The sequence below is a fragment of the Lepus europaeus genome, chromosome 19 (genome assembly GCF_033115175.1).
Source record: "Lepus europaeus isolate LE1 chromosome 19, mLepTim1.pri, whole genome shotgun sequence".
NCBI classification, from domain to species: Eukaryota; Metazoa; Chordata; class Mammalia; order Lagomorpha; family Leporidae; genus Lepus; species Lepus europaeus.
The window spans coordinates 8,333,309-8,577,320 of NC_084845.1; the positions used below are offsets into that span (position 1 = coordinate 8,333,309).

The 244,012-nt window shown below is 55.7% G+C and overlaps 5 protein-coding genes across 5 annotated transcripts; 3 read left to right on the forward strand and 2 right to left on the reverse strand.

Moving 5' to 3' along the window:
- Positions 1-6,238: 6,238 nt before the first annotated feature.
- ZC3H4 (zinc finger CCCH-type containing 4) lies at positions 6,239-43,833 on the forward strand. Its single transcript, XM_062177931.1, has 14 exons — positions 6,239-6,399; positions 20,453-20,672; positions 20,965-21,075; positions 23,733-23,955; positions 26,486-26,637; positions 27,122-27,218; positions 27,323-27,462; positions 27,891-28,001; positions 29,984-30,095; positions 30,519-30,628; positions 34,663-35,027; positions 35,205-35,536; positions 39,203-39,454; positions 40,404-43,833. Exons 1-14 carry the CDS (start codon positions 6,239-6,241, stop codon positions 41,927-41,929), a joined length of 3,912 nt encoding a protein of 1,303 aa, XP_062033915.1. The 3' UTR covers positions 41,930-43,833.
- Positions 43,834-57,132: 13,299 nt separating this feature from the next.
- TMEM160 (transmembrane protein 160) lies at positions 57,133-58,992 on the forward strand. The gene is made up of 3 exons (XM_062176976.1): positions 57,133-57,362; positions 58,344-58,436; positions 58,674-58,992. Exons 1-3 carry the CDS (start codon positions 57,155-57,157, stop codon positions 58,937-58,939), a joined length of 567 nt encoding a protein of 188 aa, XP_062032960.1. The 5' UTR covers positions 57,133-57,154; the 3' UTR covers positions 58,940-58,992.
- A 202-nt stretch (positions 58,993-59,194) lies between these two features.
- Positions 59,195-69,670, reverse strand: NPAS1 (neuronal PAS domain protein 1). The gene is made up of 11 exons (XM_062176269.1): positions 69,549-69,670; positions 69,026-69,261; positions 64,394-64,467; positions 64,056-64,145; positions 63,268-63,445; positions 62,180-62,295; positions 61,882-62,039; positions 61,376-61,482; positions 60,863-61,010; positions 60,124-60,212; positions 59,195-59,661 (listed from the first exon to the last, which is right to left on the reverse strand). Exons 1-11 carry the CDS (start codon positions 69,668-69,670, stop codon positions 59,195-59,197), a joined length of 1,785 nt encoding a protein of 594 aa, XP_062032253.1.
- A 10,778-nt stretch (positions 69,671-80,448) lies between these two features.
- ARHGAP35 (Rho GTPase activating protein 35) lies at positions 80,449-196,402 on the reverse strand. Its single transcript, XM_062175818.1, has 7 exons — positions 196,302-196,402; positions 142,056-145,925; positions 128,998-129,142; positions 89,954-90,031; positions 88,930-89,061; positions 81,062-81,167; positions 80,449-80,907 (listed from the first exon to the last, which is right to left on the reverse strand). Exons 2-7 carry the CDS (start codon positions 145,737-145,739, stop codon positions 80,550-80,552), a joined length of 4,503 nt encoding a protein of 1,500 aa, XP_062031802.1. The 5' UTR covers positions 145,740-145,925; positions 196,302-196,402; the 3' UTR covers positions 80,449-80,549.
- A 5,735-nt stretch (positions 196,403-202,137) lies between these two features.
- Positions 202,138-209,632, forward strand: AP2S1 (adaptor related protein complex 2 subunit sigma 1). Its single transcript, XM_062176356.1, has 5 exons — positions 202,138-202,247; positions 206,657-206,806; positions 208,853-208,966; positions 209,201-209,260; positions 209,351-209,632. The coding sequence occupies exons 1-5, from the start codon at positions 202,245-202,247 to the stop codon at positions 209,450-209,452; spliced, it is 429 nt and encodes a 142-aa protein (XP_062032340.1). The 5' UTR covers positions 202,138-202,244; the 3' UTR covers positions 209,453-209,632.
- Positions 209,633-244,012: the final 34,380 nt, after the last annotated feature.

The window sequence follows — 244,012 nt, forward strand, 5'->3', positions numbered from 1 at the left end:
TGCCTCTCATATAACTAACATAAAATAAATGAATAAATAAACAAAGCTAAAATATGTGCTTGGCTTTCAGCTATGAGATTAAAAAACAGTAGAGGCCAGCATTGTGGCACAGTGGAGTAAGCTGCCACCTGCAGTGCTGGCATCCCATGTGAGCTCCAGTTGGAATCCTGGCTGTTCCACCTCTGATCCAGCTTCCTGCTAATGTGCCTGGGAGAGCAGTGGAAGATGCTCTTGGGCTTATCCATCTCAGAGACTTGAATGGGTTCTTGGAGCTCCTGGGTTTGGGTCCCGGCTGCTCCTCTTCTGACCCAGCTTTCTGCTATGGATGGCCTGGGAAAGCAGTAGAAGGTGGCCCAAGTCCTTGGGCCCCTGCACCCACGTGGGAGACCTGGGGGAAGCTCCTGGCTTCTGGCTTCAGATCAGCTCAGCTCCTGCCATTGCAGCCATTCAGCACGTAAACCAGCGGATGGAGCACTTCTCTCTCTGTGTCTCTACCTCTCTCTGTAACTCAAATAAATGAAAATAAAATTTTTTTTTAAAGAAAGCGGGTTCTCCCACGTAGGTTCTGGATGTCCTAGGCCAAATGTTTACACCAATGCATATTTTAAAATACAAAACAGTTGTAGAAGTGTGGGTGTATATGTGTAGAGAGACATAACTACACTGCAGGCATCTGGGGAGTGAACTAGTGAGTGGAAGCTCGCTCGCTCTCTCTCTCCCTCTGTCTCTCCCCCTCTGTCTCTCTTCCTCTCTATAACTCTTTCAAATAAATTTAAAAATAAATCTTAAAATAAAAGATCACTTTGTGAGAAAGAGCCCTGAAGACAAAGCTAATAGCTGTGAAATTTATTTTTCCTATACTTCTTGGCTCCTAAAAGCCTAAAGTCCCCCCCCCCCCACCCCAGCCCAGTTTCCTTTCCTCCCTTATCCTTCTCTCTGGCTTATGGGGAAATGAAATGTAGTGGTATATTCTCAGATTTCGAGGTATACCTCTCTTCTAAAGCTTTTTAAAATCAAAGTGAAACCCAAATGACCTAAAATTAGTTATTCTTTCATACAGATTAATTTATTTGAGGGGCTGGTGTTGAGGCACAGAGGGTCAACTTCTAACTATGATGCTGGCATCCCCCGTGAGTGCCATTGTAGACATTTGGGGAGTGAACCAGTGGATGGAGGATCTCTCTCTCTTTATGTAACTCTGCCTTTCAAATAAATCTTTAAAAAAAAAAAAAAAAAACCACAAAAAAAGAACACAACCGCTAAGACTGGGCTGGGCCAAAGCCAGGGGCTGGAAACGCAATCTGGGTCTCACACGTGGTGGCAGGAGCCCAATCACGTGACCATCCCTGCCGCCTCCCAGGGTCCGCATTAGCAGGAAGCTGGAGTCAGGGTCCTGGTATAGAGCCAGACACCGGCCGGCGCCGCGGCTCAACAGGCTGATCCTCCGCCTGCGGCGCCAGCACCCCAGGTTCTAGTCCCGGTCGGGGCGCCGGATTCTGTCCCGGTTGCCCCTCTTCCAGGCCAGCTCTCTGCTGTGGCCCGGGAGTGCAGTGGAGGATGGCCCAGGTTCTTGGGCCCTGCACCCCATGGGAGACCAGGAGAAGCACCTGGCTCCTGTCTGGATCAGCGCAGCGGCCATTGGAGGGTGAACCAACGGCAAAAAGGAAGACCTTACTCTCTGTCTCTCTCTCTCATTGTCCACTCTGCCTGTCTAAAAATAAAATAATAAAAAAATTACTAGACACTCTGACCTGGGATGTGGGGGGCATCCTAACAGCCAGGCCAGGTGATGGCCCCTAAACTTAGCCATTTTATGTATTTTTTCAAAGTGTATGGAGGTCGAGGGGAGAGAGAGAGAAGGAGAAAGATCTTTGTTTGTTTACTCCTCCCCAAATACCCTCAGTAGCTAGGTCTGGGCCAGGCCAAAGCCCACAGCTGGGAGCTTGATCCAGATCTCCCAAGTGGGTGACAGGAGTGCAAATCCTTGGGCCATCATCTGCTGCCTTCCAGGTACAGTAGCAAGAAGCTTTTTTGATTGGGATGGAGCAGCCAAGACTTGAACCAGAGCTCCAGTATGGGATGCTGGTGTTGCCAGTGGCAGCTTAACCTGCTGTGCCACAGTGCTGGCTCCAGTCTTGTCTTAAGGAGTTCATGATGTGAGCCTTCATTATTAGTGTTACATATATTTTAAAATTGATTTTTAAGTGTTAATTTAATTTATTTGAAAGGCAGAGTTACTGAGAGAGGTAGAGACAGGGAGAGAGCTCTTCCACCCACTAGTTCACTCCCCAAATCGCCACAATAACCGGGCCTGGGCCAGGCCAAAGCCAGGAGCCAGGAGCTTCATCCGGATCTCCAGCCTGGGTGCAGGGGCCCAACCACTTGGGCCATCCTCTGCTGCTTTCCCAGGTGCATTAGCAGGAAACTGGATCAGAAGTGGAGCAGCCGGGACTCAAACCGGCACCCGTATGTGATGCTGGTGCTGCAGGCCAGGGCTTTAACCCGCTGCACCACAGCAGCAGCCCTAATTATTAATCTTCTATTTCAGGGCCTCCTTAGCGTTCCCTGCTCCCTGTCTCCTAGTTCGACAGACAAATCCCCACCATTGTGACGACCGAAAAAGCATTAACATCCTCTGGAGAGAGTCAATTGACTTCTCTCATTAACGTCTGTCAATAATTCCCAAAATGTCCTCTAGGGGGCGACATCATTCTCTTGAGAACCCGGGAGTGGACTAATTCCATCTCCCAGCAGGGACAGGATTACCTCTCAGCTCCTGGGTAAATCCAGGCTCGGATTAGCAAGGAAAAAAGGGAAATAGCAACTAGGTTAGGCAGTCAGCAGGGTCCAACACAAAGAAATGCTTCTCTTTGGTCCGTGGTCTCCTGCATTTCTTCCCTGAGCGACTGCAGAGGTTGTGGCTGGCTTATCTACAGTGCAGTTTGTTTGTTTTACAGATTGCTGTGGGGCAGGGGGTTAACGCCCTGGCCTGGAGCGCCAGCATCCCATATGGGCGCCGGTTTTCGTCCCAGCTGCTCCACTTCCGATCCAGCTATCTGCTGTGGCCTGGGAAAGCAGTAGAAGATGGCCCAAGTCCTTGGGCCCCTGTACCCACGTGGGAGAACCGGAAGAAGCTCATGGCTCCTGGCTTCCACTCGGCGCAGCTCTGGCCGTTGCAGCCATCTTGGGAGTGAACCAGCAGGTGGAAGATCTCTGTCTGTGTCGACCTCTCACTGTCTGCAACTCTCTCAAATAAATAAATAAATCCTCGAGAAAAAAAATGACATAAGAGTCCCTTGCACACAGGGATACCATGTTGCATACAGCAGCTTAACCCCTTTCACTTGTTTTTTCCTTTTTTAGGATATATTTTTTATTTATTTGAAAGGCAAAATTAGAGAGGAGGAGAGAGAGGTCTTCCATCTGCTAGCTCACTCCCTAAAGGTCCATAATGGCTGGAGCTGGGTCAGGTTGAAGCCAGGAGTCCAGAGCTTCTTCTGGATCTCCCATGTGGGTGCAGGGGGCCAAGCACTTGGGCCATCTTCTGCTGCTTTCCCAGGTGCATTAGCAGGGAGCTGGATTGGAAGTGGGACTCGAACCAGCACCCAGATAGGATGCTGGCACTGCAGGCGGTGGCTTTACCTGGTATGCCACAGTGCTGGCCTCAAATAAACCTTAAAAATTGGGGTGGGGCCAAGAGAGGTGTGTGTGCTTATTTTGTTGCCAAAAAAAAAACAATGCAATCCATTCAGTTTTTCTATAACATGCATTTTCCAATAAAAGATCCCTGTTATATAAGTTCTGAAAATCAAGGGAAGTAGGGAAGAAAGGCAGCTTTGCCATTTTTAAAATGGTGATTGCTGGGCCGGTGCAGTGGCTCACTTGGTTAATCCTCTGCCTGCAGCGCCAGCATCCCATATGGGAGCTGAGTTCTAGTCCCAGTTGCTGCTCTTCCAGTCCAGCTCTCTGCTGTGGCCCGGGAAGGCAGTGGAGGATGGCCCAAGTGCTTGGGCCCCTGCACCCACATGGGAGACCAAGAAGAAGCACCTGGCTCCTGGCTTCGGATTGGCACAGCGCTGGCTATAGCGGCCATTTGGGAGTGAACCACTGGAGAGAAGACCTTTCTGTCTGTCTATAATACTACCTGTCAAATAAAAACAAATAAATAAAATGGTGATTGCTGTAGTATACTTTTCTGGTCCCACAACCAAGCACTACTAGTTCTTAATGTGTTAAACTTCTTAGGGTAACTTAATTGTATGTGAAAACACTTATTACAATCTTGCCTTCAAGGAAGTAGGCCCATTAGAAGAGAATCATTAGTAAGTGTCACTGGGTTAGACTGGATCCAGAAAGAATGGAAAGTCAGGGGTTTCTGCCCCCCAATGTAAGCATTTTATTTGAAAAAAAATTTTTTTTATCAAGAATGCTCTTTTTTTCCCCGAAGAAACTTGTAAATTACAGGCCTAACCAGCTGCGTTCTAGGTAAAGTCTGGAACTTTGATAGGACCAAGATGCAAGGTCGTTCCGGCTTGTCTGCAGGCTTAGCTTTCTTGCCTCATGGGTTTTCTTTCTGTTCCTGGGATCCGACTGGCCTTTCCCTTCTCAGGGTCGGAAATAAGTTGTTCCCTCTGCCTGGAGCCCTCCCTTCCTGAGTCTTCTCTCTGCCCCCTCCCCACTTGTACTCCTTAGCCCCCGGTTTCTGTGCCCGGGGAGACAAGTCCCCATCACCGGGGCCAGCGCCGCACGGACACCCCTGGATGCACGCGCACCGGGCAGTTCTCCAGCCAGCAAGGGCGTCCCGGCGGGGACTCGACTTCCAGCCGCTTCCACACCCAGCTTCCGTCTGCATGCGGAACACGAGAACAGCAGCTTCCCCCAGTGCACGATCGGCCGCGGGTCAGGCCGCCACGCCTCGCATTCTTCAACTCCCCAGAAGGCGCCGCCAGGCCCCGCCCGGCCACCGATGACGTCATCAGCCGAGGTAGCTAGTGACGTCATCTCCGGGACGGCTCTGCGCTGCTCCAGCCCCTGTTCTTCGGAAACCTCCGACTCCCGGACGCGGGCTCCAGCTTTCGGTTGTTTTTTTTCCTCCCTCCCATTCCCCCCCCCCGCCCCACTTTTTCTTTGGGTTCTTCCTGCCTTTCGTCAAGCTGGCGATTGTCAGTTTTCCCGCTTGCTCTCGGGCCAATTCCTCGTGGTCGTCTACTGTCCTAATTAATCGCCGCTTCTCCAGCCACGCCGGTTGAGCTCATTTTCTTCATTCCCATCACCCAGCTCGGCCTCTTTCGGCTGTTTCCGGCTCCCGGCACTCACCCCCACCGACGCCGCCTTCGGCTCTTTCCGGAACACCTCAGCTCCTCTTCGGCTGTTTCCGATCCCCCACCCCCACCCCGGGCTCCCCTGCCTTGCGCTTCACCCCCGTCGTCCCCTTCGGCTCTCTCCAGCGCCCCTCGGCTTCGCGTTCCTCCGCAGCCCAGACCGCCTTCGGCTAGTCCCGGCTCGCCCCACCGCCTCCCGTCGCCCGCTCAGCGCTCTTCGGCTTTTTCCGCCTCCCCTCGGCCTCGCCCTCGCCCTTCGGTTCTTTCCGCGGGCCTTCGGGCGGTCTCTGCCCCTCTCCTCCACGTGACACCGCCTCCGCCTCCCGGTTCCCCCACCCACCTCGCCCTTCCTCAGCCTCCGTGCGGGTCCGGGCCGAGCCGCCATTTTGTGTGAATTCTTGACTGCGGCGGGGGCCGGGCAGCCGGGGCACCTGGGGTGGGCAGACAGTCGGCCCGTCTCCACGGCCCGTCCCCTCTCTCCCTAAAATCCCCCACCCTTTTTTTTTTTTTTTAAAAAAACGCTCTCGCTCTCGCTCTCCTCCCCTTCCCCCTCGCTTGCTCCATTGCGCGCGGCCCGGGCTAATCACACCCAACCACCCACCAGTGTCCGTGTCCCCCGGGTTTCCCGCCCGCGGGCGAGTGTGTGTGTGCGTGTGGGGGGCTCTCGCCCCGATGAGGGCCCCGCGCCCGTGAGCGAGTGACCGCAGGGGCACGGCTGTGGAGAAAGCAGGCGGCGAGCGGCCCGCCGAGGCCTAGGCCGCGCGGCCTACGCGGAGCTCGGCGCAGAGGTGAATCCGAAACCGAAAAAAATATATATCCAACTCCCATTAGAGCCCTCAGAGCTGAAGTGTGTCCCTCCCGCCACGCCCAAGCAGTCCTTTTTCGTGCATTAACGTCCCCTCCCCCCCAAAGGAACTATGGAGGCCGCGCCCGGGACCCCCCCGCCGCCGCCATCAGAGTCGCCGCCGCCGCCATCGCCGCCGCCGCCATCAGCCTCTTCGCCTCCTCCGTGTTCCCCCGACGCCCGCCCGGCCACCCCGCACCTCCTCCACCACCGCCTCCCGCTCCCTGACGACAGGTCAGGCCCCCGGCCGAGCCGGGGCAGCGTCCCCGGGGGGAGGAAGAGGAGGAGGAGGAGGAAGGGGGGCGGCCGCCATGTTGGGTCGGGCCACGGAGGAGGAGGAGGAGGAGGAGGAGGAAGGGCGGGGTCGGTGGGTGTCTCTCGCTCGCTCGCTCTTTCTCGCTTGCTTTCTCTCCCGGCCTCATGCGTTTCCCCCCCCTCGCGGCGCTCGCCCGCTCTCCCTCGCTCTCGCTCTGTCTTTTTTGGGCGCCATGCTGAGGGGAAGGTGAGGAGGCGCCCCCGGACCCCCCGCGCCCGCCCGCCCGCCCTGGGGAGGGGGCGCCGGGGGAGGGGGCTGCGGAGGCCCACGGGGGTCCCGGCTGCTCCTGCGCCCGGAGCTGGCAGCCGCGGGCCCGCCTGACCGTCGCCTGGCTGTGGGGATGGGGGAGGGGCTCCGGGCCCTTTTTGGGGGGCTCTAGAGCCACAGCCTCGCTCTGAGGGGCTTGGAGCTGGGGGGCCTCCCAGTCCCCGGCAGTATCCTTTCTCCTGGGGGAGGTTCGCCCTGCACTGCCAGCCTAGGTGCCCAGCCCTGTAGGAGGCACACTGTTGGGGGGGGGGGCTCGTTCCCTCCTCTCCATCCTCCTACTGAGGGGGGTCCGTGGGGTGGGGGCTCTTGACTTTTTTTTTTGGGCGGGGGTGCTTTCTGCTCCCCAGAGGGCAGGCCTGGGGGGTACATTTTTGGTGGAGAGCCACTGCCTCCTGGGACAAGACCCCCCCCCCAGTGTTTTTCCTTTCGAGGGACGGGCTCCTCTGGGTCCCTGTGAGTAGGTACAGCGGGGGAGGGTCCTCAGCCCTTTTTGGGGGTGAGCTTTGCTTTCCGAGTCTCGGCCCCCCCTCTCGGAGTGAAGTAGGGCGCCGTCCCTGCTGGGGAGGCCCAGGAGCGCCCCCCTCGCCCTTCAGTAAGTGCGAAATGGGCTCCGCCGGCGCCCTGCTCTAGCGGGCGATAATGGAGCCCGCCCCGCGCGGCTCGGGGCGAGGCTGGGGCCCCGGGCCCCTGGCTGGAGCAGGCGGAGTTGGGGTGCGGGCTTCGCCCACGTTTTCCTGGCGGGAGAGTGGGTTTGAGAAGGGAAGGTGGGTTCCAGTCGGCAGGAAAGCGAGTCTTGGAGGCGCGGGGGTGGCGAGGGGAGAGAAGGCGCCGGACAGATGGCTGCCGGGTCGCAGCCCGGGCCCGGGAGCCGCGCAGGACCCTCCTCCCCTGGACCGGGGTCTCCGCCAGGGCTGCCCCGTCTCCCCTCCCCCTCCCCTCCTCTCCCACCTCCCCTTTTCCCTTTCTCCTTCACAGACCATACTTTGCCTTTTAAAAGAAATGCCACCCACATTCAGAGACACAAGTGCAGCAGTTTGGTGAGCTTTTAAAAAATGTATTTTTTTTTTTCTGTTTTGTTCTAATTAAATGTATCGTCCTGGGAATCGCAGCCCATCGCAGCCCGACTCCAGTTCAAGGAAATAAACAGATTAGCAAAGGTCTGTTCGCTAAGCCCTCGCTGGGCTGCTGTGCCCCCTCTCCGGGGGCAGGTGCGTTACTCAAAGGTGCTTACACGCTTTATTCGACCTCTAAGGAGTTCTCTTATGTCAGAAGTGTATGTCTTACAATGGGTTGGGATGGTAAGTAGCCTCTTTTATTGAGTAATTCAATTATCTCCCTCTTATTGTCCCTTTCCTGCCTGCCTTCCTCCTCGCCTTTAGACCAAAGTGATGCTTGAGAGTGAATTTATATGTTCGAATCAGGATTCTAACCCGTTGAACCCTTTTAGACTTGCACATCCTTTCAATGTTTAATTTTTAAAATTTAATGTACACAGTTTTCTCAAAAAAAAAAAAAAAGTGTGATACTGTAACATGACAAAAACAGTGTAAAAGGCCCGTAGTGTTTCCTCTCCCTGGCAGCCCTCGTTCCACTTCAGTCCATTGCCTGTCTCCAGCCTTGATGTTTGAAGAAAGTGGATGCTTCAAGTCCATGCGTAGGAGACAGGCTTCCTGAATGTGGTTTATGGTAGTTGCATTCAAGTTAATGCCTCCACTCCCCCCTTGACACTCCCCCCCCCCAAAAAAAAAAATTGGTTCAAGTAGATCCAGTTTCCTCATTTTACTCCAGTGTCTTATGGTGATGGACGTTTAAATTGAGCAGGTCATTTGTAAACTACTGTTTAAGCACCAAGTCTAAACTGTGTCAAGCCCCATCAGCCTGCCTCCACCGCTCCTTTGTCGGAAAGCACATGCCTGATGTGAAAAGTTGACGCAAACGTGTTACACTCCCGGTCATGGAGAGAACACCTCCCGTGCCCCCAGCCCACATGTACAAGGAAAAAGCAGCACCAGAAATGACTTGCAGAACCAAACACCGTACTTCTGATGTGTTTTACAAGCATAAGTTTCTCCGTTAAAAGACAAAACACGTTGAAGTTCCTCCTTCCCTCTTGCCCCCTTTGGCCCCTGACACATTTCTAACACACGGCCCTCCAGCCTTCCAAAAGACCCCGGGAGCTCTCAGTTCACGTTCAGATGAGGAAACACGGCAGACCAGGCCACTTGTTTTCTGTTCTTCCTTTTACTGTGTTCACAACTTGACTGCCCTGAAATGGTGATCTTAGGTGTGTAACATCAGTTTGGGAAGGAAGAAGCCTGCAAACTACAATATCCTGCCAAAAAAATGTTTGAAGCACGAACCGAACACACTTTCCAGTGCGCTGTGTCAGCCGGAAACGTTTGAAGTCCCCCAGGCTTTGTAAGCTGCCTTCCCCAGGAGCTAAGAGCAGAAATTGGAGGTTAGCTGGTGGCCCGAGTTTTAACAGCTCCGGAGTTGTAGTAAGATGCTTATTTGAAAATGTACTTTAAAAATGAAGTGGTAAGGAAGTGGGATATCTTTTGTAAGTGAAAAATTTTAGCAGTCATTCACTGAATTTGAAAATGTTTGCCTGAACATTTAAAAAAAAAAAGAAAAGAAAAAAGCTCTCAGATGTGTCCACACAAAGGTTTATTGTTTTTTTTTTTCTCAAAGGAATCTCATCCATCAAGTCCAAGAAGCCCAAGTAATTAAGTCAACTGCATTTTGGTAGTCTTTGTTTTTGGAATGTCACAGTACTGCTTTTTTTTTCCCCTCCAAACTGATGTACTGGTAATAAAACCAAATTAATGGATGTTGCAAAAAAAAAAAAAACAAGAAAAGGGTGCCATCAGAATGCCTGATTTAACAGCAGATCTTATACACTTGTAACTTTTTCAAATTTTTGTTTTCTCTGAGAGGTTTGATTTGAAAGCAAATCAAAGTCTCCCAATAGAAACATCAGTGTGACCGTGAAAATCTGGGTATTCTAGTCCTAACATCCCTTTCTCTCCTGCCCTCCTCACATGTGCTCTTCATCAGGAAAGAGTGCCTCCCCGAAGGGGCTTGTGAGTCCTCAGCCTGTCCTGTCGCCCTGTAGCGTTTCTGTCTGCTCTGAGGGTGTTCCGTTTTTGCTTCTCAACAGGCCGGAATTTTGTTTAGGTAGAGCTGGTTGTCTTGGGTAACCACTACTGTGGTTTTTCCTCGGTCAGGAAGGCGGATTCCCCGGGGAAAAGGGTTTGCACCTGTGGAAGCAGACCCTTTGGTGGCTGCTTGCTGTCTGGCAAGCTGGAGATGAATGTGTAAGAAGTGGAGGTGGACGAGGGGTTCGCGTCTGGTTAGTGACGGATCATTCGGCAATGCCTCTGCCTGTTTCCTGCTCTCAGATCTCTTCCCTGATGGGGGGAAGTGGCTACCTCAGGGTTACTTCAGTTGTTAGGTTTCTGGGGCTGTTGAGTCCCTGGAAACATCTCATGAAGGCCAGATCCGGTTACAGTAAATACCTCTGTGGCCATAATCACTAATGAAACTATTTTCCAGTCTCTGTGGGTAGCTTTAAGTCAAACCATATTCCCAAGAACCTAATTTTGGTCCCTGCGGATGGTGTCTTCTGCGAGAGCAAGTGGTTCTGACCCGCGCTGGGAGGTTGAGTGACAGCGCAAGAGAGCTCAGCAGATGGTGAAGACAATAGGAGAAAAAGGGAGGATTCCAGAGACTTCTGCCAGTCGATATTTACTTGCTGTTAAACATTTTTATTCGAGGGACATGGAACAGACCTTGCTTTGAGCCAGCCAAGGCCGGGAGCTGGGAACTCAATCTGGGTCTCCCACATGGGTGGCAGGGACCCAAGTGCTCGAGGCATCACCTTGAGCCTCCGTTAGCAGGGAGTACTCAGAAGTGGCTGTGGATGCTCCTTGTAGCATCTTTACTGCTGTGCCAAATGCCTGCCCCCAGTTGGTATTAAGCACACGGATGTAGAAGCAGGTTGCCCATAGGTAGATGGAATGCTGTCTGAATAAATGATTTGAGGCAAGTTTTGTAATTTAAAACCTAAGAGAAGGGATGGAAAAGCTGCCGTTTTGTCCGGGTGGCTGGTAGTATTTGTTTGGATGCGCCAAGGTGAAAGGAGATAGTACGATAGGTTGGAGGGGCCTCGCTTTGTGGATTGACTCTCCGTGTCTCCCGGCCCAGTCTTCGCGCCGTGCTCTCTTGCTCTTGGTAGTTAATGTAGATGCAGTCGAAAGATACTCTGCAAGGCATTTCCGCGCTGATTCTGTAAAGTGCAGAGGTGAGGTGGGCAGTTTCCTGGCAAAACACCCACTGGGGTGGCTCTTGACCTGTTGGTGGCAGGAATGAAGACATGGCCACGTCCTGTTATTGGAATTTATTTTGTTAGCAGTACACAGGGTATCTGCTCAGAGCCTAAGTTTGCTTCTGGACAAATTGTTCCGGAGAGAGGATCTTGTTTTTTTTGCCATTCTGCATCTGTGTGAGTTGGTGACTCAGCACCCTGTTTGTCAGGCAGGCTGTAACATCTTTGTGAACCGTGGAGGTGGCAACAGGATGTGAAGGGAGAGAGTGGGCTTTGGAGCCAGATAAGCGCGGCCCCTCCCCGGCAGTGCAGTGGGCACTGGAGATAATGCCCGTTCCTCAGGGTCATTGTCACATGGGTGCACTCGGGACACCCACACAATGCCTGGCATTCACTGAGTCTTCCTGCTTCCCCTGCTAGGGAAAAATTCTAAATAGAACTTCTGCAGTGTGGCATGTCAACAGAATAAGAACGGTGCCTGTGTGAAAGCAGTTGGTTCGTCTTTCACCGCCTGGGGTTCTGGTCAGTGTGCTGAATGGCAAGGAGCCGAGGGGGTTGACGCTAAGTGGAAGCCATCTGAAGGCACTGCTTGCCTGCTCCACGTCCTTATTATGGATGCTGAAACAGTCCTCCCATCTTGAGTGGTGCTGACTGTAGCTTCCTGTGCGCATGTTTTGCAATTAGAATCTGAGTCATTGCCACAGCCTTGCTAGGCCTCCTGAGAACTGCTAACTAGTCACATCACCTGAGGCCAGTCCTTGACCCTCCCAGCGTCTGGGAGAGCTAGGTCTCCTGAGCAACGTCTGCCCCAGCCTGGGATTGATCGCAGCCTTGTGATCTGGCAGGGCAGGTGAGGTTTTGCTCACTCAGCAAGCAGGCTTGTCCCGTGCTTAGCCTGAGCAGAATGTCTCGGTGTGTGCAGAGCACCTTCTCTCCTGAGAATTAAATGGTGGGCCTGTGTTGGACTTGCCTTCTGCAGTTTCTGGCCTGGATGAAGGGTTGCTGCTGCTTCCAGCTCATTAATCCCCACCTGCAAAGTTGACACCTTAAAGCTGAATGGTGAGGTTCCAGTCTGGCCAGACCACAGGCAGGCCTGTCAGGAGACCCCGACGTAGCAGCTGGCCAAGCACCTGGTTCTCTTGTCCCAGAGCCATAGCGTGCAGTAACCTGGGATGCTGCTGTGGCCCTCCGCTCCGGGGTGGCCCTCTGCTGGTAGAGAGCGATGGGCAGAGTGGATGAGCCTCCTGAGTTCCCCAGCTTCTAGGTCAGCCTCCTTTGTCGTTGGGAATGGTGGCAGTGCTGCTTGTATGCTGTCAGTGATGGTCAGAGATGACATGGCTGGGTTTTCGGAGCACTACTCACATGTTAGCTTACCTGACCTCCACCTTACTAGGCTGGGTTCAGTTGTCCTGGGTCCCAGAGCTGGTATGTGCTGGAGGCGGTGGTGGAAGCCAGCAGCCTGTTCCAGGCCTCATCTCTGTCTGTGTTGTGCTATCCTCAGTCTGGTGCAGTGTTTTCCAAACTGCTGGCTGCAGCCGTTGAGATATGAAGTCCATTTACTGATCTGTCCCCCACATTTGGAAAACAAAGCAATGGAATTGGGTAGAAATAGCAGTTACTGTTAAACGTAGCTCTGAGAAACTTGCATCTGGGAGAACTGTGGAAGAGATGGGGTGGAGGTCAGAAAGTTTGAAAGCCGCTGTGGGTAGGATAGGAGTTGGCAGACTGGCCGTGGGGATGCAGCAGCCCCCCAGGCTTGTTTTTGTAGGTAGGTTGTTGGCACACAGCCAACCCACTGCTTTATATCAGGGGCTGCTTTTGTGCTGTGACAGCCGAGTTGAGACAGACAATGAGGGCCGGTGAGGCTTGGTTTACTCTTTGGCCCTGAACAGAAAGCCTGCTGGCCCCGGCACCAGTGCTTACGCTGGCTGCAGCCTTGCGGTGACTCCTCGTGCAGTGGCAAGGAATGGATGCGCTGGAGAGGATGGGCGTGTGTGTGCCCCGGCCTGCACGGCCCCCTCGCCCCGCATTCCCTTCTTCCCAGTGGATGCAGAGGATTGGACTTCTGAACCATTACATGGAAGGGATTTTCATTCATTGGAAGCTGCTGGAGACTCCTTGAACCCAGTGCAGGAGTGGGTCACAGCTCACACGATCTTGCTGTGGCCCAGCCCCGGGGAGCTGGACCGAGACGCTGGGGTCCTTGGCATAGAGTCCATTGCAGGTGGCTTGGATTCCTGGCCTCTTCATTTTCCTGACAGACACCAGGGCTTGGGTTTCCTCAGGGTTCCAGGTTGGCTCTGCCACTGTCGAGGTCATGAGAGCAGTGACAGTGACTGAAGTGACTTAGGCAGCTGCTTCTCTGGGAGGGTCACGCCCCTCCCTGGCCAACCAGGAAGTCCTGGGTAAACAGAATGAGTTTGTGATGGAGAGACCCCCTTACTACCCAAGTTGCCTGGGTGTTATTGAAATTGACCCAGAGAGTGGCTGGCTGAAACTGAGGCCCCTGCATTCCCGAGCTGGGCCCTTGGCACCTTAGGGGGAGTTGTGAGCCACCTCCCATCTGCCTGTAAGGACCTCACCCTCCTATACCTCCACCCCCACCCTTACCCCTCCCCCTTGGGGGTGATTGGGGAGTTAACAGTTACATGTGAATACTTGTGGTTCTGCCCAGGAAATTCATTAGTGGTGGATGAAAAAGAAATCTCGAGTGCTAGGCCCAGGGTCTCCTTTTAGAGGAAAATATTAATACTTCCATTCAGTTCATGTTGAATGGAGCCAGATTGGTTCCTTTAACCATGAAAAATAAGGTGAAGTCTACAAGGTAAGTTAGTAGAAATCTGGCCTCCTGGTGTGAGAGCTGGCGGGAGAAGGTGGCTGAAGTGCCCTCCGCGCTGAGAAGCAGGTCCCAGAGCTTCCTCTGCCAGGGGAAGACTTGGATCTGAGAAATCCCTTTGCTCCACCTCAGTTTTCAGAGCTCGTGGGAGTGAATGCAGAGGGTCTGTTTGTCTCACTGGGGTTCCTCCAGCAGCAGGCTTTGCTTTGGGCTGGCTTCACCTGTTGGGAGCTCTGCAGAAATGTGTGCCTGAGGCCGGCGCGCCGCAGCTCACTAGGCTAATCCTTCGCCTGCAGCGCCGGCACCCCGGGTTCTAGTCCCGGTTGGGGCGCCAGATTCTGTCCCGGTTGCTCCTCTTCCAGTCCAGCTCTCTGCTATGGCCCGGGAGTCCAGTGGAGGATGGCCCAAGTGCTTGGGCCCTGCACCCCATGGGAGACCAGGAGAAGCATCTGGCTCCTGGCTTTGGATCAGCGCGGTGCGCCGGCCGCAGTGGCCATTAGAGGATGAACCAACGGAAAAGGAAGACGTTTCTGTCTCACTCTCTCACTGTCCACTCTGTCAAAAAAAAAAGAAAAAAAAAAAAAAAGAAATGTGTGCTTGACAGTTGTAGGAGGTGGTGGCCTTTTCCTGTGAGCACACTTGAGAATTTCTCTCCTTTGGATTTGTATATAATGATGAATCCTATTTGAATTTTTGCTAGGATACCCCAGGTCTTTCTGTGCACCTCGTATTCCCTAAACTCTCTAGATGTCCTTGGTCAGGTTTTTTTGTTTTTCAAGATTTATTTATTTATTTATTTTGGAAAGTCAGAGTTAGAGACAGATCTTTCATCTGCTGGTTCACTCCCCAGATGGCTGCGATGGCCAGTGCTGGACCACTTCAAAGCCAGGAGCTTCATCCAGGTCTCCCATGTGGGTGGCAGTGGCCCAAGTACTTGGGCCACCCTCCACTGTGTTCCCAGGACATTAGCAGGGAGCTGGATCAGAAGTGGACCAGCTGGGACACAGACTGGTGCCCATCTGGGATGCTGCTGTTGCAGGCTGTGGCTTTACCCTCTACGACACAATGCTGGCCCCACAGGTGCAGATTTTAGTACCTCACTCTGACCTTTAATCTGTTCTCCATGCATTCAGCCTGTTTTTCCTATTTGATTAGAAATTTCAGTGTGGGAGTTGTTTTGTTGGTTATTGGTTCAGTAATTCTTTTCCAGGTAATTTCTAATTGTCTTTAGGCTAGAGGCTAAGGGCCGGGCCTTTGGTTCCAGTTGTGCCTCTTCTGTTGAGATCCTCTGGGCACACTTCTGAGCCTCCCTTTGCTTGTCTGTAAGAGGCTCGCTGCCCATTATAAGGAGAGGACACGAGGGAAGCCCAGAGCGGCCTTGCTGCTGCACAGCGTCAGTGATGGCACTCCTCGGGGCTCCGAGGCCCGTGTGCAGTTGAGGAAAAGCTGGCAGAGAGGTGAGGCTGGAGGGGGCTGTGGAGGCGCAGGTCCTGGCTCTCACTTTCACGCCGTGAGGGCCTTGCCCTGTGCCATATCTTCTCACTGCGCAGAGGCTGGCCCACCCGGAGCTGCTTGTGCTCCAGAAGTTTTATGACGTAGGAGAGAAAACAGTGCAGTAAGCTGCCGCGTACCCATCACCTAGTTCCAGGAGTTACCTACCTTTCGGGGCTTTCTGTTCACATCACCTTGTCTCCAACTTGTCTGGAAGCAAACTCCAGATCTCTGACCAAGAGGTTGTGCGTTGTGTATCTGTAACTTGGGAAGGATTTAGATGCTATGTGTGTATGTACAGACCACAGAGCTGTCACACCCCTAGCAGAACTAACGGTTCTAACTGTTCTAACTAACTAACTAACTAACTGCACCAGTGTCGGAATACCCAGTCCAGTGTAGGCTGCTGTACTTCCCCTCAGGGATGCCTGCGCTTCCACGCGTTTGCACCTGGAAAGCTGCGTTGGGTAGGCCATCTCGCTGAAGTGAGGGGTACGGGTGCTGGTGGGTGGGCTGGTTGCTTTGTGCCTGCATGCTTGGGCAGTGGCCGTGATGCAAGCATGTTGCCATGGAGACAGTGTGACGTCACAGTTGGCTGTGACACACGTGAGAATGCTGAGAACAGCTGTTTGCTCTTGACTTCTGGTTGATGAACCTAGGTAGTAAGGACACTGAAAAACACGTGCAGGACCCAGAGGTTTATTTCAAGGATTTCCTGGCTCTGAAAATCTTTCCATGGGGTTCCCCCCACAGCTGCTTCACTACATCCTGAATGGGGGGATGGTCGTGGGGCGGGGCCTCTCTCAGGCGAGGGTCCTGAGCTGGTTTCTAGGGGAAAGGCTCTAGGCCTTTACTCCAGTAAGTGGCTGTCCCGCAGGGTCCAGTTTGAGGATCCTGGGCTTCTGCACTTAGGCCAGCCGTTACACATTTGAAGAGGCGGGGCCTCCTTTGTAATGTTTGTCATTTTGTCCCTAGTTAATGGGTCATTCAAGAGCCTACCCAGGCAATTTGTTGAGAGCCTGGGCAGTTAATGGTTGTAGTCCCGACCTTCACATTAACCTAGCCGCCTCATGGCCTTCAGGTAACAACCGCCGTTCCCACCAGTTTCCATCTTTCCTCATGGCTCCCGCCGCTTTCCCCCCACACCTCCTTTGTAAACTAGAGGGAGCACTAACCCGGGGCCCTCTGAGCTCCAGCGCAGCCCTGCTGCCCAGAGTTGCCAGGTTGTCAGGCGTCGCTGTTGCAGGGGGACCTTGGTCCCAGGCCCTGGCTGTTCTCGCGCCTTTCTTCTTGGTCGGCCACCTGCTTTCTGTCAGAGCTGAGGAGGGGAGAGGTCGGTTGCGTCAGTTTTGTCAGCAGAATTGGACAAGAGGATGGTGACGGTCAGGCCAAGTGACAGGGGGCGTGTTGGTCAGCAGTGTCCCCGAGGTAGAAGTCGGCTGTCGGTCCCCTCAGTTGAGGGCTGTCCTGTGGAGGTGGGCTCCTGCTGGCTGGGTCCTAAAACCAACACCCACTGCTTATCTGCTGCTTACTGTGGGCCTCCCCCACCCCACCCCTGTAGTAGCTCAGCTGGCCCTCATGTTCCCCAAACTGGTACTGCTGTTGTCCCATTCCACAGATGAGGAGACCAAGGCTTAGGGTAGTGCACACTGTAGGGGGAAGGCAGAGCTGGTTAAGCTGCTTGGTTTGCGAAAGAAGCGTGGTGCCCCAGACATGCTCTAGGCTCTGTGAGGTCGCCCCAGCAGGCACTTCCAGGAATGGGCGTCGAGATGTAGTGTTGACTGAGAGAGGAGCAGCCTGCGCTGACCGTGGACGCTTCAGCGCCTGCAGCTGTGTCCTTCAGGAGGAACGAGCCTGGGCTGACACTAGGCCAGGCCTCTGCCCGTGTTCTGGGGCCAGTTCCACGTGCATCTCCCTGTGCGGCTGGTTCCTGTCCCCTGGCTCTGGGGACGAAGCCACCCTGCGCAGGCCAGAGCCGCGGGCTTTTCTTGTGAATGCACTGGCAGGTCCAGTGAAAGGCGCAGCGTGGTGGGGCTTCCTGCTCTTCTCGGGGGATTATGTCACGGTCTGCTAGGCGCGCTCCCTGGGTATTTGCTCCCACTCTCACGTGGACTTTGCTGGCTGCTGTCCTCTGGAGGCTGCTGCGTGGCCCTCGTGGTTTCCACTGGCTCTCCTAGTTGGCTTTTCTGTCTACCTTCTGTGGAAGTCTGAGAAGGTAGTTACATTCAGTGGTGCATTCATGCAGGCCATTTAGGGGTGTGTGTGGATGCCTGTGTCATGTCATGAGGGGCACTGCCCCCAGGTGACCTGCAGAGAGGTCTGAGGACATGGCGCACAGTCCCAGGGTCCCTTCGTGAATCACCTCTCCCAGTGCAGGGAGACAAAGTTGCAAGTGTCCACTGCCCTGTTGTCACTGTGGGCTGGTGCTTCCCAGTCCAGATGTGAATGTGGAGCCGCCCACGGTGGCTGCTGTCTATGGGTGGATCCCAATGCCAACCTGCCCTGCCTTCCTTGTCCTTTGGAGTGAAAGTGCTTTGTTTAGTGGCCTGGGGAAGCTTTTCTCTGCCAAGGGCCATGTGGATATTTATAGTATCATCACAGGCCACACAAAATTATCAAGTCCTGCTTGTGGTTCCCTTGGCAGGGCAAGACCAAACCGTTTCTGTCTGTTCCCCACCCTTGTCCTAGAGCCATTCCAGATGCTGCTTAAGGCTCACAGAATTTCTTGGAAGGTCTTTTGTCCCCCATCCCCAGGTGTTAGATGGAGAGCAACTCCAGCCCACACTCTGGTCTGGGCCAGCTGGGCCCTGGGCGAGAGCTTTGCTTGCGGTGCTGTGTGTTGGGGTTAGGTGTGGGGCCCTGAAGGCCTCCATCCAGCTCTGGCTGAGCCGATGTGCCCCTGTTGAACAGGGAGGCTGCTGTGTCTTTCGCATTCAAGGAGGGGTGCAAGAAAAGAGGCAGTCAGATCCCTGGCACAGGGTAGATGCACACACAGATTGTGTCCTGAATGGTGATCAGCCCCTGTCTGCTGGTCGCTCTCCAGACTGAAGGATGGGCAGTGACAGTCTTTTTAGCTTTTCTTCCTGAAGGCCAGCCTGGGTGCTCCCCAGCTCCTGCCCCACATCTGTCTTAGGCAGCCCTGGCCTGCCACAGTATTCCCATCAGGGACTCCCAGTCACTACCTCCCAGTGTCTGCACAGCAGGAAGTTTGCCATGGTGCCGACTAACAGCCTCTCCCTCTGTAAGAAACCAGTTTTCCCAGTCAGGTGACCCTTTACTGTGGGTGAGGCCATCCTGCTGGAGTGGCCGCGCCCTGGCTGGGCGGTTAGGTCCTCACTGGGCAGGAATGCTGCGTCTGTCCTAATCCCGGGTTTGCTGTGTCTTGCTGGGGCTCCTGGGACACCTCAGTGCGCAGGTGGAGACAGCGTCAGGTGTGCATCATCATGAGCTCTCTGATCCCTTTGAAATGGCAGGAAGTGCTTTTTTGTCCGGCTTTCTTTGGTTCCTTCGTGCGTTCGTCCTTTTTTTTTTTTTTTAATATTTATTTATTTATTTATTTGAAAGGGAGAGTTAGAGGCAGAGAGAGAGAGAGAGAAAGAGTGGTCTCCTATCTGCTGGTTCACTCCCCAAATGGCCACAACAGCTGCAGCTGGGCCAGTCAAAGCCAGGAGCCAGGAGTTCCTTCTGGGTCTCCCACCTGGGTGCAGGAGCCCAAGCACTTGGGCCATCTTCTACTGCTTTCCCAGGCCATAGCAGAGAGCTGGATCGGAAGAGGAGCAGCTGGGACTCAAATTGGTGCTCATATGGGATTCTGGTGCTGCAGGCAGTGGCTTTACCTGCTATGCCACAGCATTGTCCCCTTGTCCTGCTTTCTGTATTCGGGAAGTTGCCTTTGACCTCTGCCCATGGACATCCATGGGCCAGATCCCATTCCCTTTGACTTGGGAGGGAGAGTCAATGGGAAATCTCCTTAGGGGCTCCCCGATGTTTGGGGAGTTGCTCTGAGAACAACAAAGGGGCAGGGGTCCCTGGAGGTCTCTATTGGCTGTTTCCCACAAAGCCTGTGAAAACCTTGGGCGCATGCCCTCTGCTCAGCCAGGGCCTCCCGTGGCCATTGGCTCCCTTTGCGGCTGCCTTGGGCCCGGGTCCATCACCTTCCTCTTCATGTTGCTTTTGGTCTCTTTGTGCCCAGGTTAATGGAGATGGACTTGATACACTCCCACACTAAACTTTCTGTGGTCATTCGTGAGGAACTTGGATGATTTTTTAAAATGAGAAGAAAGATTTTTTTCCCCCTTACCAACTCCTGTACTTGTGAGAACTGTGTCTGTGGGTTTGGCTCAAACACTGGATTCTTTTCCAGCTGCTCCGTCCTTAACCCGCTCCCTGCTCCCCCAGCCCTACCCCGCAGATATTTGGGTCTGAGGAGGGCCCTGGTGGCAACATCTGGTGTGTTTGGAGAGCACTTTCAGTTTGGAAAGCTCCCATGATAGGGGCAGGGACTGGCACGGGTGTCTGGTGGGAGAGAAGGCAGGCTCAGCGCGGGGCCTGGGCGCCAGTGGCTTCTCTGGGGCTTTTGTCAGTACGGATGGCCAGAGCCCAGGCTTGCCTGTGCGGAGGCCCAGGAAGCAGAGGAGCACCCTTGACTCAGAAGCTTGGCCCCCTGTCCGCTGTTCACAGCAGGGCACCTCTGGGGGGTGTCTCTGGGAAAAGGAGCTTCCGTGGAGCAGAGCTGCGTGGCCCTGGGCTGCCCGGCATCCTGGAGGCTCTGACAGCCCGGGCACTGTGCTCCCCTGCCGGGGCGTTCCACGCTCAGCACCACGGGGGACACTGGGAAGTGCTGGCCTGGATTTTTCCCCTCCTCAGTGGTAGTGCCTTTCAGTGCTGACTTTACCACCCACCCCATCTCAGCCAGGTGGGCCAGGAGGCAGGGCCTCGGGGCCTCTCGGGGCCTCTCCCAGGGGTCACAGCTCTCGCCTGCTAGTCCGGCCTTCTGTTCCTCCGGGGGTCTCCTCTCAGACCCGTGTTCACACTGCTCTGGGGTTTGTAGGGAAGATGGTGAGTTGGAAGAAGGTGAACTGGAAGATGATGGGGCTGAGGAGGCGCAGGACACCTCTGGAGGACCGGAGAGAAGCCGCAAGGACAAGGGGGAGAAGCACCATAGCGATTCTGACGAGGAGAAGTCGCACAGGAGGCTGAAGCGGAAACGCAAGAAGGAGCGGGAGAAGGAGAAGAGGCGGTCGAAGAAGAGGAGGAAATCCAAGCACAAAGTAGGTCGGGGAAGGTCGGATGGGGCTGCCGCTGCCTGGCTGCCGGCCTGGCCCGGGGCTGAGCCTGTGCTGGCGGCCAGAGGGCACTCTGCGTGGAGTTTCCTCCCGCCCTGAGTCAGATAAAGAGCTTTCTTTAAAAAGTCAGAGCTTATGCTCCATTGCCACGGAGTGCCCCTAGGGAAGGTGTTTCAGGGCGAGCGAGCACACAGCCCTTCCGGCGCCTCTCAGCGCTGTTTGTCTCGGGGCTGGCGGCCGGAGCCGAGTCGCTGACTCCGTTTCCCTGTCATTGCAGCGCCATGCTTCTTCCAGTGATGACTTCTCTGACTTCTCAGATGACTCGGATTTCAGCCCCAGCGAGAAGGGGCACCGCAAGTACCGGGAGTACAGCCCCCCGTATGCACCGGTGAGTGACGTGGGCTAGAGCTGGGGCCAGGACAGCCGCCCTGCTGTGTGCTGGACCTGTGGGTTTGAATCCTGCACATAGGCAAAGAATTGAAGTGGAGGAGCTGGCATCTGAGCTCAGGCAGTGAGCTGTTCTGCCGAGGAGCTCAGTGTGCCTCAGGGAGAGGCCGGCGGGCTCCCGTGAGCGCTCCCTGTTCCCCGTGTGCAGACGTGACCTTTCGTGGGACACTGGCAAGAGAAGAAGATTGGGCAGTGGGAGGAAATTTTCTCAAGTGTTGCAGTCAGAAGTTAAATACTTACCCCTTGCGTCTCTCAGTGTCAAGTTTAAATTATTTGTGCAGTTTCTATACCATCTTTTTTCTCCCAGAAAATCCCACAAGGAAAAAAGTCAACTTGGCTTCTTAGGTTCTGATAAGAAATGTCAAATGTCATGTGGTTAGTAGCTCTTTTTAAGATAAATTTATTTATTTATTTGAGAGGTAGAGTTACACATGGTGAGAAAGAGAGACAGAGAGGAAGGCCTTCCAGCCGGCGCTGTGGCTCACTTGGCTCACCCTCAGCCTGCAGCGCCGACACCCCAGGTTCTAGTCCTGGTTGGTGCGCTGGGTACTAGTCCCGGTTTCTCCTCTTCCAGTCCAGCTCTCTGCTGTGGCCTGGGAGGTCAGCAGAGGATGGCCCAAGTGCTTGGGCCCTGCACCCGCATGGGAGACCGGGAGGAAGTACTCAGCTCCTGGCTTCAGATCGGCGCAGTGGCGGCCATTAGGGGAGTGAACCAACAGAAGAAACACCTTTCTCTGTGTGTCTCTCTCTCACTGTCTATAACTCTCTCTCTCTGTCTCTCTCTAACTCTGCCTGGCAAAAAAAAAAAAAGGAAGGTCTTCCATCTACTGATTCACTCCCCAAATGGCCGCAACAGCCAGAGCTGGGCTGATCAGGAGCCAGGAGCTTCATCCGGATCTCCCACATGGGTGCAGGGGCCCAAGCACTTGGACCAACTTCTGCTTTCCCAGGCCAAAGCAGAGAGCTGGATCAGAAGAAAAGCAGCCAGGGCTAGAACCTGTGCCCATAGGGATGCCGGTGCCGCAGCAGAGGATTAACCTACTGAGCCACAGCGCTGGCCGCCGTTCGTGGCTCTCGAGGCTGCTAGCCCCTGTCCTGTGACTGAGCACTGCCCTCGTCAGCAGTAGTTGTCATGGTCAGTCACCACAGCTGAGGCTGAGCACCTGTGGAGACTCAGACCCTAAGCCTGAGGAAGCAGGGAAAGCAGGGAACGTAGTGTGCTCTGCTGGGAACTAGAGCTTGAGGCATTTTGGGATCTGCTGAAGTACACATGTGTCTCTGTCTACGTTTTGTTTTGTCCTGTTCTATAATGAAGATGGGTGTGAAAAATTAACAGTCTTCATTTGTCAGAGTGGCTTTAGAGCAGGCATTCCCAAGTGTGTTTGGTAGCCTGCACCCTCAGGGCTGTGGTTGGAGTTGCAGGGTGTTATTTGTTGGGGCTCCGTCACGTGACTTGCATCAGGCTTCTGCAGTTGTTTGTGTTCAGTGGAATGGCTGGCGTAGGGATACACAGTGCAGGCTGCCGCCGGAGCCTTCCCTGCCCTGGGGATCTGCTGGGCGGTGTCATCCCTCCTCCCCAGCAGCCAGCCATCTTTCTACTGTCTCCAGTTTGCCTGCTCCAAAATTGCATAGCTGGAGTCTTCCCATCCATAGCTTCTTCACACTGGCTTCTTTCTCTTAGCCTTCAGCATGTTTGGCTCCTATCTTTGTGGCGTCATAGCTCATCTCTTTTCTTTGCTAACAGTCCTCTGTTTGCTGCATGTGCCACAGTGTTTTTATCCATTTATTTGCTGCTTGCTTCCATTTTTTTTTAACTTTTATTTAATGAATATAAATTTCCAAAGTACAGCTTATGGATTACAGGTCCCCCCCCCCCCCCCATGCTTGCTTCCATTTTTATATGTGTCACGCATCCAGCAGCTCTTGGCTCCAGCACACTTTGGGAAGCATCATGTGAGACTGTGTAGTTGAGTATGGCCCCAAGCAGGCCATTGATTGAATTCTAAGACCCTAGGGAAAAATTTGTAAATAAAGATTTTATTTATTTACTTGAGAGGCATAGTTACAGACAGAGAGAGGGAGAGACAGAGAGAGAAATCTTCCATCCATTGGTTCACTCCCCCGATGGCTGCAACAGCTGGAGTTGGGCTGATCCAAAACCAGGAGCTTCTTCTGGGTCTCCCATGTGGGTGCAGGGGCCCAAGCACTTGGGCCATCTTCTGCTTAACCTACTACACCACAGCGCTGGACCCCCAGGGAAAATTTTGACCAAGGAGCACGCCTCCTGCCTACCAGGCCCGCTCCCTAAATGTATTTGCTCTTCATCCCTGGAAAATGCTCCCTTCTCTTACCCTTGGTTCATCAAGGATTGTGGGGTGTGTCGTTCTTAGTTTTCTTTCCAGCTCTGGTCCTTTCTGAAGAGGAGAAACACTCCAGTCCTTGGGGGAGAAGCTCCCTAAAGTGGCTGGAGGCCAGGGATAGTAGAGAGCCAGACAGATGCTTCCATTCAGGGAGTGATGTTGGGGAGTATCTTGGTGGTCCCGAGCCAAGTCTATGGGGCTGGCTCACCCTCCTCTCCTGGATCCCTTTGGGCCCCAGTCTCACCAGCAGTACCCTCCCTCGCACACCACCCCTCTGCCGAAGAAGTCCTACTCCAAGATGGACAGCAAGGGCTACGGCATGTACGAGGACTACGAGAACGAGCAGTATGGGGAGTACGAGGGGGACGAGGAGGAGGACATGGGCAAGGAGGACTACGACGACTTCACCAAAGAGCTCAACCAGTACCGGCGTGCCAAGGAGGGCAGCAGCCGGGGCCGAGGTGAGCCTCCTTCCCACAGCAGCTTATTCCTTCTCCTGCCCCCGGGGCATCAGAGTGGCCACTGCTTGGCACAGAGTGGCACAGACCACAGCATCGGCTTCCCAGAGCCTCCTGTTCAGGAGGAAGGACAGGCAGTCATTGAAGGTCGCAAGAGCATACAGAGAGGGGCTGGGAGCAACACACGGTGATGCAGGGCCTGGGGTTAGGCATGTGAGAGACATCGGGAGGAGGGTCCTAGGCTAGGCTGCACAGGGCAGGGAGGAGGCCAGCATGGCCAAGGGCTGACTTTTTAAAATTCATTTCCTGGTTAGCTGTGGGGGAAGAGATGGGACAGCCGCTCTCTTATCTGGAGTAGAGTAACACCCACTGTTGGCTCAGCTCCCATCACCTGACAAGGTGTGTGACTTTAGCCCCTGGAACTGCCACGCCTCTGAACCTTGGACCTGCGGCTTGTGAAACTTGGTGGTGCTGGTGGTGGTGGGGTGTGCGGTGAGCCCAGCATCCCAGCGGGAGGGACTTCCAGAACCCTCCAGCCCAGAGGTGTTTAGTCTGCAGCAGTCCTTGGACAGCCCCCAGGGGCAGGCCCTCTGCTTTGGGGAGAGCCCAGACCAGTGCTGTCCAGTGAAAATAATGCAGGATACACTGCTGGTTTACATTTTCAAGTTCCCACATAAAGAAATGACAAGAGGGTTGAGTGTTTGGTGCAGTAGTCAAGACCCTGCCTCGGATGCCAGTAATCCATAGTGGAGTGCATGGGTTCTAGTCCTGACTCTGCTGCTGCTGCTTTTTTTTTTTTAAGATTTATGTATTTGAAAGGCAGAAATAAGGAGGAGGGAGGGAGGGAAAGTGGGTGGAGAGGGAAGGGGAGGGAGGGAGGGAGGGAGGGAGGGGAGAGAGATCTTCCATCTGCTGGTTCACTCCCCAAATGGCTGCAATGATCAAGGCTGGGACAGGCCAAAGCCAGAAGCCTGGAGCTTTTTCTGGGTCTCCCACATGGGTGCAGGGGCCCAAGGACTTAGACCATCTACTGCTGCTTTCCCAGGTGCATTAGCAGAGAGCTGGATCAGAAGTGGAGCAGCCGGGACTTGAACCAGTGCCCATAGGGGATGCCGACACTGCAGGCAGAAGCTTAACCTTCTGTGCCACAGCACCGGCCCCTGACTGCTTCTGATTTCAGCTTTCTACTAAAGTGCACCCTGGGAGGCAGAAGCGCGATGGCTCAAGTATTTGGATCCTGCCACCCACTTGGGACACCTAGATTGGGTTCTGGGCTCCTGGCTTTAGCTTGACCCAACCCCGGCTATTGTTGGAATTTGGAAAGTGAACTAGCAGATGGAAAATTTCTCTCTCTGCTTTTCAAGTTTAAAAAAAGTGAAAAGAAACATTAATTTTTAACAAGTTATTTTATTAACCCACCCCAGAATTTTATTTCAACATAATCAAGGCAAATGAGGTATTTCCTGTGTTCTGTCTCCCCCGGTCTTTTTTTTTTTTTTTTGACAAGCAGAGTTAGACAGTGAGAGAGAGAGAGACAGAGAGACAGAGTGAAAGGTCTTCCTGGCTGGCGCCGCGGCTCACTAGGCTAATCCTCCACCTTGCGGCACCGGCACACCGGGTTCTAGTCCCGGTCGGGGCACCGATCCTGTCCCGGTTGCCCCTCTTCCAGGCCAGCTCTCTGCTGTGGCCAGGGAGTGCAGTGGAGGATGGCCCAAGTGCTTGGGCCCTGCACCCCATGGGAGACCAGGAGAAGCACCTGGCTCCTGCCATCGGATCAGCGCGGTGCGCCGGCCTCAGCGCGCTACCGCAGCGGCCATTGGAGGGTGAACCAACGGCAAAAAGGAAGACCTTTCTCTCTGTCTCTCTCTCACTGTCCACTCTGCCTGTCAAAAAAAAAAAAGAAAGAAAGGTCTTCCTTCCATTGGTTTACCCCTCAAATGGTTACTACGGCCGGCGCGCTGCGCTGATCCGGAGCCAGGAGCCAGGTGCCTCCTCCTGGTCTCCCATGCGGGTGCGGGGCCTAGCACTTGGGCCATCCTCCACTGCCTTCCTGGGCCACAGCAGAGAGCTGGACTAGAAGAGGAGCAACTGGGACAGAGTCCAGCACCCCAACCGGGACTAGAACCCAGGGTGCCGGCGCTGCAGGAGGAGGATTAGCCTAGTGAGCCGTGGCACTGGCCTCCCCTGGTCTTTGAAGTCCACCGTCTGCTCTGCACTCGCAGCAGCTCTTGGTTTGGCCCAGCCACGTCTCAGGTGCGCGTCGGCCGCCTGTGTCTGGTGGCTGCTGTGGTGGACAGTGTGGCCCTAAGTGAGCGAGTTCCCGTGAGGCAGGGTGGTGAGTGCTGTAGCCACTGTGCGCCCAGAACACAGGATGAGAACCGCTTGGAGGGGACTGGTCTGCCGGGGGCAGTTGGAAAGGCTTCGTGGAGGAGGAGGAGGAAGAGGAAGTGATCGACTTCAGGGTGAAAGTGGGCTGCCCCTTCCCTTGTTGCTGGGATCTGATCCTCGAGGCTCACCGTGAGTTATTGTGCAGGCAGCCGAGGCCGTGGCAGGGGCTACAGGGGCCGAGGAAGCCGTGGAGGATCACGAGGCCGAGGCATGTGCAGGGGCAGCCGAGGCCGGGGCAGGGGCTCTGTGGGAGACCATCCAGAGGATGAAGAGGACTTCTACGATGACGAGATGGAAGTAAGGTTTCTGCCATCCTGCTGGGGGGAGGGGTGGCCGGTGGCTCTGCTGCGCGTGCTGTTGAAGGGGCCTCTGAGCCTAAGTGGGAACCCAGGTGGCCATTGTGATGGGAAGGAAGCCCTGGCTGGGAGGTTCCGTGTTTGAGAGGGCAGGCTGTGAAAAATGGCCCCGTCCCTAGAGGCAGGGTTCAGGACTTTTCGGGGGAAAGACTTCCTGCCTTGACAGGCACCTAGCTCGACACCGCCCCACGCAAGCGCACAAGATGCCCGTTTGCTTTGTGGCCACACTGTTGTCAGTGTGTGCAGACACTGTGCATGCACACTGTCCAAGATTTGCCCCGTGGAGTGGACTTGAGCCACCCCCTGTTGAGGTGGTCCCAAGTCTTTGCTGGTCATCTGGCCTGTAGAGGGGCAGAATGTGTAGGTAGGGACGGTGTGTGTTCCCTCTGTGACACTTCTTGCCCTCTCTCCTGTGGATGTTCTAGTATGGAGAGAGCGAAGAGCCTCTGGGAGACGACGATTATGATGAGTACTCCAAGGAGCTGAACCAGTACCGCAGATCCAAGGACAGCCGAGGCCGAGGTGGGCAGGGCTCTGGGGGTGAGGTGCTCATGGGGGCTTCAGTAGCTGTTGGGTTGTGGTCTGGGGAAAGGGCAGCAGGCTAACACCCATCTGTCTCCCCGCAGGGTTAAGTCGAGGCCGTGGACGGGGTTCCCGCGGTCGAGGGAAGGGGATGGGCCGGGGACGTGGACGAGGTGGCAGCCGAGGAGGGATGAACAAGGGCGGAATGAATGACGAGGACGACTTCTACGACGAGGACATGGGCGTGAGTCCACGCTTCCCTCTGAGCCCGCAGCTCTGCCCCTGCTCCCATCAGTCTCCCTCCAGGGACTGCTCAGTCATCATCTCTCCTGGGGGTGTCCTGCTAGCGAGACCCTCTGTGTTTGAAACCACAGTGTTAGCAGCACCTCCTGATGAGTCCCGGAGGCTCCAGGGGTTCTAGGTGACCTGTCTGGTTAACCCTGCCTCTTCCTCAGGGGAGGATTGCTCCTGCACACCTGTGCGGGACTCAGAGCCTCAGCTGCCAGCATTGCACAGCCCAGGGCCTGCACCCTGCATGCAGCCTCCGGGTTGCCTGGGGCCTGCCCAGCACCCCTGTGAATGCTACTCCCCTTCTCCTGCTGGCATTCACTCAGAGCCCGTCTCCACCTCCCTCCTCATGCCCCTCCCCTTTACCCGCTGTGTTCCTAACAGGATGGTGGCGGCGGAAGTTACCGGAGGAGTGACCATGACAAGCCCCACCAGCAGTCCGATAAGAAAGGCAAAGTCATCTGCAAGTACTTCGTGGAAGGGCGGTGCACATGGGTGAGGAGCCACTTAACATAGCTGGGTGCTGGGGACATGTGGCCTCCCGGGCTGTTGGGGGGGAGGTCCTCATTGTTGGGGGAACTCATGGGTGCTGAGTTTGTTGGGTTCCTGTGTGGGGTTGCCTCAAAGTCTACTTCCCTTCTCAGTGGGGAGGACTTAGAGCAAGATAGCAAGGTGATGGGTGTGCATGTTTTTGGTTTTAGCAGGATCATTTTTGTCCAAAATTTTCAACCAAAATATATGGCCTCAAATGTGTTGATGGGGGTTGATGGAGAAGGACATAGTAAAGCCTCCAGATAGAAAAGGGACAGTACTAGCCAGGGGTTTCAGAGCAGTCGGAGCCGATGGATGGACCAGTAATGACTGACATGCTGAGTGTTTTTGTTTGTTTCTTTTTGAGATTTATTTATTTGAAAGGCAGAGAGGGAGTTAGAGATGGAGAGAAAGATCTTCTGTCTTCTGGTTCACTCTTCAAAAGCCTGCAACAGCCAGGGCTGGGCCAGCTGAAGCCAGTAGCCAGGAACTGTCCAGGTCTCCCACATGAATTGCTGAGGTCCCAAGCATTCGAACCATCACTACTGCCTTCCTAGGTGCATTAGTGGGAAGCTGGATTAGAGGTCGTGTAGCCAGTACTTCAACTAACATTGTGGCCGGCGCCGTGGCTCACTAGGCTAATCCTCCGCCTTGCGGCGCCAGCACACCAGGTTCTAGTCCCGGTCGGGGCGCCGGATTCTGTCCCAGTTGCCCCTCTTCCAGGCCAGCTCTCTGCTGTGGCCTGGGAGTGCAGTGGAGGATGGCTCAAGTGCTTGGGCCCTGCACCCCACGGGAGACCAGGATAGGCACCTGGCTCCTGCCATTGGATCAGTGCAGTGCGCCGGCCGCAGCACGCCAGCCGCAGCACGCCAGCCGCGACGGCCATAGGAGGGTGAACCAACGGCAAAGGAAGACCTTTCTCTCTGTCTCTCTCACTGTCTACTCTGCCTGTCAAAAAAACAAACAAACAAACAACAACAAAAAAACCCTGACATTGTAATATGGGATGCAGGCATTGCAAGCAGCAGCCTAACTCACTGTGCCACAACACTGGCCCCAAGCCCAGAGTTCTGAAGGAAACATAGAATTCAGTGTAAGTTCACTGTTAAATGTAAAAGCAACAGGCAAGTATCAGTTATAACTCACTTTGTAGAAAGTTGAAGGAGAACAGTGGACAGCGGCTGAATGGGCCCTGTGAGGGCCGAGAAGGCGGTGGCCAGGGATTCCTCCCAACGCTGCTGTTTGCCTTGTTCGCAAACAAGGAAAATTGAACATCATCAGCTTCAACACACATGTGCTTATGTTCAGACAAGAGTCTAGGGGTGATGGCAGAAGAGGGTTGGTGCCAGGCTTGCTGGTCCCTGGAGCACCCTCATCCCGTAGCCTGTCCTCGTCCTGCTCCCTGTCATAGGTTGATTAGGAATTCTGGCTTCTGTCCTTCTCGATGCACAGGGGCCCCACCCAGGGACCAGGGGCAGAAAACGAGTGAGAGGATTTTTTAATTCAGGGAGTGTGCTCTCTGGAGTCTGGACCACGTCCGATTGGCTGGATTGGCAGTGGCAGCTGGGAGATGGAGAGTTTTTAGCTAAACACATTATTCCCAAACAAAACAGGGCTATGTTAGCAAGAAATGAGGAGAGACTGGATTACCAGCAGGTGAGCAGTAAAAACAAGCAAGCCAACAGTAGCTAAGAGAGGGGAGGAAGAGAAGAAAAGCGGAAGCATGGTGGAGGGAGGGAGGGCACGTGTGGTGTCCGGGAGCTGGCACCTGCTCTGTGGTGGTGTCTGGGCCTGCCCTTCCTGGGCTCGGCGAGCTTTCCCCAGGGGCAGTCGCTTCTGCCATGGGCCCCTGTGCCGGCAGTGACCGAGGCTGCTGCCCTTTGCACGCAGCAGTAAGCAAGGGTGCGCTGCACCACCGCCTTACCTTTCGAGGGCTTCTCTTCCAGGGCGACCACTGTAATTTTAGCCATGACATCGAACTACCAAAGAAGCGAGAGCTCTGCAAGTTCTACATCACGGGATTTTGCGCCAGAGCCGAGAACTGCCCCTATATGCACGATATCCTTTGGCAACCGTGGCTCAGCTCCGAGAGGCGGCAGCGCTTGGTTCATCAACAGTAGGAACACTGAGCTGCCTCGGGCCTGTTCTCTATGTGCGTCAGTCCCCATGAGCCCTCACTCTTGCCCTGTCATGACTAAACTGAGGCATGCGCCCTGCGTTCCTGCTTGCATGTGCACACAGAGCTGGCCTATAGCATTGCCTGTCTCAGATTTCTGTAGTTGGTTTCGTAAGCTTGGCTTTTGACTTCCTCATTCCCCGTCCCCAAGGCTCGTGGGCAGGAGTCTCTGCACCTGGGCTCTTGACTTGCCTCCTGCCCAACCGCCGGACACCCCTTCCCTTGTCTCCAAGAACCAGGGTGGTTGGACTTTTCCCGCGGGTGGGTTCTGTGACATGCAACATTTGCCTTAATTTGCCGTGAACGGGACTTCCCGTGCAAGCTGTACCACACAACCGGGAACTGCATCAACGGCGACGACTGCATGTTCTCCCACGACCCTCTGACTGAGGAGACTCGAGAGCTGCTCGACAAGGTACTGCCGGGGGCACGGCCTTGGCATTCGGGCTGCCCGCCTGGCCTCTGAGGACCAGGCCTCCCGGCTGGCTTGATCCGGAGCTGAGCCATTCTCAGGAGGAAGCAGGACTGCGGTCTTCTCTGCAGAGAGTTGGGCTGGTCACATGGGTGTCTGACAGCCGGCCAGAGCAGCTGTTGCCGTTTTTGGTGTGTGTGTGGTGGGAAACAGCTGCCTACCAGGAAGGCCTGTCTCCATCACATACGGACGGCCAGCATGTCCATGGGAGAGGGGAGGGCTCTGTGTGGGGGTGGGAAATGTTTCTTTGCAGCCCTTCAGGACCCTTCCTTAGGGAGGAGGTCTCAGGAGGGGCGACTCCCTGGGAGGTGTCACTGGAAGCTCACCCTGTGTGTGGTTCTTGCTGAGGAGTCTGGCGCCCTAGTGCTTGTCCTGTCTCTGACCCCTCTGGGCAGTGGGTCCTTTCCAGGGAAGCCTTCCTGCCGTCTGCTTGGCGATTGTTTAAGAATGAAGTGACATATCAGAATATCCCAGCTTCAGGAGTCCATCCTGCGAAATGGTGGCTGAGGCTCCTCACGAAGGTTTAGGGGTCCGGGGAGCCCTGTGTAGACATCTGTGGAAAAAGTACTCAATTTGGCCAGTCCCTTGAGGGGTTGACTACCCTGGAGTTATGTAGTCAATTGATAGCCAGAGTCTGAGTGACTTCCCGGTGGAAATAGGTATAGTGGCAAAACCAGCAGCAGCCCTTTTCACAGTTGAAGGATCAGATGAGGGACTGGTGCTGTGGTGTGGAAAGTTAGGCCTCTGCCTGCAGTGCTGGCAGCCCATATGAGCACCAGTTTGAGTCCCAGCTGCTCTGCTGCTGATGCAGCTCACTGCTAATGCGCCCGGGGAAGCAGCAGAGGATGACCCAAGTGCTTGGCCCCTGCACCCACGTGGGAGACCCAGAAGCACTCTTGGCTCTTGGCTTCAGCCCGGCCCTGCATGGCCATTTGGAGAGTGAACCAGTGGATGGAAAATCTCTCTCCTTCCTATTTCTGCCTTTCAAATAAATAAGGGGCTGTCTGAGGTGCTGACATCCTATATGGGTGCTCATTCAAGTCCCAGCTGTTCCACCTCCAGTCCAGCTCCCTGTTAATGGCCTGGGAAAGCAGAAAATGGCCCAAGTGCTAGGGCCCTTGCACCCACATGCGGGACCTGGAAGAATCTCCTGGCTCCTGGCTTTGAATCCGCCCGGCTCCAGCCATTACAGCCATTTGAAGAGTCAACAAGTGGATGGAAGATTTCTCTTTCTCTCTCTCTGTAACTCTGCCTTTCACATAAATACCCGCCCCCGCACCCCAAAAAAACCCACAAACCTGGCTAAGCGTGCCCCCTGCTGGAGGCTCAGAGTTTGTGCTCTTCATTAGTGCTGTCCACAGGCTCACACCAAGCCCCACATAGTTCCTTGTTTCCTGATGGCCACGTTTTTAAAAATGTAAAAAAGGAACATAAGGTTGATTCACAAACACACCTTTTTACTTGAAAGGCAATGCGACTGTCTGGTGGTTTACTCCCCAGATGCCCCCAACAGCTGGGACTGGACCAAGCTGAAGCCAGGGGCCAGAAACCTCATCTGGGTCTCCCATGTGGGTGGCAGGAACTCAAATACTTGAGTCACCACCCGCTGCCTTCCATGGTGTGTGGTAGCAGAGAGAGGTCTTCCATCCACTGGTTCACTCCCCAAATGGCTGCAACTGCTTCAGCTGTGCCAATCTAAAGCCAGGAGCCAGGAGCTAAGAGCCTCTTCTGGGTCTCCCACGTGGGTGCAGGGGCCCAAGCACTTGGGCCATCTTCTACTGCTTTCCCAGGCCACAGCAGAGAGCTGTATCGGAAGTGGAGCAGCCAGGACTCGTACTGGCACCCATATGGGATGCCAGCACTGCAGGCAGCAGCTTTACCTGTTATGCCACAGCGCCAGTCCCCGTTACAGTTTTTTGTTTTTTGGTTTTTTAATTTATTAGAGACACAGCATGTACCTCCCATCTTTTGGTTCACACTCCAAATGGCAGGAGCCAAGTATGCCATCCAGGTGTCCCACGTGGGCAGCAGGGACCCCATTACTTGAGCCATCACTGCTTCATCAGTGGGAAGCTGGAGTCGGGAGCAGAGCCAGGTGTTGAATCCAGTTACTGTGTTAGGGATGTGGATGTCTTAACCACCCTGATAACAGCTGGTAGGCCGAACGCCTGCTCCTCCAGAAACACGGGAAAGGCATCAGCGCCATCCCCTGTGGAAAGTCAGATCTCAGTGTGCATGTCACCCAGGAAAACCATACCAGAATCATTGTCCAGACACTGCAGCTTGGCCAGCCAAGCTGGGGCCTGCAGCTCCTGTCAGCCCTCGCGTCCCCGCGTCGGCCGCTGAGGCCTGGGCCCCAGCTGAAGAGCCTGCTTTTTCTTTCCCCAGCCTCTCGCTTTGGTTTTATTTTCCTACTTCTTGGTGACATTTCCGTCTGTCTAAAATGGCAGCTTCCAGCTGTACTCTAGGTGTGGGAGCTCACCTGGGGTGAGGTTGGTGAGGATGTGGACACGCGAGTAGGTGGCAGGCACACCAAGAAGCCCATCTGCCTCATCTGTGAGTGGCCGTCCCCTCTGTCTGGGGTGTGCCTGCGAGCATGCCTGTTTACTCTCCCTGATGCACACAGCTCCTGTGGCCTTCACCAGCAGCCCTTCAGTCCCACGTCTTTTCCTACAGCCAGGCTGACGGAGGCACAGCTGGGTTCTGGGACAACTCTCCCTGCTCTGTGCTTAGTTCTGTGAGGTTGAGCCCCAGTCCTGGTCAGGAAACTCACTCCCTCCCCTGCAGATCTTGGAGTGCCCCCTTACGTAAGTGCCCCCAGCAGCCCCACAACCACCGATCTGTTTTCTCTCCCTGTGGTGTTGCCTTTTCAGGAATGTTGTGTAGATGGAGCTGTACAGCGAACAGCGTGTGTGTGTGTAGGAAGAGTTTCACCTCTTCTACTATTTGCTGCTGAGTAGACTGCTCTATGTGGATGATCTGAATTGGTTTATTCAGTTACCAGTTGAAGGCCATTGGTTTGTTTCCAGTTTGAGGCAAAAACTTAGGATTTCTGACCAGCTGCCTTGACATTCTACGCTTGGCGTGGTAAACTTTGCCCACTGCCTCTGCACCTCTGCCCATGGCCATGGTGCTGGATGGTGCTGGGCATTGGTCCTGGGGAGGGAGGTATAGGACCAGCAGAGCAGCAGGGGAGCATAGGGGGAGGGTGGGGACTTTTCTCCCTTGAGTTTTCTGTGTCTGCGTATTGTGGGCTCAACGGCAGCTCGGGATCAGAGGAACTGGGTAGGTCCTGATGCAGGTCCTCTGCAGGATTGGTGGCATCTGCCATGGCCTTGTATGGTGGCCAAGTCCTGAGGCTTGAAACTAGGGAGGTGTGTGAGCCTGTGTGTGCTGGGCGGCAGCCCGAGGTGGGGCACTGCGGTGGGGCTTAGTGCAGGTGCACACAGGCTTCGTGGAGGGCAGGAAGGATGCTGTGAGCAGGAGCCCGGGTTCACTCAGTTGATCACAGTTCACTGGGCTCAGCCCGTCTGGACTCACACTGGCTTCCTGCTGTGTCAGAGCTGACAGTCTGAGGGGTGGGGCTGATGTTGCACTAAGGCCTTGAAGCAAGAGCAGGGTGGGGAGGGAACCAGGCGTTGTGGTTGAGAGTGGGGGCTGCGGGATGGGGGAACACACCCACATGGAGGCCGGAGGTGGAGCTGCTTGGTGCTGGCGCCCCCCGCGGAGGTGAGAGCCAGGCACCTGGGTCAGCGTGTTTCCTGGCTGGGCCTGCAGAGGCCGTCCAGCTGTGGCTCGTGAAGGTTTTTGTTGCAAAGAGGAGTCTCGGTTGTTGGCCGAATGCTATGAAGGCCTCGGGACCCTCATGCGTGCAGCGTTTTCCTCTGGAAATCGAGCTGTCAACGCCGGAGACGTCTGCTCCCACCTGCTGCTGTCTGCCCTCACGGGGAGGTTACCTGTCATTCTCTGTCCTGCAGATGTTGGCTGACGACGCCGAGGCAGGCGCTGAGGACGAGAAGGAAGTTGAGGAGCTGAAGAAGCAGGGCATCAACCCCCTGCCCAAGCCACCGCCTGGCGTGGGACTCCTGCCCACTCCCCCTCGGCCCCCTGGGCCCCCAGCCCCCACCTCTCCCAACGGCAGACCCATGCAGGGGGGCCCCCCACCGCCACCGCCACCCCCGCCCCCACCCCCTGGGCCCCCTCCGATGCCCATGCCGGTGCACGAGCCGCTGTCCCCGCAGCAGCTGCAGCAGCAGCAGGACATGTACAACAAGAAGATCCCCTCCTTGTTTGAGATCGTGGTGCGGCCCACGGGACAGCTGGCCGAGAAGCTGGGTGTGAGGTGAGTGCTGGGGCCGCAGGGAGCCTGGCTGGGCAGGTCCGGCCTGCCTCTGCAGCTGTTGGAGGCCTGGTGCAGGCCTGTGACTTTGGGTCCGGACACCATGCCCTCTCCTTGGAGGATGTGGCCCCGCCCTTCCTGTGCAGCTGCTCTCACAGGCACCGTTTCCTCCTCCTCTAGGTTCCCTGGACCTGGTGGACCCCCAGGGCCGATGGGCCCAGGGCCCAACATGGGACCTCCAGGGCCGATGGGGGGCCCCATGCACCCTGACATGCATCCGGATATGCACCCCGACATGCACCCTGACATGCACCCTGACATGCCGATGGGCCCTGGCATGAACCCTGGCCCACCCATGGGCCCCGGCGGCCCCCCGATGATGCCCTATGGTCCTGGAGACTCCCCGCATTCTGGAATGATGCCCCCCATTCCACCAGCCCAGAACTTCTATGAGAACTTCTACCAGCAGCAAGAGGGCATGGAGATGGAGCCAGGACTCATTGGGGACACAGGTATGCAGGGCTCCGGGTTGGCTTTGCCTGGTGGACTAGTCAGGAAGGTGGGGTTTTTTGTCTGTGGTGCAGTTGTCTGCAAGTAGGCACTTGGTTCCCGTCGTGTGCCCTCGGGTGGCTGAGTGTTTCCAGTTATGCGGGAGGGCGTTCTGTTGGTCAGCAGTATGAGTTAGGGATTTTTCACGCATTTTGCTCAGTATGCCTGTTGGGAACAAGTCGGGTGCCCTGGCTGAAGCCACCTCCTTACAGACAGTTCTTGGCTGGTGCCAGTGTCCACCCTGTGACCCGTGTTCTGTCCCATGACTGGCCATTCTCCTTCCTTTTGTATTGTTGACGACTTGAATGTCGGATGCAGCACTGGAAAAAGCGTGTGCGTTCTGGGGAGAGGGGATTTGAGCCTGGCCAGCGGTCAAAGCAAGCAAGGAGCCGCAGCCTCCACGGCAGCTGCCTCTCAGTGCGAGGGCAGCAGACAGTAAATTTGGAAGTAAATGAATCAGCTCATTTCAGCAGTGGCTGTTGTTAGAAGATGGGGTGAGGGGTGCCTTGGCAGGGGTGGTGAGCAAAGGCCTCTGGGAAGCAGGTGTGACTGAGCGGGAGGAAATAGGCAGCGCAGGGCTCAGGGTTCGTGTTGAGCACAGCCAGCTTGTCTGGGAGAAGCAGAGGTAGCTGTGTGGCCTGGACAGGGGGCACGAAGGAGAGAAGTCCAGCGTGCATCAGACTGCTGGGCAGCCGTGCAGGGTGGCCACACTGCTGTGAGGAATTGGGACTATCCTGGGGAGCCGATTTTGGGGCCAGAGTGGAATGAGGGGGTTTCTGGAAAGCTGGGCTGCTCTGCAGTTGTCTTGGGCAGAAGTGTGCAGGCGACGGCCATGAGGCGGCCTTGAGTGGCCTGGGCAGGCTTGCAGGGAGGCAGGAGTGGCTCAAGGGTGCTGATGGGGGCAGAGCTCCCTGATGCAGCCACACCTGCGGGGGTGCCCGGGGGGGCAGCACTTCCTCCCTGGCCACTTGGAGCGTGGGTTCCTCAAAGCCCTTCCAGAGGGATGCAAAGCGGTGACCGACACTGCGCCACAGTGCTGCCCCTCCCCACCACACAGAAGTTTTGAGAGGGTGCTTGAGGGCATCAGGGAGACCCCGGCAGAAGATGCAGATGCGAAGCGTTGGCATCCAGAAGGGTTTGGAGCCGTGGCGCAGGTGTTGGAGGAAGGAGCAAGGGCTTCAGAGGGAAGGGAAGGCAGACCACAGGGAGTAAGGTGCTGGGGTTCCCCGGGGCCCTCCCCTTAATAAACGTACCTCAGACGCATGTGACAGAGTGCTGTGGGGGACAGAAGCCAGAGCTGGTCAAGCTGTTAGCAGCAAGTGTCTCTAACTTCCTTTTTTAAAAGAAATCAGAAATGACTCCCACACCATAAAAAGTGCCACTCTGAAGTTTGCAGATGGTGGATTTTACTAGATTTCATGCTTGTGCAGCTGTAGGCTCGGCTCTGTGACTGTTGCATGAGGGGTTCTTGACTGGTTTGTTAAGAGTGTCCTCAGCTCCCATCAGGTTCCTGTAGCCAAGTTCAGGCGCTAGCAGAGACGAACTTTGACTTGGTTGCTTCATATACTTTCCTTCCTTCCTTCCTTCCTTCCTTCCTTCCTTCCTTCCTTCCTTCCTTCCTTCCTCTCTTTCGCTCTCTCTCTTTCTCTCTCTGTCTTTCTCTTTCTTTCTGTCTTTCTTTTTTTCTTATTTGACAAATACAGTTAGACAGTGAGAGACAGAGACAGAGAGAAAGGTTTTCCTTCTGTTGGTTCACCCCCCAAATGGCTGCCACGGCACCGGCCCTCATATACTTTTCTAAGTGCAACACAGATCTGATGGTTTCTCAGCCCCCTGATCTAACGTAACAGACAGGGTAGTTTGAGGAGCTCGGCAGCCTGTGCTGCATGCTGCAGGCGTCCCTGCCAGTGCAGAGGGCTCCCCGAGGCAGCCCTGACGCCAGACTCACCGTCTTAGAGCTCCTTGGTTTTTGTTTTTTGGTTTGTTTGTTTGTTTTTGTTTTTCTTTTTAAGATTTATTTTACTTATTGGAAAGGCAGAGTTACAGAGAGAGGGAGGGAGAAATAGATCTCCCATCCACTGGTTCACTCTCCAAATGGCCACAACAGCTGGGGTTGGGCCAGGTCAGAGCCAGGAGCTTCATACAGGTCTCTGATGTGGCTGCGGAGACCCGAGAAGTTGGGCCATCTTCTCCTGGCTTCTCAGGCACATTAGCAGGGAGCAGGATCAGAAGTGGAGCAGCTGGGACTTGGGCTGGTACCCATATGGGATGGCAGTGTTACAGGCAGTGGCTTAGCCTGTTATGCCACAGTGCCTTTGCTCCCCCTTTTTATTTTATGTATGTATGTATTTAAGATTTATTTATTTACTTGAAAGTCAGAGTTACACAGAGAGAAGGAGAGGCAGAGAGATCTTCCATCTGCTGGTTCACTCCCCAGATGGCCACAATGGCCGGAGCTGTGCCGATCCAAAGCTAGGAGCCAGGAGCTTTTTCCAGGTCTCCCACATGGATGCAGGGGCCCAAGCACTTGGGCCATCTTCTGCTGCTTTCCCAGGCCACAGCAGAGAGCTGGATCAGAAGTGGAGCAGCTGGGACTTGAACTGGCACCCATATGGATGTAGGCACTGCAAGTGGCGGCTTTACCTGCTACGCCACCTTGCTGGCCCCAACTCCTCCCCTTTTTTAAAGATTTATTTATTTACTTTGAAAGAGAGAGAGAAAATCTTCTTTCTACTGGTTTACCCCCAGATGACCACAGTGGTCAGCACTGTGCCAGCCCAGAGCCAGGAGCTTCATCCGGGTCTCCCACGTGGGTGGCAGGGGCCAAACACCTGGGCCTTCTTCAGCTGCTTTTCCCAGGAAGGGCGGTGAAGGGGTGCGGACTTCCCAGGCAGCAGCTTTACCCGCTACGCCACAGCGCTGGCCCCTAGTGGCTCCTTTAAGGAGTGCAGGCAGCCCCTTCAGCCTTCAGCTAGCTCCCTTAGCTGCTGCCGGGAGAGCCCCGCCCAGTGCCACAGCCACCAACAGGAGTTACTGAGTTCAGAGACTGAGGGAGGGGAGGAAGAATCGGGCAGGAGCCCCCGGGTGAGGTCAGGCCACAGTGACAAGAGGTTCTTTCAGTCTCTTTTTCTCCTGGTTCTGGTTTACCGTGATGGAGCTCTTAGCACAGGCTCACTGTGAGATGCGTGTGTTTCCTTATTGATTATTACAAAGAAACCGTGACGCTACGGCAGGCAGTGAAGCAGATGAGCAGCGTGTGATGGGAAGTGAAAGCTCTGTCTCCTGAGTCTCCTTCCCAGAGGAGCCGCCTCTGTCTGTCTGCCCAAAGCCTCTCCTGGCATCTGGCACACGCGCACAGCGCCCTGTCTGTCTGCGCCTCGTGCGCACTTGTGCCTGTCACATGCCACCTCCTTGGGGACCTACCTCATGCTCCATGCTCCCAGGGTTGGCCTCTTCCCAGGCACCGTACCCGGGGTGGGGGTGGGGGTGGGGGGCAGGGCAGGACTGGCTGCATGTTCTCAGCTGGCATCTGCAGGGGTTGTCTTTTCCGGCTAGGGGCAGGGGGGTGGAGGTGGAGCTGGCGCCTCTTGGCCTCCCCGACGTGAACCCTCGGTTCTTCCCTGCCGCAGAGGACTACGGGCACTACGAAGAGCTGCCGGGGGAGCCTGGGGAGCATCTCTTCCCCGAGCACCCTGTGGAGCCCGACAGCTTCTCTGAGGGAGGGCCCCCAGGCCGGCCGAAGCCGGGCGCCGGTGTCCCCGACTTCCTGCCCTCGGCCCAGAGGGCCCTGTACCTGAGGATCCAGCAGAAGCAGCAGGAGGAGGAGGAGAGAGCGAGGAGGCTGGCTGAGAGCAGCAAGCAGGACCGGGAGAATGAGGAAGGCAGGTGTCCTCCCAGGGGCAGGCGAGGGGGGACTCCGTCCAGGGCCAGGAAGCCAGGCTGGGCTGCTGCATGTCCCTGAGGATCCTGGAAGTCAGGGCTGCCCTGGGTCCGGGTTCTGGGGAGACCCTGATCCCATGGAGGAGGGTGGTGGGCTAGTCCCTGGAGCAGACAGGAGCCAGCACCTTCCCGGGGGCCTTTAGGGGACCCCCTCACGGCCCCTTTCCCTAAGACCAGGCTCTCAGGAGCCAAGAGATAAAACACAGTTGCTGAAGGCAGCCTGTGAGGACCAGGAGTTGGCACACAGCGCACTGGAGGCTCCCGCACTGGGTGAGTGGAGGCCGCAGCCCAGGAGCCACTGGGCACAGCAGAAGAGGGACACAGCAGGCGGCCCCTCCCCTGGTGCCGGGAAGGTTCTCCCTGGGCCAGTTTCTGACCTGCCACGTGGCCCCACCTCTTCACAGCTGGTGACTTCTGTTGCACAGTGCCTGGTCTTCCCTAGGCACAGTAACCTTTTGAGGGGCCCGAGGGAAGCATCTGTGAGCCCCTTGCCCAGGGAGAGCTGTCAGTGGTGGCTGCTGCTGAGACCTGGAGAGGGGCTTGGAGCCCAGCGGGCCACAGGGGCCCTGACAGTGTGGAAGAGGAGGGGCAGGGGCAGAGCTCTGGGTGGGAGTCCCCGCTCAGCCCTGCCCCTGCCTCCTGGGCCTGTGATGGAGGAAAGCTCCCCTGTGTGCCAGCCGTGACCCTGCCTGGCCCTGTGCCCACTCGTCCCAGCGCCCTGGGTCTCCTTGGTGCCCACTGGGGGCGGGGGAGTCTTAGGAGGGGCGAGGCCTAAGTTCTGAGGAGCGAGAGCAGAGGAGCCCCCTGCCCAGTGGGCTGCCGTGCGGCCTGTGTGGGCGGGTGTGGACGTGGTGGCCACTCAACCCCTCTCGCGCCTCTGCTCTTCCTCAGGTGACACCGGAAACTGGTACTCGAGTGACGAGGACGAGGGGGGAAGCAGCATGACCTCCATCCTCAAGACCCTCAGGCAGCAGACGTCCAGCCGCCCTCAGCCTGCAGTCGGGGAGCCGAGCGGCAGCGGGCTGGGGGACCCACGCCTCCAGAAGGGACACCCCACAGGGGGCCGGCTGGCTGACCCCCGCCTCAGCCGGGACCCCAGGCTCAGCCGTCACGCCGAGGCTGCTGCAGGGTCAGGCCCAGGGGACACGGGGCCCTGCGACCCTCGACTTGCTCGCGCTCTGCCGGCCTCCAAGCCTGAGGGCAGCCTTCATTCCAGCCCCGCAGGCCCAAGCAGTTCCAAGGGGTCTGGGCCACCCCCCACAGAGGAAGAGGAAGGGGAGCGTGCACTGCGGGAAAAGGCTGTGACCATTCCCCTGGACCCCCTGCCGGGACACCCGCTGCGGGACCCTCGGTCGCAGCTGCAGCAGTTCAGCCACATCAAGAAAGACGTGACCCTGAGCCGGCCCGGCTTCGCCCGCACTGTGCTCTGGAATCCCGAGGACCTGATCCCTCTGCCTATCCCCAAGCAGGATGCGGCGCCCCCTGTGCCCGCTGCCCTGCAGTCCATGCCTGCCCTGGACCCCAGGCTGCACCGGTCCACCCCCACGGGCCCCCCCAGTGCTCGGCAGCGCCCGGGTACCTCCACGGACCCCAGCACACCTGGCTCCAGCCTGCCCGACTTTGAGCTCCTCTCTCGAATCCTCAAGACTGTCAACGCCACCGGCCCCTCGGCAGCCCCTGGCCCGAGCGACAAACCCAGTGACCCCCGGGTGCGGAAGGCCCCCACTGACCCTCGGCTGCAGAAACCAACAGACTCTGTGGCCTCTTCCCGGGCAGCCAAGCCTGGCCCCACCGACGCATCCTCTCCAGCCGCCAGCCCCAGCGGGGAGTCCTCTCCACCAGCCACAGCTCCCTATGACCCCCGTGTACTGGCGGCTGGCGGCCTGGGTCAGGGCAGCAGCAGTGGGCAGAGCAGCGTGCTGAGTGGCATCAGCCTCTATGACCCGAGGACTCCCAACTCCGGTGGCAAAGCTGCGGAGCCAGCTGCCGACGCAGGCACCCAGTCCAAGGGCCCTGAGGGCAACGGCAAAAGTTCAGCCTCCAAGGCCAAGGAGCCTCCGTTCGTCCGCAAATCTGCCCTGGAGCAGCCAGAGACAGGGAAGGCTGGCGCCGACGGGGGCGCAGCCACAGCCACAGCCACAGACAGATACAACAGTTACAACCGGCCCCGGCCCAAGGCGGCCGTGGCCCCCACAGCCACCACGGTCACCCCACCACCTGAGGGCGCCGCGCCGCAGCCTGGGGTGCACAACCTGCCCGTGCCCACCCTCTTTGGGACCGTGAAGCCAGCGGCCAAGACAGGCTCAGGAAGCCCGTTTGCAGGCAACAGCCCAGCCCGCGAGGGAGAGCAGGACGCAGGGTCCCTGAAAGACGTGTTCAAAGGCTTTGATCCCACTGCCTCCCCCTTTTGCCAGTAGTGTTGAGCCGGAGCCAGCATTCTCTCCACTCCACCCAATCCCAGAGTGATGGTCAAGGGCAGACCCTGCAGTTGGGAACCTGGGGGTGGAGGGTGGGTCTGGGTGACTTTTTTTTTTTGGCTTTTCTTTTCCTCCCTTCCTTTTATTTTTTTTTTTTTTAAGTAGTACTTCCTTTGAGACTTATAAATTGTATATAACCATCCTCCGTTCTGGTCAGTGCTGCAGGGTTCCTAGCCTCCCACCAAGAAAACCCACTTGTGTACACAAACCATCATGGGTCCCCAGGCCTGAGCCACCATCAGTGCTGTGCCAGGCCAGGCCTCCCTGGAGGTGGGGGCCTCGTCTGGTGGGTTTTCTGGGCAAAGCTGAGACCCCCGCCACCCACCAAAGGGGACAGTGGCGTCTGAGAAGGCACTGAGGTCACGCACCACTCCGTGCTGTGGAGCAATAGGAGCTGGAAACGAGACAGGCAGGACTGCGAGGAAGCAGGGTCAGTGAGCCCTCAGCACCGTGGACGCTGTGCTCCCCGGCCTGTGCCTGGGGCCCTCTGTACCCTGTCCAGGCCCACACTCGAGCCTGCAGCAGGAGAACGCACGTGAGGGGCCCTCAGAGCGCATGCTTTCTGTCAGTATTACCCGTCCTGACCTGTCCCATCCGTCTACTACCTGCAGCGAGGGGTCTGCGCTGGGCCTTGGCGGCCACAGCACCTTATGTGCCTCCTGGGACAACTCAAGGATCCGTTGTGTGGCCACTTGGGCAGGGTCCTGAGGGTGGAACCCAGGGTGGCTCTTGGGCAAACTGTTCCTGGCTCTGCTTCCTGGGCACCTTGGGAGGGCACAAGGTGTCGGTGTGCACAGGCTCAGGAGTGTGCTATGACGTTTCTGTGTGTGCACTCTTCCCAAAAAGGGGTCTGAGGAAAGGGCCGGAAGCTGCAGCCAGTGGGGGGAATGGGTGTACACTGGGCCCTCCCTTTCCAGGAGAGGGACCAGAACCCCCCTCAGGACTCAGGAACCCAAGGCATCAGTCTGTGGTGGGCTGTTCTCCCCTCGTCCTGCCACCCTGGCCAACTGAGGTCCGTCCACGTAACCGCAGAGGAAGCCATCCCTGTGGACGAGGCCTGGGAAGGGAGCTGGCGAGGCCCGTGAGTCCTTCGTAAGTGCGAGGCGTCTCCTGACCCACTGGCTCTTCCCTGCTAGTGATGAGGAGATGTGGGCACCTCCCTAGGGAGGGGTGGGTGAGCAAGGCTCCTGCACTGTGCCCACCACCCCGCAGAGAGCAGAACCTGCGTAGTTCTGGAGCCAGAAGCTGGGGCGGGAAAGCCAGTGGGCTGTGATCGGGGCGGCTTGATCTTTTTGTTTTATTTTATTTACAATCATCAGTGAGATTGGTCTTCAGCCACCGGTGCCGGCCGAGGCTGGGGCTGGGCTGTAGCTGTGGGTTTATGAGATAAGTGAGGATACACAGTGTGGCAGTGTTGGGTTTTTCCCCCTTCCTTTGAGATTTTTTTTTTTTTTTTTTTTTTTTTTGTAAAAGAAAAATACTTTTTTAAAACCAAAATCTTTGGATGAAATAAGTAGAAGCTGGAACCCTCCTCTTGGAACGTTCAGCCTAACAACCTCACGGGACATGAATTACCCCCAAATTCTCCTTTGCCATCAGGCCGAGCTTTTAAAGAAAAATTGTTCTCTAACCAGGATTGTAACAAAAGTGTAAATAGTATTTCAGAGTTGAAGTCGCTGGTGCAAATATGTATATAACGTACTGTATTTTTACAATGGTCGTCGCATGACTGTCCCCCCTTTTTGTACTCCGTCTGTCTTCCATGTCACCTGCCTTTTCTCCTGTGGTCTCCTAATCCGATAATTGTATTACTGCCATTAAAGGATGCAGTCATTTTAAAAAGCCGTGGGTCTCATCTCCCTGTGCCGTCCCCACCATCACTGTCATTGGGATGGGTGGGAGGAGTGGAACTCACCCCGGGTCCCTGAGAGCACGAGCAGGACGGGGGCCCACTCGCCAGGCGGTGAGGGACCTGCTCTGCATCCACAGGGTGGCCATGTCTCTCGGGCCAGTCTTGGCCTCTGTTACAGCAGCCTGTGTGGTTTTCCATGGCTGCGGTACGCGTTCCCATGGAGGCGACACGGATTTGTTGTCCTGTGGGTCTGGAAGTCAGAACTGGGTCAGTCTTGGAGAAAGTCCAGCTGTTGCCAGGCATGTGGTTCCTTCTGGAGCAGCCTGGCCGCCTGCCCCTGGTGCAGTCAGAGACTCCGGCACACTGCTTCGCCCTGGCTGCCTTGGTGCTTGGCTTTGAATTCTCACGGTCACTTCTGAGGCTGATGGATGATGGGCCTAGAGCAAGTTTGCAGAGAGAACCACCGAACCCACGGGGCCTTGGCCAGGGGGAAGCCGGTGGAGTTGGTTATGGTGGCATCACCGTCATCTCATTGGAGCACTTGGTGTGGGCACTGAGGAGGCACCGGCTGGGCTGGGGTCACGAGGGCAGGGCAGATGGGGCCTGGGAGTTGAGGCAGATGTGCCCACGAGAGCCTTGAAGGCCTCGTTTGAGGTCTGAGCAGAGCTTGTGTTAACAGTAGGGTAGTAGACCCAGAGAATAGAAGACAGGCCAGGGCGCCTGGTGGGACAGCCAGGGGGTGCAGGGGTGCTGTGGGCAGATGGATTTGATGTCCAGCATGCAGAGGGCAGGGCTGAGTGGGGCAGAGGGCTGTTCCCTTGCTGAGATGGGCATAGCGAGGACAGGGGCGTGGTCTGGGGAGGGCTGGGCCCCGGGCTGGGAGGTCTTTTTGTAGAGTTCATCGATCAAGCCACAGGAGCAGAAGATGGCTCTCAGGATGTGCCCGGAACCCTGAGAAAGATCAGAACCTGAGGGAGGACTGGCACTGGGCATCGACTGCTGAGTGAGGCCAAGGAGGACGGGCACAGGTGCTCCCGGGTGGTGCCTGATGCTCCACCGCCAGATAACTCCCGTGTGGCCTTCATCGTGCATCCGTCCAGCTGTCCGTCTGCCCGCCCATCCCTCACAGTCACCGATGCAGTTCCAAGTAAGTTTTGGGCAGAAGGCCCCCTCCTCGGCCCGTGTATCATTTAACTGGAGGTCAGTATTTGCTCCTAGTTCCTTTCTTTGGCAGCGAGACTTCCGTACTGTGAAACATACAGGTCTTGCATGTTCTGAGAGACCCAAACCCCTGTCAAGAGAAACAGAACGTCTGCAGGCCCCTTCCTGGTCAAGACAGCCCCACCCCTCCAGGGGCAAGCACGTCAGATTTTTCCCTCTTGTGTCGCTTTTGCACGGGGATCGGGACGGGGATCGGCAGTTGCATGCTCCTGTTGCCGGGCCAGCGGATCGACCCTGGCTGTGTGCCCGCCCTGCCACTGATGTTTGGGGCGATTATGAATGAAACCGCTAGAAAGACCTGCAGCTGGGTCTCTGTGTGGCCATAGATTTTTCCTCTAGGTTAGTACCTGGGTGAGGTTGTTTGGTCAGGGGCAGGTGGATGTTTAGTTCTGTAAACTGCCTTCCAGATCGGTCAGACCATCTTACCTTCCCTCCAGCAGCGTGTTGGGTTCTCCTCCTTGTCAACACTTGATGGGAGTTTGCGTGTGTGTTTTAAGATTTATTGATTTCAAAAGCAAAGTGACAGAGATCTTTCATCTGCTGGTTCAGTTCCCAGATAACCACAACAGCCAAGTCTAGTCCAGCCTGAAGCCAGGAGCCAGGAACTCCATCCGGTTCTCCCACACCGGTGGCAGGGGCCCAACCACTTGGGCCGTCCTCCACTGCTTTCCCGGTGCGTCAGCAGGGAGCTGGACCAGAGTGGGGCAGCCGGGACTTGAACTGGTGCTCCCCTGTGGGACTCCAGCCCTGCAGGTGGCGGCTCATCCTTCAGCCACGACACCAGCCCCTTTGGTTTTCAAACCGGCTGCTGGCTATGCAGAGGTGTCTCGTGGTTTTCACGTGCATCTCCCTAATGCTGAATGAGACGAATGACCTTAACTGTCCTTTCACAGCCTTATGGCCATTTATCTCTATGTGTTTTTTTTTTTTTAATAAAATAAATTTCTTTTTTTAAAGATGTGTTTATTTGAAAGACAGAGTTACAGAGAGGCAGAGAGAGGTCTTCCATCCACTGGTTCACTCCCCAAATGGCTGCAACGGTCAGAGATGCGCTGATCCTAAGCCAGGAGCCAGGAGCTTTTTCCGGGTCTCCCGTGTGGGTGCAGGGGCCCAAGCACCTGGGCCATCTTCCACTACTTTCCCAGGCCACAGCAGAGAGTTGGATTGGAAGTGGAGCAGCCGGGACTTGAACCGCCACCCATATGGGATGCCAGCGCTTCAGGCCAGGGTGTTAACCCACCGCACCACAGCGCCAGCCCCTACTATACATTTTTAAGCTGTATTTTACTGCCACTGTGGTGGTGCTTTTAAACGCTGTTGTAATCCAGAGAGCCTTGAGCCAAGTCTGCCCTGGTGGTCCCACGTGGGTCCTGTCCCGGGTGGGCCAGGGAGCCCCTCGGCGCTCTCGTCACGCTCACAGCCCCCTGTGCTGCCTGCTGTGCGGCTCACCTTACCCTGCAGAGCCGCCCCTGCCCGGATCCTAGAGAACGGATTGTGTCTCTGAGCTGCATGTTAGCAGCTTCTAGAGCGGCTGTTAGAAGGCACCGGAACCGAGGTGGCTGTCGGCCGGGCTCAGGGGAGGCTCCAGCTGGCTCTGACTTCCGGTCACTCCCATCTCTGCCCCTTCACCTGGCCTCCTCCTCTGGTCTCCTGTGACGTCTGTCACTGGGCTTAGAGCCCGCCTGGGTAATTGCGGGCATCTCAGGATGTGCACAGTGCCTCTTCCCAGAGACCGCCATTCCGGTTCCTGGGGTAGGGCGTGGACATGGGTTTTTGGGGACCGCCATTCAGCCCACTCCCCTACCCTTGCAGGCCGTGGCGTGTAGCATTGGAACAATTCCCAGATGGTAGCTGATTGGGCCGTCGCTCACCAAGCAATGCAGCCTTTTCCCGACAGGGGTGGGTGGGTGCTTAGCGCTTCCCGCACTGCGGCGCAGGCCCTGGAACCCCTGGACAAGGACAAGGGGGACAACGAAGACCCCGAGTTCTTCTCGAGCGCTGGCGGCCCTTCTGCTGTTTCATTGGCTAACGCGGGTCACGTGGCCAGCCTAACTTCTGAGGGTCAGGGACTGCACTTCTAAGTGTGGCCAGCAGGTGGCGCACTGGAGTTCTTCAGAGACCGCAGCACCAAGGTCCGCCCCAGTGGGTCCCCCAGTTGTCCCAGGCGTGCCCGACTGTGCGCAGGCAGGTGCCATAGGGCGCCATCGACAATGAGAGGACGCGGTGGCCTGGAGAGGCCGCCTCTCAGGTCTAAGACTTCCCCTCCCAGGCTACCTTCCTTGCTCCCTCCCCTCTTCCCCCTCACTGCCCTTGCTCGCCCATCAAGTCCCTGGAAAGGCTGCTTCCCTGGGACACCTGCTGGCTTCTCAGAGGACCTGGGCCACCGGGGAGTGGGGCACGGCTGTGGTTACCCGGCGGCCCTCTGGATGTGGGGTGAAGGCTGTCCCCAAATGGTTTGGCTGCACAGTGCAAAGGCAGGCTGGGCTCAAGAACTGGCCGCAGCATGTCGGCAGTGCCTGGAGGGGCCTGCTTAGACAGCAAGGGGATCAGAGTTCCCCAGGGAGCCAGGTCCAGCAGGATAGACCCAGGCAGAGAGAGCGAGCTAAGCCTTTGTCTCTGCACACACATGGCCCTGTCTGTTGTCTGTCTATACGTGTGGGGGACATAAGAATACATGCTGGTGTGATTTTTTTTTTTTTTTGGTCAAAGCAATACTTTCACATCACTTAAAAATGAAATGGTTCTGAAGCTCTTAAGATAGGTGCAAACCCGCATGGGAGACCAGGAGAAGCACCTGGCTCCTGGCTTCAGATCAGCGAGATGCGCCGGCCGCAGCGGCCATTGGAGGGTGAGCCAACGGCAAAGGAAGACCTTTCTCTCTGTCTCCCTCTACTGTCCACTCTGCCTGTCAAAAAAAAATATATATATATAATAAATAATAAAATAAAATAAAATAAAAAAAGATAGGTGCAAAGATCCACACACCCCCCTCCACCCCCAGGGTGGCTAAGGCCACAGTGACCGGGGTAAGGGCTAAACAAGGCATGGGTGCTTCCTCACGGTTCTGGGCCTCTAAAGCTCTGGTCAGGGCCTAGGGCTCAGGGACAGGTTTCCTGGGCTCAGAGCAGAGAGGCCACCCTCGGTCCCCATGCCCAGTTTCACTCCCAATCAAAGGTGGCATTGAGTGAGGGCTCCCACTCCCCTGGGGAGCCATTCCTGGGCCTGCTGTGCCTTGTCGAGCAGAGCTGAACCTCACCACAGAGGCTCCCGGGCGTCACCTCCAAGTCCATGGAGCACTCCGCCTGATAAGGCCTAGGAGTCTCTGCGGGCCTCGGGCAGCTGGAGTCAGCGCCTTGGGCCACAGCATCAGCTGACCTCCGCAGAGGCGGGAGCCAGGTCACCCATGTGGACCACAGCCAGGCGTACATGTGCGAGGCAAAGTGACCACTCTGGACACAAGGCTCAGGGGGGCTCTGCTGGTTGGCACGCCCCTCGCACGTCATTGCTGAAGTGGGCAGTGCTCTCACCCCCCCACCAGAGCTGGCTGGATCACACCCCCATCCCTTTCACTGGGGCACACTCTCCCCGCGGGCAAGCAATCGGCTTGGGTGGGCTCCACCTCTGCGGATCCAACCAATCGTGCATCAAAAATGGTGGTTTTTTTTTTTTTAATTTATTTATTTTAAAGGCAGAGTTACAGATAGGTAGACACAGAAAGAGAGAGAGAGACAGAGACAGAGACAGAGAGGTCTTCCATCCTCTGGTTCACTCCCCAGATGGCCAAAACAGCCGGAGCTGTGCCGATCTGAAGCCAGGAGCCAGGAGCTTCTTCCGGGTCTCCCATGCAGGTGCAGGGGCCTGAGGATTTGGGCCATCTTCCACTGCTTTCCCAGGCCACAGCAGAGCTGAGCCGGAAGTGGAGCAGCCAGGACTTGAACCAGCACTGCAGGTGGCGGCTTTTTACCTGCTACGCCACAGCGCCGGCCCCAAAATAGTTTTTAAAAAATTGGGTGTGAGTGTTGTGGCACAGCGGTTGGGACAGCTGCATCTAGGAGTGTCTGGGTTCCAGTTCTGGCTACGCATTCCGACTCCAGAATTCCTGCTGGTGCACGTGGGAGGCAGCAGAAGATGGCCCAACTGCTCGACCCATGTGGGAGACCCGGATGGAGCTCCCGGCTCCTGGCTCTGGCCTGGTCCATGCTTGGCTCTTGAGGACATTCTGAGAGTGAACCAGCAGATGGAAGATCTCCGTCTCCCTCTCTCCACCGCTCTGCAGGCAGAGTTACAGACAGAGAGAGCAACAGAGAGAAAGGTCTTCCATCCACCGGTTCTCCCTAAATGGCCACGACGGCCGGAGCTGGCTGATCGGAAGCCAGGAGCTTCTTCCGGGTCTCCCACGTAGCTACAGGGGCCCAAGCACTTGGGCCATCATCCTCTGCCTCCCAGGCTCACTAGTAGGAAACTGGATCAGAAGTGGAGCAGCTGGGATTTGAACTGGCGCTCATAGGTGTGCTGGTGTCATGGGCGGTGGCTTAACCTGCCGCACTGGGACCACAGCCCGGACTCCCTTTTTTGGGTGGCGATTGTGTGTTAACCACAGCCTTCCCCAAGGGTTTTGTTTTCTTCTGACCATTCTGTGTTGCCCGATGCTGTGATATGCAGGCCCTCCCCTGTGCACAGGGCTGGAGTCGGAGCCGGGAGCCCTGGGACCCACAGCCAGAGGATAACCGGGGTCACTGGCCACGCCCACACCACTGCCTTCAGGTTCCGGAATGTGCTGTGGCAGAGTGAGTCCTGAGACCCTCACCCCGGAAGGGAAGAAGGGAGGTGGCCGGGGAGGAGGAGGGGCGGGGCACCGGGCAGGTTCCAGGGGCTTCCACTGGACGCCGACTTCTCTCCTGTTCTAGCTTCCAGTCTAGGAACGGGGAGGCCCTGCTGGAGCCCTGCGGTGCCCCTCTCGCGGCTGCCGCCCACATCCACGTGCTGCCGACACCCACGCGGAGTCCTCGAGCGGCAGAAAGCTGTGTGTCTTCGAATTTGTCCTGCCGTTCCGTGCCCAATCCAGACTCAGCGGGGGCCAGACAGGGAGAGACTTCTCTGGGGGCCCCCGGGGAAGCCGGCAGCCAGAGCCTCGGCAGATTTCCCATTATGTGGTGAGGGTCGCGGTCACGGCTGCTGCACACAGCACGTGGGGTGGTGCTGGCTCTGCGCTGGGTACTTGCTCCATGGGGTAGGGGCCACTGTGCTCCCACGGCACAGTTAAGGAAGCTGAGGCACAGAGACTGCACAGCCACTGGGTGGCGCAGTGGGGCTCTAGGCTGATCTCACCGGGGTAGAGAGCAGTTGAGGGAGGGGCGCCTCCTCCCAGGGCTCCGGTCCTGTCCCCCTGGGCGTAATCGGCGTCTACTGAGCACAGAAACCACCCCAGGTATTTCACCCCAGGGAGGGCACTCCACCACGGCCAGCGAGTGTGGAAAGCCTGTTGCTTCTTACTGCCTTGGGATTGCCAGGAAGAACCAGGAGCCGGGTGTCGGAGAAAAGTAGCTGGTGGGCTTCTAGCCCGAGCACCTGGACGAAAGCACAGGAGGCCAGTGGGTGCGGGCCCAGGGAACAGAAACTGCCTTTTTTCATTAATTAATTTGAAAGGCAGAGTTAGAGCGAGGAGAGACTCGATCTTCATCCGCCTTTGTACTCTCCAGATGGCTGCCAACAGCCAGGTTTGGGCCAGCCTGAAGCCAGGAACCTGGAACTCTCTCCCAGGGCTCCCATGTGGCTGGCAGGGGCCCAAGCACTTGGGCCATCATCCCCTGCTTCCCCAGGCGCGTTAGCAGGCAGCTGGGATCCGGAGCGAGCTGGGGCCGGAACCCAGGCACGCGGGTGTGGGCTGCAGGCGTGCTAAGCTGCAAGAAGAGGCTGTCTTAGCTGCTGTGCCCAACACCCGTCCCTCCGGAATAGATCTCTGATCCGTGGCTGACACTAGGGGGCAGTGTGGTTCCCCTCTGCCCTCTGGAAGGCCAGGCCCAAAGCGATGTTAGAAACAGGCATCCCGGCCGGCGCCGCGGCTCACTAGGCTAATCCTCCGCCTTGCGGCGCCAGCACACCGAGTTCTAGTCCCGGTCGGGGCACCAATCCTGTCCCGGTTGCCCCTCTTCCAGGCCAGCTCTCTGCTGGGAGTGCAGTGGAGGATGGCCCAAGTGCTTGGGCCCTGCACCCCATGGGAGACCAGGAGAGGGACCTGGCTCCTGCCATCGGATCAGCGCGGTGCCCCAACGGCAAAGGAAGACCTTTCTATCTCTCTCTCTCACTGTCCACTCTGCCTGTCAAAAAAAAAAATAATAATAATCTTTTTAAGTGTGCATGTTGTCAGCACAACCTGGCACCCTCCGCCCTTCCGCCAGCGGGCGGATGGCGCTGGGTGGTGTCCGTTCTTAAAAAGCTCCGTGGATCTCTGATCTAGCCACCAGCGTGGACGCCAAAGCCAGCAGGGCTAGGACCCGTGCCTTTAAGCAGAATCTGCTGTCCCAGACTTGACCTTTTTCAGCTCCTAGCTTATTTTTCCTCTCTCTCCAGCCAAGAATGTGAAACATGCGTCCCCAGTGTGTTCGGTTCCCACAGAATCCCCTCGCCTGGCCGGCTCCGCAGGCCGCAGCCTCACGACCTCCCTGGCCCCGGGCTGTGTCGCCCACCCCAGCGGCCTGCACCATCGCCCCAGGCTGGGTCCCCCCCGCGCTGGCCGCCAGGTCAGCACCTCCCACTGGCTCCCACCACAGCGAGCATAAAACACAGGGCCCCCCAGCGTCTTGGAGACCCCCCAAGCCTAAGTCCCCTCGCCGGCGCGCAGCCAGCCCGTCCCTAAGGCCTAGGAGGTGGAAGAGGGCAGAGCGAGGGCATGGAGGCAGCCACGGCAGCCTGGCCAGCCTCCGCGAGGGGTTCTGGGTAAACACTACGACGGACGACGGACGGAAGTTGGGGTTGAGAGGGGCGTGTTCAGCTCACGTGCAGGTCCCTGGTTGGTCCACGGTGCCCCTGGCCCTCCTGTGATTGGTCGGCGTCAACGCTGGCCTACCGGGTGGTGGCTCTTTGCTCAGGGCCACACCCCTCAAGGCCTGACCGGCCAGGTGACCGCGAAGGTCTGCGGTCAGGGTCCTCGTGGGTCCGGCCGCACCCCGTCTCGTTCAGCGAGTGAACTTTAGTGCAGGCGGGGCGTCTGCGGGAGCCCGGGCACAATGGCGTCTCACCCCGAGGTTTCTTCTGCAAGATCCAACAGGTGGCCGCCCGCACCCCCAAACTGGCCCCCAACACTCAGCTCCAGCCGCGCCGGCCTCGGGCCTTGGCGTCTCCCCCCTTCTCTGCCTGTCGCCGTCCTCCGCACCTCCCGCTGACTCCTTGTCACTCAGGATGGTGCCTGCCCGCCGCGTGCTCACAGCGCAGCTAGGAAGCGAATTCCAAATGCTCACGGAAAAATGGTCCAAGAGGCGCCTACTTTGGCGCAAAAAATGTTGCCATCCACGCCCACGACAGTTCAGGAAAATGTGCATTATGGGTTGCAGATTATTGGCACCAAAACAAGCTTTATTTTCTAAAAACGATTTTTTTTTAAATTTATTTGAAAAGCAGAGCTGTAGAGAGAAGGAAGACAGACATTTTCCATCAGCTGGTGTGCTTCCCAAATGGCCACAACAGCCAGGGCTGGGACAGTCTGAAGCCAGGAGCCAGAAGCTTCTTCCGGGTCTCCCACACTGGTGCAGGGGCCCAAGCACTTGGGCCATCTTCTGCTGCTTTCCCAGGCACATTAGCAGGGAGCTGGATCAGAAGTGGAGCAGCCCAGACACGAACCAGCGCTCATATGGGATGCCAATGCTGCAGGCAAAGGCTTAGCCTACTAAGCCACAGTGCCACGCCTCTTCGCAGGGTTTAACATGGCCTGCAGTTACACCAAGGGTTCCTCTGTCCCCACCCCCTACTAGGAGCGTTATCACATAGAGGCAGGGATATTTATCTTGTCACTGTTTTGTTCACAGCTTTGTCCCCGGTGCGGCAAACAAAACCTGGCCCCTAGAAGACACCCAGTAAAAGTGCTCTGCGTCCAGAAATGCTGACTCTGCTTTCACAAGTCCGGAGACACAGGTGCAGGTGAGTTTCCACCGTCCAGGAGAAAGATGGTAAGGGTTGGGTTGAGGAAGCGACGGAGGGAAGTGGGTGGCTGTTGGCAGGGCTGCCTGGCCTCCTGTGTCTTTCTGATGTCCCCTTGTTGTGGCCTTTCCTCTACAGGGAAGCAGAGGGGTCATCTTAGCACCTGAACATTGCCTGCCTCCTTCCTACCATCCCCCATGGCTCCCTAGTGCGCAGGGTCAGGAGTTTAGAAGTGGCCCAGGAACCAGAATGACCTTGGATAGTGAAGATTTGCCCATACCTTGCTTGGGGTGGGGTTAGGTTGGACAGAATCTGGCAGCTGCCACACGAAGTTCAAAAAACCCCCACACACTCTCTCAGCCATCTCAAGAAAATATTATTGTCATAGCTGCTCATAAGTCAGCCAAAACATCATCTTGTGATGGTAAATACTTGGAGTTTATTTTATTGTTTCTGTTCTGACTCCTACACTCAATATCCTCTCTCTCCAGCCAGAGATTCCTTCTACGTGGCTTTGATCACTCTTGCTCTGGGCTGTGCCCACTTGTACCTCAGGGACGTACATAACCCAGCACCCCTTGCTGCTCCCACACCCGGGCTTGCTCAGTGCCCTCTTGGGGCTCCCCCTGTCCTCTGGGTTTCCCCTGAAACTCAGTGCTCATTTTCTGCCTGTCTCTCTAGAGTGTATGCTTCATTAGGACTAGGATCTTTTTCTGATCCATGAATATGGTATACCTCTCCATTTGTTTAGCCCTTCATTAATGTGTATCAAGATTTTGTAGCTGTGTAAAAGCATTGCACATCTTTTGGTTTTTCAGGGAATCATTTAAAATCATAATTGTTTAGTGCCTGCATATAAGCATAATATTTATTTTTGTATGTTGGTCATTTTTTAAAATTGATTAATTAATTTATTTGAAAGTCAGAGTTACAGAGAGGCAGAGGCGCACACACACACAGAGAGAGAGAGAGAGAGAGAGAGAGAGAGAGAGTAATGTCTTCCACCTGCTGGTTCACTTCCCAGATGCCACAATGGCTGGAGCTGTGGTAATCTGAAGCCAGGACCCAGGAGCTGCCTCTGGGTCTCTCACATGGGTGCAGGGGCCCAAGCACTTGGGCCATCTTCCACTGCTATCCTGGGCTATAGCAGAGAGCTGGATCAGAAGTGTAGCAGCCAGATCTCAAACCAGCACCCAGGTCATGATTCTTGAAACCTTGCTAAGTCCACCTATGACTTTTTATTAATTTTTTGTTAATTTTCCACATAAACAATTACATTATGACAAAGAGAAACAGTCCTACTCCTTTATGTTCTTTATGCCTTTATTTCTTTTCCTTTTAAGATGTATTTATTTGGCTGGCGCCGCAGCTTAATGGGCTAATCCTCCACCTGTGGTGCCCGCACACTGGGTTCTAGTCCCATTCGGGGCGCCGGATTCTGTCCCGGTTGCTCCTCTTCCAGTCCAGCTCTCTGCTGTGGCCCGGGAGTGCAGTGGAGGATGGCCCAAGTGCTTTGCCCCTGCACCCGCATGGGAGACCAGGAGAAGCACCTGGCTCCTGGCTTCGGATCGGCGCAATGCGCTGGCTGCAGCGGCCATTGGGGGGTGAACCAACGGCAAAAAGGAAGACCTTTCTCTCTGTCTCTCTCTCTCACTGTCCACTCTGCCTGTCAAAAATAAATAAATAAAAAATCTTTTTTTAAAAAAAAGATGTATTTATTTATTCAAAAGGCAGGGTTACAGAGAGACAGGCAGACACAAGGAGAGAGAGAGAGAGAGAGAGAGAGAGAGAGAGAGAGAAAGAGATCGATCTTCCATCCTTTGGTTTACTTCCCAAGTGGCCGCAATGACCAAGGCTGGCCAGGCTGATGCCAGGAGCCAGGAGCCCAAACCCCCAGCCAAGTCTCCCATGTGGGTGCAGGAACCTAAGTCTTTGGGCCACCTCCCATTGCTTTCCCAGGTGCATTAGCAGGAGGCTGGGTCAGAAGTGGAGCATCTGGGACTCAAACTGGCACTCGTATGGGACGCCGGCACTGCAGGCAGCAGCCTAACCTGCTGTGCCTCCGTGCTGGTCTCTTCATTTCTTCCTCTTGACTTATTGCATTAGCTAGAACCTCTAATACATTATCGATAAGAAGCGGTAATGGTGGAATTCCTTGTTTTAGTCCCAATTTTGGGGCAAAACAGTCAATATTCCACCATTAAGAAGAATACCAATGTGTGGGCATTGTGGTGCAGTGGGTTAAACTGCTGCTTGGGACACCCACATCCCATTTCAAAGTGCCTGGTTCAAGTCCCAGTTACTCTGCTTCTAATCCAGCTTCCTGCTGATGTACCTGGGGAGACAGTGGATGCTGCCTCAGGTATTTGGGCTTCCCCCACCCCCACCCCATGGGAGACCCAGATGGTGTTCCTGGCTCCTTCAGCCTGGCCCTGCTCTGGCTGTTGTAGACATCTGAGAAGTGAACCAGTAGATGGAAGATCTCTCTCTCTCTCTCTCTCTCTCTCTCTCTCTCTCTCTCTCTCTTGTTCTCTGTCAATCTGGCTTTTAAATAAATACATCATCTTTTTTTTTTTTTTTAAAGAATGATTCTTGTAGTTTTTTTGTAGTTTTCAGATTGAGGAAAGCAGGTTCAAATAGAGAATTTTGCTGGTGTTTCTTCCTTTTGATTTGTACCAAATATGTAGTGCCACGCTGGCCGAGAAGAGTGTTCAGGATCACGTACTGACTTTGTTAATGGAGGGATAAGTATGAGCCATGTGGCACCGTGACTGGTAACGTTTTTGAAGATGTCTATTGGCTGTGTGACCTAGGGCAAGTGAGTGAGCGTCTCTGCCCCCTGTAACACGGGTAAGAATGGTGCCCACACGCAGGGCTGTTTGGTGGGCTTAATGAGATTATCCAAGAAGACAGTGGCACAAGTCCGGCTTGTGGTTAGCACTGAACCAACACTAGCTATCATCATCTCACTTCTCCGAGCCTCACTTGTTCTCTCTGCAAAACAGAGACGATCCGGATCCCTAACTCCCAGGTTACAATGAGGATTAGATGACATTAACGTGACAGTGTGCCTGGCTCAATATCACAATATCTGCCAACAGGGAAAGCCAACAGGAAGTGTTCGTTATTGCTACTGCTCTTGTTATTGAGCGCCTCCCATCTGTGTGGGGCAGTCAGTTCAGGACCCGTCCTGAGCAGCTCACCAGCCGGTAGCAGCGACAGGCAGGCGTGGTGATCACGAGGGCACGGTATAGTAAGGAGGGCGTAGAAAGCCATAGGAGGGTGAGAGGCAGAATCAGGGCATGGAGGGTGCCCCTGGATTGGGCTCCGCCTAAGACCAGAGGCTTGGACCTTGAAGAAAACGGGGACTTGGACATAATCTAGGTGTCCAACAACAGCAGTGCGGGTCAGTCACTGTGGTATGCCCTTGTGATGCACCCTTGTGATGAACCATCAAACGGGACGAGGTGGCATGGGGCACAGGAACTGGCTAGGAGACAGAGGGGGCTTTTCATTAGATCCTACCTTTTGTTCCACATTAAAAATTAGTGATTTTACAACTGCATAGAAAAACTTGACATGAATACAGCAAAATCCGTGATTTTGCAAATGTTTGCTTTAAGCACCCGGAGTTCTTGGTTTTCTGGCTATTGGAGTCGATTGTTTTAAAACTACAAGTCCCAGAAGACGCCGCGCTGCTGGTTTATCGAGACCAGGCTGCCTCTGGCGCTATGGACTCTGGGATTCGTAGTCCAGCGGCAATAGCAAGGTGGGACGCCCACTACCGGCATAAATGACAGGGGAGGGAATCGCTGCCGTTCTGACCAATGGCCAGTGCAGGCCTGGCCTGAATGGCGGGCGTAAAGCCAATGGGCAAATAGCTCAGTCTGAGTGACGAGGGTTGCAGCCTACAGGCGGTTTGTGGGGCGGAGCGGCGCGCAGCGGCCGTAGTGCGAACCATGGGAGGCGGCTGGTGGTGGGCTCGGGCCGCCCGCCTGGCCCGACTCCGCTTCCGGGGGTCGCTGTTGCCGCCTCAGCGGCCCCGGAGCGGGGGCGCCCGGGGGTCCTTAGCCCCTGGCCACGGCCCCCGCGCCGGGGCTTCGCCGCCCCCGGTGTCCGAGCTGGACCGCGCGGACGCCTGGCTCCTCCGAAAGGCGCATGAGACAGGTCTGTGGCAGGGGCTGGGGTCGGCCCGGTGCGAGTGGGGGGTTCCTGCGCGGCGCGTTCGTGGGCGACGGGGTGGACTGCTGCTGGACGCGGGGCCCGGGCTGGGCAGGGCGCAGGGCTTCCGTACCAGCGCAGGGCAGCGCCGGCACGCGCGCAGGCTGCCAGCCCCGGAGAGCTGGCGGGCAGGACGGGCGCCGGGCGAGCGGGCTGCGGCGGCCTGGCCAGGCGAGGCGGCCTCTGGCGTCGCCCGGCCCGCAGCGCGGCTCCCGGGGAGGACTCGGGCGGCGGGGGGCCTGCCCGCGAGAGGGGTCAGCTCGGCTTGCAGAGGCGACCACTCTGCAGAAGCGGGAGTGTGGTCCCCTCGGAAGAGGGGAGGCCCCGGATTGGAAGAGGCCACGGCCAATGGAGGGAAAGCTCCTCGCTGATTGGAGGGAGAGGCGATCTAGGCTGCAGGGGCGGGGCCTCGAGCGCCCAGGTTGGAGCGGACGGGCCCTAGGACGGTGGGGTTGGGACTGAACCGAGCGGCGCCCCTTGGGCCACCCGCCGGGGGCTTGAGTGGGGCAGGACGCGGGTGGCGTCGGAGACGGTGGAGAAAAGTGGACGAGGAGGCTGGAGCGAGGCCTGGGTGGGAAACAGCGTCCCGGAGGTCTCAGGGAGAGGGAGGGCGGCAGTGGGGGTCCACGTGGGGGGGTGGTGGCCAGGGTGCCCCTTGGAGTCTTGCTGTCCCCAGACTGGCACTGTGTGCTTTGGGTCCTATGTTCTGCAGAGATCATGATGAGCCTGGGACAAAAGGTCTCAGATGTGGAGGCGAGAGGATTTGGCGGGTTGGGGTTAGGGGTGGGGGAGGGTGGGGGTGTCCTGGAAGAGTCGAGGATTTAGGACAGGTTTGCCTTGTGGCTGGGAGGGGTGGAGGCGGGCTAAGAGGAAGCCCATCCCCCCAGTGGGTCTGACCCTGGGCTGATTCTGACCCCATCTCCCCAGCCTTCCTCTCCTGGTTCCGCAATGGCCTCCTGGCATCGGGCATCGGGGTCATCTCCTTCATGCAGAGCGACATGGGCCGGGAAGCCGCATACGGTGAGTGCAGGGGACGTGGGCTTCCCCACCCCCCCAATGCAGAGCCTCCCCCTCCCCCGCGTCACCCCCGTGGGCACCAGGCTATGGCTCCCAGCCGCCCCTCCGTGCTGACTTCTCACCTGAGGAGGGGCCCAGTCCCGCCCTCACCCCCCTCCCCTTCCAGACCAGCTCCCCGCTGCTCCCCGCTGCTCCCCTCCGCCACCTGGGCCCTGACCCCAGCGCCTGCCTCTCCCCCAGGCTTCTTCCTACTGGGCGGCCTGTGCGTGGTGTGGGGTGGCGCCTCCTACGCCGTGGGCCTGGCCGCGCTGCGAGGCCCCATGCAGCTGTCGCTGGGCGGCGCGGCTGCGGGCATGGGCGCCGTGCTGGCCGCCAGCCTGCTGTGGGCCTGCGCCGTCGGCCTCTACATGGGCCAGCTCGAGCTGGACGTGGAACTGGTGCCGGAGGACGACGGGACGGCCGCCGCGGAGGGCCCGGACGAGGCAGGACGGCCGCCGCCAGAGTAGCTCCCGGGCCGGGCTCCGAGGACTGGGACATTAAAACCTGACCCTTCCTGCGCGCCAGGCTCCCGGTGGTGGTTCGTGTTACTCGGGGAAGGCCGGGGCCGCGGGGCCGCAGCGGCGGAGACACCGGGGCGAGCGCCGTGCAGAGAGAGAGGAGGCCGCCGTGGAGACGAGCCGCGCTGGCGGCCTTTAATTCCCAAGGAGGCCCCGCCCGTGCCAGGGGCCCAGGGCCGGCTCTGCGCGCTGCTCTCCCAGTCCTCAGTCCCCCTTCCGCTGCGCCCTGGTGCCGGCAGGCCCGGGGTAGGGCAGGCCCAGGGTGGGGTAGAAGGCCTCGGGGAGGGGGGCGCCGGGGCCCAGCCTCTGCAGGTGCGGGTACACCAGGCCCAGCTCCGCGGGGCCGTAGCGGATGGCGCCGGGCGCGCACAGGCCCCGCATCACCGGCGGCGGCAGGAAGCTGGCGTGCAGGAGCGAAGGTGGGGGGTCCTCCGGGGGCGCCAGGCCCCAGGGCCGCACAGGCACCTGCCTCAGAGCCCCCGCGCGGATGACTGACGTGAACTCGGGGCGCGGCGGGGCTGGGCTGCCCGGCGGCTCCTCCTCCCCACTGCCCTCTGAGCCGGCCGCCTCCCTGGGGCTGGCCTCCTCCTTGACGCGTTTGCGCTGGGACTGGGGGGCCTCGTCCTTGGCTCGGGGCTCAGGCTGCTTCTCTTCCCCTGGCGGCTCCGGCCCTGGAAGAGAAGGGTTGGGAAGAGCATTGCACGGACACCGCCAGTCTTCCCGGCTGTGGAACGGGGCCGCGCGCAGCCGACGGGACCCGGGGTAATCGGCCAGGAGCAGGCTGTGCCTCAGCTGGCGCCGGCCGCTGTCTGGAGACGCACGCCTTCTTGGTCACGACAGGCATGGAGCGGGCAGAGGCCCTGGGCAGCCCTAAGATGCTACAGCAGGGGCTGAGAAGCCTCTGCCCAGACCGGTGCTGTCCCATAGAACTTTCCAGAATAGAGCATTCCATGATAACGGGAATGTTCTAGATCAGCACGCGGCCCACAAGGCAGCCACTAGCCACGTGGCTACCAAGCCAGTAGGACTGAGGGCGTGGCTTGCTAAGGGACTGACACCCCGCCCCACGCCAGGGGCTTCTGTCGCCGACAGCACGGCTCCCCCAGGCCCCTCTGCACGCCCCTGGGGCTCACCTGTGGGCTCTGGCCCCGGGCTGGGCGCGCCCTTGTGGGTGGCCGGAAGCTGGAAGGCGTCCAGGGGTGTTTGGTCATCCTCGGCTTGGCTGTGGACAAGATCAGGGCTGGGAGCCAGGGGTCCCGGCCCCCCCCCCCCAGCCTCTGCTCTGTGCAGGTGCCCCTGCCCCCACCTCCGGCAGGGAAGGCAGCCCCGCCCTCAGGGACATACAGGGCTCACGCCCACACCCCTCGCCAGCTCCCTCTCCCGAGGCCAGCTGGGTGTCCCCAGGGGACCTCGTGCTCATCCGAGCTTAGCACCTTCCTTCTAGGAAGGCCCCAGGAGCCCGGGGCCGGGGACAGGAGACGTCCCCCCCCCTCCACGCTGGGGGTCTGTCTGCCAAGACATGACTGGCTGCCGCTGGCTCTGAGCCTGCTCTGGCTCCCCAGTGCCCCGAGCCCACAGGTCATCCCCAGCCCTGTCCTAGGCCAGCCCCGGCCTCTGATTTGCCCTCCCCTGGAAAGAGCCTGCTAGGGCTCCCCAGTGGCTCAGAGGCTGCGGTGAGCCAACCCCGCCTCCCTGACCGCGGGGCCCTCGCCCCCTCTCCCCTTCCCCCACACCTTACAGAGCCCCCTGGGCTTGGCCCATTCTACAAGCCCCCTAGGGTCTGCCATCTCCTCCTTGGCGGGGGCAGGCTCTGCAGGGGGGCTCCCGAGTGGCTGTGCTGAGCCCCTGTGCGAGGCGGCACCCAGCCCCCACCTGAGCACGTGGCTGACCCACAGCACGTGGTGCTCCCCGGGGCTCTTCCCGCTCCCGGCCACCGTGGCCACTGACTGCAGCCACACGAAGCCCCCGGCGCGCTGCAGCCAACGGTAGTAACCGGTCACCACCTGGCCCTTGTCCAGCACTGGGCCCGACCCGGGGCAGGGAGAGATGGGGAGGGACAGAGAGAGAGAAGACGGTGGGGGAGGAGAGAAAAAGGCAGAGGCGGGGGTGGGGGACATGGAGAGAGCTAGTGGCCAAGACCCTGAGGCAACCGGGCACAAGGCTGCCTGGACTTCTGGGGGTGGTCGGAGGCCCCACAGCACCCCATGCTCCCAACCACACCCTGAGCTGTGGCTCAGTCTCCTGGCTCCCTGTCCTGTGCCGAGCTGAACGCCCAGAGCCGCAGGTGCAGCAGGAGGGGCCCGGGACCCCGGTCAGCCCTGAAGGAGGACTTCCCCGCCGGGGGGCAGGGGGCAGGGGCAGGGGCGGGCGGTGGAGGACTCTCACGGTCCAGGTGGCTCTGACGGATCCTGGTCACGTCCTGGCCGTGGACGAACTGATAGCAGCTGCGGCCCACCAGCTCTGCGGGCCCGAGGTCCATGTGGTCACTGACTCTGGGGGGCGGCAGAGAGGGGAGGAGTCCGAGACACCCCCCTCCCAGGAGCAGACAACAGGGCAGAGCATCTGGGGTTCAAGGCCTTGCTCTGCAGTGCTCCGGGCCCATTTTTCTCCCACAAAAATGGACATAACCATAGCGTCCCACCAAGGTGGTGTTCCCTGGAGGGTGGCAGGGCCCAGGCCCTGGGCAGCATGGGAGGAATCCAGTATTTAACCCCGCCCCGCGGTGCTGCCCAAGGAATGGACGAGAGGCCCGAGAGAGAGGGGCTGGGGAGGGGGCACCCTGCAGGACCAGCGCCGCCTCCCCCTGTCCCGACACCCCACCAGCACCCCTCGCTGCCCTCCCGCCCTCCCGTGGGGCCCCGTCCGCCCGCCTCAGCCCCCAGCCCCGGTACCTGCTCTCACAAGCAAGGATGGTGAGGCCCAGGCTGAGGCGGAAGACGACCATGTGTCCGTGCAGGGGGAGCTCGGGCAGCGGGGCCGGGGGCAACGTGTGGCCGAGGGCCACGAGGCCCAGGGCGCGGGCCCGCAGGCGCCCAGTCACGTGGATGACCTGCTGGCGGTGGGCGAGGTTGGGAAGGCGGGGCCGGTGGTGGTGGGCGTGGCCAGAGGCGGCGCACGGCAGGGCTGGTGGAGGTGGGATCCACCTGCAGCCCACAGGAGCCCGCCCGCGGGCCGGGCACTCACACCCACCTTGTACCCGGAGGCCTTGACGTGCAGCCCTCTCTTGGTGAGAGTGGACTTCATGCGGACGAAGAAGGAGCGCTCCTGGGCCCGGGAGGAGCGGGGCGCCTCCGTGGGGCTGGCCTCTGGGTGGACAGGGAAGGGGCCGGTCAGGGGTCCCCCAGTCCTGCAGAGCCAGCAGCACCGGCTCACGGGTACCCACAGGGGCTCAGACACACCAAATAGTCCCCTGGCCTGAACGAAAGCGACCCCTCTAGCTGCAGCCTCCAACTCTCGGCCCAAACACCCCCTCCTCCAAGAAGGTCGCCCTGATCCTGCAGCTGGGTCAGCCACGCAGTCTCCCCCACTGGGCTGGGAGCCCAGGATGGCAGGGCTGGGGCCCCCAGGACAAGGCCTCGTGCTGAGCTAGGGCTGGGGGAAGAGCAACAACTAAGACTCACAGTCCAGGTTCCCTAGACACCCAGGCTGCAGCCTTAGCAGCTGCTCACTCCCCGAGGCCCACCCCCGGCGACAGGTGCTGTGGCATCTCCCCCGGTTCTGCCAGCGCGCTGAGGGCGTCTTGGATCAGGTTTTGCTGTTAAGCAAACCCAATACAGGGAAATCCCATTTCCTGGGGAGGTGGCCTCCCAGGGCCCCCCAGCATCTCAGAGCTCATCTCACACCCTCCCGCCCCGACACCAGCGTGGAGATTTCCACTGGAGAGAAGGGTTTGGAGAACAGATTCTTCAGCCAAACCATCGTGGGCTGGATTCCAAGCCAGTCGCCTGCAGCTGTGTGGCCTTGGGCCACTGACTCACCCCTCGAGTGGGGGTGAGAAGGGTTCCTGCTTTGCAGGGTGTGGGGGTACGCCCCAATGCATTTCCACACGTGCTGGCACCGCACCCAGTCACGCCCACCTGCCTTCAGCCAGAGGAGCGACAAAGCCCAAATTCCGGGCAGCTCAGCCAACTTGGGGCGCCAAACCTCACCGCCTGCGTTCGGACTCTGACGCATTTGCAAAGAGGAGGAGCCCTGTGACCCCACCCGCAGTGGCTTCTGCGGGAGCCAGAGAGCCCCACCCACCCCCAGCCTCATTGTCTGGGGGCCCTTGGAACTACCAATGTCGGGCGTATCGGCCAGCGAGGAGGAAGACGAGGACGACGAGGAGGAAGACGAGGAGACGGAGGGCGGGGTGGGGGGCCCGGGGGTCCGGGCGCGCAGCCCCAGCTGCTCCAGCACCTCCGAGTGGTCGCCGGGGTGGATGTAGTCGAAGACACTGCTGCCCGTCAGCTCCACCTGCCGGCGACAGAGGGGCTTACAGGCAGTGCGGGGCGTGCGCTGTCACCCTCTGCTCCCGCAGGCTGCATCTCCAGTGCCCCTGGGGGGGTGCCAGAGCCCCCTTTTCCTAACTCCTGCTTATTAGAGCAAACAGCTGTGTCCCAGCAGGCCCGGGGCTCAGGATACATGCAAGGGGTGGTCTTACACCTAACTAGAACCTCTAGGTCAGCCTTGCAGTCATATCTCCCAAACCTCCCCCGGCTCCCCCAGCCCGAGCCCCCGTCCTGTCCCCACTGAGCTCCTGCACAGCAGCCTCCCTGCTCATCTGGCTTCAGAGCCCCTAAGCTGGGGGCGGGGCACCCCTCTAGGCCCCTCCCCATCACTGACTCCACCCACACCACCTTGAAGCCTCCCTCCCCGCCAAATTCCCTATCAAATTACCCGGGCACGGGATGTCCCACTTGCTAAAAGGTTTGTGGGCAGGTAAACGCCCATCTGATCTTCGAATAGACCTCCAAGGACGGTGAGCCCTGTTGGGGGGCCAGGGTGGTGACCTCTGGCCCGGTCTATTTCTCATGCTGGGATGGTGAGGTCAGGAGAGAAAGGGCACACCTGAGGGGCCCCTTACCTGTGAGAGACCCAGGTAGATGGAGACTGTCTCTGAGATGTACAGGAATTTTCCATCCTGGTTCAAGGCGAACACGAAGCCGTCCAGGGACTAGAGACCGGGAGAGAGAGTTGGGGGGGAGGCCAGGTATCCATTGGCCCAGTGCTCAGGGAGGTTCGGGAATCTCTGTCTCCCCGGCGTTTGATGGCTCTCGAGGGGAGGCAGCTCCAGTGGCCCTCAGAAGCAGGGGCAGAGGGGGAGCCCTAGCGTCGGGTCCCCAGGGTATGGGTGGGAGAAGAGAGTGCTGTTCCGAACGTGGCCACAAGGTGGCAGAAACGAGCAGCAGGCAGGGGCCTCACCTGCAAGATGTGTCCCCCGAGGTGCTGCTCGAAGACTTCGGAGACCAGCGCCACGGGGCCCCGGCGGCCTGGGGCTGCGGGCAGAAGCGAGGGAGAGGTCAAGGCCGGTCTACAAGTCTCCCAGCCATCCTGAGCACTGGGCCCTGCGGGGGAGAAGGGAGGGGCGACGCGGAGAACGACAGAATGGACACAGAGGGTGGGTCTTTGTGCAGCCGCTGCTTGGATCCAGCTCCCTGCTAGTGCACCTGGGAGGCAGCAGATGACGGCCCAAGTGCTTGGGCCGCTGCCAGCCACGGGGGCGACCTGGTTGGAGTCCTGGGCTCCTGGGCTCAGCCTGGGCCAGCCCTGGCTGTTGCAGGCATTTGGGGAGCAAACCAGATCTCTTTCACTGTGCCTCTTCCGAATAAGTTCATCTTGGTGCAATTTTTTAATGCAGTTTTTCATAACACACATTTCCATGAACTTTCTGAAGATCTTTCATTATAAAAGAACCGAGAAAGGAGTCCGACAACGCAGCCACAAGATGATTGGAACGCTGGCAGAAGACTTTGAGAGATTTCTCCAAAGAAGCCACCCAGAGGGCCAGTAAGCACATGGGAAGATGCTCAAGTCCTTAGGGAGCCGCAGTGAGGGCCGGCACCGCGACACAGTGGGTAGAGCCGCTGCCTGCAGTGCCAGCATCCCATATAGACACCAGTTCGAGTCCCAGCTGCTCCACTTCCGGTCCAGCTCACTGCTATGGCCTGGAAAAGCAGTGGAAGATGGCCCAAGTCCTTGGGCCCCTGCACCTGTGTGGGAGACCAGGAAGAAGCTCCTGGCTCCTGGCTTTGGATTAGTGCAGCTCCAGCAGCTGCGGCCATCTGGGGAGTGAACCAGCGGATGGAAGACCTCTCCCTCCTCCCCCCCTCTCTCTCTCCTTCTGCCTCTCTGTAACTCTGCCTGTCAAATAAATAATGTCTAAAATGAAAAAAAAAAAAAAGAGGCAGGAGGTGTGGGTGAGGACGTGGGGACATGGAGCCGACACGCCACTGAAGGGGACCAAGAGCGGGGAGCAGTCTGGCGATGGCGCACAGAGTGGATCTGGGATCAGCATCGAAGGCAGCAGGCCCCTCCCGGGCAGAGGACGAGAACTGCAGACAGACCCTGCAACACATCCCTGTGCGCCCCGGCACCCACAGCCAGGGCGCGCACGGTGCCAACAGGTGGAGACCACGCAAGCAGCCAGGATGCAAATGAGCTGGGGAGAGACCACAGGGGCAGGTGCACGGCCAGGCTCCCCGCTGTAAGCTGGATGGAAAAAAATCCATAGGATGGCCAGAGCCAGGCCACCGGGCTGGGCCAGGGGAGGCGGGTGTGTGTGTTTGACTGCCTCGCGGGCACGGGGCGTCATTTCGGGGTGACCTCGGTCCAGGTTAAGGTGGGGACCACACGGCCTCCTGAGCTTCCCCAGTGCCACAGAACTGCACGTTTCCCAATGGCCAGTTTTATGTTTCGTAAATTTAATCTCAATAATAAAGAAGGGGATGAGACTGGGAACTAGAGACAGGGAGACATTGAGAGGACGAGGTGGGGGGGGAGTGCAGAGAGGTGGGGGGAGGGAGGGGTGGAAAGAGAGCAAACAGAAGGAGAGGGGCCCAGAGCAGACCCGGGGCTGGGGTGGGGAGACCCCTGGTCTCTGGGTGACCCTGGTCCCCACAGAAGGGCCTGGCCACAGCGGGGGCACGCAGCAGGTGCAGCCACACCCCACACCTGAGGAACCTGAGATCCCTGTTGTCATCAGCTGGCCTTCAACCAGCAGAGGCAAACCCCGCCCCCTCCCCACCAGGCCGCAGCCCCCCCCCGCCCCCTCCCCACCAGGCCACAGCCCCCCCCCGCCCCCTCCCCGCCAGGCCACAGCCCCCCCCCGCCCCCTCCCCGCCAGGCCGCAGCCCCCCCCACCCCGCCCCGCCAGGGCCCAGGCCCCCCACCCTCCTCTTTCCACCGGCACACACCCCCCCCATCCTGCCTGCCTCCGCCCAGCCCCACCACCCGCCGGGGACCCCTCCCCCGAGATGCAGCGCCACCAGCCCCGTGACGGGCGGGAACAATGCTGCCTGCTAATTGTTGCAATTTCCCCTGTCATTTTTGTTAATTCCTTCATTTTCCCTCTCACAGGATCAGCCCGGGTCAGACTGAGCCGCCAAAGCGAGCGGCACTAATGGGCACATCGGGCCGGGTATGTGCGTGGGGGCCTGGGGAGGGGGCTACCGCCCCTGCACCCCCGGGGCCTGGCTGCTGCCCCAGGGACCCCCATCTGTGCACCATCACTGCCCACCTCCCCCGCCCTAGCTCACCCATCTGACCCCTCCCCCAGTTCAGCAGGGGGCTCTGTCCCGCCCCCAGAACCACCCCTCCTCCCATCCCAGACCTCACTCCCCAAACACTGGCGGGGCTGCTCAGAGACATCTCTCTCCACGGCCCACGCGCACAGGGGCGGGGAGAGGGGAGGGCTCGGCTGGGCACCAGAGGCCTCGGCCACCCTTGCCCCCCCACCCCAGTTAAGGGTCCTGGGGGATTTGCCCCTGGAGACCCGTAGCTGGGACTGCACCCCCTGGGCACTTGAAGGAGGGAGCCCCCCCACATCCCCTCATCCAGGAGCGCCCTGTGTGCAAGCCTGAGGGCTGGGGTGGGCCCACAGGGGAGGGCCCCGGCTCCGGGTGCTCTGCCTCGGCTGCTTCCGGCCTCATCTGCAGAATGGGTCCAAGCAGAAGAGCGTCTCCACAGCACAGAGCAGGTGCCTGACACTCTGCCCTGCAGCTATGCCAACAACTGGGCCCCCTCTCTGCGGCCCACGCCCACTGTGCCATCCGCAAGTCCCAGGGCACCCTCTCCCCCAGGCCCAGCCTCATCCACCCCCGACCCCTGCCAGCAGGCACCCCGGGCTCACCCTCTCCCCTTAGACACCGCGTCCAGCCGACGCGGCCCGGGCTCCATTCTGGGCTCAGGAGCCACAAACGAGAGAAACGGAGGTGAGGCTGGTGACAGTGTGCAAAGGAAGAGGGTGGGCAGGACAGCACGGAGACCGACGCTGGGGGGGGCCTGCAGGAGCCACTCGGAGGCCCCACCCTGGAGGGCTGGGCTTGTCCTGTCCCCTGCGGCCATCACCAGCATGGAGCCCAGGCGTTCGGAGGGTGCTTGGCCAGAGAAGACCATGGCCTCCCTGGACTCAGAGGCCCAGGGCCAGACGCCAGCACCCGTCATCCCATCTGACAGGCGGCAGACTGAGGCCTGGGGAGAGGCAGAGACCCACGAGGGTGCACTCTGGAGCCAGGCCCGGTGGAGCCGCTTCCAGAACTTTCCACATCTGTCCAGCAGGACAGGGAGGGGAAAGGCGGGACATGGCCGCACCTTGTCTTAGGGCGGGAGACTTTGCCAAGATGGTGTCCTGTTCCCGCCTCCAGCCAGGCCAGCAGGTGCATGGCCTCAGTAGAGCTGGGGGTGCGCATGCGCGCACACACACACACACACACACACCGCCCTGGTTTCCCAGTTTGCGCACCCCAGGAGTCCACCCAGCGTGGTTCCGGCACGCAGGCGGGCACCGTGGGCTGGGCTGTGACCTCAGCGAGCCCCTGTCCCCTGGGGCCCGGGCTGCCCAGCGTTGGGGGGGGGGCTTGCTCAGGGCCCCCTTGCCCTCCCCTTCAGCACGGGGACAATAGACAAGATGCTTCTCCCCCGCCAGCGCACATGTTGTTCGGGTAATGACAGCAATCAGTGGCGCTAATGCCACATTCTCTCAGCGCCAGTCAATTCGCCTAATTACCGCCTGGGAAGCCGGATTATTTAAATTTAAATGGTGATTTATTGCGAGTTTAATCAATGCTATTTTCTCTGCCCCCTCCTCCCCTGGAGCCCCAGGCAGGAGGAGAAGGGGAGTCCCCCCAGATCCCACCCGAAGGGCCGACCCGGGACCTCGGACAGACACAGCTGGGTGACAGCAACCAGAGGCCGTGCCTGCCTGTCGGCACCCACGCTAGTGGGCGGCCCAGGGCCTGCCGCTCTGTGGGTTTCCTTACCGTGCCCCACCAGAGACGTCGCCTTCGCCAGCACGGACTCGGGTGGCACCAGGGCCAGTGCCAGGCGCACAGCTGATGTGCCCAGGACCACAGCCCCAGCGGCTCCCGGGGAACCCACGCCTGGCCCAGGCTTGGCCCTCCAGGCCTCTCCAGGCACCACCCAGCTGACCTCCCCCAGGCATGGGTGCCAGGGCCTCTGGCTCACTGGTGGGCGGGGAGCCCAGGGTGGGAACCCCCTTGTCCTGTCCTCACGTGGCCCCGAGGTACACTGTTCACCAACACTACGGCCGGCTCCTCGCTTAGACTAAAACCCACGTCCTCGCCGGCAGCGCCAGCAGGAAGGAGAAACTGAGGCACGCTCCAGCGCCCGCCCCCGACAGGACCCTGTGCCCATTTTAACAGGAGGGAAACTGAGGCTTGGAGAGCAAGAGAGGCCTGGGAGGGGCGTCCGAAACCGCGTGCCCCCTCTCGGCCAGGGCCGGGCGAGCGCACACAGGCAGCTCAGATCCCCGGCACCCCATCCCACCCCGCCCCCAGGGCGCCCAGACCCCCCCGCGGCCCGCACATGCGCACTCACCCAGGCTGGCCGGCGGCCCCACGGCCTGCAGCCCCCAGGGCGGCGCCCCCAGCGCGGCGAAGCGGCGCAGGCGGAGGTAGGTGACGCTGAGACGCACGATGGACGCCTTGTCCAGCTGGCTGGAGATGGCGCCGGGCAACGGGAGCAACCTGGCCAGCTCGAAGAACTCCAGGTTTTCCTTCCCGCGCCGTGAGCGCGCGGCGTTACGGGACTTCTCCTTGCGCTGCGCCTGCAGGCTGGGCGGGCGGCGCGGAGGAGGCGTCAGCGGGGTCTCGGAGAGACAGCCGACGTGGAGGGGTGGACCCCGCCCTCCGCAGGTGGGCACAGACCTCAGGCTGAGTTGTGCACCCCGTGGGGCCAGGACCTTGGGTCTTTCCTTGGGGAAAGGGGACTGGCGAGGGGAAGGGGGTGTCAGGGCAGGAGGCTGGGTGCGGACACACCCCGACCCCCAGGCACGGTGGGATCTTCCCGGGGACGCCTCCAGAGGGCGGGGCCGCGGCCAGAGGGGCGGGACTGCGCTCACCACGGTCCAGCTGGGGCCTTGACCATCAGCCCAGGTAGAAAGTCCCACGGGACGCCGGCGCCACGGCCGCCCCCGCACGTGACCTCGGCCCCGCCGCCACTGCCGGGATAGGGGGTCGCCATCTCGGCGGGGCTCTCAGGCGGGCGCAGAGACCCGCGTCTCCTGCAGCGCGAGGGAACCAGAGGCAGCGCTCGGTGCGCTCGGGGGGCCCGCAGCGGACCTTCCAGGGAAACTGAGGCCCGAGCGGGGGCCTGGGGCCTCAAGGCGGGGCAGGCGCTGGGCGGTGCCTCAGTTTCCTCTTTCTCACGGTCCTGGTGCGGAGGCCGCAGCTCCCACCCTGGCCGGCCCGGGCTGGCGCTCCGGGAGAGGACGTGCCCCGCCGCCGCCTCCCCCGCGCCGCCCGCCAGCGCGCCCGCCTCACGCCCGCGCCGGGCCGGCTCCCGCATACCAATGGGCGCACGCGGCGCGCATACGGATCGGACCGGCCCGCGCGCTGCGTGCCAGGCATGCCCAAGCCGGGCGGGGGGCGGGCGCCTCACCGGGGCCCAGCTTCGGCCAGCCCCAGCGCCCCGGACCCGCCGTCCCCCACGCCAGCCCCGAGCGCCCCGCTCCCAGGATCAGCCACCAGGCTGGCGAGCTAGGGGGGCCGGGGCAGGGGCAGGGCAGCCCCCTGCCCCAGCAGCGCAGGTGGCGCCACGTGTCCCGGCCGGCCGTCATCTCAAGCTCAACTTTGTCCCTGAAGACCCTGGCGTGGGAGCCCCCAGCCCCTGACGTGGGGGCCTGAGCCTCCGTCCAAGGCCACCCCAGGACGGACCCAGAGCTCCTGGAACCCGGAACGTGCTCGCTTGGGTCTCCACCGCTCCCAGAGCCAGAGCTCTGGACGCCCCCCGCACCCACCAGGGAGCCGGGCAGCCCCCAAGCGTCGCCCACCAGGTGTGCAGATGGCCCGGCCCGGCGGCGAGGTCCTCCCGCCCCGGGACGCAGACACCGTGCGCCCCTTCCAACAGCCCCGGGATAAGGGCGCCCTGCAGCCCTACCCCCCCATTGCTCCAGCCCCCAGGAGTTCAGGCACCCCCTACCCGCAGGAGCCCTGTGGGTACCTGGCCGCGGGGCAGGCTCCGGGCGCGGCGTGGGGCCGGCCGGTGGGCGCGCGGGGGCCGCTCCATAGGCTCCGGGGTCGCGGGCACTGCGGGGCGCGCGGGCACTGGCGCCCGGCTCTCGGCGCCCAGCCGGGGCCTCTCGGACTTCGGAGACGCGCGGGCGGGCGGGTGGGCGGGACCTGCCGGAGCCCCACCCCCGTGCCCCCGCCCACGGTGCCCGGCCCGCCCCCTCCCCGGGACTGTCTGCGGCAGGGCCCCCACCCCGCGAGGGCAGCCCCCAGGGCCCACCCGCCCGGTCGGGAGGCGCGGGACGCCCCAGCTCGCCCCCCCCCCCGCAGAACCTGGCTCCCCGGCTGCCCCCCAGATGTCAGGGCGCGAGCTGCGCTCTCCCCGCCCGGATGAGGCTGCGCCGGCACCTGAGCCCCCGCCGGCTCTCTCTCTCCCTACCCTCTGCGTCGACCCTGTTCTTGGACCCAGGTGCGCGAGGACCTCCAGGGAGCAGGATCCTGGGGCCGGGGTCGGAACCCGACAGCCGGGCTCCCCAGAGTGCGAATGGGCAGTGGGGTTGTCAGAGCTCCCGTGAAGGGCGGCCCTGGCCCCCCGGGCGCCTCTGACTCCCCCAGTCTGCGCCCAGGGTCCCGGCGGCTCCTCTCACTGTCAGGCACTCATGGCTCCCGTGGGGCCCAGCTTGAGGAATGAGATGGGGTGGGGGGCTTAGCCTCCGGCTCAACAGGTGGGGGAACGACTGTGTCTGTGGGGACATTGCCAGTGGAAAGATCAGGGCCACTCCCGAAGCAGCCCCGGGGGAAGAGAGGGAGAGGAACAGACCGTGCCCTGTGTGGTGGTACTGAGCTCCCCGTCGCCAGGGGCAATCAAGGAGAGGGATGTTGATCCTTGGCAGGCACTGAAAGCATGGAGGGGGTGTGGCTTGGGTGTGTGTTTGGTGGGGGGGAGGTTTCTAAAGACTTACGCATTCTGATTCCTCTATACTAAGACGGGAGCATGTTTAATTTCTTTTTTAAAAAAGAGATTATTTGAGAGGCGGAGTTACAGACAGTGAGAAGGAGAGGCAGAGAGAAAGGTCTTCTGTCCACTGGTTCACTCCCTAAATGGCCACAATGGCCAGAGCTGCACCGATCCGAAGCCAGGAGCTTCTTCCAGGTCTCCCACGTGGGTGCAGGGGCCCAAGGACTTGGGCCATCTTCTACTGCTATCCCAGGCCATAGCAGAGAGCTGGATTGGAAGTGGAGCAGTTGGGGTTAGAACCGGCACCCACAGGGGATGCTGGTGCCACAGACAGGGGATTAACCTACTGAGCCACAGCGCAGGCCTGATGGAGAAGTAATTATTTGGGGCAGTGCTGAGGCACAGGTTAAGCTGCTGCCTGCAATGCCGGCTTCCCTAATGGGCACCAGTTCCAGTCCCGGCTGCTCCACTTCCGATCCAGCTCCCTGCTAATGCGCTTGGGGAAGCAGAAGATGGGCCAAGTGCTTGGGCCCCTGCCCCAGGTGGGAGACCCGGATGGAGCTCCTGGCTTTGGCCCGGCTCAGCCCTGGCTGCTGAGGCCTTTTGATGAATGAACCAGCAGGTGGACGATCTCTCTCCCCCACAACCCCTGCCCCATAACTCTGCCTTTCGATTATTTAATTTGTTAGAGAGAGAGAGAGAGAGAGAGAGAGAGAGAGAGAGAGAGAATCTTCTGTCTGTGGGTTTATTCCCCAAATATTCTCAACAGCCAGGGCCGGGCCAGGTCAAAGCCGGGAGCCAGGAGCCCCATCCAGGTCTCCCTGGAGGGTGGCAGCGGTCCAAGCACTTGGCCGTCACTGCTGCCTCCCGTGGTGTCACCAGCAGGGTTCTGGATCAGCAGCAAGGACGCCATGCCAGCTCCAATAAGCATGGCCAATTCTGTGCCATAGCAAGTGAAGCCACTGCCTGCAACACCAGCATCCCACAGGGGCACCAGTTCGAGTCCCAGCCACTCCACTTCCAATCCAGCTCCCTGCTAATGCACTGGGGAGGCAGTAGCTGATGGCCTTAGTGCTGGGCCCCTGCACCCACGTGGGAGACCCCGAGGAAGCTCCTGGCTTTGGATCTGGCCTTTTAGGAGCTAAGCAGCAGATGGAAGATTTGTCTGTCTCTACCTCTCTCTCTCTGTAACTCTGCCTTTCAAATTAAATAAGTAAATCTTTAAATTTTTAAAAATTTAAAGGCTGAGGATCAGAGAGAAAGGAGGAGAGAGAGAATCTTCCGTGCACTACCTCACTCCCCAGATCCTTGCAACAGTCAGGTCTGTGCCAAAGCCAGGAGCCAGGAACTCCATCCGGGTCTCCCATGTGGATGTCAGGGGCCCGAGCACTGGGGCTCCCCAGGAGCACCAGCAGGGAGCGGAGTGGCGGGGAGTGGACCTGGCCACTCCGATAGGGGACGTGGGTTCAGCCCATCATAAAGGAGGAGACCCGGCAGGCACGAGCTCCGAGCCGGCGCCGCCCCAGTGAGCTCTGGCAGCTCCCTTGCTGTGTGCCCCATTGTCCTCGCCTCTAAACTGGGGGTCATCAAGATGCACAGCTGCCCCCACATGCACAGCAGCCACCAGGTGGCGCACTGGAGCCAGAGAGGAGGAGCCTTTCCCTGAGGTCTGAGCAGGTGACCAGCATAAACCTGGGGCTGGGGTCCCGGCGGCCAAGGACTGTGGAGAGCATGGGGGCCCGGGCCAGGGGCACCACATGGTTGCTGGACTGTGGAAGGGTGCCTAGCCTGGCGGGGAAGACGCCGGCTCCTGGCTCCAGCTCCCTGCTAATGCAGACCCTGGGGGAGGGGGCAGCAGCCATGGCTCGAGTAGTCGGGGCCCCACCAGGATGCAGCCTGGCTCCTGGCTTTGCTCGGGCCCGGCCACTGCAGGCGTCTGGGGAGTGAATCAGCGGATGGTAGCTCTGTCTGCCTGCACAGTGGGCTAAGCCTCCGCCTGCAGTGCCGGCATCCCATACAGGTGCTGGTTCAAGTCCCGGCTGATCCACTTCCGATCCAGCTCCCTGCTAATGTGCCTGGGGAAGCAGAAGAGGATGGTCCAAGTGCTTGGGGCCCTGCACCCCCATGCGAGACCTGGATGAAGCTCCTGGCTCCTGGCTGCAGATCAGCTCAGCCCCGGCTGTTGGGGCCATTTGGAGAGTGAACCAGCGGATGGAAGACCTCTCTCTCCCTCTCTCTTAACTCTCAAATAATACATTTTTTTTTTTTAAGAGCCCAGCCTCCCGTGTTTCCTTAGGGCAATGCGCTTGGCGCCCCAGCCTTATTTCACCCAGGCCCTGCGCGCTCACCCTGCCACAACCCTGTCTAGAACAGCGCCGTCCCGCGGCGCGGTCCCGGGGGCTGGGAGGCCGGGCGCAGGAGAGGCAGAGGACTGCTACAAACCGTAAATCACAGCTCCGACCGCTCCCTCAGGAGGAGGCGGCGGCGGGGCGGTGGACCATCCCGGGCTGCCCGCAGGACGGGGAGACGGACACGTCTGGAGAGGGCCCCGGGCGGCCGCAGGTGCGGCCGATGGAGAGGGGGCGGGCGGAGGCGCCGTGAGCACGCGCTCAGCTGCGCGCCCGGGGCCGCCCGCCCTCCCCGCAGCCAGCCGGGCCTCACTGCGGCTCCCCCCACCCCCGGCGGCGGGGAGCTGGGTCAGCAGGGCCGGGCGGGCCCCTCCAAGACCCTGGAAGGGGTGCGGCGCCCGGCCCAGTTCAGCGCAGACCACCTAGAGCCCCGCTGAGGATGGGGTAAGGGGGCCTTTTAAAGGGGATTTGGGACTGGCAAGGGAGGCGTTATTTACGTCTCCCAGCCTTTGGAATGTTTTATTATTTTTTAAAAAACATTCTTTTATTTGAAGGGGGGGAGAGAGAGGGGGAGATTGGTCGATCTACCATCCACCGGTTCACTCCCCCGTGGCAGCGACAGCTGGGGCTCCCTCAGGCTGGTCAGGAGCAGACCTTCGAGGGGCAGAAGGCGATTTGTGCTCCCGGGGTGGGGGAAGCCAGCACACAGACGGCAGAGAGGAGCTGCCAGGTGGTCGCTGTGTAGTTCCCTGAGCTTGCGAGGCAACATGAGATGCATGGAGAATGGGTGGACAGTCCTCCAGGCAGGGCAGGGCAAGTGCAAAGGCCCTGGGGTGGGCCCGAGGAGCAGGGGGGTGGAGGAAGCAGCCCGTGGGGGCCCTGGCGTGGAGCGGGCACAGGGAGCTGGTGGGGCTGGGCAGGCTTTGGGGAGCAGTTTGTGTGGCTGGAGTCAGGCTGGGAGGCATCAGGCAGGGATCGAGTTGGGCAGGAGCCTGGATTTTTTTTTTTTTATTCATTTATTTGAAAGGCAGAGTTGCAGAAGGAGAGAGAGAGAGAGAGAGAGGAGGGAGGGAGAGAGAGGGAGAGAGGAAGGAGGGAGGGAGAGAGAGAGAGATCTTCCATCAGCTGCTTCCCTCCCCAAATGGCCGCGCGAGCCAGGGCTGGGCCAGGAGCCTCTCCCGGGTCTCCCATGTCGGTGCAGGGCCCAAGCTCTTGGGCCGTCCTCTGCTGCTTTCCCAGGCCACAGCAGGAGCCGGGTGGGAAGTGGAGCAGCCGGGAGTGGAATCAGCGCCTTGTGCGAAGCTGGCGCTGCAGGCGTCACAGGGCGGCTTCGCCCGCTGCGCCGGGAGTGGGCAACACCGGCAGCTGGGCAGAGAAGCAGCAGCGGGGGTGAGAGCAGGAGGGAGGCGACTCCGAGAGTCCAGACAGGAGCAGGGGATGAGGTCCGGGCAGGGGCAGGGCCAGGTGTGGGGGCGGGCCTGGCCGGGGGCGGGACCCAGGTGTAGGGGGCGTGGGGAGGTTGTGGCTGTGCACCTGAGAGGTTGGAGCAGGTGTGGCGTCTCCACTCTCCCCGGGGAACCCTCAGCGCTGAATCCCATTCCCCTGGAGTCCTCCCGGGACACAGACGAGCGCCATGGGCTTGCTAGGCTCCCACAGCACCTCCTAGCCTGTGACGTGGGACGGACCACTTGGCCCTGTGTCTCAGTGTTCCCATCTGGGAAATGGGTATAACAGTACTGCGAGCCGGGCCTGGCGCCTCGCAGGGGTGCCCCGGTTGGCAGCTCTCCGCCTGCACCGCCCGCAGCCTCCGCAGTCCTCACCTGGAGGCTCCCGCGAGCCGCATCTCGGGAATCCCCACTTCCTTCTCCCGCCTGCCCTGCTCAGTCCTCGCCCGTGGCTCCACAGTGCCTCAGCGCAAGCCTGGAGTTTATTATCTCGGGCTCCAACACCCCGCGACACAGCCGGGGGCCAGTCTTTCCTCTCCCGGGCGGGGCTGCGGCGCTCTGCTGCCCCCTGGCGGCCGCAGGGAGGAGCACAGCGCGCCAAGCCAGGAGCCAAGAACTCCACCCGGGTCTCCCATGTGGGTGGCAGGGGTCCAGGCATTGAGCCATCTGTTGCCTTCCCAGGGTGCGCACTAGCAGGCAGCTGGAGCCCAGGACTCTGATATGGGATGCCCAAGTGCTCATCGCAAGAACGTTTCCTTTGAAAGCAAAAGAGAACCTTAGTCTGAGCTCCGGGCGGGCTTTCCCCAGGGAAGTTTGTGGAGCTGAAATCCCGAGAAGGAAAGGGGTGGGGGGGCTGGCAAAGTGTGTGTGTGTGTGTGTGTGTGTGGGAGCATCATGTGCCAAGAGCCTGAGGTAGGCAGGCAGCTGCGGGGGAGGGCTCAGGGTCCGGTTCTCCGGCAAGTCCGCAGGAGCTCGTGGGGCCCAGGGTGCCCCAGCAGGTGTCAGGGAAGTGGCTCGGCCCCCCTGAGGCCGCGCAGAGGTGCCTGGGAGGAGACTGAGGGTTAGGCCAGGATGGTGCTGGCAGCATGGTTAGGGGAGATGGGACTTGAAGGGCACCCAGTGGGTGGGAGGGGAGCCGTGGAAATGGACAGGTTTGGAGGGGTCAGGAGGCAAGGGGGAATGGGTGTGGTGCTGTAGGGAGAGGCTGGCTTATTTTTGGGGCCTGCAGTCCAGGACAAGGCCACCAAGTTTCCTGGGTTGGGGGGACCACACCCAAGGCCCCGCCCCCCAAACTCTGGATGGAGCAGGTGGCTGGAGAGGTACCTGTAGGTAGGCACCCAAGGTTTGAACACCAGCCCAAGCTTCCTGTAAGCACACGTGTGAGTGCCAGCTGTATATTGGGATGATATGCTAGTAAGTTTAAAAAATAAGCAACGTGTGGGGCCGGCGCTGTGGCGCAGCCAGTAAAACTGTCGCCTGCAGCACTGGCATCCCACATGGGCGCCGGTTCAAGTCCCGGCTGCACCACTTCCACTCCAGCTCCCTGCTGTGGCCTGGGAAAAGCAGTGGAAGATGGCCCAAGTGCTTGGGTCCCCGCACCCGTGTGGGAGACCTGGATGAAGTTCCTAGCTCCTGGCTTCATTCTGGCCATTTAGGGAGTGAACCAATGGATGGAGCTCTCTCTCTTTGGGATTCTTTCAAATAAATAGTCTTTTTAAAAAATCAAGAGATGTGAAGTGATTCAGAGGTTTTCATAAATGCCCACAGCAGCTGAGGGAGAGGTGGGTAGGATCCCATGGGGACTGTGGGGGGGGTGGAAGCAGGGCGGGCATCGGGGCACTGGCTGGGACCCCAGTTGGATGCCAAGTTGAGTCCTGGACCTGCTCCCAACTCCAGCTTCCTGCTAACGGGAGGCAGCAGGTGATGGCTTAAGTCCCTGCCACCCACGTGGGAGATGTAGATTGAATCTGGGATCGTGACTTTGGCCTGGCCCAGCCCTGGCTGCTGCCTGCACCTGGGGAGTGAACTGCCAGATTCTCTCTGGGCCAGAAGTAACCAACTGCATTCCAGGGACTGGACGTGGAGGGTGCAGGTGGGGTGAGGGTCCCCCGTGACCGGCTGGGACAGGGACCTTGTACCTGCAATAGTTCCTGCTCCCGCCACACGGTACGGGCGGATGGGGTGGGGAAGGAGGTTTATGGGACACGCGTGGAGGAGACGGCTGCAGCTGTCCTTCGGGACAGCAGGCACTCGGAAGCCCGAGGGCGAGGAGGGGGCAGGGGCGCAGGGTCTCTCAGGGGCTGGCGGGGTGTCTTCAGTGGCGAGGCCCTTTCGGGAGGCCCCGTCCTGGGCGCTGGTGGACAGACGCGCCCCTTCCCGCCAAGGCACGAAGGGAACCCTCGTGGCAGCCGGCACCGCCTCCACTGCCCAGCGTGTGGACTCCAGGGCCAGCAGTGTGGCCTCAGCACTGCCCGGGGGAGCTGTGATCCCGGCTGCGCGGGTCCAGGGGTCATCGCGAGAGGGCGAGCAGCAGGCGGGGGCTGGGGGCCAGGGGCCCCCTTCATCTCTCTCCGCTTTGGTTTTTTACAAGATTGATTTATTAACTATGATACATATCACATAAGGCCTTTTCAGTTTTTTACACCATTCCCATTGAGACAAGTACAATACTTTGTAGCAAATACATGATTTTAAAAAACAAAACCAAACAAAAACACCTCTGTCCGAGATGCTTCAGCCGTCGAGGCTGACCATGCACTAATGGGGCCGGGGCCCTGTTCCCAGCAGCCGCTCCCCTGACACCGACTGCGGGTCCCATGGAGCCCAGGCCTGCCGCCCACAGCCACGCCTCCACTGCAGAACAGGACTGGGGGCACGGGCCAGACTACCAACACATCTCAACACCGTGGATAAGTTCTTGTTTTTCTCAGGAAACTCAAAATATTTGTTAATTCAACATATATAAAGATCATTTAACATGTGAAAATACAAGTACCAGAAAAATAAGCCGGCAGCAGCGCTGGTCCAAATTTTCCAACACATTTTATTCCCATACGAGTCCGAGACATTTCCTTTTTTAAAAATGTACACAGGGAACAGGATTCTTTTTTATGCAAGCAATAACTTACGCCCTGTCCTGACCACACGCGAACGCAGTGGCTGCTGGGGGTCTGATGAGGGGGCCGCAGGCTGCGGCTGGGAGCGCCCAAGGGAAGGGGCCGCTGGCCTCGGGTCTCCCTCCCAGCCCCTTCTCACCAGGGAGCTGCACCTGTGTCGCCCTCTGTCCTCTGGTCACTGGGGCAAAACCAACCATTAGCCACAGGCACCTCCACTGGCAGTGCCCCCTGCTGCCCGGAGAACCCAGTGATGGACAGCCGTGTGGTCCAGCCCGATGTGGAGTGAGCCACGTGGTACCCAGTGTGCGACACAGCAGCAATCCCAAGTGAGGTCGCGAGCCGCCCATCCTCTCTGTGACCAGATGTTCCCACTCATGTGGCGTCCCCGGGCTGCGGGCATGAGGCTCACCTGTGGAGCCAGCAGCAGGCTCAACCCCCGGGTGACAGCGAGGGGCGGGCAGCACCCTGCTGAGCAGCGAGCCCCGCTCTGCGTGCGCCATCTGCTGGGCCAGGGCCAGGGCCGCCCCAGGCAGCGCCGACTCAGGGCTGTGGTGGCCTCTGGCCCCAGCCGCAGCCGCAGCCGCAGCCGCAGCCGCAGAGCGGGCTGCAGGGTCTGCAGGACAAACAAACAAGCGGGGCCTCCGTGCTCCGGGCTCTGGGCTCTCGGGTCCCCGCAAGCCCGGGCGAGCTGGGCTGACAGGCAGGTGGCCCCCCGAGGGGGGCTCCGGAACCCTGCACAGGTACCCCGCTCCCCTCCCCAGCCCCGGCAGCAGCCACAGAGGGCACAGCCTGGGGCAGGGCCGTGGTGCTGCGGGGGTGGGGGTGGCACCGGGTCCTCCGCGCCTGCTTCCTTGAAGAGCTGACTGCAGGAGCAGGGCAGAGGCACTTCCTGGCCGCCCCGGCCCTGTGGCTGTGGCTCAGGGCTGCGAGAGCCCCGGCTGGAACCGCCCCGGCTGGAACCACGCGCAGCCCTCCCCTGCAGCCAGCCCCGCCCCGAGGGGCGGACGCACGGGTGCCGTGTCTCAGAGGCTGACGTACTGTTCCCACTGTTCCCGAGCACCACGTTTTGCCACCCGCGGCAAAGACAGGGAGACAGGCAGCTCGCAGAGGCGCTCGGGGAGCAGAGGGAGCGCATGTGGGGGCCTGGCCCCCGCCCAGCCGGAGCAGACCACAGACTCAGACTTAAAGTGCAACAGGCTGCGGCCCTCCACCCCCCCGCCCCGAGGGTACCTTAGTGCCCGGCCCCTCGCCGAGGCCCAGGCCGAGCCCCCACGTGGAGCAGCCCCACAGCGCTGCAGTGCTGGGCCAGCCGGCCCCAGGGCCGCGAGGTGGCCCCCAGGGCTCGGGTGAAAGGACCCCACTTCCACACCACGCGTGAGCACCGGGCACCCCAGCTGCCGGCAGCCCTCGTGAGCACACGCGCACACACACAGACACGCACGCTTCCAAGTAGTGTTCCCATAGCTACGTAGTGTCAGGCGCCTTCCCCCGCTCACACCGCCCGGGCAGGGGCCCCCAGACCAGCGCAGCCCAGATTCTAGGTCTGGGGTTTCTTCTCGTTTTTCCTTTTAGCGAGGGGCGGGGCGGGCTGCGGCAGGGGCTATCCAGCTATCCTGCTGCTGGGCAGGGGCCCTAGCGTGTACCTCGGGGTGGCGGAACCCCCGCCGCGGGGCTGTGCGCAGACACGGAGGGTGGACAGAGGACAGGGTGGACGGGAAGTGTTCTCTTCCGGGAGGCCTCGGGGCAGGGGTCAGCACCCCACCCCTCTCCGCAGAGGCGCAGGTGCGGGCGGAGGCCTCACAGGGTCCGGGTCCAGCGGCTGCGCTCACGGCCGCTGCCAGCAGTCAGCCCCAGGTCTGCAGCGCCGGGCTGCGGGCACGGCTGGCTGCCACCGCCGACGTCTGGAGGAGACAGGGGTGGGCCACACGGCCCTGGCCCTGCCCCAGCCGACCTGGTTTTGTTCAAGGCCGGATGCCAGCTCCATCCGAGAGAAGTCCGCTTCTCCTGTGACCCAGCCCCGGGCAGCTCACAGCGTGTGTTCAGCTTGGAGCTGGGAGGTGAGCAGGGGCTGCATGGGGGACTGCGGGGTGGGTGGAGGGGACTGGGGGGGTGACGGCTGGCTCGTGACGGGCGTGGAGGTGAGGAAGGGGACAGCAGGCGCGGCGGCCGAGGGGGAGCTGGGCAGGGCCCCGGGGGGCTCGCTGATGGGCCGGTTGTAGAAGAAGAAGGGGCACTGCTGGATGAAGAGCTCCATGATTGTCTGGTAGGTGCGCGTGGCCGTGAGTGCGTCCATGGTGCTGAAGTCGGGCCGCATCAGCGTGGGCCAGAAGCAGATGGACAGGTTCTCGCTGGTCATGAGGTTCACCTTGTTGTTGTGGCTCACCCTGCGGGCCACAGCAGACGCCGGTGAGAGCCGGAGAGCCCCGGCCCCGCCCCCCGGCGCGTGCTCCCGCTGGGGCTCCTCACACCAAGTGGGGACGCAGCCACTGTGAGCGCAGACAGGAGCAGGGCGGAGTCCCCGGCGGGCCAGCGACCTACCTGTTGAGGTGGGAGATGACGTACTTGAAGACCTCGTGGTTCTCCTTTGGGAATTTCTTCAGCACCTCCTTGAGGGCGTGTAGCTTCTGCTCCCGGTCGTTGATTTCTGAGGAGAGAGAAAGACGTTCATGGCTGAGTCTGGGGGGACTCCGGGGCGCAGAGCAGGCGGCCAGCTCGGGCTCACACGGGCCAGCCTGCTCTTCCCCAGAGCTGGTACCCGTGGGCGGCACGGACCTCTGCATCCCGGGCCTGCTGAAGGGCCCCACTCTGTGCCTGGGCTCCCTGGCCCTGCCCAAGACAGAGCCGTCCAGAGATGCCGCCATAAAGAAGCCCACTGTCCCACCGGCTGCTCCTCCGGTTGCCCCTGGAGACGGGCATCCTGCCGCAGAAGCCGCCTGCTTCCTGGCCGGACAAGCGAGCACTGCACAGCCACCCACACACCACGCACAGGGACCGGCACGAGGCCAGGACTCCGCCCCTGCCCGCACACAGGAGGCTGCCGGCATCTCCCCGCTGAGGGGAGCTGTGGGAGCAGCGGGTGGGTTCTGGGGCAGCTCCCAGTGGGGCCACTGAGCCCATCAGGAGTTCCTGAGGTTCTGGGAGAAGCAGCACCCGATTTCCCCGGGTCTAGCTCAGGGAGCCCCCTCAGCCCGAGGCAGGGAGGAGCACTCGGGGGTCCTGGCTTGTCTCCGAGGGCCTGGCCTGCTTCGGTTGCTGGGAACCAAGTGTGTCTCGAGGGCGGGGAAAAGCAGCAGATCTCCCGGCAAGGAGGATTGGTGGGCACGGCAGTGCGCCGAGGGTGGGGTGGGGCGGCGGGGAAAGCTGCCAGGGCTCCTCACTGCTCATGGGCGCAGGCTGCCTCTGACAGAGGTTCGGGACTCCCCACCTGTGTGTCGCATCTGTGGGAGCCCACGTGATGTGCCTGGAGGGACACAGTGAGGGAGCTGCCCGAGGAGCGGGGTGGGAGGGCGATGGTCTTGGGCACGGATCTGACCCCGACACCAAGCAGCTGTGGCTCCTCCTCTGGGCACCCCAGGCAGACCTGCGGGACCCAGAGCGGGGGCGGCTGCAAAGATGGTAGGGATAGAGCTCGGGGTGCTCCTGGTGCTGCATGGGCATGGAGCCGGGTGCATTTTGGGGTCTGAGAGTGCGTGTTAGTCATGTTGACTCTCAGACACCAGCACCCACGTCTCAGCGCCAGTTCAGGCCCCGGCCGCTCCGCTTCCCGTCCGGCTCCCTGCTCCTGCGCCTGGGGAGGCAGTGGGCGACGCCCAGGGACTTGGGCCCCTGCCACTCATGTGGGAGATCTGGCTGGATTTCCTGGCTCCTGGCGTGGGGCTGGCCCAGCCCTAACTGTTGCGGCCATCTGGGGAGGGAACCAGTGGGTGGGAGACCTCTCTGTCACTGCGCATAAGTCATCAAAGCAAGACAGCAATCTTCCCTGAAGCTGTACTGATGGAGAGCATGAAGGCTGCGTCCCTTAGAGGTAGAGTTAGTTACTGACAGTGAGAGAGAGAGGCAGACAGAGAGGTCTTCCTCCTGTTGGTTCACTCCCCAAATGGCCACTAGGGCTGGCGCTGCACCGATCCGAAGCCAGGAGCCAGGAGCTTCTTCCTGGTCTCCCACGCAGTGCAGGGGCCCAAGCACCCGGGCCATCCTCCACTGCCCTCCTGGGCCACAGCAAAGAGCTGGATGGGAAGAAGAGCAGATGGGACTTGAACCGGCGCCCATATGGGATGTCGGTGCCACAGGCGGAGGATTAACCCACTAGGCCACGGCGCCAGCCTCGGAAATAAATCTTAAAGTTTTATTTTCATCTACTTGAAAGGGAGAAAAAGTGAGAGGGAGAGAGTGAAGGGGAGGGGGAGGGAGAGGGGTACCTTTCATCTACATGTTCACTCCCTAAGTGCCCTTACACAGCCAGGGGCTCCCATCTGAGTTCCCCGTGTGGGTGCAGGGGCCCAAGGACTCAGGCTGCCATCTGTGGCCTTCCAGGGCACATGGCAGGAAGCCGGACTGCACCGTCCCGCCGGTATGGGCCGCGGAGGTGGAGCTTCACTCCCTCTGAACACAGGATCCGTGTCGAGGGCTCGACCTCCAGCACACACTCCAGGAGAGCTGAGCCTTAGAGCCCGGTCCCATTGCCGTTCACTAAAAAGTGTACTTTAGGCCGGCGCCGTGGCTTAACAGGCTAATCCTCCGCCTCGCGGTGCCGGCACACCGGGTTCTAGTCCCGGTCGGGGCACCGGATTCTATCCCGGTTGCCCCTCTTCCAGGCCAGCTCTCTGCTGTGGCCCGGGAAGGCAGTGGAGGATGGCCCAAGTGCTTGGGCCCTGCACCCGCATGGGAGACCAGGAGAAGCACCTGGCTCCTGGCTTCGGATCAGCGAGATGCGCCAGCCGCAGCGGCCACTGGAGGGTGAACCAGCGGCAAAAAGGAAGACCTTTCTCTCTGTCTCTCTCTATCCACTCTGTCAAAAAAAAAAAAAAAAAAAAGTGTACTTTAACAAACACACAGTCGGGAGAAGACGCGGGAAGCACGCTTGTGGCTCAAAGCCTCACTCAGGCATCACGCCCAGCTCCCAGTGCGCGCCCTGCACAGGTGCCTGTAGGGCAGCTGTGTGTCCCTGAATAGGCGCTTGACGGCACGGTGCAGCGGCACCCCTGCGTAAGAGCACAGTCTCACTTGCACCCCTCCCCGACTGCTGGCTGCAGGCAAAGCCGCTGTCCGCCAGCCCTCTCCTTCCCACCTGCTGGGCAGCAAAGATGCCCGCTTCTCTCTGCTTCCTGTGGGGTGAGGGTTACTGAGCCTGCCTGGATAACGACAGCTCACAGGGCATCGTCAAGAAAGCTCCCAGGGCCAGCACTGTGGCGTAGCGGGTAAAGCTGCCACCTGCAGTGCCGGCATCCAGATGGGCACTGGTTCCAGTCCCGGCTGCTCCACTTCCGATCCAGCTCTCTGCTGTGGCCTGGGAAAGCAGCAGAAGATGGCCCAAGTCCTTGGGCCCCTGCACCCACAGGGGAGACCCAGACAAAGCTCCTGGCTTCGGATCAGTGCAGCTCCAGCTGTTGCAGTCAATTGGGGAGTGAACTAGCAGATGGAAGACACCTCTCTCTCTCTCTCCTCTCTCTGTGTAACTCTGACTTTCAAATAAACAGATAAATCTTAAAAATAAATAAATAAAAAAAAGAAGTCTCCCTGAGGCAGGCATTCAGCACAGCACTTAGGACACAGCCTGGCAGGTCTGTGTCCCATATCGGAGACCCTGGGTCCAGCTCCCTGCTAATGCCCCTGGGAAGGCTGCAGACAGCAGATGATGGACCAAGTACTTAGACCCCTGCCACCTACGTGGAAGACCTGGATGGAATTCTTGGCTCCTGGCTTGGGCCTGGTCCAGTCCTGGTTGCCATGGGCATTTGGGGAGTGAACCAGTGCGTAGGAGATCTCTTGCTCTCTTTCTCTCTTTCAAATTAATTAAAAAACAAATAAAAAGAAAGGCATCTACGCCTCTCCCTGTGCAGCACTCAGCCAGCAGCTAACAGACTAGTGGGCCCGCCCTCCCCCTCCCCCAGGCTGCCCGGCCCAGGCGCTCAGGGGGACAGCAAGGAGGGGGCTGGGGTCCTCGCACCAAGCCGGGCCCTGTGCTGCAGCCTGTGGCAGGGCCGTCCTGGTGAGAGGTCACTGCAGGCCCCGCGGGCCCCCTCCTCCAGGCTCGGCTCTCGCACACAGGAGACGTCCGGGTGAGGCCCGGCTGTGGGAGGGACGGGCCCACTGCTGCTCCTGCACGGCAGGGCCACACTCTCCCGAGGGCCCCAGCCGGCCTCCCCTGGTGCCCTGGTGCTGCGCAGCAACTCAGACAGGAAACAGCCGGGGCTGCAGGGCGCTGTTCTCCGAGCTGAGTACGCAGCGACGCCGTACGTCTGAGACAGCAAGTCCAGCCAACTGGACCAACGAAGTCTGGGCACAGAGCAGGCCGTTTAGAGGAACTGAGCCCCCAGGAACTCGGGAGAAGAGGGGGGGAAGCCAGAGGCCACGCAGAGACCGGCCCTCTGCAGTTCTCACAGCACACGCAAGCCAGGGTGTCAAAGCGAACACCAGCCCGCGGCTGCACCAAGGGACAGAGCAACGCGGACCCCAAGGTCTGCTGGGCCGCTCTGCTCACCGTCGTCAGCAGCCAGGCCGCCCCCCGGGCTTGAATCTGCTGCTGGACTGCGCCCCTGGGCCACAAGGAAAGCAAAGGCCAGGCCCCCAGCCAGGAGCTCACTCTGCGGGCTGGGAATGGGTTATTCTGCTCCTGAGGCATGACCTTGGGACAACCATGACCTTGGGACAAGCTGTTGCTTGTCTCCTGCCCCACCAGACCGGGGCAGGGCTGGGTACTGTCTGTCCCGGTGCACCCAGGGCCTGGCCGGGGTTGGGGCCAGCCATCGGGACAGACATGAGGAAGGCGGGGCCCAGGGTCGGCAGCACCACGGGCAGCGCCATGTGACCCGCAGCCCAAAGCACAGCAAGGCCCGACGGCACGGCGACCTTGGCAGTCAGTCAGCAGCCACCTCCGGCAGTCGTGGCCTTGCCAGACAGGAACAGAGACGAGCCAGTGTTCTGACCCAGTGTGGGGCCCCAGGTCCCTCTGCCGTCTGATGGAACCACTGGGCTTCCCAGCCTCAAGGGACTGGATCCTGTGACCAGCTATGAGGGCGTGCCAAGGGCCCTGCAGGCAGAGAGCCTCGAGGTGGCGCTGGTCTGCTCTGGTGGGACTGGCTGCCCAGAGCACTGCGACAGGCAGTGGGGAGGTGTGCAGAGAGGAAGGGGACAGGCAGCCACTGCGAGGAGAGGTCAAGTCTCTCTCCTGCAGCCCGCGGCCCAGCCGCCTCCCCCAGGGAGCCTTCTCCCTGCCTCCCTGCTTGATGTGTGTATACGCCCAGCTCAGCTTGCATGCCATCCCAGTGCACCCCCACGGAGGGCGGGGACTCCAGCCCTAGCTTGCCACTCAGTGTGACCCCGGGAAAGCGGGTTGCCTCTGAGAGCCCCAGTTTTTCTCTCTCCAAAATGGAGCTGTGACACTATACCCCTTAAGAGTTACTGTGGGCCGGTGTTGCGGCTCACTAGGCTAATCCTCCGCCTGCGGCGCCGGCACACTGGGTTCTAGTCCCGGTTGGGGCGCTGGTTCTGTCCTGGTTGCTCCTCTTCCAGTCCAGCTCTCTGCTGTGGCCCGGGAGTGCAGTGGAGGATGGGCCAAGTGCTTGGGCCCTGCACCTGCATGGGAGACCAGGAGGAAGCACCTGGCTCCTGGCTTCGGATCAGCGCAGCGCCGGCCGTGGCGGCCATTTGGGGGGTGAACCATGTCTCTCTCTCTCTCTTTTTTTTTTGACAGGCAGAGTGGACAGTGAGAGAGAGAGAGAGAGAAAGGTCTTCTTTTGCCGTTGGTTCACCCTCCAATGGCCGCTGCGGCTGGCGCACTGTGGCCGGCGCACTGCGCTGATCCGAAGGCAGGAGCCAGGTGCTTCTCCTGGTCTCCCATGGGGTGCAGGGCCCAAGCACTTGGGCCATCCTCCATTGCACTTCCTGGCCACAGCAAAGAGCTGGCCTGGAAGAGGGGCAACCGGGACAGAATCCGGCGCCCCGACAGGGACTAGAACCCAGTGTGCTGGCGCCGCAAGGCGGAAGATTAGCCAATTGAGCCGCGGCGCCGGCCATGTCTCTCTCTCTCACTGTCTGGCTCTGCCTGTCAAAAAAAAAAAAAAAAAAAAAAAAGTTAGTGTGAGGGGGCCAGAGCTCTGGTGTAGTGGGTAAAGCCACCGCCTGCAGTGCTGGCATCTCATATGGGTTCGAGTCCCAGCTGCTCCACCTCTGATCCAGCTCTCTGCTATAGCCTGGGAAAGCAGTGGAAGATGGCCTAAGTTCTTGGGCCCCTGTACCCACGTGGGAGACCCAGAAGTAGCTCTGGCTCCTGGCTTCGGATCGGCGCAGCTCCAGCCATTGCAGCCATCTGGGGAGTGAACCAGAGGATGGAAGAACCCCCCTGCTTCTGCCTCTGTAACTCTGCCTTTCAAATAAGTAGATAAATCTTTAACAACAACAACAGTTACTGTGAGAACTACAGAGGGCGACCTGTGACACGAGATGGCCGGCAGACGGCCAGACCAGGCCCAGCGCCGGCGCACACTCAGCGGCTGTTCCCTTCCATATCTCCCCGCGGTCACGGGGCGGGGGTGGGGGGAGGGACAGGAGAACCACCAGTGACTGATCACAAGTATCTATCTGTGGGCCATTTTTGGCAACACTGAATCTCGTGAGTTGTGGGATTAACAAGCCGTCTGGCGGAGACACTGGGACCTGTGGTGGTGGTCAGACGCTCTGAGAGACGACAGTGCGCCCCCAGCCAGGGAACTGGGGCACGACCATCTTCACTCTGTGATGCCCCTGAACACTAACTTTGCCCTGCAGTCACAGCACTGGTCTCAGGTCAGTGAGACACGCCCCCTTCCCGGCCAGGTTCAAGACAAGCAAGGAGCCCCAGCTGACCAGCGTGGGGCACGGGAAATGCGTGATGGGAAGAGGAAGGAGCACCTCCGCCCTTCTGCAGGCTAAAGCGGCCCCGGACCGTGGCAGCGGAGGAAGCCCCGCGGAAGGGCAGCAGGTTCCCTATCAGCAGCACCTCCCTCATCTGTCCCCTCCAAACCCAGAAAGGTGTGGTGTCAGCGGTTCCTGCACAAACAATGGGATCGGTCAGGTGCCAGGACTCCATAGACCTCTAGATGGCGCCAAGTGGACAAAGCAGACAGGCTGGTACCACGCACACCTTCCCCTCCTGCCTTCTGCACGGAGCTCCAGCCAGAGCTCCTGCGCGCTCTGCAGCTCGGAGAAGCCCTCTCTGGATGGCAGCAGGGCAGCAGCCCTGCCACCCGACCACAGAGGACAGTCCCGGCACCCGGACCTGGTGGGCTCAGAGAGGTTAGGGGCTGTGGGCAGAAAGGCAAAGGCGGCGCCCGTGTGGAGGAGACAAGCACCACAGGAAAGGCGAAGCCCGGGGCCTCGGCAGGGCGCGGGACTGGGCACGCTCCACCGTGCCTCTCAGAGCTCTGCTCACGGAGCAGCCCTGGGGTTCACGGCGCTGCTGGGGACCCCCTCTCCCTGAGGAACAGCCTCACCCTCGGGCGCTGTGACCCCGGGCGAGCCGCCAGTGGGGCCTGCTTCTGTGCCCACACAGTGTCGGTCTTGGCCCATCAGAGGTGCCAAGCAGGGCGACTGCCTTTGGCTAACAAGGAGCAAATGCCACGCAGAGGGGCGCTCCGAGAGGTGAGGCCGCATGTGGCAGCACAGATCCAGGGAAAGGCCACCCACCTCCAGGTGGACAGACACCTCAGGGAGGCGGCCAGCGCGGGACAGCTGACGGGGCAGGGGAGACGGTACCAAGTGACCCTTCAGCCGGTGCCACCTGGCTGTCCTCTCCCTCCGGAGCTGGCCCGGGGCAGGTCACTGCTACCTTCCCGTGCCCGAGGTGGGAGAGCGACGCAGGCAGCCTGGAAACCTGCAGCTAAGGAGGTCTTTCTTCCGGGGCCCCGCCCCCAGACTTTCCTCATCTCCTCTCAGCTGCAGGAGGAGGACGGGAAGCAGGGCAGGAAATGCTGGGGCAGGGATTCGAGCCCAGTCTGGCACCGAAGCGGCGTCCCGGAGGAAGCCTCAGAGCAGCGCCCGGACTGCAGTGCCCCTGGTGCACCTGCTTAGTCCCCCTCCCTCTGTCTGTCAACCTCCGCTCCGGGGGCCAGAGTGGCCGTTCCCAGGCACGACCCATTCTTGTGGTGTGACAGCCCTCACCCCCCAACCCGCCCAACCCAGTGCTGCGGGCTCCCAGGCCCAGGACTCACTGTGCGCCTCCACCAGATCGATCTGCATGCTGTACGGGACCAGGGGGTCCGGCAGCTCCGAGAAGAAGCTCTTCATGGCCCCAGCCACCGTGTTCACCGTGAAGTCTTTCTCTGCCAAGTCCAGGTTGTGGTCTGCAAGGGAGGTGGGAGAGTGAGGCCAGGCAGAAGCAGCGGGAAAACCCAGGGCTTGGGAGATGCCAGAGGAACCTCCAGGAGCCAGAGATGCTGCCTGGGGCTGGCCTGGGGCCTGGGTAGGGGCTCCGGGTTGGCACAGACTGGAGGCTGGGCACTGCGGAGACTGTCCCGAGACTCGCAGGCACAGGCCGACAGCCGGTGCCTCTCCTGGGCGAACACCTTACTATGTCCCCCGTCCCTGTCCCTGTCCCTGACTTCCCGTCTCGATGCTTTACTGCAGTCTGTGATGAAGATGGACATCCTCGGGACCGCGCTCTAGCTGTGCCGGGAGCCCCACCCCTGCCCACAGACAGCAGGCTGCTGGGCACTGCCCCCGCCTCCCTGCCTGCGTGCCCCTGGGGTGCCCGTTCCCCGCTGTGCCTCCTCAGGCCCCGCCACCCCACGTGGGGCCTCCTGCGCTCCTCCGCCTGCCTCCCTCTGGCCACTCACGGGCGAGAGAAGCTTCAGTGCCCTGGCTCTCTGACTGTGGCACTGCCAGGCTGGCTTCTCTTCCCACCGTGGGAGAGAAGGTGGTCACTGCCAGGAGCCTCCCAGAGCCGAGCCAGCACAGGGAGGAAAGCTCTGCCGGGCGCCCGTGGGTCTCCGGGGTGCAGCTCGGCCACTCACGACAAGCTCCCTGGCCTTCCCTTGGGCAGGGCCTCTGGGAGGAAGGCAGCCCTGGCAAAGTGGGCTCAGCACCTCAACCTGACTTGCGTAGCCCAGTCCCGAGATGATGCTCACACCCGGGCACGAGTCAGGGAAACTGGGGCCAGTCTTTGGAATGAAGCCTTGCAGGGGTGGCCTCTGACGCCCCTCCCCTGTGGCAGGGCGAGGCGGGGCCACATCTTACCCTGGTCAAACTGTCTCTGCAGACTCTCCATCTCTGACTTGTTCCCGCTGACCCGGTAGATTCCCTCCGTGCTCAACCCTGCAAGAGACAAGCGCAGGTGTCAGGGCCTCAGGAGAGCAGAGGCGGCGGCAGGTGCCCTGTGGCTCCCTGGAGGGAGCCCTGGGGCCACGCTTCTTCTGTGACTTCCCCAGCGCCAAAACTCCTCCCTCATTTCTTTTTTCACTTGTAGTTTCAAAAGTACTTGTTTGATGGTAGAAATTAAAACGACACTGAAGCAGAGCAGCCAAGGGTCACTTTTGTCCACATTCTGATACAGTCTTGAATATTTAATTTTAATATTAAAAACAGAGATAATTAGGGCCAGCAATGTGGCGTAGTAGGTAAGGCCACTGCCTGAGATGCCAGCATCCCATGTAGGTGCCAGTTTGAGTCCCACTTGCTCCACTTCCAATCCAGCTCCCTGCTAATGGCTTGGGAAAAGCAACAGAGGACGGCCCAACTCTGGTTGTTGAGGCCATCAGGGGAGTGAATCAGTGGATGGAAGATCTGTCTCTCCCTCTGTAGCTCTGATTTTCAAAATAAATAAATATACTTTTTAAAAAAATTGAAGATAGTTTTTTTTTAAAGACTTATTTATTTGAAAGGCAGAGTTATAGAGAGGCAGAGACAGAGAGGGAGAGAGAGAGAAAGAGAGAGAACAAGTGAGAGAGGTCTTCTATCCGCTGGTTCATTCTCCAGATGGCTATAATGGCCGGTGCTGTGCCCATCTGAAGCCAGGAGCCGGGAACTTCTTCTGGGTCTCCATGAGGGTGCAGGGGCCCAAGGACTTGAACAGGAGCCCATATGGGATGCCGGCACTGCAGGCAGCGGCTTTACCTGCTACGCCACAGCGCCGGGCCCAACAACTTTCTTAAAAAGCTTTATTTTAGAGGCTGATATTGTGACACAGTGGGTTGAGCTACCAGCCCCATACAAGAACCTGTTTGAGTCCTGGATGTGCCACTTCTGATCCAGCTCCCTGCTGATGGGGGAGGCAGCAGATGACGGCCTAAGTGTGGGCCCTGCCACCCATGTGGGAGACCCAGATGGAGTTCAGGCTCCGGCCGGGCCCAGCCCTGGCTGCTGCGGCGTCTGGGAAGTGAACCAGCAGACAGAACATCTCCTTCTCTCTCCTGTCCCTCCTCTCTCTTTTAAAAAGTAGATCTTAAAACAGTGTCTTATCTGCTGTGCAAAATGCTGCCCCTTTTATCACTTTTTAAAAAGATGTTTTGCTGCATGCTCACTCTGAAACTTCTGTGTTCTACACCCGGAGGTAAGGGAAAACAGGACAGCACCAATGAAGAACCTGGGAGAATACACGGTGTTGTCAAGTCAAAGACTGACTCCCGAAGCGCACGTCCCGGCCCCTGGCAGGCAGAGTGGGGTTCAGCTCTGAGGGATTCCGAGCACTGCCTGCTGAGCCCACTGTGCACCACCAAGATTACAGGCCTACGGGGTGGAGACTCGGGGAGACTCAAAGGAAGCCGGGTCCCTCCTAAAGACTGAGCTGCACTGAGGCTGTGCCCCCACTGCCTCTGGGGACGCCAGGGACCATGTGGGCAGCAGGCAGAGGACTGGGCCCCGAAGCCACATGGGCTGCTGAAGGCCCAGTGTCTCAGCAGCACGGTCACTGGGATCCTACCCTTGGAGGGCCACCATCGGGTGAAGGAAAAGCAGTCACCTGGGGTTTCCTGGAGCCCCAGATGGTGGCCTCTGCAGGTGGCCTCTGGAGCACACGGGGGAGAAAGCCACCAATCCCCTGGCTTCAAAGCTGGTAACTGCTCCCAGGAGAAGCAGGGTTCACAGAGCGGCCAGGATGCCCTAGTGTGCAAGGCCCACGAGGAGCCGCGGGGAGCGCGTGGCTGGGCTCGGTGCTGTCTGCGAAGCTCTGCCTGGCTCCCGCCGAGTGGTCACTGAGCCCGGAGCTGTTCTCAACCACTCCCCACCTCCTGTTTATGACATCGACGACGACTCCGTGAATTCTGCACCTGGGGGGAGCTCATGAGAAAACGAGGGTCGGAAAAGCAAAGTCCTTGCCCCAGTCCACGGTGAGAAGGGGCAGCGAGGGTCCTGGCGGCGCCACCGCCTCTGGGCGCACGCTGCTTTGCGGTCACCGCGCGGCCCCTCGCTCTGGCAGCTGGGGGATGGCCGGTCCCCTGCTGCTCCCGCCCCGTTCCTCACCTCAGGTGACAACACTGCTCACCCAGGGAGTCACCACACCGCAGCAGGCAGGCTCAAGTCTTCACTTCATAGTCTAGGTTCTCTTCCCCTTCCCCAGATATCAGCCCTCCCCACTGCCAAGACAGTGGTGGCTACTGGTGGCCTTCGGGAAGTTCACGCGAAATGGAATTAGCGGGCTGGCACTTGCTGCAGTCCACACTGCCTGGACGCTCGTGTCCCGCGTCAGCGTGCCTGGGTTTACCCTGCTCTGCTCCCCTCCACTCTGCTTCCTGCTGCCCTCCACCCTGGGAGGCAGCAGGTGAGGGCTTCAAGTCTCAGGCCCCTGCCACTCACACGGGGGGCTGGGCTTGAGTTCTGGGCTCCTGGCTTTGTCCTGACCCAGTCCTGGCTGCTGCAGGCACTGGGGCAGTGGAACAGAGGACGGGAGATCTCTGTCTGCGTCTTTCAAGTAAAATAAATTAAAAGATACATTCACTTTGTCACAAACGTTTTTGAAATTCATACATATGAAATCTTCAAAAAATTCATGAAAATGCATAATATGAAAAATCATGTATGGGTTTCAATATTTTTTTTACAGCAAAATAAGCTTTTTTAAAGAAACACTTTATTTATTTCAGACAGACAGCCACACACAGAGCTCCTATTTAGTGGTTCACCACCCAAATGCTGGCACAGCTGGGGCTAAGCCAGGAGGACGCAAGCACCTGGCCGGATCTCGATCTGGTCTCCCACATGGGTGGCGAGGACCCAAGGACTCGAGCTACCCCTGCTGCCTCCTAGGGAATGCATCAGCGTTAGACGTGCACCCAGGCACTCCAATATGGGAGGTGGGTATCCCAAGTGGTTTCTGGGTCACTGTGCTAAGTGCCCAACCCCCTAAACTTATCTTCTAACTCGTTTTTCACAAGCTTTTAGAACTGCTCTTGTACGGGTGGCAGGAGCTTACAGAGTTCTTGACAACAGAGCGAGCCCCCGTCCCCGCCCCTGGTCTGCACAGGCCCACTCTGTGCCACAGGAGACCCGGGCAGCTTTGTCTGCACCTCTGTGGGAACCCTGCCCCTCAGTGTGCACAGCACAGTCCTGCCCCGGCCTCTGAGAGCAGGGAACGAGCTGGCGACTCGCTATCTGGCAGCCATCAGAGGCGTGGGCTCCAGAGCACCAAGCAATCATCCACCTCCCGTTTCCTGTCTCTGGGGTGTATGTTTATTTTACAAAATCTCATTTAAAACAGCAATTCTGCCGCTGTTGTACACAACACCACGGCATCATTTAGGAAAGGTATCATTTGCTTGGCCGGCACAATTCGTCACAACTACTAATTAGACATCAATTAAAAACAAAACCAAACCCAAGAGCTGACTGCAAACCCCACGAAGGCTGCTGGGGAACAGGGGCTGGCAACACAGGTGTGAAGCAGGCCGCCGGCCAGGGCACGGCAGCTTGTTTGCCAGGGGCCGGGCGGTCGGAGCAGGCCGCAGGCAGAGACGCGCACTCCCAGGGAACACTCCAGGAGGCTGGCTCACGCCGCCAGCAGGAAGCAGGTTCCTCCTGAGCGTGGCTCCCACCTGCCTTTTCTAGTCCAGGCTCCCAAGTCCGCCGCGAAAGCTCCAACCCCGAACTCAGTCACGTCCCTTCCTGCAGAGATCTTCAAAGACGGACTTCACCAAAGCCTAGCCTCCGTCACCGCGCCTGGTCTCAAATGTCTTCTATGTTTAAGTTAATTTCTGGGAACAGAACAAGAAGAAGCTCAGCACCGCCAAGGTCACCATCTTCAAACCGCCACGTGGGAGTCTTGTCCCCAGCGGCTCTAGGCGACAGCTATGACAGGATACGGGGTTGCATAAACACCCTCTCAGTGCGTAACAGAAGCCTTCCCACTACAGCTGTCACTCAGTGGCACGGCCAGAGCGCTGGGATTCCCTGCTCACTGGACAACCCCGACTGACTGCAACCTGGCTGAGGAGGACAGCGAGTGACAATGCTCACGGCGATGAGCACGTGCTGAATGCCAGCACGCCGCGGCGCATCACGCAGGCACTTGTCGTGCAATTTCCCCAAGTTCTTACAGAGCCCCTTTATTTCCATTTTACAGATGGGAAGACAGAGGCTAAGGGTAAAGTGACACGCACAGGTCACAAAGCCAGTGACTGCACAGGTGAGACCTGAACCCTGACCCGGGGCCTCGTGCTCTCTCTCGTATGTTCTCCATCACTACGCTTCAGAGCTCCAGATTTAGCCAGTCTGGGGGAGCCCCGGCACCTGCATTTCTGATGCAAGCCCAGGCAGCGCTGGTGCCGCTGGGTGGAGAGCCACTCCACTGCCGCTCCAGCGGACGGCGCTGGCCTTCAAGGCCACGCTGACTCCTGAATTCCAGGCGTTAACAAATCAGGGGGCGATGCGCCAGCAAAACAGAAACCAAATCCTTTAGGAACAACGTGATTCCAAAAAGTATTACAAATGCTGCTTTTTATCTGTAAGCAGGTCTCCGCGTGATCATTATTGTTACCATTTTGAGAGGCAGGCAGAGAACTCCCGGTCACTGGTTCACTCCCCAAACGCCCAGGACACCATTCAGGTCTCCCAGGTAGGTGACAGCAACCCAACCAGGGCGTGCATTCTCAGGCAGCTGGAGTCAAGAACAGAGCCCGGACTCACACCCAGGCACCGGGACGTGGGATGCCCGCCCCTGAAGCATGATCTGCCCTTGGCGCCAGGCTGTGCACAACGTTCATAAAGACCCCCGGATGGCAGCCAGCAGCCAGTCTACGGAGCAGCGCGTGGCAGGGAGCGCCGCACACAGCTCTCGGGCTTGGCTTCTCAGAACGACTTGAGGAACAGGCAGGGGACGGCCCGTCAGGGCAAGCCAGGGCAGCCTTCCCCACGGGCTGGGATCGGCACCCTCTGCCCTTTGACTTCCCTGGCTCCTTGGCAGGACTGGCACAGGACGGGTGCCCAGCAGGGGCTGGGAGCAAAGCGGAGAACCACCTCTTGGCCAGGATGGGCCCGATTTCCTGAAATGTCCAAACAAGTTCTTGTTCCGGGATCCCCAGAAGCCCTTCCCAGCACCGGTGCTACTGGCCAGACGTCCTGCTGCAGCCGGGTCAGGCTTTGCCTCTGCTTGCTCACCCCAGGGCCTGGTTCCCCCAAAGTTTCCTTTCTAGCAACAAATCACTACTTCCTCCAAGACATACCCCGAGACTTGCTTGTTTCACTTTCTAAATTTAGACAGAAAACCTCAGCACTTTGGTCCTGGTGCTCTACAATGCTCCACACCAGACAGGACTCAACTAAAAACAACTTCTGCAGACCCTGCCGGAAGCTCCAAGTACCCGCTACACCAGCCCCTTGTCTTTCACGCTTCCAGGAGGTAAGGCTAAGTAAGGCTGGCTAGGCCATGGGCGCTGGGCGCGAGAACCCAGGGAGAAGCGAGCTCCCTGGGCCTCAAGCCAAGGGTCCTGAGCGCTGGCTTCTCCGGAGGTCAAGTGTGGGCGCTCGACCTACGGCGCAGCTCCTTCAGCTGTCACCCTGTGGCAGGTATGTCAGAGATCCCAGCACAGCACTTAGCGAGCAGCTATGACGCCAATGCCCTAGCAAAGGCAGGCTGGCCCCCGGAGGAGCCCTGACCTCCGCTCCTCTCACCGTGCAACGGAATAAATGCATAAACCATGCAAAGCCCACGGTGCAAGGTCTGCTGCCAGTTTCCCCTCTGTGCTCGTAACAAGCCCCGGCAGCAGCGCCTGCCTGTAGGCACGGCTTGTTCTGAACTGAGCAGGGGAAGCCGCCTCAGACGGATGCTGGAGAACACGCAGCGCCGTAGTTCTCCTCCTGGGAGAAGCTGGGAGAGTGGGGACACATCCCCTCACCTCTCTGAGGCCTGGAATCCTCAAACCCAGGGCAGCGGCGTCAGTAATGACTGTCAAGACGCTGTGAAGATTCAGCAAGATCACACAAGTGAGAGCACGCAGTGGCACACCTGCACGGCGATGACAGAACAATGGCGACAGTGAGCCCGCAGGAACAGCGGCTGCATCTTGGCTGAGGCCTCCCCGTGTGCCGGACACCGCACGGCTGCTTGTCAGAGGTCTGTCTTCCCGGTGACTCTCTGAGGCAAATCTAACTCTCACTCACTCTCATTCTGCACACAGTAAAGGAGGTTCAGAGGCTAACCCAGGGGCCCAAAGCCCCAGAGCTGCTAAGTGGTGGGGCTGGGATTTTTCTTTTACTTTGTATTTATTTTTTTCATTTTATTTGATAGGCAGAGAGGCAGAGAAAGTTCTTCCATCTGCTGGTTCACTCCCCAAACGCCCACAATAGTCAGGGCTGGGCCAGGCCAAAGCCAGGAGGCAGGACCCCCATCTGAGTCTTCCCTGTGGGTGGCAGGAACCTCACAGAGTGTGCAACCGAAGAAAGCTGGACAGGAAACGGAGTAAGGAACTCGCGCCAGGCACTCTCATGGGGGATGCGCGCCTGCCAGTTTGCACCTAACGCGGATGTGTCTCTGGCCACCACCTCCCGTGCTAGCTTCCTATTCCCGTCCCCTTCAAACATCCCAGGCAGGATACTTCCCATAAATGCCAGACCCAGCACGGTTCATGCGGGGGTCCCCCCGTTACCCAGATGCACTCACGTCCCCATTCCCATTCCACTCAGTTCTCTCGTCTGTGAACTGGGGGACGGGAGGCCGAGCCTGGGGTACAGAAGGCGGCAGTGGGGTCCCCTCGCTCACTCCTCCAGGGAGGTTCCACCGACTGCACACACGGCTGCAGACTGGCCTGGGGCCTCCCTGTCCTGGGTGTGCGCGGAGTGACTGTGAGCCAGCCCCCGCCACACCCCTGCCAGCGGCCTGCCCTGGTGATTCAACTGGGACCCCTTCTGCCAAGGCCAGGCCTCTCTCCCCACGCTGGAACACACACAGGCGGCACTAAGGCCGCCTGGCTGAGCGTCAGCTCTGCACACAGCAGCGTGGCTCGCATGTTCCCAACGTCGCCGTCGGCTCGGGCCACGCGCTGCATCAGACGGCTGAGGAGGCACCTGGGGAGCAGGCGGGGGGACATCACGTGGCCCTGGCATGCGGCCCATCCTCCCAAGCTGCCCTTGGCTTTCCTGATGTCTCTCTGAGCCAACCATGAGGCTCTGCGCTCTTCCTGACTTTGAAGAAACCATGCTGGCAGAGCGAGCTGCATGCAGGCTGGCCTGGAGCTGGTCCTGTGCCCACTCTGGAGGGAGAGGAGCATGGCCCACCGTCGAGGTGAGCAGGCCGGGAACGAGCGCACCGAGCCACAGCAGCCAGGAGACCCTCCTGCCTGGACCGCCGGCGCCCTGGGGGTCACATGTGTGAGCCCGCCAGCACACCCATGTGCGTGCAGCGGCATGGGGCGAGCACAGAGTGACTCTGCAGAGCTGCGGCAGCACCGTGAGGGGGCGCCTGGCTAACAAAGAGAACGGCAATGAAACAGCCGTGGGCACACGGGGACCCTCGGGCATCGTGTCCACACACACAGGCGGCTGCCTCTCCGAGCACACAGGGAGGCAGAGGCTAGCTTCCTTTGGGCTGCCGACTTCCAATGGCCAGAGCCAGGATGTCACGTATTGCAAGCCAGTGCCCCTTCTTTCCTGGTGCCTCTTCGCCGAGAACACCTTTCACTGTCCCAAGACCACAAGCCTCGGGCCCAAAAGCTGCTCCCAGACCTACCGTCTAGGATAAAACAAACTTCTCACCGTGTGGCCTTAGGGGACTCAGTCACCAGGCTCAAGCCTGCCCCATGCGCCTACCCACTTCACTCCAATCCCCTGCCTTGCAGGCCCTCCCTCGGGGGGCAGTGTCCACGGGCCACCCCAGTCTTTGGTAGTCTAAACACAGCTCCCTCAGAGGCAGCTCGTCAGGGCAGCCACTGCTCGCATTTGGGCAGTGCTCACGCCTGGCCAGGCACGCCGCAGAGCTGGTTCCGCACCGCACCCTTCCCCGCACGCTGTGAGCTGCGCGCTACCATCACCCTCATCCCTGACCTGTAACCCAAGAGGCTGGGCCACACCACAAACAGCAGAGCTGGGACTGCACCACGCAGCCCGATCCCAGAGCTGAGTTTAACCACCACACACTCCAGCCCGGTCGTCTGTATGGCACCGAGCACTCTGGAAGTCCTGGTCCAGCGCTGTGATTATCTGCTTAACGCTGGTGCCCCCCGGGAGAATCCAAGTCTGTGTGAGCAGAACGGGCTGTGTCTTCTGCTCCCCCTGTGCTGGGGCAGGGCCAGGCACACACAGCAAACCCTAGCACAGGCATCCGGAAGTAGGGCACAAGCAGCAAGGGCAGGCCTCTCTGGCTGAAGAGGCGGCGGACTGCAGGAGCTCTCCTCCCAGTGCCTCGGGCTCCTCCTTCCCTTGCTGGGGTGTTGAGGTGCCCTTTCCCCAGGAACCTCCTGTCTCGCTTCCCTGCTGGCGAATTCCCTAGTCTATGAGAGCCAGCCACTGGGTGCCCCAGAGAGCTGCAGCTCTCCACCGAAGCTGGCCAAGTGCCCCCAGCTTTCCACCCAGACCTGTGCTGGCTCCGGTGAACGGATCAGGAAAAGGTGGAGATGGGAGGTACTTAGTACACCTGCCAGGGCAGGGCTGCTATGGACTGGGTTTCTAGAGTCAGTGCTGGGCTGAACACCTGCCATCAAGCCATGAGCAAACGGCTTCATCTGAAAAATGGGACAGTGTCTGGGCCTGCACCCATTCCATGATCTGCTCACAAAGCAGCCAGCACCGAGCTCAGCGGCAGGCAGCACCTGCCACCACCCTCAGGCCCCATTAGGACCTTCATGACCTCTGCTTTCTCACAGCTCTAGGAGCACAGCGAGAGGATGAAGCGTGAAACCCATCAGCGTGGCAGCTCAGAGGGCTGTGTGTGTGACAGAGGAAGGCAGAGTGCGAAAGCAAGATCACAGGGTCTCCCGAGGTAATCTGGCCTGATGGCGCAGGCAGGCTGCTCTTCCACGACACGCTGCTGTCTCTGGCCAGGGCAAATCCAGTCCCTCCCCTCTGGGCTGGCTCAGGGCAAGGCTGGCCTGTGGGAACTGTTGGGCACTTGGGCTGCCACCCAGACTATTTCTGTTTTGGACGGAAGGCAGGCCCACTCTGTGAGACAAGCCCTACTCCTGGCTGCTGGGCCCTCAGGCGGCCTGCCAGGGCACGGGGCCGGAGGAAATCCGCTTGCAGTGCCGAGTCACAAGCTAAATGAACTCCGCTTATCTGGAACAGGCGAGAGCTGGCGAGCTGACTGCAGGCCTCTATGGCCAGGAGGAATTTTTGGAATGCAAGTGACTAGCGCTCAGTTTCCAAGAAGAAACACAGGAGGGTAGGGAGGCATGAGTGCATGGGAGGTGGCAAATAAAACAAGGCAGAGAAAGCTTTTACGATTACTTGGACTATGGGAAAGCAACTTGCTAATAAACCTCAAACAAAAGGGGAAGGGAGGGATTAAGTAACACAGAACCCCCATAAAAATCACAGTGGATGAAAACCATAGACCTCATATTTTAGCATTTTGTCACCAATTCAAAGCAACACAAAAATGGCAATTTCCCCCACAAGGCCTGTTGGGTATCCACGCCTGCATCTATTGCACAGTCACGGACAGGCACGAGAATCGGTACTGAAATAGCTCCTTGTCGCAAAGACACAATGCAGACCTGGCCTCTTGGACTGCAGGGCAGTCCGTGGCTGGGGCCAGCGGCTCTGGTCCCGCCCACTCCCCTTGCTGGCAGCTCTAGAAAGTGGCCATGATCAGTGTGTTTGCGAATGTGGAGGCTTTTTGCAAAGTCAGTATTTCCCAGTTGGGAGGGAATTTGGTAAAACTGAGTCTGCGCTTCTGATGCCAAGTGCAGCTCCGTCAGCCTGAAGCCCAGACAAAGGGCTGGAATGTGGGCCCCGGCCCTTCCTGTGCTGTGGGCTGTGGGTGGCCTCTGCCTCACGGACTCCAGGATTTCTGCTTCCTCCTGCGAAGGGGGTGGGTGCTATGAGATGAATGTGGTTCCCAGCTCCTGGGAGGGCGCTCTGCGAGGAGGACGCCTCACGCGGCGCCCGGCTGTCACTGCTCACCCGAGGCACACAGAGCCCGCACCACGGGGCCGTGCGGGATCCAGCCTCCTCCCTGAGTGTCCTCGAAAGCCCACGCGAGGCTGTAGACTGAGGGATCCTGGCGGGGGTGGAAGGAGCAGGGAGGCATAACAGGAAATAGCATTTGTCCTCAGTTCCCTGTAGGGAGCATCTAACATCCCTGTCATTTCGAGTGACAGGAACACCTCCTGCTACTCACGGCTGATGATCTGATCAGCCATGCCCATGTAATGGAAACTCCATACAACCCCCAAACAGGGCTTGGCAAGCTTCTGGGGTAGCAAGCCCACCCCCTCCGCCCCTCACCTGGGCCTCTCTCCCATGTGGCTGTTCCTGAGTATGAATCAGTACACACAACACATAAGAAAGTGTTTTCTCGAATTCTGTGCGTCAGCCCAGCACATCAGCAAACCCGGGGCAGGGGCTGTGGCAGGCTGGGCGGCTCCGACCTTGCCCTGGCGTCTGAAGGCGGGGCCAAGCCCTGAAGCCTCTGTCAGAACTGAGCAAACAGCTGCACCCCCGGCTAGTGGCAGGGGGCAGAGATGGGTGCCGGGAGGAACAGCACCCCGGGCCAGTGTCCGGAGAGATCCTCGCAGGCACTCGGGGTCGGGGAGCAGAGCCCCCAAGCCCGCGACACCCGGCCTGTCCTCTCTGGGCTTCACGGGATGGCTTCGTTGCCAGGAGGGCAGTGGCCCTGGGATCAAACCTCAGTGCTAGCCTGCATCTTCCCGAATCCCATTCTCAGAAACTGCAATGACCGAAACCTGTCGCAGGTTGCTGTGCTATTAGAGACTCACACAAACACGAAGGGCGGGCCTTGGCGGCCGAAGCTGTGAGTGGCACTGCACAGGTTACCTCCTCTAGGGCACGCGGAGCAATGAAGGCACCTGCTCAGGGCGCCCAGCCACACTGCCTGCAGACAGGGCGCTGGGCAGCTCCGCTGTGTGCTGGGGCTAGAGGAGCCTTTCCCAGTCAGAGTGAGCAAGCAGGGAGCCAGCAGCAGCTGCCCCTTCCTCCGTCATCTTCCATCAGGGCACCGTCAGAGTTTGCTCTTAGCGAGGAACTCTGAAAACACATGCACACTATTATTTTAAATACTTAGCAGGGGCTGGCGCTGTGGCACAGTGGGTTAACGCCCTGGCCTGAAGTGCCGGCATCCCATATGGGCGCCAGTTCAAGACCCAGCTGTTCCTCTTCCGATCCAGCTCTCTGCTATGGCCTGGGAAAGCAGCAGATGGCCCAAGTCCTTGGGACCCTGCACCTGCGTGGGAGGCCCGGAACAAACTCCCGGCTCCGGATCGGTGCAGCTCGAGCCGTTGCAGCCAACTGGGGAGTAAACCAGCAGATGGAAGACCTCTCTCCCTCTCTCTGCTTCTCCTCTCTGTGTAACTCTTTCAAATAAATACATAAATCTTTAAAAAAAAAAAAAAAACTTAGCAGCCATTTTCCATTTACTAGCTTTCTGAAGGGCAGTTCTAGCACAAATCGGGCTGTAATTCTTTGAAACACGGCAACCCCCCAAAGTGCCCCCCATACTGGGTGTCCACTTCAGCAGATGTGTGCCAGGCCCCCTCTGTGCGGGGAGGGAACAAACTGAGGGTGCCGCTGCACGCTGACCACCCCGCCCCCACTGTAACACGGTGGGGAGACGGCTAAGATCTTCCCACACGGAAACAGCCCTGTCGCTATACTTGCTGCTGCCGCGTGCGTCTATGCGACCACGGCCCCCACCTGGGATGGGCACGCAGCAGAGCTGACGGCTGGCTGTAACCAGCGTTACTACTATTAGCATTTTAGAACAGTTTTCTAGGCCGGCGCCGTGGCTCAACAGGCTAATCCTCCGCCTTGCGGCGCCGGCACACCGGGTTCTAGTCCCGGTCGGGGCACCGATCCTGTCCCGGTTGCCCCTCTTCCAGGCCAGCTCTCTGCTGTGGCCAGGGAGTGCAGTGGAGGATGGCCCAGGTGCTTGGGCTCTGCACCCCATGGGAGACCAGGATAAGCACCTGGCTCCTGCCATCGGAACAGCGCGGTGTGCCGGCCGCAGCGCGCTACCGCGGCGGCCATTAGGGGGTGAACCAACGGCAAAAAGGAAGACCGTTCTCTCTGTCTCTCTCTCACTGTCCACTCTGCCTGTCAAAAAAAAAAAAAAAAACAAAAAAAAAAAAACAAAAAATAAAACAGTTTTCTAGAGATGTAATGCACACACCATGCAACGCATCTGCTTAAGAGTACACGACTCAATGGCTTTTTAAAAAATGTTTAAAAATATTTTCATCTACTTGAAAGGCATATGGGCAGGGATGGGGAAGAGATCCTGCAATCTTCCATCCGCTGGGTCACTGTCCGACACCCACAACAGCCAGGGCTCGGTGAGGCTGAAACCAGGAGCCTCTCACTCAACTGGGGTCTCCCAAGATGGGTGGCAGAGGCCCAAGCCCCTGAGCCATCCTGTTGGCTGGCAGAAAACATTAGACAGGAAGCTGGATTGGAAGTGGGATAGCCGGTGCCTGAACCAGCACTGTGATGTGGGTATCCGAGTGGTGGCCAACCTGGTGTGTGCCACCTGCCTGTGCCACAGCTTTTGATTAAAAAAAGTATTGCATTTATTATATGTGAAAGGCAGAGGAGAGAGGGAGGGAAAGGGAGAGAGAGGGAGAGAGACAGACAGAAAGAATATCTGTCTCCTAACCACTGGTTCACTCCACAAATGCCTACAACAGTCCCAGTTGGGCTAGATCCATACCAGGAGCCCAGTACTCAACTCAGATCTCCCAAATGAGTGGCAGGGACCAGGGACTCGGGCCATCGTCTGCTGCCTCCAGGATGCATGTCTGCAGGAAGCTGGCTTGGTAGCGAGCTGGAACTTGATTCCAGGCACTCTGCTAAGGGATGCAGGGGTCCCAAAAGGTGTCTTAACCCCTGTGCCAAATGCCCATCCTGAAGACTTTCTAGCACATTCCATTCAGAGCTGTGTAACCTTCACTGCAATCAGTTTTACAACACTTTCATCAACCCAAAAGGAAATTCTACCTATCTCCCTCCTTGCAGCCCCTGCCAATCTATCATCAACCTTATGTTTTACAGACTTGCCTATTCTGGACATTTTTTATTTTATTTTATTTTATTTTATTTATTTATTTTTTTTGACAGGCTGAGTGGATAGTGAGAGAGAGACAGACAGACAGAAAGAAAAGTCTTCCTTTTTGCTGCTGGTTCACCCTCCAATGGCTGCTGCGGCCGGCACATCGCGCTGATCCGAACCCAGGAGCCAGGTGCTTCTCCTGGTCTCCCATGCGGGTACAGGGCCCAAAGACTTGGGCCATCCTCCACTGCCTTCCTGGGCCACAGCAGAGAGCTGGCCTGGAAGAGGGGCAACCGGGATAGAATCCGGTGCCCCAACCGGGACTAGAACCCGGTGTGCTGGAGCTGCAAGGCGGAGGATCAGCCTGTTAAGCCACGGCACCAGCCTTTTTTTTTTATTTTCAAAGATTTATTCATTTATTCTAAAGTCAGAGTTACAGAGAAGAGGGAGAGACAGAGAGAGAGAGATCTTCCATTAGCTGTATCGCTCCCCATATGGCCGTAACAGCCAGCACTAGGTCATGCCAAAGCCAGGGGCCAGGAGCTTCCTCCAGGTCTCCCATGGGGGTAGCAGGGGCTCAAGCACTTGGGCCATCTTCCATTGCTTTCCCAGGCCATTAGCAGGGAGCTGGACTGGAAGTGGAGCAGGCAGGACTTGAGTCAGTGTCCACAGGGCGTGTTGGCGTCAGAGGCAGCAGACAGGCCCCTGTTCTGGAGGTTTGGCGTCGATGGGATTACACAAGTCAACCTGGTGATTGGCTGACTTCACTTCGCATCGAGTTGTCAAGACTCATCGACTTCAGAGCATGTCTCAGCCCATCCTTCCAGTAGCCAAGCAGACGCACATACCACATTTTGTTAGTCCACATTTATCTGCTGGACATTTGAGCTGTTAACACTTTTTGGCTTTTATAAACAAGGTGGTCTCCATTTTATTTTAAATCTTAAATCCTGGGCTGGCACTGTGGCTCACTTGGTTAATCCTGCAAAGCTGGCATCCCGTATGGGCACCGGGTTCTAGTCCCAGTTGCTCCTCTTCCAGTTCAGCTCTCTGCTGTGGCCCTGGAGTGCAGTGGAGGATGGCCCAAGTCCTTGGGCCCTGCACCCCATGGGAGACCAGGAAGAAGCTCCTGGCTTCGGATCAGCACAGCGCCAGCCACAGTGGCCGTTTGAGGGGTGAACCATCAAAAGGAAAACCTTTCTCTCTGTCTCTCTCTCACTATCTATATCTCTACCTGTCAAGTAAATAAAAAATAAAAAAAAAATTCTTAAATCCCGAGGTGACTTACAGGCATCCCCCACCTAAGAAAGATGCATTTGGATCTGTGGCCACCCCCCGCCTCTCAGCTTCCCATCAGCCCTGCCAGACTGGCCCCCTCCTGCTCCGTGGGCTCCTTCCTTCCAGGCTCATGGAGAGCGAACCCCGTCTCAAAGCTTCACACACATTTCCTGTCCGCCAGACACTCTCTCCCCCGCCACGGGGAACACAGGGCATTTGTTCCCACTCAGATGTTGCCCGCTTGCTCAAGTCCTCGCCATTATACACATCCTTCCCTTCTCCCTCTCTCTGCACACAATCTGCCGCCGCCTCTCTGAATGGAGCTTCTGAGGGACGAGTGTGTCCACGCCATTCAGTCACTCAGCATCGTTTACGAGGGCCCTGTGTGCCCAGTCCCCCTTCCCTCGTGGAACTTAGGGTCTATTGAGGAAGGAAGACAAGTGGAGTTCAGTGTGCTAAGTGGCCCCGGAGAAAGGCACGGGGCGCGACAGGCCCAGAGAAGGCCTGTGGAAGGAGCTTTGCAGTGGGATGGCAGGAGAGTCACTGCAGGTGAGAGCTGGCCGGCGGCTTAAAGACCTGAGCGCTGTTCCAATCCTGCTGTGCGGGGAGCTGTGAGCGCAGGAAGGAAACGACAAGAGGCAGGGTAACGCGCAGGGCCCAGGTCCTGGCAGCAGCTCCACACCACCCTGGAGTGTCACAGAGGTTTAAACAGGAGGAGGCCAGCCCTGCTGGTTTCAGAATGGTATTCGCAGCAGTGCGGGTAAGGACTTGAAAGGCCCCGAGACCAGATGTAGGAACCCAGTCACCGAGAGGCTGTGAAGACCCCGAGAGCCGAAACGCACAGCAGGGCCAGATGCAGGACCGACGTGGGCACCCGAGGCCAAGATCCCAGCAGGGCACAAAGCGCCAGGGCAGACAGAGGGAAGCTGGGAAGGGCCTGAGAACACGTCCCGCTTACTACCCTGCGAGTCACGGCCTCAGCGAGATCAGGGCCGCGACAGGGCAGACGGCAGCAAGAGCGAGGACGTTCTCTTCAGGGGCCAAAATACAAGGCCTTAAAAAGATGCTCTTCTGAACAGAAATTTATTTAGCTTACATGGATTGTTCTTCGCTCAAAAATGACAGAATAAACACCTTCTCCTTCAGACAACCACACAAGAGCATCCAGGGGCCTAAGAAAGAGAAACATCACATCTCTGACGTGAGCGGAGACGTCGTGGGCCCAGCTCCGGCACAGGCAGTGGCAGCGCGCAGCACCCCACAGGTTCCACGAGGCTGCGGCAGCTGCTGCCGACGTGGGGCAAAGTATGCATTTCATCTCTCAAAAGTACACGCTTCCCCACCAGCGAGCAAAGCCAGCACACCACTGTTCCCAGTAAGGGGAACTAGGGACCGAGTGTCCTCAGAGTGGGCCTGGTAGGACAGTCACACACACGTGTCCAAACGGCAGGAAGCAGGCTGTCCACAGGCAGCACAGGCTGCAGACAGGAAATGCCAGTAGCACCGTTCACAACGAAACACTTAAGGAAAACCCTCCTGAGTGAGGCTCCTCCCTCGCAAGTTTTCTACAAACTGCTCCAGTGGGAAGGAATCACCTCCTCTGAAGACAAACAATCACTTTAAAAGGATCCAGCACGGACTAAGCTGTGAGTTAAGGATGGTTTGGATGAAGGCGCATTTGGCACAGCGGTCACCACGTTCCTTTGCTTATTGGAGCGCTGGGTTCCTCTGCTTCACTCCCGACTCCAGCTTCCTATTAATGCAGACCCTGGGGGGCAGCGGGGACCGCTCAAGTACTGTGCCCCTGCTCCCCAGGTGGGAGATCCATGCAACCTCCTGGCTTCAGCCTGGCCACGCCCTGAGCGGCGCAGGCATTTGGAGGAGTGAACTGGCAGGTGAAAGAGCAATCTCTTTTTCTCTTTCAAATAAATAGATCTTTTTAAAACAAAGACTACATTTGGGAAAAAAAGAGGTTAAGATGTGAATTCTTATGCATATATTTACCACAGTTTTTAAAAACAGAAGAAGCTGGGGCTGGTGCTATGGTGTAGTGGGTTAAGCATCTGCCTGCAGTGCCGGCAACCTATATGAGTGCCGGATGAGTCCCAGCTGCTCTACTTCCGATCCAGCTCTCTGCTGTGGCTTGGGAAAGCAGAAGATGGCCTAGTTCCTTGGGCCCCTGTACCCACACGGGAGACACAGAAGAAGATCCTGACTCCTGGCTTTGGATCGGCACAGTGAACCAGCAGATAGAAGACCTCTCTCTCTCTCTGTGTAACTCTGCCTTTCAAATTAAATAAATAAATAAATAAATAAAAACCTATAAAACTCCACAGAGTAATCTCATTTATGATTATTGATGCAAAAACTATTAGCGAATTGTACCCAGGAGCACACTGTTCTGCAGCCAAGAATAATCTACCCCAGGACTCTGGGATGACTAGATGATAAGGAAGTATTAACTTACTGCACTCCTAAATGTAGCAAAAGAGCAGCATTTGAGTGACTGCATCTATTTGATGTAATACATTCACTCTTGTTACAAACAAGCAAAACATTCTTAGGGGAAAAAAAAAGATGAAAAGACAAATAAGCCCTTAAAAATAAAAACACCTCACTCCCAAGACCAACAGGGAATAAGGTAAGAATATCCACTATCACCAGCATTTAATATTATCCTGGAGGAGGTATTAGCCAATAAAATTCAGGCTGACAGGAGAAAAATCAAACCAACGAATGTGGGGAAAGGAAGTAAAATCATCATTAATTACAGATGTTCTGCTTTATTACCTATCTAGAAAACTCAAGAATCTTTATATTGATTGTGGCCATGGTTACAGGACTACATACATTTGTCAAAACCAAGGCGCCGGCCGGCACTGTGGTACAACGGGTTAAAGCCCTGGTATGACATCCCATATGGGTGCTGGTTCCAGTCCTGGCTGCTCCACTTCCGATCCAGCTCTCTGCCATGGCCTGGGATAGCAGTGGAAGATGGCCCAAATCCTTGGGCCCCTGCACCCGCGTGGGAGACCTGGAAGAAGATCCTGGCTCCTGGCTTCAGATCAGCATGGCTCTGGCCATTGTGACCATCTGGGGAGTGAACCAGTGAATGGAAGACATTCTCTCTCTCACACTCTCTCTCCCCCTCTCCCTCCCTCCCTCCCACACTGCCCACCCACCCCCATTTGCCTCTTTGTAACTCTGCCTTTCAAATAAATAAATCTTTAAAAAACGGGATGCCGGACTGCAGGCAGCGGCCTCACCCACTACGCCACAGCGCCGGCCCCGCTGTCACATCTCTGACAGGACGAGGAAGCCTAGAAGGGGACAGCAGCTGGCTGCCTGCAGCTTTCAGAGGACGACAGCAGCCACGGTAAGGCTATAGGGCTGCAAAGCATTTGCACGTGGCTCCTGGTCTTCAGCATCACCCACCACGTAGCATTGGCACAGCAGACAGGATCTTCAACCTGCACTGACGAAATTAAGGACAACAGAACAAAATAATAACTGTCTCCCTCCTCAGAGTCTTCATAGTTTTCTGAACACAGGAAATTTCTAGTTTAAATTCCCCAGGGCAGGGGCTGTGTCCTGTCTCTTGTCCTCTGCCCTGGTGGAGAGGCTCATCCAACACCCTTGCTGCACACAGGAGAAACGTCAGGTGCGTGCAGATGCCAGCACCCGTCACTGCCGCTGGGCACCAGAATGCTCTCCATGCCCAACCTCACACGTGTGAAGCCAAAGAGAAAGCCAGTCTGGATGAACAGAACCACACTGTGCTGGGAAGATGTCTGCAGATACAAAACGTATGGTCCTTTTGCCGTCATCACCCCCATTCAGTCAGGAAGGAAAGTGAGGCCTACGTGGGGTGAGGCTCTTGCCCCCGGTCCCGGATCACAGAGCTTCTGAGCGGGCCTCTCGTGCAGTGGGTCCCTCTCAGCGCCTCTGCTGAGCCAGCTCTCCTGTTACACGATGGTTCTAGCTGGGTGGCAGCAGTGAGGCTCTTTCTATCTCTCAAGACATAAAAGTATGACCATGACAGCAATTTCATTTTCTAAGAGAGAAAGCCTTTTTCCCCTGAATGATTTAAAGGCTCCCCTGCAATCCTGCTTGTGTTACTATGTGCTGAGTAAGTCCTTCCCTGCAAGACCAGGCTGAAGATGAGGCTTCCTTACCCACACAGGAAGTCCGGCCAAGTGACGCTCAGATGAGGAAGACACTGTCAGCCTACGTCACTGCTGCTGAGAAGGCTGCGAAAGGCTAGCTGTGTGTGGGGCTCCTTCCCGCACCGGAGGAAGAGAAAACAATACTTAGAAAGAGCTCAGGACCACGCTTCCTAAATGGTAATTATCCTCATCATTCTCATTATTACAACAGCCACGACCACATTCTTGCCATTCAGTGATGTTCATCTCTGCCCGCTGACATGTTTTCCAAAGCAGGCAAACTCATCATTAATAGCCAAGCTTGCTAGGCTGCTCCTGCCTGCCGCCAGCCAGCAGTAACAGTGGTTCTCGCACAGATGGGCAGCTCAGAATTGAAAGATAAGCTTATTTTGGTACAAAAAAAATTTTTTTAAATCCATGCTGTTTTTCATAATGTACATTTTTCATGATGTACATTTTTCATGAGTATTTGAAGATTCCGTGTATGGATTTCCAATTTTTCTCTACCACAATAAACTTATTTTTAATTCTACTTTCCACAAACTTTTTGAAGCACTTTAGCATTTAACTTCAGTTCGAGCTAGTTATTATCACCCTTTTTCCTCCCTCTAGTCTTGCGATAGTAAAACCATAACTACACAATTTTCATTTTCAAGTCGGACACCATAGGACTGAGCTGAGGCTGTCCAAAGCCCAAGATTTTGAATGTACCCAGATGTGGGTTACAGAGGAATGCATGCTCTCCACGGAGGACCCAGCCCAGGAACTGAAGCACTCATTATCGCTTGACGCTCTTGCTGTCACAGCCCAAATGCTGACTGCTGACAACCACAACAGAAGACAAGAGCTTTCTACTGCAGCCTTTGAACACAAAACAGAAATCCTGACTGGCGTTCCAGTTATCAGAGCTCTGCACTATACACTGCAAAGGTCTTGTTTCAACCAAACTGCAGCTTCTGTGAAAAGACAGATTGTGTGAATTTGTTTTTTTGTGTATTAAACTGTAGGGAGACCACCAATTTTAAATAACCAAAGAATTCCAGCCAGGAGTAAAAGAACACAAAGTGGGGTAAAATCACAAGGCCTCAAACTTCCTGCTTGAAAAAGTGGGACCCACGTCTGCTCCGTAAGTCCGCTTACATTTCAAGGCACCACACAAAGGAGCGAGCTGATCTGCGCGGACCAGGGTTCGCAAGTGGTTTTCTTCCGCGTCCTCACCCACGGCCGCAGTCCCTCTGACTCTGTTGCCTCAATTCCCATTCCTACTGACCCAGTTGCTCTGTTTGGATCCTGTGGACACAAAGGTCCCTGACTGAGGTCTCTGGAGAGCCAGGCCCCATGGGACACATGAATGAAGAAAGGTCTGGCCTCGGCCTGAAGGATCTCAGTGTTCAACGCCTGCATCAGTCAGTTTGCTTATCTGTCCCAGCTGCTCGGCGGCCACAGTCAAACACCCCGGAACGCATTTCTTGTCTCACAGTTCTGGAGCCTGGGACGCCCAAGGTCAAGGTGCCGGCGGATCTGGTTTCAGTCGAGGACCCTCCCCGACTCACAGATGACTGCTTTCTTGCTGTGTCCTCACATGGCAGACAGCAGAGAACGAGTGAGCGTGCCCTTCCGGTGGCCCAGGTGAACAGACGCCGAGCAGGCCTGCCTGCAGGGAGGCGGTCTCAGGAAGGCTGGTCACTGGCTGAGGTGGGGGACGGGACGTCTCAGGCAGTGGGGTGCTGACGAATGCAGACGTGGAGGCTTGGCAGTGAAAGCTGGTAAGGGAGCCCGTGAAAAGACGAGGGTGCGCAGGCAAGCCAGGACCAGAACAGACCCGCCTGCTTCCTGCCCCGTGTTCTGCCGGTGTGGCAGCAGTGCGCCGACCTTCAGGGCTGGGTGAACCCATGGCTGCAACGTGGACAACTGAGAATGTGCAGAGAAGGGAAGAGCAGAATGGAGGACGGCTTGTGCAAGGCTGCTGGAGCAGGAACATGCAAGTCCTCACGGGCCAGCACTGCTCGCCGCACAGCGGCTGGAGTTATCTCATGGGCAAAGGCCAAAGCCTGTCCCTCTGCTCAAAACCCTTCAATGGCTTCTTCGTGGTTTTTTTTTTTTTTCTTTTTTCTTTTTTTTTTTTTTGACAGGCAGAGTGGATAGTGAGAGAGAGAGAGACAGAGAGAAAGGTTTTCCTTTTTGCCATTGGTTCACCCTCCAATGGCCACTGCGGACAGCGCATCTCGCTGATCCGAAGCCAGGAGCCAGGTGCTTCTCCTGGTCTCCCATGGGGTGCAGGGCCTAAGCACTTGGGCCATCCTCCACTGCCTTCCCGGGCCATAGCAGAGAGCTGGCCTGGAAGAGGGGCAACCGGGATAGAATCCGGCACCCTAACCGGGACTAGAACCCGGTGTGCTGGCGTCGCAAGGTGGAGGATTAGCCTGTTAAGCCACCGTGCCTGCCGATTTTTTTTTTTTTTTAAAGATTTATTTATTTTATTTGAAAGTCAGAGTTACACAGAGAGAGGAGAGGCAGAGAGAGAGACAGAGAGAAAGGTCTTCCGTCCACTGGTTCACTCCCCAGATGGCCACAACGGCCGGAGCTGCGCCGATCCGAAGTCAGGAGCTTCTTCCAGGTCTCCCATGCGGGTGCAGGGGCCCAAGAACTTCCTCACGCCAGGGCGTTAACCCGCTGTGCCACAGCATGGGCCCCCTCTCTCATTTCCTTCAGGCCCCCCTCCTCCCCAAGTCACTTTCCCCAGTTCTCCATAGGTAAATGTCGACACTCACTCCAGACACTTCATATCCTCTGCCTATTTCTTTACTCCGAAGTCTTCATATTTTACTGCTAGCATCTGCCTCCCGCACTGGACCGTGACGGATGCTGCACGAGGGCAAGGATTTCCGTCTGTTTCGAATGCTGTCAAACCACCATGTTTCATTAAGTAATTATTTAATTTCAGAGATAGAAGTACAGAGAGAGAACAAGACAGAGCTTAGCCTACTACGCCACAGTGCCGGCCCCGACAGTACACGACCTATGCTATAAGGCACTTGGTTTGTACTGGCTGAATGGGTGGGAAAAAAACTCTTTTCACGGATCGAGGCTCCAGTCGGCCGGCATTTTAGACGCAGGCAGAGAAACAAACACACAAAAGGACCACATAGAGGAAGGTAGAATGGAGCTGCAGTGCGCTCAGTGGGAAAAGGAGTACCACGTCTATGTCACGGTGCCAGCGAGCAGGGAGGGGATCGAGAAGAACACGAAATGAAGTCCTTGAACTACAACAAGTGAACATTTCAACAAGGGCTCAAAACCACCTGGAAAATAACTAGAGGGCAAGAAGCTTTAAAGAAGGCTGCAAGGGCCCCACGCTCTCAGGGTTTGTAAGGGGCCAGGGAACAACTCTGACTTGGTTCTCGCTGTCCCAACACAGTGGGTATCACCGTCAGTCACACGGTGCAGGGCAAGAACACAGGCTCAGAGATGTGAAGTGTTCAAGCCGAGTCCAGCCTGACGCACCCTGCTATGGCCCTTAACCCACAGTCACAGGCCACTCTCCCTGGGGAGAAGCGGGTTCTGAGCCCAGTAGGGCAGGGGCCGCTGCAGAGGGCAGCCAGCACCTGGGATGACGTCAGTGATGGCCTGTTGGCTGCCAGGTACTGCCAGAATGTCATTAACACGCTGAATCTCCTCCACGACTTGAAGTGCTATCATGACCCCCGTTTGCTAGTCAGGGAGACCCAGCACGGCCGGCCAAGCAGCTCCCTGTAGGCAGCAGACTCTGTGTGGCTCCAGGTCTACTCTGTAGACCATTCCCCAGCAAGAAGAGAAAGCACACCACGCCCTTGCCCACGCAGTCCCCAGGGCACTGGCTTCCCTGCCGCTCATCCCGCAGTTACTAATAACGTTGTCCTCGGTCTCTTCCCCACCCCCACCCCATGGTAATCCGCCTCGGCTGTGCTGGCTGCGAGACTGTCTCCCAAAGGCCTCTGATCTAATGGCAAGTGTTTTTCCCTAAAGATGCTACCATCAATTAGTGGTGAAGTCTCAATCTGTCACGCAGAAAGCACTCTACACATTACCCAGGCCACGGAGCTCCATCAGGCGAGGTCACGGATCTAAGTACTCCATCAAAGGCCCTTTTGATGGAGGTTCCATCTGCAGCTGAGAGCTGAGGTCACCTCTGACCTGTGAGTGATGCACACAAGCGCATCGGCAGTGACAACAACAAGCCGTGGCTGCAGGTGCACCCTGAAGCTGGCTCTCCTCCTCCTTCCCCTCACAGCCTACCCACAGAGATGACTCTGGAGCCTGGGTGAGGCCCTGCGGCCACTGCGCGAGGTCAGTAACAAGGGCCACTCACCTGTGCACAGAGGCCAAGGCTCACTCAGAGAGCAACACCCTCTGACAGCCACGCAAGTACAAGCCACGGGGCTATCAGGGTGTGTGCCAACCACAGCTTCAGTCTGAAACCAGAGGCGGCTACAGCAAAGGCAAGGGCTGTGCCACAAGGTAATGGAGACCCAGTCGCACTGTGTGTGTGAGAGAGATGGGGCGGGGTGCTGGTGGTGGGGACTCAGCCGCTGCTACTAGAAAGTGTGACAGTTTGGTGCAGTCACACTGACCCTGGCCAGGACTAAAAGATACAAAACCATCAAGTTACAGCCAGCAGCACAGGGACGCCTCGACTGCTCTGCCCCAGCCTTGTGGATTTCTGCCTCTTCCGGGGCTGGTACTTTGCTTCAAGCTATCTTTTACATCATCATGTTCAACATGCTGAAATGAATTATTCAAAACTGCCACTCTCCTAAGTACATATTAACACACAGTGCACCGAGTGTTCACATAAGCCCTCCTCCAAACTGCCCCAAACTGGAAAGTACCCAACTGTCCAGCAAGAGTGGAAGATGAAGTGGACGCAGCAAGGAGATGAACCATGTACACTCACAGACAACACGATGAGCGGAGGGATTCTATGACAGAAGCTCAGACAGAACTCTGTGAAGCCAGACACAAAACTGTGAATTTGGTATAAGGGCATTTTTAAAGCAGAGAAGCAGGTACAACTTCTACAGTGTCAGAAGCCAGGACGCTGGCTGTCTCTGGGGAGGGCCTCGAGGGGCTGGTCATATCTCTCCAGATAGACACAGGTGGCACAGGTGTGTCAAGCTGGGGCTCTTCATTGAGCTCTACTTGATGGTGGCTGTGCTCTTTTTGAAAAAACTTGTTTTCCCATTGAAAGGCAGAACAACAGAGAGGGAGAGACTGAGAGAGAGAAAGACATATTCCATCTGCTGGTGCACTCCCTAAGTGGCTGCCAGGGCTAAGCCAGGCTGAAACCAGGAGACAAGAATCCATCCAGGTCTTCTATGTGGGTGTCAGGGGCCCAAGCACTTGGCCCATCTTAGCTGCTTTCCCAGGCAAGTCAGCAGGGAGCTGAATAGAAAATAGAACAGCTAGGACTCGAACTGGCACTTATATGTGATGCTGGTGTCACAAGCGGCAGCTTAACCAGCGATGCCATACATACTACACTTCAACAGGAAGTTTAAAAAATGTACCTATGGGGACCGGTGCTGTGGCATAGTGGGTAAAGTCACTGCCTGCAGTACCGGCATCCCGTATGGGTGCCAGTTCGAGTCCCGGCTGCTCCACTTCTGATCCAGCTCTCTGCTATGGCCTGGAAAAGCAGTAAAAGATGGCCTAAGTCCTTGGGCCCCTGCACCCATGTGGGAAACCCCAAAGAAGCTCCTGGCTTCAGATCAGCATAGCTCCAGCAGGTGTGGCCAACTGGGGAGTGAATCAGTGGATGGAAGACCTCTCTCTCTCTGCCTTTCCTTCTCTATCTGTGTAACGCTTTCAAATAAATAAATAAATCTTAAAAAAAAAAATGTACCAATGAATATTGTCCAATCTCACTCATTACTGATGTGAAAAAATACGCTGTTTGGGCTTACAACAGCGAAGTCAGTGACAAGACTCCCTAAAATAATGGCTAGCACCAACTGACTGCTATGTACCAGGCACTACGCTAAGAACACTACAAACAGGATTCCAGTCCTGCTAATTATTGAACTGTCAAAAACTCCCTTTGAAAGAGTTGCTGTTTCTTGCCTATAGTCAATCAGGTACTATTGCTTGGCCAAGGTGTGGCTCCATGCTCATGGACTTAACACTGGGGTATGCTAATGAGAAAGGAGTTTACATTACAAATGGAGGAGTCACATTAGGCCCCCAAACTCTTCTGCAGGACACTGACTTTTTCATTGGGTCCAGGACAGCTGTCTTGTCAAGCAGCCATATTCATATTCATATTCACATTCATACAAGATGCCAGCATTGTAGGCAGTGGCTTAACCTGCTGTGCCACAACATTGGCCCTAATATCTTGAGATCAGCTAAATATATTGAATTCCCTCAAAAATCATTCCATAAAAGGGCTTTTTAAAAAGTTTTTATAATTCAGGGGTGGGTGTTAACGGGTAAGCCATCACTTGGATTGCCCACATCCCATATCCAAGTGCCAAGAACTGAATCCCATCTCTGCTACTGATCCAGCTTCCTGATAATGTGCACCCTGGGAGGCAGCAGAAGATGGCTCAGGTATTTGGGCTCCTGACACCCACCTGGGATATCCAGATGGAGTTCCTAGCTACTGGCTTCAGCCTGCTCCAGTTCTGGCTATTGTGGGCATTTGGGGAGTGAACCAGTGAATGGAGGCTCTTTGTCTTTCAAATTAATTAATTTTTAAGAAACCAACTCTTGGCCGGCGCCGTGGCTTAACAGGCTAATCCTCTGCCTTGCGACGCCGGCACACCGGGTTCTAGTCCCAGTCAGGGTGCTGGATTCTGTCCCGGTCACTCCTCTTCCAGTCCAGCTCTCTGCTGTGGCCTGGGAAGGCAGTGGAGGATGGCCCAAGTGCTTGGGCCCTGCACCCACATGGGAGACCAGGAGAAGCACCTGGCTCCTGGCTTCGGATCAGTGTGTTGCGCCGGCCGCAGCGGCCATTGTGGGGTGAACCAATGGAAAAGGAAGACCTTTCTCTCTGTCTCTCTCTCTCTGTCCACTCTGCCTGTCAAAAAATAAAAATAAAAAAACCCAACTCTTATGAGGGGCACTTTATATATAATAAGCTATCACAGTGTACAATTTGATCATTTTGAAATGTGTCTATGTTGAGTGAAATTACCACCACATCAAGAAAGGAAATATTTCCATCATGCCCCTAAAGTTTTCTTAGATCTCTTTAAAATCAATTCCTGCCGCCACAGCGTCCAGGTCACCAACGATCTGCTTCCTGACCTTGCAGACCGCTTTGCGTTTTCCGGAGCGTCACGGAAACGGCATCACAGTCTGTTGCCTTGCATCAGGCTCAGCAGGACTCAGATTCGGCACGGGACTGCACGTTGGTCACCGCGTCCTAGGCCAGTGGGCCCAGGACCATTGCTTGTCTATTCACCTGCCGACGGTGGGCAGCTTCCATTCTGAGGCCCTCACGGCAAAGTGGCGAAACAGTCGGGTCATGTCGGTGTGCACATATTCTCACTGCTCTTGGGCAACACCTCGAAGTGCAACGTTAAGTGAATGCGTCACTTTGTAACGCACTGCCAGAGAGCTTGCTAAGGCAGTTCTGCGGCCTGCATTCTCCTCAGCGGTGTGCGAGGTTTGAACTGTTCCACACCCTCACCAACACTTGGTCCTCTAGCTCGTTTCATTCCCCTAAGGACTTCAAACTCCAGCAATGTTGGCTGCCTGATTAATTATGCGTTTGTGTGAGTGTGTCTATCTGTCCCACCCCTGACTATCAGATATCATGAGGGCAACCTGAGCACAACACAGTGCCTAGCTTACAGTAGGAGCTGAATTAATACAAACATTCAATAAATACTAGTTGACTGAAAACAGTTTGCCATCCTCCCCACTATACAAAAAGATGGTAAGCTGGGGCTGCCGTTGTGGCACAGCAGATGAAGCTGCCACCTGCAGTGCTGGCATCCCACATGGGCACCGGTTCAAGTCTCAGCTGCTCCACTTCCGATCTAGCTCTTTGCTGTGGCCTGGGAAAGCAGTTAAAGATGGAACAAGTCCTTGGGCCCCTGTACCCGTGTGGGAGACCCAGAGGAGGCTCCTGGTTCCCAGCTTCGGATCTGCACAGCTCCAGCCGTTGCAGCCACCTGGGGAGTGAACCAGAGGATGGAAGGCCTCTCTCTCTTTGCCTTTGTCTCTCTGTAACTCTGCCTTTCAAATAAATAAATAAATAATATTTTTTTAAAAAAGAGGGCAAGCTAATTATTTTAATTAAAAAATTTTTAAATTTATTAAATATTTATTTGAAAGGCAAGTGACAGAGAGAGAGAGATCCTCCATCCACTGCTTTACTACCTAAATGGCCACAACGGCCAGGTCAGGTCCTGGCCAGGCCGTAGCCAGAAGCCAGGAACTCCATCTGGGTCTCCCACAAGGTGGCAGGGCCCAAGTCAATGAGCCACCATCCTGTCTTCCCAGGCACATTAGCAAGGAGCTGGACTGGAAGTGGAGCAGCCACTTGAAGTGGCATTCTGCTACGGAATGCCAGTATTCCAAGTGGGGCTGCACGGCCTGTTGTCTACGACGCCTGCCCTGCTAAGCACTGTTTAGTGAGTAATCGGGAAGATTTGTCTTTCTGCAACCATTCAGTTCTGTACCCAGGGTTTCAAAATCCCACTCAACCAAGGATGAGAGGTCAAGCCTGACCTGGTCACACCTCCTGTCAAGGAGTGCACACTCTGGAAGACAAATCAAAAGGCCCTTGCGTGAGTGACACAGCCTGCTAAGAGCAAGCACTGACGGCCTAAGGCAGGGTGTGTGGCTCCACTCCAGGCCCTGTAGCCAAGGACTTCTGAAATAAATGAACTCTGGCTACAGCACAGTGCACAGTGAGGCGCTGCTCTGGGAGGCACACACTGGCGCTGCTCCTGGGCTTTTGCAGGATTCCTCCTGACAGGAGCAGGCCAGGTAAGGGAAACACTGCCCTCCCTCCCCAGCTAGGCTAGCCCTGCACACCGACACCGAGGTCCTGTGCATCAGTGAGACACTAAGACATGCCATGAGTCCTGCAGGTGCCAGCTTCCCACACCCCTGGTAAAATCAGATCACATGTGCACTGGGAAGTGGGTGGGTGGACGGGATGGTAAATCATCTCTGGCATTATTATTGTCAACTACTGCCAGCTCTCCTCAACTTCAGGGAGCTTTTCCTTCTACAGGCATTAAATGAATTTATGAGGCACAAACAGAACTGTGGCCCATGAGGCCGGCGCTGTGGCATAGTAGGCTAAGCCTCCGCCTGTGGCGCTGTGTTCCATAAGGGAGCCAGTTCGTGTCGTGGCTGCTCCTCTTCTGATCCAGCTCTCTGCTTGTGGATTGGGAAAGCAGTGGAAGATGGTCCAAGAGCTTGGGCCCTGCAACCACATGGGAGGCCTGGGAGAAGCTCCCAGCTCCTGGTTTCTGATCGGCTCAGCTCCGGCTGTTGCAGCCATTTGGGGAGTGAACCAGTGGATGGAAGATCTTTCTACCTGTCTGTAATTCTGACTCTCAAAAAAAAAAAAAAAAAAAAGAAAAGAAAAGAAAAAAGAAGCCCACAACTGTGGCCCAGCAGCCATTCTACAGCATAGTCAAAACCCGGCTGCACTGCAGATCTGAAGCAGGCGGCACCCTGCCCTCCCTGGGAACTCCTCCTCTTGGCCCCTGGCAGCACCGGCAGATGCTGAGGACCCGCCACGTCTCAGTAAGCAACCTGGTTAAGAAAAAAGGACTAGCGGGATGGGAAATCGTCTTCATCACTGTGCCCTGCCCCTCCCACTATCCAAGAAAGATAAAAAATCACAGGAATTGGGATCAAGGAGGTGTAGTCTCACACCTGATTCCAAGCATCCAAGCCTAGAGAAGGCTATTTTTAGCTCAATGGCTCCTGGGAGAAGTGGCCCGAGAACACATGCAGCTGAGTCATGGCAGGCAGAACGGGTGGTGACGGGGAGGGGGACACTTGGGTGCCCCCTCAAAGGGTTCCCATGATGTAGTACATGGCTACTTCCTCAACTGAAAAAATTCTGACTAAAACTTGGCCCAACCCAGGATTATTTACTGATCACCTGCTGCCTTTTGGGGTGCACATTAGCAGGACGCTAGAATTGGGGATGGAGCAGGAACTTGAACCCAGGTCTCCAATATAGGATCTGTGTGTCCCAAACAATTTTTTAAAAAAATATTTATGTATTATTTGAAAGGCAGAGTTACAGAGAGCCAGGGGCAGAGAGAGACAAAGAGGTCTTTCATTTGCTAGTTCACTCCCCAAATGGCTGCAATGCCCAGAACTGGGCCCATCCAAAGCCAGGAGCCAGGAGCTTCTTCCAGGTCTCCCACATGGGTGCAGGGGCCCAGGGCCCAAGGCCTTGGGCCATCTTCTGCTGCTTTCCAGATAGCTGGATCGGAAGTAGAGCAGCCAGAACTCAAACTGGGGCCTTATGAGACGTCAGCACTGCAGGCAGCAGCTTTCCGTGCTGCACCACAGCGCCGGCCCCTCAAGCAGGATCTTAACTGTCACGCCAAACCCTCCCTGACCCAGGATGTAAAACTGTGCTCTGTGACCACTGGGGAGCTGCTAACAGAGTGTATTTTATCCTGAGAAACTATTCTCAGGAGGATGGTGATCAAGCTCTAAAAGTAACCCCTGAGCTAGACAAATAAGAATAAGATAAAACGTACAGAATCAAATATTCCTACTCCCTGCTATGCACCAGAGAGCTCAAATTAGCTCGGCCAGTGTTTGCCATCACTTAGGAATGACACTACCAAAGAAGGGAGCTCCATGGCCTTGGCTAATTTTCCACATAGATGGAACTAACTAGAGAAAAAAGCAGTCGAGCCAGCACCGTACAGTCAGTCAGACTCTCAGTGGTGGTCCCAGGGCGGCTGGGGGAGTGACATGCCCTCTCCCAGCCTTTCCGTGTAACTGGAGCTGAGACAGTGGACATCTAACATCCCATTAGCACAGCCAGCACAGATGCCATGGCAGGGCCTGGGGCTGGCCTGGAAGCACCCACAGATAGCGTGCAAGCTGGCCTAGCTACTGGCCATTTTTGGAACACATTCTAACTCTAGGAAACATGAAACAGAGTCAAGGAACTGGCCAGAAATGTCAAGAAAAAGACAGGTGCAAGGCAGAAGCAATCCTCCCTCAGTGTTATAAGCTACCCTGAGAGTGGGAACCTCGGGGGAGGAGCCTCAGCAGAGGGGCTTGGTTATAAATATCAGGAGCAGCAAGGGCTGAGTGAGAAAGCAGCCATCTTTTCTTGTGATCTGTGTTTAAAGGGAGTTGGCAATTTACACAATAAAACTTTATTTGAAATGTTGAGCAACAGAGAGAGAGAGACAGAGACAGAGATCTTCCATCTGCTGATTCACTGTTGTGGGCATCCGGAGAGTGAGCCAGAGGGTGAAAAATCTCTCTGTTGCAGTTCTCAAAAGATGGCTCTCCAATCCAATTCTTGGTTACTGAATATTTTATTCAGATTTATTTGCTTATTTATTTAAAAGATAGAGAGACAGAGACATCTTTCATCTGTTGGTTCACTCCACTAGTGGCAGCAATAGCCAAACTGGGCCAGGCCAAAGTGAGGAGCCAGGAACTCCACTCAGGTCTCCTACATGGACAACAGGGGACCAAGCACTTGGGCCATATTCCATTGCTTCCCCAAATACATTAGCAGGGAGCTGGACTGGAAATGGAGCAGCTGGGACTCAAACCAGTACTCCAGTAAGGGATGCCAGCGTCCCAAGGGGCCGCCTAACCCACGGCGCCGTGACATCAGCCCTGAATTCTTTGTCCACTGGAAAATAGGGGGAGTAAGTAAGCTGGTGAATTCCGGGCCCGTCACCTCATCTAAGAGGGCTATTCTGAAACAATCCCGAGACTGCTCATACTGCATACCATGAAGTATGTAAACAACCAGTGTGTACATGCAGAGAGCTAAGACTAAGACATATATCAAAATCATTAATTGTGGTTTTCACCAAATGGGAGAACAGAAATCTTAAAAATTCTAGTTTCCATCTTGTTAAATTTCTACAACAAACATGGTTTCATATTATAAACAGGGAAAAGAAAGTACTTTTAGGAAATAAGAAAAGGGTACACTAAAGACATCTCCTAACAACACACATAGCTCATAGATAATAGTCTTAACCCCCCCACCCCATTCTGTAAGAGTACAAACCAGGGGGCGGTGTGGAGCAGCAGGTGAAGCTGCCGCTTGTGACACTGGCAGCCCATGTTGGAGCACTGGTTTGAGGCCCAGATGCACCGTTTCAGATCCAACTCCCTGCTAATGCACCTGGGAAAGCAGCAAAAGATGGCCCCGGTACTTTGGACCTTGCCACCTACATGGGAGAGACAGATGGAGTTCCATGCTCCTAGCTTCAGCCTGGCCCATGGCACATGGGGTGTGAACTGAACCAGCAAATGGAAGGGCGTGCTCTCTGTCTCACTGACTCGGGATCAAACACACGAGTCAGAGGTAATCCCGAAACTCTAGGCGCCGTGTGATGGGTGACGGGGATACACTCCGATGGAGGGTTAAGAAGCCTCAGCTTGGGAGTGGCTGGGGGCAAGGTGGGTGGAAGGCACCTTCGAAGCTGGCAGGACTCACAAATAGAGGAGGACATCAGTGGACGTGAAAAAGCTGACCACGCTGAGAGGAACAATCACCAGGCGGAGAACCAGGGCGGGGGCAGCTCAGCTCAGCTGGGCTCGGCTGGAGAGTGCCTGGGGGACACTCACACCTGAAGGTACTGCAGAGCCAATCCCAACAGCTCCCGCAGAGGGCCAGCCCCTCCCCCAGGAGGGAGGAGGGGTGGGGAGTCAGAGCCATCAGAGTGGTCCCACTAGTTGGGGGCGCATGGGAGAAAGACGTCACAACGTGGCTCAGAGCCTCTTCCCAGAAGACGCTGATTCATTACACAGGGGAGGGGCCGGTGCTGTGCCGCAGTGGATGAAGCTGCTGCCTGCAGTGCCGGCATCCCATATGGGCGCCAGGTCGAGTCCCGGCTGCTCCACTTCCAATCCAGCTCTCTGCTATGGCCTGGGAAAGCAGTAGAAGATGGCCCAAGTGCTTGGGTACCCGCGTGGGAGACCTGGGGGAAGCTCCTGGCTCCTGGCTTCAGGTCAGCGCAGCTCCAGCTGTTGTGGCCAACTGGGGAGTGAACTATTGGATGGAAGACCTCTCTCTCTCTCTCTCTCTCTCTCTCTCTCTCTCTGCCTCTCCTCTATGTAACTCTGGCTTTCAAATAAATAAGTCTTTTTAAAAAAAAATCGCAGAGGGGAACTGGGTGGCTTTTCAGTGGAGAAGCCTGGCAGACACTACCTGCATCAGGGTTAAGGTGCACAGTGTGAGTGACGGAGCAAGGAAGCACGCGGAGCCTCCTGTCACCAAGGACACAGCCTTGCTGCCCGAGTGCCCACGAGGCTCTAGGCCTGAGCAAGCACACACAGCCACAGAAGGCCTCACTGCTCATCACCCTACGAAAGAACTGACTGGCGTATTGAGAATTTGTTAGGGAGGCAGACAAAGTGCCTGCGCTCCCATCTACTGGTTCACTTCCTAAACAATGGCCTCAACTGGCACTGGGGTGGGCAGCACATGCACCACAGTGCCGGGAGGCACCACTGCCCTCCACGCCTTCCAGTCTGCCTCAGTACAAAGCTGGAATCTGGAGTCAGAGCCAGGGATTGCCAGGTACTCAGTGTGGGATGTGGACAGCCCAACCAGTGTCCTTTTTATTTATTTATTTATTTATTTATTTATTTTTAATTTATTTATTTCTTTGAAAGGCAGAGAGGTCTTCCATCCACCGGTCCACTCCCCAAATGGCCACAGTGGCCAGAGCTGGGCCTATCTGAAGCCAGGAACCTGGAGCTTCTTTTGAGTCTTCCATGCAGGTGCAGGGGCCTAAGCACTTGGGCCATCTTCTACTGCCTTCCCAGGCCATAGCAGAGAGCTGGATCAAAGAGGAGCAGCCGGGACTCAAACCAGGACCCAGATGGGATGCTGGCACTGCAGGAGCACCAGCCCCCTAACCAATGTGTTAACTGTGACGGCAAATGCCCACACCTGAATTTGTTAAAACTATCAAGGCCATGATGTCATGAAAAACAGATCAAACTGTTCTGAATGAAAGGAGATGAAAGAGATTTGACGCATGGCCTGAGATTAAGTCTGGACCAATTTTCCTGTCTGTTGCTATAAAGGATATTAGTGGAACAACTGGCAAGATGAAAACGCTCAGAGACTGGACCACAGATTAGTAGGAGATCAATGCTTAACAATGGCGTGGTGCTTCTGTGAGGGGAGGGCTTTAGGTAAAGGTTTGTAGATGCTAAGGTACACCATGTCAGCAGCTTCCACACATTTCATATACAGAGAGGACACACCCAGATGGAGGAAGAGTGAAAAGTCAATGTGGTAGGATGAACACTGAGGTGAGATGGGAATCTTCGTAATTCACAGTCTGTTACAACTTTAGTTTTCTCCAACTTCCTTACACCTGAAAATTAAGGAAAAGAACACCCCGCCCCCACAAACACAGCACCATCTCTCTCAAGCACAGGGTCAGCAAGGAGAGGTTTCAGCCATGCAAGTTTGCTTCCTGCATACTTTCTCCTGTCCAAAGGGGAGGGGTGCCAAAAAAGACCGGATATAAAACCAGGGACAAAAACATGGGTGCTGAGTGCAGGCTCGGGGTGCAGAATTCCTGAGCAGTGTGCAGATCCAGATCACACCAAGTGTCTACCCTGACCCGACCCTAGAGCACCACAGAAATCCCCCCATCACTGCAGCTTTTGGTGGGCTTCACCCTGTCCACCATCTTCCCTGACTTGGCACATCTTCAGTGAATACCAGCACTGCTGCCCAGCTCCCCGTGCTGCCGGCGAGGTGGCAACCAGAGCTGGGAGCCACCTACAGCACACGGCCCTTAGTGCTGCTGCAATTAGGAAGTACACGTGTGGAGGCTGTAGTCCCGACCACAGCCTCAAAGCGCCCAAGCTTACACTCTCTTTTTTTTTTTAAAGAGTTACAGAGAGGGAGAGAGAGACAAGAGAGCTCCCTCCACAGGCTCACTCTCCAGATGGCCACAACAGCCAGGGCTGGGCCAGGCCAAAGCCAGGAGCCAGTTTATTCTGGGTGCAGGGGTCCAAGCACTTGAGCCATCCTCTGCTGCTTTTTCCAAGCCATTAGCAGGGAACTGGACTGGAAAGGGAGCAGCCAGGACATAATCCAGTGCCCAAATGGGATGCTGGCACTGCAGGTGGTGGCTTTACCTGCTGAGCCACATCACTGGCTCCCAAGCCCATATTCTTTTCTTTTTAAAGTTTTATTTATTTGAAAGGCAGAAATACAGAGAAAGGAGGAGAGAGAAAGAATCTTCCATCTGCTGACCACTCCCTAAATGGCTGCAATGGCCAAGGCTGCGCTGGGCCAGGCCAAAACCAGGAGCCAGGTGTCCTCCACATGGGGGCAGGGGCCCAAGCAATTGGGTCATCTTCTGCTGCTTTCCCAGGCACACACACTATCAGGGAGCAGGATTGGAGGTGAAGCAGCAGGGACCTGAACCAGCGGCCATATGGGAGCCTGGCACCACAGGAGGAGGCCTAACCCTCTAAACCACAGCGCTGGTCCCTAAGCCTACATTGTTAGGCTGAGCTACTGATGCCCAAGAATCCACACTAGCACGTGCCTGCCTGTTATATCACCTTCTTCTCCAAGACATCACCTCGAAAGGAGCTAAGAAAAAATTAAGGGAACCAATGGCATGAAACTGGACGGTCAAAGAGACACAGTGGGGTTCTAAACAGATGAAACAAGAGGCTTTAACGTCAGCAGAATTTTGTCACTTTAGGAAGGTTGCAGAAAGCTTGCAGTCTGCTTCCGTGGCAGTACCAAGTTGACAGTGCAGCTGCAACTCAGTGGCACCATCAGCAGATGTCTGGTCACTGTAAATGCTTCATTACCACAGCAGAGCCTCTGCCAACACTTCAGTCTCAGGTACCCAATCGACACAGCAGGGGCTGCACAGTCAGCACGACACATTCATTTCGTGAAACCAAATCTATCGGTGTCCACTCCAGCACTGAGAACACGTGCCCTCACTGAGCGCCCAGGTCTGCAGACCGCACTGACAGGCAGGCAGCCAGAGTTCTGTGGAAGACGGCGGAACAGGGAGGGAGCTTACTGCTCTGCTCTGGTCTAGAGAAAGATAGTTAAAAACAAACAAACAAAAAACGTGGAGAGAGCGCAGGCTCAGGGAGGGGATAGGGAGAAAGCAGCAGAGGAAAGTCCATGCAAATTAGAGGGACACTGTGGGCCTACACGGAGGGTGTGGATGCGCACAACTCAGGACCCCAGCAGCTGAGCACCTCAGCACCAGCTCTGGAGAGTGAGGAGAGACCAGACTGCCAGAGCCCACGCCACTGGCGATAGAGCTGTAGGAAGAGCCTGGCATGAGTCTCGCTTGGAGCCCTTTGGGGGACAGTATACCTGCCAACCTAGAGGGAATAAAAGGGGCACGTTTTTCTCCCTGACCACCCGGCACTAGCCAAGAATGGGCAGGCGCCGTCTTGGACATACGTAACAGCTGTGCCAGCTCATGTTCGTGCACCCAGCAATCAACCAAGCAGAGATGCCTGAGTCTGGCTGGGAGAACTGCCAGGGCTGGGTGCTTGTGACTGTGGGAGCCTTGTGTGCTGGGACTGTGAAAACACTGTGGCTGCACATGCTCGGGGGCCCTGCCTCCCTGCTGAGAGTCCCTGCTGTGCGATCTGTGCTCACACCGAAGAATGCATGAACCTTTGTGTGGCTCCTGTGGCAGTGAGAATGAATACTGCACTGACTGGGGCAAGTGACCAGGCACTGGTCTCCTTGGAGGGGAGGAGGTAAGCATGACACTGTGCCAACAGAGCTGAACAAACTTCCCCTCTTATTTAGGGAAAAAAAAAAAAGAGAGAGAGATTTACCATGCCCAATTCGGGCGTCGCCTTGGACACTGCCCTCACCCTGGAACACTGACACAGCTCCCTGGCCATACCCACACACACCTCTAATCCACAGAGACATAGTCCGGAGATAACAGTCATCACAGGGGGGAAAATACACCAACAAGAATCTCCACAAGTGCCTAAGAATAAACGCAGCAATTCAAGAAGCAAGAATAAGGAAGACCACAGGATGCCCCACAGGAACACAGCACTTCAACACTGGAATGGGAAGATGAAGGCTGAAGAAATGCCAGGGACGGAATTCAACACTGCTCACGGGGTTACTCAGCAGTGATCAGAAGCAAACCCACAACTACAGAAATCCCTACATGACATGAAAGAACTTTTTTCTCATGAAATTGAGATTTTTAAAGAGAAATCAAAATGAAACATTGGAAATGAAGAATTCAATAGAACAAATTAAAAAATGCAGTAGAAAGCCTTAACAACAGAATCAGTGAGGCAGAAGAAAGAATATCTGAATTAGAAGGCAAATCTCTGGAAATTTCACAGACCAAAAAAAAGAAGAAATCAGAAATTAAAAAATAGTGTTGGAGATATATGGTATACTATTAAACCACCCAACATATGGGTCTTAGGAGTTCATGAAGGCACAGAAAGACAGAATTGATTAGAAGGCCTTTTTAGTGAAATAATTACAGAAAAACTTCCCTAATTTGGAGAAAGAAATGAACTTCTAAGTACAGGAAGCACACAGAACTCTTAATAGATATGACCAGAAAAGATCTTTTTAAAGATTTTATTTATTTATTTATTTGAGAGGTAGAATTACAGACAGAGGGAGAAACAGAGAGAGAGGTCTTCCATCCACTGGTTCACTTCCCAGATGGCTGCAACAGCTGGAGCTAAGCTGATCTGAAGCCAGGAGCCAGGAGCTTCTTCCAGGTCTCCCATGTGGTTACAGAGGCCCAAGCACTTGGGCCATCTTCCACTGCTTTCCCAGGCCACAGCAGAGAGCTGGATCAGAAGTGGAGCAGCCGGGACATGAACTGGTGCCCATATGGACTTCTGGTACTGCAGGTAGAGGCTTAGCCCACTGTATCACAGTGCTGGCCCCCAGAAAGGATCTTCAACACGACACACTGTAGTCAAACACTCCACAGTAAAACATAAAAAAAAAGAAAGATTCTAAAAGAATCTAAAAAGATTCTAAAAGAAATGCCATATTACTTTCAGAGGATCTCCAATTAGACTCACAGCTGAATTCTCATCAGAAACCCTACAGGCTAGGAGAGAATGGCGAGATATAGTTCAAACCTTAAGAGAAAAAACTGTCAACCCAGAATACTGTACCCTTCAAAGCTCTCATTTATGAATGAAGGTGAAATGAAGATCTTTCATAACATAAAGAACTTGAAAGAATTTGCCACCACTCATCCAGCCTTACAAAAGACGCTGTAAGGATGTGCTACACACAGAAACATGGTCATCACTATGAAAGAAGGTGAAGGCAGAAAATACCCTAGTAAAAGTACAAAGGAAATCCAAAGTAAGTAAATAGGAACATTTATGGAAAAACAGCAGGGCCAAGTCCTTATTTATCAATAGTCACCTTGAATGTAAATAGCCTCAACTCTCCACTTAAAAGATACAGACTGGCTGAATGGATTAAAAAACAAAACACTATTTGCTGCCTAGAAGAAACACATCTCACCAACAGAGATACACACAGACTGAAAGTTAAAGGGTGGAAAAAATATACCATGTTAACAGAAACCAAAAAAGAGCTGGTGTAGCCATCCTAATATCAGACAAAATAGACTTTAACACAAAACTGTTAAAAGAGACAAAGAAAGGCACCATGCAATGATTAAGGGATCAATTCAACAGGAAGATGTGATTATAATAAATGTATACACACCTAGTTACAGGGCACCTGGCTATTTAAAAGAAATGTTAATGGATCTAAAGGGAGATATAGACTCTCATGCAATAATAATGGGGAACTTCAATACCCCACTTTAAGCAATGGACAGCTCAATCACACAGAAAATCAGCAAGGAAACAACAGTTAATTGACACTACAGACCAAATGGACCTAACAGATATCTACAGAACTTCTCACCCTACAGCTGTAGAATACACATTCTTCTCTCCAGTACATGGAACTTTCTATAGGATAGACTACATGCTAGGCCATAAAGCAAGTCTCAGCAAATTCAAAAAAATCAAAATCAAACCATGCACCTTCTCTGACCACAATGGAATAAAGCTGGACATCAACAACTCAAGAATCTCTAGAACATATGCAAAACACATGGAGACTGAACAACATGCTCCTGAATGAACAGTGGGTCACAGAAGAAATCAAAAGAGAACTTGAAAAACTATTGAGGAGGGGCCGGCGCCATGGCTCACTTGGTTAATCCTCCACCTGTGGTGCCAGCTTCCCATATGGGTGCCGGTTCTAGTCCCGGTTGCTACTCTTCCAGTCCAGCTCCCTGCTGTGGCCCAGGAGGGCAGTGGAGGATGGCCCAGGTGCTTGGGCCCTGCACCCGCATGGGAGACCAGGAGGAAGCACCTGGCTTCGGATTGGTGCAGCGCACCGGCCGTAGCAGCAATTTGGGGGGTGAACCAACGGATGGAAGACCTTTCTCTCTGTCTCTCTCTCTCACTGTCTAACTCTGCCTGTCAAAAAAAAAAAAAAAAAGAAAGAAAGAAAAGAAAAGAAAATAGACATCAGTGGAAATGGGAACAGGAGAGGGAGAAGGAGGAAGGGCGGGAGGGTGGGTACGGTGGGAAGACTCACTAACACTATGTTCCTGAAGTTGTGTTTATGAAATGTATGACATTTGTATACCTTAAATAAAAGGTTTCTGGGTAAGGGAGAAAAAAGTGCTGAGTGCCATGACAGCGTGTGCTGGAGCAGAGTGGTCCCTAACCTGCCACCCCTGCAGCCCTGAGGGCAGGACTGCTCCCCGTACTGTCTAACACCTGCCACAAGACAGCCTCAAGATGCAGGACACGGAGGGTCCCAGGTCTGACAGCGGCCAGACTGCTCAGCTCCTTCTCCAAGAGCGGACGTCTCACACCGAACAACTGATGCCACAGACTCCAGAAGGCGCGCTTCTCCAGAAAGCGTCCTGTGACAGGGGTCACCTGCTGCGTGGTCACACTCTTACCTGTAGCTTCAATGTACTCAATGCATCTTTCGATAAAAATAGGGATCGGCTTCTCTGGAGTCACGACGGTTGTTAGGGGCACCCCAAAATAGTTGCTCTCCCAGGTTGCCTTCGTGATGGATGGCCGGGGTTTGGGCTTTGGTTTCTGTGCAGAAGAGAAAAGGAAGCACAAAAACAAAGTGAGTGCCAACACGGATCAGCAGGGATCAGCAGGGCCCAGCAGGGCCTGGACGTGTGGAAACTGCTGGTGAGATTTCACTAAGACAGAGAGCCCCACTCGCTCAACTCACTAATTTCATATTTTCTGGCCTCCCAATACTACGTAAGATGCCAGAAAGTGGCCCTGGTCACACCTGGAGCGTGAGACTGCACTGTTAGAACAAAGATGTTTATAAGAGGCAAGCCATGTTTATATAATACAGTAACAACTGGATGACTCTCCACATTCTTTAGCACGGATACACCGGCATACATGGGAAACTTTCCAAATAGGCCACACGCGTAACAGACGTTATAAAGACAGTTAAAATCATAAAAAAATAAAAAAGTGCAATGTAAAACTAATAACTTCCTCTTTCCAGAAAAACAGCCTGCCTTCTGCCAGGGTGGACAGCCCCTGTGAGAGCCCTCTCCCACACACTAGTGTGGGGTTAATTCCAGAGGGCTTCTGCCGAGGGCAAGGGCAACCAATCAGATAGGACAAATGAGACAACTCTGTCTTTTCTCTCCCCAAAGCCAGCACCCTCATGAAGCAGTGACAGCGACAGCACTGTGTGAGACCTCACTACACACCACGCAAGCTCCAAATGTCCTTAAAAAAAAAAAAAAAAAGATTTATTTACTTGAGAGGCAGAGTTAGAGAGAGAAAAGTCTTCCATCTGCTGGTTCACTCCCCAGATGGAAGCAATGGTCGGAGCTGGGCTGATCTGAAGCCAGCAGCCAGGCGCTGTGCCCAAACGGGATGCTGGCGCTGCAGGCGAAGATTTAGCCCACGACGCCACAGCGCCGGCCCCCGCAATGTCCCTTCTTTAAACCCCACAGCCCTCCATTTTGCCAAGGACAAAGTCTGATGTGCCTGAGTGACACAATTAGTAAGTCAGAGTCCTTCCACTCAGACCCAGAAGACCTGGCACCACAGTGCGGTCCCATTCACACTGTTAATATGGAGATACTCTGCTCCAAAATTATTCATTTTATCTTGATGTTCACCTGGGAAAAACCCTGCTCTAAACAAATGGTAAATTCCTCAAGCTAAAGAAATGCATTTGGAATTTTTATCTTTGGTTAATATATCTACTAAAAAGAGAAGGCTAACAAACAGAACCATGGGGAATGGACCCAGGTGATCCCCAGCAATTGAGTTTCACTTCCAAGTTGGGGAGACCAATTCAGAGGGCAGATGTAGTCAGAAATGTGTGGGTCTGATGACCCTAAAGTATTCATGGATTTTTCTTTTTAAACAAAATTCACTAAGGAGACAAACAGCCAAGTCCCGAGTCAGCCACCTCTTCCTTGCCCTGCCCATCCTTCTGCCTCCTAGCGCCCTGTTATATGGGAGCAAATCACTTCCTTTTCAGTCTGAGACTCTTCGAGGACCTCCTGTGCAAACCAACGCGTGCGTCGGGGGGAAACCTGCAGAGAGCCCACTTCAGTGCTGCTGGTTCCCAAAGCAGGGGCCAGGAGAGGCGGTCTTCACAGAGCCCGCTCCCTCACTCAGTCTGCAGCATGCTGGAATGTGGGTGGCTTCTGGGGTCCCAGAGAAAAAGGGACCACGAACCCCAGGAAGCCTGCTCACTGCCATCTGCCCACTCTTCTCGGCCCCACGAAGTCAGTCTTTAAGGTGTGGCAGTGGCCACTGCCCACACAGACTGTGAGGCAAACAGGTCCTGGTGAGTGACTGACAACACACTCTACAGGAGCTGATCTAACCAACCGAGGCTGTCTCTCCGGGGTCTCCTCCTATTAAGCCTTGCGAGGTGGGAGTTGGGGTGCAGCGGGTGTAAGCAGCCACTTGGGACACCCACATCCCATGTTGGAGTTCCTGGTTCAAATCCTGGCTAATCCATGCTTCCGATCCAGCTTCTTAATAAGACTGGGGAGGCAGTGGCCGACGAGCCAAGTACTTGGGCCCTTGCCACCCACGTGGGAAACCCAGATGGAGTTCCTGGCTCCTGGCTTCAACCTGCCCCAACTCTGGCTGTTGTGGGCATCTGGGGAGTGAACAAGCGGATGGGAGACATTTCTGTCACTTTACTTTTTGAAAAAATGAAGAGAAAAGAATTTAAACCTTTTTAAAACTTTGGGACCTGGCAGATCTGCATCTCTATCCAGACCGAGGAAGTCTGTGACTTGCCGCCTCCAGGCAGCTCCCTGCTCTCCGGCGGTCTGAGGGTTAAGTGGCAGGATGTGTGGGAAGCCCACTAGTATTCAAACTAGTATTCAAACTGATCTTCCCATCAGTGTTTTTAACTGACCTACTCCTGCTGAATTCGCCTGTCAAAACTAACATAGTAGCCTGTTCTTGGATAAAACTGAGACTTCCAAGTACACTGTTGTTAAGGACAAAAACGGAACTGCAGGGGAGCCGCAGGAAGCTGCCCCTCCTCAGCACATCTGGAACCACGGTCTAGGAAGACAACTGTCAGTCTCTGACAGAATGACAAAGGCAGTCTTCCTGGGGGCCAGGTCTTGGCCTGGTTCCTTTCTACGCATCGCCTCACTCCAGAGGCCCAGCGGTTTGTAGGTGAGGACGGTAAGAGCCCCACTTTCCAGGGGAGGAAGCGGAGTCCTACAAGAGCAGGCCAGGTCTGTCTGATTGCAATCTTTGCCCTGCAGCACCACAGCTCACACCTTCTTGTGAAGGCTGTGTGTGTGTGTATGTGTGCGCGCACAGCATCACTACATGGCCGCTTGAGTAAATGAACAAAGCGCACCGGGTTCTAGTCCCAGTCGGGGCACCGGATTCTGTCCCAATTGCTCCTCTTCCAGTCCAGCTCTCTGCTATGGCCAGGGAGTGCAGTGGAGGATGGCCGAAGTCCTTGGGCCCTGCACCCCATGGGAGACCAGGAGAAGCACCTGGCTCCTGCCATCGGATCAGCGCGCTGCGCCGGCCGCAGCACACCAGCCGCAGCGGCCATTGGAGGGTGAACCAACGGCAAAAGGAAGACCTTTCTCTCTGTCTCTCTCTCTGTCTACTCTGCCTGTCAAAAAATAAAAAATAAATAAAATTAAATTAAATTTAAAAACTGCCTTAAAACCATCAGAAAAGATAAAAAGCACTATAATAAAAAAAAAAAGATTTATTTATTTATTTGAAAGGCAGAGTTACAGAGAGGCAGAGGCAGGGGTCTTCCATCTGCTGGTTTACTCCCCAGATGGCCGCAATGGCCAGAGCTGCACGGATCTGAAGCCAGGAGCCAGGAGCCAGGAGCCTCCTCCAGGTCTCCCATGCAAGTGCAGGGGTTCAAGGACTTGGGCCATCATCTACTGCTTTCCCAGGCCATAGCAGAGAGCTGGATCGGAAGAGGAGCAGTCAGGACTCAAACTGGCACCCATATGGTATGCCGGCACTGCAGGCAGTGGCTTTACCCACTACACCACAGCACCAGCCCCTATAGAATGTTAAAATGCCGCCTTGAAACAGCTGAAGGCTCCCTAGGATGCCACAGAATTAGGCAGAGAATTCTTGCACAACTAATTCTAAACCTTCCTAGTAAGGAAATCAGAGTTTGCCGTGCATGCCAAGAGCTGCGCCAGACTGTTGATACAACCAGCAATACTTCAGACCTCTGAAGGGCACTGGGCACATTCCAGATGGAAATGCCATTCTCCTGAGTGGCTTGCCAGATGTCTCATGTCCCCGGTCAGACATGTGTCATTCATTAAGGAGTCACTGGGAGCACTCTCAGCAGCAGGTCCCTGGAGAGGAGAAAGTGACACCCCGCAACATCCATCTTCTTTTGGGGACACTCACTTAGCAAGCTGCCCTGAGAAAGCTTCCAGCCAGAGAAGCCACGCCCTGAGAACAGGGCACACTTCTGTACCTCTCAGTGCAGCGTCCAGCTGGGTGCTCGGGAGCAAGCGCTCTGCGCAATTAATCATCCAAACCCTCACAACCACCTGGGGCTATCACCCCACTTCACATTTGAGAAAACAGGCTCAACGGAATCCACACCCACTCCAACAGAGTTGTGTTCTATGAAGGCCAAAACGTCGTGCTCCTTCCCTGATACCACTCTGATGAGAGGCCTCAGCCACAGGCAAAGCCCTGGGCCAGCCTGCACTGCCCTCCCCTCGTCCTCCTAGACAGATGTGCATTGTTCTGTAGCTCAGGTTTCCTTAACACACGCCTGACTCTGGGGCGGGCGTCTGATGCGGTGCGGAAGATGCCGTTAGGGACACCTGTCCCCTGTGTCGGCGCGCCTAGACGCAAGACCTGGCTCTGCTTCTGATCCTAGTTTCCTGCAAACGCACATCCTGGGAGGCAACAAGTAAAGATTCAAATACTTGGGTCCCCACTACCAAGTGGGAGACCTGGACTGAGTTCCTAGTTCCTGGCTTCAGCCTGGCCCTGCCCCAGATATTGCAGGCATTTGGGGGTGAATCAACAGATGGAAGATCTTTCTCTGACTTTAAAATAAATTTTAATTTTTTTTAAAAGATGAGACACAATAGTTTTTAAAAATGTCATGCTATAGTTGGCCAGTGCTGTGCCATAGCAGTTAAAGCCGCCACCTGTAGTGCCAGTATCCCATATGGGTGCCGGTTCAAGACCTGGTTGCTCCACTTCCAATCCAGCTCTCTGCTATGGCCTGGGAAAGCAGTAGAAGATGGCCCAAGTCCTTGGGCTCCTGCACTGCATGGGAGACCCGGAAGAAGCTCCTAGCTTCTGGCTGCGGATTGGCACAGCTCCAGCCTTTGCAGCCATTTGAGGAGTGAACCAACGCCGCTACCTCTACCTCTCTGTAACTCTGCCTTTCAAAAACATAAAAAATAAATCTTAAACCCCCCCCCCAAAAAAAACAAAAAACAAAAACACCTCATAGAACAATGCAAACACTACACCCTAATGTAAACTATGACTTAAAAAAAAAAAAATGTCTTGGGGCCGGTGCTGTGGCATAGCTGGTAAAGCTGCCTCCTGCAGTACCGACATCCCATATGGGCGCCAGTTCAAGACCCGGCTGCTCCACTTCCGATCCAGCTCTCTGCTATGGCCTGGGAAAGCAGTGGAAGATGGCCCAAATCCTTGGGACCCTGCACCCGCGCGGGATACCCGGAGGAAGCTCCTGGCTTCGGATCAGCACAGTTCCAGCCATTGCGGCTAATTGGGAAGTGAACCATCAGCTGGAAGACCTCTCTCTCTCTCTGCCTCTCCTCTCTGTATAACTCTTTCAAATAAATAAATAAAACTTAAAAAAAAGGCCGGCGCCACGGCTCACTAGGCTAATCCTCCGCCTTGCGGCGCCGGCACACCGGGTTCTAGTCCCGGTCGGGGCACCGATCCTGTCCCGGTTGCCCCTCTTCCAGGCCAGCTCTCTGCTGTGGCCAGGGAGTGCAGTGGAGGATGGCCCAAGTGCTTGGGCCCTGCACCCCATGGGAGACCAGGAGAAGCACCTGGCTCCTGCCATCGGATCAGCGCGGTGCGCCGGCCGCAGCGCACTACCACGGCGGCCATTGGAGGGTGAACCAACGGCAAAAAGGAAGACCTTTCTCTCTGTCTCTCTCTCACTGTCCACTCTGCCTGTCAAAAAAAAAAAAAAAAAAAAAAAAAAAACTTAAAAAAAAGAAAAAAGAGTAAAAGCGTTCCAAGCAGCACCTCAGAGGGTCACACAGTGGGTGACACACTCTGGCTGACTGACTGGTAGGATTCTTAAAAACATCACAGATTCCACAAAGGACATTATTACAGTTTCCCCCTAAACTACTTCCTTGCATTCCATGGCCAACGTTGTATCTTTCTGACTGCCAATTCTCATATTCCCAAGAGAGTTTCAACAAGGCCTTCCAATAACATGACTTGCTTCTGTTGCAGATGTATTCTCAATTAACTGGTGTCCCCCTTTGGCTCTGAAAAAACACAAACCCAAGTTTAAGGGAAAACTCGAAGGCAGATTTACTCTTGCCGGCAAGGGCTGCCATGAAAGGACAGGTGCTCAGGCGCTGGTCTCCTTCAGGCTGGCAGGGAGCATTGTGACCGAATCACTCACTACCTCGGGGCATGTCCACTTAGCGATGAACAGGAAGGAGCATGGAATCTTGGTCTTCCCATCCCTCTTGAACGATGGGAAAAGAGAAGAAGGCGTGTCATCCCACCAGAGGCACGAGAACAACAGAGACTCTGCAAACCCGGGTCAAAACCTGCTGCTACCTCCGAAAACTCAGGGACACGCGTTTGTAACTCTCTTTACCTGAAATGCAACTCACACTGAATCTGGACTTGCAGTGCTATGGGTCAGTTTTTTTTTTTTTTTTTTTCTGACAGAGTGGACAGTGAGAGAGAGAGACAGAGAGAAAGGTCTTCCTCTGCCATTGGTTCACCCTCCAATGGCTGCTGTGCTGCGGCCGGCGCACTGCGCTGATCCCAAGCCAGGAGCCAGGTGCTTCTCCTGGTCTCCCATTGGGTGCAGGGCCCAAGCACTTGGGGCATCCTCCACTGCACTCCCGGCCATAGCAGAGAGCTGGCCTGGAAGAGGGGCAACCGGGACAGAATCCGGTGCCCCGATCGGGACTAGAACCTGGTGTGCCGGCGCCACAAGGCGGAGGATTAGCCTGTTGAGCCACGGCGCCAGCCAATGGGTCAGTTTTTACTTGCTTGCCTCATTGCAAACATCGGCTAAAGCTCACTCGGAAGGCACGTCCCTTAGGAAGCACAGCTGATCCTGATGAGAGCTACAAATCTTGAGTTCCTACAAAGGTGTCCAGTATCACCAGGCTGTGCAGAACATGCTGGCACATGAAAGCATCAGAGCAATTCTCTGTTCTTTGAAAAATAGATCCAAGCTGCCCACTAGCAGTAGTAGTATTTTTAATATTTATTTATTTACTTGAAAGTCAGAGTTTCACAGATAGAGAAGGAGAGGCAGAGAAAGAGAGAGAGAGAGAATCTTCCATCCACTGGTTCACTCCCCAGTTGGCTGCGACAGCTGGAGCTGTGCTGATCTGAAGCCAGGAGCTTCTTCTGGGTCTCCAACACGGATGCAGGGGCTCAAGCACTTGGGCCAACTCCTACTGCCATCCCAGGCCATAGCAGAGAGCTGGATTGGAAGAGGAGCCGCTGGGACTTGAACCAGCATCCATATGAGATGCTGGCACTGCAGGCGACTGCTTTATCCACTATGCCACAGTGCTGGCCCCTATTATTATTTTTTAAATAACAGGTGTGAGGTAAACTAGGGCAGACAGTTGAAGATAGTCTATTTTTATCCCCCAAACACATGAAGTTCTTTGGGCTTAAAATACACTGGGACTCAGGGACAGCAGTCTCAGAGTTCCGGCTGCTATGTCAGTGTCCCCATGCCCGTTCTGTCCTCCACTCAGCTGGACTCTGAAGCCAGAAACAAACAGCACCACACCATCCTTGGAGGTCGCTTGTTCAAATGAACACGCCCACTGGACCGACGGAGGGGTCTAAACACGTGTCCCTGACTCCCGATATGAGCATCTTTCTTACAGACTAGACTCCAAACACCACTGTAAGGGGAAGCAAGACCAGGGTTCAAAAAGCTCAGCTCCTCCTCTTGGCAGCTCTGCCACTTGGGCAAGGTGTCTGATCTCTCAGAACCTCAGTGACCTCACCCCTAAAACAAGACTGCAAGAGGAGTCGGGGAGAGTGCCTGGTACCGTACCCACTGCACAAAGCACGTGCGGCCGTGCAGTCTGCAGCCTCCACGGCTCGCCCTGATTCCCCCTCGCCCCACTCCTTGAAGGCCCAGGGCTGTCAGGGTCAGGTTCCGTGTGGTTTCCGGCAAAGCCTCCCCACCAAGCCTCCGTCTTCACTGACTTCAGCTGCCTCACCCTTCAAAAGTCTCAACCTTAAAGAACCTTTGCCGGATGTCCCCTTGGGATTAAACCTCCTGGTTAAAAAATATCTCAGTACCCTGAACCTACCAGCTGCTAATATTCAAAAATGCAAGCACAGGTTAAACCCCCTATCCCAGAGACTGCAAACTAGAGGACTGAACTGCTGTACCTATGGCACCTCGCACAGCGCCAGGCACATACCAAACGCTCACTCAATGCCCGTGCGTTTTGTTTCCTTCCTCAAAGAAGGAATGAGCTTGTCCTTGCCACCAAAGAAAACTGCTCCAGGAGTCAGAGCCACGGTCACGCCAGGTACCGCCCCGTTCTGAGGAGGACAGTGTCCAGCTGGCCTGAGGCTCCCGGGCAGGGCAGCCTCCTCTGGAGCGCAGTCTTTCCTGGGCAGGTCACAGAGAGCTCATCTCTCAGCACTCAGTGTGTCTGTCCAAAGCTACAGCTCTCCCAGGGGAGTGAGCAGCGCGACTCCCCAGCTGGTTTTTATTCACACCAGAAACTTCGACTCTGCCCTAGAGCTCACAAAGTAAGAGCTGTGTGCACACAAAGCCACAACAACCAGCCAATTCACTGAACCCAATGAAATAACCCAATTCACTGGGGGGAGGAGGGGGGACACAAACTGTCAAACTGGTTACTTGGTGCCTTACAGACCAAACAATGCGTGATTGAACTGGTTAGCTTTTCAATAGGTGGTCTTGTCATGTGCTAGCTACAGTGAGTGAAAGATTTTCTTTATCATTCTGTTTTGTCTTTTTTTTTTTTTTTTAACACAAAAGTAAGAGCACGTCACATGGAAGAGTAACAGGCAATAATATCTTCTCTTTAAACCCGTGGTCGAATGCGCCAGGCTCAGCAATCTGAGCGAGCTCCAGAGGCGCGTTTTGTGGAGCAAGGCTCCCAGGCCTGGTTTTTGCCGATCCCAATCTCGTCTTTGCAAACGCACAGCGCTGGGAGACAGAGACCATGTGCAACAACAACTCTTTGCAGACAAAGCAGCTATTCACGGACCCACTGAAGTGCAATCGGAGATTTTCAGTCTCATTCAGCTGAGTGCGGAAGGCTCCCCCTATGAGAGAGGGCGCTGAATGGTTCAGCTGGGCGAGGGCCCGACTGAGAGCCAGCGTTACAGTCTGCACTTTCATTAGGGGACATGAAAGCCAGTCCCTCACTCTGACTCCACTGTCCAGGAAAGAGCTCCTGAGAGAGCAGCCAAGGGCGCTGGGCGCGTTTTCTTCTTCGCATCAGTACCCAGAGCATAGCTTTTATTTGTTAGGGCGGTTGCTAGGGCGAGTACTGAGAAAGGAGCTTAGTAACACACAGGGTTAAAGCTTCCACAAAAGCAGAGGGACAATGTTGGTCCCACAGCTCTGGCTAGACCAGACTAGCTTTCTCCTTCCTCTGAATACAGTATACATATTCTCGTATTCTTGCGTATTCTCACCTTCCCGTCTTTCTTCACCTCATGCCAATTGTTTGGTTCCCTTCAAGGTCTGCTTATGTGATAACAGCAGCCAGGGCTTACCCAGCTTGCTTTGTTCTTAGCTCACAACCCTGCGAGGAAGACGCCTGCTCCTCTTCTCAGAAAGTTCAAGGACAGAGGAAGCAAATCCCCAGGGTCCCAGTGAGGAAGTGGCGGAGCCCAGACCCAGAGGTAGGACCCGTTTCCCATGGCCTGAGGTCTGTCACCACACTGCACACAAGCACTCCCCACCAGGGACTCTGTGCATGGTCCTCCCTGGGCAGACAGCTGTCTTCGGCTGCGGTGCAGGTCTGACCGCCCCTACTAGCACCGAGGTCTGGGCAAGAAGGGTGCGGGCCGCTCCCCGGCGGTGCCTGGCAGAGTGCATTTTCTGTGACCAACTGAAATTGGAGTGCCTGGCCACGCCCCCTTCCAACACACACTGTTTTGCTTTGTCATGCCAATAAAAATCAAAGGCAAAATCCTCTTGTAGGGGCTGGCCTGGCATTCTCTGCCCTGATGGTATCTTGCTTTTCCGGTAAAGCAAGTGTTGTCTGTGTTCTTAGTGGCAGCAGCAGTGTTGCTCCTGTCTACACTGGGATGACAGAGGAGCTACACGCTTCTCAACGCACCATCTTCACTCTTGCCAAAGGAAACTCCTACAGTGACTGCTGGCACACAACTGTGCCTGGGCCAGAGGTGTCATTTTTATTTGACTTCAAGGGGTGTGGCCTGCAGAACCAGAGCCAGAACAGAAGTGGGCCCATTCTTGCTCTCCGACCCGGCAGTCAGGCGAAGGGAGGTCCTGGGCTAGGACGCGTGCGTCCCAGCCTGAACACGGCACCTCACGGGCGCACGCTAACTGCCTGTGTTCTGCTGAGTCTGCACTGCGCTGTGTGCTCTTTAAAGCATGGTTTGTTTAGCAGTGTGTGTGTGTGTGTGTGTGTGTTTTTGACAGGCAGAGTGGATAGTGAGAGAGAGAGATAGAGAGAAAGGTCTTCCTTTTTGCCATTGGTTCACCCTCCAATGGCCGCTGCGGCTGGCTCATTGCGCTGATCCGAAGCCAGGAGCCAGGTGCTTCTCTTGGTCTCCCATGCGGGTGCAGGGCCCAAGGACTTGGGCCATCCTCCACTGCACTCCCGGGCCATAGCAGAGAGCTGGCCTGGAAGAGGGGCAACCGGGATAGAAGCCGGCACCCCAACCGGGACTAGAACCCAGTGTGCCGGCACCGCAAGGCGGAGGATTAGCCTGTTAAGCCATGGCGCCGGCCTATTTTTAAATTTTTTTTTTATTTGACAGGCAGAGTTAGACAGTGAGAGAGAGAGACAGAAAGGTCTTCCTTCCATTGGTTCACCCCCCAAATGGCTGCTACAGCTGCCGCTGCGCCGACCCGAAGCCAGGAGCCAGGCACTTCTTCCTGGTCTCCTACACAGGTGCAGGGGTCCAAGCACTTGGGCCATCCTCCACCGCCTTCCCGGGCCAGCAGAGAGCTGGACTGGAAGAGGAGCAACCGGGACTAGAACCCGGGGTCCATATGGGATGCCGGCTCCGCAAGGCAGAAGATTAACCAAGTGAGCCACAGCGCCGGCCCCTCAATGTGCTATTATGCCACCTTCCTAACTCCCCGGTGTGCAAACACCCCCACAAATCAGAGGGCTGTCTGTCAGCACTCAGATGCTCCAGCAGCAGTCTTCACTGGGGGTGGAGGAGGAAGAAAAGAAATGCAAAATGTTCAAATGTTTGCGTTCTGGTATCCTCACACAGGAGAGCTTTGGGAAAATACGGGGAGGCAGATCAGGTCACTCCTGGCTTCCTAAATAAGGACTGCTTTTGATGGGTTTGTGCGCCTACCAAGCTTTGGAGAACAAAGCACTGGACAAAGGTAAAGGACAAAACTAGCGGGGGGAAATCAAATAGGAGAAGACCGTGTACGTCTCCACTGATGGTCGGCACAGAGAAGGGTCAGGGACAGAGGCTACAGTGACGCTGCCCTGCCCACTGCATGGGTAAGCACACCCTCGGGGAACACTCCATGCCATGAGAGAACCCAAAGGGGATGCTCTGAACTTGCTCCAATACCAGGTGCTTCCATCTCCGTGCGCCACCAAACAACAAAACTGTCAGCTCTCAAAACAACCTGGACTCTCAATCCTTTGGATATGGTATATTTCTGGCCACGTTCTTTCCAAAGGACCCTGCAGTACTTCCAGACACGCTGCCTCATGGGAAGCAGAGGAGCTGCGATGTGGAGAAATCACAATGCTGGCGGAGGCTGACGAGGGAACACAGTTCTGTGGTAGTCTCACCAGGATGCCTTTCTCTGAAAACAAAGAATACTTCTCCCCCACTCTAAATAGGGCAGAAAAGAAAACATTTGGGAAATACTTTTTCTATCTCAAAGCCTAAGCCCAAGGGGACAGGGCACCACTACAGACACCTGCCTTGCAGACTACACACTACGTCCTCTTTATTTTTTTTAAAGATTTATTTATCTATCGGAAAGGCAGAGTGACAGAGAGGGAAGGACAGAGGGAGAGGGAGAAGAAGAGGGAAAGGAGAGAGAGGGAGAAGGAGATGAGAGGTCAATCTTACACCTGTTGGTTCACTCAAATGGTCACAACAGCTAGGTCTGGGCCAAGCTGAAGCCAGGAGCTCCATTCTGGTCTTCCACATGGGTGGTATGGGCCTGAGCACGTGGGCCATCACCCACTGCCTTCCAAGCTCACTAGCAGGAAAGCTGCAGGGGAGATGGGGGCAGACGACACGAACCTGCACTCTGATATGGGATGCCAGTGCGAGACAGGTGGCTTGACCCACTTGCACCACAAAGCCAGCCCGTCATTCTATGCAAGATAAGAGATTGTGTTTGCTACTATTGTCTCTACATCTGAGAGTCCGCCAGATGCTTCTAATGCATAGTTAACGTTTCCTTTCCTTTTTCCCTCCCTGCCCCAGTTGTCCCCAAATGAAATCCAAGCCTCTCACTGATAGCAGCAGTGATTCACGTCAAGATACAATCACAGAGCTGACGGCAATCCCACTTATAAATATGGAACAGATTTATAACTCTCAGCGGCAAGATTCTTCTCACTGATTTCTGTGTCTAAATTATCATTTAGTCATTCAGTAACCTGTATAGACCAGCAAGGGAAAGAAGGAGCACGGGACAGACAGACGGTGACAGGCCTGCTGAGCAGGAAGAGACGCAGGTGTGCCACTTCGGGTTCCAGTGTTTCAGTGAAGGAAGAGCAAGTGTGATGTCACTGACTCAGCCCCGTGTCAGGACCCCGACAAGCTCGGAACTATGCGCACTGTGGTAACTAATCCACTGTGTTGAGACAAAGACGCCCCAGGCTGGCCATCCTATCCAAGGTCCCGACTACCTGAGGGCTGCCGGTAGCAGCACCTCGGACCCTACTAACACTGTTAGGCCAGCACATACAGCACACATGATCTCTTTTTTTTTTTTTTTTTTTAACCAGAATAAACATTATCATCAATCAACTCTCACTGAAACACTGTGCACACCTCTCCCGTGACTCCTCCGGAATTGGGGTCTTACCTTAGTGTTCCTCCGTAGACTGCGAAGAATATTCCTCCTCCTCGGGTCTTCATCTGTTTCGTACGGAATGACAGCATTGTCCCCTTTATAGCCCTGGGATGCCTGGTCCTCTTCCTTCTTCCGGATGGGCCCCAGTTCATCGTCGCTGCCCACGCTGAAGCTGGTTCGGTAACTGGCAAACCTCCCCAGCCGGGTGCATCTCGTCCTATACAGCACTGGCTTGCTCACGACAGACACCTTGCGGCCTCGCTCCAGAGAACTGGTGTCCATCTCACTGTCGGAACCATTCCCGCTGCCATTGGACTGGGCCTTGTTGATATTGCGAATGGTGATGATTTTGCCCTGGGTGCTGTCATGGGGCACAGAGTATATGTTCTCCTCCTCATTCCTTGGCTTCACCACAGCATCCATGGGCTCAGCATAGTCAGAAGGATCGAACCCGTCCTGTGGCAGCCAGGGGCTGGAAGACACAGACTTCCTCTGGCCCTCCCGATGGCCTTGATCCAAGTAAGACAGGTCCCCCTTCGTGATTTCAAAGTGGACAGGAGGCTTTGGCTTCACTGGCGGAGGTACTTTGTTGTTGAGTCTACTCTCGAAGTTGCTCATGATGAAAGACAGCCCGTCGTTCCCCTCCAGCTCCACAGAGAGCTTGGAGTGGTCTTTGGACAGGGAGGGCAGAGACGTGTCTTCTCGAAGCAGGCTGTACGATGGCGGCTCCATGTCCTCCTCGGAGTCCTGCAAGTTCGAGTTGCAGAGCGGCGAGCCTGCACGGGGGGAGTTAAACACCTCTTCTGTGGTGCTGCAGGCCTCGGCGGCGTTATCATACATGTGGGTAGCCTCAATTATGTTCTTTTTCTCCACCACATCTTTAAAAAACGGGTGGAAGATGTCAAGTTTATGCTGGGGTTGGCTACAGGGGATGCTTGTGAACTTTCCGTCAATTTCTTGAGCGATCTCCTCCCCCTCGGTCAGCTGCTCCCGACTCAAGTCATTGTCCAGGACATCGACAGCGCCATCAGTGAGTGCCACGAGCTGAATGGGGATAATATCCTGCACCTCACAGAGAAAGGCACGTAACATAGCCAAGGAGGCCTTACGTTTGGCTGAATAGAAAACAATGTACCCATGAACCAAGCGGCTCTTTCTGACGCTAAACGAGGAATGGTATGAGAGCACAGACAGCTCAATGCGCTTCTTGTGCAACCCGATGGGGAGTTCAAGTAACACAGAGTTGCTGCTTCCACAGTGGGAAGACTTACAGGTCTGAGACTGAAGGACAGGGAAAAGTATGTCGTCTGCACTAAAAGGATCTCCACACATCAGACACATGACGATTCGCAGGTCAATGTCAGCCAAGTCCTTGATGCTGGCAGTAGAACTGACAAGGTTCAAGTTACGTTTAGAGTCCAAGAGGCCCTTCAAAACTTGGCTGATCTGCTTTTCATTAATGTTGCGTCCGTAACCAATGCCAGCGGAAGCAGGGTCAAGAAAGACACACTGAAGCTTACTGGCTATCTGCTGCCCCTGCTGGATTAAGCTATGCAGGGTCTCGCCACTGGTGTCGCCTCTCTTGTTGACCAAAATGAGCGTCAGGGGCAGGTGGGCCAGGTGGTTGTCCCGCCTGCCAAGCGTGGACTCCCTGCTCTTCTCTATGCTCTCCACCACATAGGACAGTGACTCCTTCGAGTTGTAAAGGCAGAGACACCCGTGGGGCTGAAATGTTGGGGTCTGGAAGGAGTTCACAGGAAGCCTGACATTCCCCTCTATCGGCCTCAGGGACAGCTCATACATTTTACCGTCTATCACATACTTGTCATCATTTGTACAAAGAGCTCGGATCTCATTCGCCAACTCTCGGGCAAGGCCATCTTTGCCCAAGATAACCAAGTTGATTCTATCAATGCTGGGGTCAGACAGTGAGTTTTTCTGATTCCGGTCGGAGGGTCGGAGAAACCTCGAGCCAATCAAGTGCTCAATCTTGGCATCCGCACACGCCGGGCAGCTGGGGCACGTCTCCTTTGTCGGGTGGTACACAAAATGGATGTGCTTCAGAATCAGGGCGTCGCGCTCCGCCTGCAGCTTCTGTAGCGCCTTGAACCGCTGCTCCTCCCCCAGCACGTCCTGAATGACACCCATCTTCTCCTTGCTGGGCTTGGCGTCCAGCTCCAGCTCATAGAACAACTCTGAATATTCCAAAAGCAACTCCTGAAAGTCTTCCTTTGCTTTGTCTATAATCTGCTTTTGGTGCCTGCCATAAATGTCCATGTACACAGACTCTTCCAGCCACTGGTAGAAGTCTTCGTTCATGATAAAGCTGCGGGCCTCCTCCCACGGCTTGCCGGGAGTGATGAACGGAGAGGTCTCCAGGTTTTCTTTGAACGCCCTTCTCATCTCCGCCCTCTTCCTGTCGTTGCGCAGCTTCTCCAGGTGGGCCTCGTACAGCTGCTCGGCAGGAACGGTGTCCATGAGGTCGAAGGGAATCCGTTCGTTTTCCATGTTGTCAATGTGGCTGGTGGCGTCCCACGGGGTCTCCTCCAGCACAACGAACCACTTCAGGAATTCTGGTTTGGTTTCCAAGAGCTTCTTGGCCTTGACGCAGCTGAGGTGGGCGATTTCATCGAGACCGGGTAGAAGCGCCTCGAAGGCCAAGGGCAGGGCGGCCAGGTACAGCTTCCTCCGGCGCTCGACGTGCTCCTGCTTGAGGCGGTGGACGTGCTGCAGGAACAGCTTCTTGGCCTTCGGAGTCCCCTCCAGGTAGACGTAGTCCTGGTACTCCGGAGAGGCCTGCATCTTGCGGCTGACACTCGGCCAGTTCTCGTTGTGGTTTTTCACAATGCGACTCACCAGCCACTCGTACTTGTCCTTGGCCGTCGCTATCTGCTGACTCTGCTGCTTGAGAGCCTCAAAGTAGGGAATTATTTTTGTCTTTCCTCGACTTTTATCAATCAGCTGCACTAAGGTGCTGAAAGCCAAGTCCACATTTACATTGGATCTCGCCGAGGTCTCTACAACCTGGAGGTTCTTTTTGCTTAAGGCAAAAGTATGTGCATCTCTAATGTACCGCTCCACCCCCTCATCACACTTCGTCAGCACCACCACGATGGGTTTCTTTGTTTTTGCAAGCTGATTGTAGAGGTTGGAAACAAACTTGAGCTGGTCATCGAAGTTCCTGTTCATGCCCCTGCTCACGTCAACGCCAAGCAGAAAGCCATCGATCAGCAGCTTTCCGTCGGGCATTTGTTTCTGCTCAAAGTCCTGCTCCAGCCCCAGCTGGTCCGTGCAAAAGTACATGAGCTTTTCAGCTGAGGCGAGCTTGGTTGCAGCAGCTCTCTTGATGTAGGGCTGCAGGGCCGTGCTCCGATGAGGCTGGAAAGTCTGATCATCGATGAACTCAGTCTGTTCCACAATGTGCATCTTACATTCCACACAGTCCTCCAGGGAGCGGCTAACCTCCCCCCAGTAGAGGAAGTGGTCATTGTTGACCACTCGCCCGCCAAAGTCACTGGTGCTGAGGACGGACGTGTGGTCCAGGTGAAACTCATCAGCACTGGGGCGCACGAAGCGGTTGCACAGACAAGATTTTCCAATGCCGCACTGGCCCTTCTCTTTCTCAGTCCCAGACAACCCCACCACACTGATGTTGTAGGTGGGAATGCGGACATCTTGTTTTCTTGCCATCATCATCGTCGACACATCCTGCTCCAGTCGGCCACTTCCGAGATCAGATTAGTGTCTTCCAGTGGACCTGCTGGCCTCCGACATCATCACTGGGGGCTGGCTGCCCGAGCAGTGCCAGGTCCCGTAGTGGTTGTATACCAGGATGAGGTCACTTTTCACAGCTTCTCATGGCCTAATAGCCACCATTGCTTCCTAGATGGGGAGAAAAAGAAAACCCATTAGCATAATTTTAGAACCCAATTTTAATTACTAAACTAAAAGCAATTTTTAAAAAATATTTATTTATTGACTTGAAAGAGTTACACAGAGAGAGAAGGAGAGACAGAGAGAGAGAGAGACAGAGAGACAGACAGACAGAGACAGAGAGGTCTTCCATCAGCTGATTCACTCCCGAAATGGCCGCAATGGCCGTAGCTGCGCCGATCCGAAGCCAGGAGCCAGGAGCCAGGAGCCAGGAGCCAGGAGCCAGGAGCTTCTTCTGGGTCTCCCACGTGGGTGCAGGGCCGAAGCACTTGGGCGGCCATCTTCTACTGCTTTCCCAGGCCATAGCAGAGAGCTGGATTGGAAGTGGAGCAGCCGGGACTTGAACAGACGCCAACATGGGATGCCGTCACTGCAGGTGGTGGCTTCACCCGCTATGCCACAGTGCCGGCCCCACAAAAATCAATTTTTTACTCAAAAAATATTCAGCAAAAACCTAATAGACACTTGGCCTTATCCCTGGTAAAGATGCAACGGCAAATAAGACTCACCTCTACGCACTCTCAGAGAAGTACAAAACAAGTCCAACACAGAAAAGCAGCATGCTAAATGCTACAACAAGGGTATGAGGGTGCCTTGGAAGAAGAGCTACTCCCAGGACTAGCTATAGGTGCAAAGCAGGCTGGAAACCCTCGTGCAGCAAGAAAGAGTGATGGATCATCTCATCAGCACACTGGTGCCATCTTGAAGGAGGTCCCATTGGCCAAGCCTGGGACAACTGGGACACCAAAATAATTAGGTACAGTAATGAATTAAAACCCTTTGCGGGCCAGCATGGTGGCATAGCAGGTAAAGCTGCTGCCTGCAGTGCCAGCATCCCAAATGGGTGCTGGTTCAAATCCCAGCTACTCCACTTCCCATCCAGCTCCCTGCTATGGGCTAGGAAAGTAGCAGAAGATGGCCCAAGTCCTTGGGCCCCTGGACCCACGTGGGAGACCTGGAAGAAGCTCCGGGATCCTGGCCTTGGATCGGCCCAGCTCCAGCTGTTGGGTTCGTTTGGGAAGTGAACCAGAGGATGGAAGACTTTTCTTTTTCCTCTCTTGGTTTCTGCCTATGCCTCTCTGTAACTCTGCCTTTCAAATAATAAATAAATAAATAAATAAAATAATAATAATAATAAAAAACCTTTGCAAAAAACAGGAATTGAAGTCCATACAACTCTATCAGGAAGAAGCACGACTGGATGCTACACCTCAGAGTGAAGTCCTAATGAGGAACAGGATATCTGCCTGGAATCCAGACATGGGGAGTTGGTTTTACTTGTAAGGGAAAGAGAAAACAAGACACATAAAATCCAAATGGGAAAGATGTTTGGCCTAGCAGTTAGGATACCTGGGTCCCACATCAGACTGCCTGGATTTGATGCCTGGCTCTGGGTCTACCTCCAGAGTCCTGGTCATGTGCACTCTGAGGTGGCAGGTGACGGCTCAAATAGTTGGATCCCTGCCAACCACATGAAGACCTGGAATGAGCTCCCAGCACCGACCCTGGCCTAGCCTCAGCTTTGAGGGTATCTGGGAAGTACACCAGCAAGTAGAAACTGTTTCTCTTAATTTGTCTTTCTGCCTCTTAAATTAAAAAAAGAAACAAACAAAAAACCCAACTGCAATTATGGTGGAGCAAGCAGGCAACACCTTGAGTGGGTAACACAAATGAACACCAATGAAGGGTGACACAGGCGCACTGCCAGCGTGCACACAAGTGCCCAACAGAGGACACAGCATCCATCAAGCATTGTGGCCTAGTCGGCATTATCTGAACCTAGTCATGAGGAAAAACACAAATTAGTGACATTTTATTTTTTTAAAGGGGGAGGCCTCTCTGTTTCAAATAGAAACAAATGGCTATATAAAGTATCCAGATTAAGGATAAAGGATAAAGAGACATAGTAACAAAGCACAACGATCCCATCCTGAGCTGAATTCCTATGCCAGAATGGGGGAAGGTGGCCATACAGGACATTATTCATCAATTAGCAATATCAGACTGTGAATGAACTATTCAATAAAAGTATTTTACCACAAAATTAGTTCTTAGATCAGTTGCCTGTGCTACAGCTTAGCGGGTAAATCCGCTGCCTGCAGTGATGGCATCCCATATGAGCACCAATTCGAGTCCTGGCTGCTCCACTGCCAATCCAGCTCCCTAATAACGTGCCAGTTAGAAGACAGCCCAAGTCCTTGGGACCCTGCACCCACGTGGGAGACCCAGAAGAAGCTCCAGACTCCTTGGCTTTGGATCAGCCCAGCTCCAGTTGTTGCAGCTCATTGGGGAGTGAACCAGAAGATGGAAGATTCTCTCTGCCTCTCTGTAACTTTCAAATAAATAAATAAATCTTTAAAAATATATATTATGGTTAAGCTGGTTACAGGTGCTGTGGTGCAATGGGTTAAGCCACTGTTTGGGATGACTACATTCTACCATTAGAGTGCCTAGGATTAAGTCTGGCCTCCACCTTTCAATTCAGCTTCCTACTAATGAACTTGGGAGGCAGCAGATGGTGGTCCAAATACTTGGGTTCCTGCCACCACACAGAAGACCTGGATAAGAGTTCTGAGCTCCAGGGCCGGTGCTGTGGCACAGCGGGTTAACGCCCTGGCCTGAAGTGCCGGCATCCCATATGGGCACTGGTTCTAGTCCTGGCTGCTCCTCCCTGCACCCCCCTGAGAGACGTGGAAGAAGCTCCTGGCTCCTGGCTTCGGATCAGCACAGCTCCAGCCGTTGCGGCCAATTAGGGAGTGAACCATCGGATGGAAGATCTCTCTCTCTCTCTGCTTCTCCTCTCTCTGTGTGACTCTGATTTTCAAGTAAATAAATAAATAAATCTTAAAATGAAAAAAAAAAAGAGTTCTGAGCTCCTAGCTTTGGCCAGGCCCAGCCAAAGCTATTGCCAGTATGGGGGAATGAACCAGCAAATGGAAGTTCTCTTTTTTCCCTTTTTAAAGATTGAAAGTCAGAGTTGCAGAGAGGCAGAAGCAGAGAGAGAAAGTCTTCCATCTGCTCGTTCACTCCCCAAATGGCTGCAACAGCTGGAGCTGCGCCGATCCGAAGCCAGGAGCCAGGAGCTTCTTCCGGGTCTCCCACATGGGTTTAGGGGCCCAAGGACTTGGGCCATCTTCCACTGATTTCCCAGGCCATAGCAGAGAGCTGGATCAGAAGTGGAGCAGCCATATGGGATGCCAGCACTGCAGGCAGCGGCTTCACCTGCTACGCCACAGCACCTAGGAAAATCTCTTTCTCCCTCTCTGTCATTCAGCCTCTCAAGTAAATAAGTCTTAAAAAAAAAATGGTTAAGACGGGGCCAGCACTGTGGTGTAGCAGGTTAAGCCACTGCTTATGATGCCAGAATCCCATATTGGCGCTGGTTTGAGTCTCGGCTGCTCCGCTTCTGATCCAGCTCCCTGCTAATGTGTCTAGAAAACATCGGAAGGTAGTCCAAGTGCTTGGGCCCCTGCCATCCACTTTAGAGACCTAGAAAAAGCTCCTGGCTCCTGCTGGGACACATTAGCAGGGATCGGAAGCAAGGAACTGAACCAGCACCTTTACGGGATGCTGGCATTACAGGTGGCAGCTTAACCTGCTACTCCACAACACTGGCCCCCTGCAGTGTATACTTTAAAGCAAGAAGAAATTTAGGGGAAAAAAGTGAATACAGGAGAAAGAGCCTCTGGCATAGAGGTTAAGAAGCCCCCTGGGTTGGCTGGAGGTGCCTGGGTGAGTCCCTTCTCTCCTCAATTCCGCCTCCTGCTGGAAATAAGTGGTACCGCGCACTCTGGGAGCCAGCAGGTGGTGGTTCGAGTGGCTGGGTCCCTGCCACCCCTGTGGGAGTCCCAGACTGTGTTCCTAGCTCCTGGCTTCAGCCTGGACCAGCCCTGGCCAGTAAGGGCACTTGAGGAATGAACCAGCAAAGAGGAGATCTCTTTCTCTCCTTTAAATATATAAAATAAATCATAATTTTAATATTAAATTTGATTTTAATTATTTTAAGCAGCTTAATATTAATTGTATAGGAAAAATAGACCAGAAACAATGTTTCATCAATGCAAGTTTATGAAGCTGATGAAATGATCATAGGAGGGAATATTGCCAACTTTTAGGAAATACACAGTGAACTGTTTTGGACTATAATGTAATTAATCCAGAAATAAAATTATGTATATGTACTAGTATATTAAGAAAGAATAAGAATACAATGAGTAGAACGTTACTAGGTGAATCTGGGCACCGTACAGGATATTCCTCCCTGCTACTTTTTCATTTTGTTTGCAATTGCTTCTAAGTTAAAAAAAAAAATTTAAGGATTGACTATGAGGAGGTCCCTGGACAAGAATCCAAGGAAGCTCTGGGAGGACAAGGTCCACACCCATGTCCTGGGCCTACTGAACGAATGAATGACGATGGGACACACTGCGAGGTGCCCGAGCCAGCCTGCACTGTGGAGGAAGTCGTCTCAGGCGAGCCCTGGAAGCATGACTGCACGGATGGAGGGAAGAGCGTGTGCAAGGCCCCTCCCCTAAAGGGCACGGCCGGGGCAGGAGGCAGCCGGAAGAAAGTGTGTGGAGGGAGGGGTGGGGTAGGTGCTCTAGCAGTAGGCAGGGACTGGAAGAAACCACTTTAGAATAGAGTCTGGGGGCCGGTGCTGTGGTGCAGCGGGTTAAAGCCTTGGCCTGAAGCACTGGCACCCCATGAGCGCTGGTTCTAGTCCTGGCTGTTCCTCTTCTGATCCAGCTCTCTGCTGTGGCCTGGGAAAGCAGTGGAAGATGGCCCAAGTGCTTGGGCCCCTGCACCTGCATGGGAGACCCAGAAGAAGCTCCTGGCTCCTGGTTTCGGATCTGCGCAGCTCCGGCCGTTGCGGCCATCTGGGGAGTGAACCAGTGGATGGAAGACCTCTCTCTGCCTCTCCTCTGTGTAACTCTGTCTTTCAAATAAATAAAATAAATATTTTAAAAAAATTTTTTTTATTTGACAGGTAGAGACATGGACAGTGAGAGAGAGAGAGAAAGGTCTTCCTTCTGTTGGTTCACCCCCCAAATGGCCACCACAGCCGGCGCTGCGCCGGTCCGAAGCCAGGAGCCAGGAGCTTCCTCCTGGTCTCCCATGCAGGTGCAGGGGCCCAAGCACTTGGGCCATCCTCCACTGCCCTCAGCAGAGAGCTGGACTGGAAGAGGAGCAACTGGGACTAGAACCCGGCGCCCAATGGGATGCCGGTGCCACAGGTGGAGGATTAACCAAGTGAGCCACAGCACCAACCCTAAAATAAATCTTTAAAAAAAAAAGTCTGGATTCTTTCCAAAGATTAAGGGCAGTCGAAGAAGGCGGCAGTCAAGAACCTGACCCTGAAGTAGCAACATGTTGTCATGATGTCTTCCGAAGTCTTCAGCCACCTTTCCCTGAAGTAAACAGCCCCGCTGCCCCGGGTAAACGGCCTCCCGGCCACTGGCCTTCTCCCCACACTGCTGTGCCGCTGCTGAATCCGTTGCCACACAGACAGCCTCGAGATGACCACAACGAGAACAGAAAGCAAACAGAACTAGCGTTTCCATAATCTTCATGCTTCCGTGAGCCTGTCTCGTAAGAAATGTCGCCAGCAGTGGCTGGAAGAGCCCTACAGGAAAGAGGGGCACACATTCTAAGTGCTTTTGCTATGACTCTGCAGTACACACATAACATTCTCTCTCAACCCATGGGTCCCCGAGGTTTACCGGAGCCTCAGATAGGAAGTCAAGGCGGCTCGCCTAACCGAGCTCATCCCCATGAGCTGCTCACTGCAAGGCCTGCCAGCTCTTAGGTCACCCACTTGACCAACTTAGAAATGCAACTTGGTAGCACCATTCCTAATTAATCTGACGCTACACGCAGCTGGAAAGTCATCCCTTGTTTGGGGCTCAATTATTTTCCTGTAGATTGGGTCCAATAATCTAGCCCCTTCTCAGAAATCGCAAGGAAATAAAAAGCAAAACACCAGCCTGCTCTTAAGCCTCAAGAAACAAAGGTAATGTCTCAGGGGCAGTCAGTCTCCTGGTTAAAGACGCCCCGGCCCCTTCAGAGTACCTGGGTTCAAGTCCCAGCTGCAGCTTCCTGCCACCGCAGGAAACCCCGGTGAGGTTTCAAGTCGTTGGGTCACCAGCACTCCTGCGCAAGGCCCGGACTGACTTCCCGGCTCCTGGCTTCACCCAACCTGGCCTGCTGCAGGCATCTGAGGAGTTAACCACGGATGGGAGTTCCACCTGTCTCTTTCTTGCTGACGGTCATGAAAAAAGACTGGCTTAAGTTTGAAATAAACTAAAGTACATTACCCATTCAACACCTTACATAGAATTTTTAAAAATGGCATGACAGTCTCAGTTATCTGAAGGAGGCAACTCTGAAAAATTTAACAACTTGCATTCTGAACCCAGAATGCTGCTGACAACTGAAAAATCAGCAAATATAAGAATCAGCTGGGGGCATTACGGCCATTTGGGGAGTGAACCAGTGGATGGAAGACCTCTCTCTCTCTCTCTTTCAATCTGTGTAGCTCTTTCAAATAAAAAAAAAAAAAAAAAAAAAAAAAAAAAAAGCTGGCATGGAAGTGGCCGGTTACTCGGTGGCTACCTGGTAGCTTCCTGCTGAGTCCCCGGGGTACGCACAGCCTCCCTGCTTTGGTGTCTGGCTAGTGCAGTTTCACAGGCTCCTCAGCTGCACTGAGTCGCACCGTAAACAAAGGCTGTTACAAATCTAAAAACGTCTCAAACATTTAGTTTAAAGGAAATAACTTCAAGCACTTGGTCACAAACAGGTTCAACTTTTCGAAGAGGTGGGTAAAAAAATTAGCTGAGTTAATAATTTATTGATCTGAAGGCCATAAAGGAAGAGAAGTAGGAGACGGAGACATCCAAGACTCTGCAATGCCTCTCGTGTTTAAATCTGATGGGTCCCAGAGTAACCAGCAGAGCGCAATCTGAATAGCCATTCCAATAATTTCACAACATGAGTCCATTTAAAACTGGAGCACTACAACACAGAAAACTAACAGGAATGCCCTGTTACCTCCGAGCTTTACAGAGCTACTTACATCTGGAAACTAAGACACAGAACCTAACAGTTTCGTATTTTATGCCACAAGTCAACTACTTCAGACAGGAAAATACTTCTGGAAGATTTTCAATTCTTTGTCACAAATATATGCTGTAATCAAACATAACACAAACACCTGTGTGAGGTTTTTTTTTTTGTGTTTTTGTTTTTGTTTTTGAACTTATCACCAGGCATCCAGAGTGGATTGTGAATTGTTTAACCAAGACAATGGCTCCCCACCAGAGTGGTTCAGCTGGAAGGCAGAAGGGGTGTTTTCTTTGTACAACAACCCTAGAAAACACCCAGGGCAAGAAGTGGACACATTCCTCAGACAGCACACACTTCACAGGCCCAGGATGACTCGGCCTGTGAGGGCTCAGACTGTCCACAGCGCCCTCAGGATAGGCTGGAAAGGTGTGTGCCGCCCCACAACAAGCTGGGCTCTGTGGTCTGGAACGCCCCAGGAGGCACAGATCTATCACATTATCCATAACCGAAATCACCGTCTCCACCACGAGAATGTTGGATGCCTTCTGGAAACACACAGTCATACGCAGAACACCACCAACGAATACCAGAAGGAAATCGTTTCACAGAGAGCTACTAGCAAAGCAAGTAAAATACCTGTTACCACGATTTTCCTTAATTCCAATGGGGGAAGGAATGAAAATAAACATTATAGCTAAAAGCAAAAAGCATTCTCTGAACTCCTTAGTACTTCAACATTTTAAATTCCTGAGTTTTCAAAGCTATGGATTACCATCACATTGTTACAAAGTGCCTGCATTAAGTAGATACAGGATAAGACTCTGCTGGGAGTTGGGGGGGGGGGGGGGACAAGGAAGAGGAAAAGAAATGGACCTGTTCCCTGGCTGTAAGGAAGCACCTTCCCTGCAACTTGCGAAAGAATTTTCCAGAGGAATTTGTTTTCCAAATGGGCCAGGAAGGGATATTAAAGCTCCAGTAAGAGAACACTAATCTCTGGTCTATGGAACCTCAAAATTTTTACAAAACATTTTTTAAAAATCCAATGCTTCTATTTTCATACTGAAAATTAAATTTTATTAAGATTTTGTTTTTCTCTTTTGAATAAAGAAAAAAAGTGGAAGTGGAACACAAGTTCTTATTTAACCAATTCATTCATCTGGGGAATCCAGATGAATTTAGAGAAAATTAAAGTTAAGGATATGCAAAAATGGCATGTCACGGCATTTTGCTATAAAGAAGAACTACAATCTTCTTGAAACTGAGACACAGAGGCTATCTTCAGTTCCGTGAGTCCAATCTCCGTCAGAACCGGCAGCAGTACCCTTATTCCACTCCTTGGCTCATCACATGATGAATGTGTCCGGAAAGTCTGCCCACACAAGCTGCCTCCGAGACTGGAGAGGGTGGCCCTTGAGGCCGCGACCCAGAGCCGACTTCCCTCCCTAGCTCACACTTCCGAGGGATAACCTGCTTTGTATTTTCCCAATACTCAGGGAATCGAGAACTGAACCATCCATCCTTCAACTAAATCAGCACACATTTATAGAGCAGAATATGAGATGAAACAAGGAGGGAGCCCTGGTTTACCTAACACAGCAGTGACCCATTAAGAAATAATGAAGTCACAAGACACTAAATGGTACAGACCATTTCCTGGGGGCCAGAGGCAATAGCTCAGATCTGGGCCGGCTAGGAAGGGTCGGAGCAGAAAACTTGAACTGGTAGGTAAAAGCCTGGCAGGGTTTGGAGAGGTGGCCGTGGCATTCCAAGGACCCCGCAGGGCCTGAGTGATGGTGACTAAAAGGAGAAGCCCTAGACAGGCTGTGGGGCTGACTTGGAAAGAGTGCATGCATGGAGACGGAAGAGGAACAGGGCAGCTGGGGCTCAGATATGAAAAGACTATTTTGACTGAGAGAATCTAATATGAAAATAACTCCTTAGCCCATCTGCTGTGGGCTAGGCAGGGAGTTAGTGAGGGACAAGGAGCTGGGAGGCTTCCCGCAGTCTCTGTGTTGCAGCCCAGCACCGCTAAAAAGGCTGTCTCCTTCCATGCCATTTCAGCATGCCCACTTTCCCATGGTGCTCCAGTCTCCTCCACCACGGAGAAGACGCCCAGCCACCCTCCCAGAGATCATCAGGAGCACTGCACTGCGCCCAAACTACCCTATTTAAATATTCAATCAGGCACCACTCCCTACTTGATAAAGGGGGCGGAGCCATTCTCCCCAAGAGGCCCACAGCGTTCACTTCTGAGTGTTGGTGTCTCTTTAAGTAAGTTCTACTCTCATTCCTGCACTTTATCCATGGCTTTGCTTTGAGTTCCTCTCTTGCGCCAAGAAAAGAACCTTGGAATAAATCTAGCGGGGGACCCCTGGGCACCCCCACAACACACTGATATCATTTATCGTTAGCAATCTTGCTACTGTAATTCCTCATCCAACAAATAACAGTCTAAAGAGTTAATTATCCCACATAAAAGAAGCTCCATTTGATTACGACAATTATGTCTCTACCTTTCAGAGGGATGCAAGTTAAAGTAATAACAAGGGTGTGTGTGTGTCACACCATGGGCTTACAAAGGAAGAAAAGAGCAAATGACATTTGCCCAGAACAGTGCTGGTGGCTGCTCCCACTGCAGGGGGAGGACTTCCTCAAGGTCACACAGTCTGTCTGAAATGGGTCACCTGGATCTTTGGAAAGACTGATTTAAGTGTTTGCCCAGCTGGCCTTGAAACATGTGATCTGGTACGACACCAGGCTCTTCCTGGACCTGAGGTGTGAGCACTCGGCTCTCAGCGAACCCCCACAAACCAACGTCCAGCACTCTCCAGAAAGCCCAAAGACAAAAACGTGGTGGGGTCAAAGTCTCTTGGACCGGGGACTCACTGCCCAGGCCACACGAAACACCAGCCCATTTTCCAGCCTGACACAATTGTCATTCTTACAACCTGGTCCCAAAGAAAGAGAACTTCCTAGCCAAATTATTCAATGAGTTCATCCACTGATAAACTACAGGGACTGCTTGTAGCAAAAGCACTTCCTTACGTTTATTCTCAGCAGCTTTCTACCAAATAGCCATGCAATTATAGCCAAGTTATTTGATCAAAGTGTAAGGCAAACAGAAACAAAGATAAAATCAAAGCTGAGACATCTCTCTTCAGTAGCACTATTTTTCTGTGTTACCTGTTGTGAGAAACATATTTGATCTTAGTATCCATTTCCTGACACAATTTTTTTGGAGATGTATTTATTTATTTGAAAGTCAGAGTTACAGAGAGAGACAGAGAGAGACAGAGAGAGAGGGAGGTCTTCCATCTGTTGGTTCACTCCCCAACTGGCTGCAACAGCCAGGGCTGCGCTGATCTGGAGCCAGGAGCTTCCTCCATGTCTTCCCATGGGGATTCAGGGGCCCAAGGACTTGGGCCATCTTCCACTGCTTTCCCAGGCCATAGCAGAGAGCTGGATTGGAAGTGGAGCAGCCGGGACTTGAATCGGTGCTGCTGGTACTGCAGGCAGCAGCTTTCCCAGCTACGCCACAGCGCTGGCCCCAGACACAATTCTAAAATCCTTGACACTGCTGTCTCTTTGTGTATGCTAATGAGGTGACTGGTGCTAGCAGGCCCTCAGTAGCTTCAGGATGAGGGCTGGTGAGCCCAGGAACCAAGGCAGGACAGGACGCTGAGGCGGGGGAGGAGCTGGCCGCCCATGGCTGATGACTTAACCAATCCTGTGTACGCAGGAGTTAGGGAGCTCCGGAGGGCATGGAAGCTCCTGGTCCCTAACTATAGGCCTTGTGCTTTGTGTGTCCATCTGTATGCTTTGTAATCACCTTTATAATAAACTGGTAAATGTAAGTGAAGTTTTTCCCTGACCTAGCAAATTAATCAAAACCAAGAAGGGGTTTGTGGGAACCCCAAGTGATAGCCAGTGGGTGAGAAGCATGGGTAAGACAAGCTGAGGCTTGGAATCGGCGTGGTTAGCTGGGGGCAATGTACGAGACTGAGCCCTCAATCTGGGATCGCATGCTGTCTCCAGGTGCATGGTGTTACAACTGAATTTGAGGACACCCAGCTGGTGTCTCCTACGGAAATGATTTTTTAACATTATTTTCCTCCACTTGAAAGGCAGAATGTGTGTGTGTGCGCATGTACACGGCTGAGACAGAGAGAGAGAGAAAGAGAAAGAATGAATCTTCCATATGCTGATTCACTCCCCAGATGCCTTCAACAGCTGGACCAGGTCAAAGCCAGAAGCCTGGAACTCCATCCGGGACTTCCACAGGGGTAACAGAGACCAAGTGCTTGAGACATCATCTGCTGGCTCCCAGGGTGCGCATGAGCAGGAAGCTGGGTAAGAAGCTGGGGAGAGGAGCCAGGACGCCCAGATAGGAATCCCAAGGGGTAGCTAAACCCACCGACCGCAACACCAGCCCAATTACTTTCTTGATGTGTGGAGAAAGCTCCACCCATCTCATGTCAGAAGTGTGCTCTGAGTTTAACAGGAGAAACAAAGTTTGTGCATTTCTGTTTTTGGAATTTGTGTCAGGACTGGGATTTGCTAGATCAGCCCTGGATCACGGAAACACAGTCTGGGGAAGAAAAATGGTAGAACGTGGAGGGTGAGGACCTGAGTCAGCCATGGTGTGAAGCAGTTCTAAAGGTTAAAAAAAAAAAGTTAACAAATGGAATTTAGTGATGGACCCAACTCCTAGGGAGTTGCTTCACTGGATACATAAAGAAATTGAAACAAATAACAGAAAAGCAGCCAGCGCTGTGGCTAAATAGGCTAATCCTCCGCCTGCAGCGCCAGCATACCGGGTTCTAGTCCCGGTCGGGGCACCGGATTCTGTCCCGGTTGCCCCTCTTCCAGGCCAGCTCTCTGCTGTGGCCCAGGAAGGCAGTGGAGGATGGCCCAGGTCCTTGGGCCCTGCACCCCATGGGAGACCAGGAGAAGCATCTGGCTCCTGGCTTCGGATAGGCGCGGTGCGCCGGCCAGAGCAGCCATCTGGGGGTGAACCAATGGAAAAGGAAGACCTTTCTCTCTGTCTCTCTCTCTCTCACTGTCCACTCTGCCTGGGGGGGGGGGGGACACAATCCCTTGGTTACTGCTATCTATAATAGCTAAACTGACAGCAAAGGAAGATGCTAGGCTGGATCTCTGAAGCTAGACTCAGCTCAGATTTCAGACTATCTCATCTCTGGTCATCAGCCTCAAAGCCAACCCTCAGGGGAAAAACCACACAAGACAAGTAGGAGAGGAAGGGCAGAACCCAGAGCTACCCGGGTCCTGGGTTCGGATGCTGCAGAGTGGAAGCGCATGCCCGGGCTCAGGGGGACCCAGGGCTCACGATGGGCCCAGCACAGGCCTGCGCGGGACCCAGACACGCAGGAGGCCACTCCTGAGGGAACAGCCAGCCTGGAGGCCTGGAGAGAAGCCACTGGATGGCCGTTTAGCATGAGGAGGGGGAGTGCCCATCCCCCAACCAATGCCAGTGGGACCCTCCGACAGGGTCACGTATGAGTCACGTGGGACTGTCTCCATGAGGACCCGGATGTGGGTACACAGGGTATGAGGGGCCCCCAAAGTGACCTCACTGCGCAAAACTGAACCTGGAGCAAGCCTGATCGGATCTGCAGTCTCAGGTTCCCCTGGGTCTCCCAGACGCCAATAAAACGGGAGACTAATCCACAAGAGAATGGCCAGGGGCAGAAGTTTTTTTTTTTTTTTTTTTTTTTTTTTCAGGGAAAGGTTTATTGTAGGGTGGGGGAAGCTGGACAGACTATGAGAGAGGGGAAGAGAGAGGGGTCAGGAGAGAAGCAGAAGGTTTTTAGAATCAAAGTGAATAAACAAAACATTCACAGGGGTGAAAATAAGAAGAAAAGGGACCTGTCCCATCAGGGTGGATTTTTAAGTGATTGAGAAATAGGAAATGTAAAATGGAAATTGATGAGGTTGAAACGAAAGATCTTAATACAGCACCACTCAAGGCTGTGCAGGCCCAAGGAAGCCCCAGCTGGTCTCCCAGCATTAAGGAGTTCCAAACAAGCATGCCGCATTTAACCTGGTTTGGAGACATTTAGTCAGAAAGCAGAGATTATGATGAGAAATCTGATCCGAAACTGCCAGGGGCAATAGTTAAGAGGATTAATCAAGATCAAGACGGACAAAGCAAGGGTCCCCTTGCTCAACCAATCCCCTGCTAGGAACCCAAAGCCTTAAGTACACAAGTGGGTACACTGGTCAGGGGTGGCAAAGAGGAATTCCGGGGACTCCAGGCACCATGCAACCACGATCCACTGGTGAACACAGGCAGTCAGAGAACTTGGAGATGGAAGGCTCGTGAAAGTCAGAATCTGTTCTCACACAGGCTTTCTTTAAAGAAGCTGTATCTCCTTTACCCAAGTGTTTGATGGGAAGGAGTCTAGCATTAAACAGCCAAGAGCTGATGTTAAAGTCCTGGTGGAGGCTACAATCAGCAAGCCAGGTTAATGGAATTAAATAAGAGTTTGTGGGAGAATGTTTATTCGAACTTGCTTCACCCGACCGTGCTAGGAGAGCGACCTCGCCTGGGACCAGGAATGGTCCTTCTCTCTCTCTCTCTTTTTTTTTTTTTTAGATTTATTCATTTGAAAGACAGAGTTACAGAGAGGGAGAGACAGACAGAGAGGTCTTCCATCCACCAGATGGATGGAACCACTCCCCAGATGGCCACAACGGCTGGAGCTGCACTAATCCAAAGCCAGGAGTCAGGAGCTTCTTCTGGGTCTCCCATGCGAGTGCAGGGCCCCAAGGACCTGGGCCATCTTCCACTGCTTTCCCAGGCCACAGCAGAGAGCTGGATGGGAAGAGAAGCAGCCGGGTCTAGAACCGGTGCCCACATGGGATGCTGGCACTGCAGGCCAGGGCTTTAACCCGCTGCACCACAGCGCGGGCCCCAGAGTGTTCCTTCTATCTAGTGGTGCAGAAAAGAAGGCCCATAACCCTTCCCTTCTAGCCAAGGTCGCTGGATACGCTATTGGGAATCAATGGGACTGCCTGAGCCCCCACGGTAGAACAGGAGCCGGGCTGCTGGTGGGACCAGTTCCCTGGCACAGCCTCGTGTGAAGCCAAAACTGGGCTCAGGACGTGAGTCTCTACGAGCCCCCTACTGAGGACCACTGGGCTGGTGACGTCCACTTGGGGGCACTTCCTAAAGGGACTCCAATGACCGAGGACACAAAATGATGCTGAAACTGGAGTTCCCACGGCAGAGTCCATGACAAAGGGGAAGTGCTTTCCGGGGGCTCCTGCCCCAGGGTGGGGGCCCTGGAGAAGCAAGGAGGAACCGAGACAGGGAGGGTCAATGGCTCTCAACTGGCCAGCAAGGCTGCGTGGGGCGTGGATGGCAGCTCCCAGATGAACAGGCCACATCCTATTTGGAAGGATGCCACTTCCATCTAAGGAGACAAACGAATAGCTGAGCAGGTTGAACCACATGCTGGAGAACTGGACAGTGTTTTGTAAAAGCTTCTATATGTTCAGGTTTTTTAATGGTCAACTGAATATTTATTCCTGTATCCTGAGACCTTTATGAAGAAACAACAACAAAAATTCAGGATTTCTGATAAGCTATAAAAATATTCCATGCCAGAGCCAGTGTTGCAGCCTGCAACACCAGCATCAGGAAGACGGTCCAAGTGCTTGGGCCCCTGCACCCACATAGGAGACCCAGAAGAAACTCCAGGCTCTGGGCTTTGGCCTGGCCCAGGCCTGGCTGTTGCGGCCACCTGGAGAGTACCCATTGGATGGAAGATCTCCTCTCTTTCTCTCTCCTTCTTTCTGTAAATCTGCCTTTCAAATAAATAAACCTTAAAAAAAAAAATTCCATGGGGCCGGCACTGTGGAGCAGGTTAATCCTCCACCTGCAGTGCTAACATCCCATGTGGGCATGGTTCTAGTCCCAGCTGTGCCTCTTCCAATCCAACTCTCTGCTGTGGCCTAGAAAAGCAGCAGAGGATGGCCCAAGTGCTTGAGCCCCTGCATCTGCTTGGGAGCCCCAGAAGAAGCTCCTGGCTCCTTGCTTCTGATACGCCCAGATCCAGCCGTTGCAGCCATTCGGGGAGTGAACCAGCAGATGGAAGACCTTCCTCTCTGTATCTCCCTTTCACTGTCTGTAACTCTACCTCTCAAATAAATAATAAATAAAATCCTTTAAAAAAATTCCATGCCAAAGGAAATGCGAAACCAAGGGAAATTCCTAGCGGAGGCACTCTGATAAGCCTGGCTCCCTCAGCACACACCTAGCTGCGCTGCAACCAGCGTGAGCTCAAGACCCCACCAAACCAAGACACCAAAAACCACCCAGTTCTTACCTTCAAATTCCCTGGCATTAAGACCAACTTTATGGGGACAGGGCTGTGGCACAGCAGGTTAAGCCTCCACCTGCAGTGCAGGCAATCCCATATGGACACCGGTTCAAGTCCCAACTGCTCCACTTGTAATCCAGCGCCCTGCTGATGCACCTGGGACACTAGTGGAAGATAGCCCAAGTGCTCGGGCCCTGAACCCTCATGGGAGACCCAGAGGAAGCTCCTGGCTTCAGCCTGGCACAGTCCAGACCATTATGGCTATTTGAGAAGTGAACTATCGGATGGAAGATCTCTCCCTCTCTCTCAGCCACTCTCCCCTTCTCTCTACATATCTCTGCCTTTCAAATAAATAAATAAATCTTAAAAAAAAAAAAAGACCACATTGACACTGGTTTTTGAGATGGTAAACAAACATGTAAAATTATTTCAGCAACTGCCTCTGAGCACCTATGACCTGTTCAGGTTTTTTTTATTCTTTAAAACTTCTCAGTAGGAAAAAAGTTCTTTTTGAAAGCATGTTCTCTATGAAGATGCCTTGGAGTACACGAGAAGAAGGAGGCACCATTCAGCCCAGCACCCTACAGAGACCAGCATTTCTGCCGATTGGGAAAAACAGGTCAGCTGAGTTTCACATCCAACAGAACGTGTGACGATTCCCCGGGCAGCATCTTAAGATGACATGAGCATCTCAGCTCATTATTTCGAATTACTCTTCACTACTCATTTGCATTATTCTATAAATTGCCAGTCCTAAAACAGGCTGCTACACGTAGTAACAGCTAAACCACATGCATAACCTTTTAAGAAAAGGAACAGTGGCTTTTACTTTATATAGCGACCTGGAAGCGAAACTAAGAACAGTATCACAAAGCGATGGGACAGCTTCCCAGAGTAAAGACCTAACTTACAATTCACACCGGCAAAATCGATGCTCATATTACTCCTTCCCACTTTCCAGCCTCCAAAGTCACTTCCATGATTGTTTCATTTCAAAGGAAGCTAAAGCCAGGCAGACGGAAAAGTGAACAGGTGTGACCAGAGCATGCAGATGCCCCGGAGTCAGCACAGGGGGGTCCTGGGTTCCATCTTCTGCGCATATTTGAAATCTCCTGTAGGAGGCTGCCTGGCCCTATCTTCTAGAGGAGATGAAAATATGAGCTAACATGTTTAAAAGACATCCAGAAACTCAGATTCACAGAGCCGACAAGTGGAGCGCGGAGCTGACTGGATCCCCGCAATGCACGCTCCCTTTCTTCACAAGGCTCCTGCCTGGGGCCAGGTCAAACAGGTGACTAACGCTCACTCTGGGGAGCGCTGGATGTCACAGGGCTCCTGAGAAGCCTCAGGGGTGGCACACCGACCGGTCCACCTCAAGCTAGCAAGTCCAATTTTATCCATTTAATATGGCGAGGTCCCACGTAAAATTTTTATATTCTAAAGATTCAAAAAACTTCATTGCTCAAAAAAAATTATTTACTGCTCAGACACAATGGACGTCTAATCGCCCAGCTCTTACCAAGAGGCAAGAGTCAGGAAGAGCCTCATCTGTCCCTGGAACTCTCCTCTCCTCTCAGTCCATGAGCCTGCCCGGATGAGCAATGACTGAGCCCGCAGCTAGCCACAGGAGCCCAGTCCAAGCCCCAAGCCTCACCTCCCCACTGAGCGCAGAGCCTACTCAGTGCTGCGCAGCATCTAAACTTCAATGTCCAAGGAACCAGGGCTGCTGAGCTGGATGGCACTGCACAGTCTGTGCCTTCTTACCACCTAAACACTTCCCATGTAAATGCCATTTCAAACCTATTCATAACAAACACCATTTAAAAAAAAAAATCAGGGGCCAGCACTGGTGTAGTGGGCTAAGCTTCCATCTGTGCCACAGCATCCCATGTGGACGCTGATTTGTGTCCTGGCTGCTCTTCTTCCGATCTAGCTCTGCTATGTCCTGAGAAAGCAGCAGAAGATGGCGCATGTCATTGGGCCCCTGCACCTGTGTGGGTGACCCGGAAGAAGTTCCTGGCTCCTGGCTTTGGATCAGCCCAGCCTCAGCCATTGCAGCCGTTTGGGAGTAAACAAGCAGATGGAAGACCGCTCTCTCCTTTGTGTCTCTCCCTCTCTGTAACTCTACTTCTCAAATAAATAAAATCTTAAAAAAAAAAAAAAATCAAATGCTTACGATGGAAACGCTGACACGGTGGAGCTGTGAGGTTCTGCTACAAAAAGCCTTGTCAGGGCCCCTGAGCAGTGGCTCACAGGAAGCGCCTAGGAGCCAGATTCATTCTGACTGTGCTTCAAGGCCATAATTTCCTTCCCATACTTGAACATGATCCTGTGGCTCACTGTTGAGAGAGTGTGCCAAGGGGAAAGGGCAAGTAAGAAGCAAAATATGAAGCAAGTAGCTGATTTAAAACAAACAGAAAACACTAAGAGTTCTTCTTTAGAGTGACTAAGAGGACTTCTAGCGATGTGATCTCTTTTCTGTCCAGTCTGTCCAGAAGAAAGCCCCTGGAAGGCAGGCAGAGCTGGGCAGGACTGGCAGCCGGTGGCTTCAGCTAACAGGTGCAGAAGCTGAGAGAGGCGGAAAGACAGACCCAGAAACTGCTAGCAGACCTGGGTCTCACTCCCACTTCCCACCCCATCCCCAGCGCTGTCTGCTGCTGGTGGGGAGGCAGATAAAGTGACAAAAACCCCTGATGTTCAGCACCATTCAGCCCCCCATCAGCACTCCTCTGTGAGATTCTGCTCTTCTGTTCTGTACAGTACCTGTCCATCACCCAAGCAGTTCAAACTATAAAAGACATGTCCTGCCAGAGAGTCCAAAAGGAAATAAGGAAACACTTGCGCTCATATTAGGAATTTAATAAATGGCACTTTGTACAAGACACCAGCTTCATGATTTCTTCTTTCGATAACAGACCAGAATAGTAACTAGTTCCTCCTTATCAGCCACCATTCCTTAGAAAGTGCTTGGCCAGTAATTCCATGGAGATCAGTGAGTCATCTCTTATCTCTCGGTCTTAGCCCTCGGACTTACGAAGGAAACCAGCAGACTACTCTTCCATCATGGCTGTTGCACCTGTGGAGGAAACCACCTTGACCTCAGACGTCTGGCTGCCGTTCAGAACACCGAGCACTGGTCTGGATGGTCAAGAGCAGGCTCACGGCGGCCCACAGAAGCTTCTCAGCTACATATGCACAGGACGCCTGTCCTGCTTTTCAACAGAAACCCCTCGGTGTCTCCCTCAGTGACCTCATCTCCATTCCCCTGGCTACAATACACACAGCCCGGTGAGAACACAGCTGTTTTCTCTGGACAGTCAAAACCCACCGTGTAAGAGCCTGTTGTGGTTTAACTTTGCCATCTGTGACATGCCAATCTCTTCTGGCTATTAACTCAAGAACACATGTGTGGGCATGTAAATTACAAGTAAGGAACATGTGTGGACATGCAAACTTACAACTTATTTGTAGCAAAATGCCATGTCGAACACCCCAACCCTTCAGTTCTCTCCCATTAAAGATGCCACGGGTCGCACTCAGAGCAATCCTGCCGCACTTAAAAGGAGCCCTTCTGTCAGGGAAGAGGCGCACAGCACAGCGAAGTGCATTCTCCCAGGGCTGGGGGGAGGGGGGGGGGGAGTTGTTCTGGTCACTGTTTTAAAACACTAAAGCAGGCCATCCAAGACGGGTGGTGAGGTGTATGTGTTGCAATATTATCACAGGGGAGAGCAGAGCAGTCAGCTTCATTCCCCTTGCCGACTACATAACAGAAAACTCAACCCGACCCAACCAGCTGAATCATGAGAGCTCAAAGCCAAGTCAGGGCACTCCCAAGTCAGCTGAGCTGCAGAGCCGTGTGTCCACAGGGCTGCGGCGAGCAGATGGCACGGGCCTGGCTACGGGCGTTCGGATGGCCTTCTAGCACCCCTTCTCCATCTGCCCAGCCAAGACCAGTGCTCCCTACTCCTCCAGTGCGGCCAGTGCAGTCTAGAGGCACAAAGTTCTAGATGCGCTTACTTCTACTTAAAGAACATTTGATTTTAAGAACTTAACAATAATTTTTTAAAAAGGCCATAAACCTGAATCAGTCCTCAAGAACACCAAGTACCCAGCTAGTACTCTTCCAGGGTGCCCTTTATTGCAGGCTGACCACTACCAGCTTTGCCAACAGACATGTCAGAAGGCAGATGCGTGCCTAGCACAGGCTACTCAACTTCAAAAAGCACAGGCAAGTGCAAAGGCCTCACAACAGCAAAATCACAGTTTAAAGAGTCATGCACCGTGACAGCAAACGAGTCAGAGGAATTCTGAGAAAGGTAATATTCACATGTTCGTGGCAGGCCGCTCGGCGCGTAGCCAAGGGGGCTGGACTCTCTCCCTAGCCAGGTCATTAAATCTTACAGAGGGGAGGGAAGGCACACACAGATAAAAACTAGTTAAATGGCATCTCACAGCCAAGTTATCTTGACAGCTCTCATCTGTCAGCAGGAACACTGGACAATGATGTTCTTCAAGGAGACAGGTAGGTCTCCCGGGACTGATGATAACTTAAGTGCATGCAATTATAATCAGACAGATAGAAATCGGTCCCTACCCTTGGAACGGACACTCAAACCCAACAGCTGAGAAACACAACACATGTGCTGCCAGGGGAGCTAAGCTGCCCAGGTCCCCACAGCCTCCTGTGTGTCCCGCTCCCCCAGCTCTCTGCAATCCATTCTCTGTTCGGCACTGAGTTCCCTTTCTGAAGAACAAACCTGATCCTGCTGACCCCTGCTTAAAGCTCCTCAGCTTCTTCAGCTCTGAGAATGAATTTTCTTAAAGCTTATTCATTTATTTGAGAGGGAGAGAGAGAGGGAGAGGTCCTCCATCCGCTGGCTCACTCCTCAGATGGCTGCAATGATCAGGCCTGGGCCAGGCCAAAGCCAGAAGCAGGAGCTTCTTCCAGGTCTCCCATGTGGGTGGCAGGGGCCCAAGCATTTGGGCCATCTTGTGCTGCTTTCCCAGGTGCGTTAGCAGGGAGCTAGACCAGAAGTGGAGCAGCCGGGACATGGACCCGTGCCCTTATGGGATACCGGCATCACAGGCAGCGGCTTTACCGGCTACACTGCAACGCTGACCCCTGAGAATGAAATTCTTCACGTGGCTGAAGCCCCGTATGAGCTCAGTTCCACCATTCTTCTCTCACTGGACAGTAGCCACTGTGGCCTTCCTTCAGTTCCCCGGATGACCCTCATTTGTTCTCATTCATCCAACAAAAAGAATACTGAGCAAGCCAACTACTGTGCAAGACAGTGTGCAGGGCACTGGGGTAGAGCAACGAGCCAAAGATGCCTCGCCTCACAGAGCTCACATTCGAGAAAGGCGAACAGACAAGTGTAAAATAAACTCAGGGTAGGGAATGAATGAGCTCGGGAAAGGCGAAGCAGCGTAGAAACTTCAGCATGTGGGTCCCCCTGAGGAGTGGGAGTCTGGGGCGCAGCAACAGCCGTACAGGCCTTAAGGCTGGGCATTGTTTGTTTGCCTTAATGTCTGTTTCTCATTAAATTAACTCAAGAAGATGAGGCCCTAGTATCTCATCTGTTCTGCTCCCCCTTTTATATCAGCATGGACATAGCACCTAGTCCAAATACCTGCTGAGTCAAATAGGAGATTTTATCTAAAGAGTAAACCCGAGTGACTCTGCCATGTGATAAAAGTGTTCCCTCAAATCATCAAGGCCCTTGCAGAGGTTATGTAGGTTCCAAATTTACTGCAACTTTTAGGATCAAAGGGAATCTACTGCCCCTTCAAGAGAGATCCTAATAACATCACGATGAGGCTGACTCACCAAGGCTCAGGGAGAGGTAAAGCTATAAACAGGACAGGAAAAAAAGACCTTTCTAAGAGCAAAAAAGTAATCAGCAAACTGTGTATGAAGAAAAACAACTGTCTTTTATTCCAATTACTTGTGCCATCCCATTGACAGGAACACCAGTAACTGTCTTTGACGTGGGTGGACACTGAGGGGCCATGAGTTAAGATGGCACTTGGGATGCCTGCGTCCCATGTTGGGTGGCCTGAGATGAAATCCCACCTCTGCTTCTGATCCAGATCCATGCTAATGCCCCTGGGAGGCAGCAGGTGATAGTTTGAGTATCTGGGTCCCTGCCATCCACATAGGAGACTCAGATAGAGTTCTGGGCGCCTGGTTTTGGCCTGGCCCAGCCTTGGCTATTGCAGGCATTTGGAGAGTGAACCAGAGGATAGCTCCTACTTGCACTCCCTCACCCCCATCATTGCTCTGCCTTTCAAAGAAGTCAAAATGAATAAACAAACATTGAAAAAGAAATTGAAAGTAAAGAAACATACTATTTAAAAAAAAACCCAGAAATTGGTCTAAGAACTATTCCTCTCTAATTCCACCACCACAGCCTTCGTTCTGCCCTCCTCACTCTAAAGCTTCAGTACCACGAGAACTTCCTCATTGGTCTATGCCCCGACAAACCACTGTGCATACTGCTCTGGGTCGATCTTAATAACCCAGAGTGGGAGCTGTCGTCATGGTATAGCAGGCTAACTCACCGCCTGCAATGCCAGTGTCTCATATGGGTGCCAGTTCATGTCCTGGCTGCTCCACTTTCAATCCAGCTCCTGCTAATGTACCTGGGAAAGCAGCAGAATATGGCCCAAGTGCTTGGGCCCCTGCACTCACGTGGGAGACCTGGAAGAAGCTCCAGACTCCTGGCTTCGGCCTGGCACAGCCCTGGCCACTGTGGCATTTGGGGAGTGAACCAATGGATGGAGTCTCTCCTTCTAACTCTGCCTTTCAAATAAATAATAAATCTTCAGACAAATCCAGAGCGTGCACTGTAACACTCCCACCCCAATTGGATCCCTACCCCCCTTTTCTAGCCAATTCCACCTAAGCTGCTTCGTGCACACACCATCTGTGCATCCACTCATCCCTTAACCTGGAGTGCCGCCATGCCTCCTTCTCCACCTATATGAATGTTATAAGCATAAAATAATGCCTCCTTTGCCCATTCTCACTGTGACTAATTTATCGTTCCCAACCAACGACAGCATCCACTGGCCATGCTTGCCTTCTACACTTGTTTCTATCAGCAGACCCGAAAAGCCTGAGAACTACATTTCCCAGATTCCTCAGCCAGCTGGATTCCAGTTAAGCTCTGCCAGTGGCTGCAGGCAGGATGACAGGAAAGATAAACCACGTACTTTGCTGCTTCTTGTCTGTTTCAGCAGCAGCAGGAGCAGTGAAAGACCACGGGAGAATGCGGGGGACTGGACGTACCACAGGCCCCGGCAGCAGGAGTGCCGGCTTCCAGGTTCCTACTAACCCACAGCAATGCAGCTCCAACAGCAAAACTGTGAGTGCGGACTCACAGGGAACTCTGACCTTTCAGCAATACTTTCTTTTTTAAAAGGTGCATTTTATTTCTTTGAAAGGCGGAGTGACAGAAAGAGAGAGATCTTTCATTTGCTGGTTTGTTCCTAAAATTGCCACAATGGCTGGGATTTGGCAAGGCCAAAGCTAGGAGCTGAAACCCCATCCAGGGTTGCTGCCTCGGGTAACAACTTCCTCCTCCCGTCCACTCCTCGGCCTTCCTAACATGTCTGGAACAAACCCACGGCAATCAAATCCCTTTTTGTTCAAACTATCAACAGTGGTTTCTACTTTCCTGACTCAACAGTAACTGATACAACAGCACAGAATGAGCAAATAAAAACAGTATTCACTGGATGGAAAATAGAACAAAGTCCTAACAAATTTTCTCCTTAGATATGTATTATAATGCAATTCTTGAGTTCTAAAAATTAAGATGCTGGAGCAGGTGTTTGGCCTGGTGGTTGACACTAAAGTCCCATATGCAACTGTGTTCCATACCTGGCTCTGGCTCCTAACTCCTGCTAATGCAGACTCTGGGAGGCAGAGGTAACAGCTTAAGTAACTGGGCTCCTGCCCACTCAGGTGGGAGACCTGGTTGTGGCCCAGCCCAGTCGCAATGCAGACTGGGGTACACCAGAGGATGGGAATGTTCTCACTTGGATGAAGCACCTGGCTCCTTGCTTTGGCCTGGCCTAGGCCTCGCCATCACAGCCATTTGAGGTGAACCAGTGGATGGAAGATAGTTCTCTCTCTCCCCCTCTCTATAACTCTGCCTTTCAAATAAATAACTTTTAAGTAAATAAATCTATTTATTTACCCATTAGAGAGAATGCACATGCAATCTTCCATCTACTGGTTCACTCCTCAAATGCTCAGCTGGGGCTAGGCCAGGTCAAAACAACCAGTCTGGAACTCTTTCAAGGTTTCCCATATGGGTGGCAGGGACCCAAGTATTTGAGCCATCTTCTGCTGCCTCCCAAGGTGGGCATTAGCGGGAAGCTAGATCAGAAGTTGAGCTTAGATTCAAATCCAGGAATTCTGATACAAGATGCGGGTATCCTAAGCAGCATCTTTTAAAAATTTATTTAAGGCAGAGTTACAGAGAGTCTTCCATCTGCTGGTTCACGCCCCAAATGGCCACAATGGGCAGAGCTGGGCTGATCCAAAGCCAGGAGCCTGGAGCTTCCTCTGGGTCTCCCATCCTGGTGCAGAGGCTCAAGGACCTGGGCCATCTTCTACTGCCTTCCCAGGCCATAGCAGAGAGCTGGATGGGAAGAGGAGCAGCTGGGTCACAAACCTGCATCCATATGAGATGCTGGCACTGCAGGTGGTGGTTTTACCCACTGCGCCACAGCGCTGGCCCCCTTAAGCAGCATCTTAACCCCTGTGCCAAACGTGTGTCCTGCCTTCTCATATTCTATTTTTAAAAGATTTATTTATTTATTTGAAAGGCAGAATGACAGAGAAAGAAGGAGAGTGAGGCAGAGAGAGATCTTCCATCCTCTAGTTCACTTTCAAAATGGTAGGCCAGGCTGAAGTCAGGAGCTGGGAACTCCATCCAGGTCTCCCACGCAGGTGGCAGGAACCCAAGTACTTGGGCCATGACCCACTACTTCCCAGATGCATCAGCAGGAAACTGGATCAGAAGCGTGGAATAGCCAGAACTTGAACCGGGCACTCTGATCCAGGATACGGACATCCCAAGCAGCAACTCAGCCTGTCGCACCACTCACCCCCACCTGTTTCTTTTCAGGAAGAAGTCAACATTTCTGACTCAATCAGCTCTGCAGCATCGGGAGAACCCATTTCCACGTGTTTTCATGCATGTTTCCTGTGGCCCTCAGTTGGGTACTCCTTAGGTATCTGGTGTTTGCCTAATGAATATCGTAAACCTTTCATTTCCTACGAGATTGGGAGTAGAGGCAGGTGTTTGGTACAGTGGCTGAGACACTGCTTGGTTGGGGCCGGTGCTGTGGTGTAGATTAAGCCTCTGCCTACGGTACAGGCACTCCATATGGGTACTGATTCGCGTCCTGGGTGCTCCACTTCCAATCCAACTACCTACTAAATGGCCTGGGAAAGCAGCAGAAGATGGTCCAAGTACTTGAGCCCCTGCACCCATGTAGGTGCTCCTGGCTCCTGCCTGGTCCAGCCCTGGCCACTGTGGCCATCTGAGGAATGAACCAGCAGATGGAAGTGCTCACTCTCGCTCGCTCTCCTTCTATCTCTAAGTATTTCTGCCTTTCAAATAAACACATCAATCTTAAAAAAAAAGACACTGGTGGGAGATTCACACAACCCACATCAGAGTCCCTGGGTTCAGGTCCTGGTTCTGCCTTGTATTCTGGTTTTCTGAGAGGCAACAGATGATGGCTCAGGTACCTGGGCCCCCGTCACCCATGTGAGAGACCTAGCATGAGATAGGAGCTCCTGGCTTTGGCCTGGACTGGCCCTGGCTGTTGTGGGCATTTACAAAATGAGTTAGTGGATCAAAGATCTCTCTCGCTAACTTTCAAATAAAATGAAAATAATTTAAAAAAAAAAATGAAGTACATGTAAAAATAAATAGGTGAATGAAAATCTGTCTCTACTATCCCACAGCAGAATAAGACATGACATGAGACAGCAAGAAAAGATGGGTGTCTTTCACTAAAAAAAAAATACTAGATACAATATAAATAAAACCAATTCCATTTTAAGTTTCAAAGCAGGCCAGCTCCGCGGCTCACTAGGCTAATCCTCTACCTGAGGCACCGGCACCCCAGGTTCTAGTCCCGGTTGGGGCACTGGATTCTGTCTGGGTTGCTTCTCTTCCAGTCCAGCTCTCTGCTGTGGCCCGGGAAGGCAGTGGAGGATGGCCCAAGTGCTTGGACCCCTGCACCCGCATGGGAGACCAGGAGAAGCACCTGGCTCCTGGCTTTGGATCGGCGCAACGCGCCAGCCGCAGTGCACTGACTGTGGCGGCCATTTGGGGGGTGAACCAACGGAAGGAAGACCTTGCTCTCTCTCTCTCTCTCTCTCTCACTAACTCTGCCTGTCCAAAAAAAAAAAAAAAAGTTTCAAAACAAACCAAAAAACTGCTCAGAAAAATGAATTGTAAATGACATTCTGTTCATAAATCAAGACTATCTTAGAAACTTCTTATCACTTCTCCACATGCAAAACTCTAACCTAAAGGTAAGAATCTCACTCGGGGCCTGTGCTGTGGTGTAGTGGGTAAAGCCGCTGCCTTGTAGTGCCAGCATCCCTGTGCTGCTCCACTTCCAACCCAGCTCTCTGCTATGGCCTGGGAAAGCAGTAGAAGATGGCCCATGTCCTTGGGCTCCTGTAACCACGTGAGACACCCAGAAGAAGCTCCTGGCTTCAGCTCAGCATAGCTCTGGTAGATGCAGCAATTTGGGGTGTGAACCAGCAGATGGAAGATTTTGCTCTCACTCTCTGCATCTCTATAACTCTGCCTTTCAAATAAATAAATAAATCTAGGCCGACGCCGCGGCTCAACAGGCTAATCCTCCGCCTTGCGGCGCCGGCACACCGGGTTCTAGTCCTGGTCGGGGCACCAATCCTGTCCCGGTTGCCCCTCTTCCAGGCCAGCTCTCTGCTGTGGCCAGGGAGTACAGTGGAGGATGGCCCAAGTGCTTGGGCCCTGCACCCCATGGGAGACCAGGATAAGCACCTGGCTCCTGCCATCGGATCAGCGCGGTGCGCCGGCCGCAGCGTGCCTACCGCGGCGGCCATTGGAGGGTGAACCAACGGCAAAAGAAGACCTTTCTCTCTGTCTCCCTCTACTGTCCACTCTGTAAAAATTAAAAAATAAATAAATAAATCTTAAAAAAAAAAAAAAAGAATCTCACTTTATCAAGTCAGTTTTGACAAATCCCTCAGTTCTAAAGAAAGCATGACCAGGGCTAGTGCTGCGGTGTAGCGGGTAAAGCCACCATCTGCAGTGCCAGTATCCCATATGGGCCCTGGTTCATGTCCCGGCTGTTCCACTACCGATCCAGCTCTCTGCTATAGCCTGGGAAAGCAGCAGCAGATGGCCCAGTCCTCGGGCCCCTGCACCCACTTTGGAGACTCGGAAGAAGCTCCTGGCTCCTGGCTTCAGACTGGCTCAGCTCCAGCTGGCCACTGTGGCCATCTGGGAGTGAACCAGCAGGTGGAAGACCGCTCTCTCTCTGCTTCTCTGTAACGCTGCCTTTCAAATAAATAAATCTAAAATACATACAGACATAAAAGCATGACCTTGCCTATGAGCTTACTAATCATGTGGAAAATAATCTTTCTTGAAGTCCACAGACAATGAACTGCATCCTAACTGCATCATTTGCTTTTGTTTTGAAAACACTGGGCACAATTCTAAGGGCCAGAGAGTTGTGCTGAAGGACTCTGCTGCAACACCAGCATCCTGTATCAAACTCCACTTCCAATCCAGCTCCCTGATAATGTGACTAGGAGAGCAGCAGAAGATGGCCCAAGTGCTTTGGCCCCTGTCAGCAACGTGGGAGACCTGGAAGGAGTTCTGGGCTCCTGCACTTGGCTTGGCTCAGCCCCAGCCTTTGCGGTCATTTGAGGAGTGAACATCTGGATGGAAGATCTCTTCCTCTCTGTCCCTCCCCCTTTCTTTGTCATTCTGCTTTCAAATAAATAAAACAAATCTTTAAAAAACTGTCCAATTTTAATTTTTAAAAATTTATTTATTTTCATTTTATTTGAAAGACAGAATGACAAAGGGGGAGACAGAAGGAGATCAATTTTCCATCCGCTGGTTACTCCCCAGATCCCTGCAACAGCTGGAGCTGGAGGCCAGAACCCATTCAGGCTCCCCACGTCGGAGGCAGAACCCAAGGACCTGAGCCATCTCTTGCTGCCTCCCAGGGTGCGCATGAGCAGGACGCTGGACAGGAAGCGGAAAAGCCAGTACTCACAACAGGCACACTGAGCAGGGCGCAGGCATCTGCAACAGCAAACCGACCTGCTGCTCTGCACGGCAGCTTCTGTTCAACCTCAACAGCACAGCTGGGAGAGGCGCCTCCTCACAGCAGTCCCGCCTGGTGGGTCACAGTCACAGAAGCTGAGGGCTGAAAAGCACTGACTGCTCACCCAGCGCACTCCCCTGGAACGGAAGCCGGGGTTCTCACCTGGCTGCTTCCTAACGCATCCTAGGGCCTGGACTATGGAAAACGCTCAGCAGTATCAGCTCTACTGTACGCTCAAAAAGCCCATTCCAAATATTTTCTTAGAAGATGTATTTATTTATTTAAATATTAATTTAAATATTAAATATTTAAATAAATAAATATTTATTTGAGAGGCAGAATTTACAGTGAGAGAGAGACAGAGAAAGAGATCTTTCATTTACTAGTTCATTCCCCAAATGTCAGCCCAAAGCCAGGAGCCAGGAGCTTCCTCCAGGTGTCCCACGTGGGTGCAGGGGCCCAAGCACTTGTGCCACTCTCCCAGGTGCACCAGCAGGGAGCTGGATCACAAGTGGAACAGCCAGGTCTTGAGTCGGCGCCCATATAGGATGCCGCCGTAGGCGATTGCTTCACCTGCTATGCCACAGCGCCGGCTCCCCAAATATTTTTTCAAAAATAAGCCTAGTCCAGAAGTGAAGTAACTTGGCCATAGCCACAGTGCTGGCTACCTGCGCCCCACATTCCCGCTTCCCAGTTTAGGGCTATGTTTTGTTTCCCCTATCTAGGCTGTCACTGAGCATCTGAAGGTTCCTCTTCCATTCTCCGTAATTACAGCTCACGTGGTCCTTCTCCTCCCTTACACAGGTACCTCTGCCAGAGTCCACCTGGCCATCAGCATCTCTTCCACTCTCTGTAGCTTTAACTCACGTGGTCCTTCTCCTCCTCTGTTAGTCCTGGACATGGGCTCGACAGCCCTTTGTTTAGCACAAGGGACTCCACGCAGCCCCCGGAGGAGGCGGCCGACCACCAGCCTGGAGTCAACCTGTGCCAAGCAGCACTGAGAGCCAGGAGCTGACGCTGGCCCTGAATCTTCGGCAGCCTCTCACTTCCCTGACATCTCTCCTTTCTACTTGTCCCCCACCCTCCCTTCTTGGTCCAAGGAAAAAAGGGAGAAAGGGCACACAAAAATCTGAACATTCACCCCATATCTTTGCTGTGTTCTGAGCAGGGAGACGTTCTCTCAGTGAGATCTTAGCACAATGAACGCTTCCAGGAAGCAGGGTAGGAACTGTGGCTCCACACCACACGACAGATCATTAACCAGTTCTTAACATTTCGGCAGTTAAGGACCCCTTTGACAAACTGATAAAAGTGGGACACTCTCTCCCAGAAAAAATGCACTCTTGGGGTCGGCATTGTGGCACAAGCCGCTGCCTGTAATGCCAGCATCCCATAGAAGCACCAGTTCAAGTCCTGGCTGTTCCACTTCTGATCAGCTCTCCGCTAATGCTCCAGAGAAGGCAGCAGAGGATGGCCTAAGTACTTGGCCCCTGCACCCACGTGGGAGACCTGGATGGAGCACTGGGCTCCTGGCTGTGGCCTGACCCAGCTCAGGTTGTTGCAGTCATTTGGAAAATGAACCAGCAGATGGAAGAACTCTCTTTCTCACTCTGCCTTTTAAATAAATAACTACAAATTTAAAAAGGACATGAAAAAAGGATGGAGACTTGGCTGCTGTTTCTAGCTCAGAATACCCAATACACACACTCCCACTAAGCAGAACACCCCTTCTTTCAAGTGACAGAGTAGATATCTTATCTTTAACGAATAAATAAAATCTTCCACCAAGATTTACAACCCTCCCATGCTAGTCACAATATAGTTTTCACTTGCTGAGCCAAGTATGGGGCAGTGTCTCTCACAGGGCAAAGGTGCTGTAGCGTGACTGACAGTCTTACCCTAGGTTACACACAGGGAAACTGAGGCTCAGAGGGGTCCAGAGATCTGAGCAAGGTGACCCACCCGGAAGCATGGTATTTCAACGCACAAAGCCCATCTACATCACCTCCCACCAGAGGGAACCCTGTCACCATACTATCACTGGGAGAGATCAAAATACACTGCCAAAGAGCCACAACCCAGTCGCCTCCATCTGTTCTCCCAGGAAGTAAACAGTATAGTCCAAGGGTCCAGTCCAGTATGATACACTCTGCCTGCCCAATAAATACCTGCGGAGTGACAAAGGGCAAAGAGAACCTTACATTCTTGGCCACAGGAAAGCAGGAAAATGGAGTCAGTAGTTTTAAAAAGCATCCCATGTGACTCTTTTTTATGTGAAGACGTGCGTCACAGCTAGGGTCTCAATCACTGTCAGGTTTCCAATCAGACAAATGTTTGCAACATAGCGATGAGGTCATGAGATAACCCAACAGTGAAATTTCAGTCAGGCACAGAGTGAGCCTAGCCAACCTTTCTCTTCCATTCCCCTCCTACCCTGTACGTCCTGCACGACTTCAGCCACGACACGATCTGACAGCTGCTGCCATGAGACTGACAGCTCCCACTTACCTAAACATCAACAAGAAAGTCACTGGGAGCCTCCAAGAGCCAGTGCCCCAACATCTTGTCTCTACGTGGCCAATGCTTGACTAGACGCATACAACGAATGAGTGAACAGTCAGACCTAGGAAAGCAGCAGCCATCATTTTAAACAGAAAGCCATGTTTACTAAACCATGAGAGAAGACAGTCAGAATACCAGCTCCCAAGAGCAACTTACACACTCTTCCCTACGATGTTCAATAGTAGACTTCTTTGCACAGAGAGCCCCTCCAAGTGAGTATCAGGGAAACAAAACACAGCGCCCCGTCTAAGCGGGTAAAGTAAAAGGGAGTCAAAATGAGGCCATGCGGCTCAGTGTCACTCCACACCAGTGGTTCTAATCTTTTTTGGGTCACGGATTCCTTTGAGAATTCGATGAAAACTACAGATCCTCTCTCAGCAGAAACCACCAAAGTTCAGCACATAATCTGAGAGCATTATAGGTGCCCCTGTCCTAACCATTCAGGACCACAGAACTCCAAATTCACAGCCTTTGCTTAGAACCCCACGTCTCACAAGACAACGCAAACTTCCAAACCACTTGGGTTTTTAAAGGTCACAGTAACACTAAAGGAGACTGAAGGTGGGAGTGATGGCTTTGCCACCTGCACAGTAAGGAAGTCTCGCTGCTCACCACGACAGCCCTTCCTGCTGCCTGGTTCATGTCACTGAACCACAGACAGACCACGGGATTCAGGTGTTCAAGCTTCTCCCGGGGACTGTATCTGACAGCGCTGTATGTCCCACCTGGAGTGGCACACATTTTAGATATTAGCAATTGTTGACTAGTTTACAAATACTAGGTTTAAAATAATCTACCCAATATCTTTTATAGTCAAGTGAGCTATAAATGCTACATAACTAAGTAGATATTTTTTAAAGATTTATTTATTTGAAATAGCTCCCACAGAGTTACAGAGAGGCAGAGGTGGGGGTGGGGGTCTTCCATCCATTGGTTCACTCCCCAGATGGCCGCAACAGCTGGAGCTGCGCTGATCCGAAGCCAGAAGCCAGAAGCTTCCTCCGGGTCTCCCACCTGGGTGCAGGGGCCCAAGGACCTGGGCCATCTTCTACTGCTTTCCCAGGCCACAGCAGAGAGATAGATCGGAAGTGGAGCAGCCAGGACTAGAACCAGCGTCCATATGGAATGTGGGCACTGCAGGCAGTGGCTTTACCCAATATGCCACAGCACAGGCCCCTAAGTAGATTTTTACAAACAAAAGGTCTTCCTAGGTGGGTCCCTGTGCAAGTCATCTCGATAGTGCTGCGGTCTCTCCCTGGTAGGAACGAGGCCACCTCCAGCAAATATGCGGATAGGCGGTAAACCACAGCTTCTGCTGCCCACAAGCAGGAGAGAAGCCGCAGTGCAGCCTGCCCTGGAGCTTGCTGGGAAGACACCCATCCCACAAACGTGCTGGGCTTAGAGCGGCATGGGGAGAAGCACAGCCTGCCCTCAAGGAGCTCATGAGGCGGAGACAAAACCGGTCACTAGGACACAGGAGTAGGAAGCAGATCTCAGCAGGAAGAAGCCCAGACAGGGCGCTACCGACTGCGGGTCTGGGGAGGCTGGAGGTCCTCAATCAGACCTCAAGAATGAAAAGGAACTGCTCAAAATACATTTTTGGGTTTTAGGTCACATAAAACATTGCTTTTTTTTTCTTCAAGTTTGGTTGGGAGGAAAGGCGGCAGAAGACTATCCTGATGTGAAAAGGCCCAGGAGCAGGAGTCTCTGGGAGAAGCACCCTCACTGAGCATGGCTGGAGGGAAGAGGGCGGGCGGGCAGGTGTCTGCAGTCATCCTCTAAGACGTCACAGCCACAGCTTAGTGGAGTCACAGCTCCGGTCAAGGCTTTTATCTTAACTTCTTATTCTGGAATCATTTGAGATTTACAAAATTTGAGAGAAGCTGCAGATACCACAGAGTTCACACACTCCCTTCACTCAGCTCCCCTTAATGCCAACACAGCCACAGTACATTTGTTAAGAGTAAGCAATCAGGGGCTGGCGCGGTGGCACTGGTGGGTAAAGCTACCACCTGCAATGTCACATGGGCACTGGGTTCATGTCCCAGCTCTTCCAGTTCCAAAGCAGCTTCCTGCTAATGTGCCTGGGAAAAGCGGAGGAAGACGGCCCAAGTGCCTGCCAACTACATGGAGACTGGCTCCAGCCTGACTCGGCCCTGGACACTGCAGCCCCCCAGGGAGTGAGCCAGCGGGTGGCTGATCTCTCTGTCCTTCCCTCTCTAGATACATAGACAGAAGTATGTAACTATTAAATATTTTTAAAAGGTCAGAAATTAACTTTATAGACTTCATTCAGATTTCACAGTTTTTCCATTAATTCTTCTTCTATTCCAGGAACCAATCCAAGAGGCCATATTCCACTCAACTCAAAGACTTTTTAAAATTCCTTCCTTTATTTTTTTAAGATTTATTTATTAAGACACTGTTAGAGAGGAGGAGAGAGGGCGCGTGTGTATGACAGCAAGCAACCTTCCATCTGCTGATTCACTCCCCAAATGGCATTCACAGATCAGAGGTGGAGCGGCTGGGTCTCAAATCGGTGCCCATGTGGGATGCCAGCATTGCCTGAACCCACTGTGTTTTCTAAAAAAATATTTGGGGTCCAGGGCTGGGGCGCTAACCCACAACACCAGCCCCAATTAGTTTATATTAAAAAAGAAAGAAAGAAAAAGAGAACCTGACCTAAGACACCGTGTCTACCACGAGGGACAGAAATCTAAGCAGACCTGTTTCTTTCTGCTTCTTCAGTTTTGCCAGGAAGTAGCAAACCCTCTAACTCTCTTCAAATACTGCACCAACACCAAAAAAAAAAAAAAAATCAAGACAAAATCACCTGAATCTTCAACACATCCCATAAACTCGATGCTACCAAAATCCCCTGGGATTTACGCGAGCAGGCGACTCACCCACTTCCCTAGACTTCTGCTGAGACCTTTAACCGCTGAGACAGAATCCCATTCTACCACGACAATCTTCAGGCACGAACTCTGCCAGTTACCAGTTCATTCTTCTTTGTGTTACGTTTATGACCTGCATGCTAGGCCTGCTTCTCCTAAAACTCCGAAACACAACAGCCTTGAGTAGCGTCCCATATCTAGAACCAAGGATGAACCCTGTGCGGGAAGCCCTGCAATGCTGATGACAGTGGCCATCTTTTAGAGTGAGCACTGTGATGCGGCAAGTTCAGCACCTGCTCAGGATGCCTGCAGCCCATAACAGAACGCCGGTTTGAGGCCCAACTATGTAGCTTCTGATCCATCTACCTGTTAATGTGCCTGGCAGGCAGGAAATGCTTGGGCCCCTGCCATGCATGTGGGAGTCCCGGATGCGGTTCCTGGCTCCTGGCTTCTGCCTGGCCCAGCCCTAGTTGTCATGGCCATTCAGCAAGTAAACCTATGGATGGAAGATCTCTCTGTCTCTCCTTCTGTCTCTGTCACCCTGACTTTCAAATAAATAAACAGACCTTTAGAAAGCACATACACATACAACTGATAACAATAATTATACCTGGGAGTTAGGCTCTAAGGAATATTGTAATTTTCCTTATATACTCCAGTTATTGAAAGCTATGTATCCAACAGGCATCAAATACTTAAGAACAGCCTTATGCCAGAATCAGGAGAAAAAAAAGTACACAATCTAGAACTGCACTACAGTCTCCAATCCTTTGGCTTCTTAAAATTAAAAGAATCATAACTTAATAAAACTAAGAATTTCATTTCACAGTCTCATTAGCTACATTTCCAATGGTGACATGTGGCTAGTGGCTACTAGAGTGGACAATGGAATTCTATCAGCCAGAGCAAATGTAAAAGAAGCCGAGGCTAACTCAGACCGTGGCAATGGAGAGTGGCATTTGCAGCGGGCATTAAATGGCACTATAGTCTGGCTGATGACAGCACACCATCAGCCTCCCAGGCGTCACACCACACGAACTTTCTAGAGCTCTTCCCCAACCCCAAAGCAAAACACTTCAAGAAAGAATTAGAGAAATGAATGGGTGACAAATTTAATTCTGTTTTGCTAAGAGAAGCCTTAAAGAAGTACTGTAAAATGAAAAAACTACATAACAAAGTCCAATTAGGACCTTGCTTAAAGGAGGAGGGGAGGGGCCAGCACCATGGCACAGCAGGTAAAGCCATCTGCAGGCCGGCATCCCATACGGGCACCAGTCCCCAGATGCTCCGCTTTCAATCCAGCTCCTTGCTGATGCGCCTGGGAAAGCAGCAGATGGCCCAAATGCTTGGGCCCCTGTACACACGTGGGAGACCCGGATCAAACTCCTGGCTCCTGACTCTGGCCTGACCCAGCTCTAAGCTGGGGAGTGGACCAGTGGATCTCACTCTTTCTGTCTGTCTCCGTAGCTCTGCCTTTCAAATAAATAAATAAATCTTTAAAAGGGGGGGAGGGGGCAGTGCTGTGGTATAGTAGGCTAAGCCTCCACCTCTGGTGCCAGCATCCCACATGGGCGCCGGTTCCTGTTCCAACTGCTCCTCTTCTGATCCAGCTCTCTGCTATGGCCTGAGAAAGCAGCAGCAGATGGCCCAAGTGCTTGGGCCCCTGCACCTGCATAGCAGATCCAGGTTCTGCCTCTGGATCGCCCTTGCAGCCATTTTGGGGAGTGAAGCAGCAGATGGAAGACCTTTCTGTCTCTCCCTCTCTCTGTCTGTAACTCTACCTCTCAAATAAATAAAATCTTAAAAGAAAAAAAAAAAAAAGGAAGAGGGAAAAGTGGAACTGGATTTAACTGTTAGATCATTCTGGAAATCTTTAACAAGTAAGCTAAACTAGGGATCAAGGGAACAAACCAAAGAATGCACTATGCCCAACCAAATACCTTTTAGTAGGAGAAACATTTCCCAATAATCAAGGTCAGAACACGAACTCACAGGTGACTAACTGCACATCAATAAAATAGCAGGAAGAGGGGCAGGGGAGGAGGAGAGAGAAGAGACAGAACGCAGAACCAGCCTGCCACTTTCTTTCTTTCAAGATTCATTTATTAACTTACTTACTTGAAAGGCAGAACGACAGAGAGGGAGAGAAAAGAAAGGGAAAACCTTCCATCTACTGGCTCATTCCCCAAATGCCCCAACAGCCAGGGTTAATCCAGGCCACAGTTAGGAGCCAGGAACACTATCTGGGTCTCCCAAATAGATGGCAGGAACCCAAGCCCTTGGACTGGGTTCTGCCTTCCCAGGCACATCAGCGGGGAGCTGGACTGGAAGCAGAAGAGCCAGGACTTGAACAGGCACTCTAACGCAGGATGCACACCTTGGGAGGCAGCTCTAACCTGCTGTGCCACCCCGCTTGCCCCAAGCCTGGGACTAAGGGGAGTGGGAAGTTTTTCACTCTCCTTCCTCGGAATTCTTCAGCAGCATGTGCTGCCTCGGTTTCCTCATCTGACTAATGGGCACACAGATAGTTTCTGTTTCTTAGTGTTATGTGGATTCCTTGAGTCAACATATGCCAAGTGCATAAAACAGTGCCTGGCATACAGAAAGGAATAAGGAGGCACTGGTTACGGTTACTGCAAGGCTGCTGTCTGAGATTCCAGTTTCACCTGCTGGGAAGTAAAAACATCTCCTTCAGGGTGGCTCACGGGGAAAGGGATGCTGTACTGTATATTAGAAGTGGGTTTTGGAGAGCCCAGCCCAGCCCTGGCTGTGTCCTTAGGGCTGTGTTCACACCGCCCACAGTCAAGGGGACAGCTGCAGGAACTTCTCCACGCGGCAGAAGTCAGCTGTAGAGTCCTGAGACACTGCAGCAGCAGCTCAGAGTTCAACGTCTGTCCAAACTGTCGTCCCCCTGGCAAGTGTTCACTAAGCATCTGTGACAAACCAGGCAACATGGAAGCAAAACAATATACCTTCGACTCCCCAAAGTAGGAGACAAGAAGTCCCCTTCTAGGATTTCTCCTACGGGGTAATCTCACACACGCAAAATGACACTGCTCAAGTCTTCTCTACAGCACTGATCGCAAAGACAAAGAACTGGAAACCAACCAAATGAGCAGGAACAGAGGACTGGCTGAGTCAGTTATGGCGTATCTGTCTGACGGGACACCAGGAGGCTGAGACAAAGAGTGAGGAAGCCCCCTGTGTGCCAGTATGGGATGAAGCAAAACAAGGAAGATCAGAACAGTACTTACATGGACTACTACGTGTGTGAAGGGGGAAATCATGCATGTTCACATTTGCTTATTGTATGTGCCTAACATCGCTCTCTGGAAACAGAATCTCTGGTCAAACACTAATGTCCCTGAACCGGGCACCTGAGGACAGAGATAAGGGAACAGTACTTGATGTTTCGGGACTACTGAGGCAGAGCCATCACATCAGTACACAAGAACAAATGCTATGCAGCCCACACCAGCAAAGTGCTGATGGTACACAGCTGAGAAAATCCTGGTACACAAGGTCTTGGAGAGCAGTGGACACTTGAGGGGACGCTGGAGGACGAGTAGGGATTCACCGATCAGAGAAGGGCTGCTAAGGAGCCCACTTCATCCAAACAGGCGCGCGCACACACACATACACACACACAACACAGCCTGATCCAGAGCCCTGACGGCCGGAGGAGAGGCCAGTAGTGTGGGTATGTAGGAGGCCCTAAAGGTGGGCTGGGCCTAGCTGTGAAGGATTCTAGGGGCCACATTACTGAGTCTGGACTTGGTCATCCAAGCAACACAGAAGGCCAGAGGATTCTCAGCAGGGGAATGTTAGTTTTTGTTTTAGTGACCCCAGCGGGTGCTAGAGAAATCAATGAGGAAAAGACAAAGAGAACACACCTGGTAGGAGACTGCCTCCAAGTGAAACACCATATTCTACTGCCTGGGATTCCCAGGAGCCCCCCCCCCCCCGCCGCCCGGCACAGGGGAGTTCCTGCACCACACCCAATGACTGCTGCAGCCCCATCAACTGAACACTTACCAAAAACTCCCCTTCTCTGAGTGCCCACAACTCTGGGAGGTAGTAATGCCCTTAGAGACTCTAAAGCTCAAGGAAGTTCAAGGAAACAGAATCTATTCCTGGCTATCTACACACCTGTCCACACGGTCCTGGTGCTGGCCTGTGGCAGCTTCCCCGTTGGCCACGTCAGGTGCCAACCTCCTTTGGAAGGGCTATCTTTCATTCAGCTGCTGGATCCTATTTTTATGAAACAATGGTGAGAATTTCCTTCCTTCCTTCCTTCCTTCCTTCCTTCCTTCCTCCCTCCCTCCCTCCCTCCCTCCCTCTCTCCCTCTCTCCCTCTCTCCCTCTCTCCCTCTCTCCCTTTCTCCCTCCCTTTCTCTCTCTCTCTCTCTCTTTCTTTAAGTGCCCTGCTTGACAAAACTAAAAACTGGTAAATTTGTATGTTTCTCATCATCAAGTTCTTCCTCTGGTCTGTAAAAGCCGAGTGCAGGCATCCACAGCACTGATAACGACACAGGCATTGTCCCAAGCTTTTGAACACACTGTTTTCGTCTGAACAGTAACTGTAAGCAGATACTACTACATTTCCCGTTCTATAGATGAAGTGCCTCAGGCACCAACACTTTAAGTTCCTGTGTGCAGGTGCACAGCTGGCAGGAGATGGGACTGGGACTCAGACTTGGGCCCTGCGTCCTGACACTGGGAATACCAGACAAACCATTTGGCCCATGATCTAGTCAAGAAAAACCATGGACTTGGACCACTGTCTCTTTTTAGAGATTTCATTCAATCATTCATTCAATCATTCATTTGAAAGGCAGAGTGAGGGAGAGTCAGAGATCCTCTATTTGCTTGTCCATTCCTTAAATGACCACCAAAGCCTGTTTTGGGCCATCTTCCACGGCCTTCACAGAACTATTAGCAGGAAACCGGATGGGGACTCAGACCAGCACTCTGCGGCCTCCGGGACCACTTTCTTAGGAAGTTCCTCCTCAAAGGGCGAGTGTTAGAGAGCAGCAGGTTGGGCCACCAGTTGGTGCACCTGCATCCCATAAAGGCTTGCTGGTTCTAGCACAGCTATTCCACACTTCCAAGCCAGCTTCCTGCTGACGGGCTGGCAGGGGGCTGATCATCCTGCCACCCATGCAGCAGACCTGGATGGAGTTCCTGGTTCCTGGTTTTGGCCTGACCCAGCCCTGGCTGTTATAGTCATTTGGGGGTTGAACCAGCAGATGAAAGATCTCTCTCTCTCTCTCTGTTACTCTGTCTTTCAAATAAATAAATAAATCTTACCAAAAAAGATAGGCTCAGGGAAGAAAATCAGGTCATTAGCATTCTCAAGTTTTCACTTGCTGCCATAGAACAGGGTGTTCCTTGTGCAACCTGTGAGGAAGGAACGCTTCTCATAGATGGTGTCTAAAGGCTCTGAGAGGAGGAAGCAATTAGTGCTCTCCACAGCGTGGACACCAGACAGCAGCGGGAGAAGAGGGCTCGCCGCCCTTTATCCTCTGCAGCTCCGGAACACTCCCTGCTCTCCCTGCTGCTTAAGAACTCTTAGCTCTTTTTTTATCTTTTATTTATTTATTTATTTATTTATTTGACAGGTAGTTACAGAGAGAGAGAGAGAGAGAGAGAGAGAGAGAGAGAGAGAGAGAGGTCTTCCTTCCGTTGGTTCACTCCCCAAAGGGCCGCCACGGCCTGCACTGCGCCGATCCGCAGCCAGGAGCCAGGTGCTTCTCCTGGTCTCCCATGCAGGTGCAGGGTCCAAGTACTTGGGCCATCCTCCACTGCACTCCCGGGCCACAGCAGAGAGCTGGACTGGAAGAGGGGCAACCGGGACAGAATCCAGCACCCCAACCGGGACTAGAACCCAGCGCCCATATGGGATGCAAGCGCCGTAGGCAGAGGACCCCGAACTCTTAGTTCTTTAAAGAAAAATTATGTAGATTAAAAGTTAGGTAAACACAATTATTAAAATTGTTAAATTAGTACTTATATATAATATTTAAATTATTTAAATCTCATGTACAAATTTTTGGCCCATAAATGAGAAGGCCTAACTAACTTCATAGCTACTTCTGACTTTGACCAAGAAAAGGAGAATGTGCCAACGGCTCCTTTCTCTCACAACAAGCACACCAGGGGGCCTGGGGGAACGGAACCTTGCAGAAAAGAGAACAGGGGATTGGGGTTTCGTTCCAGCCAGCCAGCCACTCAGTTCTCTCCATCTCGGCCCAGTCGTGCTGTGTGTGCGCATTCTGCAGTGTGAAGCCTGGGCTGGGTCAGCCCACAGGAGGACCCAATGGCCAGGCAGCCTTGGGCAAGGACCTTGGCAGCTCAGCTCCCCGTCTAGCAGATGCAAACACCCCCCAACTCTAGAGGGCTACTATAGGGGGCGGCGCTACAGCGCAGTGGGGTAAAGCCCAGGCCTGCACTGCCAGCATCCCATATGGGCACCAGTTTGAGTCCCAGCTGCTCCTCTTTCAATCCAGCTCTCTGCTATGTCCTGGGAAAGCAATAGAAGACGGCCCAAGGCCAGCGCCACAGCTCACTAGGCTAATCCTCCGCCTGCGGTGCCGGCACCCCGGGTTCTAGTCCCAGTCAGGGCGCCAGATTCTGTTCTGGTTGCTCCTCTCCCAGTCCAGCTCTCTGCTGTGGCCCGGGAGTGCAGTGGAGGATGGCCCAAGTTCTTGGGCCCTGCACCCGCATGGGAGACCAGGAGGAAGCACCTGGCTCCTGGCTTCAGATCAGCGCGGTGCACCAGCCATAACGCACCGGCCGCAGCCGCCATTGCGGGGTGAACCAACGGAAAAAGGAAGACCTTTCTCTCTGTCTCTCTCACTGTCCACTCTGCCTGTCAAAAAAAAAAAAAGACAACGGCCCAAGTGCTTGGGTCCCGGAATCCCTGTAGGAGACCCAGAAGAAGCTTCAGATCAGCTCGGCTCTGGCCGTTGTAGTGAAACTAGCGAATGGAAGACCTTTCTGGTTCTACCTCTCTCTATAACTCTTTCAAATAAAAATATTTTTTTAAAAAAAGAGGCCTACTGTCAGGTGAGTAGGAGGGGACTTGCTTCGGGTACACAATTTGCAGATTATTGCTATTAATTTATAATACTATTAATGATCAATTTATTCCCTGAAATCAGAGACTAAAATTACTTCAAAAGTGCTAAAAGTTCATAGATCTCAGCACTACTCATTTCTTGCCTTCCAGCCCAATTTCTCTTTGCTATGTTTACAAAAGGGCTTAACCTTTATTTCCTGAATCAGAAATAGTAAAATCATGTAGATAACTTGGGAAAACTCAGAAAAAAATTCTTAATCATTCAAAATCACAAAAATAACCATCACTAGTACTTCAGCATATTTCTCCCACTTTTTCCCATATATATTTTAAAATAACTAGTCATACTGTTTATGATTCCATACCCTCATTTTTCCCATGCTTAGCTTTATTTTGTATGCAGTTTCTCATATTGTGTTCTCTAAAAACATACTTTTTTTTTTTTTTTTTTTGCCAGGCAGTTAGACAGAGAGAGACAGAGAGAGAGAGTTATAGACAGTGAAAGAGAGCCAGAGAGAAAGGTCTTCCTTCCGTCGGTTCACCCCCCAAATGGCCACTATGGCCGCGTGCTGCCCCGATCCAAAGCCAGGAGCCAGGCACTTCTTCCTGGTCTACCATGTGGGTGCAGGGCCCAAGCACTTGGGCCATCCTCCACTGCCCTCCTGGGCCACAGCAGAGAGCTGGCCTGGAAGAGGAGCAACCGGGACAGAATCTGGCACCCCAGCTGGAACTAGAACCCGGGGTGCCAGCGCCACAGGTGGAGAATTAGCCTAGTGAGCCACGGCACTGGCCTAAAACGTACGTTTTTAACAACTCCATACTTTTTCATAATGCAACCATTCCCCTAAGGTTAAAACAGATATATATTTTTTAATTTATAAATTTCACTATAGTTAATATCTTTGTATACTATCTTGGCTTGCATCTTCATTTCTCGGTCCATACAGATTCTTATAAGCAGACCACAGTCATCTGTCTCGTAAAACACTGATGAAATGCTGAGGCTGTAACTGTGGCATAGCAGGTAAAGCTGCTGCCTGCAGTATCCTATATGGGTGCTGGTTCAAATCCCGGCTCCTCCACAACCGATCCAGCTCTCTGCTGTGGCATGGGAAAGCAGCAGAAGTGGCCCAAGTCCCTAGGCCCCTGCACCTGCATGGGAGACCCTGAAGAAGCTCCTGGCTCCTGGCTCTGGATCAACACAGCTCTGGCCCTTGCAGCCATCTGGGGATTGAACCAGAGGATGGCAGACCTCTCCCTCTCTCTTTCTCTCTGCCTCTGTTACTCTGCCTTTCAAATAATAACTACTTCTTAAAACAAATGAACAAACAAACAAACAAAAACCCTGCCAAAGTGCTTTCCACAAAGTTCATACCAGCCTGTGGACCTGACAAGTTTGAATGCCAGCCCCATCATGCTCTCACCAGCACCAACCACTACTTCCTTTTAATTCCCAAGAAAGAGAGACCAAAATAATCTGGGATTAACAATACCAGTCAAAAGAATGCTTTCAGGCTGCAGACACTCTGCACAGGGGCCAAGACGCCCGCTTCAGATTCCAAATTCAAGTGCCTCTCGTTCAAGCCACAGCTGCACTCCTGATTCCGCTTTCCACTAACGCACACCCGAGGAAGCCGCAGGGAAAGCGGCAGCGGCCGGGTCCCTGCCCCTCATGAGAGACTGGGCTGAGCTCGCGCCTCTCGCGTGGACACCAGCTGTGGCAGGCGTGGCAGCGAGTGAACCAGCAGATGACAGTGTGTGTCCATGTCTCTCTCTACCTGTCTGCCTCTCCTGACTTTCAAACAAATGCAATAAATAAAAATATTTTTAAAGATGGGCTTAGACATCGAAGCAGGCTTTCACTTTGGTGGTCCATTTGCACAATGAGATCACCATCAGTATATGACACTGACCAAGTTTACATCTGTATATTGATAATGAGTGAAATGCCTTACACGGAAATAATTTCCAGTTATTAATCAGAATTATGTAGAAAAGGAAATTATACACCACTACATGGAAAAATGGGTCTACACAACTGAGAAAAAATTCAGAAATGTACACTTAAGACTGATGGACTTTCATCCTTAATAAATTACAAAAAGCAAATAAAAAGAGGGGCTGGCATTGTGGTGCAGCAGGTTAAGCCACTGCCTGCAATGCCAGCATCCTACATGGGTGCAGTTCCAGTCCCAGCTACTCCACTTCCGATCCTGCTCCCTGCTAATGTGCCTAGGAAAGCAGAAGGCAGACCAAGTCCTTCAGCCCCTGCACCCACATAAGAGACCCGGATGAAGTTCCTGGCTTCAGCCTGACCCAGCCCTGGCTTTTGCAATCATTTAGGGAGTAAAGCAGCAGATGGAAGATCTCTGTCCCTCTCCTTCTCTCTAACTCTGCCTTCCAAACAGATAAATAAATCTTAAAAAAAAAAAAAAATGCATTGCTTTCATATACACAAAATATCAAACCACAGCCATGTTAGGCAAAGCTGTCGTTCAAAGCCTCCGTGGCTACTGACTGGTAACACCAGGCACATACCACCCACCCTCACAGCAGTCAAAAGCCTCTTTCCCTCTCCTCTCGGTTGTCAAAGAATTTACCTGCATTCCTCAGCTGAGGAATGGATGGAGGAAGAAATTTCTTACACGTCTACAGCTCTGAAAACATACACGATGATTGGAGGCCATTGAAAGGTGATCACACAGGCGACTTCCACCACCCTCCACCTACAAACTTCAGAGCACTGTGGAAAAATGAAGACCTGGTGCTGCCTTTCTGATCCCCAAGCACCTGGTCCGCTATCCCCAGGGAAGTGACTCCCTTGAAGTGAGAGCTCCGCCAGCTGAAGGTGCAGACGTCGAGAATCGAACAATCGTGTACTAATGCAGTGCTGACTTCCATCCGTGCACAATCAATCTGGTACTGAACACAGAGCCTTTTAATTGCCTGTGGCCGTAATGGCAATCATTTCCCTCTGTCCTACTCCTGCCTAGTGAAGCTACAAAAGATGAGGCCACAGTTTTGACCTTCCTTTAAGTGGAGGTAAGAAGAAATAAAATCCAACTATGTATTTTTAGATTTTTTTACACTTTGTGAAGCTAAGGCTGGCCAACATGTTTTCGCATTAACATTTTAAAAAACTGCAACTCAAAAAGTTACTAAATACATTATTATAGTGTGTGCCACAGAAATAACTCATGGGGCAAGGTATATTTGTGCCTTTTTCTTAGTTTTTAAATTACCAATGATAAAATCATGGTTGTATACACTCTACCTGCATTTCTAGACAGTAGAAAAAGAAAAATCTCTCAAAAAAGGAATTACCTGAATACTTTTCCATTTGCCAAAGAAAATACAGATTTAAGGCATCACTACATGACTAGGTGTTCCTATATTCTTTGTTACACTACTTTATTTATATATAATTTTTTAAAGATTTATTTATTATTTACTTGAAAGTCAGAATTACACAGAGAGAGAAAGAGAGGCAGAGAGCGTGAGAGGTCTTCCATCTGCTGGTTCACTCCCCAGATGGCCACAATGGCCAGATCGAAGCCAGGAACCAGGAGTTTCTTCTGGGTCTCCCATACGGGTGCAGGGGCCCAAGCACTTGGAGCATCTTATACTGCTTTCCCAGGCCATTGCAGAGAGATGGATAGGACGTGGAGCAGCCTGGACTCGAACCAGCGCCCAATGGGATGCTGGCACTGCAGACAGCTGCTTTACCCACTACACCACAGCGCCAGCCCCTATATATAAATTTTTAAAAATTTTGTTATTGGGGCTGGCATTGTGGCATAGCAGGTAAAGCCTCTGCCTGTGACCCCAACATTTCATATGGGCGCCAGGTTCAATACCCAGCGGTTCCACCTCCAATTCAGCTCTCTGCTAATGGCATGGGAAAAACAGCAGAAAATGGCCCAAGTGTTTGGGCCTCTGCACCGACATGGGACACCAGAAAGAAGCTCCTGACTCCTGGCTTTGGGCTGGCTCAGCCCATTTGGGAAGTGAACCAGTGAATGGAAGATCTCTCTCTCTCTCCCCCTCTCTGTGTAACTCTTTCAAATAAATAAATAAATCTTTAAAAAAAAAAAAAAAAAAAAAGGCCAGCGCTGTGGCTCAACAGGCTAATCCTCTGCCTGCGGCACCGGCACACTGAGTTCTAGTCCTGGTCAGGGCGCCGGATTCTAGCCCGGTTGCCCCTCTTCCAGTCCAGCTCTCTGCTGTGGCCCGGGAAGGCAGTGGAGGATGGCCCAAGTGCTTGGGCCCTGCACCCCATGGGAGACCAGGAGAAGCACCTGGCTCCTGCCTTCGGATCAGCACGGTGCGCCGGCCGCAGCACGCCGGCCGCGGCAGCCATTGGAGGATGAACCAACGGCAAAAGGAAGACCTTTCTCTCTGTCTCTCTCTCACTGTCCACTCAGCCTGTCAAAAATAAAATAATAATAATAATAATTTTTTTTCTTTTCTTTTTGACAGGCAGAGTGGACAGTGAGAGAGAGACAGAGAGAAAGGTCTTCCTTTTTGCCGTTGGTTCACCCTCTAATGGCCGCCGCGGCCAGCACATCTCACTGATCCGAAGCCAGGAGCCAGGTGCTTCTCCTGGTCTCCCATACGGGTGCAGGGCCCAAGGACTTGGGCCATCCTCCACTGCACTCCCGGGCTATAGCAGAGAGCTGGCCTGGAAGAGGGGCAACCGGGATAGAATCCGGCGCCCCAACCGGGACTAGAACCTGGTGTGCTGGCGCCACAAGGCGGAGGATTAGTCTGTTAAGCCACAGCGCCGGCCAATAATAATAATTTTTTTAAAAATTTTAAAAAAAAGTCAGGAGCCAGGATCCAAGCTTGCCTTAAAAAACTTTTTTTTTTTTTTCGGTTATTTACTTGAAAGGCAAAGTCACACAGGGAGAGGGAAGGGGAAGGAGAAGAAAAGAGAGGGAGGAGGAGAAGGGGAGAGAAAGATCTTCCATTTGCTGGTTCACCCCCTAAATAGTGGCAACAGCGAGGGCTGGCCAGGAGCCAAGGACTCCATCTGGATCCCCCATGTGGGTGGCAGGGGCCCAAGCACCTGGGTCATCATCAGCTGCCTTCCCAGGTGCATCAGCAGGGAGCTGGATAGGAACTGGAGTAACCAGGACTCCAACAGCTGCTCATACGGGATGCCTGTGTTGCAGGTAGCAGCTTAACCCACTGCACCACACTCAGGTCTGCCCGGAAGACCCAGATGAAGCCCCTGGCTCCTGGCTTCAGCCTTGCCCAGCCTTGGCCTCTGCAGCCATCTGGGAGTGAAGCAGCAGATGGAAGCTCTCTATCCTTCCCTCAACCTGTAACTCTTTCAAATAAATAAAATAAATATTGAAAAAAAATTTTTTTAAAAGAATAAAATAAAACACTCTGTTCAACTTCTCCAATATACTAGCTAGAAGGGGCAAGCTGGCACATGTGCCTTTGCAAAACACCATGGTAGGGAACCTACTATGTGTGCTGTCTCTGAATACGAATGTCCTTGAGGCTCCCAAGGAGCCAGACACGTATCAGAACTAGTCCAGCCAACATCTTCCCTCTATCGCTGTATATACAGTTAACTGTTTTGCAACTGACTATGAATTCTTTAAGGGTATGAATTGCAGCTTATTCTTACAGTCAACAGAGGCAAGGCAGCCTAATAAACACAAAGTTTGAAGTCAGACAGATCTGGATTCATAGTTCTGCTTTACCGCTGTATTAATCGGTGTCACCCTAGCAAGACACTAACATTGCAGAAAGTAGGCAGATTCAGCTTCCAAGTCCAGCTTCCTGCTCATGCACACTCTGGGACCAAGGGGGTGATGGCTCAAGTGTTTGGGTCCCTACAAGCCCCCGGCTTGTTGAAGGCATTTGGGGAGTAAACCAGTAGATGTCTCTCTGCCTTCCAAATAAGTAAAAATAAATAAATAGGGGCCAGCGCTGTGGCACAGCAGGTTAAGCTGCCATCTGCAGTGCCAGCATCCCATATGGGCACAGGTTCAGGTCCCAGCTGCTCCACTTCCAATCCAGCTCCCTGCTAATGCACCTGGGGGAGCAGTGCAAGATGACCCCAGTGGTCAGGCCCCTGTTCTCACATGGGAGACCTGGAAGAAGCTCCTAGCTCCTGGATTAGGCCTGGCCCAGCCCTGTCTGTGGCAGCCATTTGGGGAGTGACCCAGAGGATGTAAGACCTCCCTAATTCTGATTTTCAAGTGAAGTAAATAAATAATTCTTTAAAATAAATGTATACATTTTAAAAGTACACTAACACCAGCCGGCGCCATGGCTCACTTGGCTAATCCTCCGCCTGCGGCGCCGGCACCCCGGGTTCTAGTTCCAGCTAGGGTGCCGGATTCTATCCTGGTTGCTCCTCTTCCAGTCCAGCTCTCTGCTGTGGCCCAGGAAGGCAGTGGAGGATGGCCCAAGTGCTTGGACCCCTGCACCCGTATGGGGGACCAGGAGGAAGCACCTGGCTCCTGGCTTCGGATCAGCGCAGCGCCGGCCATTTGGGGGGTGAACCAACGGAAGGAAGACCTCTCTCTCTCTCTCACTGTCTAACTCTGCCTGTCAAAAAAAAAAAAAAAAAGTACACTAACACCAGTTTAGGTTCAATCACCATGTAAGTAGTGGGGGCCCACCAAGTACAAGGTATTTGCCTATGAGAGGATACCCATCCTCAAGGGGTTTTCTAGAGAGAAAACAATCAAATACTATTATCTATAAATATGACAGAATGAGAACCAACTAGATAATCCCTTCCGTTTTCATAGAAGAAACCGCAGTTGGCAAAAGTCACACAGCCAGTAGGTGGCAGGGCCAGGTCAAAGGCTAGTTTCTTCTACTTTCTTAACACCATAGGAAGTCGCCTCTCAATTGTCCAAACTCAATTTATCACAATAACGGGCAGAGGAAGGATGGCATCCAAATAAAAATGGAGAGACACTAAGAGGGCAAAAGCTGTATGAAATGGCTACAAACGTACAGCCATGAACCGCTGCAAATTCCATAAAACAATACCGATGGCTTCAGAAGAAGAAGAGGTGGATGACACAGGTAAGTCTGTCTATTTTCAATTAAAATCAATATTACTTTCCTGGAATATGGCTGAAAAGACCTGGTTTCCTGCTAGAATATCAACCTGATGGTGTCTCAGCACCAGAGGTGCGAGCACACGGGAATCAGATCGGCGGGCGCCAAGTCATCAAGTTAAAAAGAAAGAAACTTTTGGGAAGATGAACATGAATGATTTGTTTGCTTTCCTTAATAGCAGCAACTCAAGTGCCATTCAAACCACTGCTATTTGAGAGCCTAGGTCAACAATGACTCAGCTTGAAAAATTCCGTATTGTTTTTAAAAGAGGTGCATGGTTTTACTTTTGCAGCTAACACAGTCAAGACAGCCCCTTCCTCCCCAAATTATAAACTAATTTCCATGTGAATGGCTGAGAAAACAGGCAGTGTTTATTTTAATTTGAAAAAGCACACGACAAAGGTAGCCCAGCTCACTTTACTGTACCCTCGGGGGACCCTCGCCGATCTGGGTGACAGGACTGGATGGGCTGCAGCCAGGGGAAGGGGCAGGGGCGCATATCCAAGCAGCACCAGGAGCCCAGCCTCCGTGTCAGCTCTCCCCAGGCCTCCATGTCAGCCCACAGCACACCAGACCTCACACGAGGAATGTGAAGCCCAAAGACGCGCAGACATTTGTCCAGGGTCCCAGCTACTCAGGGCAGGGCCTCCTCACGTCCAGCACTCTGCTGTGACAGGAAGCCTGTCAGGACAGGCTCCCTGTGGCTGGGAGCGCCTGCAATGCCAGGGGGCAGAAATCCCTGTGACACTTGGCACTCTCTCTTTCAACAAACAACCGCAAAGCGCTTTCCAAACCCAGGCCCCCACCAGGCCGAAGACCGGCAAGCTGGAGCCTTCCTGGGGCAGGGGTGAAAAGAAAGAAACCCACCTCCTCCGAGCCCCTCCCCCAAGGTCAGCCGGCACAGCGGAGGCCGTCAGGGAAGCCAGGGCTCCAGCGGCTTCTGCAGGCCCAGAGCAGTAAACACCAAGTGTGGCCATAGCCCCGAGGGACTGAGGAGAACTTGAGAACCGGCATTTCCCCAGCTAGGGGTAAAACAGAAACACGACTTGTCAGCTGGAAAAAAACAAAAACGCACACTCCTAAGATCTCCCAGCAGGACTGCCTTGGGGCAGGAGCGAGAGGGTGCAAGTGTCTCCCAGGAGAGATAAGGACCTGTGAGCAGCTGCAGTCCTGCTTCCCGGGACACAAAGCTGCAAAGCCCAGGGATGGGAAGGGGAGAGGAAACCAGGCAGAGGTGGGAGCCGGAGACACTCCCAGACTCCAGGGAGCAGGAACCGATCCACCAGCCCCCACCTATTCACCCGGCTCTCTGGGGATCCCTGGGGACAGAGCCCTGGGGGGGGGGTGTCAGGTCAGCCTCAGAGCTGAGGGCTGGGGCCCAGAGCCGGCCAGGCCTGCAAAGGGGAAGCACTCCGGCAATGCTGAGCCATGGGTGGGGAGCCGGGAGAGGCAGGTCCGACAGGAACTGGATGGGAAGAGAAGGAGCCAGGCAGGATGCGGTGGGGAAAGGGGGAGAGGCGAGGAGGGGACACGGGGGGCACAGACCGCGAGAGGGGTATGGAGAGGGAACGACCTAGCGAAGAGCTGAGGCGGCTCCCAGAGGGAGGAACGGCTAAGACGACAGCTCAGTGTCCCAGCAGAGAGGCCAGGGCCACAGCAGTGGGCGCAGAGGGGCAGCAGGTCGGGTGGACGCGGAGGGAACGGATAGGAAGCAGCTGTCAGAAGACCAGCTAGAGAGGACCCCTCCAACAGGGCACGGCCACAGGACGGCTACCCACAGGCGCCCGGGGCCAGTGCCAGGCGATGGGCGCAGAGCGAAGATGCAGGCCTGGGAGCTGCGGCCGCGGCGGGGGCAGAGCTCTCAGAGGCACCGGGCAAGGCCAGGAGCAGCCAGGAAGCAGGCTCGGGCCGGGCAGGGCTGGAGGGGAGACAGCCCCCAAAAAGAGGGAGCGGACGTCAGGGTAGCTCAGAGGAGCCCCGAAAAGACGGCGCGGACGCGGACACCTGCGAGGGAACTGGGGGTGAGCTCCGGCCGGTTAGAGAGAGGGCAGGCAGGCACCTTGAAGGGGGAGGAGGCTGGGAACGCAAGCTGTGAGGGAGGCCCAGCAGGCACCGAGGTCGGGCGAGGGGCAGAGCAGGGAGGCAGGGAGGCAGGAAGGTCCGGAGCAAAAGCTGAGCGGGGCAGCAGGCCAGCACGGTGCACGCAGGGGCTGCAGGGCCAGAAGCCCGGCCAGGAGCATCCCCGGGATGGAGAGGAGGGCCCCCCGGGGAGGTGCAGGGACGTCCTAGGCGAAGACCTGGGCGCAGCCGTGCCCCCGCGAACAGGGGTGTAGGCTGGATCTCCAAGAAGCACCCGCAGGTCCTCAAGGGACAGCTCCTGGGGGTGCGAGAGACCGGGAGGCAGGACTACCGGACAGGCCCATCCAGGAGCCGGGGACAGAGCCCCAGCGAGGTGGCAGCAGAATCGGGGAGCGGATCGAAGGGATGCACAAGGGGTCACCGGGGAGGAGGTGGGTCCCCAGGGCACTGCGGAGGCCAGGAGCGGCCAAGGGCATCCTCGAGGGGCAGGGGAGGGGAGGGGCGGCGCGGAACTGCGAGCAGGGGGGGGCTGCCGGGGGTGGGGGGCCAGGCAGACACCAGGTCCCGGCGGGCTGGGGGTGGGAGCAGACGCGGGGACAGCAGGCCTCGGGCGGACAGGGGCAAGTCCGAAGGGCAGGCGGGCCCCGCGGGCCGGGCCCGAGCGCGACGCGGCGGGGCCGGCGGGGCCCGGGGGGCTGGGGGGCCGCTCCCTCCCCTCCCCCTCCGGCTCCTCCATTGTTCGCGGGCTCCGGGCCCCGCCGTCCCCGCCTCCCCCTGGACCCCGCAGCGGGGCGGCGCCCGGCCTCGCCGCCCAGGGCCCGCGAGCTCGCGCACTCACCAGCCTGCGCCCTCAGCGCGGCCCCGGCCTCGGGGATCCCGGCCGCGGCGACGGCGGCCCCGGCGCCATGTTCCCCTGCTCCTCGTCCAGCGGCGGCTGAGGCGGCGGCGGCGGCGGCGGCGGCGGCGGGGGGCCGGGCGGACCCTCCCTCGCGGGCTCCCTCCTCCGCCTCCTCCACCTCCTCCTCCCGCCGCGCCGCGGCTCTCCCTCGGGGCGGGGGGCGGGGAGGGGAAGGGGGGAGGGGCGGGAACCAGGGGGAGGGCGGACCAGCCTCGCTCGCTCCCTCCCTCCCTCCTCCCTCGCAATGGCGGCGGCGGCGGCGGCGCCTCCTTCCTGCGGCCGCCGCGCCCGCGCGCGCGCACACACACGCCCCCCCCCCGGCCTCACGACTGCGCGTGCGCGGCGCGGGACCGTTGCAGGGGGATAACGGCCCCTGGGCGCGCGCCGCGGGAGGGGCGGTGCGGATAACCGGCGCGAGGCCGCGGGAGCCGCGAGAGCGCCTGCGCGCCCGCTGCGGTCTGGGACTGGGAGCGGGCGCGGGCGGTGCAGTGCGCGTGCGCCCCGGGGAAATGCCGCTCCTGCGACGGCGGCGGCGGCACCGAGCGCGAGGAGAGCCGCGAACGGGCTGAGGGAGCGGGGCGGGCGAGTGCGCGTGCGCGGAAGGGGCTGCCTGAGGCCGGCGCGAGGCGGAGGGCGTGGCCCGCCGTGGGAGCGCGCGTCCTTGCGCGCGCCGGGAGCAGCCGAGGCCGCCCCCCGCAGCCTCGCGCGGTCTCTAGGAGAAAACAGGAGCGGAGAAGCATGGCCCGGCTCTGGAGGCGGGGGCAAAGGGCGCGATCCCGCTCGCGCGGGACCTAGGCAGCCAATGGGAGGCACGGGGAGGTGGGCTTGCCGCGCTAGCCGCGGCCCCCGGGATAACGGAGGAGGAGAGAGAGGGGGCGACGTAACGTGGGGCGGCGGGGCGGGGCCGGGGAGGAGGGAGCGCACCCAGCGAGGGAGTTGATTGGGCAGCGCGAGGAGGCGTGGCCCGCCGCAACCCAATCCGAGCCTGGCGATTCGTCGTCCCGGAAGAAGGGGCGGGGCTGCGGAGCGCGTGCTCTGCGCTTGGGGACCTGCGACCCGCGTGGCGGCCCGACTTGCTCTTGACCCCGGGGTGGGCCGGGTCCCCGGGACGAGGAAGGCGGCCCGGCCTGTCTCTGCGTGCCTCCTTGCCCGCCACCCCAGCGCCGGGCAAATGGCTGCAAGGCAGCCGGCGTTACGGACGCTGGAGGGGAGGCCGCGATGGGAGGGGCGCCGCCGTCACCTTTGAGTCCCCCGAACCGAGAAGGGGTCCCTCTGGGATTCGTGCGGAAGCAGGGATGGGATGGTGGGAGAGGGGCTTTCCCGGCTGAGTCAGCCTCTGTGGAATGCATGAAGAGGGGCGGGGGCTGTGTGCATTTTAATTTTCTCTTCATCTATAAAACGACTCTCTCTCTCTCTATCTCTATCTCTCTATCTATCTCTCATGAAAGTTCTCTCTGGGAAGCCCAGTACTCATGTTGCAGATAAGGGGGAACTCCTATATATTTATAAAATGCTAAAACTATCGCCACGCACGAAGTTCAGTGCTCCACTACGTAAAATGACGTGGGGTCGAGTTCTAGAACGTCCCATTCAATAAAGCTCTTCTGATCCAAGATTTTCCCATGAAAGTTTTTCTTCAGTTTAGCACTTTTAATGCCTCTAGTCTGATTTTTACATATGACTTTTTAGAACTTTGGTAAAGACGTTTTGGGCTGCCAGTCAGGCGCCCAGGCTGTCTTTGCAAACATTGGTTATTTTGAGATCGCTTGAGGGAACATGGAAAGCAGGGAACAGGAGACACCCAGACACCCCAACCTCAAATGAATATCTACACAGCGTTCTGGGTCTGTCCAGCCTTGCCAAGCCTGTGACACAGACCAGACTTAGCCCACCGCGGTCCCCACTTTCCCTCTTTTGGGGTATCAACTCCACCTTACGCCTCAACTCTCTCTTGACATCACTTCCTCAGAGTGGCCTCCGGGATTTCGCCTGCCCTTTGTCTTGAATAAACATGAACACTCTGTTCCAGGCAATAGTGTGGATTCACTTAACCCTCCCGACACCGTGTGTGGGAGAGGTTACACAGGTGGTACGTGGCAGACCTGAGACTCAGACCCGCTCCACTGGTGACCGGCCGCACCCTGGCTCTTCATAACCCCACATCCGGGCTTGAAGCTCTCTTGGGGTGGCACCATTCTACCTGTGAACCCTTTGACATCAGGGACTCTGGCACGTTCCCGCCTGCCAAATGACCCACAAGAAATACTTGTTAGTGAATAAATGAATGCCTCCCATGTCCAACGCAGAGGCTGGTTGGCACTAGGAGCCGTGGCACCACATAGACAAAACTCCTTGCCGCTTCTTCCAGGAGGCCTTCCTGGATCCCACAGCCTGAGTCCCCGACCCCCTCCCCCACCTCCCTGCCCCAGGCCCCCTCATCCCAGCCCACACCACTCTGAGTCACCCCTGGTCTGGGTCTTTCTGTCCCTTAGCCTGTACGCTCCGTGAGGGCAAGGCCAGGACTGAGGTGGTGACCGCCCGATGTCCCAGGCACAGATTGGAGCGCCAGGAAGAGGGAGATCCCAAGGAGGAGGGGCGTCCGAGCTCCGCAATTGTCTCCGGGGCTCGAGCAGGTGGGTGGGCACGAGCTGGCATAGCCAAACCCCCAACCCCACCCCGCGCACCCGGCCAGCCTCTGCTCCAGGACACACAATCCGCCGACCGAGAGCAGTGCCGGCTGCAGGCTTGGGCCGCTGTCCAGATTTCCCAAGCATCGGCCTGGGGAGCCCGAATGGCCGGAGGTACGAGACCCGGCGTGGGGTCTCGAACCTCGTCTTCAGATGCGCACGCAGAACAACCCGCAAAAATTTTTTTTTGCAAAGAGGGCAGGGTCGCAGTTATAGTCTCCCCATTCCTGAGGATCTGAAAAAAATCAGAGGGTGGGGACCGGGCCGAGCGTGACCGACCAGTCGGCGAGCCCACAGCGCCGCCTACAAACCGAACCGGGCGAGCTGCAGGTGGCTGAAGCGCCCAGCGGCCGGGGCGTGGCCGAGCGGGGAACTCTTCCGCCATTGGTCAGGAGCGTAGCCAATCACGACGAAGGACCCGGAGGCGGGGATGCTCAGATTCGCCTCGCATTCTTGGCACCGGGCTCGCGCTTGACGCATAGTGCGCACGCGCTCATTATTTGCTAGGCGGCGTGCACGGTAAAGCTCTATGTTTATAACCTTGAAAAAAAATATTTTTTAAAAATTTATTTGAGGGCCGGCGCCGTGGCTCAACAGGCTAATCCTCCGCCTTGAGGCGCCGGCACACCGGGTTCTAGTCCTGGTCGGGGCATCGATCCTGTCCCGGTTGCCCCTTTTCCAGGCCAGCTCTCTGCTGTGGCCAGGGAGTGCAGTGGAGGATGGCCCAAGTCCTTGGGCCCTGCACCCCATGGGAGACCAGGAGAAGCACCTGGCTCCTGGCTTCGGATCAGCGAGATGCGCTGGCCGCAGCGGCCATTGGAGGGTGAACCAACAGAAAAAGGAAGACCTTTCTCTCTGTCTCTCTCTCTCTCTCTCTCTCTCTCTCTCTCTCTCTGTCTCTGTCTAACTCTGCCTGTCAAAAAAAAAAAAGTTTTTTTTATTTTTTTTTTATTTGAGGGACCGGCGCTGTGGCTGTGGCTGTGGCGTAGTGGATAAAGCCGCCACCTGCAGTGCCTGCATCCCATATGGACGCCGCCGGTTTGAGTCCCGGCTGTTCCACTTCTGATCCAGCTCTCTGCTATGGCCTGGGAAAGCAGTAGAAGATGGCCCAGGTCCTTGGGCCCCTGCATCCACGTGGGAGACCCGGAAGAAGCTCCTGGCTCCGGATCGGTGCAGCTCCGGCCGTTGCGGCCAACTGGGGAGTGAATCAGCAGATGGAAGACCTCCCCCCTCCCCGCCACTCTGTAACTCTTTCAAATAAATAAAATAAATCTTAAAAAAAAATTATTTGAAGGATTCAGCCCCCAAATCCCCACAACAGCCAGGACTGGGTCTGGCCAAAACCTGGAGCTACAGGTGAGTGGCAGGGAGCTGCATTGGCGGCAGAGCCAGGATTGGGACCCAAGAACTCCAATGTGGGATGTGGGTGTCCCAGGCAGCAGCTTACCTGTACACTCACCCCATGGTTTTACAAAACTGAGATTCAAATGTAACACACACCAAGAAGTGCGCACACTGCAAGGGCACAGCCTCATGAGAAATCACGGAGAACAGCACCGAGATGAAGAAACAGCGACACCAACCTGCTCCCACTCGCTCCACCAGCCCCACCCACTGCAGGTTCGTTTTGCCTGTTTTTGCGCTTTACATATGGAACCGTGGAGTTCGTGCTCCGCTCATGGCTGCTTCGTCCCTCGCTGTGAGACCCACCCTTGTCGCTGAGTGTAGGGCGGACGGTTTGTCCCTGTTGCTCACGGGATCGCTGGTCACACTGCTCACTCCTCTCTGCACCCTTGTGGTCACCTTGCCCCAGGACGTTTCCCACAGAAGTGGATGTACCACTGAATCGTCCCACAAACTGCATAAGAATTTCAGCTGAGGGCGGGTGCTGTGGAGGAGCAGGTCAAACCACCGCCTGCAGCGCCGGCATCCCATATGGGCGCCGGTTCAAGTCCCGGCTGCTCCACTTCCCATCCAGCTCTCTGCTATGGTCTGGGAAAGCAGTGGAAGATGGCCAAGTCCTTGGGCCCCTGCACCCGTGTGGGAGACCCAGAAGAAGCTCCTGGCTCCTGGCTTTGGATCAGCGCAGCTCCAGCCATTGCAGCCATCTGGAGAGTGAACCAGCAGATGGAAGACCTCTCTCTCTCTCTCTCTGCCTCCGTGTAACTCTAACTTTCAAATAAACAAGCAAATCTTTTTTTTTTTTTTTGACAGGCAGAGTGGATAGTGAGAGAGAGAGAGAGACAGAGAGAAAGGTCTTCCTTTTTACCGTTGGTTCACCCTCCAATGGTCGCTGCGGCCGGCGCATCTCGCTGATCCGAAGCCAGGAGCCAGGTGCTTCTCCTGGTCTCCCATGGGGTGCAGGGCCCAAGCACTTGGGCCATCCTCCACTGCATTCCCTGGCCACAGCAGAGAGCTGGCCTGGAAGAGGGGCAACTGGGATAGAATCCGGCGCCCCAACCGGGACTAGAACCCGGGGTGCCGGCGCTGCAAGGCGGAGGATTAGTCTGTTAAGCCACGGCGCCGGCTACAAGCAAATCTTAAAAACAAAAACAAAAACACAGCCCTATCATAGGAAATTTGAAGAATTGAATGAATCACTGATCCAACCTCACACAGTCTGACTCTCAAATTCAGGCTCTCCTTTGTATTTTATTTTTTTAATACTGAACTCATGCACTCCTTGTGGGATGCGAGTATCTGTTTTGAACGTGTTTTAAGCAAAGCCCATTTCTAGCAACCCAGTATAGTTTCTTATTTAAAACTACTATTCCCAGGATGCAGTTCTCCCCGCGGGGCCGGGATTGAGTAGGAGAGGCTGCCAGAACTACATTTCCCAGAATGCAACGCCCGCCGGCTCTCATGCATGTCGGGAATTGTAGTCCTCTAGAGAGACTTTCCTCCCACAACTCCCAACGTGCACTTGGGCCCTGAATCGTTTGGTAGGAAAAGGACAATCGCGCAGCCTGCCGGGAAGCTGACCGGACACTTTCCCCCAGCTTGCCGCGCGGGAGAGCCGTCCCATTCGTGGACTTCAAGTCCCAGAGGGCTGTGCGCGGGAGGGCCGTGCGCGGGAGGGCAGGCGGGTCCTCCTGCCGGAAGTCCGCTCTGGCGCTAGGCCCCCCGACTGCAGCCGGAGCCGGAGCCGCCCAGTCGCCGCGGGACCTGGGCCGCTGGGGTCCAGTCAGGGGTCGCCATGGTAACGGGGGCGCGCCCGCGGTGGGGACGGGCGGAGCGGGGTGCAGGTGTGGACGGCCGGGGCTCGTCCGGGTGCTGACAGCCCGTCTCCTGCCGCGGGCGCGGGCTCTCGGGATTGGGGCCAAGAAGGGGGCCAAGGGGGCCTTGAATCTGCGCTCGTGGCTGCTCCGGGGTCTCGAGCCGAGGGCACAGGGGGCCGGGATGCCAGCGGGGGCGGGGGGAGCTGTGCGGTGGGAGGCGGTGGAGGGGGCGTCGGAGGAGGGCGGGGGGCCGGGGGCCGGGGGCCGGAGGGCCCTCCGGTGGGGCGGTCGTCAGGGGCGAGGAGCTAGCCTGGCTGGGGGGGGGGTGTCGGCAGCGGGACGAGATCCTGCGGAAAGGGAGAGGAGACCGGAAGTCTGGAGGTTTTAGGGTCGGGCGGAGGGCTCGGAGTGGGGGGCGGATACTCGAATGAATGGGGAGCGAGAGGGAGAGAGAGCGCTTGGGGCTGGGAGGGAGGCTTGGAGGTGTGAGATTGGGGGAGGGAGGGGGCTCTTGGGAGCAAGGACTGAGCATTGGATTTGGGGGCACCCTTCTTCCCCCCGGGTGGGGCTTTGGAACCAAGCAGGGGTGCTTTGGTCAGAGACTCAGCAAAGGGCACGAATGGGGAAGGGCGTAAGAACAGGGGACAGGTCTCCGGAGCGAGATAGTGACCCTTGGAACCAAGGGAGGAGCTCCTGGAGCTGCTGGGTCCCCCCCCCCCCCCCCCCCCGGTCCCCCAGGCCAGAGAGAGCGGAGATCAAAGGGGAGCAGCTGGGGCTGGGGGCCTGGGGATTTGGAAGGTGGTGGCCGAGCTGGCTCCCCGCTGGCTGCCTGGCTTGGGTCTTTCCCACCCCCTGCCCTTCCTGCCCAGGACCCCCTGCCCTGCCGGGAGGTGGTTTTCCCTGGCTCAGCAGAGTTCTTGGAAGGCAGGCCAGTGTCACTTCCTCTTCCTGTGGGGCTTGGTGTGTTGGGGAGGGGTCAGGAGGTTTGGGAGAGAAAGTGGCGGGGGTGGGGGGTGCAGTCCGCGCACTCCCTCTCCTGAGCCTTGGTGTCCTTAGGGATAAAACGGGCTTCCATGTTCTCCCAGCCAGCGCTGGACCCAGAGCCAGGCTTCCCAGCCGGGGGAGCTAGGATCGTGGCTTTCCCAACGTCGCATCGTCATTATAAAGCTACCGAGAGCTGGCACACACCTGATGCTGTGCCTGGGGGGAGGCAGCCGTCTGGCCTGGCAGCTAAGGTGCCCACGGCCCACGTTGGAGAGCCTGGGTTCAACGCCTGGCTCCGCTCCCAGCTCCAGCTTTCTGCTGGTGCGCACCCTGGGAGGCAGCAGTGAGGCGCAGGTGACTGGGCCCCAGCCGCCCACGGTGGGGACCTGGATGGAGTTCCCAGCTCCCCGCTTTGGGCTGGCCTGGTCTCAGACGTGGTGGGCGTTTGCAGTTTGCCAGCGGATGGGCGATGGGGGCTCCCTCGCTCCATCTTTTCGCTTCTCCTTTTTAACTTAAAAAAAGGAAAAAAAAAAAGAAAAGGCTTATGGGAAAATGGACTTAAAAGAGAAGTTAATGTGTTGTTGCCAAAAAAAAAAAAAATTGGAAATCCTGTAGTTTTTTCCAACATACACATTCTTGGTGAACTTTTTTTTTTTTTTTTTTTTGACAGGCAGAGTGGATAGTGAGAGAGAGAGAGACAGAGAGAAAGGTCTTCCTTTTTGCCGTTGGTTCACCCTCCAATGGCCGCTGCGGCCAGCGCATCTCACTGATCCGAAGCCAGGAGCCAGGTGCTTCTCCTGGTCTCCCATGTGGGTGCAGGGCCCAAGCACTTGGGCCATCCTCCACTGCCTTCCCGGGCCACAGCAGAGAGCTGGCCTGGAAGAGGGGCAACCGGGATAGAATCTGGTGCCCCAACCGGGACTAGAACCTGGTGTGCCGGCGCCGCAAGGCGGAGGATTAGCCTGTTAAGCCAAGGCGCCGGCCTCTTGATGAACTTTTTGAAGACCCCTTATATGCACAGATTTCAATTTTTTTGTACCAAAATAAACTTATCTTAAAAAAAATATTTCAGAGTCAGAGCAAGAGAGCAGATGGACAGACAGACACAGGGCTGCCATGCACCAGTCACTCCCCAAATGGCTACAACAGCCAGGGCTGGGCTGGGCCAAAGCCTCCCGTGTTGGTGGCAGGGGCCCAATACTTGGGCCTTTACTGGCTGCCTCCCAGGAACCAGAGTCGGAACCCGCCCCCAGGCATTGCAGGATAGGATGCGGGGTCCCAAGGCCACACCCCAGAGCTTAACCTTTTTTATTTATTTATTTATTTATTTATTTTTGACAGGCAGAGTGGACAGTGAGAGAGAGACACAGAGAAAGGTCTTCCTTTGCCGTTGGTTCACCCTCCAATGGCCGCTGCGGTAGGCGCGCTGCAGCAGGCGCACCACGCCGATCCGAAGCCAGGAGCCAGGTGCTTCTCCTGGTCTCCCATGGGGTGCAGGGCCCAAGCACTTGGGCCATCCTCCACTGCACTCCCTGGCCACAGCAGAGAGCTGGCCTGGAAGAGGGGCAACCGGGACAGGATCGGTGCCCCGACCGGGACTAGAACCCGGTGTGCCGGCGCCGCAAGGCGGAGGATTAGCCTAGTGAGCCGCGGCGCCGGCTCAGAGCTTAACTTTTGATTCGATTCCACATGGAGCTTTTGAAGTACCTCCGTGTCACACCCACGCCGTCTCTCTCTGACCTGGCGTGTGAGCCCATGGGGGCCACCCTCTCATTACCTGCGTGAGATTGGGAAGCCAAGGCCCGCACAGCCGGTCACTGGCCGTGCCAGGATTCTAGCCCCGGGGTTTGTGCCATTCGCCAGCTGGTGGCAGGCATCGTTGGTGGCAAGGGCACCCTGGGGTCGGCCTAGCTGCCCAGAGCCCTAGGAATGGACTTCCCAGCCGCTACTGCTGCCAACCGCGGTGCATGCCGGGCTCCGTGCTGGGCGCTGTTCTTACACAAGGGGATTTCACAAAGGGCGTGGGAAGTGGATCTAAAAGATAAGTTTGTGTTGATACAAAACACATTTTTAACACTTCTTTTTATTTATTCCCCCCTCAAAGAAACCCTTTATTTAAGCAATACAAACTTCGTGCATTTCGTAAGTACAAGTTTATAGTGATTCTTCCCACCCTACCCATACCATACCATAAAGATTTATTTAGTCATTTATTTGAGAGAGTTACCGAGAGAGAGAGGGAGGCAGAAAGATCTTGTGTCTGCTGGTTCACTCCCCAGATGGCCAAAATGGCGGGGGCTGGGCCAGGCTGGAGCCAGGAGCCAGGAGCTCCGCCGGGTCTCCCACGCGGGTGCAGGGGCCCAAACACTCGGGCCCTCACCTGCTGCCTTCCTGGATGTATCAGCAGGGAGCTGGATCGGAAGTGGACAGCAGGGACTGGAACTGGCGCCCATATGGGATGCCCGCGTCGCAGACGGTGGCTTAACCCACTGCCACAACGCTGGCCTCCAATACAAAAAAAGTTTGAAATCCGTGCATCCAAGTACCGCTTGCTCCTTATAGAAGCTGAGGCACCTCGCCGTGAAGTCACTGACGTTCAGATGCTTTGGGAACCAGTTCAGCAGTTCCCGGAGCGGGGAAACCTGGAGTTAGCAGGGGGCCCAGGGCTTCCTCTCCTGGGTGGAACCCGTGTCCATCACAGACTTACCCAGATGTTCGTAGCGGCCTTGCTCTGTGCCACCAAGACGCAGAAGGAACCCCGGGGGAATGGCCGGTCCTGCGGGAGCCTGACTCACCGGAGAGGGGCAGAGCCTGTGTGTGCTCCAGCCTGGGGCAGCGTGGCCCGTGAGGACTCCCTGTGTAGAAAGGTCTAGAACTGGCAGACCCACAGGGACTGAAAGATGAGCGGCTGTCTGGGGCAGACGGGGGAGTGACTGGAGTAGCTGTGGGTGTTTCTTTCTTTTTAGGTTTATTCATTTGTTTGAAAGGCAGAGAGCGGGAGAGGGAGAGGGAGGTCTTCCATCCACGGGTTCACTTACCAAAGGTCTGCAGCAGGCAGGGCTGGGCCAGGCCCAAGCCAGCAGCCTGGGAGCAGCTCTCTGTGCTGTATGTGGGTCCACTTCACGGCCTGTAGATTACATTAAAAAACAGATCACAACCGAGCAACCTGCGGGCCCAGCATGGCGGCGCAGCGGGTGGAGCCACTTCCTGCAGCGCCAGCGCCCGCCTGAGCCCTGGTTCGAGTCCCGGCTGCTCCACTTCCCGCTAAACCTAAACCTAAACCTAAACCCGGCTTAGCCCTTCAGCGCCCCCGGGGGAGCTGCAGGTGGCTCCCGGAGCCCTCCCTAGGCCCCCCCCCCCCCTGCGGGCAGAGCCGCTCACGCCCCCGCCCCGGCCCCGCCCGCAGATCCGCTTCATCCTCATCCAGAACCGGGCGGGCAAGACGCGCCTGGCCAAGTGGTACATGCAGTTCGACGACGACGAGAAGCAGAAGCTGATCGAGGAGGTGCACGCCGTGGTCACCGTGCGCGACGCCAAGCACACCAACTTCGTGGAGGTGACGCCCAGAGCCGCCCCGCCCCTCCCGCCCTGCCTGCTGTCCCATTTCTGTTTTGCTGTGAGCCCAGTGGGAGGGAAGCAGACTGCGAGGCCCCGCCCCAGTCCCCCGGGAAGCTTCCCAGCTGCCAGGGCTTTGCGGATTCTAGAAGGTTCCATCCTTTATGCCCACGGCATTAGCTGGTTGGAGAGGCCAGGCCCTGTAGGGTTCAGCGCGCTTGTCAGGGACTGTTGTGTGCCCGACCCTGTTCCTGCACGGTTCCCGGCTGCAGAGAGCGGAGGTGCTGGTGTGCGGGAGACAGACAGGAACAGTGACGGGTGCCCGCAAGGAAAGAGGCGGCGCTGCTGGCGCCTGCCCGCAGGGACCGGCGTGGAGGGCAGGCAGGCCGTGATGCAAGGTGACCTCTGAGCCCAGACCTGATGGAGCTGATCACTGAGATGATAGCAGAGAAAGGGGCCCCAGGGGCAGCACGTGCAAAGGCCCTGAGGCAGGAGTGCCCCTGGGCCCTCCAGGGACAGGTGGAGTGAGCCAGGGAGGGGCAGGGAGATGAGGGCAACGCGGTGTGAGGGGGGTGCACGGGGCCTGGGGGCTGGCGCTCCCAGTGAGCCGGGGCCACAGGGAGGTCGACCAGGGGAACGTGGGCCCATGGGCAGAAGCCAGGGACCACTCAGGAGGGGGCTCCCTGGGGCGGGCGGGCAGGTGGCAGGTGCTGGCGACTGGCCCGGCCCCGGCAAGGAGTGTTTTGGAGGCAGAGCTGGGACCAGCTGTGGAGCTGTGGAGGAGAGAGGGGTGGGGGCAGCGGCGGGCAGGGGCTGTGGCTGGAGACCGGAGGTGAGGAGGCCGAGACGGCCTGTCGCTGCCTTCCTGGGCCCTGGTCAGTGAGGGACATAGGCCATCTCTGGACAGGGGTAGCTGCCATGGGCAGGTACCTGACCCAGCCCAGGGGTCAGGGAGGGCTTCCTGGAGGAGGGCACGGAATCAGAACAAGAGAGAGTTGATCCCATCTGCCAACATACTCAGGAGAATCAGGGAGAAGAGACATTAAAAGAAAAGTTCCTCTTATGAGATGGAGACCCCGGCAGGCTTCCTGGAAGAGGGGACTTGTGATGGAGGAGGAGGGATGAGATGGAGACCTGCCATGCACCCTTCCTTTGTGCGCATCCTAGGTGTTCCCTCATGCCCACGTCGGTTCCCTGTGGCTGCTGTCACTGATACCATGGTGACGGGGGGCGGGGAGACAGAATCTTCCATCTGCTGGTTCACTCTTAAAATGCTTGCAGCAGCCAGGGCCGCACCAAGTCGGTGCCCGGAGCCCGGAACTCCATCCGGAGCTCCCCCAGGCTCGGTTGTCGTGGCCATTAGGGGAGTGAATCAGCAGATGAAAAATGTCTCCCTCTCCCCCTCCTGTCGCTCCGGCTTTCAAATAAATAAATCATTTTTAGAGAGAGACTGGCACTCGGGGCCGCCACCAGATGGCGCCAGACACACACCCTGGACTTGGAGCTGGCGATCTTGTTTTCTTTGATTTATTTATTTATTTATTTATTTTTGCCGAAGGCTTTGTGTTTTTCAACGCCATAACGTCGCTGTCTCTCTATTTACTTGCAAACACACACACGCCCGGGGCCAGGCGTGTTCTCTTGCCGGTTGTCCTGCTCCTGTTGCAATATTTGCGCAGGTTGCGGTTGAGCGAGGCCAGCATCCTGGGCGGTGCCTGGCTCGCAGCCGGTGCTCAGGAGGTGTCTGGGCCCGGTGCTCAGGTGCGCTCCAGGCTCCGGAATCCGCCCCTCTCCAGAGGTGACAGGAAGCCACAGAGGGAGAGGAGGGGCTGGGCGGGAGTGTGGGGCGTGCCCCGAGCATGCACACTGGCCGTCCCCGCTGCCTGGACCCTCGGCCTCCCCGTGTCTCTGTGGCGGCTTCTCCTCCAGGAAGCCCTCGGTGACTCGCAGTGTCCCGCACCCCCGCCCTGCCCGCTCTGGGATGCGTCCCTCCGGGGGCGTGCGCAGGGGAAGGGCCAACAAACGCTGACCGCGTCTCCGCCCGCAGTTCCGCAACTTCAAGATCATCTACCGGCGCTACGCCGGCCTCTACTTCTGCATCTGCGTGGACGTCAACGACAACAACCTGGCCTACCTGGAGGCCATCCACAACTTCGTGGAGGTGCGGCCTCCGCGGGCCCCGCCTCCCGTCCCTGTCCGCCTCCGGGCCCTGCCCACCTCCCGTCCCTGCCCGCCTCCGGGCCCTGCCTGTCCCTGCCCACGCCGCGGTGCCCGTCCCTGTTCGAGGTCCCGCCTCCCGTCCCTGCCTTGCGCGTCTCCCGGGCCGCGCCTGCCTCTCTCCTCGGGCGCCCCAGTCCCTGCCCCTGAGCGCGTCTTTCCCTCGCCTCCCCTGCAGGTCTTAAACGAGTATTTCCATAACGTCTGTGAACTGGACCTGGTGTTCAACTTCTACAAGGTAGGCCGGGTGCGCGCGCTCAGCTCTGGGGGGGTCCGAGCCCCGCTGCCCGGGGAGGCGCCCCTCTCAGCATGGCCGTCTCCCCGCCAGGTCTACACGGTGGTGGACGAGATGTTCCTCGCGGGCGAGATCCGTGAGACGAGCCAGACCAAGGTGCTGAAGCAGCTGCTGATGCTGCAGTCGCTGGAGTGAGGTGCCCGGAGGAAGGGGCCCAGCGGGGTCTGGGCCCCCCGAGGGAGGAGACCGCACCCCTGCCTCAGGGCCACCGCGTGCGTCCCGAGGAACTGCGCCGTTGTCGTGTGAGGCCGTGTGTGTGCGTGTGTGTGTGCCTGCGAGTGCCTGGAGCCCTCAATAAACCTGTGGTCCCACCCAGCCTCGCTGCCTTCCCTGGGCCGCCCCGGCCTCCGCCCGCGCCGGGGAGATGACGAGGGGTCCTGCGGTGCCCACAGAGCTGTGGCGCGGTCCTCAGCCTCGCAGGCACTGTTCTCCACGTCGGGGAACCCTGGGGGTGCGGCGGCTGGGAGCTGCGGCTGCAGGGTGCAGGGCCCAGCTGCGTCTTAGCCGCTGCCCCCGGCTGAGCCTGTTTCGGTGCCGGCGGTGTTGAAGCGCCTGCAGAAGCCTTCATAATACACATTTCTCGTGCGTTCCGCGAGGCCCTCATGCATGCATTTAAAAGATTTTATTTATTTATTTGAGAGGTAGAATTACAGACAGAGAGGGAGAGACAGAGAGTCTTCCTTCTGCTGGTTCACTCCCTAAATGGCCCCAACGGCCAGAGCTGTGCTGATCTGAAGCCAGGAGCCAGGAGCTTCCTCCGGGTCTCCCACGCAGGTGCAGGGGCCCAAGGACTTGGGCCATCTTCTACTGCTTTCCCAGGCCACAGCAGAGAGCTGGATCGGAAGTGGAGCAGCCAGATCTTGAACCAGCGCCCATATAGGATGCAGGCAGAGGCTTAACCCACCACAGCACTGGCCCCCAAAATAAGCTTTTAATTCCATTTTTCCACATGCTCTTTCCAGTCCGTGGTAATCCCACGACAGTGGGTTGCATCTGCGGCTTAGAGCAACACGGTTATGTGCGGACAGTTCTAGAAGTGCAGAACGGGTTCCTTGAGTCAACGGCGCAGGTCAGCAGCGCCGTCTGCAGCTGCAGAGGACGCCCAGTGGCCGGAGGCCTCAGCCCTGAGCGTCTGACTGGACTCAGGCCTCCCGTCTCCCTGGTCCCGTCTGGCTGGTCCACCGTGACGGTCCGCCTGGAGACCCCCAGCCACCTCCACAAACTCCGCCCGACACCCGTGCTCCCGGGGTTCGACCGCGGCGTCTCTGCAGGAGCTGCTGTTGTGTGGACTGAAAAAAAAAATGCAAGCCCTGACTTGGTAGCACAGAAAGCTCCCTTAGCTTGGAAAGAGGATTCTGCTACAGCAAGTGCAAAGGCCCTGAGGCGGAGTGTGGGAGGAGCACATGGCCAAGGCAGAGGCGGAGAGTCCAGCTGTCCAGGTGATGATTCCAGAGAAAGCGTGGGATTGGGAGGGGCAGGAAGGGCGGGTCACAGGACCCGGCCAGCTATGGTGAGCATCTCGGGCTTACTCCTTGTGAGACGGGGGCTGTGGGAAGGGGTTTCCTTTCGGAGGGTCTGAGGAGGGGGTGGTAATGGCTTTACCGAGATACGCCGCACACCGCGGGATTCCCCCGTGGACGGTGCCCGGGTCAGGGGTGTTCACACACCCACAGAGCTTTGCAACTCCTCACGGTGCATCTTGGAGTGCTTTCGTCCCCCCGGAGAGAGACCTGACCCCTGCCAGCGGGAGGTAGCTGAAGGGTCGAAGGGCTGCCCTGGGGCTGACAGTGGGGGCTGACAGTGGTGCACGGGTTTCAGCTGCTGCTTGGGATGCACCCACCCCATATCCAGCTTCCTGCTAGTGCGCCCTGGAGGCAGCAGGTGAGGGCTAAGTGCTCGGGTCCCTGCCACGCACATGGAGACCTGGGTGGAGCTCCTGGCTCCTGGCCTTGGCCTGACCCAGCCCCATCTGTCTGGGGAGTGACCCAGCAGCTGGAGATCTGTGTTGTTCTGCCTCTCAAATAAACAAATCTTTGAAATAAGAGGTGCAGCGGGCTAAGGATTGCTCAGGAGGATGCTCCCGGAGCACCTGGAAGCCGCCCTCTGCCGCAGTGAGTGGGAGGGCTCGGACCCCGGGGGAGGCTCCGAGGAGGGCCGGGGGTGGCTTCTGCAGGACGGCGGCGGAGCTCATCCGGGTAGTAGGCAAGGGGAGAAGAGATCCGAGGACACGGCCGGCTGGGCCCTTCAGGGATCAGGGGGACAGGAACACAGCGGGAAGGAATGGTGAGCGTGGCGACCCCAAATCAGAGAGCACGGCGCACGTGGAGAGGAGAGGGTTCCCGCGACAAGTACCGTGGGGCCCCTGCAAACCTCCGGCCACCAACCAGCGCCCCAGGGTGGGCCGTGGGCGCAGCCAACAGCCTATCGCTTGGAATGTCCTCATCCCGCACGGAATGCGTGAGTTCAAGTCCCGGCTCTGCGCCCAATTCCAGCTTCCTGCTGATGTGCACCCTGGGAGGCAGCAGGCGGGGCCTCACGTGCCTGGGCCCTGCCACTCTCTCGGAGATCAGCGACTGAGATCTGGGCTCCCGCCTCCCACCCGGCCCAGCCCCAGCTGCTGCGGGTATTTGGGGAATGAACCACTGCGTGGAAGACAAATACCATCTCTATCTCTGTCTCCTGCAGGTAAGGGGCCGGTGAATGCCCACATCCCACTCCGGGAGCCTGGGTTCGAGCCTGGGCCCCCGACAGCAGTGTCCTGCCAGCACGGACCCTGGGGGTTAGCGGTGACGGCTCACGACGTTGGGGTCCTGCCAGATTGAATTCCTGGCTCCTGGCTCTGATCCCCTTTGGCATTTGGGGAGTGAACCAGCAGATGGGAATTCTCTGTCTGCTTCTCAAATAAGCAAAATTAAAGGAATAAGACCCCATGTAGCGCCAGCTGGCGTGCCAAGGGGCTGGCGTGCCATGCGCTGCAGAGAGAAAGGCAGACGGGCACAGACGGGCGCAGCCGCTCTGGGCGAGAGTCTGGAAGCGTCTCAGGAAGTCCAACACGCACTTCCCCATGACTCAGCCGTCCACTCCTGCTCGATTGCCCGAGGGAGATCAGGACGTGCCCTCGCCTGTTCACAGCAGCTTCCGCAGCGGAGCCAGGAGCCGGAGAACGGGCGCACAAAGGAATGGGGCCGGCGGGCATTGGCCGCGGCAGTTGAGACGCCCGGGACGGCGGCGACCCGGGCGGGAGGGCCTGGGTTCCACGCCTGGCTCTGCTCCTGGCTCCAGCTCCCTGCTAATGGCCTGTGCTCGCAGCAGGGGACTGCCAGAGTGCTGGGGTCCCTGTCACCCAGGTGGGAGACCTGGAGGTTCCTGGCTTCAGCCCGGCCCAGCCCTGGCCATGACAGCCATCTGGGGAGGGAGCCAGAGGACAGAAGATCTCTCTTTCCCTGTCACTCCCTCCTTCTCTGTTATTCTGCCTTTCAAATAAATAAATAAATAAATAAATCTTTCAAAAAAGGAGAAATCCAGCATCCCTGCACCTGCAGCACCAGCATCCCATAAGAGTGCCGGTTCGAGTCCCGACCACTCCACTTCTGATCCAGCTCCCTATCAATGCGCCTGGAAAAGCAGCAGAGGAAGGCCCATGTCACTGGGCCCCGGCCACCACGTGCGAGACCTGGATGGAGTTTCGGGTGCCTGACTTTGGCCGGACCCAGCCCTGACTGTGGCGGGAACTGAACCAGGGGTTGGAAGATCTTTCTCCATATCGTCTCTCTCTCTCTCTCTCTCTCTCTCTCTCTCTCTCTCTCTGCCTCTCTATCTTTCAAACGAATAAATAAATCTTAAATCTCAGGAGCAGGAAGGGGAGCTAAGGGGGAGTCAGAACGAGGGGAACGGGTGGGGCCGCCGCATGCTGGCGATAGGAGCTGGCCGGAGTCACAGTGGCTACTTTGATTGTGCGGTCACCAGGCCAGTCCTCTGGGCCTGCTGGCCGGGGAGGGCCAGATTACTTTGCAACTTCAGCGGCTATCCCAAGGCCGTCAGAAAGTGCAAAGAAAAAGGAAGGCGTGGTGAGTAGGGGCACAGTAGCGGGCAGGAGCTGGGTGGGGGTGGGGAGAGCTTATTTATGGAGATGGAGATGCTGGCGGGAGACACAGCAGTGACTGGGGAAACCCGAAGATGCAGGAAGTGGCGAGGGGGAGGGGGGAGGGGGGAGGGAGGGAGGGAGGGGGCTGGGGGCTGCTCACAGCACTTCCTTCTCGCGCGGCTTGCATCCTGTGGTGCCGCGACTGTCGCTCTTGCTGGCGCCCGCAGGACCACGGGGTGCGGCAGAGCTCTCCCAGTGGAAACACCTGTTCCAAAAGAGGCAGCTTCCACCACCCCCCCCCCACGTCACCTGGGAGCCCGGACTTTCCAACTTCTCAAGACACTGAAAACTTGGAGTTGTTTCAAATGTGAATTTTTTTTTTTTAAGATTTACTTATTTATTCGAAAGGCTGAGTCCAGAGAGAGAGAAAGAGACAGATCGAGAGAGAGAGAGAGAGCTGTCCCATTCACTGGTTCATTCTCCAAATGGCCCCGGTAGCCAGGCTGGGCCAAGCCAAAGCCAGGAGCCAAGAGACTCATCTAGCTCTCCCGCATGGATGCAGGGGCCCAAGCACTTGGGGCATCTTCTGCTGCTTTCCCGGGCACATTCATAGGGAGCTGGCTGGGAAGTGGAGCAGCCAGGACTCGAACCAGTGCTCTGATAGGGGATGCTGGCGTCACAGCCAGCAGCTTAACTTGCTGTACCACACCGCTGGCTCCTCTTCTCATGATTTGACGTTGGCTTTGTGTTCTCTGCGGGGCAAACCCAGCACACCCGCTGGCTGCACTGAGCCCCTGGGCCTGGTAAGCACCGGTCAGGGGCCGCGCTGGGCTTCTAAGGGGTCTCAGGGTAAGAGAGAGGCAGCAAGCCAGGACGCCCCAGCAACATCTCGGGGGTTCCCGCCACAGCCCCACTGGACACAATCTCGTTTAATCCTCAGAACCCCAACGCGGTGCTGTGGCTCCCGGCGTGAGCACTGCAATGTCAGGTGTTGGCTCCGCTTAGCAGATAGGATCCTGTGCCCGAGCCACACAGCGAGCAGGTGCGACTTGAACCCAGACTACACGAAGGCCTGCGTGGCCGTAGCCTCCACAGGACAGGAAAGGCAACAGGAAGTGATTTTGGAAAGGGAGTGAGGCTTAGCTGAGGGTTACTGCGACCCCCTTTAGTTCCTACCCCCGCTCCCTGTAAGCCGACTGTCAAGTTTACAGAGTGTTGTGGGGACCATTCTGTCCCCCTCAAAGAAGGTGCAGTGGGATGGGCGGTTGGTGGAGCACTCGAGATAACCAAGTGCTTGAGTCCAAATCCCAGCCCTGACTCCAGCCTCCCGCGCTGCACACCCTGGGAGGCAGCGGTGAGCGTTCAGGTATTTGGTTCCTGCACCCACATGGGAGACCTGGACTGAGCTCCCGACTCCCAGCGTCAGCCCCAGTGCAGACCCACTCACTGCAGGCGTCAAGGACAGGCGCAGCAGATGGGAGCTCTGTTTCTCAAATAAACACATGAATATTAAAGAAAAGAGAGATGTTGGAACCCCCGTCCCTCAGTGCCTCAGAATGGGACTCCTAGTCGGAGATCGGGCCTTTGCAGAGGCAATCAAATTAAAATGAGATCATTAGGGGCTGGGGTTGTGGCTCAGCCGGTGCAGCTGCAGCTGAACAACACCGGCATCCCATCTGGGCGCCGGTTTGAGTCCCGGCTGCTCCACTTCCGATCCAGCTCCCTGCTAACGCGCCTGGGAAGGCAGCGGAGGATGGCCAAGTGCTTGGGCCCCTGCACCCACGAGGGAGACCTGGATAGGGTTCCTGGCTCCCGGCTTTGGCTGTTGTAGCCTTGTGGGGACTGAATCATAAGTCCCCCCACCCCGCCGCCACCACTCTGGCTCTCCAATAGACAAGTAAATCTTCAAAAAATAGTCAAGATGAAGTCATTCGTTTGGGCTATGGCACAATCATGGCGGGTGTTCCTTCCGGGGGAATTGGGGCTCGGAGAGCAGACAGATGAAGCAGACAGCCGCCTGGGATTCGGGGTAGGCTTGCCCTCGCGCCCCGCTCACACCTCTGTCTTGGACTTGCTGCCTCAGAACCCGCTGGATGGTGACATCCATCATGTGAGCCGGGATGCTTTGTCCCAGCAACAGCAGCCTGGCGAACTCATAGGCAGGGAGAAAAGAGGGGATCCATTCGCGGGCAGCCGAGAGCCGGCCTGCGCAGGCAGAAGTCAGGAGTCAGCCCTCGGAGCGGAGAGAGGGTGGTGTTTGCGCAAGATCCCAAGAGAAGATGAAGAGGAAAAAAAAAAACAAACAAACAAAAACAAAAACAGCCCCAAAACGGACTCACACATCTACAGGGGTGGGGATAACATCCCTTTCTTTAAAAATGAGTGACAGTCAGGGCCAGCGTTGTGGCGCGACAACGGGCTAAGCTGCTGCCTGCAGCAACGGCTTCCCATGTGACCACTGGTTAGAGTGTTCGGGCCCCTGCCACCCGCGGGGGAGACCTGGATGGAGCTCCTGCCTCCTGGCTTGGTCGTTGTGGCCATTTGGGGAGTGAACCAGAGATGGAAGGTTCTCTCTCTCTTTCTCTGTCGCTCTACCTCTCAAATAAATCAGAAACTCCAGACGGTTGGTCACCATAATATCCTGGGCGGTGGCTGGACCAGCTACAGGGGCTGGACTTTGGATACAGGGTAAAAGTCAGCAGAGTGTGCTGCTGGATGGGGTGGGATGTGGGGGCGGGGGGCGGGGGAGATGCAGAGAGGAGCCAGGGAACCCTCCAAGGTCTCCAGCCCGAGTGCCTGAAGGCAGGCGAATTCCCTGGACCCAAGGAAACAGGCCACACAGCCGCACACAGGAAGCTCCCTACCTGTGCTAGGTCGGTCAAGGTGGATGTTGTTGTCAGCCAAGTTCAAGGCTGTATCCTTGGGGAGGAAAGCTTGGGCTGACCCCAGTTAACCCTGGGCACGGAGCCAACGTCACATCCTCCCTCTGGGCTGGGCCTGCCTGTCCCTTCCCTCAGGTTAATGAGGTTCCCACACCCTTCTGCCAGGCCTGACATCACCCAGGTCACTCATAGCTACTTGTAGGCTACAACTTAGCTCTTTTGTGCCGTGCAGTAGAGAGCCAACATCCCAGCCGCGTGCATAACCTGCACTTCCCAACTCCGAAGACTTCTTTTTTTATAACAATTTTAAAGATTTTATTTATTTATTTGAGAGGCAGAGTTACAGAAAGAGATGGAGAGACAGAGAGATAGATCTTCCATCTACTGGTTTATTCCCCAAATGGCCACAACGGCTAGAGCCAGGTAGATCAGGAGCCAGGAGCTTTTTCCGGGTCTCCCATGTGGGTGCAGGAGTCCAAGCACTTGGGCCAACTTCCATTGCCTTCCCAGGCCACAAGCAAAGAACTGGATCAGAAGTGGAGCAGCCAGGACACAAAGCGGCACCCATACAAGAAGCCAGCAGCACGGGCAGAGGCTTAGCCTAATCACCACAGTGCCAGCTCCTCTCCTGAGACTTCTGAAACAGTTTTCTACTCTTTCTTTTGCCCATTTTCCTGTTCAAATGTTTATCTTTTCCTTATTGACTTGTGGGAACTCTTTACATATTGTGGATATAAACCCCCGTTAGCTACATGTATCGTAAGGATCTTCTCACAACAGTGGCTTGTCTTTTCATTTCATTTATGATGTCTTCAGAAGATCAGAGGTTTTATTTTCATTGATATAGAACTGATCGGTCTTTTATGGCTAGTACTTTTGTGTCCCAAGACATCTTTCATGGTCCAGCATTGTGGCACAGCGAGTGAGGCCACCGCTTGTGACGCTGGTATCCCATTCTGGAACTCTGATTCAAGTCCTGGCTGCTCTGTTTCCCATCCGGCTCCCTGCTGTTACACCTGGGAAGGCAGCAGACAAAGGCCCAAGTGCCCAGGCCCCTGGCAGTCAGATGGAGCCGGAGGCTCCTGGCTTCGGCCTGGCCCAGAGCTGGCTGCTGCAGCCATCTGGGAAGTGACCAAGCAGATGGAAGATCTGCGGACCTCACTCTCTGTCTCTCACTTTCTCTGTTGTTCTGCCTTTCAAATAGAGACAGAGAGAAAGGTCTTTCCTCCGTTGGTTCACCCTCCAAATGGCCGCCATGGCTGGCGCTGCACCAATCCGAAGCCAGGAGCCAGATGCTTCACCTGGTCTCCCATGCGGGTGCAGGACCCAAGCACTTGGGCCATCCTCCACTGCACCCCCAGGACACAGCAGAGAGCTGGCCTGGAAGAGGGGCAACCGGGACAGAATCCGGCACCCAACCGGGACTAGAATCCGGGGTACTAGTGCCGCAGGCGGAGGATTAGCCTAGTGAACCATGGCGCCGACCTAAACTTTTTTTTTTTTTTTTTTTAAGATTTATTTATTTACTTAAAAGTCAGAGTTGCACAGAGAGAGGAGAGGCAGAGAGAGTGTGGGGAACCGCAGGCTGGCCATCTGTGAGGACCTCCTCATCTACATAGCTTGCAGCAATCGGTCGACCACAAGGCCCACGAAAACAGCCAGGTGAAACAGATGAAACAGAATGGACTCTGCGTAAACAACTAGGAGGAACCCGGTGAAACAGGTGAACTCTCGACCTGAGGCTGTACGCGCCCTTTCATCTGATTGGACGATACCAGTGTGAACTGCACGGGAAGAGAGCCGCTATTGGCTGTGGAGCGGATGCTCCACGGACTTGGGGTATAAAGGGACATTGGGAATTGGGCTTGGAGCTCCTCCTTCTCTTTTCTTCTCTCCCCCTCACTCTTTCCTTCTGCCCCCACAAGTAAAAGTTCCTTGAGAACCGAGAACAGTGACCGTGTCGTGACTGCGTTGGACCCTTGCTGGCGAGGGTCCGACAAGTGGTGCCGTGACTCAGATAGCCGGACCGGTCGCTGGAAGCAGATAAGAAAAATTAGAACGTGTGTAAAACACGGGAATCTAGGCGGTGATATAAAAAGCCTAGGGTTGGTACCGGAAGAAACAATGGGAAACACTCCGACAACCAGGTTGCGCCTGTAACTAAGCTGTCTTAAAAGTAGCGGGGACGCCCGTGAAAGCGGCCACTATACGTGCATTCACTAGAGCCGTCGCTCAGACCGCACCCTGGTTCGTGGAGAGTGGCGAGTTAGATCAGGAACAGTGGCGTAGGGTCGGAAGACAATTGAGGGCAGCAGAGCAATCGCCTGAAGGCCTTAGGTTATGGCAACTGGTCGACCAAGCTCCCCATAATGACTCGGAGGAAATAGCAGCCCTCTTAGATGAAGGGGCTGATGTACTAGAGGAAACGCAGAGAGAATCTCAATCTGGGAGCCTGGACGGAGACGAAGAGGACGGAGACAGAGAGGACCAATATGGGTTGGGACAGAGATAGGATGAGAGACCCCTTCCTTCTGCACCCCCCTATTCGGCATATTTGCCCGTAGGAGGAGTTCCTCCGTGTTGCTGCAAACTGGCTAACCTAACTTTGCAGGATCGGCCATCATGGCAACCGATCACCTTAACCAAGACTCTTCCCCCCTCCATGAGAGAGATAAAAGGCAGGGGCTCCTCCCCGGAACCTCCTCGAGAAAAACGGGCAGGAGGACGAGGCACTCCCCCTAAGTGGGAAGAATGTCGCCACATAAATCGGGCTTTCCCAGTGATAGTGGACGCGCAGGGCAACCGGGGATGGACCCCCTCCCCCCCCCCCCGATCACAAATTGTTGAAGGAATTACAACGATCATTACAATTATATGGACCACATGCTAACTTTACTAAAGCGGCCCTAGTCAACATAGGCACCAAGGGACTAGTCCCAGAGGACTGGAGGAACCTAGCTAAGGCAGTGCTTGGTGGGGGAGACTTCCTCCTCTGGTCCGCGGCTTACAGAGAGCTCGCGAGGGCTCAGGCCCATGCTAACGCTAGGAACGGCCAGCCAGCCTGGAACGAGGATATGCTAAATGGGGAAGGAGCTTTTAATGACGAACAGGCCCAGGCTAGTTGCCCTAATGAGGTTTTGATGCAAGTGAGAGAACTAGCCTGGAGGGCGTGGAAGGTCATTCCAAGGAAGGGGGAGATCACAGTTTATCCAAGATTACACAAGGCCCAACAGAGCCCTATGCTGATTTTGTGAACAGATTAATGGAGGCTGCCTGCAATATCTTCGAGACCATGGATGAGGCTGTGCCTTTAGTCCGAAGGTTTAGCCTATGAACAAGCAAATAAAACCTGCCGTGAGGCTCTAAGACCCTGGCAGCACAAGCACATTCCCACCTTCCTAAAAATCTGTGGGGATGTCATGGATGAAGTAGCCTCGGGCGAGCACGCAGCAGTTGCCAGGGCCAAGATTATACGCAGTAACGGGCTAGGACAAAGATGTTTTAAGTGTGGAAAAGAAGGTCACATGAAAAGGGAATGTACAGAAGAGACAATCGGGACGCCAAGCAGGACTGTGTCCTCGATGTGGTAAAGGCAACCATGGGGCAAGTGAGTGCTATTCCAAGCCAGATAAGGCAGGCAATCCGCTCCTATCGCCCACCAGAATAAGTGGCCAGAATAGTACATTCCAAAAAAACGAGTGGCGGTCCCCACACCCAGGGGCCGAAAACTCAGTGGGTGAGAGGACAAACCATGGGAGGAGCAGGACCATCTCAAAAGGACCGGCAAGCGTTCACTGCACAGAGCTGCGAGCCACCAACTGTTTAGTGTTAACACCTCCAATGGGAATCCAGGCAATAGATGTGGAACCTCGGGAGCCCACGGATGATAGCCACGGTTTAGGCCTTACTATAGGAAGGGCTACAAATTCATCAAAGGGGTTAGTGGTTATAACGGGGCTCATTCAGTTGCCTTGCTCACAGCTCAAAGTAATGTTCCAATCTACGAAGGGGATAGTGCAGCTGTTGCCATTGCAGCCAGTGGCTCAGCTGCTAATAATAAGCCCTGTAAAGGATACTAGAGGTAATCAAGGAAAGCATTTTGCAGCCCTCACTATGACTTGGCGAGCGCCCACTATGGACTCTTATTATCAAAGGAAAGGCAATCAAGGGGCTGTTAGATACGGGCGCAGATGTTAGTATTATCTCCTAACAAGACTGGCCTCCCTTCATGGCCCCTCCAGGAAGGGGATAACACCTTGGTAGGATTAGGCACCGCTGTTGCCCCACCCCGAAGCGAGCAAGTGCTAGACTGGAAAGATCAAGAAGGCACCACAGGCAAAGTACAACCTTACGTGTGTGCTATCCCTGTAACTTTATGGGAGAAGGATGTCTTAGAGCAACTTCATTTGTAGACCTGTTGTTGGCAGCCTCGAGAGAGGACACCCTAGAAAGAGCGTTTACCATGCTAACCTCATGCTTGCAGACGGCGGGGTTACAAATTGCACCAGAAAAGATTCAAAAGGGCACCGTGGTCCAGTACCTAGGGCTAAGGTTAACACCAACTATGGTGGCCCCTTTAGATTTTGTCATACCCACCACAGGACTTAGGACGTTAAATGACTTCCAAAATTTATGCGGTAACTTAACTGGATACGGCCTTATTGTAAACTAACCACTGATGAAATGCGCCCATTGCTTAACATCTTGGAAGGCGATGCACAGCTCGCCTCACCTCGTGCGCTGACCCCAGAGGCAGCTGCAATCTTACAAAAAGTTGAAGAACGCCTTAAAATCATGCAGATGCAAGGGTGTGATGTGTCACCACCTGTAGAGTTTTGGTTTTTCTAGAGCATTTACATCCCTTTGCGGTGATATGGCAGGGAGGTCCCCTGTTTGTGTACCCGCATTCCCACTCACCTCGGGTGTTGTGCACTCAAGGAGCGGCCACAGCCGATTTAATCCTTGCTGCGGCCCACAGAACTATGGACATTTCTGGAAAATCCCCGGAGCGATGCATCGTTCCCTTTGGTAGAGAAGCTGTAGAAGCGTGGACGAAGGAAATTTGGACTTGGGCATATATTATCTTAACATTACATATAGAAGTGGATAATCACTATCCAACTCATCCCTTTGTTACATTCTGCGCACAGGTTCCTGTAGTGCGGATCAAAAGGGTGCGCAAGAGTCCTATAGAGGGAGCTCCGACTGTGTTTACTGATGGTGCAAAAGGGGGAACAGGAGCCACAGTGCCAAAGGACCAACGTTATTTTGTATTAACTGCGTCCCCTTCTCCCCAACATGCTGAATTGGCCATTATTGCAACCGTACTGAAAAAAGAAACAGGTCCCCTGAGTATCTGATCGGATAGTGTGTATGTGGTTAGTGCTGTTAGGATGTTAGATGAAGTAGGCCACATTTCCAAGGCTTCTTCCATGTATCCCTGTTTGCAGCCAGTTGCTGAGTTATTTATTACGAAGGTCTCAACCTATATTTATAGATCATATTAGGGCTCACTCCAACTTGCCCGGACCTCTTAGTTGGGGCAATATGTCAGCTGATTACTATTCTCGCTTCTGCTTGCCTGCTCTACTTTTGAAGAAGCAAAGCAGTTTCACTCTAAGTGGCATGTAAACAGTACCACCTTAAGTCAAAAATACAATATTCCTCGCAGCCAAGCTGAGGGTATTATTAAATCTTGTGAGAAATGTGTTGTTTTCACCGTCCCCAAACTTCCGGCAGGAGCCAACCCCCGTGGCCTCCGGCCATGCCATATCTGGCAAATGGATGTTACTCACATCCCGTCTTCTGGACGTCAGAGCTGTTTGCACGTGTCGGTGGACACGTTCTCTGGAATTGTGTCAGCCACGGCTCTAAACAAAGAAGGAACTCAACAGGTTATTCAACACTGTCTACAGTCCTTTGCCGCTTGGGGGGTGCCCAAAATTATTAAAACAGATAATGGGCTGGCGTACACTTCGGCCCGTTTTGCTACATTCTTAAAAGAATTCGGCATAGGCCGGCGCCGTGGCTCAACAGGCTAATCCTCCGCCTTGCGGCGCCGGCACACCGGGTTCTAGTCCCGGTCGGGGCACCGATCCTGTCCCGGTTGCCCCTCTTCCTGGCCAGCTCTCTGCTGTGGCCAGGGAGTGCAGTGGAGGATGGCCCAAGTGTTTGGGCTCTGCACCCCATGGGAGACCAGGATAAGCACCTGGCTCCTGCCATCGGAACAGCGCGGTGCGCCGGCCGCAGCGCGCTACCGCGGCGGCCATTAGAGGGTGAACCAACGGCAAAGGAAGACCTTTCTCTCTGTCTCTCTCTCTCTCTCACTGTCCACTCTGCCTGTCAAAAATTAAAAAAAAAAAAAAAAAAAAAAAGAATTCGGCATAAAGCATGTTACAGGTGTGCCCTATAATCCCCAAGGGCAGGCAATAATTGAACGAACTCACCTGTACTTAAAAACTAATTAATAAACAAAAAGGGGGAACAGGAGAATATGCGGTAGCTAATCGCGATGCATTAGCTATAGCTCTATATACTATAAATTTTTTGAATAAGAAAAAGTGTGGCAAAACTCCTGCTGAGTTGCATTCCTATTTGGCCGACAAGGAGCCAGTGCAGTGGGTTGTGTGGAAGGACTTACAAGATAACCAATGGAAAGGCCCGTATCCCCTACTAAGAAGGGTACGAGGCGCTGTCTGCTTTGTTCCGCAGGGGGCTTCCCAACCAATTTGAACGCCGGAAAGGAGGATTCGACTCCTCGCAAAAATCCCTGATGAACCCTTCCCAGTGGAACCGACAACAGACTCATCGACAATAGAAAGTGACGAGCTTACAAGTGATGAAGAGACTGTTTCTTTGCCTATTGAGAGTCTTATTGATTGCCTTCCTCCTAATCAGCAGAGTCACCCTGGCAGTAGTCAGGAGTCAGCAATGCACTAACCTAGTGGTCCGACAGGCTATGCTTGCTATGTATCGCTCTGACCCTCAGCAGCAGATATGGCTTGACATGATGGAGTGGTAGCCAAAGACGGGTAATCACTAGTGAGTGCCCCTAGCAACCTAAGACAGAACTTGGGACATGCTTCCCAATGTTTCGATGACGGTTAAGCAGGTGGCGTGTCGCTGGGAACCTAAGACAGGCACGACTCCGCGCCATAAATAACAAAAAAGGGGGAGCTGTGGGGAACCGCAGGCTGGCCACCTGTGAGAACCTCCTCATCTGCATAGCTTGCAGCAATCGGTCGACCACAAGGCCCACGAAAACAGCCAGGTGAAGCAGATGAAACAGAATGGACTCTGCATAAACAACTAGCAGGAACCAGGTGAAACAGATGAACTCTCGACCTGAGGCTGTACGCGCCCTTTCATCTGATTGGACGATACCAGTGTGAACTGCACGGGAAGAGAGCCGCTATTGGCTGTGGAGCGGATGCTCCACGGGACTTGGGGTATAAAGGGACATTGGAAATTGGGCTTGGAGCTCCTCCTTCTCTTTTCTTCTCTCCCCCCCACTCTTTCCTTCTGCCCCCACAAGTAAAAGTTCCTTGAGAACCGAGAAACAGTGACCGTGTCGTGACTGCGTTGGACCCTTGCTGGCGAGGGTCCGACAGAGAGAGAGAGAGAGGTCTTCCATCCGATGGTTCACTCCCTAGCTGGCCGCAATGGCCGGAGCTGCACTGATCTGAAGCCAGGAGCTTCTTCCTGGTCTCCCACATGGGTGCAGGGGCTCAAGCACTTGGGCCATCTTCTACCGCTTTCCCAGGCCACAGCAGAGAGCTGGATCAGAAGTGGTGCAGCCAGGTCTTGAACCAGCGCCCATATGGGATGCTAGCACTCAGGCCAGGGCATTAACCCGCTGCGCCACAGCGCCAGCCCCAAGAAATACATAAACTTTTTAAAATGCTCAAACATCAACATGCCGGCCAGGCGGCGTCCTCTGGGGCTCCAGGAAGAATCCAGCATCCCTTTGCTTCTAGAAGCTTCCGCATTCCTTGGCTCAGGGCCTGCTTTGTGTGGTTGCAGCCTCTCCTTCGGTCCTTTTGGTCTGCCTGTCTCTCTCTGCTCTGTCCCTTGGAACCCAGGGTCCTCTCCCGTCCCGTCCTCGCCCTTACTCCCTGCGGAGCCCCTCTCCCACGAGTCCCATAGCCACAGGCTGGGAACGGGGAAGTTGGCATTGTCGGGGGCCATCATTCTGCCTGCCAAGGCTCTGTTCAAGAACAGGCACCATCGAGATGAGTGTCACCTGTTTCTCTTTCTCCCCCGAATGTGGCTACTAGAAAATCGACGCTTACTGGGTGGCTTGCATCCTGCGTGTTCCCCTGGTCTGTGACCCGTCTCCCTCCTAGGAGAACGTAAGCGCCGAGAAGACGGGCATTTTGTTTTATTTTCGGCTAGATCGCTGGCGCCAGCACAGTTCCTGGTACACGGTAGGCCCTCAGTAAATATTTGTTGAATGGACAGATAGTTTGGATTTTTCCCTGATGATCCGTCTCTGACACAAACTCCCAGACACCCCCTACTCCCACACAACCCCCATGACTGAGCGGGTGAAAAGGGACTTGGAACAACCCTGGAGGGCTTCCTAGAGGAGAGGGTGCGACTGGTGAGAGAAGGAAGCCCAGCCCAGGAGAGGTCTTGCAGGCGATGATCTCTCCCTCCAGGATGTGGGCCTGCCTGTTTCCACGGAGACGGATGCCAGACCCCACCCCCTGGCGCAGAGAGATGAAGATGCGGTTGCCATGACGACCCCGCATCCTCAGAATGGTGAGTTGTGTAGCAGCCAGATGCCCTTCGGAGGTAATTGGAGTGATGTGAGATAAAAATAGGAGTGCAGGGAAGGGCTGGGGCTGGGCTCGAAGGCCCCCTGAGACCCCATCTGCCACCCTCGGCCTCCCGGCCCCGTCACTCTGCCCGCCTTTACCCTTGGACGTTTCCAGACGCACAGAGGTGAGGCTCCCAGCGCGCTGCCTTCGCGGGCCCTCCACCTCCTCTCCTGCCAAGATCTTGTCCTCCCTCGCCCCTCACCCGCACGCCTGGAGCCGAGACCTGTCGGCACCAGGAACAAGCACCCTCGAGCACCTCACAGCAGTCCCTGCTCTAGCCCGTGTCCCCACTCCAAGGCTCCTGCCACCCTGCCAGGACCGCCAATCCAGGAGTCCCACCGCCCTGCACCGTGGCCACCTGTTTGTTACTCCACCCCCGCCTAGCTTAGCACCTCGGACGGCCGTTACCATCCTTCTCACGCCCACCATCGACTCCCTCTTCACTGGTCTTGCAGGGAAAGCCCCCACACCCACCAGGTAAGTGCCTGGGACAAACCCACCCGCCCCTTGCCAGCTCTCACTTGAACTTCAGCACCACATCCTCAAGGGGGCGCTGTCTGGCAAGTTCCTCTTGGAGCTCCAGCCCACCCACTTTTCAAAGCCCACACTTTGCAAAGTGTGATGGACTAGCACAAGGCGTACATTTGAGATTCTGAACATTTTAAAACATCCTAGTCACATCACAATGCCGTGTGGCCAGGACTTCTTCATTGCCCCAATAAAAACTTTATATATATATGATTTTATTTATTTGAAAGGCAGAATGACAGAGAGGGAGAGAGGAAGAGAGAGAATCTTCCATCTGCTGGTTCACTCCCCAACTGGCTATAATGGCTGGGGCTAGGCCAGTTCCAAGCCAGGAGCCAGGAACTCCATCAGGGTCTCCTGTGTGGGTGACAGGGGCCCAAGCACTTGGGCCATCTTCCGCTGCCTTCCCAGGCACAGTAGCAGGGAGCTGGATTGGAAGAGGAGCAGCCGGGACTCAAACCAGCGCCCATATGGGATGCCCCCATCACAGGCAGCAGCGTAACCCGCTGCGCCACAGCACTGGCCCTTGAAATTCTATACTGAATAAACAGGAACTCCCCACTCCTCCTTCCACCAGGAAACTCTCTCCGCCTTTCCCTCCACACGCTGTGTATTTCTGGTTCCTCCTACAGATGAAACCATACACTACCGGTGAGTCCTGGCTGCTCCACTGCCGATCCGGCTCTCTGTTGTGGCCTGGGAAAGCAGTGGAGGATGGCCCAAGTGCTTGGGCCCCTGCACCCGCTTGGGAGACCCGGAAGAAGCTCCTGGCTCCTGGCTTCGGATCAGCCCATCCCCGGCCTTTGCAGGCATTTGGGGAGTGAACCAGCAGATGCAAGACCTCTCTCTCTGTGTCTCTCTTTGCCTTTGCCTCTCTGTAACTCTGCATTCAAATAAATAAATCTTAATAAATAAGGGCTTGGGTCCCTGGCACCCACTGGACGGAGATCTTGTTCCCTGGCCTTGGTGTGGCTCAGGCCTGGCAGCTGCAGGCATTTGGGGAGTGAACCAGAAGATGGAAGACACCCCCCCCCTTCTCTGTCTCTGTGGGTCGCTCTACCTTTCCAACTAAATGAACCTAAAGTGTAGGAAGCCGCCCAAGCCCAGCAACAGAGGAGCAGCCGTGCACAGCATGGCGCACGCAGCTGATGGCCGAGTCTCCCGGAAGGAGGAGCTGCTGCCTCCCTGCTGTGGCCTGAATTCTCCAGGCAGCCTCGAGGCCAAGGCCAAGTCCTCATTAGGCTGCGTTCCAGCGCCGGAGGCCGGGTCCTTGTTGTGATAATGAAGTGTGGTTGTGGGCATGGACGGTCACGGTCATGGAGCAGGGGGAGCGGCTGTGTGATGGGCCCCAGCCTCGATGGGCCCTCGAGGACCGAAGAATGGGAGCACGACCAGCTCCTGGCTCGCCAGTGGGGGTCGGTGGCACCGAGGACCAGGCGGAAGCGGAACCAGAACACACAGGAAGGAGAAATCCTAGGAGTCTCTTTTTTTAGGAACTTAATACAAAGGAATAAATGCTTTCCTGGGAAATCTGGAATATTCTGGAATATTCTGGTACATGCTGTAGCAGAATGTACCTTGAGAATATTATGTGAGGGGAGCCAGACACAAAAGAGCCAGTATTTCTTTTTAAAGATTTAGTTTTTTATTTATTTGAAAGGCAGAGTTACAGCAAGAGAGGGACAGAGAGAAAGAGAGAGGTCTTCCATCCGCTGGTTCACTCCTCGGATGACTGCAACGGCCAGAGCTGTGCTGATCCGCAGCCAGGAGCCAGGAGCTTCTTCTGGGTCTCCCACGTGGGCACAAGGGCCCAAGGACTTGGGCCATCTTCCACGGCTTTCCCAGGCCACAGCGGAGAGCTGGATCAGAAGTGGAGCAGCGGGGTCTCAAACCAGCACCCACACCTCATATGGCTTTCTTTGGAGGGTGCACATCCGTACCAGGCTGCCCCTCCCCTGCAGCCCAGGCGGCCCCGCCCCTTCGTCTACTTGAGAACAACCTTCTGGGGCCAACAATGGGTTAAAGCCCTGGCCTGAGGCGCTGCCGGCATCCCATACAGGTGTTGGTTCAAGACCCGCCTGCCGCTTCAGATCCAGCTCTCTGCTATGGCCTGGGAAAGCAGCGGAGCATGGCCCAAGTGCCAGGCACCTGTGTGGGAGACCTGAATGGAGTTCCCGGCTCCTGGCTTGGGCCTGGCCCTGCCCCAGCCATTGTGGCCATTTCGGGAGTGAACCAGTAGAAAATTCATTCTCTCTCTCTCTCTCTCTCTCTCTCTCTCTCTCTCTCTCTCTCTCCTGCTTTGCCAAAGAATAACAAATAAGTAGCTGATCATTCACATGTGAAGTGCAGACACTTCCTGCTGCCGACCTCCTGGCCTTTTGAGTTTTGTGCGCTGATCTTATCAGGCCCATGCACACTACTACGCCACGGTAGGTTTTTAAAGTCAGCCCAGCGTGAAATGAGTCAGCAACCACAAGCTGCGCGGTCACGGTGATGGGTTCACCGCTGTGGCCCTTGGCCCTGTCCCACGCCCGGCCCTGCGCACTCTGGCCTGGGAAGCTGCTCAGCCCCTGGCGGCCGCCTCTTGGAGCCTCTGATCTGACCACTTCTGAGGCCTCCCCGGGGCCTGCGGCCCATGACAGGCGGCTGCCGCTGGGCCTCCATCCCTCAGGCGTGGGATGAAAGGAGCTGGGTGGGGAGTTCAGGAGTCCCTCGGCTGAGGGGAGGCAGAACAAAGGAGACTCCTAGGGCTTCCTGGCCGTGTCAGCCTGGCCCGGGCATTTACTGCCCACCTGCTATATACCCAGCACAGACGGGGGTGGTGCTGGGGACATGGTAGTGACCGGCCCTGCCCTCACCAGGCTCAATGCCAGAGACAGGTCAGGGCTTACCTGGAAAGAACAGCGCTGGGATGGGTAGGAGGAGGGGGTTGGGAATCTAGCTGATGCAATCCTGGAGGGCTTCCTGAAAGAGGAGATACCGAGTTCCTTTCTATGATACCCATCTAGACCCAGGCCTCCAGCCAGAGCTGAGGACGCGTTCCTGGCTCCCTGGAATGTGGCACGGTAGCAGCTGTCTGTAGCTCACTGCCACCCCCGGAAGCCGTGCCGCTGGCTCCTCTTTCACTCGGGCTCGGGAGTGGCCTCTCCCGCACAATTCCCTCCTTCCCAGCTCCTGCGGGCGCCCCGACTTCCTGCCTTCCCCGCTGCCACGCTGCCTCTCCTAACCCAGCCCCGGCCCCGTGCCTGCCCCAGACAGGACGCCTGGCAAACACCTGTGACTCCAGGGAGGAAGCCAAGACCCGCAGGGCAGCCGGGGCTGGGTGGGGTGGGGTGGGGAGAGGGTGCTCCAGGCGCTGAGCGGCCAGGGCAGGTGTGCGGGCGCTGGGGGAGGAAGAATGTGGGAGGGGTGGCGTTGCAGCAGAGCTGGGGCGCTGGAGGGGCCCGGGAGAGCGGGATGTGACGCGGCCCCACGCTCGCCGCCCGCTGGGAAGGATCTAGAACCTTTATCCCCAGGGAGGATGGAGGGGAGGGACCTTTGGAGGTGGAGGGGATCTTTGCCAGCGGTGCAAGGAGGGGCGTGGCCTGCTGAGAAGCCCCGCCTCTCGCAGCCTCCCAAGGCCTTGGTGCCGGCAGAACATTCCAGGCGGCGCCTCCTGGAACTGGTTGTGATGGCGCTGCGGGGTCATGGCCTGGCCCGGGCCCTGCTGCTCCATGAGGCCCCCGCCTGACGACTCGGGGCGGGGAGGGCAGGGGGCCGAGGGGCACGGCGGCTTCGCCCCTTCCATGCCCGCCCCCGGGCCTCGGGCCAGCCCCTGTCGTCCCACGCTTGCTCGGAGCCCCACGTGGGGAGGAAGCGCAGCTGCAGCTGTCTGTGATGGGCTGCAGGCCCGAGGGGCGGCCTTTGAAGTGGGCAGATCACAGGCCGCTGGGGCCCAGCGGAAATGCGGATTCCCAGGGTGCCTGGCAGACCTGTGTAGCCTCCTTTCTACTAAGGAATGGTCTCACGGAGTCCACGCGGGTCTGCTGAGCGCCTACTGCCGCCCAGGCACTGTTCCGGGCGAGCCAGGTTGCCCCACCCCCGTGCAGGGAACATTCTAGGGGAGAGAGCGAAGCCAGCGCATTTTTGACATTGCAGACCGGGGACATCAGGGTCTTTCAGAAAACCGTGAGCAGGCGGCCGTGTGTGGGAAGCACTGCCTGCAGGATTTTGGGAGGTGGTCAGAGGAGGCCTTGACCCGAGGTGACACTGAACCGGGGCTTGAAAGAGGAGGTTATCTGGGGTCAGGGTGGGAACAGCAAGGGGAGGAGCCAGTGCAAAGGCCCTGAGGCAGGAGTGAGTCTGGGGTCTCGGCAGCAGGAGGCGAGTGAGGAAGCGCGGGCCGCTGGGGCTTCCCAGGCCACTGTCCAGACCCTTTTGCCTGTTGCTGTCTCGTGGGGGAGCTCCGTCTGTGTCTCCGGAGCCAGGTCTCAAGAGCAGATTGCCAAACGCTGGGGGACTTTCGCAAGCCGGTGCTAAACCCAGCTGTTATTAAAAATGAAATCATGTAAACTTACAAGCAAAGAAATTAGATTCCAAGCAAAGATAGCAAATGGCCAAAACGGGTTGTTTTCTCATGACTTGGCTACTTTTTATGACTGGGGCCTGAGGTTATTTCTGTCTGCACTGTGGAAATTCTGCACAGTGGTGTGCTGCTGTGGACTCCAAACTCTGTGTTCAGCGTCGCGTCACTCACTTAAAATCAGCCATCGGGGCGGGGGTGGGGAGTGTCTACACCGCAGATCGGGCAAGCGAGCGGGCGGTCAAATATTTATCAACACATCACGCAATACATAGGGATTTGGCTCATTCTTTTCACTTGAGGTATAGCGACAGAGCTCTTATGAGCCGATTCGCTCCCCAAATGCCTGCAACAGACGGGGCAGGGCCAGGCCAAAGCCGGGAGTCGGAACTACATCCGGGGCTCCCACGTGGGAGGCAGGGGCCCCGCAGTCGGGCCTTGCCCTGCTGCCTCCCAGGTGTGTGTCAGCAGGAAGCAGAGGAGCCGGGGGTATGAGCCGTGGGCATCCTGTACCCCTGGCGTCCCAGCCTGCACCGCAGCCGCCACACTGGCCCCGCTGGGCGCATTCCTCGGAGAACTGTCTGGAGCGGCTCAGAGCCGCGGTGGCGCCCCTCGCCAGCCCCTAGCTCGCGAGTGCTCCCCTGCAGATGCCAGCCAGGGTGCGGTGATGGCCCCGGGCAGCACCCTGGCCGCGGGCCGGACCCGCCCGAGCAGAGCTGCTGTGTCAGAGGCCACGGGCCGCGCTCGGTGCTGCCCCATGGCCGTCCGCGCCAGCTCCCGTGCCCACGACAAGTGTGTCAGAGTGCAGGGCCCCCAGAGGGCACGCTGCTGCCCCTCGCCCGAGCCGTTTGGGTTTCCCTTCGGAGGCAGACCTTGTCCCTGTCTCTCCAAGTCCGAAGGCTGCACCGCGACCTCAGCGTGGCCCTGGGAGAGTCCACATTTCAGCCACTTGGGTGGTCCGCTGTCTGTACCTTGAAGTGGGCAGTGTTCCCACTCCCCCCACCCTGCTTTTATTTACTTGGAAGGCAGAGAGGGGCCGGCGCTGTGGCGTAGCGGGTAAAGCTGCCACCTGTGGCACCGGCATCCAATATGGGTGCCGGTTCGAGTCCCGGCTGCTCCACTTCTGATCCGGCTCCTTCCTACTATGTCTGAAAGCAGCTGAAGATGGCCCAAGTGCTTGGGCCCCTGCACCTGTGTGGGAGACCTGGAAGAAGCTCCTGGCTCCTGGCTTCGGATTGCACAGCTCCAGCCATTGTGGTCATTTTGGGAGTGAACCAGCAGATGGAAGCCTGCCTCTCTCTCTCTCTCTCTCTCTCTCTCTCTCTCTCTCTTTGTTTCTCTCTTTCTCCCCACCCCCCATCTCTCACTGTATCTCTACCTGTCAAATAAATAATCTTTTAAAAAACAAAAAAAATATAGAGGTAGAGAGAGAGACAGATCTCTCATCTGCTGGTTCACTCCCCACGTGCCCACAAACAGCTGAGGCTGAGGCAGGGCCGGGAGGGAGCCAAGAGCCCAGAACTCCATCCCGGCCTCCCAAGTGGTGACAGGGGCTCAAGCACTTGAGCCTCCCGGGTGTGTGCATCAGCAGGGAGCTGGAGTCAGCGGCGGAAGCACTCAGGCGTGAGGTGCGGGTGTCCCAAGCAGGGACTTGACCGCTATGTCCGTGCCCCACCCACCTGCACCTGTTCACGCCTGCCTTGCCCCTCCCCGGGAGCCGGCCGCCCACTTACTCCCTCTCCCCGGGATACAGCCTCCCAGCCAAGCCCTATGTCGCTTCCACCTCTTTCCGTGTCCAGAGGCTGCAAACACGACCTGGGCAGAGCAGAGGCCCTGCACGGGCTCAGCTGAGCGCCGAAGCTTCCAGCCGGCCCCGGGCCCAGGCGACTTCAGGAGCCGAGACTCTGGCGGGAGGGCCGTCTTGCCTGGTGGGTCCCGGCCTCCTCCCCAGAGGCTCCCTGCAGCAGCCCCTGCCTTTGCCCTGCTAGGTTGTTCTGTTTGCTTGCAGATTTATGTGTTTATTTATTTGAAAGAGTTCCGGAGAGGAAGAGAGAGAGAGAGAGAGAGAGAGAGAGAGAGCGAGCGAGCACGCTCTTCCATGCACTGGTTCACAACGGCCAGGGCTGGGGCAGGTGGAAGCCAGGAGCCAGGGGCATGGAGGGGGCGGGGGCGAGGCTGCTCGGTGGGGGCAAAGCCGCGAGGGGGGGCCCCACGTCGGGAATCTGTACTGAAAGCGAAGACAAATGTCTTCTGCAATTTTCACTTCTCAAAACAATCTTGTTTTACATCCACACTTGGGAAAATGAGACGGGGTGGGGGGTGGAGGGAGAGGGCCGTGTGGACCAGGGCTCCTCCATGGTTCCAGGCAACGCCGCCCTCCCCCGCGCTGGTTCCAGGGCCCCGCGGGCTGGAAGCACCACCCTCAGGGCTCCCTTTGCCATGGGACTTGGTACCACGGGTCCTTGTCTGTCACCCTCCACTTCCTGCCCGGCTCCCTGCAGCTCTGTCTGGTACCTGTTAATGAGCAGTCAGGCTGTTTCCTCCCAGGGGCTGAAGGGCAAACCCTCCCACCCCCAGACCCAGGCCCGGGTCCCCACAGGACACCAGGGCAGAGATCTCTGGTCCCGTCTCAAGGTCCAGCGCCCCACGCAGCGCCGTGGATGGTACCAGGCCTCCCTCCCCGAGCCCTGGGCAGTCCCAAGGCAGCCCAGTGTCCCCGTTCCATGCGTCCTGGCCCTTCAGGCCGGGGCCCACCAGGCTCAGTGAACACCACTGGCTCTCTGTGTACAGAACTGGCCCCGTGCCTGCCTCCAGGGCACGCCCGGGTCCCCCAGGTCCCAAGGCAGGGCTGTGACCCCCTCAGAGCCCAGTATGTAACCTCACTTACTTCTTTTCGCTTATTTGGTTTTTTTTTCCGCCTTTTTTTTTTTTTTTTTTTTTTTACAGGCAGAGTGGACAGTGAGAGAGAGAGACAGAGAGAAAGGTCTTCCTTTGCCATTGGTTCACCCTCCAATGGCCGCTGTGGCCGGTGCACCGCGCTGATCCGATGGCAGGAGCCAGGTGCTTCTCCTGGTCTCCCATGGGGTGCAGGGCCCAAGCACTTGGGCCATCCTCCACTGCACTCCTGGGCCATAGCAGAGAGCTGGCCTGGAAGAGGGGCAGCCGGGACAGAATCCGGTGCCCCGACTGGGACTAGAACCCGGTGTGCCGGCGCCGCAGGCGGAGGATTAGCCTGTTGAGCTACGGCGCCGGCCCTTATTTGGTTTGTTTGAAAGGTGGTGACATAGAAGCAGAGCTCTCCCCTCCACTAGTTCACTCCCTCAAGTGCCCACAACACCCAGGGCTGGGAACTCCTTCAGGGTCTCCCACGTGGGAGGCAGAACCCAAGGACCGGAGCCATCTCCTGCTGCCTCCCAAGGTGCGCATGAGCAGGAAACTGGATTGGAAGCGGAGCTGGCATTCCAACCCTGGGCACACATGGGGTGTGTGTCTAGGGGTGGAGCTTATTTGAATATTCAAAGATGGTGAAGTCTGTGCGAGTCTGGAGTACCTCCCACTTCTGTGTCCCTTTTTGGAAACAGGAGAAGCATCATGGTGTCAGGTGCATGGTGGGAGTGGGAATGCCAGCCATGGTGATTTTATGATGACCTTACCATGACACAAAGGTCTTCTTGGGGTCTTCTTCATGTTGGCTGCTTCCAGTTGGCGCTGGTTCTACACCTGCAACATTGGGGAACGGAAGTTTGCACTACTCGGAAGTGGGGAGCACTTGGAAGGCGGGTTGGAGTGACGCAGACGGGGCTGTCATGCAGGGACCCGCTGCAGCTGCTGTCACACAGTGGACAGCAGGAGCCATCACAGTGTGGGTCAGCCGGGCGGTCACTCCGCAGATCCCCCGCAGCTGTCAAACTGGGATAGGCAGGCAGATAGGATGAATTGAGTAGATATGTGAGCTGGAAGACCACGCCTTCACCACGCCCCCTGAGTAGTCTCACGCCCCTACCCGACTCCATCTATACACCCACCTGCCAATCAGGCTACATAACCACGCCCCCTTGGAAGTGGATAAAAGGCCTGGACCATCCCCAAAATCTCTGTCTCCACCTTGCTTTGCTGCTTGTGTGTGCTAAGTTGCTTGTGGCTGCTCACAACTAAACGCTCACTGCACGTGGCTGCTGGCCTGCTCTCTGCTCAGTATGGACCACAACTTAATTTCTAGACTCTTCTGTCCCCTTAGCTACAGCCCTCACTCCCCTATGCATTTCTCTTACTAAATAAAAAACTTTAAAAACTTCCCATGCTGCCTGGCCTATCTGAGCCAGTATTCAGAACTCTTCTCTGAATTCGTGCCAAGAGCCCGCACCCTTGTTGATACAGGAAATAGTGATAAGCAGATTGGCCTCAAGACCTCGGCTCCCCGCTCCAACAGCGCCTACCTGCCCATCTCGCGTCTCCATCCCGCGTCCGAGACCCGGGCTTGAGAGAGAATCCCTCAGCCGCGGTCCGCTAGGAGCCCATCGGAGCCCCCACGCTCTCAGCCATTATCCTCTCCTGTCTCCTGGGACACCTCGAGTGTCTCCCTATGCAGGTCACTAGGACACACCCAGGGCCTGGAGTGGTGGCAGGTGCAGCTGCCCTGGGAACCAGCCCCTGGCCCTGGCTGGATCTGGTGGCAGGCGGGGAGGGCAGTGCCTGACACCCCAGCTCTGGGCCTCAAGGCGCAGAAACCTGAGTGACCGCCATGGGGGGCCCCTGAGAGCCTGCGGCTGGGGGAGGGGGGCACAGCAGCCCGGACAAGCCAGCTCTTAAATAAATAAGCGGGAAGGCAGGAAGCCAAGGGCAGGGCTGGTGTCCAGTTCCCCAGCCAGGTCAGGAAGCCTGAGGCTCCCAGGCGGCCACCGGCAGGTGAGTGGTTCAGACACCATCATGCCTGTGTTCGAAAGCCCTCTGGTGTGTGTCAGTCACAATGCAGAGTGTGTGTGCGCACATCAAGACTTAAAATTCATTAATATTTTTTTTTGACAGGCAGAGTGGATAGTGAGAGAGAGAGACAGAGAGAAAGGTCTTCCTTTTTGCCGTTGGTTCACCCTCCAATGGCCGCTGCGGCTGGCGCATCGCGCTGATCCGAAGCCAGGAGCCAGGTGCTTCTGGTCTCCCATGGGGTGCAGGGCCCAAGCACTTGGGCCACCCTCCACTGCCTTCCCGGGCCATAGCAGAGAGCTGGCCTGGAAGAGGGGCAACCGGGATAGAATGCGGCGCCCCAACCGGGACTAGAACCCGGGGTGCTGGCGCTGCTAGGCGGAGGATTAGCCTGTTAAGCCACGGCGCCAGCTAAAATTCATTAATATATGTTTTAATTGAACTGTTTGGTTGAGACTCACTCGTGTATGTCCTGTCCTACTAAAAAGTTGACACTCCAGGTCTGAACATGTCAAAGACACAATTGCAACCGTTTAGTTGAAACCTCCGCCCGCAGCGCCGGCATCCCATCTGGGCGTGGGTTCAGGTCTGGGCTGCTCCACCTCCGAGCTGGCTCCCGGCTACGGGCTGGGAGAGCAGCAGAAGGTGTGTTTTAACACAGCACGGGAGCTGTTGGGACCTGGGCGGTTAAGAAGCGGTGACGCAGGGGTGCGCGGGGAGCCTCCCTCCACCACCCCTGGGAACCCCGGGTGACCCGGTACGGGGTCAGGCCCAGGGCAAGCGCGCGGGCAATGTGCCCGGAGTGAATGATTTCATTGCGACCAAGCCAGCCCTTCGGGCTCGGCTCTCATCCATTCTCTTGAATTTTCTACTTGAACCAAACTGAACTATTCTTAGCTTCACAGATTACCCAAATCTCTCCCTGCTCCGGGCCTTGTCCTCTGCCTGTTCCCTCCCGCCTTCGCTGACATTTTCCGAATCCAGCTCAGACGCTCCCTCCTCTGGGAAGCCCTCCCTGATCCCACCCTCCAGGCTGGACTTCCTTCCCCGGCTCCTCCATCCCAGATTCTCCAGGTGGCCCCTGTCCGCAGCCGGATTTGCCCCTCGTGAGCCCAGCGGGGAAGGAGTTAGGTCTGAGTCCCTGTGGAGACCCCAGCAGCACGGAGCATGGGGCTGGACATACTTGGGCTCAGAAAAAGCCTGCCCAACGTGGGGGTGGGGGAAACGGGGAAACTCCCTGGGCACGGGTGGGCCGGAGCAGGTGGGAGCTGGGGCCGCCTGGGTTCCTCCTGCTGGCAGACTCCGGGTATCTCAGGGGGGACGTTGTGCAGACTGTACCCATTTCCCAGGTGGTAAACGGAGGCCAGGAGGGGCATCTGTGCTCTCTGGGCTCCAGATGTCCACTGCCCAGCCCAGCCTCCTCCCGTGGGGCCCCGACAGCCTTATTTCCCCCACGGATGAAATCGGAATCCGGGTAGGAAGTTTGACACAGTGGGAGGGAAGCCGGTTGAAACCAGTCCGAGCGTTCTCCCCTCCCAGCCAGGGCCAGGGCGGGGCTCTCCCAGCCAATCCTGCACGGACCTTCCAACCTGCCCCTTCTGGCTCCGCCTCTGACCCCTGGGGCTCTCCGGAGTCCTGGAGCCTCCTCCCTCCATCTTGCCCATCAAAGGCCCTGGTCTGCCGGAAGCTTCCCCGCCCCCAGCCGGCCACCTGCGCCCGCAGCGCCTGGACTCCAGCTGCTGGGCCCCACGCAGGGCCCCTGGCACCTCCCGCTGCCCAGCAGTCCCCCAGGGAGGCGCCCAGGCTGAGTTATACCGAGGGGACACCCTGGAAGGGGTCTTCTCTCTTGCGGCCGCATACGAGGGTCTTTCCAAAGTGCAGGGGACACCTGGATGGGAAAGAACTACATGTGGATTTCATAAGATGTTGGCACCAAAGTAAACTTCTCTCTCTTTTGTTGTTAAGGTGTATTTGTTTGAAAGGAAGGACGACAGAGGGGGAAAGACAAAGATCTTCCATCCACTGGTCCTCGCCCCCAAAAGCCTGCAACAGCCAGGGCTGGGCCAGGCTGAGGCCAGGAGCCAGGAGCTCCATCCGGGTCTCCCACGTGGGTGGCAGGGGCCCAAGCACTTGGGCTGTCACCTGCCGCCTTCCCAGGCGCATTACTGGGGAACTGGATTGCAAGTGGAGCAGCCGGGACTGAAGCCACACCAGCGCTCTGACATGGAGGGCTGGTTTCCCAAGTGGAGGCTTAACCAGCTGCTCCACAAAGCCCCCCCCCCAGCACCCCGCCCTTTTGAGAGACAGACAGACAGATGGAGAGAGCTTCTATGACTGGTTCACGCACCAAATTCCTGCAGCCAGGAACTCAGGTACCCAGGTTGGGTCTCTGGCATGGGCGGCAGGGATCCAACCACTTGAGCCGGTCCCTGCTGCCGCCCTGGGTGCGCGTGAGTAGGAGCCTGGTACTGGCACCCTGGCATGGGATGTGGGTTCCCACGCGGCGACTAACGCCCATCCCAAGGAACTCGGAAGAGCTCGTGTTTGCAAAAGGTCATCGCACCTTGCTGCACACGGGGCTGGGGCTCACCTCACTCCAACCGCAGCGTTTTGTTCACGCGGCCTGGGTTCACCCCTCCGATGCCCCCATTTCAGAGCTGAGTACATTGAGGCTGGAGAGTTGAGCGATTCGCTGAAGGTCCCTAGCGGCTGCGCAGCGAGACACAGGGCCAGGAAGCTGCCCCCAGGCGTCCCTGCTGACCCGCAGAGCCGCGGCTTTGCTTCCTCAGAGCAACCTCCTTCAGCAATCCCTGTGAATTCCTGCGGATCGCCAGTGCGTTTAAACAGGCGCTGTTAGGCATTCCCGTTTCCCCGCGCACGACACGGGGCGCTGTCCTGTGCCTTTTCTTCCGCACCCTGCTTTTCCCTCCCCCCAAAATAGGTCTGTTTTTAAAATTATATTTAGTTATTTTCATTTGATTTCAAAGGGAGAGCAAGGCACTCAGAGAGAGACAGAGAGATCTTCCATCCACTGGTTCGTTCGTTCTCTAGGGCGGGGCCGCAGGCTTCTCGCTGTGTGGCCCACGAGATGGCTTAGTTAGTGACTCGGCTGCCACCTTTGGTGCTGATTGCCTGCCCTGTGCGTTGTCCAGGGTTCCGTCCCCAGCGCATTCTCGGTGCTTGATGAGCCCGTTCTGCCTGGGCATGGGCCGTTAGCCTGTGGTTAGGATGCCCGTGTCCCACATGGGAGTGCCTGGGTTGGATGCCCGTGCCTGGATCGGATTCTTGTGCCTGGATTAGATGCCTGTGCCTGGATTAGATGCCTGTGCCTGGATTAGATTCCTGTGCCTGGATTAGATAGATGCCTGTGCCTGGATCGGATTCCTGTGCCTGGATTAGATGCCTGTGCCTGGATTATTAGATTCCTGTGCCTGGATTAGATGCCTGTGCCTGGATTAGATGCCTGTGCCTGGATTAGATTCCTGTGCCTGGATTAGATAGATGCCTGTGCCTGGATCGGATTCCTGTGCCTGGATTAGATGCCTGTGCCTGGATTAGATGCCTGTGCCTGGATTAGATTCCTGTGCCTGGATTAGATGCCTGTGCCTGGATTATTAGATTCCTGTGCCTGGATTAGATGCCTGTGCCTGGATCGGATTCCTGTGCCTGGGTTGGATCCCCAGCTCTGGCTCCTGACTCCAGCCTCCTGCTAATGCAGTCCCCGGGAGACAACAGCAATGACTCACTTGATCGCGTTAGGATTTGTGGGAGAACTAGGTTGAGTCCGTGGCCCCTGTCTTTGGCCTCAGCCAACTGTGGCCATGGTGGGGATTTAGGGAGTGAGCCAGGGGGAGGGGCTCTCTCTGTCTCTGTCTCTTATTCTCTCTGCCTCTCACATAAATAAAACCTTTTTAAAAACTTACAGGAGTGTGTGTAAACATGATATTTTAAAAATTTGTTTCTTTATGTGAGAGGTAGAGCTACAGACAGAGAAAGGGAGAGACAGAGAAAGGTCTTCCATGTGCTGGTTCACTCCCCAAATCACTCTGCAATGGCCAGAGCTGGGTTGATCCAGAGCCAGGAGCCAGGAGCTTCCTCTGGGTCTCCCTCGTGGGTGCAGGGGTCCAAGGTCTTGGCCGTCTTCCACTGCTTTCCCAGGCCATAGCAGAGAGCTGGATGGGAAGAGGAGCAGCATTCAGGTCTCCCACGTGGGTGCTGGGGTCCAAGCTCTTGGCCGTCTTCCACTGCTTTCCCAGGTGCATTAACAGGGAGCTGGACCAGAGGTGGAACAGCCGGGACATGAACTGGCACCCGTGGGAGATGCTGATGGGTTAGCCCGCGAGACCGCAGTGCCAGCCATGTGACGTCACTGTATATAGCGTGCTTGAACTTCTGTGGGTTTGGTGAGGTCTGGCACCGACCCCTGTGCACACAGGGACACTGCACCAGCTGTGGGCATCACAGGGACAGTTCCGTGCCAGCCCGCGGGGGTCCGTCTCGCTCCGATAGCTCCCGGCATTCTGTTGCGTGCGTCTGCTTTGTTGAATGACTGGAGGAATGAATTCTTGAATGGACAGATGCCCGGCTGAAGAGCTGTGGCCCTGATCTTGAGGGAAGCCACTGAGGGTGGGGGTGACTACTTTGGAACATTCTGGACTCTGGTCAACTCCGGGGCATTCTTCCTCTGAGCTTAATCCAGCCCCTTCATATTCCAGCCCCCATATCTCCTCTTCCAGGAAGCCCTCACTGACTGCTAGGCTAAGCTAAGCACCACTCCTGGGCTCCCCTGGCCCAGCTCTGCCCACTCTGAGTCACCACTGTCTGGGCCTAGGTTTGTCTTCCTTACTGGACTCTGAGTGCTGTGCGGACAGGGCCAGGACCCTGGCACCACCCACCCCAGGGCCAGTCAGACACCAGGGTCAAAATCACTGGGTGGCCCTTGAGGGCAGTGTCTCTCCCTTGGACGAGAGCCAAGCGCAAGGGCAGGCGCCAGTGTCTGATGGGGGTGAGGTGCAGCCCGAGGGCGGAGGCACCTGATCCCAAATCTCTTGCGCAGGAAGTGGCTTGGGCCATACCCAGCCTCATTACCCTTATCTGCTTCCAAGTGGTGCAAAAGGCTGAGAGAAGCGGTTCAGACAACACAGCGCCTGGCCTTGGCCTTGGTTCCGCGTCCCCTCCCTCGAATGTTCTTCCCCAGTCTCCCCCCACCTCCGCCGCCCCGCCCAGGCCCCCTCTTATGGCTCAGATGCCGCCTGCTCACAGCCCCCCCCCCCCCCCCCCCCGTGCTGACCCCGCCACTCTGCGGGGGCCGCTGGCACTTATCTGCACCTGGCAGCCCCAGGGTCCTTCCTCATTAGCAGGCAGACAAAGAGTTTTATCTGGGCTTCTCTGTTGTTGTTTCCCTCGTCCTGATGAATCCCGGCGATGAACAGCCCAGGCTCTTGGTAAGTGCTAAGGAAATCCTTGCAGAATGAGTGACAGGCACAGGACCCGCCCCCTGCCGGGCGGGACTTGGTTGGGGGAGGTGCCCTGAATGTACCATCCGGTGTAGGCTCTGGGGGCTCTAGGACAAAGAAGCTGCGCTCCCTCGGCTGATAGGTGGTGGAGCCAGGCTTGCAACCCCTCACCCCGGGCCTTTGGGGCCCCTCTAGGGTCAAGCACACGGACGGAGTTTGGAGAGTGACTGGGCCTGAGGGATGCGGGCCTGGAGGATGAGAAAGCCCGGCAGGGGATCGATCAGTCAAGGAGACACATGGAGCAGGTGGAGGGGCCGCACCTGGCAGGTTCTCAACTCCCTCGGCGCCCGCCATGGGACAGGGCCGCAGGCCAAGGGTCAGGGCCGAGGGCTCACCGCGGCCAGTCTGTGGGGCAATGACAATAAGAGTGGTAGCAGATGAACCAACGGCAAAAAGGAAGACCTTTCTCTCTGTCTCTCTCTCACTATCCACTCTGCCTGTCCAAAAAAAAAAAAGTGGTAGCAGAAAGAGCGACAGAGAGACAGAGAGATCTTCCATCTGCTGGTTCACTCCCCAAATGGCCACGACTTGGGCTGGGCCAGGAATCCATCCTGACTCCATCCAGGTCTCCCACATGGGCACAGGGGCCCTAGCACTTGGGCCATCCTCTGCTGCTTTCCCAGGTGCATTAGCAGGGAACTGGATCAGGAGTGGAGCAGCCGGGACTCGAACTGGTGCCCCTATGGGATGGGGCTTACCCGGCTGCCCGCACTGCCACCCCGGTGGTACGGTGGTACTTGGCTTCCACCACGGGCTCACCTTACCTGTTATCTCAGTGAATCCCCACAACACCCACGGAGGCGGGGCTTTCCCTGCTTTCCCACTTGACAGAAGTGGAGCCCGAGGGCTCACAGCTGTTGCAGGAGGCAGCTTGGGCAGGGGTCCCCAGGACCTAAGCGCTAAGTGTGAAAGCTCGGAGTGTCCCCAGAGCATGTCAACACTCCGGGGGGAGGAGGGAAGTACTCAGAAACTGGCAAACGCCCGAGTCCCTCCCCAGAGCGCGGGGGTTCGATGCCGGCCTCTGGCTCCTGACCCCAGCTTCCTGCTAACACAGCCCCTGGGAGGCAGCGGTCCTGTGACCGGGACTGGGGATGGTTCATCTGTATTCCTACAAGAAAGAATTCAGGGGCCAGTGCCGCGGCTCACTAGGCTAATCCTCCGCCTTGCAGCGCCGGCACCCCGGGTTCTAGTCCCAGTTGGGGCACCGGATTCTGTCCTGGTTGCCCCTCTTCCAGGCCAGCTCTCTGCTATGGCCCGGGAAGGCAGTGGAAGATGGCCCAAGTGCTTGGGCCCTGCACCCGCATGGGAGACCAGGATAAGCACCTGGCTCCTGCCATCGGATCAGCGCGGTGCGCTGGCCGCAGCGCACTGGCCGCAGTGGCCCTTGGAGGGTGAACCAATGGCAAAGGAAGACCTTTCTCTCTGTCTCTCTCTCTCACTGTCCACTCTGCCTGTCCAAAAAAAAAAAAAAAAAAAAAAAAGAATTCAGACTGGAGACGTTGCTAAAGTTTACTTATTTTACTTTTTAAAAAAGATTTAATTTATTTGAAAGGGCAGTTACAGAGAGAGGCAGAGAAAGAGAGAGAGGTCTTCCCTCCGCTGGTTCACTCTCCAGATGGCCGCAACGGCCGGAGCAGAGCCGATCCGAAGCCAGGAGCCAGAGCTTCTTCTGGGTCTCCCATGTGGGTGCAGGGGCCCAAGGACTTGGCTCACCTTCTGCTGCTTTCCCAGGCCATAGCAGGGAGCTGGATCAGAAGAGGAGCAGCCAGGACTAGAACCGGCATCCATATTGGATGCCAGCACTTTAGACCAGGGCTTTAACCCACTGTGCCACAGCGCCGGTCCCTACTTATTTTACTTTTTAAAAATATTTATTTATTTATTTATTTGAAAGACAGAGTTACAGAGACAGAGAGAGAAGAGAGAGAGAGATTGATTTTCCATCTGTTGGCCCCCAAATGGCCACAATAGCCGGGGCTGGGCCAGGCCGCAGCCAGGAGTCTGGAACTCTATCCTGGTCTCCCTGGGGGTGGCCGGGGCCCAAGGTCTCGAGCCATTTTCCGCTGCTTTCCGAGGTGCACTGGCAGAGAGCCGGATAGCGAGGGGCACCTGTGTGGGAGGCCAGAGTTGCAGGCAGTGGCGGCTTAAGCGGCTGCACCACAACACCGGCCCTGGTAGCAAACAGAAACACGGCTGGAGCAGGCGGGCGGCTCAGGAAAGAGCTGAGTGCCCAGTCTGCTTTGGCCTGAGGTTTCGATGGATGCATATGAGCCCTCCATTTCTACCCCTACACCCCCTTCTGGGGTATCTCTGGGTGGAGGGCTTCCTGGGCATGGAATACTTGAAATTCCGCCTGGGATTTCCTCAGCACAGTGCTGTCGGACCCAAGAGCTCTTGATGACAGGCAAGGAAGAGTCCCCTAAGCTCTACCCCCACCCCCACCCCACCCCCAGAGGGCTGGGACCCGCTTGACAAGGGGATGGAGGAAGGAGACTTTCGATGTGCGAACGCTAGTCTGCTTCCAAGACTTGCTTCTACATTGTTTTCTTCTTGGCAGTTGTACAAAACTTCCGACCCCCTCACACGTGTAGGCTGACAGTCAAGGCTCAAGGGAGTGCGAGACCTGGACTGAGTTCCCAGCACCCAACTTTGGCTTGCGTCGGCATCCCATATGGGCACCGGTTCGAGTCCCGGCTGCTCCACTTCCCATCCAGCTCTCTGCTAAGGCACGTGGGAAAGCGGTGGAAGATGATCCAGGTGCTTGGGCCCCTGAACCTGCATGGGAGACCTAGAGGAAGCTCCTGGCTCCTGGCTTCAGCCTGACACAGCCTGGCTGTTGCTGCCATTTGGGGGGTGAACCAGCAGATAGATCTCTCTCCCTCTCTCTCTCTGTAATTCTGACTTTCAAATGAGTAAATAAACAAGTCTCTCTCTATTTAAAAAAAATTATTTATTTATTTGAGAGGCTTTTCCAGGCCTCCCAGGGACTCGAATCGACGCCCATGTGGGATGCCAGTGCCTATATGGGATGCAGCCTTAACTCTGGCCCCGGTTCAATCTTTTGAGGGTATTTGGGGTGTGAAGCAGTAGGTGCGAGTTCTCAAATAAAGAAATAAAACCTTTTCAAAAAATCAGCAAACGGCACTTGAAGTTTGTGCATTTTGCTGTGTGCGAATTTATCTCAAAAGGAAAAAAAAAAACACACACACTGAACTCCGATTTATAACACGTGTGCCGAAGTATTTACAGGACAAAGGCACTGATTCCGCAACTTCGGCGCGCATCAAAAGAACACAGAGGTGAACGGCTGGAACCGTGATGTAGAAATACGGGAAAATCATTGTCGATGCTGCGTGGTGCCTACATAGGAACGTCTGCTGTA

Coding starts and splice junctions, on each gene's coding strand:
- ZC3H4 (XM_062177931.1), top strand. CDS start 6,239: ATGGAGGCCGCGCCCGGGACCCCCCCGCCGCCGCCATCAGAGTCGCCG. Junction 23,956..26,485: donor GGGCAGCAGCCGGGGCCGAG/GTGAGCCTCCTT, acceptor GTTATTGTGCAG/GCAGCCGAGGCCGTGGCAGG. Junction 27,219..27,322: donor CAAGGACAGCCGAGGCCGAG/GTGGGCAGGGCT, acceptor GTCTCCCCGCAG/GGTTAAGTCGAGGCCGTGGA.
- TMEM160 (XM_062176976.1), top strand. CDS start 57,155: ATGGGAGGCGGCTGGTGGTGGGCTCGGGCCGCCCGCCTGGCCCGACTC. Junction 57,363..58,343: donor CCGAAAGGCGCATGAGACAG/GTCTGTGGCAGG, acceptor CCATCTCCCCAG/CCTTCCTCTCCTGGTTCCGC. Junction 58,437..58,673: donor GGGCCGGGAAGCCGCATACG/GTGAGTGCAGGG, acceptor CCTCTCCCCCAG/GCTTCTTCCTACTGGGCGGC.
- NPAS1 (XM_062176269.1), bottom strand. CDS start 69,670: ATGGCGACCCCCTATCCCGGCAGTGGCGGCGGGGCCGAGGTCACGTGC. Junction 64,146..64,393: donor TCGGGGGACACATCTTGCAG/GTGAGGCCCCTG, acceptor CCCGGTCTCTAG/TCCCTGGACGGCTTCGTGTT. Junction 61,011..61,375: donor CCGTCAGAGCCACCTGGACC/GTGAGAGTCCTC, acceptor GGTCGGGCCCAG/TGCTGGACAAGGGCCAGGTG.
- ARHGAP35 (XM_062175818.1), bottom strand. CDS start 145,739: ATGATGATGGCAAGAAAACAAGATGTCCGCATTCCCACCTACAACATC. Junction 129,143..142,055: donor GTCTACGGAGGAACACTAAG/GTAAGACCCCAA, acceptor TCTTCTGCACAG/AAACCAAAGCCCAAACCCCG. Junction 81,168..88,929: donor CGATCTGGTGGAGGCGCACA/GTGAGTCCTGGG, acceptor CTCTCTCCTCAG/AAATCAACGACCGGGAGCAG.
- AP2S1 (XM_062176356.1), top strand. Junction 208,967..209,200: donor CCATCCACAACTTCGTGGAG/GTGCGGCCTCCG, acceptor CCTCCCCTGCAG/GTCTTAAACGAGTATTTCCA. Junction 209,261..209,350: donor TGGTGTTCAACTTCTACAAG/GTAGGCCGGGTG, acceptor TCTCCCCGCCAG/GTCTACACGGTGGTGGACGA.